Consider the following 257,712-nt stretch of genomic DNA (forward strand, 5'->3'; position numbering starts at 1 on the left):
TCCCAACTATCTCACAGGCATGGCATGGCATTAGCAGCTTGAATGAGGTGAGGAGGTGACATAGGAGGAAGCTCTTTAGGTACGGTGCTAAAACTAACGACCAACCGAAACCAAGACTGGGGCAAATGAAAGAACGACAACGAATAAGGTGTGAAGGCGCAAAGAGAAAGTATTAAGCTAGTACTAAAGTCTTATTCTGGTACGAGTAACATCAGGCAGTTCCATGCATCTACTATCAGATGAATGTATCCTTTTTTTCCATCGTTATTTATTTTCTTTCGCTACGTAATTTATTCCCCTGGTCTCACTCAGCTGCTTTTGCGCGCTTTGTTTCCGCTAGATCCTCGTGGACCCTTGCTCCGATCGACCACTCAGAGAGGCTGAACAAGTGCCTAGTCATAGCTTGTCTGGTTCCGACCATGTACTAGACATAATTCTTATTCAATCAAGCCAGTATTTTAATTGAGTTTCACCTAAAGCTACTACGTCTAACTACTCAGTGTCGTAGATTCTGATAGGTAATCCGCCTACTAATTCGAGCACTAGATTTTTTCTCCTATCAAAATTAACCTTGCATATCCATTTTATTACTCACACCCAACACGTACATCATCTGATCTGATCTGACCAGTTCACTTCAGTTCAGTTCAACTCGATTATGCTGCTACGCAAAATCCCAGGACTTCCTTCCTTCAGTTCTCCACTAGCTATCTGGATTCTCCGTCATAAAAGGTACCTATCCATACCCTACCCAGAGTCTGGTACCGAACCATGCAGGAAGCGAGCAAAACGTAAAACTCAACAGGGATATCCTTGCTCGAGACACCCTCATTAGCTCTAGTGCTTCATCACGTGCGAGGAAACTACAAGTATTGCTTGTGCAAACGAGGAAGGAGACTGTCAAGAGATTGTGCAATGGCAATCACAGGCGAACTGTCCAAGGTTCGGTCCAGTCATTAACCAACAGCTTCCTTACTTCCATTCATGATCCATCGCTCTCACAGACCTCACACTCAGTTTTTGTGGTCCCCTGAGTAGATCCGAGATTGATGAGTACAAAAGAGGACATCCGTTCTCAGCAACACGCATACGCGACCCTGTCAAAGTTACACAGGCATTTTACCCGCAGTCTTAGCACCAACACATATACAACTACCTGGTGACATGAGGGTTAGATAATTGATTAGGACCGACGGGTACAGTGCAGTACAGCCACCATTGAGTTTACGCCAAATTACACATAGTGTTGGCCCAAAACAGATATATGGGTACGGTAATATGAAATACGCGATCCAGGCTTGTTTATTCCCTGCGATTTAGACCACGGTGTATTGCACCACACTTGAGGAATGGACAATATACGAGCAGAGGCCCTCACAATATCTAAACCAACAAGTCCTGGTTGGTTGGCTACAAGCCTACAACATGGTCCCCCACCCTTTTTCTTCGGTTCCCTATCCCTCGCATCCAATCTTCGGCAAGTCTTTTATGCGCAAAGATGACATTGACGGTGACACCATTAATTAGGTAGCTTCTTGCGAGATCTGCAGTATCATTACATATCACGCCCCCCTGCACCATGGCGTCGGGTGCGATGCTGACACGATAGTAGTCATGGATGTCAAAAACAGTATTTGACGGGGACCCTCAGCCTACGACAACTTGACGGTTTGTCTATGCATGACAGCTCCTTGCCAATACCACTCCATTCACGACGGTTGCCTGTCCCGCGTGCGGCACATGGTGCCCAGTAATACGTGTCGTCCTCCTATGCTTGGCAGTAATATACTACCCGGGCCCAGTCTATGTGTTGGGTTTCATGTATCTGCACTATAATATCATTTTGTTCGCTTTATTATCGCATTATCACCGATAGAATTCGGAGACGCCCGAGGCATATAATGGGGCTGATAGTATGTACAGTTGATTCAGTGGCAGAATCTGTCCACTGATCTTTTGCCAAGCTATTCAAAAGTTCAAGCCAAAGTTTCTTACCAGCACGAGACTCCATCTTACTAATCCCAATACAGTTCCATAACGCAGTTCCTATTAGCAATTCAGGCCGAGACTCCTTATTCGTTTGCCGCACACTATAATAACAGTTACACCATATGTACATCACAACTATACCCGAATTCCATGTATCAGACATAATATATAATAACTACCTATGCAAGTATATATGCAAACAACGACATGTCGCCATTATCCATTCTACATCCTGGCCACCAACAAGGTCCACCTGTTAACATACATCTCTCCCTTCTCCTACGCCTTCCATTTGCCCGTCATTTTTCGTGATCGCCAGTTGCGTCCATCTAGACAAGTGGCCCAGCTACAATACATTAAAAACGCCTCGCAATGTAAACAATCAAGAAAAACAGTCCGATATTCCCTATCTCCGCTTCAGGGTCGCATATATCACGTTGGGGTGTGGTATTAAATCAGAAGAAAACAAATCTCGTGAAAGGCGTCGAAGTCAACCTTGAGCCAGGGTTTAGTACTTGGCCGAGTACCGTGCTGCGCCTGGCGAGTAAGGCAGATCGTATGAGCTGGGTTGACCGTAGGGGTCTTCTGAGAAGACAGTGGCCCTTCGCTCCTCTTCTGGCAGCAGCTCCTTGACCTCCCAGTTGTTCATCCTAGTGCCAACAGAGAATTCGAGATCCTCCTTAGTGATTGAATCCCAGTACTGCCACAGGTTAGTGATGCCCGGAAACCAATAATTAATGAAATAGAACAGCATACCTTGTAAACCATCATGACGCCCAACAAGTTGCAGACGGTTGCGAGGAACAGGCCATCAAGATAATGGCTAATAGCGTTACAGATCTTTGAGCTGAAAGCGTAAAGGAACACCTGGCCGGCGACAAAGAAGAAGATACCAAATGCGATGTCTCCAAGGGGCCAGCGGTCCTGCAGCGTTCTTGTCACAAGCAATATTTGCATGCCCACGTAGATGAAGAGCTGGATCGCATTCAAAAGGTAAAGAACAACAAACAATCCAACAGTGTTGGTGGGGCCAAGTCCAGCCCAGCTCTTGAAAGTAGCGAGCGATACAAGGAAGCTAATGGTGAAAGCAGCCAGGGTACTGATTCGCAGCATCCATACTGAAAGAGGCGTTCCATCCTCGTATAATTGAAATCCGACAAAGCCGTTGATGAGAAGACAAGTGATGACCGCGCTGCTGAGACCGTTCTGCACACTGACTAGGTAAGGGTATGGATCACTCCCAGGCGGTGCTACACCGGCATCAATAACGAGAGACATAGCAGAGAGCAGCATGTAGAGGTAGAAAAAGCTCAGAATCTCTTTGCGGCCAACAGCGGTGAATTTGCTGCGGACGTGGAGAATCATGATGACAGTCATAACGAGTGCAACGATGTGCATCACGGCCGTAGCACCCTCAAAGATGATGGTGTTGGCAAGTTCGATATTGCGAGCATAACATTCTGGCTCGATACCGGTACGACCGGACGCCTCCAAGATAGGTCCGACAGCAGCGCATAGTGGTAGAGGTGCGGTCTCGCAGATCGTAGTGAAGTCGCCGAAGCCAGACATGATGGCGGTTTGAGATCACAGGTCAATTGTCGTCGAATGACTCTGAGCGGGATCGTATCGTGACGAAACGAGCGTACAGTGGGCGACAGGTCGAAAATGTCGTCAGCAAGCGATTGATCGATTGTCGTCGAGAAGACGTATCGGTGTCGCTAACGTCGTCGAATCGTCGAATCGTCCAACCCTCGTCGCGAGTTACAATCGTCGTCACCACTTGAAAGGGCGAGGCCTGGGGAATCGCCAATTACAAGGGGTTTAAATTTGATCGGAATGCAATCTCGTCCCTTGTTACGCTTCCAAGGGAGTAGACTGTGTCGGTCGGTCGGTCGGTCGGTGTCAAATGTCTCGTTCTTGACCGATAGCTCAGCAGCGCCCCTTTCTTCAGCCCAGCGGCTAAAATCCAAACGAACGAGAGGATAGGAAGAAGGGCCCAGACCAGAATGAGAAACACAACAACTAGCGATTGTCGTTCAGCGAAGGCGATGATTAATTCGAGGTACAAAAAGCGAATGTCTTGCAAGCCTCTGCTAGACTCTAAGCTTTGGGGCTTGGGCTCAACGAAAGAGATGAGTGAAGGTCAGAAGAGACAAAGTGGAGTGCAGCGGAGCGGAGGGATCTGGTTGCTGTGCCGATGTTGTGAGCAGGTGCAAGGCAAAGTGGCAGAGGTGGAGAGACAATGCTTGGTAAAGTAGCTGATAGAGTATGTAATTGGCTACTCTTAAATGGTTGCCGTGGGAAGTGCAAACAACCCTGTTTAATGGAGGTCGACCCCTGCAACAGTAAAGTCTTGTTACATGACGACGACCAAGTCCAACAATTTGAGACGAGAGAATGAGATGAGTTCAGTTTACAAGATGTGGCCCATTTGTAATAACTTGTATAAGTAGTTAGTATGGAGTAGCATTTGACTTTTGAGATCTCAATGGTTTGTGGGAATTGCTTTACCTTTTCAGACAGCTAACAAGGCATCTACAAATCTAACTCACAAGCTTCATACTAAACAAAACGACTTGGAAAAGAGAATGTGTATGTCGAGAGAGAGCGAATTTTCACAACCAAAGATTATAAAAAAACTTCCGTAAAAGTTGTTAAAGGAAACGAAAAGACAGACAGAGTAAGCTTTCATCAGTACATTAACAATAACCTTGTTCACCACCGATCGACATACCCTATAACTGAACTGTAAACTCAACATCAAGGGCACCAAAAGTTAATGTGACATGATGTACCTACTGTAGTTGTAACGAAGTTCTTTATAAAGATTACAATGCCACGTTGTTGGTCTACATACTGACCATTACTTTTACTAAATAGAAACTGCATTGACTGACAGTTATCACGAATAAACTTTTTCACAACCTACAAAGACCTCAGCAAATAATAACCCAAATATAGACGCCCCAGGAGGTAACAGGAAGATGTCTCAACGGAGGCAGGGCATAGAAAATGAACTGATAGTGAGTTTCAAGTGACATAAATAGTTTGAGTCATTTTGTCCCATGATAAACATAGTTTGTGTTTTCTGACGCCGATAATACTCTAGCTTTACCCAATGGAGCAGAAAAGTTGACCTCCCCAGTCTTAGATAGAGAACAAAGGTAAGCAGCCTAAGCAGCCTAGTCTAAGTAGCATAAGCTGACCTACATTCCCTTATACGTCTCGCAGCCAATTTTCTGATACCCTGAGGGCAGAACCTCGCTGTATTTTTGCTCTATTCTAGTAGTCATAACTGACATTTCGCTGCATCTGTCTATATACAGTCGGTGTCGATGCAGTCATTCATCGCTAGCCTATCGTGTGTGGCTCCATAGCGTCCATCGTAGAAAGGAAGCCTAAGTAACTCCGAGCCATGCGCACCATAGTCCTGTCCGGGAGACTGTTGAACCCTGGCCTATTTCTTTCCGTTCCAAATTCCGTTCCAAACGCCTGTACCATGCGTGCCTTGAAAGGCATATCCGACGCTAAAAATGAAACAAAAAAAATCCAACACAATAAGAACAATTCCGAGAAAACATGCGGATAAAAACCTTGGATGTGTTCCTAGAGATAATGCTCACGTCGAACGCGAGGGTAAGAACCATGGTTGACCGAAGGATAACCCCGCCATTCCTAAGACGGGTAATGTCCCTGAAGGGCCTGATGTTGAGGGTGAACGCGGTTGTAAACGACAAAGTCAGGCACGATACCAGTTCGAAGATCGTTCCGTCGCCCGATGGGCTGATAGTGCATCTGGGTTGGAGGAACAGGTACAGAAAGATGGTATTGCTCCAACGATGCTGAAGGCGGAGGGTGCAAGAGCGTGTTCACGTGGCGTACAGGCTTGTACGGGCTGGGTCTCTGCTGTAGATAGACGCTCGGCGAGTTGGAGATCGGAGTATGCGTCATAGGAGTATGAATAACCGATGACTGGCCGTACGCCTCTGCCAAGGGCGATGAGTTGAATGGCCCCAAACGGCCAGGGCTGAGCTGTTTGCTGGGGGTGCCGTAATTTGCAGGCGCCTGAGCAGGGAAACTGGTTTGCGCCATCGTGACACCCGTCGTCGCGGGAAGTGATTGCTTCGGCACCATGGCCGCTGGGACTGAAGAGTAGACTGTCGACATGGCGCGCATACCAGTTTGCAGCGGAGGAAGCGAGACGTGACTAGACTGAGTTACCTGCTGCACAGGTGGAGGATACCCATTGACCCCAATGTTGTCGAAGGGCGTTAACGTAGGTTGGGTCTGAGGTTGTCCAGTCATGACAGTGGGGTGAGGAGCAGGCAGCCTGCCCGGCTCAACAATGCCGTTTGATCGCGGGACTTGAGCCATAACGGGAGCCGGACCTCGTTGAGGAGGAGCACGTCGTTTGGCGGGGTGTTCCATGATATCTCCCTCGGGACTTCGCTTCCGTGACACAGGAGGGAACTGGAGATTGGGTTTGGTAGAGAGCGGAGAGATGGTGTTAGTTTGGTACGCGGACCAGTTTTGCGAGTGACTCGACGTAGGTGAGTAGTTCGCTGTGATAGCCGGAGTAGGGGGTAGGCTGACGGCGGGTTGCATAGCACCTGTTGGTGAAGCGACAGGCGAGTGGCGCGTGTTGTTTGCTGGCGTGGGAATGTGAAGCGGCGACGCTGGCAATCGCACAGCTCGCTCGTAGTACTCGTGGAAGCAGGTCAGCTTGTCTAACCAGTCATCCCACTGCTCCTTCGTCGCCACCAAGTTGTATCGCATGTTAGACAGAAACTCCACTTCCATGACATGAATCTCCTGCACATTGAAGCATGACACCTCGGCCCAAGTCTTGTTCGTGTAGGTGTTATCATCCAAGACTGTAGCATGGTCAGTTGGTTGTCTAGTGTGTGAATGCATTTCACTTACATTTGTTCCCGAGCATCAGTGCTACTGTTAGCAATCTATACTCGCTGCCAGCACGACCCTTGATTTGAGGCGTCGACATCTTCAGTCGGTAGATAAATAGCAGAGCCAGCAAGATGACATTTTGGGTCACTTGTGTCGTGGAGAGAACGCTGTACACCCACTTCCGAAATTGTTCTAGGGGTTTGGCGAGAGGTGGTAAACGCTGAACGAGGGCGTTGGAACCCACTGCACGAACTGACCCTGCCTGCTTAAGCTCGTCAATCGACTCAAACCAGAACAAGCAAGTCATCTAGAGAACATTAGTTGCCTGACAATTTCCATCTTCAGAGTATGTACGCACTTGAGCAGCGAAATCGGCAAGATTTCCGCCTGCAGGGCTTATGCACTTGGGAATTACAAGGCTGTGGTAGACTAGCGACTCGGTGTCATTTTTGGTCACAGTAGATGTTGAGGGCGTTGAAGGTCGGACAGGCTGTCCGGCGACCTGAACATGTGACGCTGTCGCGATCGATCCATTTCGGTGTTGAGGAATTTGAGTGGGATGTAGTTCATGTGTCGCTTGTTCCTGTTGGTAATAATGATTGTATGTTGTCTGTGGTTGATGCTGTTGCTCGGGTTGTTTCACAGGGTATCGGTAGTACTGGGATTTTTCGTTCATGGTAGCTGGAGCTCGAGCAGTGTAGTTGTGAATGGCATGACCTTCCCACGAAGCCGGTGGTGGTTGAAAGACAGCGCTCATATCGTTCGTTGGTAGGGATAGTCCCAAATTCGTCTCCCAGAATGAGTATTTTGTTAAATCGAAAAGAAAAGGGAAAAACAAAAGACAATTCCCGACTGCGCAGCGCAGCGCAACTGTGAAGCTTCACTGTAAAAGCTTCAGAGCGCAGGCAACAGAGGCAAGCCAGTGGGGTAGCAACTCCTAAGTCTTAGGGTAGAAAAATAAGTGATAGAAGAACTGTGGTATAAGGAGCATAAAGTGACCTTGATTTTGTCTCTTATGCTTCCAACGGTCAATTTTTCTGATACACTGAGGGCAAGCTGGAGCTAGAAAAGAAAGCTTGCGTGAATGGGATTTTGGGAGGTTCGCTTGTTTTTGTAGGCGCAACAGTTGTTCAATGGGCCTCGAACTCCAGTGCCATTATCGATGTGTATTGTATTCGCAGTAGACCGGCTGCAAGCGAAGGTATTCGTAGAGTCGTAAATTCGTCGAGGCTGGAGGAGGTGGAGGTGGTGGTGGTGGTTGAGGATGTATGTATCTTTTAAGAGTGGAGGCGGCTTGACCAGGAGAGAAAGGTAGGTGGAGTAATAAGGAAAGAAAGAGTTAAAAGAAGCAACAACAAATGGGTTCAGTCACTCAGTCCATGGCTGGTGGTTGTGTGTGCATGTACAAAGTCCTTTACTTTCATTCACTTGGACTTGGTAGTGTCGTTGTTCGTCAAGTGTGGTTCTCTCCTAGACGCAGCATAGCATAGCGTTGCGTAGCGTAGGGAGTAAGGGTAAGGGGAGGAGTAGGGGTGTCCGTCGGGCCTAGTCCCACAAATAGCCCTGCTCATAAGTTCTCCAATGTACTAAGGTAGGTACTTGATCTCATGGCTTGAGCGTCTCCTGCCTACAAGTACTTACCTACTGTGCCCTGACAGACAGCCTGGATCGGACTTTCAAGGGCTGGGCTGCCTTTAATGGACACATCCATGGTAGAGAGTCTCTTTCACTCACGCACTCGCTCTCAGTCTCAGACAAGACATTGCACACGCACACCCGGCCGTCCCTGTGGTACTGGCCGAACATGTATCGCGATACCTGCTTTCTCCCAGACAATTCCATACAAAGCTTGGTACTACCGGCATGACAATTCTCAGCCCATCATGTCGCCAGCCTTTGCTAGACCTGCTCTTACTGACTAGACCAGGGCCATCGTGGCGCTCTCCAGCTGACACCTCACCCAGCGACAACCCCGGTTTCCGTGAGGTGAGGTGAGGTGCTTTGCCTTTCTCTGCCCTGTGTTAGCTGCTATTATTATGATTACCGTACACCCCCAACCAGGCCAGGATTTAATTGCAATGGCTACCCCCTCTCACTTGCCGCTAAAACTCTCAAGTTTCCTCCACTCATCCCCAAGCAAGCTTCAATGGGGACCAGGCCCGCTAGACAGCGGAGTCTTGGGTGCTGGAACCTACCATTCACCCACTACAACTTAAGCCCCCTCAGGTAACTTTATGGAGCATCAAATGCGTTCAAAGTCGCCCCTGGAACGCCCTAGGGGTCGCCCGGTCGCTGCCGTGCTCGACGCCGGGCTGTGAGCGGGCTTGACGGGGCTCATGGGACCGAGGGCGGCGGAACTTGTGAAGGGATCCCTAGACTACGAACGGGTAGATATTGAATTGCTGGTGAGACGGAGATATGAAGGTGGATGGAAAACGAAATGATGGCAGTTGGATCTGTTCAAGCGCAACATCAACGCAGGCGGCTGATGAGCGATCTGTCCCTGAGACTACATCCGAGTTCGACTTGCACACCCTTATGCACAATTGGATTCCTTCCAAGCCATCCACGAAGCTGGGGCTTGTATGAAAGATCCCTGGAGGTGTCGTTCGGTACAGTGTAAGAGGAGGTTTTCACAAACACAATCATTGTGGAGTACCGATCATTAATGAAACTTGATTGGGCATGTCGGTTCAGGATTGGCACAGAACTTCCCATTCATCGGCTGTGGACGGATACAGTAAGTTGCAGCTGCGATTATTTGTCTGATTAAAGCATAAAGCCTTGAAGCTGTCAAACTCGAACTGAATTCAACACAGCCTATCTTTATCCGCCGTGTCGCATGCTCGCTTGTTGTCCAACAAGTCGTGGTGGTGGTGTGCTGGAACCTTCAATTATTTACCATTCCCGAATAAGCGGCGTAACTCTACCTTGGATGTAAGTATGCCTCTCATGAGGCATCCATCAACCATGAGTCCGAATCCATGAGGAGCCATGAGCCATAATGCGGCACTTACTCCACTGTCGTTCCTTGCTAGGAACGTGCAAGCCTAAGTGTAAGTATCGGCCGCGTGTAAGAAATCACCAGGTCGTTTCTTCTGCCCTGTCTACTGTCGATGCTGTCTTTGCTTTGCATCCTTGCGTTATGCTGTGCAGCCTATGCTATGCCTGCTCTTGATTCTGGCTGGCTCCGAACGGCCTGGGCCTTGTTCCTGATAGATTGAGGTGGCAACTATTGTTTCGCTACCAGACATAACCACCTCTGACTGTGTTTAGGACAATAATGTCGAGAGATGCACCAGAACCTCTGGTATGAAAACTTACCGGGAAAAACAAGGCCCCAGCTTTGAACAGCAACGAATGGAAGAATGAATAAATATGTGACTGAATCAAGCAAAGCTGTCATGTCCCCCCACACGTACCAACAAGCCGCCCACTCCCCTCAAGAGGATATCAGAAAACTTGAGATCTAAATTAGAGGCTCATAAAATAAAGAAGCAAGTATGGGGGGTTTGAAAGAGTGAGCTGACTGAGTTATATCGTTTCTCGTACTATCAGTAGTCAATATTTCTGCCACCCCAGCTACCCTCCAACCGGAAGCAAGACCCATTCGTTTGGGAGGCGCTGTAAATCCGTGCCGCTCGTCGAACTACTAGGTACTAAGGCATGTATGTATTCACGGCTAAACCGACTGAGATCAACTTTGTCACCCACCATGCAAGGACCATATTTTCAATATCCTTCCCTTTTTGTATCGTTTTTGAGCCCTCATGACAATCTTTTGAGACAAGGCAATGGGCATGATGCTGTAGTGTAGTGTAGTACTGGACCTACCTACACGCACGTAGCTAATAGAGCTCACTGAGAGCCAGCGTCTCTTCGGCTCACTTATTAGCTCTTCCGGATCCTTGGCTCTATAGCGCCGAGTCGTAATTCCTTTTTCACCGTGCCTGCCCACCAGATCTGGATTCTTTCCAAGTGGAACAAGGACGCTCAATTCTACTTATCAACAATTGAAGAAAATAGCACGTACGTAGTCTGGAAGCCACCGTCTGGCCCCATCCGATAACCTGGCACTGAACGGTGGGAATCCCTGCCGCTACGGGCATCTCCCCTCGCCCTGAGGTGCAACGCCATGGTACCAGTACGGAGCCCCGGCCGTCATCACACTTCCAACAAAGAGGCTAGAAGCGATGATCCAAAAACTTAACCGGGGCGACCCAGGGCCTGGCCGGTTGACGACAGCAAATCTGTATCTCGCAACCACGACTTGTGTCAGCCAGCCCAAGACAATACCGGTACGTCCGCGCCAAGTACAGTAGTCGAGCCTCAAGTCGTAGCACCAGTAATTAAACACATGCTCCAAGACGGGTTGGTTGGTTGCCATATGACAAAGCCCTTGTCGGCTTGGTGGAAGTAGATGTAATGATGTATGTTTGTTGATTTCGCCGAAACCATAAGTACCCGGACTCTCTGTCCGTGAGGGAGGGAAAAGTCTTTTAACACTCGTGATGGGTAAGAGGCTTGCTACCGTTGAAAAGCAAGCCAGTCAGTCAGTCGAGCACGAAACCTGTCACTGCATTCCGTTGGCTGTAACCTTGCTTAGCCAACAACATCAGGCGTGCCGTGCCCGACAAGCACCAAAGAGACATGGACAAACCTTGGTTACAGGCTAGAAGAACAAATACGGCTTGTCTATTGTAATTTCGTATGGAGACCAAGAAAGAAAGATATTCTACCACGGTAGCCAACCAGCCCGGTTAATCTCTACGTACGGGTACTTGTATCTGGGTTTAGCAAACTGGAACCTGAGAGTTTTGCCATGATGATCGACGTAGCATGTAAGCGATGCACTGTCGTCTCGAGGCATTTATTAGCAATGCTATGATGGCGTTCAATAATTACATCGTATCCTTCAACTCAGGCACCGATCTAACGAATGAGTTAAGATGCAAGCAAGCAGCAATTGCAGCGCTTTCTCGTACAGAAGGAACTTTCCATGCACTCACCGCCAATGAGAGCCAGTATACGATAAGGGAATAGCTTGTTTGTCTCGTCTTGTCTCCTTTCTTTTTCTTTTCCTTCTACTACATACATACCTAACTAGTATAGGCCCAAACAACATCTCCGGCCACTCGGGCAACTTGCACAATGCAGAAAGTCTGAACCAGGCTGGCTGGCTGGCTGGCCTGTGATCAGCAGTCATTGGCGAGATCGAATACGTACGCATTTAGGCTTGGTACAGAAAGTTGGTTGTCTCCCGTGCCTGTCTCTTGTGGTCGTCTCGTATGTACAGCCCAAAACCATGCCGCCGCAGCCTGCTTCTCTCGTATGTGCGTGAGCGTAAAACTCGCAAAAAGGATGGGGAAGTGGGCGCATTGATGACCACTTGAGTGCGGGTATTCAATCTCGAAAACGTGAACGAATCAGTACGGCAAAGTCAGCCAGCCAACCACAACAAGTTACTCTCGGCAAGGAACCCAACATAACTTAACCTAACCTAACCTGACTTAACCTTGGAGGTGACTGACCCTTGCTTTCCAATTTTCTCGCTTTGGCTTTGGCGCTCAGCAGGAACTCAAACGCAGGGGTGATTGGTTATTTGTTTAAAGGAGTGAATTGATCCATGTGGATGCAATGTAATGGATACATACATCATGAGACAGAGAAAAGTACAGGCAGGGTTAAAGACACTTGCTACCTCTGTCACATTTATAGCTGAAAGCGCAGTGCCACAGGGAAGGAAAGAGAAAAGAGAGAATGTCGCAAGTTCCTTCCTTCATGTACGGCAACAATAACCCCAGTCCGGTTGTCTTTATTGCACCCTGCCTAGGTACCTAGGTAGGCAGGTAAGCTCCGGGGCGCAACACAAAATCCTGGGAGGCAACGAAAATAGAATCGTGTACGGATACTATTACTGACGATTAATGTCCAAGTAATTATGGTTTCCACAAGTTATATTGTAGTGTATATAAAAAGTAAATCCGGTATTGAGGTCCCCCCCTCCCCCCATTCGATCAGTTTCGTGATTCATCAATCACATATATCCAAAGTTTGGGTCTTTTCCTTGAACTACGGGGCTAATAAAGGGAAGAAAGGTGAGCATGGGACCGCTGAGCCAAGCAACTACCTAGAGAAGGTAGCAAGGGGACCAGTGGTCAGAATTGGTCGATCCTACCCCTCGAGTTCTGTAACAACATTTGATGCATCACTCACTGTCCGCATGTACGGATGGATGGTAGTCGGTGTAAGAATACCTAACGTTAATAATTGCTAAATTATGGCCTGCGTCAGCCCTTCAGAGATCGGCATACAATACATTTATGTATGATGGAAAGCGGACGGTGCTGCTACCTTCCCTGGAAAAGCCTGCAATCCCCTGGCTGTGCAGGTATAGAAACTGGAAGGAACGGAACTCACTCATCTCATCTCATCTCATCTGGATTGAGATTGTTACCATTGGTCAAAACATTTGTAATTGCAGTTCTCAACACGGACATGGCAGGAAACATCAAATCCAAGACACTGGCACTTTCCCGCTTATGTCGTTGGTTTGCTTCTAACCACCCCTAGGCCCAGCAACAGTTGCAGTCTACTCCGTAGTCCGTACTAAACCTGGACATTCCATCTTGTATTGAACCCCCAGTCTGTTTGCCCATCACTCTTTTTTTTCTCTTCTTCTTTTTCACTTTCGAATCAATACCCCGAACCAATGACCCACTATGGCAGGGAAGTATCTCATGTCCACTTGTGAATTTCATTACAAATGCTCTCAAGATGATAGTCTCAACATCGTCATTTCTAACCTCATACTTGCATCAACTCTCGCGGTGTGAAGCATTTTGTTGGTTGTCACATGTACAAGGAATCTTTCAGCCAACTTCACCACATCAAAGGAATAAGACCGAATCATGAGAGAGCCTCCTGGTTCAATGCTGCATGTGGAAGCCAATCACATGCGACGGCCATATCAACTTTGGAAAGCTTGCAAAGCGCTGGTGGCAAACCCAGTACACAGACGCATACATGCAGTGGGGTTTCGGGCAGTGTCTGACTTGGGTTTGGTCTGTTTTGCTTTGTCACGGTGCATTTGCTTTGCTTGCTTCGCCTGTGCCTGTGCCTGTACTCCAGAAGATGGAAGATAGACAAGGGCGCTCGCTCCCTAGTGTCTATGCCGGGCTTGGCTGAAATGCTGCTCCATCCTCCCGCTGCTTCCGCCATGGTTGTCGCTGACCGGAGGCCTTGACGACATGTTTGGTTCCCCGGCCTTGTTGAGCAGCTTTTCGTGTTGGAGGGGTGGGGTTGACGACATGCCATTCTAACTAAACCCCAACTGCAACCAAAGTTGAGCCAGCATCCTCCGGATACACATTCTGATATACGCCAAAGCCTCATGTGCTCCGCCATCAGCAATGCAGTCGACAAGGCGAATGATGTGGATGCTGAAGACTTCACCACACGGCCCTTCTGTTGAGTCGCACAGCGTAACCTCATCACAACAATCGATCATGCTCTGAGACAGGAAACCCAAAGGGCTGTTGCTAACTGATTACAACACTTGTCTGTGTGTCGCCCAAGCGTCGACTGATCTCACTGTTGGCTGCTGGAGATTTCCAAAGCCTCCACGTACATACGTCCTACTAGCCTTTGATTGAGCTTGATCAACATCTGCTTGACTTGGTTTATCCATTCTCGCACAGCCGCATATTTACTGTCAAAGTCAAACACCGGATTGAGGCGCCGTCATCAGACAATATTAACGATCTGGGAACTATTCAAGGACTGCTACCGCCCCTCAAAACTAGACGTCAGTAGTCCAGGTGCCATCCTGGCTCTTCCACCACCGAAAACCTTGCTACCCGAATTTGAAATGAACCACCACGCTTTGTGACACCTCAAGCTTTATTGCAGGAAGAAATCTCCCAAACCATATCACTTCATTAGGCACGTAATCCGTCGGCCCATGGCTACAATATTCGCCCCGAATATGCATCCACACGTCTGCGGCATTCAATCACACCGTTGTTAAGATACGGCAATTCAACTTGCCGGGCACTCATGAAATGATGACACCCGCAGGTCGCACCCGCAGTATGTACTTACTTGGTGGCTCGTCAGTACACAAACGAGACCCAGTTTTGAGCGTTCTACATTGCCTCCCAATGCCCCAGTATCCTGGTCTCGTTGTATGCTTTGAAGGTCACTTATCCAATATACAATACAGGTCGTTTCATGGTGCACCAACCGGCTGGTAGCGTCGAGCTCATATCGCGCTTTAATTGGTTCGTTGTCTCCTCCTTAGGTTTACCAGTACAGCTTCACGGCCCCAAGGTGTGATGTTGTGCTTAATTCGGCCGCCATCAAAACCAACGGCTGGGCCTCAGATGAGAGTCGCCAATAGACGCTTTTGACCTGGCTGGTCTAGTTCCCTTCTCTTTCTGCATCCCGACCCATCGGTGATGGCCAAATATCGATGAATGATGATGATGCGCCGGCTGGTCGATCGAAACCTACCGAGTCAGATTGCGGCCGTTTGAGATGGAGACGCACATTCTCTCCTAACAGTCGAGGCTTTGATCAATACTGAACACCGGTCTGGAGGTTTGCCTGTATCAAAGTAGGTAGCATAACACGGAGGAGGGAGGACCATCATAGCTCCTAAAGAAGTATAAAAACTACATTGACCAGCCATGGCGCTTTGCCTATCAACAAGTGGCTCAAACGCAACAAGGTTTTGTCCCAGCTTATTCAGCCAAGTAACGAGGCCAGATCAAAGCCATCATCATGTCCCGATGCGAGGTTTATGTTGGGCGAGGAGAGACAGGTCTGATCCACTTGGTGGTTTCTTGATTGCAGTCCACTTGCTGAATCAGGGCCGGTAGCCATATCATTCCAAGTCCACGCCCCTCGACATGCGTGATACTGATTCAAGGAATTTGTGATGCAGGGATGTCCAGACCTAGATGAAATCCCACGCTTACATACAGCCCCATCAAAGTCCTGTACGGGCTGTAAGTTGTTCAGTCCTGCGTGACCGAGATAAGATGTCCAGGGTGATTCATCCCCTGTCTGCTCCAGTGGCTTCTGATGTGTCCTTTGACTCATTTGGAAGATTGGGATGAATTGACAACTCTACTGTACGTAACCATCCTGTATATTGCTGGATGCCAAAAGCACAACGACATTCTCTCAATATCATATGGGTTCAGAGTTCCGGACCCAAGGCATACCAACCTTTAGACGAAGCCTCAGTCTCAGATTGTCGTTTAAATGTTTACACTACATAACGGATTCGAAGAAGATAGCCTGGAATTTTTATCGGAAGACTCAACAGAAGAATTTCGACTGTACAATCTTGGCGGCGTCTATCACCTTTTCCATATCACATGGTCATTTCCCTGAAAAAAGTGAACAGGTTCTATCACAGCTGGAACAACATGGAAACATGCAGTGGTTCAGCCTGGTGGTAGAATATCATGCATGATACCACAGGGTAGGCAACTTAGTTGTCAGTAGACCAATCGGATGGCCTTGAGGCATGATGCTTCTACCCTCAACACGATTTTGTCCTTTGAGTTTCAAGTCCATGCTCTTCCCAAGGAGGGAATAAATAAGTGGCAATCAGCGAAACCACAACAGCCCATGTCAATCCCACATGTAGTCATCATCAAGGTTGAACAAGGGCGATGAAAGCCATGCTAATCCCTCCAGCCCCTCTTCATAACCTAATTGACAAAGATTGGCGAACTCCTAGAGTTAAACGCAGTTGGTGCCTGCAGGCGGACTTGAAACAAAAGGCAAACTCAACCAAGGAGAGGGAGAGAAAATGAAAATGGCAAGACCATATCCGTAAAGGAGTCTGCAACCAAGGGGGCCCATGCAAGCACTTAACGCGCGGCACGACCAACCGGCGTCAGACGGGGAGACTGACGCCATGATCCGAGGCCCAATGCCTAACCACATGTGCTGTGCTGTATATAGTATGTACATATGTACATACCTCCCTTTTCTATCGCTGATCTGATCTGATCACCTTCCGGTTTACGCCCCCATTTGAACCATGTTTGGACGGCGTCAGCATTCATCTCGTTCTACATATTCTTTGCTTTTGATTTGTTCTGTTTGTGGGGCTCGTACTGCACTCACACTCAGTAGGTAGCCATGTCTCATACCAAGCTGAGCTGAGATCAGGCTCAGGATCAGGCTAAGCCAAGTCTGTTACGGAAGCAGGATTGCCCTTGTTGTCTCGTGTGCGCGTTTCTAAAACAACAGGTGCATGCAACGCACGACTCGCCATATCGGAACGTGCTCATTTCAAGGTGACCATCCCAATCTCATCACCACTTGAACCCTATCATTGGAATTGCCACATGTTGTACAGGGCTCCTAACCGGTCTGGTGCCGGATGAGTGCATGACCATGTCTAAGAACTCACAACACCAAGCCGGACATCATCAACTTGACCTTTTTTCCTTTTGGCAGCTATGCCAACCAACCGTTACCTTGTGCATCTGTCTCGGCCTTTCCTGGCTCTGACCGGTTTGTTGACTTAGCCAAGTGGCTTGCAGAGAGATGGCTGTGTTGAAGCTTTGGCAGCTTTTGACTTAAGCAGACGCCAACTTGCAGACGTCGGCGTTAAGACGGAGCGACATTTGGATACTCATGGCCGTGGTACTTTTGATCAATGCTTTTCAGTCCAGATCAGACGTCATCCTCGTTTGGCCGATGGACCCGGAGGACTCCTGTCATGCCCTCGACCCACTCGTATAACTTCGATAACAATCAGTGTCTCAAAACTTGGTTGCAGAAGCATGCTGATAGAAAGAAATATCGCCAATCACCCCAGCCTCGAGGTGGCAGAGACTAGGAGCTGCCTATTGTTGACAGCCCGCAGAGTACAAAACACCAATACACCCTTCAGGAGACAGTTAAGGCCAATGGCGAACTGGAACTCCATCGTTTGGTACTCTACCTGCAAGGGTATGCGAAAGAAAATATGAACGATTTCGACATGATAGTACCAAGACTACACGAACAATTTTAATTCGTATTAAGCTGAGCCGCTTAAGCCTAACTACGGCGAGATATCTTCTAGAGCAGCAAGGGCAGAAAAACTACAAGGGCTTATTCTACTAACATTTCTGACTGTCAAAATGGAGATATATATGACTGAGCGATGCTGATCACTAGGTAGTAACAAAATCAGGGCAAAGGGAGCTCCTTGGATGGTTGATATGGAGAAGGCACTTGATATATACCAAGAAAGATGTTCGCAACTCGAGTGGGAATACGACACGGTGTAGACGATGGACAATAGCAACAGCCAGAGTTAATCATCCTCTTCCTAGCTTTCCATACTCGACACATCTGAGGAGGCATATATTCCCCAGACAATCTTGCCTGATTATTCAAAGTCTGATACCCAGTCATCGAACATATGTATCTCGAAGGATGGGCATCATCATAGCTCTCTAATGAGTTGCCGATACAACTACCATACCCACCGCTGTGTACCATTACCTATGCAGCAAAAACGCATAAACCTGGATGCACATGAGTTCTGAACGAGTGCAACTGAAGAGTAAATGTACAGACACCCATCAGTGCTACAGGGTTCAACGCCATTGCTGCAGCTAAGTGAACATTAAGTGAATCAGGACGCAGGGTAATCTGAACCGGCAAGCTAGACAATTTATTTCTTGCGATATATCAGAGATGGAAGCTAGGCGATTCATGGTCTGGTGATATGTAGGAACCCGTAGCGCGTGTTACATGTCCGCCTTACAACAGCCTCAAATCGACAACTAATCTACTTGATATGCACTCTCCAAGACAATTGCTTCAAGTAAGAGTGAAATGTTGTATTTATTACTTACTGCCGACTCATCAATCTGTATATTACCGCCCTGCCAGCTACTGTGCCCATCATCTCCGTCCCTGTACTTGTGTCCCTACCCCCCAATCGCATCATCTTGGGGCCAGCAAATCATAAGATTGGACGAATGTCACATATGAGCATATATCCATACAGTTTAACGTTCCTGTCGGGTCTTCGGCATGGCACTCCAATTGAGTGGGAACTTGGTGTGTGACGTCTGCGAACTTTGATACATGGCAAGGGTTTTGTGTCTAGGTTCTTACAAGGGTTTTCTTTTCTTTGCATTGGTTTTGAAGCTATACAGAGATGGGGAACAGGCCTCTTGTTCCGATTTAGCCGTATGATGAGTCTTTCTCTCCCTGTTGGATTGGGAGGAGATGGGATCCGAAAGGACCGGCGCAGAACCTACATACGTATTCTGTTTTGATGGGACTTGATTCGGCTCCCCGTATTATCCCCGCATGAGTTAGTTGTTCCCAAGTTAGCAACTCTCAGAGATCGACTTGAGTTGTCCAAGCCACTGACCTACCACCTACCAATACGTCCAGAAACCGCTCACCTTTCCCAGTATATTTACTCCTACCAGTCATCCCTTCTAACACCATTCTTAGTGAGTTTGAATTTGACTCTCAACACCAAATCTTCATCATCGTGATATCTCCGCCGTGTTCCCGCTTACTTCTACGTCATAGCCTAACCACGTCTCTTTCAACAAGGACATCCCTGTCAGATCACTACACTGAGAGCATTCTCTTAAACCAGACCTTTGTGGAAGAAGAAAAACCAATACTTAGTTTCTTGTTTAACTGCTATTGGACACCCCCTTGCTTCTGGTTAGTCACTCGGGATGCTCGTTACGAAGAGGAACCACTCTAGTTAAGTAAAAGCTGACTGACCCTCATTTTTCCTTTGCAGTGCTGGTCCTTGTTCAAACAAGTATTTTTTTCTTCCTGCCCTCAGATTGCCCAAGGCCTGAAGACGAAACCTAATCGGGCATTAATAGAAAACGGAAGAATTGGGCCACGAGTCCACGACTTATATCCCATATAACTGAACCTGCACGAACCGTGAGACAAGAAAGTCACAACTGCATTTCTATTCGATACACTAGTGTCCAATCCTAGTAAAGTGAGTCTTGGCTTCCAAGATGCAGCGCTCTGGCTCGTTCGAGCGACGCAGCTCTGTTAATCAGAGACCATCGCTAAGCCCTTCACCAATCCCCACGCCATCATCCAGAACCCGAACACCCTCACCTTATCGTGGACGACCTCAATCATTCCGAGGTAGTAACAAACCCTCTTCTTCACGACCAATTTCACGCTCGAGATCTCGAGGAAGGTCTTCTTCACGATCAAGTTCGCGCTCGCTTTCTCGTCGCAAGAAGCGCAGCGACGACCATGACTACAATGGCCTTTTCAAAACCACGGCTGGTCTATTGGCGGGGATTGGCGTTGCGACCGTCATAGCCCACAAGGTCTGGCCAAAGGGCGTTCTTCATGGTGATCATGAAGATTGGGAGCACCCTCCCCCCAAACATAGCCGGAAACAACATCGACATCGCTCTCCTGGAAACGCTGAGCGTGTGCACGAGCGCACCACTAAACGACACGGCGACGTTGTTTATCACGAAGAGATCAGCCGTAGATGGCCTCAGAACTATGAGAGGATGCCGCAGGAGCATGTGAGGGTGCGGCATCATGCTGAACGGCTGCCATATGCTCCTGATGATTATTATGTTCATGAGCAGCCTTTCTATCCTGCTGAGCGCAGAAGACCTGTTGCTCAACCTGCTCCTTATCCTCCCGAGTGGTGATATACACCAGTGGTGATGAGACGATACTAGGTATTGGTACTGATATGATTTATGTAGATGTCGAATGGGAGATGGACTGATTTATCTTGTTTTTATGATGGCGAATTGCATTGACACTGGGGCGGATTGGCAACTTGTTATATTTTACCTGTTGATTCACAGACACCCGCGCGACTAGAAGCATATACGCAGACAAACACACAAGCGGTTCTTTAATATATATGTTTTGTTATGAGTATTTACTCGTTGGTTCTATGCTATCCACTGTGCCCGAACTCCGGTTCAAACCCACAATTACCGTCCTATGTGCATGTTCATCATGTGAATCTTTAAGGCAAATACGCATTCCGTATATACTGCATAATCCTTTATACCTCGCTTGCTACTGGCGACAATGGGGTAGTGCTGGGTGAATCCCCTGTCATCTCCTTTAGTGTTACGCTCTCTACAGCGTCCCTCCAGCCCTCACCAGCGGTACGTCTTACAAAGACTGTGTTAAGGGTATCTGCAAAGTACCTCTCGCGGCGAACCGTTCTCCTTTCGCCCCCTTCCATAGCTGAGTAGGCACTGCGTGTAGTGCGCATTCTCTTCCGCGTGCCGCCTTCGCTTAGGAGGTTACTCAACTTGAGTCGCTCTTGCATCAGAGTGCTGTCAAACTCCACGATCCCGCGGACCCATGGCGCCACGTCCAAAACGATGAGGTTTGTGGTCCGGTCAAACACAGACGGGTCAAGATAACTGGCGTATACTGTCTTTTCGCTTACAGCAATGGGATCGAATGCATAAGCAAGGCCCATGCGGTTTAGAGGTGGGGTCTGAGGCTCAAACGAGTGTTCAAGAGATTGTATGACACGCTTCTCCGTTAACGGTTTGAGAAGAGGACCAGTTGCCGTGTCGGTTTTGAGTGAAGTGTTGAGAAGTGTTTGCCTTGCCAGTGATTTGAGAGCTAGGGACAGGTCGACACTTAGCGAGGAATGCAAGATTTTGGGGTCCGCCTCGAGAAGTCGGCGGCCAAGGATGAAATCGTCTCGCATCTTGGCTGGCATTTCAGGCAGCCCTGAATCTATGATTTCCTGGAGATCGATGCCTAATGTGCCGCTTGATAACAAATCTGCATCGCCCATGGAAGAGTAGAACTTATCCGTGACCTCCAGGACCTCGAGCCTCTTATTTTGCTCCAAGGCGTTATGCGACATACCATCTGCCCATGACTGCAGATTTAACGTGTTGCCCCAGTCACCCATGTCTAGCATCCAAGAGTCCCACGACTGCTTCAAGACTTCTTCCTCAGACTTCATTGGATCAGGGCAGGTGGCTATCAGATCACGGCCGAACCAGCCCAAACCCTTGCAATATGTTCCTTCGCTCAACACTCGTACCACATCTCTGTTCTCATCCAGGTCAGACCCTTTGGGCCATCGCAGGTAGAACCAATCGGATCCTCCCTTGCGATCCCCAACCCCAATCTGACACCAGTAGTTGAGCTCCGTTAGTGCAGCCCTGAGATCGTTTCTGCGAGACTTGTACAATGCTTCCACAGCTGTGCGTTGTAGTATGTGGCCTTCATTAGCTGCTGTGAGAAGGCAAAGGTCGACGGCAAGATCAATAGGCGGAGGCGAGAAACGGAAGATGCCATGAAGATTGAGGGTCTGGAGCGGCACCATCTTTTCGTCGTTGCAAGTCATGATGAACGGCCGTTTTGATTGTGCCATCATTCCTGTTAGTGTTGCCCAAAATTGCTTGTCTTCTTCGTATAGAATATCCACCTCTTCCAATAGAATCAGTGACTGTTTCTGACTCTTAGTTGAGCTGGGTTTCGTCGTCTCGGTCGGCTTTTCGTCCATGGGCTTCTTGAGTGGTGGCCGTGAAGTTGACTTCTTCTGGAAAAAGCTTGTCATCATGCCCTGTTTTCCAGCCTTCAAGTCGCGAGCCACCTCATCCTCTTCTGTGGCCCCAGAAGCGCTCTGCGTTTGATGTTGCTGAACGAGATGATTGCGCGTCATATCGCCAACCTTCTCGAGAATATCTTTGCCGCTTCGTCTACTTCCCGGGTGAATTTCAAAGATTTCAAATCCTAGTTCTTTGGCTATGGCGAAGACAGTCGCTGTCTTTCCACTTCCATGAGGACCACTGATGACCACGGCATTCATTAGTCGTTCTTGGTCCTTGGTACCCTTTGTTACGTCGCCATTTCGAACAACTGTTTTTTTCAGCAATCCAGGGCCAGCAGGTGCCCAATCAGCCTCATTTTCAGAAATCTCTTCCATTTCGTTTGCTTCCTCTTCGCTACTGACAATGAAGTCACTTAGCTCATCCTGCTTTCTCTTCTTTTTTGGTGCTGCTTTTGGCTTCGCCTTCTTCTTCGTTGTGGGGTTACCCTGCCCAGTCGAAATCACTGAGTCAACTTTGAGTGCCTGCAGCCAATCTCTGAGTAGAAGAGCTTCCTTTCCGCTTTGCAAGATCTCTGGTGCTGCGGTGGGAGCGTATTTGTGTGTCCAGGCTAGTGGTTCGCATGTCGATTTGTCATAAGCTGAGAGACTTGTCTCAAGTGACTGATATAGGTGATTGATTGCGGGATGTATAGTGTTTGAATGATCGGTGGTATTGTCAACAAGCTGGCCATCGTCTTGACTGGCAGTTGATTTTAGTGTTCGTAATTCTGAGCGAATGCGTTTCTGGAGCTTCCGGCCACTTTCAAAGTGGGGGGAAGGTTTACGCAACTCCTCAGGGGCTGGTTCAAAATGGTCGTCGTTCTTGGGAAGAGAATCCTGAATAGCAGCAAAATCCATAGTGGCGCAGAACCGTTCCAGCACAGATTCTTCAGGAGTTATGGTTATAGCAGAACCCTTGGATTTTTTGTTTGTGCGCGCCTCAGATACAGGTGTTGTTAGATCAAATTGAACATCAAATCCACGGACGTGGGCCATCCCCTTAGCAGGCCATAGAGGCTGCATAGCACCGGGGACTTTCGTTGCACCTGTCCTGACTCCAAACCGTGGCGCCTGTTTGTTCACTGCGAACGGATTCCTGGCCTTTTTTGGAGACATCGGAGTGGACATGAAGACAGTGTGGCGCGACAGAGAAGGAGAGCGTTTGTCGACAGCACTCTCTTCAACCTTCACGACCTGCTTTGTTTTTGCGGTGAAAAGCGGATGCGTAGCTTTGGAACTTGAAGCATTCTGTGTGGTAGAACTCTCCTTCGTTTTCCTTCCTCGTTTCTTAGGCGGGGTTGGAGGAATTATGATCTTTCCATCCATGATCTCAGAGATCTTATCGCCCAGCTCCTTTCGACTGGCATCATTGTGTCCGTATTTCATGCACACAATGCGCGAGGGAGCATATTTTGGTCTAGTTCTTGGCGGGGACCTTAGTGTACCAGTCCTAAGGTTCAGTTTGAGCATCTTTCCTGTGGTCACATTGGTATCGGTATTAGAGAGGCTCGGAGGATGAGCGACAGTCGAGGTTGAATTATCTTGGGGTTCGGCGGGGACGCCAATAATCGAGGGTGTTGTAGTATCGGTAATAGTAGTCCCAACAGGTTTGATTCCAAGGCTCTGCTCGATTGTCGCGTTGCCTGAAGTTGCGAGTCCTTCGCCCTGGCGCGCTCGCCGTTGTTTCTTGGGCCCAGATATATCCTGTGGCAGAGATGTCTCGGTCTTTCGTCGTTTCTTGCCGTTCTGTACTTCCGTTCCAGTTTCAACGTCATTGTGAGGAGGTTCGTTGCTTGCAGTCTTCGCAGATGAAATGGAGGGAACGACTATTTCGGAGGCAGGGCCTTTTGTAAAGAAGGGATGAACTTTCTTAACCTCTGGTTCCCTAGTGGCTTCTTGGGCCATCCTTTCGACTAAGATGGATCCCATAGATGCGCAACAGATTGCTGGAGTATGCGTGTAAGGATAAAAGGTAACGGTCATAGGAAGTTTAAGGGCTTATGTATGTACCTTATGTTTAAAGTCAAACCACCATTTCACAAATGTAATTCTAAAAACACGAAAAAGAATAGGACGAAGAGGTGGCAGGGATTTAAAGGGATAAAAATGAATGAATTCGAATATGCTCTGTCTTGGTAAAGAGGAACCGAAAGCGTTGCCCGTGGATATTTGGATGTTAAAGAGGTTGGCCAAGGGTCGCTGGGCAGTTCGCGTTTAGAGTGGTCACCACTGAACGCGTCGATTGACGCGCTAAAGTACCTACTACCTCTGTAGACTACGTGCCTCCCGTTGCCCTGGCTCAAGGTCCATCCAGTAGGTACGTCAGGGATCATTTTCTGGTGGGTGGATCCCTGTCGAAGGTCGCCCCACCATCGGAATTTGTTTCGGTCCGCTCCAACTTTTTTTTTTGTGAAGCTTCGTCTTATCGATCTTTGTAGGAAAATTGCAGGTCGAAGTATTCGACTTACTGAATTGTACTTCTTGGAGCCCACGGTATAACTCAGCATCGCAATACCGCAGTCGCCATGGCTTCCGAATACAGAATACACAAGCCTTTTGTGCTGGCGACTCTTCCTCGACCCTTGGATCATACCGAGGGTCGCATTGTTGCGCGAGAGGTCTATGGCTTGCGCGATAGCCAGAAGAAGAAAAAGAGGACTGAACTGGTTGTTGGCGTGGACGGAGAAACTGCCAGCATTTACGATGTAAGTTCATGTACTGATAGTCGGTATACAATATCACTAACATTGTATAGGTTCCAGCATCCAGCCTGATCACTTCGTATCCTATCCCACCTCAAGAATCATTTACCTGCGCTCCTTACTCTGTTAGAATCCGACGATCGGGCACCAACGATGTTTCACGGTACACATATATTTCTACCCGCGACTCTACTGGTCAGAAGATCACACTTTTCAAGGATGTCGTTAGCCAAGATGGCAAGACTACCTCTACCACGATTGCCTCTCCCATTCTTAAGACCTCGCCTATTCAATACCTCGCTTGCGCTTCAAGTGTATCCGAATCTGCAAATGTCGGCGACGTGATTGCCGTAAGCCAAACTGGGGAGTTTGTTTCGCTCTCCTCCGAGACTCTCGCGATCCAGTGGACTTCATCTTCGAAATCAGCCGTGCAGGACGCCGTCGCAACCCAGATCGAAAGCTTCGAAGTGGATTACATCACATCAGGCACACTTGCTGAGTTCCGCGAAGGAATTTTCAAGGACAAGCCTGAAGTTTTCAGCGCGCTGCCCAAGACACCCAGTTCCGAGCCTGAGTTGGTGGCACTTGTGTTGAGAACTCTGAGCCAAGGTCAGGAGAGCCGACACTCAGTCGTTCTTGCCGTATCCTCGGGCGCTCCCTCAACTACTCTGGATATCCAGAAGCTGTCCCCCCTCGAAATTGCCCCCATCGGTACCCCCTCGCCTCGTGGCACCGACAAGTCTACGTACGAAGTTGATGTGCAAGCAGCTTTGTTGATGCAGTTACAAGAGGGTTCCCTAAGCATTTACGATTTGACCACACCTGTCCCAAAGTTGAAGTCGGTGGTCCAGACAGAGAATGCAGTCTCGTTTGCTCGCCTGTCCCGACCTTTCGTTCTATCCTGTTCGCTTGAGTCTATCAGCCTTTACAACCATCAGTACCGCTCGATTCATGCTAATGCACCCCTTGATTTGTCCGAGGTACTCTCCGAGGGAGAAAAACCTCAGTCATGTCAATTCATTAGTTATTTGAGAAGCCAGGAATTGATGGTCGCTCTCGTAGACAACGTACTTGTGTCAATCCAGATCGAACCCCCCAAGAGCCACGGGAAACGACGGAAGCAGGGTCTTCTGATCGACTCTATCGGTCGCGGAACTGCCACCGAGATCCCTGCGAAGAAGGTCAAATCTGACAAGCTTGCAGCAGAGTTCTCCAAGTACGTTCCTGGCTCAATGACTGAAAAGTACATGGCCAAACTCCGCAAAGAACTCGAGACGGCCGATAGACATCTCTCAAAGGGTGACCTTGGAGAATGGGAACAATTGCTACGAAGCCGCTTCCATGTCGGCCTTCGATCTATCGCAGACGGCAAGGAAGACAAGGACTCTCAAGAACTTCCCGAGTGGGAGTGGCTTACGGGAGGATCGTCATACGCTGTCGTTGATAGGCGTTGGGTATTGTATGCCATCGGACGTACCTTTTCCCTCTCTATGACTGAAACCCCCGAGTCACGACCAAAGCTGCAACTCATTCTACCTGACACAAATGTTACATCCTACCTCGTTGTTGCTGGACACCTGACCCTTTCGAACTTGAAGGCTGCTTTCCGAGACGAGCTTGACGTAGAAGCTCTAGACAACAAAGCTCTCGTTGAGGATCTTTTGACAAGCTTGGCCGATGCTGACCCATCAACGACGTTGATGCTGAACTACCTTCAGGCTACACCACTCGGCGAGCTGGAGCTGCTGCTTGCCATCCGAGCTTTGATGGTTAGCCTTGATCTCATCATTGATTCCAAGAAGCCAGCTAGCAGCAAGCTTTTGACGAACGAGGCACACGATGGTGCTGAAAATTACGACATGGACCTCGACGATCTCGAACGGGACATTGCCATCACTGAGTACTACCTCGGAGACGACAGCAGTAGCCGCTCGCGAGGACTCACATTGGCTTTCGCTAAACTATGGCGGCTACCGGCACTGACAACGATTAAAGCAATGCGAGCTACGCTCAAGACGCATGATATTTTGTCCCTCATCCACACACTCAGAGTGGAACTCGTTCGAGGCGCGTGGACATCGCTGTATCTCGACTCAAGCAGCTTTGATCTGGACGGCAACGACCCGCCTCCGGATGGTGTCATCGCTTTGATCTCAGACCTCCTCGGTCGGTGCATTGACGCTGTTGGCGCCGGAGGATGGCTGCTGAACGACACCATCTCAGGCGACAATTCCGAGGCTGGCGATCTACTGACGTCGTTGCATAATGAGGTGGGTGTTGCCCTCGAAGGTATCGAAGAGGTTGTGACTATCAATGGTTACCTTAGCGAGGCAGTCCGGTATGGACAAGCTGCCCAGAAGGGCGGCACAGGCCGACCCAAATGGAACACGGGCAAACCATTCTCCATGCAGCTAGAGGGCCCAGAGTCTCGATTGCTCCCACTGGGACTCAAGACGAAGCAGCTTCCAACCAAGAGCAAGGTGGTGTCGGGCGGAGAAGTGGTGCAGCGCAGCACCCGAGAGACAGGACACCTGATCAGTCAGAAGGTGGAGGCATACTCACTAGAAAAATTGGCAATTTGAAACTCGGGGAAAACAGAGTTTTCCCATAAGGCAACCGGAAGACTTGCGCTACCCGGAGCCTGTATGTAAGCACGTTGCTGGCCTGCAACACCACATGGCATGCGGCTGAAAGTTGTGGTATTTGATTTAGCACCAGCGAGACTAGTCATTTGGCTTGGCAATTGAGGTGATTGGAAGAATGGAGGCGAACTAACGCCCGGCAGTGGTGGTGAAGCTTCCAAAGGACGTAGGGCAGGATCAAAAGCGAGAGAGATCGGCTACACACGGTGCATGCCAGAGAAGAGGGGGGCGCGGGCGTGTTAATCAAGATCACATGTCGATGAACATTTGGTTTATCAAAGATGTCGTTTGTTTACAGCGATAATGTCGACTCATCATCAAATGTTATGTTATGTTATGTTACAAAGAAAAATAAAGGCGTTTCAAAAGAATGGATGGCCTAAGACGTCACAGATAACTGTGCGACTGAGCTTGCAGAGGACTGCTTCTGCGTGACATATAATGCGATTGTAATTCGTTGGAAGCAGAGATAAAAGGCAACCGCAGATTTGATACACGACAGACGGATCCGTCTCAAGGTCTCGGAACATTGCGACAAGCCACGCTGCCAGATACTCTATCATGGTACACCGAGTAACAGTGCAGTAGAGGAAGCAATCTGCCCGCTATTCTGGCCTGTGCTGCGGTTATATGCAGCCCGTATAGTAAATGTCTACCCAGGTAGCCAAGTCTACACATACGTGGTAGTTGTTGCATAATCTTCTATTGGTCTCATCGCATAGTGACGTATTGATATCTTATGAAGGTGACTCACTATCAAATCCCGAAAGCATAGGCTGCACAGTGCAGAGCCTCAATGACAGTGAACAAAGTATGACTTAGTGTCGGGGCGGAGGAGCATTGACCTGCTGCCTCGTGCGCTACTTGAGACTGTTCTCTGATATGTTTTTTCTTTCTTTACGAGCACAGCCTATCTGATGGTCAAAGCTGTCGCGGAAGACTTGCCGGTATGCAAGTGCTGATAGCTAATGCACGAAGCCGAGCTTCCAGACAAAACAACGAGGCTTGAGAGACGGGGGCTGCAGTAACCCGAGGTTAGGTTCAAGGGCAGTGGAGAGGAGAATATGCAAGCAAGGATGCTGTACATAAACAAAAACAAAATACAGGGGACAGAAGAAGACATGGAAAGTGACCGTGACAGTATAAAGCCCTGCATTGCAGATCAGTTTCGGTTTGCTCGGCTGGTATAGTGTAAAAGGCACGGGAGTGGATACAATACAAGAAAGAATGTACATGTACTGTACTTATTGAAAAGAGAAAAACGGCGTTTTGGTGAGCTATAGACTAGAGGCAAATGAGGAGCCCATTGCGAAAGTTAACCTCAGTAGTCATGTTCTAGAAGACGATTGAGAAGATGACAAATAGAGCACCAGCGAAGCGACTCAAGCCGAGCCAAGTCAGGACTTCTTTTAACTTGGACACTAGTAACACGAGGCCGAGCACGAGCGCGAGGGGAGAGAAGAGGAGACAAGCTATGTATCGAGTAAACCAAGTATTTGTTTGCCTTCTCACCCCAAGAGGCTGGTTCTCGATCTGTGAGTGAGCAACGGCAACGCAATCAACCAAGCTGTGCCTCAATATGGCAGCTGGTGATGAAATGATAGACAGGAGTAGATAAAAGCTGAAACTTCGAAATTCCTCCTCCTCCGGATAAAGGACCCCTGGAATAGACTAAAAATCGTCATCCTGATTTTGTTCTTTTTTTCCCTTCTGACAAGGGACGCCTTTTCTTGATGCCGCTAAATTAAAGAATGCCCCACGCAGCGCCCCGTTGCCGAGCGGGTGGCGCAGCGAGAAGCTAAGAGTGGAATACGCCAGAAAGAAACGGTTTTCTTTCGTATTGCCGTACTCTGTACGCAAAGACCAATCAACCCAGGCCCGGAAGAAAGAGTTGAAGCCCGGAGAGACGCAAATTAAAAGAGGACGATCATGAGCAATTGCAGCAACTATCAAATTCCAGTTGCGAACCATGCAACAGAGATCCCTGACAGGGATAAGCGATGATGTAAGGCTGCTAGTTAACAGCGGTTACCTACGTCACTAGACCCAGGACCCAAGACAAGACAAGGAATCTAACGTTTCCCCACAGGGTACTGAGTTCGTCCCCGGAAATAGGACGTACAGCAACAAAAGAACCCTGAGCCTTTTCTTTTGGCAATGCTTTTCTTTTCGAGACCGACAACGCATGGGATCTGAGGCACGAGAAAAGTGAAATCATCATCAACCGAGTAAAAGTGTCGAGTGACATGTACAAGCAATAGTTGTCCACCCACTGTCATGTACTCTCCAATATAAGCATGCCCGAGTTCGGTATGGTATGGTGACCCCCTCCGGGCATCGATGGAAAGAAACATTTTAACCACATACCCTTAGGCCTAAGGTACAGTACCGGCAGTACCTACCCAACCGCGTTCTACCTAAATTAAATCTACACACCCATTTCCTTCCATCCATGACTGATGGTGTTCGTTCTTTCCTCTGCCTCGTCCGCGTGCCTGTTCCTTCCCATACATCTTCGTACCTCCCCAACCTTTCTTTGACTGGACTGCACTTGATAACCAGATCCCTCCCTTCTACCCGCCCAACCCTTCCACTTTTCTTGCCCTTCTCTTCTTGTCATAAATCAATTTTGAATTTGTTTACGACCTCTCCACTTGGCACCCAACTTATAACCCCGACGTTCGTTCTATAGAAACGAACGCCAGCAAAGTCACTAGTCTATACCGACCGACCTTGCTTATAATCGAACACTTATAAGGAACGACCACTCGCATCTTACCAGTGTCCTACAAACTATACTACAACCAACTTATACATCTAGCTTAACAACAATATCGAGGCTCTTCTGGGCCTAAGAACACCAGCTATGAGCGGCGGCTCAACCGTCCAACACATCGACGCTGTCGATACCCTTGCTCGAAATCTCTATCTCCGCGCCAAACAATCAGGACTTCCATTTACCGGTGTCGCTGATGCCGTTCGCAACCTTCATCGAGTCCTTCGACATCTGCGTATCGAAGCTGCTGACCAAGACTCCCTTTTGAACAACGCCGATGCCTCATCTACGTCACTTTACGCCCGCAAACTCTCGATTCACATTGAAAATTGTGACTTTGCCCTCGCTGAACTTGAAACGCTCCTGGACAGATACGGAGACGGCCGCGCTATCATGGCCGAGGACGAACGCCTACGCGATAACAAACTGTTTGAAATGAAACAGAAACTTGACGATGAAAAATATAGCGTTGACTTGTTTCTGGACGCTGTTCAACTGCATGCCGAGAATAGACCCACTAGAGTTGTCGAAGGCCAAGAGGGTCTAGAGAGAATCAAGGATGTCGTTGACGAAATCGCCACCAAACTATTCCGGAATCGCAACGAAGGTAGTTTTACCGAAGACGAGGATGGTTTGTGGCGCGAGTTTAAGATCGAGCTCGAGGACCGAGGGTTTTCACATCAAGTGCTACGTAAACACAAGGTACGAGGAGTCGTCTACAATGATTGTTTGTAGATCGTTACGATTAACACAGTATCAGGATGTTTTACGAGCATACATTCGTGAGCTCGAGTCCGTTCAGAATCAGAACGGCGGAAACTACCCTTCAGTCCGAGGTCTCCTAGAGCAAGAAGCACAATCCCAGCCTTCTTCGCCGAGAGAAGACAATGGTAACCCTTACGAGAAATACCCGCCTGTTATCCTCACTGGCGGTCGACGCAGATCAAACAGTGACCCCCCTCGAGACATTATGTCGCAATCGCCAAAAGATGGCGACAGCGAGTCTGACTATTCTATGGCACTCGTATCAACCCAGGACTTGCTCAGCATGGACAAACTCAATTCTCGAATGGCAAACTTGAATGCCCAGCCAAATAACCAGTACAGTCTGGCTCCTGAGCCCAAATATCTTCCACCCAACAGCCTGCCGGGTGCTCCAGAGATGTCTAGTTCGCCAACTACTCATCACTATGGGGCCTCTCCACGCTCTATGCCCCCTATGCCCCATCATTTGAATAGCGGCCCACCATCTTATGGTAGCAGCCCACGGAGCAGCGCTCCTCGGCTGGCTCCAGACCGATGGGGCAACGAGATCCCACCTGATGCTCAGTGGACTAGAATCAGACGAGAGCGTGTCAGCCCTGAGGTACTCGAGCGGGCTGGTGTGCGGTATGAGGCACGTCCTGACTATGTTGCAGTCTTGGGTATTTTGACTCGAGAGCAGATTGAGGAGTATGCCCGTCAAAGTGCAGCATGTCGTGCTGCACGGTTAGCACGTGGTCCACCGCCTCGTAGGTATGATCGCTACTCTGAGCGTAGAGACTCGAAGAGCAGCCGAGAGGATGACGATGATGACAGCGGGGTCTTTGAAGAAAGCGATGTCACAGACTATGAAGACGACAAGCCTTCAGAGAAAGGCACAAAAAGCTACCCAGTCATCGTCAATCCCCCCACAAAGAGCAAAACATCCCCTTCCAGCACTACTCTCCCGAAGCCAATCTTGAAGAACAAGAATGAAAACCGCGTTCATTTCGATCCAGAGCCTTACGAGGTAGATAGCCGAAGTCCCCGCTCTTATAGAGATGACCGACACCGCGATCGCAATCACGACCACCGCGATGATCACCGTGATCGCCGACGACCGAGCCCGTCTAGGTCGTCCCGACGCTCGCGAAGGTATTCTGATGGTGGAGATCGACACTCACGTAGCGACAAGCACGGCGACTACTACTACGATGGTGGCAAGCGCTATCATCGTGAAAGAGATCGCGACCGTGAGCGTGAGCGTGATCGCGACAGAGAAAGAGATAGAGATCGTGAGCGAGACCGTGAGCGTGATAGAAGAAGTACAAGGAGAGAAGATCGCCCTCAAGGGAGAAAGAAATGGGGTGAAGCTCTTGGTGCAGTCGGCATTGGAGGTGCAGCAGTGAGTCTTTTGAGCGTCCTCGCTGAAGCTGCGTCGTGATTTAGGCGGACTGGTTTCGGTACATCACTTATACAGTTTCTTTGCTGTTCCTTTTTTCGAATTAATCGTTTGAATACCTACCTTTTCACTGGAAACATGTAACAAAACAAACCTCAAAATGGAATGGATCACAGCACAAGAAGGGTAACGGGAAAAAGGCGAGGAAGAGCTGAGTCAGTTTTGTATACATTGTATTGTACCCTTTGATGTACGTTAGTTAAACCGCGGCCGGGACAAGGGTCATGGAGAAGGATGGTGAAATTTAGATACCCGCTATGAATGGCAGCTTGAAAGGTGTTAGGTATGCAATGGTTACAAAAGAAGAAGAATCTCTATTTGGAATTATTTGTGATGAACTATCTGCTTCTTAAGATACACGCTGAACTCTGCACTCTGTATGTGTGAAACAAAACACTAGATTATGGTCTAGTCTAGATCCATAAGCCACAACTTCTACCTCACTAACTCACTCGCCAAGGTTTTCCACCACTCTCTCGCATTCACATCTGTCGACTCAGGCGGTGCACCCTTGACGCGAGGCCTGGGGGTGGGTACACGTTTCCACTGTCGCACATTGATGGTCGCGTCCCTGGGCCAGTTCTCAAGGCGATCCTCGAATGTTTCCGCGTCGTCAATCTTGCCATTTATTACCAGCATCTGAGTTTCCAAGCCGCCCTTGAGCTGAGGCAGCGTCTGGCGTTTCTTCTTGACCCACTCGAATCGACATGGCTGTACACTGCGCTCGAGACACACATATCCTTGAGCGGTGCGATAGCGTATCTGTTCGTTGATGAACTCACTGAACTCCAAGATGATGTTGGGTATGACGGTCTGTGAGTATCTCTTTTTACGTCGCTTGGCATTGTCCGTAACGTCGCTGAGGAAACGGTGAACACACTCTTGAATCGCGTACCAGGCATGTTCCTTCTGCGTTTCGATTGTAAGGCGTCGATGGCTTACATGAGCAACTTCTTGGAGAACCTCATCGAATACAACTTGCTGATGCTCTTTCTCAAGATGGCGATAATGCTTTATGGCATGGTCGCGAATCATCTCCCTCGCTGCGCCAAACCTGCCTTGAAATATAAGCACTTTGATACGAGCGATATAACTCTCAAAAGTAGGTATGACATTGTAAGGCTTAGAGGTCATGGTCTCCCAGACTTCAGTAACAAGCTGGGCATCTACCAACGCAGAACGGGGAAAGCTTTCCAGCATCCTTCGTTGAGCTTGATTTGACTTGGTCGAGCAAACATAGGCCCAGTTGAAGAGATTGTTCCACGTCTCATGCGGTATTGGGATGTGGTAGACATCTGATGTATGTATGATCAGATCGAGACAAAGACGAATACGAGACATGCACCCGAACGCTTCGACCATGGCGTTGAGGAAGCGCTCGGTAGGAGCTCTCGGGTTACCAGGCCGGTATCTCTTTCGGCCGATTATGGAGAAAACGCCTGTCTCTTTGTCCTCAAGAAGGCCGATTCCCAGTCCCTTCTTTAGGACAATACTCCGTATATGTGTGAGTGAACCACTGCGGCCGAGGCCAATAAGAATATTACACAACAACTCCTCGTTTAACAAGACACCCATAGCTCTGGAGCGGCGGAAATGCGCAAAATAGCTTTGGAAACCCATCTTCTGTCTCTGCCACAAGAAGTTATCTGCCCACAGCCGGTGCTTTTGGCGGTTGAAGGGAAGTTCTTTGAGGGCATTCATACTGTGTCGCAGAGACTCGACGCGCCTGACGTTTCTTAGACTTGTCCTGAAAGTGACTCTGTATGAATCGCGAGCTTTTAGAAGAACTCGCTGGCGATCGAACTGGTAATATGCGGGGTTCATCTGGTAGCGAGCCTTGAGAAACTCGATCCAAGTTGTCGTTGTGCGCTTGGGAACTAAACCATGTTCTCTAATGGCACCAAAAAAGAAGAAGGCAGCTGCGATATCGCTAGCAGCACCGGCACAGCGAAGAAACACTTCGTAGTCAGCCAGAACAAGCTCACGTCCTGCATCGCGACGAGCTTTTAGCAGGAGCTTCATGGCCTCGAGGACAAAGACATGATGACGACGCACACCGAATTCGTCTACCAGATGACAAGCATTGGTGAACTGAATCTGACCGAGAGAAATGTTGAGACCATGAGCAATATCAATTTGTGGATTTCGAATGGGATCTAGCGCTCGGATAACCGCAGAAAGGACGTTCACGGGGATTGTGCGCATCTGTTGATGAGCGGCCGAGTCGTTGTTGGCCAACAACATGACCCATGCGTGAAATGCTGGGAAGACATTTTCGGGTTCTTTACATCGTATAGCTCGTAGAAGCCCGTCCAGATGCCTATCCGACGGTGTATAGGAATCAGCGACCGGATTCAGAGTTGTAGTTGGTTCTACAGATGATACTGATGCTAACCATCGCTGTCGACCCACAGCAGCGGGCCGTACAGCTCCTAGCGGTGGGCCGTAGATCGGTAGCGCGATAGCGAGTGGAGTTGTCGATGGACGAACGAGACAGGGCCCTGTTCTTCGGAGGGATTGTCGCCAGAGCATGGCGCTGAATCAGTAATTGGAAGCAGCAAACGCTATAACATGGAAGAAAAAAGAAAAGGAATGTCTAAGGATGACGGGAAATGAAAAGGCCTCGGAAGTAACCCAACACCTCCTCACTCACGCGAGGGGCGTTTTGCTGCCGTGTAACCCCAATTTGGGAAGGCTCAGCCAGAGCCGCTCTGGATAAGTACACCAAAGTACGGGGTAAAGTACGGGATAGATGCATCCTCCTCTCTGACATGGCTTGTTGCATAATAATAATAGTTTCCCCGAAGATTTCCCAAGCTTGCCAACCCGCATTTTCCCACTGAAACCTGGTGCTCAGATTCGGCATCCAGCTCAGCTCACCATCACACTCACTCACTCACCGAGCCCGACCTCACTTAAACGACTACTTTCATACACAAAGATGGCCGACGCCGGAGAAGAACCTCATCATGTGTCGGAGCCTCTCGACCTTGTCCGACTTCTTCTCAACGAGGTTGTCTTTGTCAAGCTTCGAGGAGACCGAGAACTCAAGGGAAAGCTACATGTTAGTTGAAACTTTGATCTATGGAGATCAATTGATGCTAACTTCGAGACAGGCTTACGACAGCCATTGCAATCTGGTGCTAGGAGAGGTCGAGGAGACTATCTACACTGTGGATGAGGATGATGATGACGATGAGCTCAAGGTATGTGGAACGTCTCCATCAGAATTCATCGTGTCTGACCAAAACTTAGACCATCAGCCGGAAATCCGAGATGCTATTTGTGAGAGGTAAGTTTTAGCTACGATGATCTATGACCTAAGTTCTGACTGAGTTAGGTGACAGTGTTGTCTTGATCTCACCTGGAGTTCCCTTTTAGAACAGATAAGGGAACATGTCGCGCCATAGGGTTATATAAGCCATTAATAACAAAAAAAGATTATTGATGCCAATAAACAGTGCTCCTTGCCTGAATAAAGATGGTCTGGCGAATCAAAACTGGGTATCGTGTTCAAGAAACACTGACGGATGAAAGAATGTATCCCCTGGTAACTCTGAGCCTGGTTCTGTTTGGATAGCCCCGATAGATGAATGTGGCTTGAAACGCCCAGATGCAATCACCCCGCTGAAATGCGGCACACGGCTTTATACCTAGAAGTAACATGTGTCAAGTCTTGACAGAAATTAAGTCTTGTGATTTCTCGTTGCAATCGGCAGTGGGATAAAAAAAATGTTTCATCAGGAAACCAGGCATAGAACTCGTGTCTTGAAGATAGGATGAGATGGTCTTGCTATATGTTAGTATTCGTACCTGCTCAAGAGATCCGTGCGCGAAGGTACCTACCTCCTCTATAGGTAGGTAAATAGTACCTCCCTAAGTAGGTAGGTAGCTGGAGCTTTTATCGATAAGGAAGTCGCCGCAGCGTAAGTGCCTGCCTGTCCTTGTCCTGTCCCGGAGTCGTGAGTAACCACCCCGCGAACCATACTACAACTTTGTCTATGACTCTTCCTTTAAAAAAAAAAAAACCCATTGTAATCCAAAGAAAGGCTGCGCCACTTCTCGCCGTATGACTAACTGACTGTTAAATCTAACGTGTTAGGCATCGTTAATATATCTTCTGGCCCGTCAAGCTCATACTTGCGACTTTGACAAATACTCGTACAGTCGCATGACCTCATAGCCGTTAACATGTCAACAACGAAGCCGTTGGCGCATGAGAAGCGCAAGGGTGAATCTGTCAGTACACCTTCAGCAAAAGAATATAATGGGAACCAGAAGCTCATAATAGGAAAATAGGCTCTTAGCGACTTCGCCGAATACGTAGAGCAGCAGCAGAACCTACGGTACCCTACAGCAAAGACAACAACTGTCGCAACTACCGAAACCACCGACGCAAATGCCGAACATCACGAAGAGCTCGACGAACTGTTCGATAATCTCGATCTTGCTGATTCAGCACCTCGAGTTCCTCTCAAGCAACTTCTTCTTGAGTCGGGCGAGGACGAGGATGATGAGAATCTAAAGCAATTGGAGAACCTCGTGTCCGACCGGTTGGAAGAAGGATTTGGTGAATGTGTCTTCGAGATCGGATACGAGAATCATGGCGACTCAATGAATTTGACACTCGATCAATGGAGCCATGCGAACAAGACACTACAAAGAGCAGCGAAGAGAGTGCGCGCTGATTGCGATCTCTTGTTGACCAAGAATGTCGGTGACGATGTTGAAGCCGCGAGCACCAGCGCCGGTCCGGTCAAGGACAAGAGTTGTAGCGGCAAAGTTCTCATACGGCAAACCCCTTCCACAATAGAGGATGTTATTGAAACAAGAATAGCAGTAGTAGGGAATGGTAAGTTACCCCCCTCGAGGTACCGCCTTACAACACCTGGTGGATAGCAGAAACATTGGCCCCCTAAGTTCTAGGGTACAGAAATAAGAAGTATGGTCCAAGTAGCATAAACTGACCTACTACTTTCGTCTCTTGTGCTTCTGGCGGCCAACTTTTCTGATGCCCCAAGAAACATCCTTGACGCCATAGTTGTGCGACATCGATAATCAGCATGCCAGAGACTCTTACTGACGCTCTTATAGTCGATGCTGGCAAGAGTTCTATGTTAGGCGTGCTCGTCAAGGGGGATCTTGATGATGGGCGAGGAAAGGCGCGAGTTAATCTCTTTCGGCACAAGCATGAGATTGAGACTGGTCGAACTAGTTCTGTTGGTATGGAGATCATGGGTTTTGACACAACAGGCCATGTTATTACCTCAGATACTCCAGGGCGTATGTTTCACTGGAACTTACAAGGCACAGCTTTACTGATTCTTCATAGGCAAACTTTCTTGGGAAGAAATCGGCAAGCGCAGCGCAAAGGTCATCACTTTTACTGACTTGGCTGGTCACGAGAAGTACCTAAGAACAACCGTGTTCGGTTTGCTCTCCAGCAGCCCTAATTATTGTCTACTTATGGTTGCCGCCAATAATGGTCTTATCGGTATGAGCAAGGAACACCTCGGTATTGCCCTGGCTCTCAACGTCCCCGTAATGGTTGTTGTTACCAAGATTGATATCTGTCCACCAAACATCTTGGAGCAGACGTTGACACAGATCACAAAGATCATGAAGAGTCCCGGTGCCCGCAAGATCCCAACCTTCATCAAGACGCGCGAGGAGTGTATCAACACAGCCACACAGTTTGTCAGTCAGAGAATATGTCCAGTGTTCCTTGTTTCCAATGTTACAGGAGAGAATCTTGATCTGGTCAGGACATTCTTGAATATTCTCCCTCACCACGGACGTTACAACTCAGATGCCCCGTTCGAATTCCATGTCAATGACACTTTCTCTGTGCCTTTCACGGGAACCGTCGTGTCTGGCATCATCAAATCCGGCGTGATCCACGAAGGCGACAACGTCCTTATTGGACCTGACTCATTGGGGCAGTTCATCCCTACAGGTGTTAAGTCGATTGAACGCAAGAGGATAAGAGTACCCGCCGCATCAGCGGGCCAGTCTGCCTCTTTTGCTCTCAAGAAGGTTAAGCGTAAGGATGTGAGGAAGGGTATGGTGGTACTTCCCAGAGTTGAAGGTCAGGTGACGCCCAAGGTGCATCGTGAATTCATCGCAGAGGGTAAGTAACAAGACAAGAATATCTAATGCAAACCCGACAGATGATTGGCACTAACATTCTTCCAGTCCTTATTCTCTCTCATGCCACTACCATCAAGACCAAATATCAGGCCATGCTCCATGTTGGACCTGTTTCTCAGACTTGCGCCATAATCGACATTGACCGAGAACTCATTCGCACAGGAGATCGTGCAACAGTTGCATTCCGCTTTGTTCAACGTCCTGAGTATCTTGCTCCAGGCGATAGACTACTCTTCCGCGAAGGCCGCACCAAAGGCCTCGGTATAGTCAAGTCTGTTGGTTACGACCCTGAGCACCCGTTGATGCCCAGCAAGGATGGCGACAAGGACAAGAAGCAGCCTGTTAGCTCTGAGGTTAGGGTCGGAGCCTAATGCTCAGGGGGCTATGCTGTGCTCCAGGCTTTATGCTTGCAGTTACGATATCAGGGATAGGATGGAGTTTTATGTTTGACTTATGACTATTGACTATCGACTAGTCTAGCATTGTTTGTTTCGTGGTGTATTTAGAGGTCTCTCGTTGGGTTTAGTAGCGCTGTATACCATAGTTTGTACAAACACGCGGCTAAAGACTTTTTAATACAGTGACGGTCTTAGTAATTACTGCATCTAAAGAAAGTGTTGGTGATTAAAGTCCGATACAAAAAGCGAAATGATCTTGTGATATCAGTAAAGCTTCATCTAAAGTTGTAGAAACATCATTCATGACTTTTGCTATGTTGCACGGCGAATTCAAGATGATCGACTTGCCCTGTATCCTCCAGGCCCTCCAGCTGGCAAGAATCCCCTTCTAGTATACCCAACCCCCAAGTATTAAAGCACTCCTTTCCTCTGCAGCCATACCCCCATTTCTTCGACAGATCTCAAAAACTCTCTTCGGAAACTCAACCAACTCACAAACCCCCTCGAAGTGTGTACAATACCTTTCAAGGTAGATACAAATCGCCTGCCCCTCGACTAACGACCGTCTCTGCATCCACCACGAACTATGCGCCGCTGCCTTGGTATACCACCACGCTAGTAGAGCCATGGCCCTGGGATCCTTCTCCTCTAGTAACTTCCGATAGCGCGGGTCAAGTTGCGTGAGGAAGCTGAGGAACTGCACCACTGTGTTATCGGTTATCTCTCGAGGGAGGAGTTGCACGAGGAGAGATGCGGCGGTGTGATAGGGGTTAGTCGAGGCGGATGACGAAGCGTCGAGGTTGAACACACTGTAGAATACACCAGGGAGGACATCGGGAGGAATTTTCCTGGTTCCATCAGGCATGGAATTTCTCTCTGCGAGTAGTTCGTAGAAGATACTGTCTTGTCTGGTCGGATCAGCTAGGTTCCATACGACTTTCTTCCCATCGCTCATCTTTAGCCAGTCCAGGTCCAACGGATCAGACTCCTTGAGAGGCCAGACATTATCGACACTCTGGACATTGAGAAGAGCGAACGAAGCAGCGCCGAGGAGTGCCCCTGCCGTCCAGAGAGCGTCGCGCTCAGAACCGGGAAGCGTTGAAGGGTCATGGACCGAGCTGACGGTTGCGAGACGGTGATGGAAGAGCGCTGTAGCTTGGTACCAGTGGAAAGCGAGAGGTGTGCGGTGAGATCCCGTTGAGTTTGGGTTAAGATGTTCGTCGTGGAGGTATGCAAGGGCGATGAAGACATGCATAAGAAAAGGATGCTGTCGTAAATCAGTCACGCACTTCATTGACTCGGTAGCATCTCACCTCCAATCCCAACATGAATGCGCCCTCGCTATAAACTTTTCTTGTTCTCTTGGTGCCAACAGAGAAAACCGTTCGTTTTCGAAACCTCTCGAGTGCCCTGAGAGCAAAATCGTTAAGAACAATCTCGCCCCTGCCTCCCTTCACAGGCTGCACGACGGGAACTTTGAAGCCAGGATTAATGGGCCCAAGAGACCTGTCTATGACGGAGAAGACAGGTCCTGCGTTGAAGTGGGCGAGTTGAAAGGATGACGGGCGTGTTTGCGTGAACGAGCAGATGAAACCAGAGGTTTTACATCGTTTGCAAGATGGTTTGGATTCATCGCACTGGGATGAGTTGAATTAGCGAGTGTTGATTTGGGTGGTTATGGGACGTGTGTAACTACCTACTCACCTTTACGCTCCTCAGTTTGCAGTTCTTGCATCCAAGACGAGACTTCTTATGAGCCTTGCGCTGTCTAATTGGAACCTCATTATCTCCATTATCCCCTTCTCTTACAGCCATGGTTGATCCTGTGTCAAGAGTGTTGCGCCAAGCTATACTTCACCGGAATGTCCGGAAAGGGCATCCAGTATCTTGAAAAGGGAAAGCGACTAACTCCAAGGCTTTGGGATGATGTGACGCGAATCGCTGAATCTGTAGAATACAGCCAACTCGGGCTGCCAAGATGATGACAATAGATTCTTACCGCTCGGTTTAGCACATATTCGACTAGTGCTTACGGCCCCAGGTCATCATGCCATCACTAACACATAAGAAGACCCTGAACATTATATTATGCCTGGACCCTGATATGATCATAGTCATGTGTATTTCACTGTCGAATACAAATGGTCCAAACTGATATACCCATATACCCATAGCGGGTGGCATGCATTGTAGTGTTAAGAAAACGATGTGGTATCGATACGTGAGTATGCGTTCTTCCAGCGCATGATTTATGTCCCCCCAAAATCAAGGTATATCCTCCCTTCCTCCTTCCATATGGAACCCAAGTAAATGACCTGCTTTGCCATCCTTTCCCTCTTTGTAAACGCCTGGCCATCATTGAGAAATCGAATAGCAAATTAAAACGCCGTCAAGACCTAGTCCATTGCAGCCATGCCAGATGCAGCCCATATGCTTGATTGTTGCAACCTTTTGACAAATGAAAATAAAGAAATAGACGTAAACATCGTAATCAGCGTAGACGTCGGTATGCGCTGATGAGCTCGTGCGAGCATGTCTTAATGTGGGGTATAGTATATCCGGTCATAACCAAACACAGACAGGTAGTGCTCTTCACACTGCACGCCCAGCTCGGTTACGGAGTGCATTCATGTCCAGTTGAATGCTGGGTCTGGAGATTTCCAAGCTTCGACTCGGCATTCTCCGGCCACCAGGAGTTCGAGGGTTAGCGACGTTAACACGTCCAGTTCTATCCAGAATCCTTGGGGGTGAATCATCCGGGTCCGATTCTGAGTCATCTTGGCCCTCATATCCAGCGTCGGCCAGTCGTGCAAAGTAGTCGGCCATACCGTCTACACTGGGAGTTCCGACCACGACATCATACTGCGGTGGAGGTGTCATCACAGGCCCGGGTGCGTTATGAACGAGTTCAGCAGCAGGAGGTGGAGCGATATCGTCTTCGAACGCAGGGGGGTTGAAGCTAGGAACTCGGAGGAGATGGATTGGTCGAGGTTCCTGTTGCCCGCTGACAGCGTTGGCCAAATGGGCAGCCTGAGGTGGCGCAGGGAGGTTGTCAGTGCTGTTGGGGTTAACACCCGGCAGTGTACCCTCTGAAGAGCTGGGAGAAGCATCGGTAGGAACGGTGAAAGCATCAGGGCACCCGCAAGAGGACTGGAATGTGGCTCCATTGCAGTTTGCACCTGAATAAGCAGGAAGGTTAGTGTTGGCGTGGGTGGCACGGCAGTTAAGCACTGTGAAAGGTGAATCGATGCTGATCTCGAAATGCCGGCGCTTTGTACCACTGGGATCATCAAGATCAATTCGGCTAATTCGCATAACGACCTGGAAAATGTTAGTTGCTGTTTCACGCCAATCAATCGAGAGGTCGTACCTTGATCCAGTGGAACACATTGACGTTCTTCCAGCTGCAGTCGGGGTTGAGTCGCAGCTCCTTGTTCTTGGCCATCATCTCGCAGGTCGGGATCTGCACATTGGCTTCAATTTCCGTTGAGCCCCAGATGGTCTCAAGCCCCAAGTCCAGGTCACCAAGAAGGTTGGCGGATGGTTCGGGCAGTGGCTCAGCGGTAGTTTGCCGTCTGGCAGCTTCCTGTGTCCGTCTTCTGGCAGCTGCCTCACGGGCCTGTCGTCGCTGTTCAGGGTCGAGCTCTCCGCCGCGGAGTGTTCGGATATCGGATGAAGAGTAGGAAGAATCAAGGGGCTTGCCAGCAGACTTTTCGAGCAGCAAGATTTTGCGGCCCGGATCCTTGCGGGTCACACGCTTATCGTTTGTCCAGTACTCGATGGATTCTGTTACATAAACCTTGAGCTTGTGCACCTGAACCTTGGCCAGTGGTGTAAGCTTGAAGGCGATGGGAATCTTGCTACCAATGGGGAAGCTCTTGCCAGAGATGACAATGTCATAATGTAATTGGTCTTCCCACTGACGGCTGATTGAGATTGGCTCTGTCATTTCCAGGGACAGTTGGTCAGGCACGCGAACGATAGACACCTCCTTGGTACCGTGCAGGTTAGGCTTGAATGCACCAGCTCGGTCAACAGTCGCTTGCAATTCCCACTTGACAGATCCATACTGTAGCTTGGTTGTTTCCAGCTGGTGGTGATCGATGGGTAATTCAAAGGTGTAATCATATGTACCAGGGTAAAAGACTTTGTAACCCTTGGCTTGTGTAGCCGAGGCGATCGGGCTGTCGCCCTTCTGGAAACTTCGGGACTGGACACTCTGGAGAGATAAACGCTTCATATCTTTAGCAGAAAGGTTGTTTTGTTGCGGGGTCAAAGAGGACGATGCATTGGGTCGAACAAGATTTGTAGAGCTGCCATTGGGAGAGCCACTCTTGAGACGATAAGTGCATTGGTTGCCATAGTCAGATTCCCAGCCATCGTTCATGGCATTGAAGAAAGTCAGTACTTGAGTGCGCAGACTCTCCTCCTCGAACACTTCTTGCTTGAGAGGAGGAATGCCTTCGGGCCACTCTGTACGGGCGCGACCAAGTAGTTTAAGCTGAACAGCCTTGATCTTTACATTTTTTGTAACGCGCAACTGAAGCTTGCCACGCAACAACGCAGTACCACTCTGGCCTTCACGGTGGCCATGACCATCATGGTCAAAACCTGAGAGGAAAATGTTCGGTTCAGCTAGTAGAATTGAGCAAGACACGCCACTGCCGGAAGCGACGGGCTTGGGGACCTCTGAGACTGAAGTAACGGCAGATTTTGATGAACGGGCAGACATGAAGCTGTTGCGATTTGAATTGGAGAGAGGGAGGGAAGGATGCGAAGTTCGTGCAGTCGCCATATTCGCGGCTGATTGAGAGGAATTGCTATTGCAGTTGGAGTTGCAATCGGCAGGATTGGAACTGATCAAAGGCGTTGAAGCGGGTGTAGCGACAAAGCCTAATGTAGTATCGGGCGCAGTAGTACTGGAACCGGAGACAGGGCGTGAAATTATGTCGTCATAAGCTGGCGGGGATGCGGATGGACCTGCCCCAGTAAATCTAAATCTCGAGCCAACCGCGGAAGGCGCTTCGCAGGCCAAGTCCGATTCTGGCGAGCAAGACTGGCCAATTGCCTGGGTCGTATTGGTGTTGGCAGTCGCGCCTTGCCCAGTTGAGCGGTCAGTATTAGATAGCGCTTCGGCAGCTGTAGGACCCGAAATAGATTCAGGTTCAGTGTTGGACAAAGTAAAAGAGCTCAGAAACTTGTCCCTGCGGCGAGTTGCTATGCGAGATTTGGTCTGCCTTTTGTTGTTGTCAGTTGTCGAGGGATGAGGCTGCAGTGAAGGCGCAGGTCGAGAGTCGTCAACGAGCGTAGGGCTGTGAGGTCTGCTTCTGTTTTGGTTTTCTGGTCGCAGCTCTTTAGGGACGTAACCAGACGGGTAGCTAACGATGTGGATCGCTTGCGGACGAGATCTTCGAGGACCGATCAATGGAGCAGGAAATCGTCCAGAAACGGACTTTTTTTTTGTGAGACGAGGTCGGTAGTAGATGTTGTCGTGAGTAGGAACCCAAGCGGGACGACGGTCTTGTTCTGTTGCCATGACGGTTAATGGCTGTGAAAGATGACGAGGCCAATAAAGCCAAGAGAAAGGAAGCGCAAGTGTGGTCCAGCCGTGAAAGCGAGTATTAATTTAGAATGCAACGTTGAAAACCCAGTGAGTGGGTGTGCAAGATGATGTAAGTCTAAAAAGGTGCGTGCTGGAATGCTCTCAAAACAAAACAGCAGCAGTGAAGAAGGAAGGGAAGGTGAAGCGAGGAGGGTGATGGGGTTGGTTATAGATGAGAGAGAGCTCTTTTCGAGGTTGACTTGACCCGCGTGAGCGTGACTGGAGTGACTGACCGACCCCAGGGCAAAGAAAAGGCGTTATATTGGATACCCAAGGGATTAGAACAGATGTGAAGGGAGGGGCTAGTAAAAAAAAAGCATAGACGAGCAAATACAAACGAGACGGTGTGTTGCAGTGCCGCGGCGGTGATGTCCTAGGGGTCTGTGTCTGTGTCTGTGTTTGGTATGGGTCTTAAGTCTAGGCACAGGACAGAACAACAGCAGTGCTCATCAATTCCCTAATGGATTATGCGCTGGCATCCATGACATTCATCCTTTTGGAGATGAGATGGAGAAGCCTTCTAAAACAAACAAGCAAGTACAAGGACAAAGCCGGGTCTTTGAGCTAGTAAGGGTCATGCCTTGTTCGTTTTGGCGGCCGGTTTGGTTAGGCGTAGTAAAAACACAGTGGGGGATAGGTAACTTGGTGGAGAAACAGGGCAGAGTGGGTTATGGACCCGGGGTCAAAAGGACAGGGGTGTTTTGTTTTCCTTTCTTTCTTATTGTGAATTATAAATGGATAGAAAGTGATATGCATATTGAATAGCGGTGATGGAGCAGGAATGGTGGAGCGATGGACAGGCAACGAAGGGGTCTTGATCAAGAAAACAATGTCATCTTCAACTCCAAAAACAAGGAAAGTAAACATTCTCCAACTGGATGCGAATATTCAAGCCAAAGCGAGAGACAAGAAATGAGAAATACGTACCTTTGATACTAAAACATGGAAATCCGAAACATCAAATTCAAGGGATTCGCTTGTGGCTAGTGCCAACTGTAACCTCTGACGCGACGAAAAAGAAATCAGTGAGTGAGAACTGAGATTGAGGCCCCAGCAACCCTTGTCGATTTAATCGGTCGCTCTCCCGTTGTATTTCGTCTGATTGATCGATGGGTTTCAAACACTTTCTTTGCTCAAACGATAGAATGTTATAGGCGGTTGGGGCGGATGAGAATGATAAATAATATTATTTATGTTAGGTATCAACCGTTGACCTGTCCAGGGCAGTTCGTTCAGGTTCAGTCCAATTAAGCACGGTTCACTTGTCCGAGGCTGGTGGGCTGAATTTTGAGACCGGCCAGAGCGAGACTGAACACGGTCGGTGACAGACGATAATAATTACCCAGACAAGGCTGGGTTTGGGCTGGTAAAGGTTTAGTTTAACCCAGTCTGCGACAGGACGACGGGAGAGGAAATGAAGGCGAGGTTGAGGAGGGAATGAAGACAGACGAGACCGAGAAAAAGCAGGAATCCAAGGAATAAATCAAGTTAATACATACAACAAATCAGGTATGTAACGTCAGAGTCAAGAGGAAGAGTTAGAGTCAGACAAAGAAAACGCCAACCATGTACCAAGAATGAGAAAAGCTAAGGTGACCTGAACGGGTCAGTATTCTTCCCAGACAGGGTTTGTTGTAGCGCTCTAACAGTTTTCTGGCGGTGATTATGATGCTGTCATAGAGAGGAATAGGAATGAAGAACAGGGATCATCTTTTTCTCTATCTGGAGTGGGATGTCTTGGAGTAAATGTATCTGCCCACTGGCTCACTCTCCGAGGAAACGACAGAGAAAACGCCAGAATACGCCCCGAGGTTTTCTATCCGTCACTCCCGATCATCATCTTCATTCATCACTCAAGAGACTGAAGGTAAACCCCGGAGGCTACGGAGGAGCACTCGCTTCTTTCGGTGACGCGGCTCGACCAACCAGATGCAGTAAAGTCTGCTATTCAGCTTCAGTGTTAGGGGTCCTCGCCTCGACTATTACACGCAATCCAGCCAAGGCTACTCTGTATATTACAGAGTATTACCATCCGATCAAGATGCTATTTTGCATCAGAACCCAAAGCCAGGTACCTACCTACACCCGAGCAAATAAAAGAGTCAAAATCTCCAAGGGTTTATCCATCTCTAGGGGATGTAACATGCTAGGCGAAATGACAAAAGACAAGCGCATTTATTTTACTCGGCAATCTCTTTTACTACTTCGATTTGTTCTATAATTATGCATTCACTTTTGTACCGAATCTGCGGATAACGGCAACAAAAATCCACTTACAGAAACTTGATATGATAAATAATGACCGATCTCCAGAACGAGATGATGATATCCCGAGGAGATGCTTATCGGTATGGCAAATACTTTATCCTATCCAAAGAATAAAAAATTGCAAAGAGTGAGAGAGAGAGAAAAAAGGCTCATTTTGCATTGCTTTTTTCAGGGTATATTCCCTATGGCCAGGGTCATGATCATCCTTTTTTCGTGATGATCACTGGATCTGGACAAATAGGTGGAATTATGTGGAGTGGTGATGGATACACAGGGTTTGGCCTTTTTCTTCTTCTTCTTTTTTCTTCTTGGGTTGGTCAAGATGCCCAAGCAGCCAGGTTGACCCATGATTGTCTTACCATCACACACTCAACAATTCACTCATAGTCAGGCCATGTCTTGGATGAGTTTTTATGCCAATGTAAACTCCCTTATATCCATTATATTCCCGAATACTTTATCATGTATCCACATCTCCATAAAATCAAATATATTCATATCTAAGCCATTAATGGCCTGCATCAACCCGTCAATCCACCCTCGCCTGCGCTCGTTTCAGCGCTCAAATAGATTCAGCTTCAGCATTAACTAGCCAGCTTCAATTTGTTGGTTGTTATTGTTTCATATCAAATTTTAAAAGTTACCGGCTTCTAACTAGTATCCCCTGCCAGTAATAAAAAAGAAACCCCTGCTTGGCTCCGTGAGGCTCGTGCTTTGTCATGGTGAGGCAGATACAACCCTGGTAACCTGAGACTAAATCGAGAATCTCTTGCGATTCAAGGCTTGTTGCAAGCTATTGGTTGTAACGGTTCCTACCACCCAGTAGACATGCTCTGCCAGCTCATCACTTATCACCAATTTTAAAAATCTTTGGATACGACGTTAAAAAGTAAACATCAACGTCAGCAACAATTATGTGTCTCTCAACTATCCAAGTCTGTAAGTATACCCCCTACAGAAACCAACACAAAGGGCCTTGATTAGTATCCTTGAACTTGCTCTGTGCTTTTCTGCTGGTGAGTAGAAAATAGAAGGTTGGCAGAAGGAAAATGAGCTTCTAGCGTCGGTCCGCGCTCATCTCGTTGTCAAGTATTCATCGGACGAGGCCGCCAATTTCCTTTGAATCCATCCAGCCTTAATTATTGCAACAGGGGTCCCTTGTTACTTTGTCGACAGGGGTCTAACATGATTAGTACTCGTGTGAGGTCATTCTCTTAGAACCGTTTTCTTGTTATTATCCTCATTTTAAGGTTTGGACTCTCCCAGTTACATCCTGACTCAGTCGTATCTGATCAAGGAATCACTAAGAAATCACAAGAGAGAAAGTATAGATCTTCACTTATAATCAAGGTTTTCCCGATTTACAGGAAGAATCTGCAACAGTTCATGATTTCCAGATTCCGGGTTGCAATGAGCTATCAGGCCAACTGCCGGGATACAGACCAAACCCAATTGAGGTTATCCATGTTGACTGAACAAGAGCAGTTCCCATGAAGATCTCATGTCTTACATCCTACCACCATCACATGTCACACCTCAGAATCTAGACCTTGGTTGTCAATCTGACATCTTTTGGTTACAATAGACACTCGCTGTACCGAACAACCGACTTAACCGTCTCAACCGACCAACACAAAGCCGCGATATTCCCGACTCCGAGTTATCCCCAAATCTTCAACTAAGTCGATGCCTGAGTGATCAAGTACTGTGTGATCATTGGTTCGCTAGCTGCTTATACTCTTGATGAAGTCATGTCACGCTGATCAGCCACCATGACTGGTTCGTTTTCACTCCGGCGTACAGAGTACTATCAGCGAGTATGTACTGTAGTAGATCATCGATAACTAGTTGTACCAGTCAAATCAGACCCCATGATTTACAAGCTTCTTAAAGAGTTTTCGAGATGGCGGTATCAAACACAGTAAGTGATATACAAAACCACCAATGCTCTGGGCTACGACATGAATCAGTTCTCTACATGACCATTGCGCATGACTACTCTGCAATACCGCAAAACGCGGGGCACTCTAATACCAATTGCGGTCAGCATCAATTAAAGGTAGTGTCCAACGCCAAGAAGGGTTCTTGGTTGCATTCCGTCGCCTCGGAATTGCCAAGACAAACCACTTAGCATGTCAGGCTTCTCTGTCTGCAAAGTATTGAAAACTCGAGATTAGCGGGAGTTGTAGCGTTAAAGACTTGCCCAAGCTTTCGTTAGGCTGGTTAGAGTGACATGCCAGGCCCCGTGAATTCAACAGATTGTAATGTTGAATTGCCGAGGAAACCAATTCGGCGAAAAGTCATGAGTCCAGTGTTGTGCAGTGGTGTGTTGGCTAAAGTCCACGTATTAAAATGGTGGCTCAGCACTATCGCCAAGATGATTTACAAAATAACTCCCTAACACAATGGGCTGTGTTGCCTGGAATTCCAAGAGTCAAGACTCTGATTGAAGTTTCTCCAGCATCGCCACATATCCGTTCATCGTTTTTAATAGAATTCACCATCTGCCGTGCACAAGAAGGTTGTCGTCGCACGACGTCTACCCTATACCTTCATACAGAGTTCTTGTCTACTCTGTTCACTATGTATTTGTTTTGTAGCAGCCAACACTCTGAAAGGAGCCGCACGCTGTTCACTATGTATAATTACCAAAACATGTCGATTTAACAACTATGTAATTGTTTTTCTGAGTTCAGTAGTATATATACTTACACAATGATTTCAAGACCCAGATGCCCTGAACAATTCTCCTGCCATAAGTCCAGCCAAGCAACCACCCCTGATAAGTATGTTTGTTGCGCGGTGAGACAATGGTGACTCAAATACAATACTGTAATAAAAATACGAACAAACAACCAGACAATTAATTTGATAATCTGGAAACTCTTACGGCTGGTGGATTAAGTTCAAGAGCATCGTGCACTTGAGGGACGTCAACCTAGCATCCTCCTAACTAAACACTTGAGACCTAGAAGACTTGGAGAAGTAGCTTTTCAAGAAGAATCGGCTCTTTAGAACGTATGTAGTACGTCTTGGACTCGTATGGTTTTGAAAGTGGAAGCCCTTTGTCGTTGAGTACAGTAGTGAAGTCTCAGACATGCTTCAATTACCTGCAAGGATTAAACATGTTTTATTGACGATAGTTTAGTTCAAAATTGTGACATGGTACAAAATGATATGGAAGTAGAGCCTCGCGTCAAAATAGACAGTACTATTTGCATTATTAACATGAAAATGACTAGACTAGAGACAAAAAGACATGAACTACTGGAGCCGGCGCGACCCACTATCGTGATGCCCTCAGCGGTATCTATCGGGATCCGTCAAGCGCTTGAAAGATCTCAAGTTACTCTCAACAGCCTCGGCAGCATCAACTGCTTGCGACCCCTCTACGTTATACGGCTCCTGAAGAAAGTCCATGAGAACTATGACAGTCAATATCATGCGCGACCTTGGAACTACGGCATACGGACGGCTGTCTGCTGTCAGCTCTAGAGAGCCTCACCCAATCGTTGAAGTTCCAAGAAATAATACCATGGACCTTGTTGGACATTCCTTCATGTTACGCCTTGTTTGTTTCTGCCTCGTGGATGAGTTGGCGGAAGCTTGCGCGGGTCTCTTCTACTTTTTGGGCGACACTGTTACTGTATTCTCGTACGCTTTATGATGGCATATTTAGCAGTCATTGGTGTTGTGAAGAGTAGGTTTTGGGCTGCGGTGTGAGTGTGGTTTTGCATGTTTGGTATCATGGGAGACAATGATAGGTGATATATCCAAGAGGCACGCTTGATTCATAGTTGATAGAGCACAGCATGGACACTCGCAATTTTAGAGCCTAGCACACATCGTGAAACTTGACTGTGGATTGTACTGATTATTACTGCCTCTATGTAATCCATATCCCAAGAGACGGTGATTCATAACTGATCAATATGAACACAAGAAGAATGCACTCCAACAAAGAGTGCAGGTTTAAGGTAGTGAGTGAATGCTATGCTGAAGCTGTCCAATGGCGCTTCCGCTATTTAGCTAGTCAAGCTGTATACCATTGCTTTACACTGACTTTGTGTAGAACGTACGGCCAGTACTCGGAAATTCACTTGTGATTTGGTAGGGAGCCCCAGGAAATGCTTGAGTTGGAACTCGAAAATAGCTCAGAGTTGCCCTTCCCAAGATATGACCGAGACTATTGCATATGAACATTTACTACTATAGTTAGGTTTTTTTAAAGAAATCTTAAAGCAATTACATGTCATGGATTTCGGTCCAATGTGCTATATTTCTTTTGACCAAACCCAGCCTATTTACATTGACATCTCGCCTCGCCTGTCCAGCTCAAGCCATAGCTCCTTTGGAAGATGCCCCAAGAAACGTATTAACTCATTGACCACACTTTCAACTCTACCAAATATTACTTTTGCCTCGCCTTGGTAGCTTTCTCCTTTATATAGCTTCTGGACTGTACCCAAAGTCAGCATTCGCAATCCATCCTCTGGCCCTAAGAACAACTTGACTCACGACCCTCCAAATCCTCTACCAAGTGCCCAAGCTGCGACTGTATCGTAGATCTGGTATAGTCATGTTTTCGAAACTTGTAATCGAGTGACAAGGTAGAAGATATACTACGGTTTGCCCCGTATGTTACGCCCCACTGGTTAAGGTCCTGGCGAATATCCCGGATGTCTTGTTCTGGTGGAAAGTCTTTCAAATTATACGCCGGGTGCTTTGTTTCGCGTCCAAGTACGTCCAAGTAGACAATGCATTTTGAGAAAGATGTAAAGATATCAGGGGAGTCTGTGTCACGGGTCATGGTTATTGAGATTTGTAAAGTTGATGGTTTCAAGGTCAGGTAGCAGATAGCCTGCCCGATCTTGAGACCCGGTGCTTTTATATGGACATGGGAAATGAAGTGATGCTGTCACAATACTCGAGGCTATTCTAATTCACTTGGAGACAGGGCGAGAAAACTTTCCTCATGGTGTTACCATTTTTTGTGTGACCATGTCACTAAAATTGCTAGCAGCTTGAGGCCCTCTCGGTATAGTCCATCACTCACAATAGTTGACTACCGCCAGCACACATATTACTGAGGGATGAAAAGAGCAGTCGTGAAGTAAGTAAGAGGAGATATGGGTTTACCTTGAATATACGATGAATATAATCATAACTTGTTGATCTCACGTTCAACTGACAAATTTCAACGATCTAGCGTCCAGAAACCACTCAGAGGGTATTTAGTATATAACCAATATAATCGCTCTATTAATCACTGACACCAGTTCAATAAACATGCTCTTATCTTATGTAAAACTTGTCCTATCCCTGACAAGAGAAACAGTCCCATAACCAATGAGTCAACTATGTCCCCGCAGCGCCACTGAATTTGCCAAGCTCTCATAATAATTGCCCGATTGGTTTCTGCGATACTTGGGCAGTATCGCTTCGCTTACACCGACTCGCTTCTCTCCGTCTTCCCACCATCCATCGGTCTCTGCTTCCGGTCCGGTAAAGGAGGAATTAGTGACTCGTAGGGCGTGGGTTTGAGACGCTGGAATTTGCGACTCTAGAGTCTAGAACCAGACCTTTTTTGATACGTCGCTCTCAGTTGATTGGTTCAAGATATCTAGATTAGTTAGTATAGTAGACTGGGGGAAAATAGACGAAAAAAAGGGTTGATGGAAAAGGTGGGCGCGGGAATACTCCCGATCGATGCATATATATTTGACCTAACACCATGATATTTCTATTTTGTGAACTCTGCATTTTTATTGGAATCCAAAATTACAAGCATGATTAACTCAATATCTCAAGACGAAGATGCCCGGCGGAACAGCATCCAGGAGAATGCTAACTGGGTTGCTCTCGGGCTTGATCCCATAACTGCTACCATGTCCAGCATCAACCCAGATGCCGAAGCACAAACACAAACAGAACAAGAGACGACAGGTCAAGACGTCGAAAAATCATTCGGCGCATGGATTTGTGTTCTGGGAGCGTTTCTCACTTTGATACCCACGTTTGGTAATGATTCCGTCCACCACAAAATGACAAACACTTACAACTCTCAGGATTCATGAACTCGCTCGGAACAGTGCAGACATATCTTAGTATGAACCAGCTTCACGACTACAGTGAAGGCGAGGTCGGGTGGATTAGCGGCATGTTTCTCTTCCTCTCCCTGATTCTCAACGTCCAAGTCGGCCCCATGGTTGACGTTCATGGCCCCATGATAATCGGCCCAGTGGGAGCAGTCTTGTATGTCGCCATGTTCCTCCTCATGGCCGAATGTCGTAACTACTGGCATTTTATGCTTTGCTTAGGCGTCTTTGGCAGTTTCGGTGCTGCAACGACAATGGTCGTTGCCATTGCCATCGTGGGTAAACTCTTTGTCCGCAATCGCGGTTTGGCTATGGGCATTACACTTGCAGGATCATCCATTGGAGCTGTCATATTTCCTATCATTCTACGCTCTACATATCCCAATCTTGGCTGGCAGTGGTCCATGCGGATCATGGCTTTTATATCAGCTGTTTTGCTAGTTCCCAGCATGATCTGTTTCATCCCCTTTAACAACATCTACAAGAAGTCGACAGGAGGAGGACAGGCGAGTCCCAAGAGCTCGACGCTCAACTTCACAGCCTTTAAGTCTCCTGCGTTTTGTTTTGTTACAGGCGGCATCTTCATGTTTGAGTTTGTCATTTTCAGTATATCGGGTCTTTTACCGTCTATTGCAACGCGCATCGGCTTCACTCCCGAGAATGGCTACACTTTGCTTGCCATTGTGGGCGCAGCCTCTACGTTTGGTAGAATCATCCCGGGGATTATTGGTGACAAGTATGGGCATTTCAATATTCTTCTGGTGACGGTTGTATTTACCGTTATCTTTATGGGCGCCCTGCTGGTTCCCTTTGGCACAAGGTCAGCCACTGCTCTGTATGCCTGGTCTGCTCTCTGGGGTTTTGGGTCTGGCTCATTTCTCTCCATCACGCCTGGTAAGTGTTGATTTATTATCCCTTGTTCTCTGCAGTATGGCTTACAAAGAATAGTGTGCATGGGAAAGACCTGCGAGGCCAAGGACTATGGACGATACTACGGTAAGCATTGGTCTCTAGTATACCTAGCCAGCGACTGCCTCGGCTAACCACATCACAGGCATGATGAACTTTGTCACCGCTTTCGCATTACTCATTGCACTTCCCAGCAGTGGCGCCATGCTTGAAAACATGGGCCCTCAAGCTCTGGCTGGTTTGTTCACTGCCTTGACGGCTGTGGGAGGAGCTTGCAATTTTGCTGCCCGAGCTCTCCTCATTGGGGAATGGCTTTCTCCCAAGACCGTAATATAGTCCTGAGGAAAGTTATGTTCAGAGATAATACTTGTGGATAAATGAGATACAAAAATGTTTAGGTATGAGGTTGGTGGATCGAGATATTTCATGTGGCGCATGACAATGATACACAGGCACGACGGACATACAAGTAGAACATCTTTAACTATTAATAAGAACATCTTCATTCCTCAACCTTCAAAAGGATCAAACCCTGCCCCCCTGACTAGCTTTCCTCAAAGCAAACCCCATCTCAACTATCCTCACCATAATCGCATTCGTTAAAGGAATCTCCCTCTCCCCCATGCACTGCTGTCTAGCCTCTTCCTCTGTCGCCCACACGTAATCCTGATGCTCCTTCGGGTCCAGCTTCACATCCGCCAAAGCAACATCCACCTCAAAGCTAAACTTGCAAAAGAATCTCTTGCCCGTGCGATTCGTAAACACCGCCCCGGGCTTCCCGTTTGGGTTGTCAGGTATAACGTGACGGATGTGCGTGGCTTCTAGACCAGTTTCCTCCCAGAGCTCGCGCGCACAACCATATAGGACACTCTCGTCCTCGTCGTCGCATGCTCCTCCAGGAATTTCCCACTTGTTGGGCATGCTGTCATCGGGTGCGCGCTGCAGGAGGAGAATACGGTTGGAGGCGTCAAAGACGAGGGCGCCTGTCGCTAAGGAATCCCACGTTTTGTCGTGCGTCTTGAGCCATTCGCGGTGGTTGACGTTCCATTCTGAGACAGTCTCATCAAAAGCAAATTTGAAATCTGGAGGAGTCATTTCTATTGAGTTTTGTTCTGTCATTTTGGTGCCGACTCTTGTATGTGAAGTCTAAGAACATGCTGTGAATAACCCCAGCTGTGATTAACGCTAATAGGCCGCTTTTAACCCACAGCTGAACACTGTTTATGGTGTTTCAACTTCTGCCTAGATTAATCCGTAGGCAACAAGAAGAGCCTTAGAATCAGAGAAGATGGCCTTGGGGTATCAGAAAAATCGACCGCCGGAAGCATAAGAGACGAAAATAGTAGGTCACTTTATGCTCCTTCGATTATAGTTCTAAGACTATTTATTCTTATACCCTAAGACTTAAGAGGTCATGTTTTCTGCTACCTACTAGGATCACATTGTTTTTGTAATTGTTTGCGATTATTGGCATTTACGTCCTGTTTCTTCACATCACATCTGATGTCTTGCCGCATTTCACGGCACTCATTTTTAAAGATACGCTTCTGCTTATACACACTTCGTATTTATTCTAACATCTTCAGAATCCTAGCCCGGACCATGTATTGAGTACATAACAGATGACCAGCAACTTGTACATATGCGAAATATGGCGGTCAAACTTGTTGAGAGTCGACATGTCCCTATTTACTCGCATCCTCTTTTGACAAAGCAGCCGCTAAACGCCCCGACGCTAAACATACACACATCGGGCTACTGTAATCATGCCCCGAAGAAAAGAAAAACCAGTAATTCGCAAAAAAGGCGTTGACTTTTGTGTAAGAAGTTCATAAGAATTTCCATGTTGCGTCATGCTAGTGCCGTTATTTGATACGAAAAAAAGAACATCCTCGAATCCTGTATGTATCTCGGCATAACGCTTGCTCTTCGTAAATACTTCTCGAACATGAAGCCAGAAGTGTCGTAAGATCATCACCCCAAACGTATCGATGATTACAGTCGTGAGTCATGCTGAGGAATAATCGATCTCTCAGCACGAGTTCGCATGAAGTTTGCGTGTGCCTCCAGGCATCGAGCCTTGAGACGTGTCACTGGCCAGACCGCTGCCTTGTCCAGCATCATGGCAGTGATTCGAAGTAACTTCGCAGCATAGCCACTGTAACCATCCATGTCCATATTGGCTTCCTGTCCACTCAGCATGTTCATCTTGATCTCTGCAGAGGACAAGACCTCCTGGACCTTGCCAAGTAGCTTGACATCTTCCTCCTCCAAAAGCATGATGGCATGCACATCTGTAAGATCGACTGTGTCCTTGCCGAGAATGCCTAGGTAGCAACCAACCCGATCCTGCAGTGTGGCGATCCATTCCGCGAGAACCTGAGCGCAGTCAAAGGTGCAGAGGGCGGATTGAAGCGGAAGCTCCCTACTTGTGAAGTCAGCAAAGGTGACCCCGAGCTTATCAGACATGGCGAGCGAATCCGCGGCATAGAAGGCAGCCTTTCGTAGATGCTTCTCACGCCGGGAAGTGGCATGGCCTGACATGGAGGATCCCGGCTGGAGAGAAGGATGCTTGGCGTTTGAAAAGTCTATTAATGACATCTGAGTCGCAGGCGATTCCACGAATCCGGAGCTGTTGGAGTTGTCTGAGGGCTCGGTGCTACCAGATTCAGAGTTTGGGATGGGTGATTGTTCCGCATGCTGAACAATCTCGTTGCCACGAGAGAGCTCTTCGGCCATTCCGTCCCAGTCTCGCTGCCAAAACTTCTCTTTTGAGCGCCCGAGGTTCACGAAGAGTCGGATATATGCCAAATCAAGCAGAGGAATCGCATCGGCTGACAAAGGACCCTGACCATAAGGGTTCGGGCGCTCAACACTGTGATGAGGATTGCTTGCCCAAGCTGCCTGCCATGCCTTAAGAGCAGGTTCAATGTGCCTGTGCATTTTTTCCGTCTCCTCGTTTGTCCAGGATTTGTTGTGGTGTCGCTGCCGTGTCTCCCAAATGTAGTTGTGGAGCGCATTGATAAGGATCAGTGAACCAAATGTGCTGGTGCGAAGTGGCGATGCCATGAGATCTCTGCCGTCCACTGAGGGATCGAATTGTCCGTTCGTAGAAAATTGATGTGGCTTATCGTTAGCATGAAGAAGATCGCCCAGGGCATCGTGAAATGTCATTCTGTTGTGATCCGCAGCCTCTGTTCCGCCTCTGGCATGGAACACAGCGCTCGACTCGGCCGAGAAAAACTCCTCGTCACAAGGGAGGTCCAGGAAGATTTCCGAGTTGGTTAACGCGGGCGTGTGGTTGTAGGCGGAGACTAAGAGGCTGGAAAGTATAAAGACTGCGTATAGAGTTCGCTTCCTCTCTTCTCCCGACTTCCATCGTAGCCACTCTGTTTGATCAGTCTCCATATTTGGGTTCCAGTTCCCATCTTCAGTCATTTGAACGTCGTGGCCTTCAGAGGCGTTGAGACGACCAGGCCGAAGGAGATCAGCTGCCTGAGCGAGGCTGACCAGAGCGGCGCAGTGGGTGGAAGCGATATCACTTGCAGTCTTGTCGCCACAGTTGTGGCCGTAGACCACGTTGAGGAGCATCGCCTGGACAAGCCACACTGGAGTATGAACCCCCCCATCGTTGCTGTGGTCAGTTGGAGTACTTCGACGAATATCTGCTTTTCGTACGTCGGCTTTTCGCCGTTCCTCAAGATAGAAGAAAATCATTTTCTTAGCCATTTCAAACAGCTCTCGGGATACAGCGACCTCCATCTCGTAGAGCGCGCCGATGGCGGCCATGGACAAAATAAGGCAACCACTACCACCTACACCTGGGCGACTATTGGAAAGAGGCATATCGAAAGACAATGTTGGAAGATGCAAGAAAGGCAAATGAGGGTGGAAATAAGCTAGATAGGCACCGACATATCGCTGGAGGTCCTGAGTACTGGGCAAGTTGGCTGCTTGAGGAGGGGCAGTCTGTGAAAGAGGAGATTGTGGTGAGCCTTGAGAAGTAAAGGAATATTTACGACCCCCAAAGGGCAGGCACTGGGACAGAATGTTCACTATGGCATGCCGGGTGGCATCTGTAATGGTGGTCACGGGCGAAGCGCCGTGGTTGCCGCCATTTAGGGAGGATGGCGTCTCCGGGCCGGCGTTGAAGCCAAGAGTCTGGTTAATGTTCTGGGTGTTGAGTCCCGTCACGACAGAGGGACTCAACGAACTCAGCGAGGGTGGAGGCGTAGAGAAGTAAGGGTCATTGATCTTTTGAGTAGCTGGCTGAGGTGATAACGGTGCTCCGTTGAGGAGATCCGGAAAGACTGAACCATTTAGATCCATCGCAAAAGGGTTCGTTGGCATCTGCGGAGGTGCCATCACAGGCTGTTGCCACATGGCACTTGTCCCAGCCGGCGCGGGATGATTCGACCCATCCAACATAACATCGCTAATCCCACTCTGACTCGTCGTGCTGATTGCGGACGGACTAGATCCATCAATCACATTTTCGTTCGCGAATGACATTTGGTGTTCAAACCCAGTCAACCAGTCAATGCTATCGTCGAAGTTTTGATTCGTGTGCATCCCATCAATCCCATTTCCGAAAGGCGACGCCTGTTCCACGTTCATCGCCTGTGGTGAATCGCTGTAATGGAGGGCGTTGGGGTTGACTGTCGTTCCCCCAAAAAGCATGTTCTCAAACTCGAACTCGGTACTGAATGCAGACAATGGGGGCGCTGTTCTGAGAGGGTTAACAAAGTCCAGGCTATTGAAGGCTCCTGTATCAAGCTTGGGGATGCCGGGTTGCATAGACCGCTGGCCCATAGCATTGGACATGCCACCAAAGAAATGATCCATGTTGTGGATTGGCAAACCGGCGAGACTTGGGTGTCTGCTGTGAGTGTGACCGTGAGGGATACCACGAGCCACAGAAGGGTTGGCAGAGGTCATCTGCAAAGCCGAAATGTCAATATGGCTGATGGTATTGGCTCGCGGACGCATTGTGTTTGATACGGCATTTGAAGCTGGAGCAACAGCAGCGGCGGTAGCCGCTGCTACATTACCAGCGACGCTGTTCTTTCTAGCACGGCTCTGGCCAGGAGCGACGCCAGTTGTGGACTCACGACGATTACGAGGGCGGGAAGCTGGCGTCGAGCTCTGGTGCAGCTTTTGCTGGTGACGCAGCAACAAGTCACGGCGAGCAAAGCATCTTGAACACTCGGGGCACTCAAAAGGCTTCTCCTTTGTGTGGGAGCGTTCGTGTCGCTTGAGATGTTCCAATCGGGCGAACGAACGAGTGCAAGTACCGCAGACGTGAGGTCGGGGTTTGTCCGTCTTTGGGGGAGGGAAATTGGGCGTCTTTGTATTGACAGTGATGGTTGAGGCTATAAATGTCAGCATGTAAAATCGGGAGTTTTGGTCGGCAGCGGCGCGCGAGTCGAGTCGAACTCTAAGAAGTACGAGGGGCAGCGCCGGCGAAGGCGGGATAGCTCACCAGAGTCGTCGGTGGTGGAGGGTGCAGTGCCGGCAGCGGCGGCGTTTGTCGGGGCTGTAGCGGACATGGCAAGGTTGGGACGCGAGACTCTAACGCCGGAGTCGTTAATAACCATCGCAGACCGGATCGATCAAATTCGCATTCGCGAGGGTCGAAAAAGTGAGGTTTTCGCTGTCGTGCTCGCAACGGCTCGTCGTGGGGCACAAAATTGGGCGACTGAGAAGCAATGATAGAATGGCGGGGAGTCTTTTGGCGAGCAGCGGGCGCGGTTCGTCACTTTTGGTGGGGGAGGGGAGGTAGATAGAGTGTATAGGTATAAACGAAATAAGGCAATCAGAGTAAAAGGAAAATGTATTCTGTAGGCGACAATATCATATTCCTCGGTGTGTAGGAAGAAATGTTGTATTGGCGAGGAAGAGTATGAAGCAATTCAGATTCAGAGATCGTCGTTGAGAAAGAAGAATGGCAAGTGAAGCAACTGCTTGGAGAAAGTGAGAGAGAAAGAGAGTTTGAGGCAGTGGTGGCAGGTGCAGCAGAAGGAGGAAGGTAGGTTAGGTTGGTGCCGAATAGAACGGACGGGGGACCCAGGCAAGCAAGGATAGGATGGCAAGGGAAGCCGCTGGATGGCACGGTGCGTGGCACTGTACATCCGATTTTCAATGGCAACCTGCCCGACTTGGGGACTTTGGGGGTGTGGTTCCAGCTGTAGTTTTGTTTCTCTGAGGCGCATCAAGTTCCCATATGTAGTTTACTCAGAGCAGTAAAAGAAAGCCAAGGATCGAACTGGCAAAGGATAAGGAAAGACAGGTAGTGGAGGGTATTTCCTTGCTCCTTTTCATAGATAGCTACGATTATCGGATTAATAAGGACTTGAGAATTGACATGGAAGTTGTAATTGAGCTGCAATTGATGAGGTTGGGCAGAAGCAGGCTGTAAAATGTGGTTGTTTGTTTGTTTGCGTTATTCGCTGCAGCATCTCTACAAAAGTCAGTATCTCGGTCCACATTCGTCATTTTCAACTTGATCAATCAATCATCTCAGTTCAATTCGGGTCTGTTGCCCCCGAAGGCTGTCGTCAGTTGCCTCACCTGCGTCATATCGTCAAGTCATCAAAAAGCATGTTATGTTTTCTTGGGGCCTGGTCTGTCCTGTCCTGGTTTGAGGCTCACGGCTCACAGATCACTCCCTCCTTCCCTCTCTCCCAATCATGGATGTGTGGATACTCTTGGAGCGGTCGGGAGTACGACGTTACTTTTGGATCCCTAACCCTTCGTGCGTCTTTAAGTTGGGTTTGTAGTGGTGGGATGGATCACGCCTAGACCGGAGAAGCATGGCAATGGATACCCTTGATTAACAAAAAGGCCGACCTATCCCAGCAACTTCTGCCGCAAAAGCCAAAATGCTTCTGGGAGCGAGCCTGGACAGCAAATACGGCACAGCAACTCGGTTTGTGATTACATCACGCGGCAAATGCATACAGGACTTTCCGAGGCATGGCTGAATTAAAAAGTTAGCTTCCTGTGTGATTATCATGATTTACAGGGGGCTTTTCGGTGTCAGATATTACAGGGTCTTTTGAGGGAGGCTATCACGGTTAACTGTGCTTGGCTAGGTCAACGCATTGGCCCTTGCCAACTAAGCTCATCATTGTGGTACGAACATGTCCATCTAGAACTTCAAATCTCTCTTCTTGTGTATCGCTATTAAAGAACCCATTGGACATGAAGCCCCCAGTAGATACTCCGCGCAACCGCCGTTTGCCACGGCATTCAACGCTTCAACATTTACAGGGCAAGGCAGTACAGTATAGTACCGTACAAGTACGATCCCTCGGCCGATGGCTGGACTGAACTGGGCTGCGGGCTGAAACTGAACTGGCCGTACGCACACACTGTGCAAGCTCCCAGCTGTAGGAACTGCGAATTAGGCGCCTCGAAATAGCTACTGGGGTGGGATGAATGACGATGCATTTGCGGCGTCTCGAGATGCAGAACAACGCCTGCATGTAACCTTTGAAGACAATTCATTCATGGAATACGCAGAACAAAGCAGAGCAGTGCGGTAGAGCAGAATGTAGGCGGAAACCCAAGGGAGAAAAGACCCTTGAACGGTCTCTCGGGCTGTTTCTGAAGTCTAAGATACGAGTGGTCGAGGCTTAGATCGCTTGGACATTAGCTGCTAGCTTAGGTAGACGTAAACGTAGCTAAGCTTGGCATCCAACATGGATGTTTAGTAGTTTAGCCTCTTGAGCACGCACGGCCTAGGTAACTTTGATTTAGACCACAAAATACAGTCAAAAACCTACCTACCTAGGTATTTATCAAGGACCATTTCCGGTATTGGACTCTTCGTATCATTCTCATCGTTCCTACACAAGCGCTTTGTTCTACTCCCAACATAACGATAGACTATGTCTGGAAACAACAGCGTAGGATCGGCTCAGACAGTTATGGAGTAGTTTAGTCGCTCGCCGGTCTGCAGATATCCCAATCGGGAACCCGTTCTACCAGGCCATTGTCCATCGCCAGACGCCGCCCACAGGGTCTGCGACTCTGCGTCAAGAGATAGGGACCGTGACGCACAATTATACAACTGAATCACTCAAATATGGAGCTTCCGCTTCCCGTACAGTACAGTACATACATGTCGTTAACAACTTAACGATGGGATGACGTGCAGCTGTTCCATGTCAATATCAAGCGCCCGCTACAGTTTGTCTTGCTCTCTTCTCTCTTGAGCAAGCATGCATCGCTCTGGATCTGTCTGTCTGCGGCAATTATTAACCCGAGACTGCGTGATGTTTGAGGATGATGGCATGGCGTGTATGTGACGCTTGTCAGAACAATACGTAGTCTGGTTTTTTGACAAACAGTCGCAGACGATGGAATGATCGCTCAGCGGCTCTGCTCATTTGACCCTTGTCTTGGCTTTTTTTCGCACCCGACTTAACTTTTGGAGCAAGGACTCACTAGAGTTTCTTTGGCCAAGTTGAGAGACTACTACCTATCGCTATCTACTATGTACGTAACGTACCTGTATGATTCAATCTTGCAGTACAGTTTCTTGTTTTATGTATGTATACGATTCGGCCTCGGTAATAATCTCGGAACATGAATTGTTGAACTGCACTGTACCCGCACGATAGTCAGGTTGGAAGGTATTTGGCCATAATCAGTCGATCAATTGCCTCTGAATGAGAAACTGCTAGCTGGTTGCCTCCAGTCGTTGAACTGGGCGGGTCCATCTCATTTGATTTGTCCTCGCTTTTTAGCGTCGATACCTCTAGGGTCCTGCGTTGATTTGGGCTCTGCTGGGCTTGCTTGGGCTTGGACCTGCCACTGTGCGGATGTAAATACCGCTCACGGCTCGGCCAACACAGGTATATAGTGTACCTAGTATAATAGTGGCATGGCATGTAAGACTGTTGGTTTAGATCGGCTTGCTATTAGATGGAGTGTTGATATGTATGTTGTCCAGAGACAGAGGGATCGAGTAACGAGGATTAAAAGTTTCGCAGCTACATAATCTCATAAGCAGACATCCTATCATAAGGGCAAGGGGATTTCGCATCTATCAGAGCCAATGGAAAGTCCAACGTGCGTTTCACCTAGCTTGAGAGCGTGTTCGTGGCCAAGCCCTAGCCAGGTTCTATCAGATAGCCAACCACTGCAATCCCTTCGATGTAAGTGCTTGTACGGAACCTTCTTTGTGGAAATCAGGCGGTGACAGATAGACCTTGTTTGGTTCAGCCTCATGAGGGTTCTTCATTCCGTCCAGAACAATTTATTTGCCACCTTCTAGTTGGATTCTGGATTTGGACCAGATTAGACCAGAAGCCAGGAAACCTGCAGCGCGCACTCGTCTTTGTGCAACTAATGTTTTGGTCGTACATTCGTACATACACCGTAAAAAGATGAATTGATTACCACCGAGAGGAAGTTGCCGTGATCCACGAACCCACTGTCTAGTCTGTTTCATAAGAAAGCCCATCACAGAAATGCAATTCTCCCATCGCAGCATCATTCGTTTCTTGTATTGGACGGATGGCAGATTAGTAATGTTACAGGTCTGGATAATGGCCCCAGTCTAAGTTGACTTGGATTCAGATCCGAATCAAAATCAGAATCAGAATCGTCAATGGAAACGAAGGGAAGGGACCGTGCGCAAGCCCTTGATCCCTACTGTCTCTGGTCTGTTTAGTTGGATGTCTCGTTAGGGCATGGGACCGCACGTTGTTGTGTCACACATGGACAAGGCATCCCTCAGTCCTAGTCTGAGTCTGAGTCTGAGTCTGAGTCTGAGTCTCGTCAGTATGTTTCAATATTTTCAACCAGTTTCAACAAATCATCCAACAGTTTGTCACACAATGTTGATATTGGTACTCGACTCGACTCGCTTTGCTCCTGCTGCATCCTCCCCTTCAAAATATATCGAGGGACAACTTGCCCATTTTCTACCTAGGTAGTTTAGTAATAAGTTTATTTGTCTCATCAGATAGAGTGAGCGCCAGAACGAACCAATACTCAATGCTTGCCAAAGCTACGCCCCCGATCCACCTGTACGCAAGCCAAAGGGACCAGAAAAGCAGCGAATCGAGTTGCAGCGTCATCTCAGGGGTCGAGTTGTACTGTAGCCAGGGTCATTGCCAACGCCCATACCCATACCTGGGGAGAGTGATGAATGAGGCTTGGTACTCACTTTCTCGACCGGACTCTAATCTAATGGCTAACAATAAGTTAGTGCTCGCTTGGTCCATCAATCTTTACTGATAAGTGGCCTTGTATCCGCTGCCGTCGACGGAACTCTCGATCGGCTGCAAACTATCCGAGTTTTGTACTAACTATACTTTACTATTAATTGCTCACCGCCAGATTGACTGACTGACTGGCTGACTTGACTGACACTGACAGCCTGATGGAATTGATGAACATCAAACGCCCGTCGCCGCGGCTGTCTATGGCCGCGAATTGCTCGCCCTGACTGGACATGGTTTTGGCACATAATAATGCTGGCATGGACAGGGCATGGCATGGCATTCTTTCTCATGCAAGCACGAATGGGGTTTCAATTGCAGAGGGCCCTTGATCCCTGTCCAACACACCACAAGCCATGCCATCCCATGCCACCATACCCGCTACTACTACTGCAGTCACAGGACCTTCTTGCCACGCCGAACACAAGAGAATGGTGGCCCTGCCCGTCCCTTGTTCGTTCAATGTTGAACGGCATGGCACATACTCTCAAGTCATCTTTACTCCAATTGATCAGCTAGTTCACCGAGAATCCAGGAACACAACCACCATACGCGATGGGCTTCGGGGACATATATGTCCGTAAGTAGGACTGATTCTTTATGGAGGGTACAGTGTATCACTGTAAACCTAGAGAAGCACAATGATCGAGGTGCGGTATCATGCAGTTTATCAGAAATTGTTTCTCAGCCTCGAATTGACCTGAAATCAACAATCAACCAATGTCGATCCGCCGACATATCTTTCGAGGATACAGAATTCCAGTTCAACCTAACATTGATGAAATCATGTACATGTCACTCGCTACAGTAAACGGCTTTGCACCATAAGCACTTGAGCTGTCAACGGTCGGCAGCTTTCGCTAGAGGCTCTTGGTCGGTTCGTGGTGAGATAGAGACGTCATTCACGCACTACAAAGCTTCCCCAAATCGCTATCTCTCTGCGCTTCAACGCATTGACGCCTCTGCTAGCAGAGCGATCCTTGTCCCTGTCTTCCCGCTGCACAGCCCCCGAGGTGTGCCAAGAATCATCCATGGTGGAGAAGCCTGACAAGGACGTACTCTCTACTGCACGCGGTGCACTGTACTGAAGATTGGACGTGGAAAGACACTCGCTACAGGCTGAGTCTCCGTCCAGCGTCCCACAGGGACTAAGGTATTATGACAAGCACCCTCTATTATGAACTAGCACGGCTTCTTTTCATGTCTCAGTTGTTTCTTCTCTCCTATCGATGAGCTGCTAGCCCAGCTTAGCAACCTCGGAGTGGAATCAACTAATCGGAACAAATATCAATGCATTACAGATGCGATCCACTATCTAACAGAAGAGAACAAAGGCCAAGGCCATCGTTCAACAAATGAGGATTGCTAATCCAACATGTAACCCTCCGCGGCAGGGGAATCAACATCTAAGGAATATGTTGGAGAGCACTGGCCAAGTATCAACAAAGCAGGAACCTTTGGTGGATGATACAGTACCCCATTCTAATGCTGATGGGTGTGTTTGGTCCCTGGGAGAGCTCTCCAAGAAATCTCCAATTCAGTCCACTACAATCCGTCTACGATCGGAGACTTTTACTTTGTTGAAATCTAGTTCAACACAGTATCAGCCCTAGGGATTTAGGAAAGAGATCCAAGCATAGATCCTGTGCCGCGTCCTTCTTTGATACTTGCTTCTGGTAAGCATCTGTCGCCACTATACAGCACGACCAGCACGTCAAGCATTCATCTTGAGATCCCTCAAACCCCAGAATGTTAGGTCCAAAAAGAGGCATATCTCCATTGATCCAAGAACAAAAAAAGGTCAGGTGCAGCGTCGGCCCACAGCTCGAGGCTCCTGCAACCCCTTTGGGATTGATGCTTGTCTATTTGGAGATTTACGATTGGCTACACTCATGAAATGAGAGAGAGCAATGTTAGTTTGTCCTCAAGCTAGAATTGAATCACCATGACATTATCCGCTAACCCTCGGCTGGCTATATCGATGGTTGAGAGAGCCGTTGCTCAATAAACGCTTAGTACCGGCAAATAATTCACCCTTTTTAAAAGACAGTCAGCCTTTTAGATATTATTTCCTTCACATTTGCGAAACAACAGGAAAGGCCTGCCACACCACGCGCTTATGCGTGTGAGACCAGCTGTTGGGATTGACCAACGAGGAGTTTGACCATTTCTTCCACGTTTTTCCCTCCCTTCTCTACGCCCATTCCTCTGATCCTCGTCTATCTCAATCCCTGCACGCCACTTGTCGACTTCTTCATCACTTGGATAATTGGCTGATCTCGCCTTCGCACTGTACTTCCAGAGCAAAGATGCCTGCAGTACATGCCTCAGTAGCTACCCCAAATTCCGTTTAGCGGAGTCTGGCTCCCACAAGAACGAATCTAACCAAGACCTGACCTAGAGAAATGAAATCTGGGGAGGGGGGGACCGCTGGCTACTGTAACCCCCGGTCTGGGGAGAGTCGGACTGGTGCGTTAGCAGGGCCGGGCCCCTTGTTATTGACGGCGCACACACCATCCACCAGCAGCTCATCCCTGACTTCCCCAGATTTTGCTGTTTGCGGCGTCGTACTGGACTTGACAGGACCTGGAGATGAAGGCCCGAGACGAGACAGCAATATGGCTGATTCAACAAAGGCTAGCTAACCAAGACAGCCTTAGCCAGCAGCACCTCGATCAGCGCTCCCTCCTACGCCCGCCTCGACACGTCCTCGGATGCTGCGGCGGTCTTTTCTTCTCTTCTCATATTCATTGCCTGTTCCCTCAACTTTAGTGCACGTTACGAGTAAGCTTGGCGGCCACAAATTGTAAGCTCCAGAGGATTGATTACGCAGGCCAACCTTCTCATTGGTGGCTAGAACTGGGACTGGGAGAAGACTGCTTGGATGCCCCAGTTCAGATCACAAACTAATCAATACATGGAGTCCACCAGCTGGCTCGCAAACAGAGCAAACTTGGAACTAGAATGCTACGCAGTTGACGGACAAAGTAGTTATTCTCTTATTACCGTAATTGAGGCTCTCGGGGAAGCCCCACGAATGAAGCTAGCCTTTGGCTAATCGAAAAGCAGAATTGCTTGCGTTAGGGGAGGATGGTTTCATTGACGATGAAAGGATTCTCTAGTGGGTAGTTTCGCCATGGCGTCCGTACTTGTCCGAAAATCTAGGCCTGGATAATATCGAGATGTTCTTGTCGGCATCTTCAAGGCCAGACTTGCTGTTTGCTCGGATCTCTGATGGAGGTGGTCAAGAAAGAAGCCAAGACCACGAAGCCTGCACTAGAAACTTCAACTAACTAGAGCCACGGGTTCGGTAAGCTAACAGACATTCTACTAATCAATTTGTTACACCATTTCAACAAACAGACCAGGAAAAGAAGCTGCACAGCACTGCAGCAAACACAAACTGCACCAAGGTATGTGGAGCAGAGTTCGGTATGATTCATTACCTCTGCGATATTGAAACATCACCAAGTCATGAAGCAGGAGTACGTACAGGATAATAAGATGTGATATTTTGTTCCTGCTACAGAACCTCGGGACCCTGCAGGGGCTGCCACACCCACGAGAGATTTTGAGTTTGCTCATGAACGGCGGGCCTTGTGGCGTTTTCCTGTCCAGGAAGTTGAACGGTGATCAAGAGGTCCCTGTGGTGAGTTATTTTTACAGCACTGTGCCGTATTGTGATTAAATACATAGTACAGGACTTGTCATCCTGGCTAGTTCTAAGGACCTCTTTGCTTTTGCGCCATGAGGACGGGTCGAGATTTGTAGAATAATTTAACGACAGGTCATTATCAACACATGGCGACCACCTTGCCTGTGCTAGGAACTATAAATTATAAGCTGAGGTTAGCTGGTTGGTGTCTCGTCTGACCAGCGGAAGATATTCCGTAGTGGTTAGAAACGGCCGTTGAGAAGCAATCGTGTTCGAACAAAGAGTCCAATCAGCAGGCCAATGATTACCCCGGCATCGAGTGAAATAGAAATATGGCTAATCTTCGGACCGGGGGAGCCAATCTTACAGAAACGAAGCTTATCACATTCGGCAATGCTTCAACAAGGAACGTACGTAATGTCATGTCGACGGGATGCCTCTTCTTGCTCTTTTGGAGGTGTGATGCTCGCCCTGCAGGAGGACAAGAATACAACTACAAGGGAGCTTCGGCTTTCTTGTTCAGTCGAAGGAGTATCCACTGCGAAGTCGTACAGCCTGCAAACAGTATCGACTGATGGGCTGAGCAGTTCCAAAGTGGCGAGAGTGCGAGAAGGTGGCGTTCACGGAAAAGGTTACTATAAGGACGACGAGAGGAAAAACTTGGTTTCTACCATGCAAACCAGACCAAGAAAGTCCGATCGATGGATACCAAACTCGGGTAAAGTCCTTTAGGCGTCCTGTCGTTGTTCTCTCCAAGCCTAAGAGATCTACCACTTACGTTGAGATGATCAGCAGGGTCTCCAAGACTCTGGGCGAATCACCAACCGTTGTCGTCGCGATCATCTCTCTGGTTTTTTTTCTCTCTTTCTGTTTTGCTTCTACAGTTTTCTTTGGAGGTGTGGATGGCCCTGAACTTTTGGTGTGGTATGAAGCATGACATGTTGGTTTACTTGGAAACAGATGCAATGCAGTCGAGTTTGGGAAACATTGAATGGTATAATGGCACTGTAACTGCCGCGGCTCGGAGCTTTGTCGCCTCTCGCCTGTTAGTTTTCTTGATTCAATGCCCAAAAGCTAAAGATCTGCGATGCGATGCGACTTAACGAACAAGCGAGAATGTGTGCTGTGGGTTGCAGCATACAATGTTGGCTGCTTACTCACGGGAAGAATACCGGCACTTGTTAGTTACTGTAAGACATTCTGACTGATAGAATGCTTACAACATGCTTATGCTTAGATCGGAGCATCTTTGTTCTTTCAGCCACTCGTCAATCGAGAGGCTGTTGGTCGCACAGATGCTACCTGCTGTCGAATAATCGCTCAATTAATCACCGGTCCTCGGCCATACAACGTTTGAGAAAGGACGTTTCTGACGCTGCCCACTTTCAGGGTGGGATCTTGGTTAGTCTAGAACTCGGCTGTGATAATAAGAGGGAAAAGGGACCACTAGAATCCGCACGAGTGCGTTATTAGTCGACGACTTACGCGCACAGGTGGGACTGGGATTGGATGAGAGATAGGTCGAGAGAACAGCAAACATAATTAGAAACAAGCAGGCAAGCAAAAGAAACATGCACGTACGGTACAAGAGAAACGGTACTAACCAGCTGGTGAGTCACACTCGTTCTGCCTACTATCGGACCTGTTTCGAGCTTGATATGATACTGTCTACCTAGTATCGCAGTAATCATGTATCAGAAAGTATGACTGGTGCGAGACAAAAAAAAACGAAATTATCGTGACAGATTTCGTCTGTATAGACCCGGCTTTGCGCTGTTTATTTTAGAACATTTACCCTATTGTTATAGTGGGTGATCAAGAAATGCCCACCCCGCCAGTTCGCCGCCGTCTCAGTTGTCAACTGAACTGGCTAACATTTGTTGTGCATAAGTTTGGAGTACTAAAAGTACTGACTGACTACCCTCCACTAAATGTTTCACTTTATTTATTGTCTGTCTATCTTCCATCCCAACTCGAAATCTTGAATCGTGGAGATGTTAACGATAGATAACAAAAATGCCCAGCCTTGTCCTTCGTCACCAGCCAGTCCAGCTTAGTTGAGCTATGTGCTGTACAGCTATTGGCCGAAAGAAGCATACGTCATAGAGGCCCATTCCAAGGCCAAGATGAAGAAAAACCAGGCTGAGAAGACAAAGAGTCGTTAGTTATATTCTGTAGTTTTTGTGATTTATCGTGAAAAAGCCTTCCCACAAGAAAAACCAACAGCTGCACTTCTGATTTTGCTTCAATTGGCGCTCTACCTTGTGTTTATATAGCCACCTCCCAAGGCAGCTACCCACGTTGTGAAACCACTTACACAAACACCTGGTACTCTCAAACACACATTTATCACCATGAGGCATACTTTATTTCCTCTTGTATCTCTACTCATTGCCTCCAGCCTTGCTGCAGATGTCGTTACAATCACGGCGCCAGTATCAATCCCATCCAACGAGCCAGAATGGAAGGACAAAGACACATTCACATCAGCTGTCCTTAACAGCACAAATTTCTACCGGGAAGAGCACAACGCCACAGTTCTAAAGTGGAACAAGACACTCGAGGGGTTTGCATCAGACTACCTCGATGATCTCGACGACTGCGAGTTTGAGCACTCAGGCGGTCCATATGGCGAAAACCTTGCTATAGGTTATCCCAACGTTACAGCTAGCATCGAAGCATGGGGTGATGAGCGGGACAAGTATAACTTTGACGATGCCGAGTTTGACGAGGAGACGGGCCACTTCACCCAGCTTGTCTGGAAGGATACCACCACTGTGGGCTGTGGAAGGAAGCTGTGCGGCAAGAAGGGGTGGTATCTTGTCTGTGAGTACTGGCCCAGGGGCAATGTGGAGGGACAGTTTGAAGATGAGGTTATCAAGGAGGAAGGTGGTGCATTCACGACGAAACCTGGTGTCGGATTGGCCTTGATCGTTTTCCTTGGGTACATTGTTGTCTTTTTATAAATAGAGATGTTTATGTCTGGTATTGGGTAGGCGCATGGGTTTACGATGGATGATGGGATTTATGCTAAACATGAGCTATGTTGGCTACGTCTTGACAGTTTCTTGGTATATACTATAGATTTCTCATGTGTTACGGCCTTTCTATATACCACTTCTGTTACTTTATTAAGCATAGAGAGGCGGAACTTGGAAGTGTTTCCCAATAAAGTGAACGGTAGGGAAGGTAAGATATCGCCGACCTAGGTATAGATTCGTAACGATTACCTTGTCGAATTTCGTTCGTTTCCTCTGTTAGAAGGTAGCAAGTGTGTCGAATGCATACTAAGCTACCCACTCGGACTTGCCTTTTCCATCAAACCATATAGCAAAGAAACAGAAGGAAGCACGACAAGCCTGAGCACCCACGGTTAAGTAGGTATAATCCCTCGGTCCTTAACATGAGCGCCCAAACTCATAACTAAAATCATCCCGAGCAACATAACACACCCAGTATCATCATAATCATCATCTTAAATCTTTGAAGACCAAAACGAACAAGATGGAGTGTCCTGCACAGCTTTTGCACGCTCGAATGATCAGATTTTCTGGGCTGTTTCTTGAACTCTACATCAAGTCCATGTTCCAAACCTCCTACCCAGATGTCGCTCGATTCTTATCTCAGCGAGCGGTGTATTTTTTCTTTCTGTCGCTTAGCGAAAGAACACATCTACAAGCTGGATGCGATGTCCCGACCAAAGCATAGTATGCGTTGACCTGTCCTATACCTACTTTCGTCCCATTCTACGGACTCCGTACCAAGCACCTAACTGTCCTCGACATCGAAGTCTACAATGATCACCCATACCATCTGCAAGCTCTCGTGCCCTTTTGGACACTATTTTCTCACTTGACAGCCTTGAAAATTGCCATCTTGAGATTTCATGCAGTCTGCGACGCGATGCCCCCAGTGTCATACGCCAAGACATTGTTCTGCGAAGACGCATATGAGATCCCGATTGGTCTATTCAAAGATCTTGCTGCAAATCACACGCGACTTAAGGAGGGCGATCTGACTGGCTTTCCATACGAAATTGATGACGAACCTTGGAAGTTCCTCAAATCCAAGATAGATATCGTTCCCACCGACAGCGACGGCGAGTATCTGACCCCAACATCGGTTCGCAGGTTGGCGTTGGTCTTCATCGATTCAAGGACCAAGATACGCCCTAAAATTCTCTCTGAGGCTATGCTCCAGGATTTGAACGGCAATGCATCGCGTGAGGAAATATATCAATATCACAAGAAATTGTGGTTACGAGCTAGCACCATCGAGAATGAAGAACCAACCTTCGAAAAGATCAAGCGCTTTTTTCAAAATTGCGGTTCTATATCTCCAAGCGTCAATGATTCAGATGGCAATACTTCAGGATATTCTCAGGGCGCGAGAAGATCATGTTGGAATCAAGTCCGGAGAAAACTCTTGCTTTGCTATTTTGGCTCGGACGCAGAATTCGGGCGGAATGAACATTAATGTATTGCGAGAGGTTATGAGAATTGTAAAACCCAAGCGTTTTGTTCTCACAAACTGTGTTTTTCTTTGTATAATTGTAGCGATGTAGGGCTAAGAAATCGCGACTTATTGGTCCGATCAGCTTACCTGTTTTGTATCATCCTGAGAATGTATTATGTTTGTGACATTGGGGATGCAAAAATACAAAGAAGCACTGCATCTTGACCCATTTTGTGACATGGCTTGCAAATATGTTTTCACTAAAAAGTCAGAGAATATAGATAGTATTGCAACAGCAATGATTTACCTTTGAGATAGATCCTCCCTCATCTCGAGAGTGTGGTCTTGGTCTATTGTTTTAGGTACTAACCTACTAACCTACCTACCCGTAAGTGAAATTTATTCGGATAAATATTGCCCCACATCCGTCAATATTTTGGGTTGGTGTTCAGAGCTTCCACATCGGAATCTTGCGACAGCCAGAATCGCGGTGATCAAACAGTCGAAACCTCGCTATCTCATAACTTCGATCCCGACGCTAAGCATAGCGAAAGCTCCCCCCTTTTTGATATCCACGGTTCTTTGCGCTTATTCACATCAAAATGACTGGTCGCGGCGGTGGCGGTGGTCGTCGTGTTCTCGTTCCTCCCATGTAAGCCTTTGATGCTTCCCTCGCGACGCGATTGTTTGTTCGCTGAATCTTGGAGACGGTGTACTGACGTAATCTTAGTAACTTCATCTTCAAGCTTCTCCAATCAGTAAGTTTTTACCGATCCTTTTCTACGCCGTCGATCGCCGAAACGCTTGACCGCCGATGGATCTCGAAAACGCAATACTGTCCCGGATTCTGCGCCTTTCGGTGTCAAAGATGAATGCGAACGAGGGCTTGAATGGTATGAGGTGGTGGTTCAATGCGGCTCGATCTCTGGGACTGTTTTGTTCTGAATCGACTGGGCCAGGACTGAACGACTGCAATGGATACCGATCTTCATCCCTATAGTGCTACACTGGTGATGCATCTCCCAATTCTGCTGAGAGATTGTATCATATTATGCTATTGAGGTCCATAAGACGGGAGCGGATGGTGATGGTCGATAATGAGAATTCTTGCTAACTGTTGCAGCACGCTACGGTCAGTGTCTGGCTGTACGAGCAGCTCTCCATTCGTATTGAGGGCAAGATCAGAGTCAGTACACGCAGAATCATTCGCAGACAACAAACTCTAACGTATCATAGGGCTTCGATGAGTTCATGAATCTGGTCATCGACGATGCCGTAGAGGTTAAGCAGATTACCAAGACCAACGATAAGGAGTCCAGGAGACCTCTCGGTGCGTTGGAACCTAAAACCCCATGTCTTTGCTATATACTGACATGACAAAAGGTCAAATCCTGCTGAAGGGAGACAATGTATCGCTGATCCAGAGCGCCGCAAGCTGAAGAGACGGCAACGAAACCGATCGCGTGGATTTGTGAAATAGACGGACAATGGAGTGGAGTGGAAGCATGAAGGGATACCCAAAACCGCCCGGGCCAATCAATGGCTTACGAGGCACTTCCAATGTTGTCACGGCGCTCAGTATCTCTCAGGTTGTAAGAAGTCCGTCAAGCCGCAGATGGGTGTAGAAAAGCGTCGAGGGCGAAGACTAAAATTGACCTGATCATGTATCTTTGTGTCTGCTTTTGGGAGACATTTACGAACCAATAAACACATGCACGCTTCTGTTTATTATCTTGCTTGTGCTTTAACTGGAGTTTGTGTTTACGTGATAGTGTCACTTGAAAGTACTTGTGATGTTTAACTTCTGCTGTCCCATGTTGTATTGGAGCGTCGTATGGTGGGATGACTGATGGGATGATGTTTTTGTGATCTAAGCCGAAGTATCTACATGTAAGCTGTATCGGAGTTATATGCTTAAAGACTGGTCTGATATGTACTTGACGAAAGGCTATAGTCGCCCCAGGACATCAGAATATGACTGGTAATATAACAATAGATAAAAATGATCGCCAGTCTGTTCTACCTACAGGATTTTTCGGTATATTCGTTTTTGCTTTTAGTACCTAGGTTGGCTTGGATAACCAATATTCTTATACCTATAAGGAACCATGAAGTATTGAAGATGCAATTGCACGTTTAACACAAACTGAGTTGATGACGTGGTTATTAACAGAAGTAGAAGTATGTCAAGATTGTTTGATGTCTTTACGATCGAAGCACCTTCGCATCTCAACCACGATCACGATTCGCAACCCTAAACGGCAACATCAACGTCGGTCACTGTCAATGTACACGGTATGCCTCAGCAACACTACAGAAGAAACTACACACCGGTGCAAACCACACCGAATGAATAGAGAGAATCTTGAAGCGTCCCATTGGACCAGACATAGCCCGAACAGGATCGATGGTATGATGGATCTATAGCCTTCGGAAAGGAGGGCAGTCTAGAAGAGAAGCATCACATACAGATACCCCGTAACCAGACGGCGTGGTTTGTCTAGAACACAACTAAATAAGCGCCATGCCCCCCCAATTGAGCTGCGTGACATTGTAGCTGGAGAGCCTGGACCCTGGACGCGGAATTTGATCTAACGGTCTTCCACCATCTACGAGGACCATTCTGTTTTCTTATCGGTGAGGGATTGATTATGATGATGACTTCAATTTCTACTTACATCGCGAATGACGTGTTAATATCGCGATGATACATCATCTCTGGCATTGCAAACATGGCTGATATGCCCTATGGGAATTCCTTAGCAATAAATATGCACCCCGGATTTTCATTCCCCACAACTCGGTGGAGTGTGGAGCCACTGTAGAAGAGTCCAACATGGCTTGTCGGCTAGCTGTGATTCATGAATATTGGATTGCGCGGCGCATTGCTATCAAAAAGCCGACTCAGAGCTAGAGTAAGCCTTTCGAGCCATTTCCGTTATTATTTATCTAGCGATTGTATTGTGCGTTGGTTGTATTGACAATCAGCCTCAGATATCGAAGTCGGTTGAGGTTATTAGCTCCATGCTTCTTGTGGAGAAGAGGTTCACAAGAGGTTATCAGCTTGTGAATTAAAGGCTTTTAACATAAAATGATATCAAATTTGGTAATAATTATGATTGGTAGCCTGTTTATGGATGATTGGCGATATTCATATTGCTGAGGCGACCCTAGTCTTGTGATTGACTTGACTCGGCTTGAGTTGGATAAGTATGCGGGTGAAAACGTTAAACCGTTAATACAGTACCATTGAAGGGTTCAGCCTAGAAAAACTTAGCTACCTAGGATTACTATAAAGCTTGGATCTCGACGGGGAGGTTTAAGGAAGAGGTACTCCTCCTCTGCCCTGCTTTATTGCATATCGATCAAGGCTTTTATGTTACCGCGTATTCAGTTGAGGTTGTTCATAGAGCCGTCGAGATATGCGCAGGATAAAACCTCTCAGTCCACTTTGGCCAATTACCAGCAGATAGAAATATAGTTACCTTTCATCAATCCGTAATGTGTCGGGGATTCTAACACATCACATATAGGTGAGGCTCACACTAGATATGCAAGACAAGGTCAGTGGAGCAAGGGCGCTAAAACAACCACTTCTGCGGAAATTCACGGCTGAGACTCAACAACAAACGGCACAAAATTGAGCAGATTGCGGGTTTCAGCCAGGTCAGAAAACCATAGATCGACAACGAAGCTGGGTTGCGAGATAGGCGAGCCATCGTGGATACCGAATACCGGACTGTTGGGTCGGGTCGAAGCTTGAGAATAACATCTCGGCCTCTGGCATCATATAGTGTCGAGAAGTTAGTGACCGGAAACGTAGGTTGCAATAGCCGATTTCGCAAACGCTATCCCTGTTAAATTAGGGCTTATCGAATGTTCAGGTCATGACAGGGTTGTCGAGGTGTTTTGCGATTGGTTATGAATGTGCACGCGACGTGCAGCAAATCCCCTTGTGGAGGGGATGTGCTAAGGAACCTTGAGTTGTTTCTTTTTCTCGTTTCTTCTGTTGAAGAACCTTGTAAAGTAAGATGAAGAAAAATGTCCCTCAAATTAAGGTATATCCGGGTAAGCACAATGTCATCTGCCTGGAGGGAGCTACCGAACTGGTATTGTCGGCATAGGCGCTGCTGAGATAATGAGATTTTGAAGCCAGCCTTTCCTTAATTAATCTTCAACTACATTTCTCTTCTTGGATTGACTCGGTGGTGCTATCAGTTGTCCTTGGCATAACTCATAGTTAGCAGGTCTAGGCTGCCCCCCTTTCATCGAGTCTAGCTAAGTCCACTGGGCCGAGGAGCCTTGGCCACCAGGACAAAGACCATCAACTAGAGCCTAATGAGGAATAAACCGCCTTACGGGTTGGAAGATCCTCCAGCGGAGTCGGCAAGACAGTGCAGCAGTTATGGAATCAGGGTGTTGAGAGAGGCAAACGACGGATCCTATTCCGACGATTCCGGGTCATAGTCATGACATGTAGGGAACAGGAGGTTGGGCCAAAAAGTCGAGCCGCTGTAGATATATCTGCAGCTGTAGAGTTGTTGGGGTATAGCATGCAGTAAAAGACAAGACAGGCTGCATATTCATCCTTACTTGATGTGCCCAAAGGATCTTCGCCAGGGAACCTTGAACTTCCAAGACTTGATGCTTGGCAGCCTGGGTCCTGGGAAATATTCTTCAGATGCAGGTGCCGTGCCATTTTCGCAAGGTGATCCTACAGACTTAACCAAGGTATTAATTAGGTCAGGTTCCTTCCATGAGATGAATATTCACTTCCAATAGGCTCCTTCTAGTACCTGAACAGTTTAGCCCGGTGCGGGGAGAGTCAAACTCCGTTCGGAAAAGCGGAGCCTGCCCGCTACAGCCCTCTGAGAGCATGGGAGAACGTGAGCAGCGGGCTTCAGGGTTGGCCGATGGCGCCTGTTGGCCCTGGAGGATGTGCGATGTGCTACTGGGTCAGCACTTTAGTGGCTCCCCAGGGTGCATCTGGCCCGTTGTAAAGGACCCTAAAATTCCATTCTTTGCCTGCTCATTCCTACCCCATTGGCTGGCCGGGGGCTTCACCAGCGCGGGGCTGAGTTTGAAGGTGCGGCAAATCCAGTCTCATTCATTCATCCATTTTTGGGCCCCTTCCCCAAGCTTCGTTTTCGTTCGTTTCTTTTAGTCTCATCTCAATCTTGATCCTACCTATAACCTCTTCGTCAACATATATTTATAAATAAAAACTTCATTCGTATTACATTTGTTCCGCCTCTTCCTTATCTGGGCGTCATTGTTGCCGGTCTACTCTCGACGCGACGCTACACAGCGTGACATACACTCATACCCTGGCTTCTGCGGTCGTTCATTGCATTTTGATTCGCCTTTACAATGAGACGCCAGAATCGTTCGTGCGACCAGTGTCGCAAAGCCAAACGGGCATGCGATGCGCCGTCATTATGGGACATTCAGCGTAACTCGCAGAGGCTTCGCAACGGCACCGAGAGCGTTAGCGGAGCTTCTCTTGCTGAAGAACATCTTGGTAGGTTTTACCTTTGTCGGGCTCCTGTTTCCCCTTCTCCCCCCCCCTCATCGTCTTTTTATAACGTTGACGATGCTAACCGGGGGACCCGTGGAACCTCACAGATGAGATTGATTCCAGAGCTTTACGATGTTCATACTGCCTTCGCACTCGCAAACAATGTACATTTCATTGGGTTCGCGCTCAACTACAGACTGGCCCGGCCGCCGCCAACACCATTGCCAACCCTGATGCTGCCTCTCAGAATGCTGCCAACCCTCGCCGGGTACCCGATCAATCGCGCACAAAGGCCAAGCGTCAACGACCGCGCCCTCAACAGCAACCTGGACCTGCGCCGGTTCAGGCGCCTCTTCCGACCCAGTCGCTTGATGTTAACGCAACTGCCTTGCTCGATATGCTACAGGCGCCTCCGACGACGCATGACTTGAGTTGCTGGGGACCAATGGACACAACCGGCTTCGGCAACTTCCCTGCTTTCCCTCATACTACCTTCGATGCCATGCCCGTCAATGGCGTCTTCGACCCGACCGCATTTGATGCTAGCCTTCACAACAGTGTTTTCCAGAGCTTCGAGCCTAATTCGACATCGGGGCACCCACATCACATGGATTTGGCGCCCTCCACAGAGCTCACCAGCCAAGCTTTACACTCGCGACATCAAACGACAGAGGATGAGAATGCTGACAACGGATGGCCTCTATTTCAGACTCAGTCTGTTGGCAGTGACGTTCCCTTTCAGCCTTCTCCTTCAGCCTCCAATTCATACGAAAGCGACATCTCATCCAGATCTTTAAGTGTACGACGTTATCCGGAAAGTTTGGCAAGGAGTTATAGCACTTCTATCTCACCCTTCTCAGTAACACACAATATGATGACAAAGACGAACAACAACATGATTTCAGACAACTTGATGAGAATATACCATGACGTTCTGGAGCATGCCCTCTCTTGCTGGCTGTCGGAAGAAACATGCCCTTATAAACCTAATACCATCACTCGACCATCAAATAACGGTGTTAGTTGGCTAGCATCTCACTTTGAGGGACTGAGTGTCGGCCAACCGAAACAGCAAGACAACAGGATATATCGACGAGTCATCCAGCTTGACAAGCAGGCACAAGCGACGAAGTTGATTCGATTAAGTAAATCAGATGACAGAGCTGCTTCAAAGGCGTTGCATTTGGCCATTATGGCTTTTGCGACGCAGTGGGCTCAAGGTAGTCAGCGTGAGCGAGACAGGTTCCCGCATAGCCTGACACAAATGGATAGTATGCGATCAGAATTCGACGACATCAACGAAGATTTTGACCGGACGCTTCAAAAGACGTTTTGGGCTCAAGCCAAAAGAGCACTGCAGGACTGTTCCGATATGGAGTGCTTTCGTGTGGTCTGCGCGGATCTGATAATGGGATTGGCGCAGAAACCAAGGGACGATGAAGATAACAACGATGGGCCTTACAGCACGAGTAACTTTGATGGCGAAAGCCCTATTGCTTCAGGAGAGGGATCAATTGCTTCCCAGCTTAGTGAAATCATTGCTGCTGAAGGCCCGCCTGTCTTCATGGAACGTGCTGCAAGAAAGATGCATGCTCTGAAATTCCAGTATGAGGCACGGGAGACAGGGGTTCTCGATGTGTCTGGAAGCTCTCTGGGATTGGAGAAGGCGACTGCCGCAGATGCTCTGAGCGAGGAAGACAAGGGTACCATTGGCCTGGTTTACTGGATGACAGTCATGTTCGACACTGTTTCGTCCTCCATGAACGGCCGGCCTGTAGTTGTCTCGGATGAGGAGTGCCACCATGACCCGACGTACCCTGATCATCCAGAGCATGAATCTTACAACATCGAGTATCGACCACAGGACGCCCGGTGGTGGGCGGAACTCTTCGGTCGCGAAAACAAAGACGGTGTCCTCCGCTGGCCTTGTTCGTATGATGCCGCCTCCAAGGGTGTTGTCACTGCCGCACCTATCAAGGTTATCCTGTTTCGACATGTCTCGTATCTTCAAAACACGATCAGGAGTCGATACCGTGGCGAACCAGTCGAGAAGGTCATCTCAAACGCAATGGCTGTTTATAAGCATTGGAACGTAAGCTACGGCGCATTCTTCAGAGATCTGGTCGAACAATATGACTCTGTTCCAACACTCATCCAGAGCTGGTTTGTATGTGTGGTGGCCCATTTCCACTGTGCTGCTCTTTTAATGGCAGATCTGATTGAGCTTGTCGACGAGAATAAACTAGGGTTAGATTATTCGACCCAAGTTCGTCAAGCAGCCAACGTAGTGGCCAGCCTCCGACGAGACAGTGCAGCTATTCTCTCGGACCTCGCTCGTGTCTCCACACGCCCTCGAGCCGGTGATGTACCCGGAACTGGTATCTCAGACCTTCACTTCGCAGTTGTTGAGGGGTCCATCTTGACGGAACCATGGACTATGATCCTCATCAGGGCGTTTACCAAAGCCGCCATTCTACTTCTTACTGAGGCGGAAGAGAAGGTTCGACACGAACACATGCCTCTAGAGACGCCTAGTGTCATTCATGTGGTGCGCAGGTGCGAGGATTGTACGAAAGCACTTTGGTGCTTAGGTAAGAAGTCAGACATGGCTCGCAACATCGCCAGCATTTTATCCTCAGCATTGGGCCCTTACATGATACCGATGAACATGTCGAATATGCCTGTTCCGTCTGTCGAACCAGTCATGGTCTAAATTCTGGCGCAGGGTTTTTTACTTGTATTTGTTTTGCATGTAAGCGAATAGCAGATTTGGGTATTGGATATCACGGAACAACAATACGGTAATTAGCGAAATGAAACAAACGAACGAATTCCATAAACCTACGTGTATCTCTGGTAGATCTTTAAGGCGAAACAGCCATTGTCGTCAATGGCGTGCCGCTTTGAGATTCAGCTTGATCGGTTGTTAATGTTAATTGAAGGGCATGATGTCTCCAAATCAGATGATATATTTCGGTAGATTCATAGAGTGCTGTGACATGTTGCTATATGTCCTCGGGCAAAAAGCGCTCTGCACGGTTTCCAATCTCAGCGCTTCTCAAGGCCTTGATAGATCAAGGACTGCTGACGTGCTGCAGAAAGCTGCTTACTCGATGATCACTCCATGGGGTGAATACCCTACCTGGGTATTATGACGGGGAACCATCTATCAGACACCGAGACGAATCCATCTCAAGACCTGCTTTATACACAGCCACTCGTCGAGTCCTGTAGGACCTTGGATCTTCACCATGGAGGTTGGGGGCCATGCAATAGCCCATAGGTCACAGAATCATATATCCCTTTTAAATCACTGTACCGAAGTTCTGTTACGTATCGTATCATACATGTACGAGAGAGGTCGCGTGACTAATTGAGAGGTCAAGTGATAAATCCCATACGTTCTTAAGCCAAAGAACAAAACAGCCAAGGATCTTGCTGATATGACCTATTTATGGCAACCTTATTTTCGAGTAAGCAAAGACGTTTGAAAGTAAGCTAAGGCGACCAATCGGGAAATATGTACAAGCTGACACTGGTGGCTGTCAAACAAGGCTCAGCTATGGCTTAGAAACGCCAACAAACTCCGTTGGACATACACCGACGATCCTCTAACCTTGGTGCATCCCGTATAGAATTTCCCATGCAGTCTAAAGGCTTGGGACGGGTTTAATGCACAGTCAGATTTGACGTCGCATTTGATCTTATACATAGGTGCCTTGCCTTCTCGAGAGGAACTTCTGCTAACTTTAAAGCTAGACTATCAAAGATTCATGCATGGCAAGGGCGAATAAGATAGGTTGCCGATGGGTTTTCTTGGGGGCCATGCATCTATACCCTAAGAACAGCCTGGAAGATTTAGTGCTTACAGCATCGCCTTGATACTTTGGGTGTATGGTAGAGACGAGATGCACGAGAGGAGGGAGCCGGTCTTTTGTTTATATAGATCGTACCTCACGATTGTTGCATAAATTGTCTTCAATATTGTACAGGCTATTTATGTTTCTTCCAATTCCAACTCCTTGGTACTTCCATTCATCTGAGAACGTCAAGAACCTGTCTGCCAGTCACCATGGCACCCAATCCAGCCAGCAATCTCTGCACATCGACAGCATGTCTTCAACTCGCCGCAGACATGAAGCAAAGCATGGCATTGAACTACACCAGAATTGATCCATGTGAAGACTTTGAACAGTGTAAGTCGCCGCAATCATCATATAAGCCCAGCCCTAACGACCCTAGATGCCTGTGGCAACTGGGCTGAATATCACGACATCCCTCAAGGTGCAGAATCTATCTACGGCATATCGGCTTCCCAAGAACAAACATACATACTCGCGAGAAGAATCCTTGAAGACCCGTATCCTACAGGTGAAGATGCTGGCTATATCACTGTCAACTTGACCAAGGACCAGACCAAGGCGGATAAAAGGAATCTTGCCAAGATCCAAGAAGCTTATCAGGTCTGTCAGAATTACACTGCTCTTGAGGAAGAAGGCCTCGATAACCTGTCAGGAATCGTCAAAACGATCGTAGATTTATACCCTGCTGATGCGTCCAACATGACCACGGATTCTTCTGCTTTTACAGAGACGTTAGCGACCTTCGAAAGCTTCGGGATTGGAACTTTTCAACAGATGTTCATCTCACAGAATGAGTACGACCCGGAAGAAGTTATTCTGGGAATCTCTCCACCTCTATTCCAAGGATTGCGATTGCCGGATACAAAAGAAGACGAGGCAGAGTTGGTGGAAATAACCTCTGCCCTGCTCAGTGCGACGTACCCTTCTCAACTCAGCAACGTAACTGCAACCGATCTTGCAGAATCTCTTTATTCACTTCAAACAAAGCTCGTACTGGCTTGGACATGGAGCCTGACAAACGAAGTTTCTGATATCGTTCCAGCAGGGAATTTGAAGAAGCTGGCTCCCACCTTTGACTATGAGGGTGTGATAAAGCACCTTGCCCCCAAGAGCTGGACAGGGACAGTCAGCACTCGTTACCCCTCATACTTCAAGAACATGTCTGAAATTATCTCTCGAGCCCCGACTGAGACAGTCCAGGCGTACTTTGTATGGAAGATGATATCTTCTTTGTCATCCTATATCGAGCATGACTTGACCAACAAATACAACGACTTCCAAAACAAACTTGAAGGAAAGGATCCAGAAAGCCTTAGACCTCGCTGGAATAAATGCGTTACACTGTTGGACCAGGGAGTCGACTGGATTGTCAACATTCCCATCGCTGAGGTAGCTGTAGGTCCTCATGGTCTCACCTGGATCCTCACTCGCTTTTTTGTGGACAAGAACTTCGGCCCGGAAAAAATCAAGATAGCCTCGGAAATGGTCGACTATATCAAGGAGGCCTTCTCGGATCGAATCAAGACGCGTGAATGGGCAACTGAAAATGTCAAGAAAGCTGCCCTTGAGAAGATCGAGGCTATGCAAAAGATAATTGGACTTCCTACAGACCCCAATCCTATGGATCCCATCGCTATCGAGAAATACTACTCCGACATCCAAATCAAGCCATCTCTTATCCTAAACGCCCTCGCATTTGCAAAGTCCAGGATCGCGAAGCAGTGGAAGAGCCTTGCGGAGCCATACAGTAGAGGCCAACTCATCATGAGCACTCTGAAGACCAATGCATACTACGCCCAGACGCGGAACGAGATCGGCCTGCTCGCAGGATACCTCCAAGCTCCCCTTTTTGACCCGGGGTACCCCGACTACATCAACTACGGAGGTGCAGGTAGTATCGTTGGTCATGAGATCACACACGGCTTCGATAGTCAGGGGTACATGTACGACAAGACGGGAAACAAAACGTCATGGTGGGACAGGAAGTCGGAAGAAGCCTTTGTGAGCCAAACGAAATGCTTCGTCAAGCAGTACAGCAACTTCACTATAAAGACAACCGATGGTACAGCTCTCCCCGTCAATGGAAGCCTGACTCTTCCCGAAAACATCGCCGATGCCGGCGGTGTAGTGTCAAGTTTTGCGGCCTGGAAGAAGCGAGACAAGGATAGAGGAGTGGGCAAAAACCTTCCAGGTTTAGAGAAGTTCTCGCACGAGCAATTATTCTTCCTAAAATGGGGTCAAACCTGGTGTTCGAGGATTCAGCCTAAGTACTCTTTACAACTGCTTACCACGGACGTACACGCTCCCAGCGCTGCCAGAGCCTTACTGCCTTTGAAGAACTCGGCTGAGTTTAACAAGGCTTTCAGTTGCCAAAAGAAGGGTCCCGTTTGCGAGCTTTGGTGAGAAAGCAAGGGCATGGTGTGCAACCATTGTTTGGAAAAACATGAACGATGCATTTCTAGGTTAGATATAAATCAAATTGTACTACAACACAGCATGTTGCTTACTATACTCCCAGGATCTAAAGGCATCGAATAGCGCTATCGGTGAAGATCATTGTAGCATACGCTATCCTTTGCTTGTTTCCATGTCAAGACGGTCAAAGTACCAGCATCCTTCATATCGTAGCAGCAGTCGTCACCATGAGTCTATATTTCACTTGTGGTAATCGCACGTTATTCTCCAGGCTGTTTATGCTTTGTAAAAGTTCTTGGGGTCTTTGTCGATAGTCTAAGAGCTTTTGTCTATGGCTAATACTACACAGCTTGTAATTTTTCTATATGATATAACTTTTCGGGGAGTCATTGTCTTTGCACTTAGTAAGTGGATATCGTGGGCTCATAATACTAATACATTAGTCTCCTTCGGGCAATATTCTTACACAGCCATTTGTGTATGAGCTGAATTCAATGTTACGCGATTGTTTTGTAGCGTGTGAGGATAAAAGTAGCTCACTTCAGGCCGCCTGTCTGTTTGGCGAGCCTCCCCGATAGTTGCCTCGGCCACGTCGGCCACGAGACCAAGAGGCACGCCCTCTTCGGCCTCCACGCCCACCCCGACGTGGTCCGGAAGTAATTGTGTCCTTGCCTTGTTCTGGCAACTCGGCGTGGTTGGATTTGACGCTGTTATCAATAGTGCTTTGTGCAGGCAATTCGTCATTCTCTTGCGAAACCTTAGGTTGTGCCGATGTGCTTGGTTCGATGGTTCGCAAGTTATGTTGTGTTGATCGATCCGAGCTTTTTGCAGACGATCCTTGGGGTAGGTTCTTGCAGTGATCAGTCGGCTTCTGTGAATTCATTAATTTCTCTTGCTTAACCTCAGTGGGTAGTGGAATCTGAGATCCAGTAGCGATCTTCATAGGAGGCAGTGTAACACGGCGACGCATCTATTAACATTAGACAAATGAGCTAGTACTGGTTGATATGTGAGCAGCGAGCTTACTGGAGACACTGGCCCCTCAATGGCAGAAGTCAAGACTGCACCATCCGTGTCAGGTTCGTCCGAACCGTGTGACCCCTGCGACGGCTCACTCTTGGATTGGTTGCGTCGGGAATAATATGGAAGCTTGTATTCGACGCGTTGGTCCTCTGTAGCATCTTGCTGCTTTTTGGTGGCGTTGGATTCATTTGCAACTGTGGCAGTGGCTTCAAAGATCAGTAAAACTCCAGATATCGAACTCGTAAACTCACACTGCATGTTTTCACCAGCATCAACAAGATTTGCACATTTATTCTTGAGAGCGCGACCGACCGCTGCAATAAAAGCTTTCTTCTTTTTGTTGGAACCTGTATCCCGTGGTGCCATATGATCGCTGTCTTGAGAAGCTCGACTCCCCTAGGGCCGGCTAGTAATGAGCGACTGCTTCTTGGCCTCTTCCTCCTGCTCGGCAACCTCATCAGACCACTGCCGGCTAGTTTGTGAACTTACGTTCATCGGCTCATTTCCTACAGTAGATATGGTCGATGCCTCGGAGGTCTCAGTCACCATTAGTTGCCTAGCCTTGGCCAGCGTTCTGGGGGTAAACGTAGCGGCGACAGGATTCAATCGGTTTCCCTGCAAACAAGTGGTTAGAATCACCAAAGACTAGTTCTCTTCGGCTGAAACTACCTCTTGCTTTTGCGTTGGGGTACCGGTGACTTGTTCCTCACTGCCTTGTGCCTTGGACGATTTCCCTTGTTCGCCAGCTGCTGTTGCCGGCTTCTTAACCTTCGACAGTTCAGCCTTGGTCTGCTCCGAGGATAGGTCATTAACAAATCCTGCTTGATCAGATGAGGTGTTCTTGTCTTCATCCTTGGATCGCACAAAAACTTGCTTGGACCAAAGATCCGCATATCTTCCTCCAGCAACAATAAGTTCGTCGTGATTGCCTTGCTCGAGAATTTCGCCATTCTCGACCACAATAATTCGGTCTGCGTTCATAATTGTAGAAAGACGGTGGCTGCACGTGTCAGCATAATATTCAGCAGAAGTGAAAGGTAACAGCTTACGCAACGATGAAAGTAGTCCGGCCCTCGCATAATCTTTTAAAAGAGACCTGAATTTGTTGCTCGGTGTCTGTGTCTACCGCGCTGGTAGCTTCGTCGAGAAGAACAATGTCCGGCTTCTTGAGCATTGCCCTGGCTATGGCAATGCGCTGAAGTTCGCCACCAGATAATTTCCTATTAAGTCAGTGTACTATTCTCTACTCAGGTCAATCTTGACTCACACGCCACGCTCTCCAACACGTGTCTTGTACCCTGCCGAGAGTTAGATATCATTGCGGATGGCTTTCAGATGTGATCTTACCATGGGTGAAACCTTTGATCTTATCATGGATACATGCGGCTTTACATGCATCGTATACTTCCTCATCGGTTGCTGTGATTCTCCCATATCGTACGTTGTTCATGATTGTATCGTCGAACAGAATTGGGCTTTGGGGAACGACCCCAATGCGATCCCGAAGACTGAGAAGTGTCAACAAGAATTAGTGTTTTGGTGTGATATAAGCATGACTTACCTGAACAGGTCAACGTCTCTGATGTCCTGACCATCGATACAGATACGGCCCTCGCCCACGTCGTAAAACCGGTCCAGCAGTTTGATGAGGGTTGATTTTCCCGCTCCTGTAGCCCCAACGAAAGCAACGGTTTGTCCGGCAGGGACATGAAAGCTGACATCTTTGATGATTTCCTTCTTTTTGTCATAACTGAAAGAAACTTGTTCAAAATCCACCTCGCCAGCGACAAATTTCAACGGCCTGGCTCCTTTTTGGTTCTCAACCGAAGGCTGGGTTCTCATGATGTCCAGTAGCCGTTCAGCATCAATGAAGTCGTCACTTACATTTTTACCCAGCTTTGCGAAAAATTGAAGCGGCGACGTCAACTGTGCCCAATACATCAAGAGCATCGCGAACTGCCCAGAAGTTGCATGGCCAGCTTTGATACGGTAAACAGCGAGGAATGCACTGGCAAGAAGACCAGATGTGAGGACCAGAGTTTGAAAGCCAATAGAGACATACCATCCCAACACGTATTGCTGTTCTCTAAGCCAACGATTGGTAACTGCATTGGCATGTCGGTTATCTTCATAACCAATCTGGTTGAATGCACTGACAGTCTGCCACCCAAGAAAACCGGACTGGCGCACATAGTGTTCCTCGTATAGTGCATTGACCCGATTCCGGCTGGCCGCCTTGGAGTTGGCCACGAGTCTACTAGCGATGAGAAGAAAGAAGACGCCGGTGGCCACTGTAATAAGGCCTTCATATGGGCCAAAGGTAATAGAGAGATAGACAATGGCGACACCCATGTCGATGAGCATAGGAACAGCATAAAGCAAAACATTCTCGACGACGTTGGACACCGCACTGCCTCCGTAGATAGCCATCATCATGTCCGACGAACTCTTCGAATCGTGGAAATCTGCTGAGAGGTGCATCATATGGGAGTAGGCTGCTCGTGTTAGTGCGTCATGGGAGTAGTACTTGACAGGAACCCATAGCCACTGCCGAATAAGCTCGATACCGGATTCAGAAGCAGCCAAACGGAGTGCGGCGAATATGATGACTGCGATCCAAGGGTTGTGACTACCAGAGCCATTCAAACTGTCCATGATGATGCCGGTCTGACGGGGAATCAGAAGGTGGAGAGCGTTGGATGCGAATAGGCACAGGCACACGGCTGCTGCACGAAGCTGTAGGCCGACGTTGCCAACAGGCCACACATATGGGAAGAGAATCTTTATAGAGGTTAGTAACATGTTCCTACAGCAGTTCCAAAGGAATAATTGATCGTTCTTGTGTTATGGAGGTATAGGATGTGAAATCGTGCAAGCATCAATTCCATACCTTGAAGCCTTTCGCATACTCAAACCAGTTGCCACCTTCCTCAAGCCTCTTTTTCATAGCCTCTTTGGCCTCTCTCTCGCGACGTTCCCAGCTATACTCCGGGGCCTCGTCTTCTTCTTCCTCGGCCTGAAGCGTTGAACCATACCCAGACTCCTGACTAGTTGGAGTACTGGGTGAGGTGGTTGTAGCTTTGGGTAACAATGGTTCCCGTTCTTCGTCTAATGCCGCCCGAGATGATGTACCAAGAGTGAACAGGCCTGCAAGAGACACGAAAGAAAAACATCGAACGATGATACTAACGATGTTTAGAATACTGAAGATGCTGAACGGGGAGAGCAATCCCATTGTTGCAGACAATGACGCGATGAGAGCATCAAAAGACAAACCAAGCGCCCATGAACCAATGAAAGGATAAAAGGGCCCATGTTCAGCGTCAAGGCAACGGGTGAGCTGAATCCCGAACGCCAGGATGCATGCCAAATGCCCAATGATGATGTGATCTTCAGTTGGCCATTCTCGAATAAGGGCAGCCTGTATACCAAGCAGCAAAAGTTGAGCGGCGTATGTTAGAATGCACAGAAGGTAAAGGGTGAGTATATATGTGCCATTTGGGCGTTTTCTCTTGTGTTCATCCTTTTGAGAGGAGTGGGCTGTACAAGCCGAGACAAGGGAGGCGGAGAAAAAGTAGGTAAAAACCAGAACTGGGTACAAGTAATACAGAATCACCAAGGCGTTTTCTGCCGGTGAGGTTGCCGCCATGGTTTGAGAATGTGAATTGATCATCTATGGCGATGTGAGAGCGAGAGCGAGAGGGTGATTTTCACAGCTGATGTTGCAAGGGGTGAGATGATGGGGGGGATTCGATCCGACTTGAACGATGGTGATAGGGGAATGCAAGAGGACCAAAAGTAATCGAAAGTCGAAAAAGAGCGGTGCTCCACCTTGAAAGGAAACAAGACGCCAAGGAAAGCAAGAAAAGGAATGTTTTCTCTCGATCTGGGTAGCGAAAACTGTACTCACTCACCGGTCGTAACCCGATGTGCGATGGTGATGGCGGGAGCGGACGTTGAAGGTGAGTTGAGCGAAGATGAAAAATCCAAGTCCAGTCCGACAAGGCCCAGGCCTGACGATCACAAAAATGCGGTGGAACGTGACTAACAGGGTCTCGCCTGCACTTTTGCGTTCGTTGCGCTGATTTGCTTCTGAGATGCCTCTTTCCTCGGTCAAAGCATTTCCTCCCGTCTGTTTTTGGGAAGGAAGCTCAGCTCACTCAGCTCAGCTAAGGTACCTGCTCAGCTGCTTGCGGTGTGTTGGACGGTATGCGGGAAGGTGCGGGCCAGTACATCTGTTGTTGATCTTTAATCACCCAACGCACTTCTAATTTAACTGGGATACCGAGTAGGTACTATCTGCCTACTATAGGTGACCGTTAACAATATAATAACCTGCCTTTTAGGTCGTTCGAACTTTAAACAAGTTTTAATCAATTGCTTCGGATAGCGTGCAGTGAGATTCTCATCCTCAATCCTTGCTCGTGATGGATCGGGCCAAGCCAACAGCGACTCGTTTGATAGGCTCCTGCCTCCCTTTCTTTCCATTTCGCGAATGGTTCACCCAATCCACCCACAGATGCTTTCCTCTTGGCGTCCAACGGGAGCACAAGGAAGTAGAGGGGAAGAAGGCAACGGAAAAAATAACGAGCTATTGGCAGAAGACACAGCATGAATTACATCCGGAACAGACTTCACTACTTCAATTTCTTGAGGGGGACACTTCTCTAACACGCGACAAGGGTGTCTGAGTCGTTACAAAGCCATCCAAACTGACCGTATCCACTCAAATCTGGTCATACTCGCCAGCTCACGCGCCTTGTAATGCCTGATTGGTGTATGGCTGGCTTCCGGTTTCTTGGGTCGCCTCGTAAAACCAAACCCCTTGAAATCATGACCGGAAGAGAAGTTACAGGGCAATTATGCCGTCACCACTGAGGAACCAACTGATGGGAGAAGCCTAGTTGAGGCTCAACCCGCCCCCAATGAGACACCCAGTCTCGTGTTCAACAGCTCCTCTTCACCTCTTACCGCTTCAAAATACCAAGCCCTGTCTTAAAGCCTTCGACTCACGCGTCCCCTGTTCCATTCAACGTGTCTTGAAGGACAACACATGAGTCATAAAACAAACCAAACAGAGGCAAGACCCTGTTTTGTGCGAGACGTGGCAGATCAGGACAAACATAGCCAACATCAACTCAGCAACATTACTGCCGGCAGCATCGACTCAAGCTTATAACTGGCAATTTTCGACACATGGACATATCTGCCCTACGTGTCTATCTCCTAAGGCTATATAATGCCTATAGGGCCCCTATAGGCCCGCCGCTACTACAAATTAGTATTATATAAAAAATAACTTCTATAGGATAACCCCTGCTTAAATCCCTGTTTTTCCTATATCCCTTATTTAGCCTATAACTATATTTAAATATTAATAAAATTATACCTTATTATAAGGCTATAGCTAAGGCTATTAAAGCTATTTTTTTTACTATTAAATTAAAGCTTATTTTCTTTATAATAACTAATACTTTAAAAAGAGCTATATACTTAATAATAAATATAAAGTAATAGTAATTTAATAGTAATAATATAATAGTACTATAAGGCTTAATATTAAATTAAACCTTATATTAAAACTTAAGCTTTAAATAAATAATAAAAAAATCTCTTTTTTTTATAATATAATAATAAAAATAAGAAAATTATTAATATTAATATTCTAAGTAATATAATATATAAATTATCTACTATTAAAACTACTATTAAAATTACTACTTATTATAAGGTATTTTTTTTTTATATTTACTTAAATAATTATTATATAATTTATTCTTCTATAATACTTATTAATTTATAAGGAAGCCTTTACTTTAACTTAAAGCTTTCTATTAAAACTAATACTATATAATAAATATTAATTTATCCTATTTAAATTTATTTTAATTACTATAGTTAATTAAAAAGCTAATTATTCTTTATATATTATTAAATTATTTAAATATTTTAATTAAATATATTATTACTTTAAGGTCTATAATCTAAAGCCTATATCTGCCTAATTATATTTCCTTTAGGAATACCTTTTCCCTTATTAATAATATAATATTTTAATCTAGCTTTTAATATAAAGCATTAAGATATTTTTCTTCCTTAAAGACCTATTTAATATAATCTAATTTAATAAAATATAAAAAGACTAAAATTAAATAATTAAATTATATTAATATAATATTAAGCTAATTATTATATATAGATTTTTCTTTATATATACTATTAACCTTAATATTATAAAATATATTCTATTTAAAGGTTAATTAATATAGATATTTAATATATTTATTATTACTATTTAATATAATTATTAACTTCTCCTTATTATTATACTAATTACTATTACTATAGGCTAAGGCCTTAGGGCTAATATCTATAGGGTTAAGGCCTATTTAATATAATATATTATTATTTCCTTATAGCAGCTAATACTCCGAAAGGAGCTACATGCTTAATAGTAGGTATAGGGTAATAATAAGTTAATAGTAATAGTATAGTAGCGCTATAGGGCTTAATATTAAACTAAAACCTTATATAATATATTATTATATAAACTATTATTAATTAGCTTCCCTTATTATATAAGCAGTAGAATAAAATAATTTATATATTATACTGCTTAAAATATTAATATTAATAATTTCCATATTTTTATTATTATATTATAAAAAAAGGAAGATTTTTTATTATTTATTTAAAGCTTATATTTTAATATAAGGTTTAATTTAATATTAAGCCTTATAGTGCTATTATATTATTACTATTAAATTATTATTACTTTATATTTATTATTAAATATATAGCTCTTTTTAAAGTATTAGCTACTATAAAGGAAAAATATATTTCCTTATAATAGCTAATACTTTAAAAAGAGCTATATACTTAATAATAAATATAAAATAATAATAAGTTAATAATAATAATATAGTAATATTATAAGGTTTAATATTAAATTAAAACCTTATATTAAAATAAAAGCTTTAAATAAATAATAAAATATCCTTTTTATTTTATAATATAATAATATAAATAAGGAAATTATTAATATTAATAATTAAAGCAATATAATATATAAGTCTTTTTATTTAATTATTTATATAATAAAGAAAGCTAATTAATAATAGTCTTAATAATATATTATATTAAGTACGTCTAGACCTTAAATATAATAGCCTTAATACCTTAATCTATAGGAATAATAACCTATATAATAATAAAGAATAGTTAATTATTATATTAGCTTATAATAAAGAATATAATAAAAAGTTATATTAATTAACTTCTTAATAAAAAGAGCTTTAAAATATAATTAATAATATATATAGAAACTCTATATCTATATATAATAATAAGCTTAATATTATATTAATATAATTTAGCTATAAGGTCTTAATCCTTTTATATCTTATTAAAATCTACTATTAAAACTACTATTAAAATTACTGCTTATTATAAGGTATTTGTTTTTTATATTTACTTAGATAGTTATTATATAATCTATTTTTCTATAATACTTACTAATTTATAAGGAAGCCTTTATTTTCATTTAAAGCTTTCTATTAAACCTAGTATAACTATATAATAAATACTAACCTATTCTACTTAAATTTATCTTAATTACTATAGTTAATTAAAAAGCTAATTATTCTTTATATATTATTAAATTATTTAAATATCTTAATTAAATATATTATTACTTTAAGGTTTATAATTTAAAGCTTATACTTACCTAATTATATTTCCTCTAGGAATACCTTTTCCTCTATTAATAGTATAATACCTTAATCTAGCTTTTAATATAAGGTATTAAGATATTTTTCTTCCTTAAGGACCTATTTAATATAATCTAATTTAATAAAGTATAAAAAGACTAAAATTAAATAATTAAATTGCATTAATATAATAATAAGCTAATTACTATATATAGATTTTTCCTTATATATACTATTAACCTTAGTATTATAAAGTATATTTTACTTAAAGGTTAATTAATATAAATATTTAATATATTTATTATTACTATTTAATATAATTATTAACTTCTCCTTATTATTATACTAATTACTATTACTATAGGCCAGGGCCCTAGGGCTAATATCTATAAGGTTAAAGCCTGCCTAGTATAATATATTATTATATAAACTATTATTAACTAGCTTTCCTTATTATATAAGCAATAGAATAGAATAATATATATATTATATTACTTAAAATATTAATATTAATAATTTCCTTATTTTTATTATTATATTATAAAAGAGGGAGGATTTTTTACTATTTATTTAAAGCTTATATTCTAATATAAGGTTTAGTTTAATATTAAGCCCTATAGTATTACTATATTACTACTATTAAACTACTATTACCCTATATCTACTATTAAGTATATAGCTCCTTTTAAAGTATTAGCTACTATAAAGGAAATACCTTATTAAAATAGATTATATTAAATAAGTAATTTAAAAAGAAAAATATCTTAATACCTTATATTAAAAACTAAATTAAGATATTAAGCTAATAATAAAGATAAAGGTATTTCTATTAATAATATATTTAAGTAAATATATACTTTAAGTTATAAATTTAATATTAATAGTAATTATAATAGAAAAATTTAAATTATTTTAAGGAATATAATTAATAATTAGTATTTTAATTAATTATAATAATTAAAATAAATTTAATTAAAATAATAAGATTAATAGAGAATTTTTATATAAAGAATTTTTATATAAAGAATTTTTATATAAAGAATTTTTATATAAAGAATTTTTATATAGCTATATTAAGTTTAATAAGAAGCTTTAGGTTAAAGTAAAGGCTTTCTTATAAATTAATAAGTATTATAAAAGAATAGATTATATAATAATTACTTAAATAAATATAAAAAACAAATACCTTATAATAAGCAGTAATCTTAATAGTAATTTTAATAGTAAAAGGAAAAATATATAAATTATTTTATTTTACTATTTATATAATAAAAAAACTTAAATTTAAAATATAATTTAAAATTTTAATATTTTAATATAAGTTTAATAAGTTTATTTTTTTTACTTTATACTTTATAAAGCTTAAGTCTTCTTAAGGTTTTTCTTATAAATTTAAAATTAAAGGATTTATATAGATTAAAAACCTAATATATTAAACCTAAATATCTCTTAATAATTAACTTTTCTAATAAGATAACTAATATAACTTAAACTTTATAATAAGAGGGTAATAAAAGAAGCTTTTATATATATAGTAGCTTTTTCCTCTTATAACCTATTAAGTACCTTTAAACTTATTTAAATATTAAGCTAGCAGTTAATTAATCCCTAGTCTATCTATAGCTATATTATATAGCTAATTAATTTAAGTTTAATAATAGAATTTTAAAGTAATATATTATATAATTATATTAATTTCTATAGAATTAAGTTTTACCTCTAAGTTAACTTATAGTTTAATTTTCTTTATTTTTAATATAATCCCTTTAAATTAACCTTTACTTAGCTCTATTAGCCTTATTAACCCTATATATAGCTTCCCTTATAAGGCCTTTAATATAAATACTTTTCCTCAGTTTAAAATATAGTTTAAAATTTTAATATTTTAATATAAGTTTAATAATAGAATTTTAAAGTAATATATTATATAATTATATTAATTTCTATAGAGCTTTTACCTCTAGGTTAACCTATATTTTAACTTTCTTTATCCTTAATATAATTCCTTATTAACCTTTAATTAGCCTTATTAACCTTATTAACCCTATATATAGCTTTTATTATTTATAAGGCCTTTAATATAAATATATTTATTACTTTAGCTATTTTAATAGTATTTTTTATAATCTTATTTTTAATTAACTTAATAAAATTATTAAAGACCTTATTAACTTAAGCTATTTATAACCTAAGGTATTAATATTAGTCTTTATACTTATAGTTAAACTTAATTTTCTTAAAGAAAGTAACTTTATTATTATAAATATTAAGACTTTTTATAAGCCTTTTCTTAAAATCCCTTAAATATTTAAGCTTTTACTTAAGCCTTATTATTATCTAGCTTAACTTATAAGTTTAAAAATATATTATAAAGAATAAAAAGAGCTTATAGCTAAAGGCAATTAATTTAATAAGGCTATAATTATTATTATTATATTAAGTTTCTTAAAGGTATTTAACCTTATATTTTAGCTATTTTAAGCCTTTATTATTATTATTAAGTAAAATAATATTAATAATATCCTTTTTACTAAGGAAATAGCTATTAAAATAGTTATAAATATTATTATAAAGGCTTTTTCTTTTAAGAATAAAAGGTATAATATTATATAAGTCCTATAGATTAATTAGCTATATAATATAGCTAGTAGTAAATAGACTAAGGATTAATTAACTATATTTAAAGGTATTTAATAAGTTATAAGAAAAAGAAGCTATTATATATATAAAAGCTTTTTTTATTAATAATTTTATTAAGAAAGTTAATTATTAAGAGATATTTAAGTTTAATATATTAGGTTTTTAATTTATATAAATCCTTTAGTTTTAAATTTATAAGAAAAACCTTAAAAAGACTTAGGCTTTATAAAGTATAAAATTTACTATTAAAACTACTATTAAGATTACTATTTATTATAAAGTATTTTTTTTTATATATTTACTTAAGTAATTATTATATAATCTATTCTTTTATAATATTTATTAATCTATAGGAAAGCCTTTACTTTAACTTAAAGCTTCTTATTAAATTTAATATAGCTATATAAAAATTCTTTATATAAAAATTCTCTATATAAAAATTCTTTATTAACCTTATTATCTTAATTAAATTTATTTTAATTGCTATAATTAATTAAAATACTAATTATTAATTATATTCCTTAGAATAATTTAAACTTTTCTATTATAATTACTATTAATATTAAATTTATAACCTAAAGTATATATTTATTTAAATATATTATTAATAAAAATACTTTCTTTTTTATTATTAGCTTAATATTTTAATTTAGTTTTTAATATAAAGTATTAAAATATTCTTTTTCCTAGATTATTTATTTAATATAATTTATTTTAATAAAATATAAAAGAATTAAAACCTTATAGCTAAATTATATTAATATAATATTAAGCTTATTATTATATATAAATATAGAGTTTTTACATATATTATTAATTCTTATATTTTAAAGCTTTTTCTATTAAGAAGTTAATTAATATAACTTTTTAATATATTCTTTATTATTAGCTAATATAATAATTAGCTATTTTTTATTATTATATAGATTATTATTTCTATAGGTTAAAGTATTAAAGCTATTATCTCTAGGGTTTAAATTTACTTAATATAATATATTATTAAGACTATTATTAATTAGCTTTTTATATTATATAAGCAATTAAATAAAAAGACTTATATATTATATTATTTTAATTATTAGTATTAATAATTTTCTTATTTTTATTATTATATTATAAAAAAAAGGATTTTTTACTATTTATTTAAAGCTTTTATTTTAATATAAGGTTTTAATTTAATATTAAGCCTTATAATATTACTATATTATTACTATTAATTTATTATTACTTTATATTTACTATTAAATATATAGCTTTTTTTAAAGTATTAGCTATTATAAGGAAATTAAAATTAATAGTATATATTTTCTTTATAGTAATTAATACTTTAAAAAGAGCTATATATTTAATAGTAAATATAAAGTAATAGTAATTTAATAGTAATAATATAATAGCATTATAAGGCTTAATATTAAATTAAATCTTATATTAAAATAAATCTTATATTAAAATATAAGCTTTAAATAAATAGTAAAAAATCTTCCTTTTTTTATAATATAATAATAAAAATAAGGAAATTATTAATATTAATATTCTAAGTAATATAATATATAAGTTATTCTATTTTACTGCTTATCGGGCTTGGTTCACAACGCGTTCGATACTCCAAGCCATACAGCCTGATTGTTAACAGCGGGCACAACCGTACCGTCAACTAGTTGCGCCAATATTGACTTGGTTTATAAGGATATCTTGGATTGATCATGGTGTTTGAAGTGGTCAGTCGCTCTGGTGGGTCTCCTATGCTCGCGTTATATTGGACATCCGTACGTTCCATCGACATGCAGACCCGATTAGCTGCAGGGGCAACATGAGATCTGGAATCACTCCACACTCTACGATCTTAGGTGACAGGTGCAGAGATCCACATTGCATCCAGATATTTCATACTGTCTTACCCTATTCACATGCTACCAGGAATCGCATTTAAATAATCCGAACTATTGTACCAAGGGTAACATCGACTGCTGGCGTGCCAGTGGCTAGTCGACATCAACACGGTGTCTATCAGCGTACAGAAATATTCTATCCGCCCGGTACAGGTAACGGGTTTCTAGACGTTCAACTCAGAGCCTCGTTAGTATGGGGACCGAGTCACGACCGACTATAGCATGGACGTTGATAGACGAATTGTCGTACGCTTCTTATTAAACGATTTGCTCTAGACTTTTACATTTCTGGATATGAAAGTATGACACTGGCTAAACCACACCATATATAGAACGCTCACAGCCCTCGTTTGACCTCAAAAGAAGTCCCTCGTCCGTGCTCCTTTATCCAGGAGACCCTTTTTTTTTCGTCTTCAAGTCTCAAACTATACTCTTCCAAGCTAGCTGGGGTCGCTATACCGTTCCATGAACGGAATCAAAAGGCCATAATATTGTTATCAGAACGCCCAGGAAGGGATCCCGTTGACTACATCAAATTGTTGGGGCTGGTGACCCATGCCGGCAAATACCTCGGGCCCATGATGCTGCAGCGGTGACATACTGGCGAACGACTGGCTGTGCATTTGGACTGATGCTTTGAGATAAGGATTCAACATCTCCTCTGTCCCATCTGGTGAAGATCCATGTCCGGAGTGGAAGGGTTGTGGCCAGCCTGGGGAAGCTCCCTCGAACTCGGGTGTAGGCACACCCAACGACTCTGTGGGACTCGTGCCACTATGACACGAGCCGCGACGATATGGGCTTATAGTGTCGTTGTCAGGTTGAAAGTTAGAGGGACAGGCGAGTAGACCATCGACTGTCTTCTTAGCTTCGTTGGAGATATACTTCTGGATAAGAATGCAGTTGCAATCTGTATGCTGCAACAACTGAGTTTTGAGATGATATATTTCAGCAGTCAGGGAGTCAAAACACGATGAGAGATATCTGTTCTGGTCTTCCATGGCCTGTTCCTGAGAAGCAAGAGCAGATGCTTCATCCCGCTTTCGGAGGCGACATTTGGTAGCAGCTATTCTGTTGCGCTCAAGAATGCGCCGACGCCGGGGGTCCCTGGGGAGGTCGTCTTCATCGAGCTCTATGTCGTGCCGAGATTTGACTGAATCTTTGGATGCTCCCTTGGGCTTACGGCCGCGTCTCTTCGGCTTGGGAGATCTTACTATGATAGCTTGACCGCTTGCTTCATCGGAAGTGTTTATGCTCAGCTGGTGCGTGTCTCGGGACCGGGGTTGGCAAGCGGACTTTTGTTCGGCCTCGCAGCTTGGCACTATAGCAGCTGAGGGTGGAAAGCCGTTGACCATACTTGGTGTGGAGTTATAATGGGGAGGTTGCATGAGAGCGAAAGGTATTTCTTGCGGAAAGGGAGAGCCACCTATGGCCTCCTCAAAGAAGGACGGACCCTGAGCCTGACCGGGATAGGGTTGAAATCCGATATTTCCTCGACTCGTTGGTGATGGTGTTCTGTTGAAATAAGAAGAGGATGCCATCGTATACCCGGATGATGGGGTTGTGGGCATGATATTCATTGGGTTGCCAAATGGAATGTCCAATGTGTGAGGATAAGAGTGGACGAAGGCAGCCATGGAAAGAAACGTTCGTCTGCTCAATCGAACAGAATACAGCTGTTACTTATGGCGGATTGCTTGGGTGTGTCTTGGACTTGGCACAGTTGTAATGGGATCTTTGCCAATTAGAGTGCAGTTGGTATAAGTAGCCGCTGATACAGCCAAGAGGAGGAGCAGGGTTGTTGTTGGACACGATTGCTATGAGGCAAGGCAGAATGTAAAGTTTCGACACAGTTGGCGATTCGGAAATGGGGGTTCCTGCTGAATATATGACGGGCTCGCTTTGACCTGCTGGCAGCTAGTTCAGACCAGAACGAAGCAGTACCTTATCCCACCCCAAATACGCACGACAGTCTTCAGCCCAGTGCAGCTCTACCACAATATGACATCGGAACAATTAGACCAGGGCCAGACTCGATAAGCGGAGAAGGCACAGTCTAGGCCAGAACATGAGGGGAAATAGACTTTCGACCAGGTGGGATCACTCAAGCAATTGCCCACCATAACCACTCCCTCAAATCCTTGGAACATGAGATACCTTGAGTCTTACTGGTCCAGGCTCCTTTCGCATATTGCTCTTAGCTCGGTCTCTCTCGAAGGTGCCCAACCTTGCAACAGTTTCATGCAGTGGCTTTTGCACGCCTTGATGCCTACGAACGCGGAAGGCGGCCAACGAGGGAGTGTTTGAGATGCTCAGGACTACATTCCATCTCCTTGGTTTATTACTATAGGCGCACTTAACACCATATTGGCGTTTGCACAATGTTGTACCTGGAAACATATGGTGGCGTCTGAATTATCCTGCATCTGGCAAAGGGGATGTTGATGTTGCTCACGAGGCAAGACTCGGCTAGATCCCAACTGCCCTGGCCACCATCAAAGACCACGTTGATCTGCATATCCTGGGCTTTTCGAGCCCAGGATACGTCCCCAACAGATATTTACATCGGCATTTCCAAAAGGGCGCGGCAGAACAGCTTCAATGGAGCCGATGTGACATTGGAAGCTTCGGCATCGATACAGGCCAAGAGTCCAGAGTTTTTGGACAGCATCAAAACGAGCTGCGCAAACTGATTAGAGCTAAGGCTACACTTTTTACTGCAACGCACGAAGTAGGTTGCATTGTGTATGCGATGCGCAGCAAGCCGACAGCGGCCGAGCTCAAGCGCATCTGAAGTTGGTAAGCACAACTCGGCCGAAGAGACAAGATGTCGAGAAATGTGCACAACCGTAAGAAAAGCTTGACCCTGAACGACAATTGCAAGGGCCCCAGGTCCGGCTCATCTCTTCCTGCATCCGAGATGGATGGACATTGGAGCTAAGCCAGAGACTAAGCTCGGGCCCCATTGACCAGGAACTTCAAAACTCGAACCCAGGACAAGGGCCAGAAGGGCTAGCAAAACATCAACGTCTTTCTTGGCTGGTAGTACTGTGCAGTGCTAAAGACTTGCTAACCAGGACTAGAGGATCAGCAAGCTTTCCCAACGGCAAAGGTACATTAAAGAGGAGTAGTGAACCTCTCAACTCCGTACGGCATAGCGCAGGCGTTTATGTGGCTCAGTTCCATACGCACAAAAGTTGGATTGGAGGAATGGGCAATAGGTACTTCTTGCGCTCGTCAAGGCCTCCCCTTGGGTTAATATAATACTACGGGCATGGAATATCGGTGGACTATCCGACGAAAACATAACATCCAAATGGCGATTGACGTTCGCTCGATCACAACCAAGTGATCGAGATGAATGTGCGTTTCTGGTCGGTTCAGTATTGTACCTCAGTGGCGCCACCGTCCAGCAACACGGTGCATGCTTACATAGGGTGTATCGAGGCTACTCTTTAGCGATGACGCTTCGGACGCAGTTGGTTGAGACCTTGCTCCGCCGGCGAGCCACAAGAGTGAACATTTGCTGAGTTCCTGGTTCTGGGCGGCCGTTTTTTTCCCCATCCACAACGTGCCTCTAACGCCCCAATTATTAGACTGGAATCTTCCCTCGAGTGACTGCCATGGCTGATTTATGGCAGGCAGGTTGACTCCTGACGCGGCTTTGTTCGTACTGCGAACGTATCGCTCGGGTCTAGTTTGATGACCCAAGGGTCGAGGCTTACAAGAGCGTAAAGAAGACGAAGAAACCTCCAACACAAGGTCAAGCCAGCCGGTTCGCTCTCTTGCGCTGGCCCTCAACTCTTGCATCTCAGGTAGCCACAAGCTTCGATGGTCAGCCTGCAGCCATCTCCGATGCAACTTTCGGGTTTTGCTTCGTTGAGCCAGGTCTGCTCGCTTGCGGGCTGCAGCTCTACTTCAGCCGCTAGGTAGATACAGTACCCTTGCTAGACATGTACTACAGTCACTTGGCTCTGAGGTTGACAGCAGTTAAGCTAGCCTAGCTAGCCAGCCTCTTGGGTCCAAGCCCACTTCGTGTTCCCGGACCCTCTAGCGTCAGATCCCGTGGTTATACTTGTTTGGGACTAGAATGATGAGATTGGAGATTATGGTTTTCTTTGTTTTGCAGACGGAGAGGAACTACTCTTCAAAGCATGCAGCTGGCGGGGAGCTCCGATGAAGCCCAAGTTCACGAAGCCGCCAATAGCAGCTGAACATGAGACTTCACTACGTACTAACAAAGTGCAAATACAGTATCGCTGTCGATCAAGGTTGACATCTCCGCACACGGCTTCGCCATACCGTTCCAGTGATCCCCTCCGCCTCCTCCGCCTCCTCCGTCTCCTCCGTCTCCTCCAGATGTCCACCAACATGATCATTGCCAATTCTCAAATGCAAGTTCGTTGAACGCCGCCTCAGGACGCAACAACATGATAAGCTCCGCAATACATCGGAGACAAGTCGACAGCTGCATTCCTAAATAATAGTTTCGATTTGAAAGCAAAGCTAACCTGGTAGTCCAGAATCACGATGTGTGGCTCTTCAATACTTGACCCTAGATTACGCCGACTAGATTAGGATCGGGCGCAACGCCAAGACCGTTCCTATCACTACTCGTCTAAGATCGACATGTATCGCTTTAATATTCTCCGTTAAGGCAAACACGCATTGTTAGGCAGGTCCAAATTTCCCGAGTAGATCGCGATATCATGTATGCACGACTGAGCAAGATGAGACATGAAGACCACAAGCTGTTAGCATTACTCACCAGGCCTTCGAGATAACCGTTGGAGGTCTAGCCAATGTCTGTGTCACTTTCTCCTGCTGTTTGTTCTGTAAACAAAAACGACCTGTCACTGTGCTGCCCGTTGTCGGTTTCATCGCAGCCCTACGTAACGCATCGATGAGTCTGCCTTTGCCCAAAAAGGAATATGTCTTTTTGCTCAGACCAAGACCAACAGTCTTCTTGCAAGATCCCATCTCATCTCAGAGGATGTTTTAGGCCACTTCAGAAAGCAAACATAACATATCCGAATCTGCAAATTTGAAGCGAGGCGTCAAGAGACTACATACGCTAACAAGACGAAAGGACTCAACCGCTAAACACCTTGAAGCGCACGGTTCGCGTCCCGGGGAGATTAGCTTTGGTATCTGCATTCCCCAACGGTGTTCCTGGAGGGTGGCTCCTCATTGTCTCTGCAAAGACGGGATTTGGTATAATAACGAACCCCTCTCTACGACATGATTTGATGGGCTAGCAGGGCTGCTACACCAAAGGCCTCTCACCAATATGGAATGGTATCAACGGTCTCTCTCTTGTCTCTTGTCTCTTTTCTCTTATCAGCTTGATGAAACCGTTTCCTTTTGAGAATATTCACTACAGGACGCACATACAGTACAGGTCGCGTCATGGTTCGAACTAAGGGGTTGAAGTAATCTGTGACATGACAGTTTGATCTGATTGCGAAACGTGTCTTGGTCTCGGCCTCGGCGCCGCTCGCTCTGACATGGGCCAGGTTATCATTGTGCAGGATCCCATTATACCAGCAGATTGGCCAACTGATGAGACATGTCAACTCTAGGGAACGGTTGAGCTGGAATCATCTCTTGCAACTGCAACGCTTGAAGGAAGGGAAGTATTTCTCTGGTGCACACAAAAGTGCCTTTAGATAATGCTGTACCTGCCTCTTGAATTGCTCATTGATCTTGGCTACCCGTTATCGGTCCCTTGTGGAGTTATCCATCCGAGTTGGCTTGGTTACGGAGTTAATCAGCCAATTAATGCCCATGTGATGCTTCATATATGCATGACTTAGCTTTGGTGATTGATTCGATGCCTTGCATATCGTCTGTGATCTCACAACAAGACACATACTACCTTTCCCCTAGTAGATACTCATCACGATCACAAAATGGTGACAATAGAGTTTTTTTTAGGAGTTATTCTTTTTTAGTCATGGCCTTTTAGTTTGACGTCTTCACATGGTAAATGTTGACTGACATACCTCTGTGGCAGGTCTTACCTAATTGGGTAATTCTGAAGAGAGATTCAGGTCTAGATCTGACCGATTTAATGGTTCCGCGGCAACAAACTTGTGGCCGTTGGCTGAGGTGCATGCCAAAGGACTGCCAGACGGGGTTTTCCCAAGGTCAGACGAGGAGGACAACATGAACTAACGTTAGTTAGGTAGATAGTCTGAGGTGTAGTGCCGTGTCAGGTCACAAATGGTCTGATCGGAGACATTTGATAGAAAAGCCGGTTTCATTTTAGTGGTTGCACTAACAGCTAACGAACAATACTTTATTGTTATTAAAATCCATCCATCCATATCAAGGAAATAAGCCCAACTGGCATGCCTCCATTCATATTACGGTGCGCTTCGAGGTGAGAAAAGAGGTTTCTCGCGATAATGATAGCCGGGCCGAGGGAGTTGCCACTGCCGCTGTCTTTACCTTTATAGCTCAATCCAGACTTGACGTGGCTGGCTGGCTGGCACACGTTGAACCAAGCAACATCGGTTTGTATTGCCAACCGATCTCTAATAAAACTATTCGGAACCCTCCCACCAATCATGAGCTGGGCCACAAGTCCAAAGCGACGGGAACAGTACCCGGCGAATCCTCAACCTCAAGCAGATGAAAGGTTGTATCAACTAGAGATCAGCAACAGATCGCCCGGACTAGGAGGAGAATGAAACGGCGGGGTTAACTGCCGTTGATTCCATCATGCTCTTTTTTTCCGAGGAGGCCGGGAGTAAGAGGGGAAGTTTAGCTTTGACGATCTACAGTAGGGTCGGGAGGTAACAAAATGCCTCCGAATTACGTACGATCCAGTACAGTAAGAACCCGAAATTCAGTTATCGTTCACACAAGGATAGTGCCGCCATCACCGACATGGGTGGCTTGGACGTTGTTGCAGGCATACAGCCACTTCTTCAACCGGCACGTTTTATTGATTCTAATTTTGGTGTTGCAAAAATGGCTTTGACCACAAAACAAGCCATTCCCCACGCTCGGACAATAGAAATGGGTTAGACTGCCCTGTGTTTTGATTTCCTCAAGGATCACTTTCATGGGCTTCAGCCAATATACAGTCACTCTACGCCCGCGGAAACGCTTTGTCCGGAATTTCGAGACTAAAGGTTGGACTTTGAGTTAACAGGGAACCCAGTAGTAATTCTAACTCTAGATTAGAATCAGGGTTTTCACGTTGGTGAGAGCGCATAGACTAAAATCTCCGCTTCAGTTGATATTCAACTTGTCAAGTAGAATTATGTATTGGCCAAACTCGACTCATTTGAGCCAATGTGGTCAAAACAGACGACTCTTTAAGCATGCCAGCCCTGAATATCACTACGATTTCGCTCCTATTTACCTTGAAAAGAAAACCTCGGGTTCTTGTCTCTTAGGATATTGATTTCACACTCGAATCCTAGCCACATGTAGCCCAATCGATGCCTAAGATACTAAAGACAAGGTTTAGAGAGATCGTGATGATCCTTTTGAGCGGCCGCATCTAACGTTTGATCATGATGTTTTGGGAGAGGTCATCGGCAGCGACAGTGGCAGAACATTATCAAAAAACATTCGCTCTGGGGCTCACTTGTCACTCCTTGTCAATAACTAAAAACCACTTGATTTCGGGCCAGTCGTTAAGAGTCTTGCAGTAACGTGATATTAAACCATTCTCGAAATGTTTGTGATATAAGAAATATCGAGATCAAGGCGGTATAAAGAGGCCCGGTAATATTCATAACACTAGGTCCATACAATCACCGTCCCGTCATCTCCGACATTTTCTCCTGTTATTCATTCTTGTTATTACATGCTTTCTCTTGAGCCGTACTAGCACTGTATGGCTTATCATTAGAGTAGGACGATATCGTCTTCATAGGCTGGGACTTTGTTTACGGTTTCTATAACAATACAGCATATAGTTTGAAATGAATGACGCCATCAATATCGATCAATTGGCATTATCAAGTTTCTCTTTGGCACGGTAATATCTTCATCAAGACTGAATATATTTACAACGTTCAGATTTTACTCTCGATGATGGAATGCTGTACAAGAGTGGCTTGTTTGGCCGTGGTGTTACACTTAATCTTAGTTTCTCCATCATCCATCTATTGAACGGGTAGAGCATTTGTAAGTAAAACGGCCTGGCTAGAAGCTTACGGTGTAATCCATTGTTAATTAAAAACATCTGATGGCTTTCGTCACTGTAAATTACTCACCAAATGGACTGTCGTTGTGAGGATAAAAAGCCCCCTGTATGGATGAGTTGTAGGGTTGAGTAGACATATCCTCACAGCACAATAGAGCAGCGCTTCAGAGTTAGTATGCCCCCTTAATAAATAAACAAGTGTATATAATGAAAATGTCTGCAACGCTACTGAGCAGATTATATGCAGGGCAGTTGGTAATGTTTAAACCACTGGCATTGATGGTGGTATAGGTTAGGTGGGCAGGCAATCAGGATGGTTTCTTCACAATTGATTAGGAAGTAGAGCTACATGTTATATGTCTACTGCAACTGCCCAAGAGTTTTCTTCTTTCGATTATTCAATTATGGCAAGAGTGAAAGGTGAGGTGGATAATAGGATTGTGTGCATGTTGCATAACGATTCAATAACCGGGGAATCTTACCAAGAACGGTACTTCACTAACATTCACCTCTCCGGGACTAGCTACAAAAACCCAAGAGCGAAACTTTTTCCGATGCTTCGTGACGCCAAAGTTCCCAAGCCGATCCACTCGGGCAGAATTACCACGAGAGCGAGGCTTTAGCAGCGAGATGTTCGTTTTGGTGCCGGTCCTTTGAGACTAAAACCTTATCGAGGAGGCGATGTTGAAGAACTGTGAGCTCTAATACAGCATCGGGGAACCGAAAAGATTATGGGACGAATCTAAAATCAAGAAAAAGGACATACGAGTAGTCAAACTTCCCCAGATCGCGACTCGTTGACGTGGACGCACGTTTGGGGAAAAAGACGGCAAGCGAGACAACATCTGATGTATCTAGCTAGATTCTGACAGATGAGGATACAGGATGCTCAAAATTTTAAGCATGAGAGCCTCTAAATTAAGACTTCTTCGAATCTTCTTCCAACAGGTAGACGCATTTTCACCGCTAAACCTTGCCTTGTCTTGCCTTGTCTTGTCTTGTCTAGCACAAGCTTGGATCTCTTCCAAGAGCAGCTGACATTCGTCAGGTGATGCTATCGTCGACAGGGTAGGCTCAGGGGACCTCAGACAAAGATCTAAGCGAATATTCTGTAACCTCAAGGCAGGAGAACAGGAAGTCTTACCGGTCAGCCCCCGCGTGACGTAGAAGGAAATTAACAACATGGAGTAAACGTGGGATTTTGAGGTAAATATCTGTGAAATCTCCACTGCTCAAGCTATGATGCTATTCCGGGGTAACGTCAATTGCCATAAATAGCTATCTCCGGCGAAGCTAACTGTAGACAGAGAAGAACAGGACCTTACATGGTTGCTAGTGGCGATACATCGGCGGGTCTAACTCGATACGTGCAACTCAACTGGGAAATCTTGCCCGCCGAGATCCATCATTCTCCAGATCTCGACCAAGTCTGAACCACATTGAGACCAAGTCTACGAGAGTTGCAAAGCAAAACACCCACTCGGGTGACACATATTGGTCATGACCCAAGTTTGTACCTTCAATAATGCGGGGAAGATAAGAAAGAATAGAGGAAAGCGAGCGGGAAAGAGCAATGGTGTGCGGGCAAAGTGAAAACTTCGATATTGGATGAGATCAGGTTCCATACCTGATAGAGACGAATTTGACATCAACGACATCCTACATAAGACCGGCCTTGTCACCACTTCCAGATCCAATTCCTCAAGCTCACCGTTCTCTCATTCTCCCTATTTCATACTTGACCAACAACTCCAACCATCTTCAAGATATCGAACCTCTTCTATACAATAGTCTCTACTACCCTTGCCACTTTCACTTTCACTTACACGTTTTACAAACTTCACAATGGCCCCCAGTGCTGTCATTGACGACTTCTCCAGCCATGATGGCCAAGCTCTCGAGGCTCTCTCTGATAAGATTGACAATGTCAACGTGATCAAGTACGACGAATCCTCCAAGTACGACGAATCCTCCAAGTTCGACAAGGAGAAGGACAAGAACACCTTCCGCCAATACGCCGATGCCACCGACCGCGTCAAGAACTTCTACCGCGAACAACACCACAAGCAGACTGTCGCTTACAACCTTGCTGCCCGTAACCGCTTCTACAATTCTTCTCGTCCTCGCCCTGAGATGACCATTTGGGAGGCCATGGAGAAGCTCAACACGCTCGTTGACGAGTCCGACCCCGACACCTCCCTCTCCCAGATCCAGCATCTTCTCCAGTCCGCTGAAGCTATTCGCCGCGATGGCAAGCCTCGATGGATGCAGCTCACTGGTCTCATCCACGACCTTGGCAAGCTGATGCTTTTTTTCCCCGAGCTCGAGACTCAGGGACAATGGGACGTTGTTGGCGACACTTTCCCCGTTGGCTGTGCTTTCTCTGACAAGATCATCTACCCTGATACATTTACTGAGGGGAACCCTGATGCTGTCAACCCTGACTTCAACACCAAGTTCGGTATCTACTCTCCCAACTGTGGTCTTGACAACATCATGCTCTCTTGGGGTCATGACGAGTATCTCTATCACGTCGTCAAGGACCAGTCTACCCTCCCCGATGAGGCTCTTGCTATGATCCGCTACCACTCGTTCTACCCATGGCACCGAGAGGGTGCGTACCAGCACCTCATGTGTGACAAGGACTGGGAGATGCTCAAGGCTGTCAACGCCTTCAACCCCTATGACTTGTACTCCAAGAGTGACGGCGTCCCCGATGCTGAGAAGCTCAAGCCTTACTACATGGATCTCATTGCCGAGTACTTCCCTAACCCTGTCATCAAGTGGTAAGGGACGAAAAAAAAAGGAAGGAAAAAGAAACGAAATGATAGATACAAACGCGTAGACAATGGTTTAGTTTTGCAAGTTTTTGTCAGCAAGGGTTAATGACTGGGAGTTAAAGGGATAAAATTGGATTGTACAAACGAATTAATAAATTTTTGATTACCTATGATGGGAAAAGTTGATTACTACTTTGTTTCCGTGATATGCTATGGGTTTTATTATAAGACGTGTGCCTAGCAAAGAGCGCAACTTAGACTCGTGAAAGGAGGGGTTAGTGGTTTATAAATGCCTGAATCGTGTGCGCGTATAGTTTTAAAATGAAATTTCTGAGCTTGAATTTGTGGCATCTTGTCAAATATATGCCATTGGTTCGCAAATACTCATCGTAATTGACACTTGAAGCTATTCCCGGTCAAATAAAAAGTCCTGCGACAGATGCACACGTGTGGATGGATGGATCTTCATGTATTGATAAGCACGATAAGAAGAAAAAAAGTTCTGAACGATTTTCGAAACTTTAGCAAGCTAGACCGAAGGATGCTAGCGCTTAAATCTTATGGCCAATCAGACGCATGAGTACCACCAAACTGCCCCTCAGGCCCGCTAGAAATTTGGAGGAAAGCACTGAAGCAGAAAGATTATCTTGGGTCATCGCCATCTTTCTTCGACATACATCAACAGCCCATCACGACACCACAACCAGCTTTCACAATGAGCGCCTCTACAAAGAGAAAGCGCGACCAAGCAGAGGGGCCTGTACCAGCCGAAAACTCTACAAGCACCGAGGTTGAAAAGTCTACAAAGCCTGAGCAAAAACAGGCTGAAGAGACTTCTTTTGTCGATCTCGGCCTTGATCCTAGATTGCTACAGGCCATCGCCCAGCAAAAGTTCGCCAAGCCTACTCTCGTGCAGCGCAAGGCGATTCCTCTGGCTCTCAACGGACAGGATGTTCTCGCCAAAGCAGACTGTGGTTCCGGAAAGACCGCCGCATATGTTCTTCCTCTGTTGTCGAGCATTCTGAAGCGCAAAGCTGTATGCTTTACCTGCTACTCAAGATGAAGGCCCTTGCTAACTCAATGTGTCTCTAGACTGATTCCACTGCTTTCACGACCGCTCTTATCCTCGTCCCGACCCGTGAGCTTGCAGATCAGGTTTCGAAGGCGATTGAACAGTTTGCTTCGTTCTGCGCAAAGGATATTAGCACCGCCAAGTTAACCGATAAGGTCTCTAGCAAAGTCCAGCGCGCCCTTCTCTCCGTCTCCCCCGACATCGTCATCTCGACCCCGTCGACTGCCTGGCAAAATGTCAACTCTTCCGCACTATCAATTGACAGGCTCACCCATCTTATTCTTGACGAGGCGGATCTCGTTCTTTCTTACGGTTATAGCGAGGATCTTGAGAACTTATCACGATTAGTTCCCAAGGGTGTGCAGGTTATGATGATGAGCGCTACTCTTTCCGATGAGGTCGACACACTCAAGGGAATCTTCCGACGTGACCCTACCTTGTTGGATCTGAAGGAGAAGGAGGTCGAAGGCGAGGGTATTACTCAGTTTGTCGCCAAGTAAGCCATATGAACTGCAGTATATAAAGGAATGGTTGCTAACAAATCTCTAGGTGTGGTGAAGACGAGAAGTTCTTGCTTGCTTATGTCATCTTCAAGCTGAAGTTGATCAAGGGCAAGTGCATCATTTTTGTTAGCGATATCGACCGATGCTACCGTCTTAAGCTCTTCTTTGAGCAGTTTGGCATTCGCAGCTGTATCTTGAACTCAGAGCTGCCCCTGAACTCGCGAGTTCATGTTGTCGAGGAGTTCAATCGACATGTTTACGATATCATTATCGCCGCCGATGAGAAGAACGAGATGCTCGGAGATGACGAGCCTGCCGAAACTGCCGAGGCCGAGGACGACTCCAAGAAGAGTAACGAAGGCGACGACGCAGAGACAGAAGCGAAGCGACCAAAGAAGAAAGCCAGGAAGTCCAAGAGTGGTGATAAGGAATATGGCGTATCAAGAGGTATGTCATGCCCAGCGCTTGAGGCAACAATCCTACCTATGATGAGAATGCTAACAATACATTCACAGGTGTTGATTTCAAGAAGGTTTCCGCAGTCATCAACTTCGATCTTCCCTCCACAGCATCAGCCTATACACATAGAATAGGACGCACAGCGCGAGCTGGCCAGACTGGCATGGCTCTGTCCTTTGTGGTTCCTAAGGACCTGTACCGAAAACACATGCCTACATCTACACCGGCCTGTGAAAACGACGAGAAGATTATGGCTAGGATCGTTAGGCAACAAGCCAAGCGCGATAAGGAGGTGAAGCCATACAACTTCAACATGAAGCAAGTGGATCCTTTCCGGTACCGTATGAACGATGCCCTGCGTGCCGTTACCAAGGTTGCTATCCGAGAAGCCCGAACACGAGAGCTGCGACAAGAACTATTGAAGAGTGAGAAGCTTAAGCGGTAAGAACACGCCACACTGCCATTGTGCAGGGATTGTACTAATAAGTCTCAGATACTTCGAGGAGAACCCAACTGAACTTTCTCACCTTCGTCATGATGGCGAACTCCGAACTGCCAGACAACAGGCTCATTTGAAACACATACCCGAGTACCTCATGCCAAAGGACGGCAAGCAGGCTCTGACAGGAGACGTTGGTTTCGTGGCCATGCGAAAAGACAAAAAGGGCAAGGGTAAAAAGGGTCGAGGATTCAAGGTCGGCTCAAGGAAGCGAGATCCCCTCAAGACATTTAAGGCGAGGCGCAAGACAAAATAGACGGATGAGTAGCGTAATATAGCGATTCTACAGTTTTTTGATACCTTGAGCTTGGTTTAAGACCATCTATTTGTTCCTGACATTGGTGTTCTTGTGTCTTAAACTGAGCCCTGGACCTTGACGGTTGGCCTTATCGCCGACAACACCGACCTCATGTCCATCAAGCACCGATGCACGCGTCACTGTGGTTTCGTTGTACAAACCCAACTATGAATATTGTAGTATCGTATAAGTGCACGATACAATTTCAGTTTAGCTGGCTTAGTCATTCATGCATGATGATGGGGGCTTCGGAGACAAGCTTAACTTCGGTCCGCCAGTGGGGATTTCTTGTAGCTATTGTTGTGGTGCTAAGCCTGTCGTGCAGGAAAGTTAGGCTGTATTGTCTCAGTGGATAGTCCATGGAAAAGGAACCGGGGTTCTAAACAAGTATATAAAGACTGTGTTCTCTCAGCTATCAAGAAAGATGTTTCCAGAGTATCAAGCCTCAGTTGCCTTTTACACAACACTAGACTCAACTCTGCTTGTACACTACTAACCTGAACAGTCAGACCTACTACACGCATCTATAATCCATCATGGCCCCTCCCGCTCAACTGCCCCTTCGTCAACTTACAAAGAATGGGACCAAGATCCCAGCCATTGGCTTCGGTCTCATGGGTCTGAGCATCGCATATGGAGCAGCTGAGTATGCCCAAAGATTTCACTCATCCCAATGTCCTTCAGGCTAACACATCTAGGCCCGATGAAGAACGTCTCAAGGTCCTTGATCGTGCCTGGGAGCTCGGCTGTACCAATTGGGACACAGCTAACATCTATGGCGATAGCGAGGACCTTGTTGGGAAGTGGTTCAAGCTCCACCCCGAGCGTCGTCAGGACATCTTTCTCGCGACCAAGTTTGGAATCAAGATGTCCGATAAGGGCATTGTTACTGACTCGACTCCTGAACATGTGAGGGAGAGTATTGAGAAGAGTCTGAAGAGACTTGGCGTGGATCATGTTGATTTGTACTATATGCATCGCGCCAGGGAGGATGTGCCTATTGAGAAGACCGTTGAGGCTATGAAGCAGCTCGTTGAGTAAGTGGTTGAAGCCTCTCTGCCTCGTAAACAAATCAACAAAGGGTTCTGACGATTAAACAGCGAAGGAAAAGTCAAGTATTTGGGTTTGTCAGAGGTGTCCTCCTCAACCGTTCGTCGTGCCCACGCTATCCATCCTATCGCAGCAGTACAAGTCGAGTATAATCCTTGGACACTCGATATTGAGGGCCCTTCAGGAACACACATCCTCAAAACATGCAGAGAGCTTGACATCGCTGTGTTCGCTTACTCCCCCCTTGGTCGGGGTATTCTTACCGGCCGATTCCGTTCTGTCGACGACTTCGAAGAGGGTGACAGTCGACGAGGATTGGCTCGTTTCCAAGGGGATAATTTCAAGAAGAATCTGGAGATCGTGGATAAGTTCGACGAGATGGCAAAGAGCAAGGGATACACTTCCTCGCAGATGACATTGGCGTGGCTTCTAGATCAAAGTCCAAATGTCTTTGTGATTCCGGGCACCAAGAAGATAAAATATTTGGAGGAGAATGTAGGAGCGGCAAAGGTAACATTGAGTAAGGAAGAGGATCAGGAATTGCGACGATTGGTTGAAGACGCGGAGGTTGCAGGTGGCCGAGATGCTTTCTTTGGTAATTACATGGACACGCCTCCTCTGGAGAAGTGAGCTACAGATAAAATGAATAAGAAGCAGCCCTTACGCCAAATCCATACGAAGAAGCTTGCCCTTCCATGGTGCTTCGTCCTTGTCATGGGTATTCCGAAAGCTTCCCATAATTCGGAAGCCTCGGTCGACGTAGTATCTGTCGTCAATCAGTAAAGTGTCTTGATCATAATGCCCGCTTACGAGAAGTATTTCGCGACATACTGTACCAATTGCCCATTACCCCCATCCCAGCAGTCGAGCCAAATTGTCTTCCAGCCTTTCTCAGCAGCATAATCCTTCACCTTTTGAAGAAGTGCAGCACCGGCGCCTCGGCGTTTGTCACCCACTCTGTGATCCGTCACGAGGTACTGTAGAAAGACAAAATTGCCCTTCTCCAACGCCGGTCCGACATGGTCCTTTAAGTCACCTGAAGCCTTCAAATAACTTACGAACTGTTCATCAAGAACTTCAACGAACCCGACCGACACGAAGGAATTTCCGTTTCCATCCGTACGTCGGGCCAGGCTGTCGTTTGCCGGCGGTCCTGAACTGCCATAATCGTCCTCAATCTCGGCAATGAAAACCCTTAAAGGCTCACCCGTTCTTGTCTTACGGTAACTGTCCGATTTCGCCACCGTATCATGCATACGTTGAATGTGTCCTTTCTTCTTCGAGAGGGGTTCTGTTCCCCATTGCTCAGAGTTCCCAGTAGCCGCCAGGTGAGGTAACGTTGAGTCGAATGCGTCTATTATAAACTGAGCATCGTTGAACAACGCATCAGCGTCCCGGATATAGAACTGCCTTGGCATGTTTCTGATTATGTATCTGTGTATATCAAGCTGAGAGACGGGAATCAGGGGAGCTTTTCGGAGTAGCACTTAATACCGAGGAATAGGCATAGCACTGTGAGACGTTAAGTTCGCGGCTTGAGGATATGTCAGCAGTATTCTTAAAAAAAAAAAAAAAAAAAAAAAAAACAGAAAGTACAAGTTGCGCTATAATGATAAGTAATAAGTCTGCCCCCACTTCTGATATACCCTGCCCGTCTCCTCGATATAATATTAATACCCTTATATGATAAAACAGTAATATTATATCTAAATAGGGTCTAATTTTAACGAGCTTTATAATATTCTTATTAAAAATTATAGGAAAAATATAGAATAGAGTATTAGTATAAAAGGCGCGATAATTAGTATGTAAATTGCAGGTATATTATAGTATATAGTTGCATTAAAGTTAAGGATAGATTATAAATGCATTAAGGCTATTAAAAAGAGATTTACCTAGATAGTAACTATATAAAATAAGTCTTAAAATAGTACTCCTAAGAAGCTTAATTATACCTAAAGATAATATATTATATATATTATTTACTGGGATCCTTTTATTAAGTAGGAGGATTTCTTATTATAATCCGGGGAATTAGTATGCCTTTTAATACTGAAAAATACTATATCTTTTTACTATTAGTATAAATAGAAAGCAATAGAGAGACCCTATATATTATTTAAATATACTTTTCTTAGATATTAATTTATAAGAAAGTAGTTACTAAGAGTTAAAGAATTAGTTACAGTATATCTATTTAAAGTTTATACTTAAGTTAGGCTAATTACTAGATTAGATAATTTATTTAGATAAATCTTCTATTAATAACTCCCCTTATAACCTTAACCTTAAGGCTTTCTAAATACTTTATAAGAAGTATAATCTAAACCTTATAAATCTATAGGTTTATATTAAATCAGTTATTTCTATAATATTTTAAGCAGGAATATAATTAATAGGATAAATGCTAATAATCTTAATAAAGTATAATTTATTATTAAAAAAGAATAGTTATAGTAATTAGAGTTATTAAATAGCCCTTTATAATAGCCTCTTTCCCTTATATAATAGCACTAGGATTTTTTAATAGGATAATGCTAGTATTTATATCTCTAAGGAAGTTAAAGAATTCCTATTAGATTATACTATTAAATAGATTAAATAGCCTTTAAATTCCCTTGATTTAAGCCTTATTAAGAACCTTTAGTATATCTTAAAAGTAGAATTAAAAAAGAGATTCCCTTATCTTAAGGATCTAAAGGATAACTATTATAACTGGGCCGAATTTGCATATTATATAAAGATTGCATAGGATAGAATACCCTAGACTATAATTTTAAAGCTAATAAATTCAATAGAGAAAAGATTATATATATATTATTGCGCCTACGGTTAATATATAAAATATTAATTCCCTGGTTTAGGAGAATTAAATAATATATTTATTATATTTATTAAACTTAATTTAATTAAGAATTATGTTATTGAAGTAATGTGATTAAAATGAAGGTCTTGGTGTTAAGGGAAGTGGGGGCAGACTTATTACTTATCATTATAGCAGGGGTTATTGTCCGTGAATATTCCATATCAGTTTCGAGAAGCATACAGGCGTACGGAGTCGATCATTATCCACCCTAGACTTTTGCGGATGCGGGAGTCTGGAGCCCTTTCCCCATAAACTTACCAGCATCGTATCATTGCCAACACTAATAGACCCTCGGTGCTACAGTTGATCTGGGGCTATTTTGGTTAGACCTGTGCTTCAAAGTTTGCTGCAGATAGTTGGGGTGCGTCAAGGCGCTATCAAGGCCACATAGGAAAGACAATTAACTCCAGCAAGAAAAGGAATCCCTATTATAATTGCTAGCTCGTGACACCTGGAAGCAAGCGCAGAACTCCTTCTGTCTCACTTGACTTGGTAAATGCACCAACACAAACCATCGTTTAATCGGGAGATATAGTTATGAGTCCCTATATTTTTACCTATTTGTACTCTGTTGGGACACGGCAAGGATGAAATGGCAAAGTTGGTCACCTTCCACAAGTTCTGGCTGCGTCGGTAACGCATTTACTGGCGCCTTCGGCCTAAGCAGCATGACTCAGTGGATGCTATCTACATGATAAGCTACGGTATCGCGATGCGACACCAGTGGAGTCAAAATATTGTGAGTTCTTTTAAGAATCGCAAATTATCATCGTAGTCCATGATCCAAGGAACTGGGATGATTGTCGTCACAACCTGAAACCAAAAAGCTCGTCAGTACACTGCCACAAAACTTCCCAGATGACATCTACTTCAAAGAAGAAGTGGCTACAGACAGGCACAATTGTAATTGTTGAAGTAACCATGACTATATAGGGAGTCTGGCGTAGAGGAATGGGCCATTCACTCATCTTCCCGAGCATTCTTGGCACTAATCATGCCCATTTCCGATACGGATGGGCCGACAACCAAAAAGATCAACTCAAAGACAAAGAAAGATACTTCAAACACAGCGTAGGAATGCGTGCTCTAGTGCTCAAGTTGGGTACCTATATTTTTCTAGCGCCCCCCTTCTTATGCGCATAGCACGGTAGGAGCCGTGATCAAATCCCTAGAAGAGGAAGAGAAAACATCTCAGTCCAAGCTCGCATCTCAAGAGCCCGGCAGCATGGCTTGAAAGCGTCTTAGTTGTGGGTTCTTGATTAATAGTAGGGTCGCGGTCCGCAAAGATACGGACAATTCTGGTCTGTAGGTCCACACCTGATGTTAGTGAACAATCGAGTCGCTGCAAGCGCAGTAAAATCTTTTTCAAGCTGGCGATCGGCGACAGCGTAACGCAAAAGAAAAGTAAGAAGAAAAAGAAGTCAATGCAGAAACATTTGGACTCCGGATGAACTTGAGAGGTGAAGTAGGGCAAACACTTGGTTGTTCGACGTGGCGCATCCAGGGTCGTTACCCCACGGAAACGAAACCAGTAGCAAAGATGACAATAGTTGATCCAATGGTTGCCAACAGCAGGGGCTACCATCCAAACCGAAAGAAAGAAATATTAAACTTGAGTCGCTTAGAACTTGTGTTGGGGTTTGGTTATGACTTGAATCTGTACTGTTTCAACGGACCAGCGTTATTTGGGAGGACCCGGGGAGTGGGCACCTTGATGGACGGACGGACCCTTTCGACTTGCGGATCAGTTTGAGGCACAGAAATAACATAAATATTCACCACTGCGCTGCAAACTGGTTGTGCCGTAATGAATTGTCTTTGTTCCGTAGTTTGAGTTCGAAATAGCGGCTGACGCGAGATCCCTCGCATTGCCCGTCATTGTCCAACATTGTGTTAGTAACCCGTCGACACCATCAACTATCTAGCTAGCTCAGTCGCTAGAGCCTGACATCACCGAGTCATCTGCTCAAGACGAATATCTCCAGATATCTTGTCCTTCTTCCCCCTTGTATCGCCGTACTTCATCACTCTTATCTCAATCGTTGTTTGCTCAACTTCAATCACCATGGCCGAAGAACCGATGCTCATGCGAATCCCCCCAGAGATCCGTATGCTGATATACGACTATCTTCTCGACAATGGCGGAACAAAGGACATTTCAATCCGTAACCAATCGAGGTCCGAGTATGATGCGTGCCGCTCGACAACGCAACGTTCAACATACAACATAATGGAGCGAAGTATCGTAAAGAGGTCGTACGAAACAACGTATTGCGCCGATCCCGAACCACACCGAGCAATGCACACAGTTATCATGCATATCAACCGCAAAATACGAGAGGAAGCGTCCCATTTCCTGTACACAAAACATGCCTTCCACTTTGGGGATGATCTTGAGGCAATGGTGCCTTTCTTCGCCGACAAGACGCCACGCACTAGAGACCTAGTTCGCGAGATCAGCCTTTACAAGTGCAGTCCGACAAATGCCATTGAGCCAGATTCTTATGACTGGTCTTCCGTCTGTCGCTCGTTACAGAGTTTGCAGAGCTTGGACAAGTTAACGCTCGTCATCGAAGGCGCTCGGCCACGAGAATCGTGGGACGGCCCGCAGAGCTTGACAGTATCTGACTTTCGGCTGTTGTATTCCACCCGTCACGAGAGTTTGCGGTGGGCTCGGGAACTGGCCTCAATCAGAACGGTCAAAGAGGTTGTGATTGTTGCAGATATTCACAATTTGCCGAGTCCCGAGTCGAATATGATGCTGGTCCTTGCCGCATTTTCATCCTCAATTGAAACATCATTAGTGGATTTCCTCCGCGATGATTTGGGTATTCCAGCCTGTGTTGGACAGCCACAGTATTGTGGTGTGGGAGTATTTGGCCGATCCAAGAAATGTCAACGGAACGGATGTCTGCCAAGTTAAGAAACCTGAATAAGGATTATGAGTCCTAAACGTATGAGAAGTATTAAGAGACAATGATGGATAGAATGCGAGGAGTTTGGGTGTTTCAGCCATGGCCTACAACTGAGATTAGTGAACTAAGAGATTGTCATGGCATTAAGCGGATCGATTAGTAGCCATGGAGGTGTGAGCAGCACGCCTTCGAATAGTAATTCATGAATGCCTAAGTGATAATTAGGTCCATTCTTACCATCTTTCTGTGAGATTCTCCTCTCTCCATGACTTAACTAGAGCCTAGGGAGCCAGCGCCCAGACCTCACGTGATCCGTCCGCTCCTTGGGGAAGGTCCATCCAGGGTGGCTGGGATGGACATTGCAGTCCCCTGCAGGCTACTAAGGTAGGTACCTATTAAAGCCTAAAAGATGGAAAGTGCAGGTACGGATACAGCACCCTCATCCACTGTCCCCGGGCAAGTAAGCTACCTACCTACCAATGGAACCTACATACAGTGCCTACGGTGTACTGATACAACAAGGGCCCACCCATTATCTCAGCCTCCCCCGTATCGTCATCGCACCCGTTCCCGTTCTGCGCCTTGAATGCGGCGCAACCTCACGACAACCCGGCACCTCCGTCCAACGTTCGATCTCGTTGCCATCGCCTCCACGACTGCTTCTATAGTTGTCGCATTCTTTTGAATTGCTAGGAGTTTGGCTTGTTCCGACCTGCTCCAAGCTACCCCGCTGTCATATTCGCCAACGTCAAGATGGCCACACCAGCCCCCCCCGAGGACCAAGCTCGTCTGCTTGAAGATGCCTTGGTTGCGGTGCGTCAGCAGACTTCGCTCATGCGCAAATGTCTCGACACACCGGGCAAACTAATGGATGCGCTTAAGTGCTGGTATGTTGATTGCTGCGCTGCGCAGCGCAATATGGTGGTTCAATCCCCTGAACGGTATCACTAACTCTCGACAGCTCGACCCTTGTTTCTGAGCTCCGTACCAGCAGCCTTGGTCCCAAGCAATACTACGAGCTGTACATGTCTGTTTTCGATGCCCTGCGATACTTGTCCGTTCACCTTCGCGAAAACCATCCTGTCAATCACCTAGCCGACCTCTACGAGCTTGTCCAGTATGCAGGCAACATCGTTCCGCGGTTATATCTCATGATTACCGTGGGAACCGCTTACATGGCCATTGAGGATGCGCCCGTCAAGGAGCTTATGAAAGACATGATGGACATGAGTCGAGGTGTTCAGCATCCTATCCGTGGACTTTTTCTCCGTTATTACCTTTCCGGCCAAGCGAGAGACTTCTTGCCGACAACTGAAAGCGATGGTCCCGAGGGCAACATCAGCGATTCCATCAACTTTGTGCTTACGAACTTTGTGGAAATGAACAAACTATGGGTTCGGCTGCAGCACCAAGGTCATTCAAGGGAGCGTGAACAGAGGATTCGAGAGCGAAAGGAGCTGCAGCTACTTGTTGGCAGCAACATCGTGCGCCTAAGCCAGCTCGTTGATCTTGAAACTTACAAGTCCAGCATTCTAGCGCCTCTACTAGAGCAGGTGGTTCAATGTAGGGACGTTCTTGCCCAAGAGTATCTCCTTGAGGTGATTACGCAAGTTTTCCCGGACGAATTCCACCTGCACACGTTGGACCAGTTCCTTGGAGCTGTCTCCCGGCTCAACCCTCACGTCAACGTAAAGGCTATTGTGATTGGCTTAATGGATCGATTATCCGAGTATGCTGAACGCGATGGACCGGAGGACAAATCCGAGGACAAGGCCCAGATGGAGGCTGATGCACTGGCAAAACTGCTGGAGAAAGTCAATCTCCTGAAGGAAACACCTGCAACCCCTCCTTCAGATTCCAAATCTCCTGATAATGGCAAGTTGAGCGACTCTGCTGAATCTTCCGAGTCTCCTGATGACACCAAGACTACCGAGAGCGATGATGAGACAGCAGCCAAGGCAGAGGAGCCTGCCAACGAAACTGCGGGCGAGAACAGCACCGATGACTCCAGCACACCCGCTGAGTCCATGCCTTCAGTTGCCGATACGGAAACAACTGCTGTCAACGGCCAAGGCTCAATCACAGAAAAGGTACAGCTCTATGAGGTGTTCTTTGCTCAGGTCAAGAACCTGGTTGAGGCACAGCATCTACCTGTGCCTGACATCATTGCTCTTCTGGTGTCACTTTGCAACCTTGCTCTAAACATCTATCCCGATAGACTGGACTATGTCGACCAGATTCTAGCGTACGCGACTACCAAGGTTCGAGAAAACATGAACAATGCCGATCTGCACTCGCCTCCCGCTCAGCAGAGCTTACTTGCTCTGTTGCAAGCACCCCTTAATCATTATGCTTCCACATTTACTGCTTTGTCTCTTCCCACCTACGTTCCTCTTTTCCAGTCGCAATCATACCCTACTCGCCGCGCCGTTGCTGGTGATGTTGTTCGCACTCTGCTCAAAAACCAAACCAAGATCTCGACTGCAGAACAGCTTGAGAACGTTTTGGAGGTGCTGAAAGTTCTCATTAAGGAAGGATCACAGGCACCTCAAGGCTACCCTGGTGTTAGCCAAAGGCGCCCCGTGGAGACAGACGAGACAATGGAGGAGCAGGGATGGCTCGCAAGAATCGTTCATTTGCTGCAGTCTGAGGATAATGACACCCAGTTCAAGCTGCTTCAAATGACGAGAAAGGCATACTCGGAAGGAAACGAGCGTATTCGCACGACTACACCCCCTCTTCTGACGGCATGTATGAAGCTGGCGAGAAAATTCAAGCAGCGAGAGCATTTCGACGACAACTGGGAGACACAAAGTAACGCCCTGTTCAAGTTCATGCACTCTGCACTCAGTACGCTATACACGCGTGTCAACAGCTCTGGGGCTGCCGAGATGGCACTGCGTCTCTTTGCATCCGCTGGACAAACCGCCGACCTGGTTGGCTTTGAAGAAGTTGCATATGAGTTCTTTGCGCAGGCCTTTACTGTGTACGAGGAGGCGGTAACGGATTCAAAAGCTCAATTTCAGGCAGTCTGCGTAATCGCCACTGCTCTCCACCAAACCCGTAATTTTGGCAAGGAGAACTACGACACACTTATTACCAAATGTGCACAGCATGGAAGCAAGTTGCTGCGCAAGCCCGATCAATGTCGCGCTGTCTACCTGGCTAGTCACCTGTGGTGGGCAACTCCCATCGTGTCCAATGGCGAATCTGAAGAGACAGAGGTATGTTGAATCTCCACATCGAAATGCTTGACTAACAAGAACAGCTTTACCGGGATGGCAAGCGAGTGCTCGAATGCCTTCAGCGAGCCCTTCGGGTGGCTGATTCTTGTATGGAGACGGCCACATCGATTGAGCTTTTCGTTGAGATCCTGGATCGTTACGTGTATTACTTTGATCAGCAGAACGAATCAGTGAGTTTTATTGATGGAGCTCGGAAAGCAATTGCTAACTCGTATAGGTCACAACCAAGTATCTTAATGGACTTATCGAACTCATTCATTCTAATCTGGCAGGCAACCAGCAGGACTCTGCTTCAGTTGAGAATAGTCGTCGGCACTTCAATCAGACACTGGAAAATATTCGTAGTCGACAGTACGAGGGTATTGTGCTGACACCAAACTGAGGTCTAGTTGGCGGCGCAAGGGAGTAAGAGAAGGCGATTGAGCAGCATGTCGATAGATAATGTTTGGCCTGCACGTATCAATGAAGGAGCAGGTAGTTGTATATATCTCTAAACTTTGCCCAAAGATTGATAACAGGCGTGGTGAAGCCATCTGTTAGGTTTGGCCTTTATGTGACAATCTCAGGTTGAGTTCAGGGGTTACGACTACCAAAGCCAATCAGTCACTCAAGTCTTGGTTAGGAGTTATTATAACGAGTGTGAATAGATAGGCCATCACTGTTTATCAGGAATTCAATTAATCATAGAATCATAAGTTGGTCAGAATACAGTCCGCACACAATTTTGTCATCGACAAAAACGGTGAAAAAGATGCCAGTCTACCTACAGGTACCCTGAATTATTCTATCTCCCCCACGGTACGCAGTGTGCGGATTATTTTGTGGCCCGTCCGTTTGATTGCGACTATATTGCTTGTCAAGATCCAGAAACCTAAGGTTCATCACCTCCCTCTCCCAGTTAGGCTGTCCCCTTATCCCAGCTTTTGTGGGGTAATCCTGGTGGCGTGCATGGGCAAATTCAGGAGATTGAAAGTGAGCTCCTTTGGATGCCTCTCAAAAAGGATGTGTCCAGTGTTAGAACATGTTCCATGTCAGAACTTGATCAAAGAAATCAGAATGATATTGAAAGGTCAAGCCAGACAGGATAACGGCCAATACAGAAAGTTCCATGCTCTCAACAAAAAATTCCATAGCGGCCAAGGCTTGATGCCAAGTATCGCCGAATCAAACTCAGCCACTTGAGACTCGACCGACGCCCTCAGTCTCAGGCTCATGCTCACCTACCTATGTTCAGGTCTGTACTTGCCGGCGGGTTATAGTGGGCTCCGGTCCCTTACGTGGACACTCCGTACGCCATCATCCCCCCGTCGCGATCGTTCATAGGTAATAAGCGTCTTGACTCTAATCATCTCAACCTATACGCTTCCATTTTTCTTTCCTTCCAATCAACTCCATCAACCTGCCGAGTCTGAGCTTTTGTTTGGCAATGCGCTTCTGGCGTCCGACTCTGTCTCTTGTCTTTCCTTCTTAACGTTCCTTTCGTACTATCTAGTCTAGGTACCCATCCATCTTAATTGCTTCGTATTGTATCGATCGATCGGCCCAGGTCACCCACTCCTTTATCTCGACCTTTCAGCGAAAGCGAATGTCACTTTTTATTTCGACTTGATCATAAATTCCCAAAAGCAACTCCAATCGGATTGAATATACGACAACCGAGGGCGCGGTTAGCGCTCATACATCTTCAACATGCCTTCCGAAAAGACTCCTTTCTACGATCCCATACCTCCTACTTACGACCAGGCCCTAGCCAGCGGTAGTCGTTACGATCCTGATGACTGGGCTCCAGCCCCGAGGTCTCCGACCAACGAGCGAAATGCAACTGAATCTGAATCCCAAGGTCTCCTGCAGCACTCGAGTGCTGCCAGCTCTTCACGCAGGCCCGACGGGTATCGGCCACCAACAGTAGAAACCGATGATGAGGATAGTTTGTGGGCTAGCGACAGCGACAGCGATGACGAGGCCGCGCAGGTCCGGCGTGAGATGCAGGAGATGGAGATCGAAGAACCCGACCGATCCACAGGCTCACAGTGGGGGAAGCGAATAGGCTCGTATCTAACTCTACCACGATGGAAATGGTCCTGGCGTCCAAGGTTACCACGATTACGCATACGTCTACCTCAACGAGCTGATGCGCCAGCGGCCGAAAATGCCGAGACTGCTACGGGTGAGAATGAGGAGACGCCAAGCCAAACAACGAGGAGGTGGAGTATACCCAAGTTCGACAAGACAGTCGTCATTCTGTTCTGCGTGCGCATTCTGGCGCTCACGATTATACTGGGTTTCTTCTATTTGCTCTTCGCTAGTGATATGTTTGGTGGTCTATCAGATCGTTTGGGAGGCGGTTTCCGCTTCAATCCCGAGGACCTCAGGGCTCACCTGCTACGAACCGTTGATCCTATGAGGATGCGCGCCTCCGTACAACACTTTTCAAACTACGCTCACATTGCCGGTACCGAAGGCGACTATGCGACTGCTCTGGATGTTCAAGCCATGTTTAGTCGAGCACTGCTGGACGAGGTGATGATGGACGAGTATCAAGTTTATATCAACTATCCCCGCAAGGATGGTCGTGCGGTGCAAATAATGGATGACAAGGATTTGAAAAAAGTCGTATGGACAGCCAAATTGGAGGAGGAAGAAGTTGGCGGCGAAACTGCAGGTCGGCAAACATACGCCTTTCACGGATACTCCAAGTCTGGCGATGTCAAAGGACCCCTCATTTATGCCAACTACGGTTCGCGAAAGGACTTCGAGCATCTTGCAAACAAGGGGGTCAATGTCACAGGCGCTATTGCGCTCGTCAGGAATGGCGGATCCCTGGATAACCAAGGTCTCAAGGTCAAGGCCGCGGAACTTGCAGGTTTTTCTGGATGCCTTATCTACTCCGACCCTGCAGATGACGGCTTCAAGAAGGGTGCTGTGGCGCCAGAAGGACTATACATGCCCGCAGACGGCGTTCAAAGAGATTCTGTAGCACTCACAAACTGGGGCATCGGAGATCCTTTGTCGCCTGGTTATGGTAGTAAGGGTGACCAAAGAATCACTCTTGACAAGGCAAACGGACTTGTTGGTATTCCCAGTCTTCCGCTGGCATGGAGAGATGCCAAGGTCCTACTACAACACCTCAAGGGTTATGGGGAGAAAGTACCAAACAAGTGGGAAGGTGGCGTTCCAGATGTCGACTGGTGGACCGGTGATGATAAGTCTCCGATCGTACGATTGAAGAACGAGCAGGATGAGGAGTCAATGCATACTATCTGGAACGTCTATGGCCGAATCAATGGCATGGAGCAAACATCCAAGTCTATCATCATCGGTAATCAGCGTGACTCTTGGGCTTTTGGTGCGACAGACCCGCATTCAGGCACTGCCGTCATGATCGAGATGGCCAGAATCTTCGGGGACCTTGTGCAGCGAGGCTGGAGACCCTTGAGGACTATCGAGTTCATGTCCTGGGACGCTTCCGCATACAACCTAATCGGTTCAACAGAGTATGTTGAGCATAACTCTGACGCGTTGCGCGACAACGCCTTTGCCTATATCAATCTTGATGCAGCCGTTGTGGGCAACGAATTGCATGCCTCTGGCTCGCCCGTGTTTAGAAAATCTCTTCTGCACGCTATGGGCCGAGTCATCGATCCCAGTACCAATTCTACCTTAAAGGAACTCTGGGACCAGAGTCATGCCGAGCTCAAACAGCCCGAAGGAAGGGGTAACCATATTCCGTTCCAAGATATCGCTGGGACTAGCTCCCTCGACCTGGCGTTCAAGGGAAGCCAAGTTCCTCATCATTCAAGCTACGACAAGATTGATTTGGTGGATAACTTTATTGACCCCGACTTCAAGTATCATGGCGCCATGGGACAGGTAATTGCTCTTCTCATTCTTGACATGGCAGATCGGCCCATTATGCCCTTTGACATGGGGTGGTATGCGCAAAGATTGGTTCAATGGGTGAAAGACCTCGAAAAATGGGCTATCAAGCACTTGGAGGGTCAACCCAAAGGTGAGACAGACGCTTTTAAAGAGCTCAAGGAAGCTGTACAGCTCATTCAGCATAACGTCGCCACATTCGAAAAGTGGGAGATGGACTGGGACCGCGATGTCTTGGGTAATGGAGGATGGGAAGCCACCGACATTGGCGCGTCTCGATTAGCATACAATAACAAGATGGCATACTTTGAGACGGCGATGCTGGATCTTGAAATCGGTGGTGGAGTAAGTCTCATCACCCCATTTGACAGCAGAAATCAAGCTGACCATTCATAGATCCCCAACCGCACACAATTCAAGAGCGTCGTCTTTGGGCCAGAAGCGTGGTCCAACGACGGAGCTATCTTTCCTTCAATCCGAGACAGCATAGAAGAGGAGGATTGGAAGACCGCTAAGCCCATCGTTGCCAAGACAGCAGCACTCTTGCGCAAAGCAGCATCAATTCTAGAGATGCAGCAATAAAGTACCTGTATGATTTCAACTGGGCAAAAGCTCTTCATTTATTTCCTTTTTTCCCCTTCCTATTTCTCGATTGCGCAATCTGAGTCTTAGCGAGCCCGCCCTTGTTCTTCTTTTCTCTACAGGATATACATAGTTGTCTGGCTTCTGGTTTGTGAGCTGCGTGGCAACACTTAACGCAAAAAGTGTACAGGAGGCATTGCACGGAGTTTGGTTGCGTGGATCCTGCTTGCTATATTGTTTTCTTGGGTAGGACTTGTTGAAGCACCTGGTCGGGATAGAGTGAAGGTTTATCTGGCGACTATACGGGATTCTTCTTTGTTATAGTTATCATAATGAAGGAATGCGAGTCACATATGTGCCCTGATATGTCCCATCATAGAAAACTCATAAAGCGGATACTCTTATCGTAGTAAGCCTGTGTCTTAGAACCTTGTCTCTTCGTGATTATATCCTTTCATCACTCAAGCCTTCTGCGCCTCGTAGTCTTGCACAGAAACTAGCTTTCCAACAACAGTGTACTTCTCCAAAAATCTCTCCTCCCAGCCCTGCAGCGCATCCATCTGCTCCGCATCCAATCCCTCGAGCTTATCGAGCGGAGCATCCAGATCCTTGGTCAGCATATCTTCATCGAAGCTGCCGCACGCAAGACCTCGGCTCGCATCCCTGCCAGCAAAGTTGCTGTACGGGCCACCAGGACCATAGAAGTTACGGCCAGGTGAGACATCGAAAATACGCCCGCGAACAGCGAGATAGACAGGGCGGCCCTCCTCACCATTGAAGGGGAGGAGTGTGTGAGGAGTGTATGTTCGGAACACGGTTGATGGGGTGTCGCGGGGGAGCGAGGGTGGTGGCGAGGAGCGCATGAGGGCGTGTGTTGTGTAGAGGACGGCGCAGATTAGGACGAAATTGAGAGGAGTGAAGAATGATGCGCTGAGAGAATTAGTGAGTATATCTAGAGACGGATTGATGAACAGCGTACGTTTCTTGGCTGGCTTGGTGAGCCAAGTGACTGTCGACGTGATCCATGGTTTTGACAGATAGTATGTCTAGAGAGAGGTTGCAAAGAAGTTCGGTATCTGGTACAGAAGCTACAATGACGAGTTACTTCTGTGATGGTAATTTAAAGGTGTTGGTTGGTTGGGGATTGTCGAAAGCGAGGCCCTGTAAGAAAGTGTTCGATTGATGGATTCCGAGCTTCCGGTGGTTCTTTGAGCTTCCTCCCCCACTTTATGTTCCGAGCCGTCTCAGCTTCGTGTTGTCTCGGGAGTTAGGGAGTAGCCGCTCAGGTTTCCGTTTAAACCTTGTATAATTTGTTACTGCTTGCCAGCTACTATGTATAGTATGTACTATACTATCCTTACCTATGCTTCAACGGAGGTAAACTTGACGCTTTACTTGCTTTTGTCCTTGTTGATATAACAAGAGAATACATGGTTAGAGCTATGTTGATTGCCTAGTAGGTACCTAATACTGAAGAACGGCAGTTGGCAGCTCTAATAACATTACGTTCCAAACATGGGTAAATGACAGGCACCCTCGGAGCTTAAGGCCTAGGTCGTTTAGAGACAACGACGTTTTTTCGGGTTTCACAAACCTTTATTCAGAAAGACTGGGCATACAAGGTTGATCATGAGAGATGTACTTACTAGATCTCTGTCTGAAGCTTGGGGGTTATTGCCGTGTCTTGTATTAATATTTCCAACCCCTCGATCTTTGGATAGTGACAATCCCTTACCTCTGCGCTCTGTACTCGGGACAGAAAGAACATCGACCTTGTGTAAGTGAACTCTAACTAGTGGGAACCCTTAACGCATCTCCTGGGGCAGCTAATGGCATGCCACGTTACTGACAGCACAGCATGAGGCAGCCTATCCGTAACGTTTAACCCGCCATTCTTCATGACCGACTTTGCCTCACCTATGGTCGACGAAAACGAAAAGAAATAAACAAGCAGCAAAAATGTAAAAGGAAATGGAGGCTGAGGGATTTGAACCCCCGGCCTTTCGCAAGCATTTGAAACAATGCAAAGCGAACGTGATACCCCTACACCAAGCCCCCGTTTTCTTGACTTTTGAGGTGCAAAAGATAGTTGATAATTCCCGCGCTGAACATATACGCAGTTATCCCAAAGAGGATGCAACCACGCCAGATAATCCGTCAATAGATTTACTCGGTTTAAAGCCTCACTGGTATCTTTATGTTGCATCATATCGAGTGATCCGATCCCTATCTGGCACAGCTGAATATCAAGTTCCAGATGAAGATAAATAGACGTCCACGGTTTAACACAAAAGACGTCTTTGTTTACAGAACAACCTCAAAGTTCGCAGTTACTACAGAGCACTCGATCGAAGTCTATGCTGATGGGTCCTGATTTGGAGCAATCAACTCAGGTTTTTCATATTGTAATGTGCAATGGGAGGCACATTTTGGCCGTTATTTACCATCATTGTGCAAGTCAAGGCGGCAGCACCTATGTACCTACCTACGGCTGGTTGATGGGTAACAAGTTAGTAGGTTTCTTTGAAGATTAATTTGGTAGTTGATCGAGGTTGGAAGAGGAAGAAGTTGCTGCTATCCGTACGACTCGACAGTAGCTTCTTTTATGACCAACATCATAGAGTTCAAGCAGCTACCGTGTAAGTCACCAGGCAACGCACACTTATATGAAGGCAAAGAAATGGATTACCCAAAGCAAGGAGGTGCGACCTCACAAACACCCCATACCTATTTTCTACTTCCTTCTCAAACTTTCTTCCTTCATCTGCAACAACCTAATATCTTGGTTACCCCGTGACTCAACGGCGAAGAGTCATCCTCAACCCTGGTATAATTGACCACCTGTAAATATATAAATACAACATGTTTCAGAGTATCGACATTTTTTTGTTCCCGCAATTAATCACAATACAATACCAGGGCAAGACATCATACAAGAACAAGACGTGATAGAAGCTCGAGACGCCACACAAGGTCAAGGTACATTTCAAGTTCACAAAAGATGGCATCCTCTTCCGACCTGGGTCCGGTCTACTTCTGGAAAGAGTCTGATCCAGAGGTTGGATATCTTTCACAGTGGTATTACTGTCCTTTTCGCGATGACAAAGATGAGAGGATAATGTACAAGACCGCTGAACAGTAAGTGTTCCGAGTACGACTGTAGATGGGAACTAACCGTGTTAAGCTACATGATGTTCCAAAAGGCCAAGCTTTTTAAAGACGAAGACACAGCCATCGAGGTGCTCAGAGCAGCAACACCTCGCAAAGTAAAATCCCTTGGACGCAAGGTCAAAAACTTCGACGAAGCAACATGGCTCGAGCATCGCCGCGGCATTGTACGACACGGCAACATTCTCAAATTCACTCGTGCTATTTCAGAAAAGGAGTGCAGAAAGGGCTCACCCAGTGGTAAGCATCTCGAGGGATCATTACTCGATACGTTGCTATGTACAGGTGACAGAGAACTTGTCGAGGCGAGTCCGTTTGATCCTATTTGGGGTATTGGGTTCAAAGCCGCCGACGCAGAGGCTGCGAGGAGTTCATGGGGCGAGAATCTGCTAGGGAAGGAGTTGATGGCGGCCAGAAGTATTCTGAGAGAAAAAAGAGATCAAGGACAGCTGTAGAACGTTCTCTTTCTCAGGACTGGGCAGTTCACTTTACTCGGTGCAGACACAAGAGTACTTTGAGGCGATGCGCCTACACGCTTTAATGGATTGAAATGGCCTCTCATATAAAGGCGACTTTTGAACCTGTCTATAGTCCATGCTCCTCCCGCCGCTGATAATGCCGAGCCCAATAGCCCTATTCTCCTCAGTAATCATACATACAAAAGCCTCCTTCAGAGGCAAGCAGAGCGGCGTGGTAGTCATTTTGTTTTGCTGATAATCAGCCCCAGATCCATTCTCCCAGAAATGCATGTTTTGTGTTGATGTGTTGTATGGTATTGATGTTGGTTTCGTTTCGAGAGCCCGCCCTGGTATTTTCACATGATAGAACATATTGTACAGTTATTAAAACACATTCGGCGATGCTCCTTTGTTCGCCCTTCCTCTCATCTTGCAAGTATCCAACAAATGCAGATCCCAACCCCTGACGCCGCATTGAAATGATCGTGCTTTTTAGTACCAGTCTCGCCCACTCTTCTGCATTTCAATCAGACGCCAGCCCCGTGTCTCAGGGTTGTTGACGTCTTCAGGTACTCGTGTGATACCAATTGCGTAAGTGACGAGCTGGACTTTGTCCTCCATACCAGCGGCAAGCTCGTTTGTCTTGGCATTGCGGTAGACGTGGACTTCTTGCGTGCGGCAGGTGACGATAAAGACAGGAACCTCGCCAGGGTCAAGCATGCGCGCCCGCAGAATGTCGACATTTCGGATATCCAGAATCTTTCCATCAGATTTCATACCAGCCTGGAGGTACTGCTTGGTCAAAGCTTCGTACACGGAGTACTGAGCAGCGGAAAGCCACAGCTTCAGTGTCTCGGTCTCGCCCTTGACATAGGCATCAAGCACTTCGGGAAGGATGTACTCGCGAAGTTCCTGAAGGAAAGGCTCCGTCTGGAAGCTGGGGTCCATAGATCGGAACTTCTTGATAACCATGGCAGTCTCATTCTCGGCAAAGAAACCTCCAATGCGGTCGGTGATGCTTCGAGCGGTCGACACCAGAGGGTTCTCAGACTCGTCATACTTGCCTCTTAAGCTGAAAAGTCCCTGGACGTACTTGTTCTGGTCGCGGAAATCTCTCCAGGCCTCCTTCCAAGCAGCATCTTTATGAACGGTTACGCTAGTACCAGCGCTGCTTTTTTGTTAGGGCAGTTCCAACAATCAATACAAAAGATACTCACTTTATGTCCTCTTCCATGGCTTCAGGAGCCTTGTAACCCCGCTGTTTGTCGAGAGCCTCTCGGCGTTTCCGTCGCTCCTCTTTTTCAACCCAACCACCATACCGGGAAGAGCTGCCGTCATCAATAACATCCTTGACGTTCTTGTAAGCCTCTGTGTTTCGAATAGGCTGAGTGGCCTTGTCCACAGCATCTCCAGTGACGTTGGCGGCCTTTCGAACACCCTTGACAACTGAAGTATCCCAAGTCCAAGAGGCACCCTTGCCAATGGCACCCGCAGTTGCCTTGGCGCCCTTTCCGAGGGTCGAGGACACAGCACCTGTAGACTTCTCATAGGCTTCACGAGCACGTCGCACACCCTCGCTCTCCGCAAATTGGTTTGCGGAGGCCGCAATTTGTTTCGTTGACTCGTTCCACTCCTGGGACTTTTGGAACTCGGTGTTCATAGTCTCCATGAAGACCTGCCAAGGTGTCTTGTCACCATGTGGAGGTGGGGGAGGGGCATCTTCCTTCTTCTTGTCCTTGCCCTCACCCTCACCCTCTCCGTCTTCCTTTTCCTTTCCTTCCTTTTCACCATTCTCACTCTCATCCGTCTTCTTAGACTGCTCCGCCTCAGGCTCCTCAGACTTGGCGTCGGACTTGGCGCCTGTTGGCTTTTGTTCTTTTGCGTCGGCAGGGGGGGAAGGCGAGGCCTTCTGCTCAGATTGAGGCTTCTCTTGGTGTAAACGGCTGGAGAGGTGGAAGAGACGGGACTGTGCTGTATAAGTGGGGGTGCAGCGAAGCTCGGCGGGCACGAAGGAAGACCTCAAGGGAGATCGAATGGACCCAGGAAGCATTTGGCATTGTTGCGTGACACCGTTACGTGAGGCATTCTGAGAGAGCTGGGATGCTAATCTGCAATATGCGGGTGATCTACCAGCGGATGAGACATGAGCAGAAGCCCGTGACAAGGCAAGCTCCGAGGAGGCCGTCTTTCTTGCGAGGGAGTTCATTATTGCAACAACACAAGTAGATGCAGATAAGAAACCCTCCAAAGAAGAACGGAGCGTGGATATAGAATATGGACGGTGGAAGGTGGTGGAATTCCCCGAGGAAATTTTGGTTTGCGATCTCGGTCCGGGGCGGAAAGTCAAGGAACATGAGCACCGAGACGGCAAAGCCTCGGTAGAAATTTCAATCGGGTCCCGGTGCGTGGGGGAGCTACCGACCGCGAGTAAAAATTAACCGTAGATCGTTTGATTCAACCCAGTCTAATTCCAAGTCCACGACAGGCAATGCGCACAAGATGAGTCGCTCATTATCGAGTCGCCTCGCGGCGAAGTCGCTTTTCCAAACTACCCGAGCTACAGTCCACACCGTCCGATCAATCTCACAAACGACTCCCCTCCGCGATGATAAGCCCAAGAGCCGACCCAGTACAGCCTCAATCCTAGAGAGCATCTACGGTCCACAAGATACGGCCCAGGCCCAGTCTACACCCAGCAACAGCGCCATGGCCAACCTCTCTCAAAGCCTTGTATTCAAGACTCTTGACAAGACCAACATCGATACGAGTGCCTTGGGCAAAAGATCCCATCGCAAGGCCCAGGCCAAAGAGGACGATCTCGAACCCTACCACTTTCACATCTACTCTCACAAGCACAACACTCACATTACCTGCACCAAGCCCAATCGCGAGCCTATCATTTCCCTATCGGCTGGCAATATTGGATTCCGCAAGTCTCGCCGTGGTACCTTCGATTCCGCCTACTCCCTTACCAAGTACGTCCTGGAGCGATTGATCCACACCGGATGGCCCGTAAAGATGAACCGGTTGGAAGTTGTGCTGCGAGGTTTCGGTCAGGGACGAGAGGCTGCTCTCAAGGTCTTGATGAGCCCCGAGGGCAAGGTCCTACGAGACAAGATTGTGCGTGTTGCCGATTCGACAAGGATCAAGTTCGGAGGTACCAGGAGTGAGAAGCCCAGACGTCTGTAAGCCAGATGGCATGGGGTGTGCGTTGGAATTTGGACACTTTTTGGGAACATGCTCATGCCAGGATATCACTTCGCCGCGCAGGTCATGAAAGTGAATGTACTATACTTTGTACGACATGTACTATACAAATGAACAAAACCAGCTTGCTTAGGTCTGCAAGTCCCAAAAGAACGATCTGCTCCCGAACTACCAAACCATTGGTATCGTGCTAACCCATAAACAAAGTGCCTCGAAACTCCAAACTCCGATTGAAAAGCATGCAGCCTGATTTATACTCGATCATCGCAGTGCCCTCTCAGCTGGAGGTAGGCGGCGTCCGGCAGTGTCGCGGAGCGCTTGTTTGCCCTTTCCACTACCACCGCGTCTCCTCTCATCCTCGGAGTTCCAATCGTCGTCCCCACTGTCATCGTTACTATCCGTTAACAAATGGGGATTTGTTGATTTTAGCATGCCCGTGGTCTCATTCGAATTGTCATAATCATCTAGCAGTGCGCCTTCGCTCGTGTCATATTCGGGTGGCTCGATCCAGTCTCGAGGGACGACACAAGGCAATGCGACACCGATACTAGCAGCACGATTCAACCATCCTGGACCGGATTGTCCTGTAAGCCGCTTGCACAGATATGAGGTGAAATGGTTGCAGTTCTTTGTAAGAAGGTTGTACGACGTGCCGAGAAACTCGTCAGAAGCAGTCCGGAGAGTTGCTTCAATCTCTTGCTCGGTTGCAAGGGTGAATCCGTGGAGGATCTCGCATCGGAATGTGCCTCCAGGCGGTTCGGTCTTCGGTTTTGTCCAGTACACACCAGTGAGGCCCCGCTTGTCATGTCCACCATATGCGTATTCCTTCCCGTTGATGACGACGCCTGAATGGAGAAGTGAAGCGCCTACTGTCCACAATACTGACGACAATCGGCCGGGCTATCAATGCCGCACGTATCAGCATCTTGTCGTTGAAGTCAACAAGAAGGAGTAGGTGACGTATACCTACCGGCAATAGATCATAAACGTGAATGGTGATTTCGGTCTTGGATAAAGATAATGTCGAACGGTGAGATCTGCTCACCGAAGAGCTCTTCTTGGGACGAGGCATTCTGACTGAGACTATAATTTTCGGGGACGTCGAAGGTGGCTCGAAGCTTGAGGTTCGTAGCTAATGAGTTGAGCGGGGCTGGTAGGCGAACGACCGGGCTATGCTGATATATAGGTAGGCGCTATTTCAGGTAGGTCTCAGGTATTGCAGGCAAGCGCCTTGTCACAGCAAACGTTTTTGATGAACAAAGAAGTGATGGTGTTGTCTAACTTGGAAGGTTGATGAATAGAACAAAAGCTAAGGGAAACGCAATGACAATGACAGAGAAGGAGGCGGAGAGTTCGGGCCGCGTTCAGACTATTCCTGTGAGATCAGAAGCCAGCCAAAAATCCTCTGGGGTCAGATATTTCCAAAGACGGACGCCTAAAACGACAGCGTTCGTTCTGTGACATTCCGACACATCCATACTAAAACATACTGTGCCTGTCCACTGGATCCAGGGTCTTGCTGCACGCGCACGGGTCGCAGTCAGTGGATTGTACCTGCCTGCCAAGCTGTTTTCGTCAGCCAATGACGTTATGGTCATAATTTCTTCGGACTAACACATTTACCGAAGAACCGAATTCTTGGCACGGCCCAACCTCTCTAAACCCAGCAAGGTGGGGTCACGAACAAATTCTCATCTTATTTTCCCAAGCTCCGTCGCAAAATAAAAAGTGAAATCTTTTCTCTCTTCCTCAAACCCTCTTCTCTTCCCTTTACTTCGTCGTCGCTCTCGCTCTCGAAGCCGTCCGAGGTTGGCTAGCTGCCAACCTAAATACTTCAACACGAAGTCATTCAGATCATCTCTCTTCTTCGCTTCTTCCTCTCCTCTTGCACCCCGCGCAGCCAGCTCTGCAGCTCTTGGAAACGTTCCATTCACGCGTTCCGGTCTAGTTTTCTTTGTTCAACATCGTAACTACGCCAAGTCAAGAAAGATGCCTCCCAAGAAGCAAGTCGTTGAGGAGAAGATCCCCCTGGGCAGGCCTGGAAACAACTTGAAGAGTGGTATTGTACGTCACTACCTCCCTGACTACCCTTGGGGTTAAGCCATGACATACAAGCCATGTACTAACCGAACCTCTAGGTCGGTCTAGCAAACGTCGGCAAATCTACCCTCTTCCAGGCCATTACCAAGTCTAACCTCGGTAACCCAGCTGTATGAAGCCCCCTCGCCATCCGCCGTCTTTAGTATCGGGGTGCTGACAGCATCAAGAACTTCCCCTATGCCACTATCGACCCTGAGGAAGCTCGTGTCGTCGTTCCCGATGACCGGTTCGACTGGCTCGTCGAGAAGTACAAGCCCAAGTCGGTTGTTCCAGCCAACTTGACCGTCTATGATATCGCCGGTCTGACTCGCGGTTCATCCACTGGTGCTGGTCTTGGAAACTCTTTCCTGTCCCACATTCGCGCCGTTGATGCCATCTTCCAGGTTGTTCGTTGCTTCGACGATGCCGAGATCATCCACATTGAGGGTGACGTGAACCCCACCCGTGATCTTGACATCATCAGCGAAGAGCTCCGACTCAAGGATATCGAGTTTACTGAAAAGGCTCTCGAGAACCAGAAGAAGAAGACCCGTATGGGTGGTCAGAGTCTGGAGCAGAAGAAGGCTGTGCAAGATCAAGCCACGCTTGAGAAGGTTTTAGCCTGGCTCAACGATGGCAAGGATGTCCGGAAGGGCACCTGGGGCCCCAAGGAGGTAAGAACCCTTTTTTTTTCGCTTTGCTTTTACCACATCCTGCTTTCCTGATGACAAAAGGCCAGAAGGCCTGATCTAACCCAGCTCGTCGAATGCCTCACCTATAACGCTTAGAGGCATAGTGAGATAAACTTTACTCTGATTGCAAACCCTTTCATTCATTCATGTTTGAGACGTTTTGACTGAGCCTTTGCTGACTCGCTCATTTAGATTGAGGTCATTAACCCTCTCTTCCTTCTGACTGCCAAGCCCGTTGTCTACCTTGTCAACTTGTCTGAAAAGGACTTCATCCGCAAGAAGAACAAGCATCTTCCCAAGATTGTCGAGTGGATCAACGAGAATGCCAAGGGCGACCCTCTCATTCCTGTCTCCGTTTCTTACGAGTCTCGTCTCACTTTGTGCGAGACCGAGGCTGAGGCTAAGGAGGAGCAGAAGAATGCCGGTGCCGACTCTGTTCTGCCCAAGGTCATTCTTCAGATGCGAAAGACCCTGCAGCTTGGCAGCTTCTTCACAGTTGGACCTGATGAGGTCCGACAGTGGACCATCCGCAATGGCACCAAGGCGCCTCAGGCCGCCGGTGTCATTCACAACGATTTCGAGAAGACCTTCATCCAGGCTCTCGTCTTCAACTACAATACCCTTAAGGAACTCGGTGATGAGTCCGAGGTCAAGGCCAAGGGCAAGATCATGACCAAGGGTAAGGAGTATGTCATGGAGGACGGCGATATTGTCCACTTTAAGGCTGGTGCTGCCAAGGGCTAAGCCTACAACATCACCTGCGGTATTTAATTCTATAGAAAAAAAGTTAAATGCAATGATGTGATGAAGATTATTCAGTTTTATCTCGTGCTCGTGTAAAATTCCAGATGTTCTATGTCATATTGCACCTTGTTCTGCCTCAATGCCTTTCACGATGGAAAGGAACCATTACTACAGTGAAGCTATCATCTCAGTCACTAGCCTCATTCAAACATTCGCAACTGTTGCGCTTCGATGGATGAATGCTGGGGCACTTGCGTTCATTCAACTTCATCTGGTTGCAGCGCTTGGCCTTGGAACCTACAAGGCTCAGAGATTACAACATAACAAACCTACCCTATGGACAGAACCCAGTATTTCAATATTGCCTAATCAAGTCGATCAATATTTTGTATGGTAGATAGATAATGCATAATGGTTATTCGTCTTCTATAATACATCGTCTATCATATTGAATATCTAGATAGACGACGGACAGTGCGCAATAAAACGAATAAAGATATGTGTATAATAACACATTTCAATTTCAATTGACCCCTCCACATAATCGTTACTCCCACCCACCATGGTGGGGTTGGAGGGGCACTTAAACCCTGCACAAAAGAAAACCAAAAAAAGACAAAAGAATAATTCGAATTATTGATTTGCCGTCAGCAAGACTCGAACTTGCGTTTTCAGTGCTTCGAAGAGCCACAAACTGATGTACTGACCCCTATACGATGACGGCTTGTGAGGTTGTTGAAAACTGTTCTTGTAGGTTAGTATATATGCATGATCAAGCCACGAATGGGAAAGCTCAACGTCAGACACAGCTGAGAGATGATTTATGTAGCTTCATTTTGGTTTTGCATACCTCCAATACATCCCAGAAGTCAATGGAATGTATGATCTTTTGCTGCTGTGTCGAAGTGGAGGGTTGCTCGCAATGAGGGTATCATGTACAACTTGATGCAATTTCTCATAATTGTTCCTATAATCAGGGTAGCCTGTGGTCACTGATGTGCACTGATATTTAATTATTTTGGAGTGTTTTTGTTTATTAAATACTAGACGAATTACGAACCCAAAAAGGCTGTCTTCTCATTATCATCATGTCTTTTCTTTCCAATCATCCATTCATCTCGCGTGATCATAATCATTATCATGCTGCTACAAGGCACCAGGCCCTTAGACACCACCATAACGAACTCCCCTCTTTCCAAGCTCCTTACGACCGATTGCATCCTCGGGCCATACCCATCCACGGCTTCGCTTGGCCTCACGCTTCTCAGCCAGCTGGGGCTGAGGCATCCACGAGTCTCGAGAATGGGCCTTGCGACGGGTTCCTTCGGCCGGTGCGCCAATTTCAGCTCGCCAGTGGGCGTGTCCGACAGGAGTATCGTCAGAAGCAAGCTGGCACAGACCCCAGAGAGCGAGGCATGCTGTGAGAGGAGTTTCCTGGGGCAGAGTTGAGGCGTCACCTTCAGGAGCAGAAGCGGCAAGTTGAACAGAGGTAACTTCAAGATCTCCGAAGAAGGGGGTGTTTGCAGTGCCGTTTCGAACAAGGACGAGCTCAATCTCTGTAAGGATGAAGCCGTAGCGGCACCCATGCTCGCGCATAGCATGATGGATGGCTGAGAGGCCGCGGAGGTACTCAACACGCTTGATATTGCCCTCAACTCGCATACCAGTGTTGAAGCGATCGAAGCTGCGAACCAGACCGACGACACGGGCAGTGGGCTTGCCACCAAACATAGCAGCCGCAGTGGCAGATTCCCCAGAGGCGTTGGCAACGAAGAGAAGATCGTTCATGCCATTAGTCTTAGGAGGCACCGAAAGGTGCAGGGGATGAGTAGAAGACATGGCTAGGGCTGAGCTCAGCTTGGGTAGGTAGTATGAAGCATAGATGGAGTGGAGTTGAGCCTCGGTCTCAGGGTAACGAGAAGTAAAGGTAGGTTGAGGAAGCAGCGGCGCGGGAACAGGGTTGGTAAGAAGGGCCGAGGCACCAGGGAGGGAGAGAATGACAGAAGCGTTGAAAGATGACCAAGAGCGAATGTTGCGAACATCCCACCAGAAGTGCTTGGTGGCGGCATCTCGCATGGGGAATGAGATGTGGCGGACAAGCGAAGCAGCGGGGTTTGTTGTGGTGAGAAAACTCAAAATGTTGGTGTTGGGTGTGGGATCCGGAGTAGCAGTGAGGCTCAAAGGGGACTGGGCTCTAGGGCTATAGCTATAAGAAGCAAAGCTATAGTCGGATTGCTGCTGGGGGACTGCAGAGGCGAATGAGGGCATCTGACGGTAGGTTGGGTAACCATAGCGGTCGATTGCGGTGGCATCAAGACTGGTAGCACGACGTGAGTGGGAGGAGCCAGAGATGTGAGTGACAAAATTGGCAGGAGATGCAAGTAGAGATGCAGACAGAGAGTCGTCAGGATGACTAGAGAAAGATGTGTTGACTGAGGCGATAGAGCCAGGAGTGTCAAAGTTGATGCTGAGAGACTCTGGGTTTGTGTAGCTACGCGAGTGCCGGGAAGGGTTGGGAGCAGGAGGGGTCATCATGCGGTAGTGACCACAGGGGGTGTGAGTAGGAGTGGCATCGATATCCTGGTCCTGAGAGCGGATCTTGGGGAGCAAAAGAGGACCATGCTGACGAACAGCAGGAGAAGCTCGAGGAGGCGTTGTCAGACGAGAGCAGAGAGAGCCATGGTCCGAGTCGACAGATACATTGGAGTAGACTGAGGCCTTTGATGATGAGCGAGAGTGGCCAGAGACATGTCCAGCAGCAGAGGCCGAGGCTGAAGCATACGCCATGTCTAGGAAAGCTTGGTCAAAGGGCAGTGATGACATGGCAGGAGGGGGACTTGGGCGCTCAATGGAGGCCGAGGGGAATGTGAAGTCAAAAGGCATGTCGACTGATAGACTTGAGATGATGTTAGAGACATTGTATAGTATGATAGTATTGGTATATGGTTGACTCACGAAGACATGATGTTGGCTGTATTAGTTTGTATGTCTATTGGTATATCGACAGGGGTCAGGGAGACCAGCTCCGTGGGATCGATGATGAAACAGGAAATATTAGTTTCGTTAGAGCAAGGTCTCAAGCCGGCAAGACTTTGCGTCAGGAATATAGCTGTGAAGCCTTTTTGTTCTGATGATTACGGGTTGGGAGTGAGTGATGCCAGATCACAAACAACAATAACAAATGCAAATAGGGAGGAGAGGAGACGGGGATGATTGGTAAAAGACAGTCTGATGATGATAATGAAGAAGAAAAGACAGACAAGAGACCCAGGGAGAGGCCGTCTTCTTATGTTGTCAATGAACCAAGGCAAGTAATGGTTGGTGATGGGCGGCTGAGTTGGAACTCGAGCTGCAGCCGGAGCATGGTTAGCTTGGGCTCCCCGGCATAGGACCCATCCGATCCCACGATTGCCACGCACGAAACAAGAAACATTTTCATTGGGAACACGCAAGAGAAGATTCTGAAACACGTAAAGAGAGAGTATGGGAATTATCGCAGACGCGCTTGAACTTGCGAGGTGTAAGTTGTAGAGGACATGATTGGTCAGGTCGTATTGACACTGTAAGCGCTCTAATGCTTGACAGCAGATGTATAAGTGCGAAAAAGACCTTAGACTGTGCAACACATCACTACCCCAGTGATCCTCGCCAAGGATAGTGCTTTTCGGCTTGATGCTGTCGATGCACAAGCCTGGCCGCTGAATGGCCCAGCGCTTGTGACTCATTTTTAGATCCTGGACTCGGCATATTTTAGCATGGAAACACCAGAACGCGAAAGACTGGAATTCTTGAAAGAGGACGCGGTTCTTTATAGAAAGACCGTGTCGTACAATCGCCTTTATTTACTATCGCGTTCTATACCAGTTTGTTATCTCCAGGGACAACCATGGCTCAGGTCAAGGTCAGCAGCCCCCTCCTTCATCTGTCGTCCATTCCCACACAGCTAAATATGCTGACATGACATGACATGAGCCTCATTCACTCAGACTCAGTCTCAGTCTCAGAATAGAAGCGGATTTCTCTTACCGGGTTTCAGTGGCCTCGGCCAAGCGAAAACCGTAATTGAACTGTTAACCGCCCGGCGTCTAACATTAAAACACACATACAACAGCGGGCGCTTAAAACAGTAGAGGTATATATGATGAATATTTTGGTATTAAAATGCCCACCGTCGCACCATGACTCCGCGGCTACGGAAATTTGTTCTCCATCCACCAAATCACCTGTTCTTCTCTTTTGTCTGTTCATCATGGCAATTCAACTCATTCTGACTTACACAGCCTCAACTCCAAAAAGTATCAACCCCAGATACTCTCGCGATCCTGGATCTCTCCTCTCATTCGCTATCAGACACGCGCCAGGATCCCACGCGCCCTGGGCCAATCAGCATCGAGTTCAGTCGAGAATCGCGAAAATCCGATGGCTTCGAGAGAATAAGTGGCTCTGGAATATGGAGAAAGACTATGCATGCATAGACTACTAAGCTATGGCAACGTGGATGTGGATCCTTTGTGCATCTCTTCTGCCTCTTCCCGCTTCGTGTTTCATGTTTCATTTTACAAGTCTCCATCTCCAATCCTTGTCTTCTCTCTTCTGGGCTTGACTCTCGCTCAACGCGTCCACCCATGTCACACGCTCTCGCTCTCATCCCTGGAGCCTCTGTCCTCGGTCCACTCTGATCACTGGAGTTGCGTGCAACATTGCGTCTTGTGTCTCTCCGTAGTGTACTTCTCACCTCAAAGTGGGCCACTTGTGCTCAAGTACCTTCTGTCTCGCAACAGCATCGCAGACTCATGTCAGCCTTGACTCTCCTGAGTCTTGCGATTACCTTCTGCTGCTTCATTACCGTCACTCAAATAAGCCATGCCATCCGTCGCGTTGTGATTGATCTTAGTCTCTATAGCCATCAACTTAACCTCCAATTAATCTCAACTCCTTGCTGACATTCTCCGGAGGACTGCTTGCTTATATAATATAACATGTAGATAATCAAACAGGTGCGATATAGGAACCGTCTTTGCAATTCTTCTCGCCAACTGGGTATTCGTCTAGGTATCCACTCGCCCATCCTGCTTAAAGAGTCTGTTCTAAAGTAAATGCACATCAGTTTTAGCTTAGCGCGAACCAACCAGTCTGTGCCCTACTAACGCTTCACGCGTCTCTTCCAGCTATCTGAATATCACGCGTCTCTATGGTGTTATATGCTCGATTCTTATCCCACGAAATCTGTATCCACAATTGGTACTACTCGCCATTATGAAGCATCACCACGGCCTCCAGTATCGTCCATCATGACAGCTTCGGGCTCCGCCACCTGTCGAGGGACTAGTGACCTTGTCCCGTTACTCATTCCAGCCAACTCTGGACCCTGACCATCGAATCTTACCTTCCTGAGTGCCCTCAACATGCCATCTAACTTCATTCTTTCTTGCACCACCATCCCACGGACAAACTCCCGGATAGCCTGGCGACCCATCTTTTCATGTAGGTCTTGCCACCCTGCCAGTTCCCCAGCCACTGTCTGTTGTGTGTATCGAAGTTCCCTTGCAAGGTTTGCGGCTTCCTCCCTTGACTTCCGCGCCCGCTCTTCCTTCTCATCATAGAGCCGCTGTCTAGTGTCATCCAGGAGGCCAAGCGGCCACCTGGATTTGTTGAGAGAATTAAAGTTTCTATCCGCCTCACGCTTGGCCGCCCTCATTTCGGAAATGATAGATGGTGGTCGAGACAAGGACGCCAGTAGTGCCTGGACGGTAGATTGTAAAGCCAGAAATGATGAGTGAAGGTTCGCCTGCGGGTTTGACTGGGTAGGGACAATAGCCCGCACATATGTCTCAAACGCCTCAATATGACTGGGAGGAAGGAATTGAAGAGTCGAGACGGCTCGGTGAAGCAGTACTGACGAATCGTACATGTCTGACAGCTGGTTAGTTCACAAAACTTCATTGGATCGCATCGTTCATTCAGTATACGTACCTGCTGCAACAAGTCCGAGATTATTGGCGCGTCTCGTTGCACTCTTAGTCGAGTAGTTCACGCTTCTAATCATCTCTCGCGCATGGTTAACGAACTGTTCCACCTCTCTCACGTCCTCCACAGGCTCGTACTCGTCTCGTACTTTCTCTGCTCGTGTCTCTGTCTTGAGAAGCGTCCGTTGCTCCATCATATCCAGTTGCAGTTCTGGCACCAAGAAAAACTCCCACAACATTTCATGGGTGGCAAATGTCGAATGCATCAGCATTATTTTTAAAAACCAGTCCGCTCGAGCTTGCATGTCTCGAAGGATAGCCCGCGATGGCTTTGATGGTATTTGAAACGGAGATCGCACATCGGTGAGAGACGGTATCCACGAGGCTGGATTTTCGAGCGCGAGAAGGCTCGGTAGATGTTCGAAATCCGAGAGCGAACGACGGCTTGTCGTTACCGTATAACTGTCATGGTCTGTTGGTGCGGCGGATTTCAACACCAATCGCACAGTCGCGTCTTCCACAAAAAAAGCTCTGACTACACCAGTGATGCGTGCATCCGGCCCGGGTGGCATACTGAACAGGGCAAGATCATCAATTTTGTTTCGTACATCATCATCCTTAGCCAGTTCGACCGCGGTGAGGCCTCTGATCTCCTTGGCTCCCACATCTACTCTTGGGTCGGCAAACAGAGAACGAACCATGTCGTATCTGCCATATTTGCTGGCCACCATCAACGCCGTGAACCTCTTATCATTCGTTGCATTGACATCAACATCACAGTATTGGAGTATCCTCATGGCAAGACTCGCGTTGCTGACAATGTGCAATAACGTGTTCCCTTTGTTGTCCACATGTTCGTCAACATGTAAAGGCAGACCGTCATGCTGAGCCAATGCCGCCGCATTGAGCCCTGCTTCAACCATGTCTAGATAGTTTTTGTGATCGTAAGAGCGACAAAGAGCAAACAGCGGTGTTTGCCCATTCTTATCTCGCCGACGCCAAGGTATTAAGTGTCCGATCCGACTGATTAGTGCAGGAGCGTTGAAGAGATAGTGAGCGCAGCTCCGTCCCCAGATGTCTTGCTGTGCTAGGTATGAGATTAATTGCTCTGGAGTTGTCGAGGCTATGACAAAGTCAAGAGTCATATCGATGATTTGCGCATTCCCTATTTGAATAGCGGCACTCAACAGGGTAGTGTCTTCGTTGTTCATATCATCGAGAACAAAGGCTGGAGAAAAATAGTCTGCCAGAGAGAGTAGGTACTTTAATGTTTCTCCTCGTTCGGCTTGGATGGCCATCATTAGAACCGATTCTCCGAACGAGTTGTTCGTTTGCGACAATCGAGCCACTGAGATGTCCCCCTCCAACGCGCTGCCGATGGTCCCAATACTTCCAGTACGAGAGTGGAATGAGATCTCGGAATCACCCGATATACTCCGGGTGTCCATTGCGACCTTCTTCACTCTTCGGATGGGTATCGTGAAGTCGTGCAAATGTGTTTCGTGTTCATCCTCCGCCTGGAAAGGAAATACGTGACCTAGGCCCGAACCATGAGAATAATGTTCGTATGGAGATTGGTCGTCAAACGAAAGACGTAATGACGATCTTCTCGATCTTGAAGGACCTGCCGACCTCGATCGGGTGTCATTTTGAAGACTCAATGCCATCGATGGACGGCGACTTGACGAAGGAGATTCTGATGACTCATCGTCCTCAGCGGCGCCCGAGCTAGGTTCCATAATCTTTTTGAGGTCGTCCAAAGTGCCTGTTTTTGCTGCATCCCAAAGAGCCTTGTTTCTCCTGCTGGCCCGTCGCAAACCGGCCGAGTCTAGGACAAGATACGCTAGGACTGCTTCGAATGTACTCAGAGCATAGCCTAGCTCGCCACTGTCTACATCATCAATGAATATGAAATTCCTGACATAGATCAACCGAGCCTGCAGCTGCTTGACCTGTGATCGGATGACGACATAAAGCAAGAACGAAACCAAGGTGTCTGCGTTAACGGTCATGATGGGCTTTTCTGACGATGCATCTGAAGCGGTTGTTTGCCCTTTTGATGAGTCTGTGAGCTGCGATACAATCTTCATCGTTGATAGTAAAAGATCGAGCATGACTTGTGGGCAACTGGCAACGGAGATCTTCTTAAACTCTTCAACAGCCGGACCCAGTTGAATAATGAGGTCATGCTTCGCTTTCGAGCCGCCATCGATGGCAATACCAAGCTGAGAAATATCGATGAACTGCATCTTTCTGATCTTTGCCTCCAGCTCCAAATCATAAGGCCTTTTGAGAGCATTGAGTCTCGGCCACAGCTGATTATGAACATTTTCTGTAACATAGCGCTCGATCAACTTCTCTACAAGAGGTCCTGTTAGATCGGTGGTTGCGCCTAGAAGAGACAGCTGCTGCTTGTCTACTCCCTGGAAGAGATCAATAGCAGCTGTAACAGCGGTTTCAAGGGACGCCCTCATGATATCTTCATCGTCCTCGGCGTAAAAGTTCTCGGTCACTGGCAGCCTACTCTCATCACGCATGTTGGCCGATGCACTATTTGACCGAGCTCGTCTTGCAGACCCATTCGGCGGGGGGTCAGGAATGTGCTCGGCTGAGGGCGGAGGAGGTAGCGGGCTTCGGAAGATATTGTTGAACTCGATGAAGAGTTTCTCGAGGCCAGGCTGCATTTGGCGCGCGATCATGGGAAAGTTATTCAAAAGGTCGTGAAAACTCCTAATATCCTTCTTCCGAGGCGCAGCAGTTTCAGTCGACTCGGCGTTTGGTATCTGTTTCTGGTCGGGAATCCTGCGCTTCCGTACGCCAGGAACGAGGACCGCAGGAACGATCTTGATTTCTTCCCAAATACCCACAAGAGGTCTTGAGATGTAGTAGAGGAGCCATTGTCGCGGCTCAAAGACGTCTGGGTAGAAAACAATGTCGTTAAGGAGCTGTGCTTGCGCAAGAGTTTTAAAGCCTGGATTTGGTAAGTACTATAGCATGCAGGGAATTTTAGTTACGCACCTTTGTTGCTGTATATGAACGCATCCTTGATTACCACACTCTTCCCGTTCAGAGTCGTAAATTGTTTTGCCTTGCCCCTCACCTCTCGCAGATTCTGGCTCCCATCCTTGCTTCCCGCCGCGCCATTCGGTGCTGGCACGCGAAGGACATGGCTGGCGAGGAAGTCCTCTGAGGCGATGACCTCAGCAGGAGCAGTCCCGCTCTCGGTCTCGCGGAATGTGAGGAGAACATCCGTCGATGGAACCAGCAGGATATGGTGATGAACTGGTGTACACTGGCTGGGGAGGGAGCTCTTGAAGAAGGCGGCCAGGAAGGGGTTTAGAGGTTGCATTCATTCGACTTGCGACCGGCCGTGTCGGAGCTCACTCGACCTCCCAAGGTCGCAACTTAAGGGACGATGTGTGAGTTGAATCGAGTTTGGGGGCCGAGGATATCGTGATCGGACCGAACGGATCGCCTACACATGCGAAATAAATGCTGTAGGTACTAATCGTGACAGAATAAAAGGAAGTATATGCTTAAGGCGCAGTAGTCGGACCAATTTTCATGGTATAGGTTGAGGCATTCGATAACGATAGCGATAGCGACAGTCAACCGATTGGCACAAATAAGCTCTTGATGAGGAGAGCGTATGCGTATGACGTGTGTGAGGTTGGAGAGGAAAGACGGGTGATGGATGGGTTATCCTGGACGGTCGGGTCGGTAATCATTCACTGGGATGGTGTAGCGAGGGGCTTGGCTAATAAGTCGATGTCGATCGTGATGATGATTGTTGAGAAGGCAGCTTCAAGAAGTCTAGACTACTAAACCTTGACCACTTTGATAAGATCGTCGAGAGGCCTCAAAGTACCGGTACTTGGAGCAAGACAGTTTATAGTGCTGTCATCATGCATAAACTTCGAACAATTTGTACAGGAACTGTATGTCTTGCTTGTTTGTGCACCAGCCTGCTCCCGATAGCTCCCCGCACGGACCCCTGCAATGCCCCTGAAGGTCGGGGAATCAATAAGTCCGGGTCATAAGCAGTAGTCGGTAGGGTATTATCACATGTTACTGCGAATAGCTTCATTGTTTTGATGGAATATCAATAAAAGACGTGGAGGTCAACGGTGAGTGATCGTGCACTGTTTTAAATCATGAGAGGATGGTGTGTGATACCATATTAGCGCGACTAACGATGTTTCGAAACACACATATATCAACTCTCACTTATTCGCTAATGAATCCCACAGACTCGAGACAAGAAGCAAAGAAAGCAATAAGGGAATTGTATTGAATCTGCTTTTCTCTGATAATTCTGTTCAGGTGACCCATGGTCATACGGATTGGTATAAAACAGTTTCCATAGAGCCTTATCCGTAGATAGGTACTTCATATAGTCCATGTTTACCTAGCCCCCAAGTTATAGCTTATTCTGCAAAAAAACATGCAAGAACCATTTTATTCTTGACAATGATCGCTTAAACACAGAGTTCTACTCATGTGTCAGTAGTTAAATACCGAAGGCATGTTTGAAAATAATGAGTTATCTCAAACTTTGCTCACGAGTTGCTATAAAATCCAACATGGTTGTCTAATTACAGACCAAATCCTGTCTTGAATTTTTCTTACGGACACTCGGTAGGCCCCATCTCGGGATTCCAAAACTGAAAATGCCAAAATTTTCACTTCGCAGCAAGATTCGCTCCGTTCTTAGACGCAAACCATTCCCTTTGGGCCCTGGTCACCCCAGACTCATCCACTCTACGTCACCCACGATCTTGTCAGTGCTGCGATGAACGCCATCGTCGACAAAAGAATAGCTTGGCCCACAGACCCGAAGTATCATATTGAAGTGGCCATGGTCAGCATACCCTTTCAATGCTGCCCATCACACATCGCCAACGCTATACCGCCTGATTGCAAAGGCAGGCATCCATATGTTGTTGCGATCGCAAAGGCAAGGTTCCAAAGAACGCCCGAAAATCCCGGCGGTGAACTCGCCGAGATCGCGATGATAGAATGGCAAGAGATGCCTGTCACCCTCAGTCCAGCGCCGTAGAGATTTCGTCACCGTTGTTCCCTTGAACACTATTATACATAGAAATCAGGGAACGGAGTGAATAAGAAATGAAACTGACTGAACACAGAATCAAAGTGGAACATATATATGCGTGTGCCTATACTCGAATCGTATACAAGTGATGTGTAAGATGGTCCTGTCATCAAAAGCGAAATATAGCATTGAGCCTGGGATTAAAACCAAGCCCATACCTTCTTCCACCAAGTCAGCTGACCTGGCAGATCTCTTGACGTCGGACCGCTATTGTGATCCAGGTCCGTCCTCCTTCCACTGTCAAGATCAATGCTCCAGCTTCGCTTCAGTGGATCGCTTCCATGCCACAAGATCTTGCAGAATACATAGATGATACCAAACAAGGGCACCAGGATATAAGCATCTACAAAGTTACCAGCATCGAACGGTGACAGCGTAGTCCAGCCCTGGACTAACGCTAGAAAAATGCAAGCCGCCAGTCCAAACCAAGCAAGATAGGGAAATCCCAACGCCTTGTAGGGAAGCTCGTCGAGACTTCGGCCTTGAGCAACCCAGGCCCGACGGAAGCGAATATGGATGAAGCAGATGCTGCCCCAAACAAGAAATGCACTGACGCCAGATAGGTTGACGATATAGCTGTAAGCTTTGGATGCGCCAGTGGAGACGTTCATCATGGAGATGGCACCAACAGCATTAGTAATGAGGATAGCCCACACAGGGACACCTCGTTTGTTAGTCCAGGCAAATACCTTGGGAGCTTTGCCAGACTGAGCCATGTAGAAAACAGTGCGAGAGCCAAAGTAGATGGATGAGTTGATGGCAGATAAACAAGTGAGAAGAATAAAGGCATTGATAAGGTGAACGCCTGCAGTAGGTTAGCACCAATAAACATGAGGAAAAGAAAATTGCAGTGTACTGACCTCCTTCCCAGCCAGCATTCTCAATAGCAATAGTCATGGGACTCTGCAGAGCCTTGGAACCTCCATTAATGAGTCCACTTGCGTTAGCAGGACAAGTGATACCAAAAAAGAGAGCGGATCCCATGTAGACGAAGATGATCCGCCAAAAAACCTGGCGGATAGCTTGAGGAACAGCTACACCAGGGTTTCTAGTCTCAGTTGCAGCTACGGCAATAGACTCAACACCAGAGTAAAACGTGGCGCAAAACACAAAGACGGCGGCAACGCCTCGGAAGCCATTTCCGTTGAAAGCTCCTGGGTCACTCCAGTATCTGAAACCTAAAGGCTCATCTTGGCCGACCAGGCCACCGGCTGCATAGACAATAGCGAAGATGAAGTATGCCGTTAACCCTAGCAGTTTCATGAGCGCAAGCCAAAACTCTGCCTCGCCAAAGGCTTCGACACCAAGCAATTGGAATGCCATGAAGACGGTCCAGAAGATAAGGAAGTAGCCCCAGAGGGGAACGACAGGTCCCCAATATGTAAGAATACTGCAGATAACATTGTACTCATTGGCGAGAACGGCGGCCCAGATGACGAAATAATTCCAGCCTACAGCGACAGAGAAGGACTTGTCTACCATGCGCTCAGCGAGAGAAATGAAAGAGCCTCCACCAGGATACAACGTCGTCACTTCGCCAAGAGACTGCATGATACAGAAAGCGATGATACCTGTGAAAGCCAGCGAGAATTCAAGGGTTAGCCTCAAGACGATATCTTGACGCGATCACTATATGGCAAGATGACCAACTTACCAACAACACCAAAGCCGATCAACAGCGCAGCTGGTCCTCCAACGTTCAAAGCGCCGCCTGCGCCAACAAGTAGTCCAGGCCCAATAATACCAGCCAAAGCCATCATCGACAAATGTCGGTTCTTGAGGCCGCGCTTGACACCAGAATCCGGGTCGATCGAGTCAGACTCAGATGTATCGTTGAGACGTGTAGAGTCGTAGGTGTCGTAGGCAGACGGGCCATCGCCAGCGACGACATCCTCATCTTTGTTGTTGCGAAAGGCCATGTCGTTGCAACAGGCTATCTCAACCTCTTTAAAGAGGGTGAACTAAAAGAAGACTGAAGTTAAGTGGCAGTACCAAGAGATGAACCGTTGAAATGCAGAGTTTAAAAAAGTACCGGACCAGCGACCAAGATATAGACAGGCAATGAAATTTCTGCGGCAAGAAATGCAAATAAAAGTCGATATAGAGTTGTGAGGCGGCTGTAGTAGTACTGACTTACTTACCATTTTGCCATCATTAAAAGCCCACTGGGCTAATGCAGGCGAGGGTAAGGCTCTGCATTCAGAGTAGGGATCGACCCGCTTGTTGATGGGTTCTCGAGAAGCTATCCTCATTAGGTTCTCGGGTCCTGTCTGGTGGTAGCAAGTTAAGTAATAAGTGTAGCTGGGTATTCGGATATAACGCTCAAAGTGTTATAGTAACTTGATCCGTCTACTGCTATATCCCCGTTCTGGCTGTACAAGACAGCCTTGTTCAGTCCATTCTCTACTGGGTTTTGATATACTGCTATCTATCTATCTAATGCCTTGTAAGTTGAACCCTCGTGCAAAATACCAAGTAAAGATAGCGGTGTCAGATGTATCGTGTATTTCAAGTGGTATTTGTGGCGTCGAAATCTCGGGGCCGTCCTAGAACGCCATAGATATCGCCGATCACGACATGAAAAAGACTATAAAGAGTTTGCAAAAGTGTCATAAAAGTGGTGCAGTGGAGTTTGCTAGCGTCTCACTCTGAGATATCCACGACCGGTGAGATGAACGGTTCTGCCCTTCAGCTTAAACTTATAGTTAAAGCCCAGATTCTATTAGTCAATATATTCCAATAGCTTGACATACGAAATCGACAAACATTGATGGTATCATATTGGCGCAATATGGCGATACATTATCAAAGACAATGCCAGCATTTAAATGTCTAGCATCCAATCATGAACCATGTCCCTTCCATGTCTCATTCATGACCGTTCATATGGCAAGCTTTTTCAAGACAATAGCCCGAGTGCTCAGCTGGCCAGCCGGCAGCTGAAGTCAATGGACTATAACACGTAGCGGCAGTTGCCCGTTCATGCAGGTGAGGTCTGGGCTAGATCATCGGTACTGTTTCTGCTCCACATCATAGCATATATATTGGTGGGGCCAATTCAATATCGTTATTTGAGCTGGAGTTATAGTTGCAAAAGCAGCAGATCTCTTGGTAACTCTTTAGGCAATAACGAGTACCGCGGCAGCAGAATGTTCAGCAACAAGAGGTGTGTCTCTTTTTCATCTTCCTAGGCAATAATACTGAAGTACGTCCCTCTATCACCCCCCGCGTGCAGTCTTACACAGAAACGTTATGAAGCACCTCCTCAAATATCTCCAGGTTGCCCTCCCCTTTTTTATCGAACACGGCGAACCACACCTCCTCCCACCAGCCACCTTGAAACTCGGCCTCCTTCAACACCTCTAGCCAGCAGTGAGCTACCTCCTTTGGCGGGTTATAAAACGCACCACATCCCAAAGCACCGAGCACAAGCAATCTATGATTTCGATGTGCCGCAATTCTGAGACAAAGCCTCATTTTGAGCTTGGTGAGCTCCCGATCGGATTGTTCCGCAAAAACAGTCTCGGTAACAGAATCTCCCCGTACATACTTAACAACTTCGGCGGTAGGGGGTGTGCGCAATGCAGCAATGCTGATAACACTGACAACTGGGAGCTTTGCGGCTGGTACGCTGGGCGTCAGGAGGTTGTTTCCTGAATCTTGGTCTGAGCGAATAATGACGACGTCAGGGGTGTAGATACCCATGCGCTGTTTCCAAGGATAGTACCGTCGATGGAGTGAAAGATACAGCGAGCTTCGATAACATAAGGCCTCCTCTTGAGCTCGTGCTCCCTTCAGCCATCCTCCACCAGGGCTGACATGGCTAGCCATATTCAGCACGGCAACACGACCTGAGGCAGGTCCCTTGGCGGTGTTGAGAGCAATAGCAGCATTAAAACTGTCATCGTTCACAACTCTGATAGTCGTTTGTTTTGAGTGTGTTTTCCGTGGGCGATCGACTGCACTGAGAGGAGGTAAGGTTGTATAAAAATGCCGCTCGGCCTTTCTGGCATCGATATGCGGCAACTGGTCCAAGATGCTGGGGAGCACTGTTCGTGTCTCTTGTGCTACGGCTGCCAGCGCTGCGCCCTGTCTAAACGGGTCCCTCTGACCGCTGCGGTATCTAGGTCTTGGGGAGCTACGTTTCGATGATGCTCCTTTCGAGAGCCATGCTTCCAGCGTTCCTTGGCGATGCCGTTGGTTCGAGTTGCTCGACATACAGAGCGACGACTGTTGAAAAATGATGGGCGGTGAATTGTAGTTGCTTTTGACCTTTGAGAATAACCTGTTTTCTTTTGTTTTGCAACCACTTTCAATAAACACCTAGATAGTTAAGGGTTGTAGACGGGTGTAGAGTGTTGAGAAGGTTCAGGTTATGTTGGTTGGTTCATATTTGTAGAAGGATGTGAGCAAGTCAAAATGCCAAATTAGGCAACAGTGATTCACAGCTCACGATTTATCTAGTAAGTACCTACCTCCCTACTAAGGTTGATCAAACCACAAAGTTACCTCCCCTGCAACCGGAAACGCTTTTCATAAGACTCTCCCCCAATAAGAAGAAGTCCCGGGGGAGGTTTTTTCTTTTCATTGAGGCTCTAGAAATGTCGAGCAACTTGTGCGACTTATCCTACCTACCTACGTAGGGAGGGTGCTAATTGAATCACCGCCGGGATACTGTTTGTCAGGCTTGGGCACAATTACAAGAACGAAATCATGTGTCATCTGATACACAAGTCCTATGTGCTTTGTCATGTTTATCCTGCACATCATTAAATCTACTATACAATGTTTTTGTTCCAGTTCCAGCACGGGTATAAAAAATGGCTGGTCATATAGTACATAGTAATCATACATACTCAAAATACAAACAGGAAGCAATCAAGCAGGTGTCTTGATCGCTCCCTCTGGGATCTCGTCTGAAGCCTCGAACTTCCTCGGGATAAGTCCCTCGGCCATGTCGATAGCACCCCGCATGTCGTTCTTATTGAACAAGAACAGGCCTTGAATCGCGGCAGTGCTTGTGTGTCGATTGGATGGTTTTCCATTCGGTCCAACACCAAATAGACCCAACTCTTCCAATCGGTTAAGGAACCGTTCTCGGCCGGAATGGTCCTTGTCAATGTCGCCGTAAAATCGATCCCACATCTTTTCAGCCTGGTAACGCGTTGCTTCTCCAATGCGAAGCATCAAGTCCACCCGGCCAGGTCGAATGAGAGCAGGGTCAAGGCGGTCGGCATGGTTGGTTGTCAGAAACGCAATGCGCTCTTCACCTGCGGCAACACCGTCGAGAGCATTAAGAAGGCCGGAGAATGTCACAGTCGCGCCATTGTAACCATCAGCATCCCGCTGTCGTCGGTTGACGAATGCTGCGTCGGCATCCTCGAGTAATAGCAAACTCCTCTTGGGCAGTTTCGTGAGGAGATATGCCAATTTGTCATCTGTCATGCCCATCTCGCTAAGGTTTATCATGGCCACACTGAAGTCCAGCTCCCCCGCGAGTGCCTGGATGAACGAAGTCTTTCCGCTGCCCGGTGGACCAAATAGCAGATACCCTCTTCGATACGGGATACCTCTATCCACGTACCATTGGTGCCGATTTAAAAAGTCTTGCACATCGTTAACGATGTTTTCCTTGACACCATTGTCCAATATCACTGAATCCAATGGACGCTTCTTGCGGGGATCACCGAGCGGCAGCCAATCCATTCCTCGGGCCGAGTATACTATTGTCTTTCCCTCGTTCGCCTTTGCCGCCAATGCGCGCGCCTCCTTGAACACTTCCTCAAAGACGTGTCGGTGCGCCCAAAGGGTCGTCAACTGTACAATCTCGTGCGGCTCGCCCGTATTCATATTCGCTGTGTTGTGCTTCTCTCGATTTACGGCAATGTAAACATTGCCGGTCTTGACTATGTGTCGTCCGTAACCGGGCTGGACGAAGAATTGCGCATGCTGAGGTCCGTTAGACCCCGCAGTCCGAGATGCATTTGTCGTAGTGATTGAAACATTATGTATCCGTGTAAGTCGAGAAGCAATGAAGCCCGGTGTTTCGCGAGGTTGCGACAGCCAAGCTAAAATCCATGGGTAGGCTGGATCCTGCTTGCTGATTTCCAGATTGACCAGCAGGCGACGGCGAGCTGCTCCGAGTGCGGATACCGCGCCTTTGCGTGCGAAGGCTGCAACTGCTCCCAAAGATGCAAGACCTATTCCGCCTGCAAAAAGTGGGTTGTCGAACAGTGCATTGATATTGAGCCCCGATACTGCCGCTGGAGGTGCCGCCGACTTTTCGGCGTTTGGGAAGCTTTTGAGGGCTTCCTTTAGTGTTTCTTCGTCCATGCTCGGCAGGGAATGGTGCCGAATGGATAGGCAGGTGGTCAAACAGAAGATGCCGTATGTTTTCACATTGGCTCCAGCCGGTACAGCTAACGCGATATCATCAGGTCGAATGATTGAACAATGTGATGTTCGGGTGTCTAGATGGCGATATGCTGGAGCTAGGGTTTCTGAATGGCCCTCTTTTTTTTTTTTTAACTATTTATTAAACGTCATGCACGTGAAACATGTCTATTCATATAGAGATCTCCTCAAGCTGCACTGCCTAAAGAGATTAAGCTATGGTCAAGTTGAATGTAGTTTTAAATACAAGTAAAATATTGGTACATAAAAACATCGATATTATGTATCCTGACTGCGATAAATCCGCTCGAGGTTTGAGCATGCTATCAACAACTCGTCTGGCTCCGTTAAATCAACCGACAATCTGTATTAAAACAAACTGGTTAGGCATGAATACATCTAGACATAGAAAAATAAAAAGTACAACCCAAATATATTCATTCATTCGCAGAACCGGCCTTGAAACTATCTATATGGTTTGTTAACGAATGGTCACTTGATGACATCTCTAGGGTGATATGACTTCCCAAACAGACTGCAATCAGCTACTAGTCTCACTGAATATTCAGGTTGAAGTATTAGTACGACGCTCTAACCAACTGTTGGTACAAGAAAAGCCTCGCATTAGGCTCATCAACTGTGAGAACTGTCGAGAGGCTCTAGAACCTCTTGACCAGACGGGGTCAAGGGACGAGCCGAAAGCAGTGGTGGAGATTGAGCTTCAGATTACGATATGCTTCCTTTGTAACCCAATCCAGTCCCGTCGAGGTTCGAGAAATCGACCCAAATGCCTGAAACCGCTAAGTTGGGCAGGCTGACAGTGTATCTAGAAATGCGATTGAGTAATTTCCAAAGTTGTTGCAAATTGAAAGACGTATGTAGTGCTCAACGCATTTGACTGACCACGACTCGTAACCCTGGTCGTCGGCCGAGAAAATCCTCATGTGTGCGGCATCTTCAACCAGTATGCCGGTATCAGCCGAGTTAACATTCGAAATAAAAATAGCATTGCCCAAGTTGCTGATCCGAGTTTATCTCGTCATTGTCATGATGCTGTTGTTCGGTATTAGATGACCGAGACGATGCACAACGGCAACTAAAGACCACCCCCACAAGAATTATGTCAGAGCTCCACCAATCTAATTGCGATCATGATTTCTCATCTCAAGTAAGGAAAATTGAGTTCAAACTGAATGATCCCAATGGAGAAACACGCTCAACGCAAGGCAAGGCAAGGCTTATGTTTTGCGAGAATTATCGAGAAATTGCTTCCGGATACAACCGCGTCATGCAGTGACCACTCTAATTGGCTTTACAACTGCGATATTGGGATTGAGAGGTCCGGGCAAGCAGCATCAGCGTAAGCCAGCCCATAGGTGTCCACAGCCATGGCGGGTTTCCAGCCAACCGTGATGCTCACGATGATTAAGTATGCGGGGAAAACGGGGTCACACGAGAATCATAGTCAATGTTTTGCTAACAACGACAAGCAACAATCCGATGAATGGTCCTCCAATGGCCAGTCCGTCCCGCATGTTTCCGTCCACTACCTCGAAGTGTCGGATGTGGTAGGAAAAGCTCTCGGCACAGAGGAGGAAATCATATAAATCGGCCGCCCCTCCCTCCTTGGTGATATCTTCATTTTCAGATCTTGACAATTCCTCCACTTATCGTCATTGCCGACATCATAGCTGGGTCTCCTATTTAACTGCCAAAAAGTGTGTAAGTCGCATCACTCCCCACTGTTACATACCGAGTCCAATCCCATCCATTGCATTTGCTCTGCAACGACGCCGCTGTGTTGGCGACCCCACTTTACCACCGAGGATTTGCTCAACAACGTCAGTAAGCTCTCACTAGCCACCTCGAGTGAGCTTGCTGGGGGAGCGATTTTCTGGACAAAGTCTTGGTCCGACGAGGATACTCGAGCCAGGCTGGTCTATAGCGGAGACAGGGTGGACAACATGATAGAGAGCAGAGTTATGAGAGGAAGAGAGAGTAGCGCAGAGACCGAGAGAAGGTCAGAGAAGACATACGGCCGCGGAGCCACCGGAGAGCCACCGGGCAACGGAGCTCCTGGGAACTTGAATCGGGCTGAGGTGTGCGGTGAACGTCCGTTTCTGCATGGGATGATCCCTATCATCTCACTGGATGGTGCGGCGCATCGTTCAACAGTCTCAGCCCATTCAACAGTCCTGGAGGTCCGTGGAATTCTGTATACGGGCCGTGATTCTCAGCCGATTCGTAACGGACGTCGGTTCTCGCCAATCGAGACGCAGAATGCTGCAAGATGAATTAGACGGGCATTTATTGTGAGATGAAAAACTCCGCTGTCTTATCATGTTGTCGGTTTATGCCTCATCGAAATGGCGCTGCTGGATGGTGTAAACAGCTCATGGCCTCAAAACTGATGAGCTCATGTCGACCCGCATAGAGAAACTCTCGGCAAGAGCGCCAGAAGAGCCCCTCCTATCCTGCCCTGTCTGCCCCTCCAAAATTCTCTGCCCCTTCCTAGGTTCTCATCACTACTACGCAACAGCTTGCATGCATTATCGATAAGACCCAAACCAAATTGGATTCAAAACCCCGCTACGCCCCTCTTCGTCATTGCCTGCTTCATTCATAACTAACAACTTTCTTGCTCATTAGACTTTTCCTCTTCTTCATCTTTCTCATCTCAACCTACAATTCATCAATCCTAAGCATCAAAAACAGCAATCATGGGTGCCCAAGAAGTCCTCAGCCGCAAGACCGGTGTCATCGTCGGTGACGATGTCCTCCGTCTCTTCGAGTACGCTCGCGAGCACAAGTTCGCTATTCCTGCCATTGTAAGTCAAGAAACCCGGGACAACACGCGAAACCTATTGCTAAGACTAGATATTATAGAACGTTACCTCATCCTCTACCGTCGTCGCTGCCCTTGAGGCTGCTCGCGATGCTAAGGCTCCCGTCATCCTTCAGTTCTCTCAGGGTGGTGCCGCCTACTTCGCTGGCAAGGTATGCCGCCCAACAAAATCTTTTCACTATTAATATCAAACTAACAATCTGAAAGGGTGTCAGCAACGGTGACCAAGCTGCTTCCATTGCCGGCTCTGTCGCCGCTGCCCACTACGTCCGCTCTCTTGCTCCCACATACGGCATCCCCGTTGTCCTTCACACCGACCACTGCGCCAAGAAGCTCCTCCCTTGGCTCGATGGTATGCTCGATGCTGACGAGGCTTATTTCAAGGAGAAGGGCGAGCCCCTCTTCTCCTCTCACATGATTGATCTTTCTGAGGAGCCCGTTGAATGGAACATTGAGACTACCGCCAAGTACCTCAAGCGCGCTGCCCCCATGAAGCAGTGGCTCGAGATGGAGATTGGTATCACTGGTGGCGAGGAGGACGGCGTCAACAACGAGGATGTTGACAACAACTCTCTCTACACTCAGCCCGAGGACATTCTCAACATCTACAACACACTCTCTCCCATCTCCCCCTACTTCTCCATCGCCGCTGGCTTTGGCAACGTCCACGGTGTTTACAAGCCTGGCAACGTCAAGCTCCACCCCGAGCTTCTCGGCAAGCACCAGGCTCATGTCAAGGAGGCTCTCAAGTCCGACAACGACAAGCCTGTCTTCTTTGTCTTCCACGGTGGCTCCGGCTCCTCCAAGAAGGAATACCTCGACGCCATCGGCTACGGTGTTGTCAAGGTTAACGTCGACACTGACATGCAGTTCGCCTACTGCTCTGGTATCCGAGACTACATGGTCAACAAGCGCGAGTACGTCAACACCACCGTCGGCAACCCAGATGGCGAGGACAAGCCCAACAAGAAGTACTTCGACGTAAGTTATCAACGTAGCCATGCCTGTATGCCTGTTTACTAACACTTCGTCTAGCCCCGTGTCTGGGTCCGTGAGGGTGAGAAGACCATGTCTAAGCGTGTTGCTGAGGCTCTCGAGGACTTCAACACCGCCAACCAGCTATAAATGTCCCCGAAGACACTCAATGGCTTTAATGATATCCCAATAGCGCGACAAAATTCATGAAATATCGTTTGGAAAAATGAGGGACCGAATAAATAGGCCCTCCCCTTGGTTCAGATACGACGTTGCAGTTCATAGTTGCAAGGGACGTTATGAGGTGATGAAAGTAGTAAACTAATGAAAAAAAAATTGATGAAGTATGAACAAACCCTCTCGCCTATGTGGCGTTCAAGCCACGATCCAGCATTAAATATGTCCAATGTTAAATGAATAAATATGCTATTGCAACAACCATGTGTAGGTACAAATGCCAAGTACAAGTAGCCTTTCGTGAAAACGTTTTAGCTGCTAATAAAGGACCGAAGTACATGAAAAACATGTCATTAATCGTCGAGCATACATAAACTGTTGAGTATTATACAAACCAACACCTTCCAGCCTGTCGGTTCTTTACGAATCGTCCCTATCTTGTATCGGAGAACATGTGCCAGCGCCGTTTATTCTAACTTGTAACAACCTCTTTTGATCCCGCTTTGTTCCTCTCGCTACTCCTATTCCGCTACGATGTATTATAACCGGGTTCAAGCCACTTGGCATTGCTTAAAGACCTTCTTAGTTGTGACTACCATCCAAGGAGCTCCTTCTCCATCTGAGCAATATCGTCCTGGGTGAGCTGTTTAGCAGCACGAGCATCGGCCTTGATCTTATCGAATCGCCAGAGGCCACCAGTCTTATCGGCCTCGCCATCGGTAGGCACGCCAACGACCTTGCCGAGTTGCTGAAGGACGGGATCTTGTCCCTCGACGGCCGTGAAGTATTGTCGATCCCAAGTACGGCACTCGGAGCGCTCCTTGGTGCGCATGTTGCGCTGGGCATGCTCAATCTTGCCCTTTTCAGCGCCAGTTGTGTCCATGTCACCCTTCTGGATGGCCTCGGCCACACGAGACCAGGCACGACGAGACTCGAGAGGATGCTGCTGATCGACAGGAGCGACGCGGAGCTCAGTTTGAGCGGTGTTAACGGCGTCGTATGTGCTCACAAGTGTAGACTTGGAGTTGGATTTGGCGGGGCCCGAGTAGACCTCGAAAGACTTGTTCCACTGGCCGGTGACGTTGTAGAGAACCTCCTTTTCCTTGCCTGTAGGATAGACACTGGCAACAATGGTGTTCTTTTTGCCAGAAAGCCATCCTTTGCCGCTGTAGTCGATCTTACAAGTGAAACCACTGGAGCTAGTGATGTGACTCGAGCCATCAAGCTCGACAAAGGGAGCACCGAAGATCAGACCCTCAATGTGCAGGCCAGGAAGGGTGATCAGGTAGGATTCGATCTCACCCGAGGCAAGAGGGACTCGTAGGACGGCATGGCCAATTTGTTTGACGATGATGGTGCTCTTGAAGGTGGCTTTCTGGGCGTTATAACCCTCGAGCTCAACACCAGTTTTGTTGTTGCGAATGCAGTATGCGGTGGCAGGAGGATGGTGGCTGACCTGCTCTGAGACAAGGGTGGTCTCGCCAGCTTCATCGGACCAGGTGCCGAGGAAAAGTTCGCCTAGAAAAGGGTTCAGAGGCTTCTTTTCGTTTCCAAACTGCTCACTTCGGCTAGCGTATTGGTGTTTGAGAGTCGAGAGGAACCACTTGAGGACGAGCATGGCACGCTTCGCGGGATCAGACTCGGCAGCAGGGGCGGTCAGGACAGGAGGGTGCGTGGCCCAGTAGGCAGAGAACTCGGTAAGAGACTGAGAAGAGAGGATAAAGGGTGGCGCAGTGAGCGAAGAGAGGTCGCCATTGAATGAGGCAATGGACTATAGAGCACGTCGCAAGACGAGGGTCAGCTGCCGCGATCATCTACGAGTCGCCCAAATCTGGGGTAGGTAGAACACGAGGTTAAATATTTACCTTGAGGAAGGCGGTCCAGCTGCTGCTGTTCGCTTGGGCGGAAGCGTTGGCTGCGGACGACATGATTACGATTTTGCGCCGGATATAGAAAAGTTAGGAGGTGAAGTTGTAGTGTTTGCGACAGTAGGTAGATTTTGAGAAGCGGTCTCGTGTACTGTATCAGGTAGTAGATACGGTAGTTACAGTAACGAGGGGCCAACTGCGGATTGCGGGGTTGTAGAGTACTAAGGCAGGGGGGAGACAGCTGGTGAGGACAGCCCGTGGTGATAAAACTCCAGTGCTTCACTGTAATGGTATTGATTAGGGGTTTGGTCGTTTGTTGCCCCGGGACTGGATAGATTTCGAGGAATAAAGGAAACGTATGTAGATGTTTGAAAGGTAACCCCTCAAGAACCGTTTTGTTTATAGTTTGCTCAGTTTAGGAGTGCTTAGTATCAATTTACAGGTGACTAGGTAGCCTGTTAGATGAAAAAGGGGGGGTAGATTGTATATCGATGATACACTTCGTAGACGTAACCACGGACAATATGAAGAAAAAGCGCAGAGAAGTGATGAGATGACGAGATATGAAGAATAAACCACCTGAGTCGAGTAAAATAAATTCGATTTATTAGGCGTTACTCTTTTTAGCTCCTTAATCACGAGACTGCATATCTAGAAAGTACCTAGTCTCCTACTTTATTCAACAGAACACGTTGAAAGCAAAGCGACCGTAAAGGAAATTGAATACGCCCATCATGGACATTTCTGAGTACACACTCGGACTACCACACCCATCGCTCGAGCCATTACGTCAACACTGGAACACCGTCATGACGTCTCGTATTCGTAAATCATAGAGGTTGAATGGTGGGACATCTTGCCTTTACTGTTAGGATTGATTAATAAATTATTTTTAAAATCACGTCACCCGAAAATATCCGTCTGCGCTTCTGAAGGTCTTCCTATGCGCCGTTCTGCAAATATTCTTGCAACTCAGTCTTAGCTACCTACCTTAGTACCTTGATGCTCATATCCGTGACTTCGTGACGGGTTGCTTACCTTAGTACCTATTATTATTACCTTGGACACACAACCATCCCCAGCATCATCGATATTGGCGATCTTCAGTGCTAGGGTGGAAAGCTTACATGTTCTACTACTCTATTTTAGTAGTCTATAGTACCACATCAAGGTCCCGGGTTTAAAGAGAGTAAGAAATAATTCACATATAAACTACTATTTTAAAAATACAATCGTAAAAAAAAAACGTTTATGGTATCTTAGTAAGTGCAAGTATATACAGAGCATATATATGGGATATTACAGTTTATCATCCAATCATTACTCCGCCTACCCATGAAAACAACCTTGTCGCCAAATATTGTTCCGACTAGGTAGTCAGTTGTATTTCCATCCCTCAATTAACTCCGCGATGTTGTCCAAACCTCTTTGCATAGCCATACCAGCCGGCGTTCCTTGCCGATAGCCTCCTGCGCCATCTCTATCTTCCCACACATCCCATACAGCATTTGCATGGTATTGTCGAGCTCCCTTCTCGAGTAACATTCGAACACCACCTATGTGCCCACGAAGAGCCGCATAATGAAGAGCGGTCGCGCCTCGGTCGTTTTGGTGATTTACATTAATTCCCTGTTGTAGTAAGATCTTGAGTGTTGCCAGGTTTGCTGATGCTTCAAAAAGAAGTGTATCGCCATGTGTAGTCAAAGCTTGTGTATTCGCACCTAGTCGAAGTAGAAGCCGAACTGTGGAAACATGACCATGAGATGCCGCAACTGATAAAGGAGTCCGACCAGGGAAGATGGTGCTCTCGAGAGACGCCCCATATGATACAAGTCGTAGCAAAATCTCGTCTCGAGCGTGTTGGGCGGCCACATGGATCGGAGTCGTCTGCGGCTCGGGGACCAGATATTCCCTGCTACCTCTAGAAAGGAACATAGACGTCATTTGCATCCCAGCTCCTAGCTCTAGGAGGGCAGTAACAAGGTCAACGTCGCCCATCTTGACTGCATGGGAAAGCACACTCATGCCATCCGGCCCCACTCGTTCGATATCGGCACCCAGGTTGATCAAGCGAAGAACACTCTGACTATTGCCGAGTTTGGCAGCTATCAAGAGAGGAGTTTCGCCGTTTCTATCTAAAACGTCGATAGGCGCCTCTGATTCAGCTAGGAGTTGAAGGATATGAGGGTTGTCTTTGTGCGCCGCCATGTGCATGGGTGTGTATCCAGACTGTCCATGGGTCTCTGTTGGATCTGCACCATGGGCAATGAGATATCTTACCGTCTCATCATGCCCGGTAGCTGCCGCTGCGAGAAGAGGGGTGTTCCCGTTTCGACTTGGTAAATTCGGATTTGCACCCATATCTAGGAGTGCAGCTGTGATAGGAGTGCAGCGAGTACTGATGGCCATTGTCAGAGGTGTATGCTCACGAAGCTTGCGGTCAACGTTCGCCCCACGGGATATTAGCACTTGGGTAAACTCTTGGTTGCGCATTGCTATCGTCAGGTGCAGTGCTGTTTTCCCATCGGGCAATCGGACCTCGAGGTCTGCTCCAGCCTGCACCAATTTCGTCGCTGCAGACCAGTGGGCATGTTGTATTGCGACATGCAGCGGTGTGTGCCCCTCGTAATCGACAAGGTTGATATCTGCGCCGGCATTTATGAGAGTTGGCAGCGTCTCGTCCTCGAGAACATCTGAGGCGGCGGAAAAGTGAAGTGCCGATCGTCCGTTATTATCAATTGAATTAATGCGAGCCTTCATGTGAACAACAAGCCTCGCAAACTGTTCTGAAAACCTACATTTGATACTTCTCATCAATGCTGTATCACCGTCAGTTGTAGGCTCGTCAACGTCTGCGCCAGCAACGATCAGAAATGCAGCGATCAACATGTGGTTCTTGTTGAAAGCGCGGTGCAGGGGAGACAGCATTGATCCCGCCAGCGTTATGTTGGGGTCTGCACGTTCGAGGAGGATATTGAATACGGCAGATTCATCCGTCTGTTCGATGGCGTGGTGCAGCTCATGTGCGACATCTTTGGTTTGTACATAGTTGACCCCAGGAGGTGGCACAAGTGTATCTAAAAGTATTTGTATCTCTGTAGAATCGCTGACTCGAGGCAAAACGATCGACCGTTGATTTGGTGCTGTGAACTTTCGACCGAGGCTTCGGAGGGCTTCGTCTACTTCAATGTCGGGTTCAATAACGCGACGCCTATTCAGATCGCTTTCCCCAAAGCTATAGCTAGCCCTGGCAAATGTTAGAGACATATCGGTGGCTACGGAAGTCTGCTCACCGAGTTGCAGTGTTGAGGAGAGTATGAAGGGATGCTTGGTGAGTGCGCAATCGTCCGAGATACTCCTTCAGAGTCGCTTCGTTCCAGACAATTATGAGTTGTGGTTCGTTAAGATGGATGCCACTGTCTCTGTCTGGTCCTCTTATCCGTTTCAGTGCTGCTCTGAGCTCATACACGTCCTTGGAAACAGAATAAACAAATCCGTTATTCGACGCTTGCACGCCTTCTGTGCCACCTTCAATTGTCCGGCTGAGTTCGTGTAACCTGTCAAGCGCATCGGTGATCGCACGACACTCCTTGGCGAGCGCAGCCAAAACGACTGGGCTAGTGTTGAGACAGTTTGAGAAACCCCTGCACTCCTTGGAGAGTTGCTCGCAAATATCGATGAGGTCTTGGAGGTTTGCCTTCTTGATCCGACTTTTGAGATCCATCCTTGGGGAGGGAAAAAAACGTAGGCAATCAATTTTGCTGGAAAAGCCAAAGTTGTGATAAAGGCTGTACAAGACTGGACTCGCGTAGGAAGGCTTGGGGGGTAAATGTACAATTCGGCGGCTGCACGTATGTCACCAAGAACATGCAGCATGACTGGATCCAGCCCGTGCTTTCGCTTTCCCCGTGTCCAAATTCGTCAACAGAAAACGGATGAAGGCTCGACGCAACGCAACGCAACGCAACGCAACAGGCTGAGGATGGCCCGCGCTCTACATGCTGCGCACCGTCGTCACATATCAAGACCAGGTAATCCACAGATCACAGAACACTCAGATAGAGGGCTTCTGGCCCAAAATCAGACTGTACTGTACATGCTGTTAGCCAACAAACTTGGTGGTTCTTAGCGTCAGGTTCTTAGCGTTGGTTTGTGGTAGATGGGATCCCGGGCGTTGAACTTAGCGTAGCCGGCCAAGGATCAATTATTGTGTCCAGCTGCTTGGGACACGGAATGGGCGTCGAATGAGTGGCCTGGAGGCTGCGCCGACAGACGGGTCCCAACGGTGGCGTCTGCATCTGCTTTCGCGAGTCGTTTTTTGTTGCGTCTTTTATCTAAAATGGAAGTTTCGGAGTCTCAAGTGAATTCTAGCCTAATAGGGTATTGCGCCTGTTAAACTCAATTACTGACTCTGGGATAAAGAATGCATCTCTGATTGTAGGTGTTGAGATCCTGTCATCTGGTCTTGACCATACTTAAACCGCTCGACCAGGTATACCCTAGTAGAGCAATATACCGAGCTCTCAGACGTGAGGCGTTGGTGGAAATAGAGTATCAATGCTTGAAATACCTACCCTAGCAGCAGGGCGGTATATCCCTATCATACGTAGTACGTGCCACCCACTGGGGCGGCTGCGAGAGTAGCGTAGCTCCACGAATCGATCGTGGCCACTTGATTCATTGGACAAAAAAACATTGGAAGATTTCTCATGTGCTACGGCGATTCAGGATGCAGACCCTGAAACCGAAAAGCAAAGAAAACCGTGCCTCATTTTGAACTTGCCCCCAGGCGTTTTGCTGGACTGGCTTTGCTTTGTTTTTGGCATGGGTTTTGGGAGTACGTCTCGTGCTGATTCATCATGTTGATGGACTTCATACATATCGTACGTATACATTTCACTTCGTCTTGTTTAGACAGGCAAGTCAGGTTTCTGACTTGCAGTGACTGATCGGGACTACCAGGATCAAGCTGGGGGATCTGTGCAGGGATCAGGGGTCAGCGGAGTCGAGGTTTATCCGTAGCGTTCGAGTTCACACAACCGCATTAGTACTAAGTTTTAGCTTAGCCTTTTCGTTGCGTCACAGAAATTAATAAGACAGAACCAACAATCACTGGTTGACACGGGCATTTATTTTACTATCGACGGTCAAACGGTCAGCAAGACAAGACAAGGCCCTGTTTCAGCTTCCTTACGAGCCACATTGATATCAACACGCTAGCAGTTCCAGTTTACCAAATTTATTTTTACATATTGGATCCAATACAGCCGCCCACTCTGGCTGGAGTACTCTGGAAGGGCTCGCCGGGCACTCAGAAAGAGAAGTCCTTGCGACCAAGTAATATCATGACTCAACCATCAGCACAACCTCGTCTTACGCCACAATTTTGCTTTTCATATGGGACGTTACGAGGTAAGACAAATTAAATCGTGCAATTGCATAATCTATAGTTGACTGACCCATGGTTGAGACTTTCTACGAATGTCAAGATCATCGATAGATGATTCAATCACCCAGAATCTCAATGCACTGTTGACGCCGTCACGATCCGGATTCGACCCATCTTCTACCTTCCAACGTACTTCCCGTCCGGCTTCGAAGCAGATCGACTCTCGGTCATGTTCGGAATTTAAGGAGAAGGTGTTGTTCCCTTCCTGGGAAGCTCGGACTCAAGTCCTGAATTATTGTGCTTTGGTAGCGGCAAGTCCGGACCCCGATGATCCGGACCGTACAATCAGGGAACTTGAAAGAGAGCAAGACCGAGACAGAATTGTGGACGAACGATTGGATCCATATTCTGGTAGATTCTTCCCCCGCGAAGCCCGCACTGAGAGGTTGGCCTCGCTTGTCAGACAAGAGCAAGGTATCGAGAGTATCGTGCGGCATAGAACATGGGAGGTGGTGCAGCAAAGATGTGGCGGCGACCCTTTCGAAAGCTGGGAAGACAACATCAGCAGATGGAAGAAGGCACAAAATTCGAAACCATCTGTATAACAACGACATGGCATGACTTTGTTCCCTACCTAGGGAATGAGAGGCGAACTGTATGATTAGGTACTATACGTGTACAACACCATCACCCCTTGTGCTAATAATAATTAAATGACAAATAACCCACTAAGCGTGAGTTAGGTATTGCTTCTGTTGGTGATTTAGCATAACTCTTTGTATGCTGTTACCCTACTTAGGTACTATAGAAGGTGTATATTACCTACGCTTAGGGATTTCTGCTACTCATATATTGTCTGGCAGTTTAAGATCCGCTTAGTCGGAAAACATTTCAGTTTTTACCTAAATCGCCCCGAAATATAACTATCTATAACCAGTTGACTTATATAAACTTATTATTATTAGCAGCATATGCCACTTTTCTTCTCTTTTTTCTTTTTCCAACTCTCATGAGTGATGAGGCGTTTGCTGTCATGGATTCGGTATTGGTATTGCCCCGCCAAAATCGTCTCATGTAGCCCACCACAGCTCCGAGAAATTACCGGCCAACCGTAGCAATTCCTGTCCACATCATTTCATAAGGTCGCATGTTACGGCATCACTAGCTGTGAACTGCACCGATCTGAACTCTCCGGCCAGGGAAGCCGCATTTTCGTCCTTCATCAATTGCTTTCCATCTTCTCTCTATTCGAGAAGTATCGTCACCATACCCCGCCAAAGCTTCCTGGTCACCCTCGCTCGCACACCCCTCATCCAGCCCTAAGCAGCTCGAATCGTCGATAGGTAGTAGAGTTGAATAACTACTACATACAAAGCTTTTACGTTCACAGCTACGTACCGAATTGACCGGCGATTGGGATCTCATTGCGACTACACGATGCCGCAACCTCTTGCCTCCAAGGAGGCCTCGCTTTTCCGTTCCGTCATCCGATACTATGAAGACAAGCAATACAAGCGTGGAATCAAGTCCGCCGAGCTTATTCTCAAGAAGCATCCCAAACATGGGGACACCACTGCTATGAAGGCTTTGATTTTGAATGCGCAAGGCAAGACAGAAGAGGCTTTCGCATTGGGGAAAGAAGCTTTGACTATGGACATGAAGTCGCACATCTGCTGGCACGTCTACGGTCTGCTGCACCGGGCAAACAAGAACTTCGAAGAGGCTATCAAGGCATACAAATTTGCTCTCCGACTGGAACCCGACTCAGCACAGATCCAGCGTGACCTGGCCATCCTACAAATTCAATGTCGCGATTACCAGGGCTACATTCAGAGTCGAACTGCCATGCTCCAGGCCCGACCCCAAGCACGCCAAAGCTGGACCGCTTTGGCTATTGCTCACCATCTTTCCGGTAGCCCCGCCGAAGCCGAAAAGGTCATGAACACCTACGAGGAAACACTGAAGACGAAGCCCTCTAAATTCGATAACGAGCATTCGGAAGCAATCATGTATAAAAATTCTTTGATTGCCGAGCAAGGGGATTACGAACGAGCTCTTGAGCATTTGAATACTGCCGCTAAGCAAAACCTCGACCGGTTGGCTGTCATGGAGGCTCGTGCTGAGTATCTTCACAAGCTAGGCAGGAAGGAAGAGGCTGCAAAAGCTTACCGCGCTTTACTCGACCGTAACTCAGAGCATCCCATCTACTATGAGAAACTTCTCGAGGTTCTGGAAGTTCCAGAGGACGATGCCAAGGCTCGCAAGGCTGTTTATGATGATTATGCTAAGAACTTACCTAGGTGTGATGCTGCACGCCGACTCCCGTTGGATTTTCTTTCCGGTAAGTAATGAATATCCCAATCAGAGGCACATACTGACTTCAAACAGGTGTCGACTTCAAACAAGCTGCCGAGGCCTATCTGACCTTGATGCTTAACAAAGGAGTTCCATCCACGTTTGCAAACCTCAAGCACCTGTATTCCGACTCTTTCAAGAAGGAAACCCTTCGCGAACTGGCTGAAAACTACCTGAACTCCCAGGACGCGGATTCCGAGAGCAAAGACAAGGGAGAGGCGGCGGCGCTTTACTATCTTGCACAGCACTACAATTACTATCTTAGTCGCGACTTGGCGAAAGCCATGGAGTATGTCGACAAGACAATCGAGAAAGACCCCAAGAGCGTCGATTACGCCATGACCAAAGCCCGAATTATTAAGCACGGTGGTGATCTGCAGGAAGCCTCCAAGGCGATGGACCGAGCCAGGAAGCTTGACCTCAAGGATAGATACATCAACACAAAGGCTGCTAAATACCAACTTCGCAACGACGAGAACGAAAAGGCTCTCAAGACGGTTGGACTTTTCACTCGTGCAGAGACTGTGGGTGGCCCTTTAGCAGATCTCTTGGATATGCAGAGTGTTTGGTTCTTGACAGAAGACGGTGAAGCATACGCGCGCCAGGGCAACATCGCACTGGCTCTCAAGAGATTCAAGCAAATTTTTACCATCTTTGAGGTGTGGCAAGAGGATCAGTTTGACTTCCACAGCTTCTCTCTGCGCAAGGGACAGATTCGCGCCTACATCGACATGATGCGATGGGAAGATCACATTCGCGACCACCCTTTCTTTTCCCGTGCTGCTCTGGATGCGGTTGAGATCTATCTCAAGCTTGCTGATAAGCCGTCAGCAAATGGCGTCAACGGGACTGATGCTGAAGACGCTGAGGATTCTTTGGCCAAAAAGAAGGCTGCTAAGAAGGCAAGGAAGGAGCAGCAGCGCCTTGAGAAGGAGGCGGCCGAGCAACAGGCCAAGCAAGATCCTAATAAGGCCAGCAAGGAGGGCGAGGTAAAGAAACAAGACGATGATCCTTTCGGATTGAAGTTGGCCGAAACTACCGATCCTCTCGGCGATACCATGAAGTATATCAACCCTCTGCTTCAGTTTAGCCCCAAGAACATCAACGCTCAGTTTGCTGGCTTCGAGGTCTACATGCGCCGCAGTAAGTTTAATATCATCAGAACAACGATCCCGTATCCACTGACACGCTGGGCCCGCAGAGAAATACGTTCTTGCCCTCCGTTGCCTCACAGCTGCATCGGCACTTGATCCCAAATCACCCCGAGTGCATGAACATACTGTGGCATTTGCTCAGCTGCTGAAGACAGCAACTGATATCGAACCCAAGGTTTTTGACGTGTTGAAAGCTGAGTTCAACATCGTGGACCCATCTACGGACTTGGTCAAGTTTAACGACGAGTTCTTGACGGTCAACAAGGACAGCCCTAGGCACGTTCTTTCCGCTGTCAAGGTACAGAAGCTACTGGGCCAAGACAAGACCAAGAGCGAGGAAGGTGTTTGTAGCATCCTGGATATCCCTAGTGCCACTTATGAGGATGCCATCGAGGGCCTTGAGGTGCTCAAGAGCTGGAGGAGCTCCCAGGAGTCTTACAAGAAGGCTGCTCAACAGAAATTCCCCAACGTAACAAGACTAGCATAAGTTGCCAATATTTCATGATACTCAAAAGTTAAGGGGGTTCGACATGCATACGACATGCCTGTTAGTGGAAGATATTGGCTTTGTCAGGACGTATAGAGACGCATGGGACCGATGGTTGTCTTCCTAGGTGCCTTTGATTTAGGTAAGCTCAAAGGGCACATGTGGGGATGGCGATGATGATAGGCAGACTGGCGCACGGAACGGCTCAGAGGATGATGGGACAAGGAGTTTTGGGAACATGCGGAAAAGTCAACGTCAACGTAAAATCCTGTAGAATAAACATGCGCCATTAGTCTTGGTCAAATGTACTGTCTAGAACAAGCTTTAAATTCATTACATGTGAGAGGGGGGTTGAAGGGGGCGAAGGGTGTCAGATGTGGACGTGGTAAGTCTCAGATTCCCTTGATTGAGTTGTTGCTCATACTGAATTATCGCGGCAGTGCCTTTACAACTGTATATAGGTGTTGACAGCTGGCCCCAGCTGTACATAGGTAAGCTTCAGGGGCTCGGACGGGTTACAAGGTACCGAGGTGCTTAAGCAATTAATCTCCACGCCCCGCGGATCGCGAATCCTACACCATCACACCCCAGCTCAGAAGTCAGACGGCTTCCGCGTAAGCCGGTCGATCAAGTTGTAAACAGTCATTCTTTAATCAATTTTAATCTCACTCATTCCTTTATACAGGTTACTACCCTAAGTCGTTTCTTTACTCTAGTTGTCTTCTTCGAATGTAAGGCTGCGCACCCGTCTTCAATATAACGACCAGAGATACCAAACGATTCAAGGCGATCGACAACACCACTCTAACGAGCCTATTGAGCTCCTTCGCTCCGATGATCACAGAAACCGACCGAAAAATGGAAGATGGCGTTGGAATGCGGCTCTTATTGGAGGGCAAAAAGAGACTGACTATTGGAGCCGATGGATTGGAGTTTAATGGTACGTGGACAGCATTAGCCCAATATTTTGACTGATCATCATGAACAGGCCCGATTGCCAAGAAAACTGGCCGCTCTTCTTGTGCTCCTCTTACAAGTAGTAAGAATAATGATAACGAGATTGGCTGGTATAGAACGAGTCGCTAACCGCTTATTGTTTACTTTCCAGCTGGATCTTCCAAGGACATTATCCCCTTCTATAATGTGCTATGGGCCGAATTCGCCGACAACCACATCACGATCGACTATGCTATCCACGCTTCGAAAAAGCTAATCAAACCTGGGAAATGGGAATTTGAACTTGCTGCTGAGGAGGAGGATGGCGATGGTGAGGGGAACGGCGCAACGCCGACCGAGACTTTTGTCAAGACCCTGTTGTCACGCTCATACGGTGATGCGCCGTCTCGTAAACGCGCTTATGTCTTGGTCAACCCGAACTCTGGTCCTGGGAAGGCGATCAAGCAGTGGGAAAGCGAGGTAAAGCCGCTCTTCGATGCAGCCAAAATGCAACTTGACGTCGTCATCCTCAAGCGTGGCGGCGAGGCCGTCGAGCTGGCGCAAAACGCCGACCTGTCTAGGTACGATACCATTATGGCGTGTTCCGGAGATGGCACGCCGCACGAGATTTTCAACGGCCTTGCTAAGCGGCCTGATGCTGCTCAGGCGCTGTCTACGATGGCCATCAGTCACATCCCTTGCGGCTCAGGCAATGCATTTTCGTGCAACCTCTACGGTTCCCATCGGCCCTCTTTTGCCGCTCTGGCTATCGTCAAAGGCATCGTGACCCCGTTGGATCTGGTATCAGTTACATCCGGTAACAACCGCATCATTTCGTTTCTTTCCCAGACGCTGGGTCTCATTGCTGAATGCGATCTCGGCACAGAAAACATGCGATGGATGGGGAGTGCGCGATTTGAAGTGGGTGTTGTGCAACGCATGTACAAGAAAAAATGCTATCCGTTCGATCTGGCGGTCAAGGTTGAGATTGAGGAAAAAGAGGGTGTTAAGGCACACTATAAGCACCATGCGAGTACTGCAAGCCTCGCCCAGTTGGTGAAGAGCACTCAGGCAGAATCTGCAACTGACGGTGCTGGCCTGCCAGAACTGAAGTATGGCACAATCAAAGACGAGCTTCCTGAAGGCTGGGAGTTGATCCCGTACGATAAAGTTGGCACTTTCTATGCTGGTAATGTAAGTAACCCAACCAGGACTTACACAGGATGGTACTGACAGTTCTAGATGGCATATATGTCACCCGATGCTCCCTTTTTCGCTGCTTCTCTGATCTCCGATGGCTTGATGGATCTCGTCACTATTGATGGTGATCTGCCCTTTCTCACTGCGATCAAGGTTCTTCTTGACGTCGAAGCTGAGCGACTATTCGACAACCCGCACGCCACATACAAGAAGATCTCGGCATATCGCATCATTCCTCGTGATCAAGATGATGGATACATCAGCATTGATGGCGAGAAGTGTCCATTTGGGCCGTTCCAGGCTGAGATCCACCAGGGTCTTGGAAGAGTCATCTCAAAGTCTGGCAAGTATGAAGCCTCAGGGCCAAACGGGTGGGATAGGGTAACATTGGCTGATCGTATCCACGGCTAAGGCCAGCATTTTTGACCTTTGGATTTGGGAGACGAACCTTTTGGTGATGACAATTAAAGCAGCGGTTAAGAAGAAGAGCTTCTCAACGACTGATGATACCCACGAGAAGATCCTTTTTTTTTTTTTTTAAGATGTAAATCCATTAATGGGAGCAGGTTTAATAATTCGGTAATCAATGCGGTAATCAATGAAATTCTGTTAAGCTATATGCTATATATCTGATGACAATACCTACTACTAGCACACTGCCCAGGCTGCTTCTTGCTTTGAGTGTGTCGACTAAACCAGTGAGCCTCTTACAAGATGTATTATAGGCACTCTCTTATTTGAACAGCATCCCTCATCAAATCAAGGTAAATGGCACCTTCCATGGTAGATGCCTACCTACCTAGGTAGGTACCACTAGGGTTATCATGATAATGGGCGTAGAAACCAACAGTGGATTAGTAGGTCGGGGTCAGGCTGGAAACAGCTACCCCACCATCGGACCTCTCACAGCAACCTCATTCATTCATTATTAAAGGCTTAACAACACGTAGCTAGGCTACGTGAACTAACACATCGTAGCACGCCATTCCTTGTGATATCGCATCAAGGGACTTCTGTTTTCACATCTCACAATTCTTGGTACTAAACACACTCTAGAAATTCCCACTATGCCCCGTCGAGGCCGAGGTGATAGGATGCCCTCAGGGCCTTGGGGAAGATTGAAGCCCGTCGAGCAAGACCCGTTGCTGGATATGGGACTTCCCTCTAAAGGAGACGATAGGTATCTACTAATAATACGATCATGCTGGCTTATCAATGGCAGGCTGACTAGGATACCCAGGTTGCTTAACCACAAAACCCAGGAATGGTACTACAACCAAATCATTTCACGCTTCCTTGCATTTTGCACCGAAGCGGGTGATAAGGACTCAATCATACGCAGTTTTGAAGCTCTTGACATAAGAGCAGTCGATTCAACCCCTGCCACGCGATATACTAAACCTCCACCTGGATATGTACCAGCATCAGCAGCAACATCCACGGCTGTAGTGTCATCAAAACCCTCTTCGACGTCAGCTGCAGATGCTATGGGCGTTTGCAAGGTTGCTGATTTGTCATCAGACGATCTTGTCGCTTCGCTCACATCTTCGCTGGCAGGCCCATTGAAGGCTCTCCGGTCAATCATTCCTTCAAGTGGCCCAACCACTGCTATGCTGGCTGCCATTGAGGATCCCGACAACACAAAATCCTTACAAGATGTCCTAATGGCACTGAGAAAGCTTCGAGAAGGATTGGTGGCGACCAAGCGAGCTGATCTCTTTTCCATCCAAGCCTACATCTTCTCCATTCGCCTGTCTATTCTTGCCAAGCATCCTGAGTCATATCACCCAGCGATTCTGCACCTTCTTCGATACATGGCTGTGTGGACTCCGATGGTCCAAAGCGAAATTGAAGAAATTGCTGGCTACTTCATGCTAGATGCCGCGTGTCGGCGTAGGGACTTGACGGAGGCGTACTTTATCAGGCAAGACTTCAACATCAGAAACAAGAAGCTGGATCACATCCTTAAAGCACTGGCGCATGACAACTACGTCTCGTGGCAAGCTGCAAAGCAACAAGTCGACCGCCATTGCCTCAAGTTGACGGAGTGGGCAGATGATGACATGAGACTTCACACTCTGAAATGCTTTGGGAAATCGTATCTTCACGTCGACTTACCTTACTTGGAATTTTCCGCCGGTCGCAAGTGGAATGAGTTGAAAGAGAAGGACAATGTCGGGTGGGAACTGGAAGACGAGAAGGTCACTATTAAAAGACTAAGAGCAAGATGAGGTTCGTTTGCTAGTGCCGTGGTACCAGAACGAGTTATCAGACAAGAAGTGTTAACTTAGGAGGTTTTGCTTATTACTCCTTCAAATGTATTGAGGCTGTTGTACAGCCGTTATGTTTTGTGGTTCTTTCGCTTGAGGGACACAGTGCTTTAGTGACTCGCCCCCAACGGGGCTCGTTCACAACACTGATGACGGCGGCTGCCTTGCGCTTGAGCGTACATCAAACAATGCACTCTAAGAATTAAGCCTTCAACTTTTAGGCCTGAAATCGAAGCGTGCGAGCCCTCTTCAGGTACAGTCGCTACCAACCCGAAAAGGCGTTTCAGGCGATGCCTGGTGTCAGGATACAACTCAACTCAACTCATCCCAGGAGTCTTTTTTACCAACATTCCCTCTTCACAACCTGGCACAGGCTCAGCTGCAAGTTGAACTTGCTATATCCCGCCCGACACATACCATTTGAACTTCCTCTCCTAAGGCTTTCGACCGTGCGATGCCGCAACCAACTCGCAAAAGGGCGCGTACCAGGGCTGCTCCCAAGGAGGATGCAGCTGAGGAACAACAATCCACCGTCTTCACGGACCGCCGCACATCTTGGCTCGTTAAGTGCGTACATTTACTTGCCTCAGTTCCGGACTCTTGAATTTACCTTTATCGAATGTTCTATAGTGAATGATTTGCTGACATGGTTGTTTATGTAGGGGTGACGAGCAGATGGTAGAGCTCAGAGTGAAAACGGAGACTTTTCATGTCGCCAGAAGTGTACTCACCAAGAACTCAGAGTACTTCGAAGGATGCCTAGCTGGACGCTTCGTCGAGGCTAAGAAAGGGGTCGTGGAATTCCAAGATGACGAGATTGAGCCGAGGTATCTCGGCCTTTACATCGGGCTTGCATACAGCCACTCTTCCATCGTCCCTCACACGCCTCCTCGTCCGGCCCAGAATCCTGAGACTATGGCCGCGAAGACTCCTATGCGTGACTATATTGAGGTCTACAAGCTTTGCGACCGCTTTATCAGCCCAGACATGGGTGAGTTCATTATGCGATGTACGGATGTCGCAATCGGCAACGGCCATCGCGCCCTCTACCGGACTGAGGGCGACGAAGGGATACAGAAACTCATTATGCGAGACTTCGCCGACGGATACGAGGTACTGAACATGCAGCAGAACGCGCAGGTCGAGATGGGTGAGCGAATGATCACCTACTTTTGCGAAGGTGTCAGCTATCGTGCATGGATCGACACCATGGAAGAGCTGATGGATCGCCCCAAGTTTGTAGCTGCCGTTTCCCGTGGCTTTGCAACCAAACTTCGAGAGCTGCAGATCCGGCTGAAAAGTATTAAGCGCCGGGAGATGGTCGGGCCTGGACCTGTCTAGATCTATTGATCACAAGGCTGAAAATGGAAGTCGATGGACACTTTTTGGAAGGATAATCAAGACCATATGGAGGAAATGATGATTGTTCAATATATACCCCAAGAATGACGCTGAGAAGCGTTTGAGAAGCCCACAACACAGTAGCTAAACCTGAGCGTAAAGAGAAGCTAGCAAAATTTTATGGTACAAAAAATAAACAGCCTAAGAAACCTGGTCGAAGTAGCATAAGACTTACTAATTTCGTCCCTTGGGCTTTTAACGGCCAATCTTTCCGGTGTCGTGACACCCAGACATATAACTGTGGACACTTGCGTTCAACCTTTGTCATGAAAAGACACGCCTATGCGTTTGTAATACTGTCTCCAGCAGCAAGGTTGTTGAGATATAGATCTCAGATCTCAGATCTCACGGTTAGGTAAGTAGAGGAATAGACTCTGAGCTACGACAAAATAGTTGCCGAAACGGCAAGCAAGATGATTGGTGTGCCTTGATCTTCACGAATGTCACCACTGTTGATTGCATGTTGATTGCATGCTGATGCAGCAATATTTACTTGTTTCTTTGACCGTATATCTCGGTTATTTCTATAAGAACCTGTGTATACAAGATCACTCACCCTGAAGGATTAATCGGTAATCTATCTCCCACCAACGTTCTGATTTTGTTACCCAATCGCATCAAGGAATCTCCCGGCTCAGATTCAACAACCTTGGCTAGACAGCAAAAACTTTGATAAATTTTTGGTGTCGCTATCGTATGAAATCGCGGAATATGACCACCGGAGCAAGCCAGGACGTAATGGATATCAATCACCGCGGCATGGTAACGTCAGATTCAAGTCCTTAGGACTGGCCGGATAGGGACATAGGGAGAGCCGGCTAAGTTGAGTCCTCGGAGGTGGGCCCCGACCTTCTGCTCGGACATACTAGGTTAGCCGGCGGGAAACCTCGGCCTGTGATCCAGCGAGGCTCATGACGCTGGAGGGTAAATTTTCAAGGCAAGGCAAGGCAAGGTAAGGGTCCAAGTCGAGATCATCGTCTAGCTGAGCATGTGGAAAATGATAGATATAGAAAGCAGGGAACACAGATATGTTAAGAGTATAGAGCTGATGACATGTGAACTCATTAGTGACAGTGAGTGGGTGAGGGAGTGAATGAATGAATAAATGTGATCAGTGTAATTGTAGATATTTATAAACCCAGTGTAATAATCTATTGAATTCACTACACCGGCACCATTCATCAAGAAGACCAGACCAGGTGTTATTCGACACAGGGGATCGATCGACTTCGTAAACACTTCATTACCGATGTTGTTTTGTTGATGATGAGACGCCCAGGCAGAGTAAATGTTGGGGTTAAATCAACAAGTCGGATAATCGGTTTCTTTCAAGCAACATGGCAAACAAATGGTATTCCTTTTAACGCCGTTCCATGCAATTTCGAGGGTTCAGATCGTAGTAGTATCCGTGCCAATAAACTCCGATATATTCCATTCCCATGGGAGTGAGTGATCGCCGTCGCTTCAGATGTATAAAAACGAAAGAAGTGTAGGACAAGGGTTACTCGGCTCGGCTCGGCTTGGTTTGTGTTTCTTTCTTTTTTTCTTTTCGTTTTGACGTGGATCTTATTTATCGTTTTTCGTAGAATTGCACAGCCTTTTCGAGCTCGTCGAGGCTTGATCGATCGCCATACATGTTCATCAAGGCTTCATTTCGCTCTCGGTAGGCGGCATTCTCGCGCTCTGTGGCTTCCATCTGAGCGATGCGTCGTTTCGCCACCATGTCAAGAGAGAGCTTTGCCCCGTAGCCAACAGCTACAATAGCCGCGACGGGCTTAGCCCTTTGGAGTGGTCAGCGTGTGGAGTGAAGTCGTGTGGCATACATAGTATACTTACAATCTTCCAAAAGACATTCTCTTCTGGGGACGAAGGTGAGGAACAATATTGGGGTGAATACGGGCGGCAGTGGAAAATGCTTGTCGAGGAACACGCATCATTGTGAGGAAGGAAGAGGAGACGAGGGGAGACGTGAGGAGAGGGAAGGAAGGAAAGGAAAGGTACGAAAGGTTCTCCAAGGACTTGACTTGGCAAGGGGGTGCCGTAGTCTAACAGCACAAGAGGTAGGTAGGTAGGTACTATAAGTAAATGTAACTCGGTAATGGTAATCCGTACTTGAACCAGATAAGTAGGTAGTCTATATCGATAGGAGGAAACTCAATTATGAAAAAAACCGTTGGGGGAAAGGAGGGGAGGAGTATTGATATAAGTCTCTCCTGATTTAATTTTTATATGGCCAGGTATATACATGAAAAGAACACACCAACTGCATCATCTCAGACTAGGTAAAGAGAGCCCTGGCCTGGCTGATGCCCATGATCGAACGACAACATGCCTCTAAGGGCATGGGGATGGCCGTCTTGATTGTGAAGTGGGGCGGGGGTGTGAGTGCGCCCCAGATTGTGCGGAGCGGCACTGAAGCCGATCACCTGGATCAGGTGCCTAGCGTCTAGTGACCGGTAGGAGTTGCCTCTACAACGACAATCTACAGTAGACAGGCAGACAGGCCCCCCGTAGAGGGTGAAGTGGGGAAAGCTGTGAACGGTGCGGGAATGGAGCGTGGTACGATATGCGGGATGAGCTTCAAATGGCGGGGTTGGGAAGAATCGGATTGGACATTTGGATTTTCACTTGCAGTCCAAGGTCAATCAAGTTAGTCCAAAACGAACATTGATATGTTCTAGTCTAGGCAGGCCTCAAAAGGGTAAATAACAAACAAAAAGGTTCGTGGTTAGAGATAATTCACAGCAATTTAATCAAACAATTTCTCCAGTTTGAAGCTAGGTGTCAAATATGTTGGTTCAATTTATGTCTTTATTCCGAAGGCAATCCGCAGGAACCCGCAAACATTCGACCAAAAGAAGCTCCCACCAAGCAGAATTATCATGTGCGGCCAGTAGTGGGGGCATCCGCTCTAATCTCACCACCATGACCTCACCGTGGCCTGTCCATCCAGCTTCTAAAGGAGCTTTCGTTTTCTTCCTAGGATACTACAGCTAGGAAAGCTCCGACTCTTGTGGCACCACTACTCAATCACCTATCCGACTATAACTGCTGTAGCTGAGAAATTATCAAGTAAATATAGAGATATCTTGTCTCGCAAACACTTTGTTGCATTGTCTTTTGCAGCCCTTTCGGCGGCTTTTCGTCCCCCCCCCCCCCGCATTCTACTATACCTTTGGTCAATAATATATGTTGTAACAGTCGTGTCTCGGACGAGCTCGACCTATCCTTTTGAGTAAAAAGTGCAATATTGTGGTGTTTGCACTTTCCTCACACGCCCTGCACAGTCAGCTTTAACTGTTTTCACGAAGGGGAAGAAGATCAGCCCGCCAATCATTAGACTTGTATCCCCTCAATGATCTGCTTCCCTTTCTGTTTGTCGTCGACACGTCCCGTTGTTTTGACCGCTATAATACAAGGCCAATGAAAACAAGCTCATCACAAAGGAAAGATTCCCTGCCTGCCCTTGTGCTATATTCTCATTTATCTATAATGTGTTACAGGCAATAAAACGTACTTTGTTCAACAGCCGTCTCGAACCTCAATCGGCTCTGCAGTAGTTATGGAGAATTCCAGGGTATAAGCTCCACGACCTTATCTTTTTAGTACTAAATACCGAGCTCGATATCTCATGGCATAGATAGGTCTTCTTGGCTGCAACAGCATACTATGTAGTTTAATCTACGTAGACAAGACCAAGAGTTTGTTCTGTCCTGTAGGTATATCAGGAATCTTTCAGACATCACTCTGTACCAGTAAGAAACACTGCCAATTAACCTCATCCATATTGATGTCGTATCTCGGTCTTGATCAGGCTTGTTTCAAGTAAAATGTCCGTTCTCGGTCTATTTTTTATGCCACTGGTAGAAAAACTGGTCTCACAATGTCCAGGACCACTTTTAGAGCATCACCGTTTGAAGCCAGGGTCTTGGGGGCGCGGATCCGGACCGGCAGATGATGTACATATATCGAGTCCACTAGACATTCCGAACATCGATGAGGAAAGATGGCCCGGTTACTGCGCAGTGACTTCCAGCGCTGTATCCCAAAACGAGCAGCATCACGATTCGAAGTCTATTAACAAAGCTGAGGATCATTTGTATCTTGCCGATACTGAGGAGATATCCTTGATTAAACAATCTAGGTGCACAGAGTTAAGGAAGCGATCAACTATAGAATGCAAGTCTGCTAGGATTGGAAAACTATCAGTTATAGTTATCCTAACAGCTACACATCAGCACATACGACCAAAGGTAGTGGAAAATACGGGATCCCGTCCGCTCTCCCATAGTCAAGCCACTAACCGGCGGATTAGTAGTTGGGTCGGTGACGACCAGCGAATCCCCGCTGTTGTATGTTTTTTATGTCCATTGGGACAACCATCCATCCATCTACAGTGGGACATGTGACTGTGTTCATCTTTACAACAAGACATCTCCGAAACGACTTACTATTGGGGTCGCACATTGTTTTGCTCTGAGAACTACGCTCACCACCTACTTATTAAAAGGTCAGGTCCTAGACTGACGTCTTTTCTCAATCTGGAACGATTCGCCAATCACTAGCAAGAAATGTTACACTGTCACGGAGGATTGCCAATGTTCAGTACCTAAGAAAAAGAAAAGAATACGCTCAAACTGCCGTCAATGATTGACTCCTCAATGAGAACCCTTCCGTCACTTAACCAAATACTCTCCCTTGCCCAGGTACCACTGTACGGGGTTATAAGTATCGTTGTTTTGTCCAATGCCACCCAGATATCCCACGTCGTCGAGAACCTCCTGCTCCGTATTCTCAATATGATCCCGCAACTGAAAGACATCACCATCGATAACTTCGTCAGGGTCCCCAAGAGGATACTTGTGTAGCCAAAGATCCCATACTCGATCCCACACATGGTTCGTGCGTATGAAATCAGTATCGAAACAGTTCTGTTGCCACATCAATTTGTAGTGAAACAGCATGGCTGTCATGAAATGTCCCACCCCTTCCCGAGAACCAATCTTCCAACTCTCTGAGCGCGGTGTCTTTTGCTGACGCCAAATTTCAGAACATACAAGAAAACGCAAAATCAACTGCTGAAGATCCCATTTGTCTTTAACCTCGGGTTCGGGACGGATATAGCTGTGAGCCAGCTGAGCCCTTGCCGCTGTTTTGATGCCGAACATGATGTCCAGAAAGACCGGTTGAGCTTTCACGAGAGCCTTATGGAAGTCCTCATCAGAGAGTCGGTACATGCGTCGATTGTATTCTGCAATAAAGTGCCAAAACGCAGTTCGCACGGGTGGTGAATCTATAAAGGATAAGAGACCTCGAACTTTGTGTTCCTTTGTGTTGGTGTCCTGGATGTTGAAGAATTTCGCGATCACTGCATCGGCGAAGTCTTGAGAGTAAACCGCCACGGGAAGCCCCTCGAGGCTTTTCGGCAAGTCGGTCAAATGTAGGAGTGGATTTGAAAATATTCCAAGCTCCTCGTTGCAGTTCTTGTCATTGCACCAGACCTCTGACGGGTTCGCTCTCCCCTGAGAAACTTGGCGGAGGATCAGGGCTCTGCGGATAAGTTGAGAGCGTCGCAACGTGCGATACCCTGGTGCCTTAAAGCGACCGCCATAAAGGGAAGTCTTAGAATGACCTGAGTTCAAAGTACTATCGGTGTTTCCCATGATGTGGAATTCGAGGGTTGAAGTCGATGGTCATAGTGAGGAACCCCCAGTCCCCTTGGAAGGTGGAATATTACTTATAAAGGTGTGATTCCCCAAAAACTGCCCTGGACACGCTGCTTATACCTGAGCACAAGAAGTAAAGAAGAAAGGTCTAGATTGCCATCGTTCTATACACGCTTTGTGCTACTAGGTATGCTCAAAGAACACTGGAGGAAACAATTAAATATTTCTTTCATTCCGAGCTTTGTCGACTCCAAAGAAACAGATGTCACCTTGGCAATTAATACCGCAATCAACATGACATACATACAATTCCTACACATAGCTCAAAGGGTGACATGGTACCTTGTTTGAGCCACACAGATACCTCTGCCACAAAGGACCAATTCTTTCCACCCCCTTTTACGAATCTATTACCATAGAAACTTTCTACAATTCTTGCTCCCACACAGACATGGTGTCATGTGGCTTTTTTCTCCTGGCTCCTCTCCCTCATGCGAAACTCCATCAACATAGTCAAATGTAAGCTCCTCCCCTTTCGGTATATCCTTGATCGCGAACAAGGCAAGATCATGTATATGTTTATCAGCATGATCGCCCACGCGTGCAAAGATTCGCATGTTGGGCTCGCAAGAGTGGTTGACAAAGCGCGTTGGGCCAGACATGAATTCGCCGTCAACTTCGAGAGAAGGCCCTTTGAGCCGGGTGTCGAGCGAGTCTGGATCGGTGAATTTATCCAGCGCGAAAAGGTAAACATCCTTACGCTGCGAGATGGCAGACTGACTGCGACGGCGGTCTGCTTCCGTTGATGTGATGATCTCACCCAGATACCGATCAACAAACTGTCCCTTCTTGATAGGTACAGGTGATCTTACTCCTGCGAAAGATAAAATCAGTAAACTGAACGGCACACATGTTCTTGGAGAGAGTATACGCTTACCCCATCCTCGATCTTCAGTGCGAAAGATTTCCAAAGGTATAGTCCTGCCACGCTCGACAACGCGGTTGGGGCAGTTTATACTACAGGCACAGCTCTGATGACACTCATATATAGGCATTTTTGAGTTGTAGAACTTGGATCGCAAGAGGCCAGCTTTTGCGCCATGGGCGTGGTAGGCATACGCTTTCCTGCGCGGCCGGTCAACATCCATGCCGTCGATGTTATCCCCAAAGGGATCATCTTCATCTTGACTGGAGTCTTCTTCATCTAGATCAGCTAGGCAATGACAGCCCGTGAACTGGCATTCGGCGTCGTTATCACAGGAGCAGCCGCTGTGGAAGCTATCCTCAGCTTGTTTAACTCCATCACCAAGTACCACGTTTTTTATGAAGCGAAAATCATCGGGAAGAACTTCAGGGTCCTGGTCGTTAACTACCGTAACTGGTAGAGTCGAGTGGGTAGGAAAAGAGCGTATTTGACACCAGTGACAGTTGTCGCATTCTTCTTGGTAACCCTTATTTCAAAATCAGTTAGTGCGCATGAAACAAAAACCTGTGAGAGCGTACCTCTTTGCCGTGATAATAAAAATGACGTTCCGTTGCCTTTTGCATTCTGGACATATTTCTTTAGTGGTAAACTACTAAGGAGAGCGATTATGAAGAGAATGATTTGTTGCTTGGATGGCTTGGGGAAAATAGGTAAAGGGTCAGATTGGTTCCAGCCAACGATTCCAGGTGATAGCTACCCACTATACGGCACGATTTAAATCAGATACACTCAAGTTGGATCGGTTACAGAAGGCTGTCGATACTGGAAGCATGGACAATCATCAGGATACCAGAAAAATTGACCGCCGGAATCATAAGAGACAAAAATAGTAGGTCACTTTAAGCTACTTAGGTACCGGCTCTTAGACTACTTATTTTTATACCCTAAGACTTGAGAGGCCATTTATTCTGCTACCCAGCAGATGGTCAAACTCAAGGTGAGGCACTGAAAATAGCGGACTTGGTGGGTGCTAGCTGGGCATATATCGGTTTCTGATTGGTTGATACCCTGTGAGTGAAGATCGGCACCTATGAAGGTATCTTTTACTGATTGAGTCGCTGGGGAGGTAGGGAGAACCGTGAATCAATCATTGCCCGTGCTTGCCAATGTTCAGTATAAATTAATTGCCTCTGGAGACCTAATCTTCAAGAACATAATTGCTTGTTAATCCGCGGTAGGTAAGTACGTACTATGCATAATGCTTCCACAAACCCCACCAACAATGACCAACATTTGACAATACGACCCCAGCATGATGCAACTTTGATGGGGGGGCTTCGCAAAGTCTAATTAATGCAATAAGACGGTATATTATAAAACATAGGGCTCTAAGAGTAACCTTATTCTTATATAATATAAAAGCACTACTTAATAGCCTACTTATTCTTCCTTTAATATAAAGATAAGATAAGTCTTTAATCTATTAACTATAAAAAGACTAAGCTATTAATTAACTTACCTAAACCCTAATCCCTATACTAACCCCTATCTTAGCTATAAGAATAATATAGTTAAAAGGCTAAGCCTATAAAGGCTTTATAGCTCTTATTACTATTAGCTATATATTAAGCTAAAAGATATTATATTAGCTTTATAAGCCAGTAATAATAATTAAGATATCTTTAATAAGGTAAAGGCTATAATAGATATATTTAATATATTAAGTAATATTTAAAGGATTAAGGTAGCCTTCTTTAGCTATAGTCTCTTACTCTTATATAGCCAGAAAGATAAGAGATTTAGCCAGAAATATATTAACTAGCTAATAATAGGAAAAAGGCTACTATAAGAGCTAGATACTAGCTTTAAGAATAAAAAGCCTTAAAATTAAGATCAGAAGGCATTTCTAGATATATTAAATAACCCGGTATATAATAGATAGTTCCTAGAACTATAAGAGCAGGCCTTATTAGTTAATAAGCTAAGATAATAGCCTTATTATAAGCTAAGACTATAGGTTAAAAAGGATTAAGCTATAGGAAAGGGTCGGTTAGGTAATTTTATAGGTTCTGGGTTAAAGGAAGGTTTTATAGGTTATATAAGGTTTTAGTTACTCTAGATTAAGCAAAATCAAGTAATCGCATTGCCAGCACGATGCAACAGGAACAACCATTAACTGTCCCTTTAGTTACTATACTCGCTTTTACCTTCCATGACTGGACTAATGGAATTAGTGTGGAATTGCGTCGACAGCTCTACATGTACTCACTCAGCGTCTGCATCATTCTACATGAAAGGCCGCGTTTCCCCCGTTCTTTGACTGTCACTCCTACAGTGATACATCACGAACTCTTAATCTTTGTCACTTTAGACCGCCTCATAGATTAACCGTCTCTTTTGAGAAATCAAAGAGCCTTTTCGTTGTATCTCTCTCTCTCTCTCTGTATATGTGTGTGTGTGTGTGAGAGAGAGAGAGAGAGAGAAAGTCGTTAATCAGTGCCTGGGACGCTTGCTGAGCTTTCCACTAATGAAGCCGATGAAGATTGATTTAATTACTATCTCGATAGTCTAGGACCCTTCATGTACCTACTTATTTTAAGCTCTAAGAACTTAACTAACCGAGTCCCGCTTTTGTACTGCCTCCCCTGGTTGTGACCTGTTGGAAAAGCGTCAATACTAGGTAGTACTTAGGTTCGGCGACTCTAGGCTAGACAGGATCAGACCGAAGCTCGGCTCCCGTCTTGCTTGATTCATTATCTCCTCTTGTTCTGCCTTTGCTTCTATTGCTCTGCGCCTCTTGCCTGCGTGCGCCGCGCCATTCTTCTTCTCCTCCTCCTCTAAATCTCCTCTTTTCGACATCTTACTTATTGTTCCTATTCCCCTTACTCGCGATCAATCGTGACTCTATCTGGCCAACCCTACCAATGATGGCTAGTCGCTAAAGTTGGGATCATCATTCCTTTACTCAACCGTTCAATCCACAAGCTCAACGCCGATCGCCGCTGCCCTCATAGACTACCTCACTGTAGCCAGAATGGTACAGCCCTTCTTCAAATCACCCGCCAGAATTCCACTATCTCTAACTTGCAATGCTAGGGTTGCTGTCTTTCTCGTTCTTCGGGGCCCAACTCGCCTTACCCGGATGGCGCACCCAATGCTTCATCGCGTGCTATCAATCCTCCCCCGCTGTCCCTCCCTGAAGCCGCTCAACCACAAATCCCTGCCGAAAGAAATCGTCAGCGTCGTCGCAACGACCGTCCCTTGGACCAGCACATCGACAAGCCCTTGCGGCGACACGAATGGACCTCTCGCGATCGGACCTGGATCAAAAGCGAATTGGCAAAGGAACGAGCCGCATTCTTCGATACACGAGTCACCGGGCGACCCGAGATATGGCAGACTATTCATGCAGCGTTGCAGGTTCTATGGGACCCCACAAGTCAAGACGCTCAGGACGATGGATCAAATGGGCTTGCGACAGCTCAAATGATTCTCTCGGCCGCTGAGATTTCGTTGCCTACCGGCGACCTCGCCAACGGCGTGTATGATGCTCTTGGAAACTATTATCAACTACCTGAATGGGCTGTTTCCGACCCGCAGAACATTGGGGAGGACCGGGAAATCGGTGCTAAAGGCGACATTCCCACCGTGGGCGACGACACAGCAGCGGACGAAGAATTAAGCGACGACGAGCTTGATGGCAAAAAGCAAGAAAAGGGCAAGGAGGCAGACGAGGTGCACAAACTGGTCAAGTTACGAGCTAGGCTCAGCGAAAATGGGCAGGACATTAACGTCAACATATCGGAGTCGGAAACCGTACGAAGAGTAGCCAAAAAGATTGCCCTTGAGGCTAATGTGAGTACTCTCCTACCCTAACCATTTCCTCGTTCGGCGGGGTGTAAATGAGTAGAATGTTAACGTGCTTCTCAGCTTGCTTCTACAAAGAAGATCAGGATAGCATACATGGGCAAGATCCTTAAGGACAACCTGTCTCTATCCGCTCAAAACTGGAAGACAGGGCATGTCGTGAATGCTCTTATCTTTGACGTCGTTTAGTTATTGTGCCTAACCGTCTCTCACGCGACCATGTTAATTCCTAAGCTCGACATCCGTCCGTCGTGAACACTCTTCGCAGCCAATATATTAATCGCCCACCTTATCATACGCCCCCTCATGGCTACCCTGCTCTCACTCATTCATCAATGCCGACTATATTTGGACAATACCCCCATCTTGCTTATCCTATCTACTACATGTATTTCTATTGGAGTTGGAGGATAATGGTCCAGCGGTTTGTTTTTAGCAATTTGTATTACTCTGTTGTCTAATCTGTCGATATCTGGCATCATACACATTGTCCCACTCACTCAACGCACATATGGTGTCGATAGACCGAACGCACACCCAACGTGCATGACAAACATTCATAATAATTTTACTTTTCATTGCCATTCAAAACGAGAAGACAACCGGCCATTTTTATGGTTGACCTATGTCTTGAAAAGTCTCTCTCTCTCTCTCTCTCTCTCTTTTTTTTTTTGTTTTTTTTTGTTTTTGAAACCATGTGCCTTTATAATCAACATCTACTTAAACCTGCTTACAATGAACTCTACCAGGGACCCATCGCTAGCCTTTTGGTGGGAAAACACCCATTAACGTGCTCCGCCCCTGACTCCGCTCCTACCATCGTCATGAATCTTGAAATGCTTCGGCAGCCTGCTTTCGTGCGATCGGATTCAGGTACCTTTACGGATCATCAGTTGGTCTAAGACGTTGAGCCAATCTTATTGAGACCCTTCAACGAGCCCAGGCTCAGGGCTAGGCCTTGTGATCGACTCCTTATTCTTACAAACCCAGTAATAGGTCCGTCCTCACCCTCCTTCTCAATGCTCAGGTTGGCGAGAGCATCCTCGCCTAGTATACTGGTTAGCAGAGTGCGGCGCGTACTTGAATAAATTCAACTTACCAAAAACGCTTCTTGCGTATAAGTTGGCACTCAGGAATTGGCAGTCGCCCTTAAGGCTAGCCTCTGGTGTCAGGCAGTTCATATTTGTGCAAGCCATTAACTGATCGAGGAAGTCGCGGAGTGTCTTGGCCTTGGAATTGATGTTGACCTTGTTCTCCCATTCAAACTCAGTCCACATGGTGCGGAACTGGGTCTCAGTGCAAGTGGCAGGCTGTATGTAATCCATAATGTCGACATGCAGGTCATTGAGAATGACGACATTGGTGTCGGTGGAGTGAGCACCGTCATAGACAACGTTACCAAATATGACACCGGTATCTGTTGATGAGACCTTGATCGTGCATTGGACGTTATGGAAGTCATGAGGACCCAGGTTTTGTGTGGTAGGTCTCTCGACCACCTTCAAGTCACCAAGGGTGGCAAACTCAACTGAAAGGTTCTGCAGGGTTTCGGTGGTCTGATTGACCAGAAGGACGTCAAGAACGATATCGAATTGGTGGACCTTGACATATGCTTCGGCATAGACGGGGTCAGAGAAACCGGTCAACTGGACCACACGGCTAAGCTTGGAAGAGAGGTCCTCAGCAGTGCCCTCACCACCTGTTGCCCTCTCCAAATCCACCTCAATCTCATCGAGACCGTCAGTAGTGTTTTTCTTGGCGAGTTGTCGAATGGGGACAACATCATCAACTTGCACAGCTGTCTTTGCCTTCTCAAAAGCTTCCTTGGCGGCGCGCTTCTTCTCTTCGACCTGGACCATTGCCCGGAAAGCCTTTCGGGTGTCATCCAACCAGACAGTCTCAAGTTCCTTTTTCTCTTCAAACTCGGCCAAAGAGCGCACGCAGGACATGATTCGATCTACAGAATCCTCGTCAATGGGGGCCTTGACAAATTGAGACTGGCCAACGCGGATAATGGAAATCATGATGAGCATAGCCTCAGCCCGGAGAGCGTTGGTGCGAGCGTTGTCGGAAGAAATCTCATGGTGTCGCATAACAAGCTTGACCAGAGTGGACGACAGGACAGTCGCCAAATAGTAGTCCCCATCGAGGATGAGTTGACGCAGAGGGGGCTTTTGTGCAGTTTTGACAGCCTCCAACCTAGCGGCAGCTGAGGATTGACTGGTAAGAGCAGTCTCAGTAGCATAAGTGCCATCGGCAAGAACCTTGCGTGAGCCAGATGGTGCAGCTGGCTTTGATGTGCCATTGATATGATCCTCAGTCTTCTCATCGCCGTCGTGAGAATCAAGGAGCCGTTGCTCAGAGGCGAGAATTGGCATTTCGCCCAGGCTCGCGCGTATCCTCTTCCAAGCCTCTCGGATATCCTTCTCTTCAAGGGAGTATTCACCAATGATCCACATGATGCCCCGATAGACCTTGCCAGCTCGGACCTCGCCCAACGTAGAGACAAGACGCTCGATAATAGTAGTTCGCAGGTTAGGGAATTTCTCGACCACCTCTTTCACAAAATTGATGACATCGACAGCCGAAATGTTATTAAAGTCAGCGATGAAATCCATGAGAAGTTCGACGACGCTTGCAGCAACCTCGGAGAACTTGATGGCGCACTGATGAATCGAGTGGATGAGGAGTGATCGATATTCGGTGTTCTTCTCGTATTCTTGATCGACGGTCTTGGAGAGCTCCTTCTTGAGCAGGAGAACAACCTCTTCGACATTCTTGCTAGACACCATCTCAAGGGCAAGGCCGAGAGCCTTTCTTCGAACGTCGATATCGGTACTGGACAGAACTCGGAGGATCTCCATGGTAAGGTCATCGAGGACACCTTCGTTCTTCTTCCGCAATTGGTCAACCCGATCAAGTACGATAAGCTTAACGTTGTTGTCTGCCTCCTTGATGCTCAACTCGATGAACTTGGCGGCGGCGGCCTTCACAGCAACCGGGTTGTTCGTAAGGGCGGTTAGGGACGAGGCGGCTTCGTATACGACAGTCGAGGCGCCGGCTTCCAACAGGTCAAAAATCAATCTCAAGTACCGAGCCTGTTGTAATAGTTAGTGGCTGTACTCCTATAGGCAAATACCCGACCAACCTTGTTCTGTGAGTTCTGGACAGCATCCTTTCGAATGAACTCGAGTTCGACGAGTTGAAGAAGCTCTTCTGCGTTGGGAATTCCTTCGAAAACAGAACTTAGATACAGCAGGGCAGCATCATGGTCGATACTAGCAAGGGCGGCAAAGCCATTCCGTCGACAGACACCGTCACTCTCTCCCTCGAGGAAGGTGGAAATAAGTTCTGAAGCGTCGGGGATCAGAGAAGGCGAGTGTGTGTAAATAGAGGAGATGGCGAAGACAGCATTCTTTCGGACGTAAGCATGTCGGTGTTCAAGGCAAGATCTCGCTGAAGAGAGGAGGGGCTCAATAAGCTCAGCTTCCCTCAGCTTGCAAAGGAAGCGAAGAGTGTTTCCTCGGATGTATTCATTGGGATGTTGGAGATCGTTTCGGATACCGTTACTACGAAGTTGCTGTCAGTGATATTCGGTGGCAGCCACTGTTGAGGCTATCAGTATAGGCAAAGGAGGGCGTATTCGTACCAGACCAGAATCATTTCTTGCTTAAGCTTGCCGCTGCTGTCAAGCTTGGGGCAGATCTCATAGTAAAAGTAGAGGAGCTTCTTGAGAGGCTTGTACTTTGAAGGCATGACAAAACGGATGATGTGCATTAGCAAACTGGGCATAGGATCGCCATTGAGCATGATGGTCAAGATGCGCTTCATGGTCTCAACCTTGCTCTCGTCGGTGCCTTTCTCCAACTGCATGCGTAGGTCGGAAACGGTGGGGACATCGGCCGCATTGTCTTGGTGAACTAAACTGTACGCATTTTCAAGAAAGCCAGACATCTTGAAGGGTGTCGCCAGAACCTGGCCGAGAAAGTTGCTGAATGTGTTTGTTGTAGATGGGACGTGGCTCTTAGGGGGACGGTGGGAGGTGGATTGGAGGTACCAGTATGGGTGTTTTCGACTTCGGCGGTGGGGAGGCTCAGGGGTTGCTCTCAAGTTTCAATTGTCGGGACAAATAGCAAGATACGCTTGGGCCATTCGTTGAGTTGTTCCAGCGCGCAATCGCCGTCAGTATTTTACTATAATCCCCTGTGGTAGTTTGACCAACTTTGGACAGCGTCGACTTCAAGAAGATCTGTCCTGCCAGCGATGTAGAACAGGTGGCACTAAGCCGACTAGATGAGAGGGATGCGGTCACGTGATTTCATCAGGGATGTACTTGAATCCATCAGAAGCTTCGAGCCTCGAGCCAATTGGTCATGCTTTCTTTATGTCCTCGGTCTGGGTAGGTACTTTAGAAAAGGCTCATGGAAATTGATCGTTCTAGATAATTAAGGAATAGTTTTGATCCAATATTCAAGGCTGGGACAGATGATCAGACTTCAATACAGAGCGTTAACGATTTGGTATTGACAGAGGCACCTACCTACCTATACCAGTAGGGTGGTGTAGGAGGTATACCTTAGTTAGAGGTAGGTACCTACCTAGGTGGTAAAGCTGTCTGCCCCGCCAATCCAATGGGTCCGTGCACATATACATATCTACTCTACACCTTAGGTCCCACCTGGATTCTTTCTCAGCCTTGCGATCCTGATTGTTGGATTTATTTCTCGACCACAAAAGTCAACGCTTCCGACACTATCCCTCACATACGCAGCCATGTCGTCGTCAAACGAACCATTCTATCTGCGGTACTAGTACGTACTTACGCTGGCTCAAACATTTCTGCGAGCGGTGCTAATGAAGTCTCTACAAACAGCTCTGGCCACATGGGCCGTTTTGGTCACGAATTCTTAGGTACGAATAACCTCGAGATTGAACTTTTGAAGATATTGGTTTTGATGGAATGGTGATCAGAGTTCGACTTCCGGGTTGTTGGAGATGGCCGTAGCGCGGTAGCCAGATACGCCAACAACTCCAATTACCGAAACGATAGCTTGATTCGAAAAGAGAGTCAGTATCGCCCTCAAACCCGTACAGCACCTTTTTTCTAACAAGTATTTAGTGTGTGTAAGCTCCGTTATTGTCGATGAAATCAAGCGCATTATCAAAACAAGCGAAATCACGAAGTATGTCAGTCCTGTTGCGCCGGAACCTTCATTGAACGACCCTGACTATAAACAGAGAAGATGATTCAAAATGGCCGCAGAAAAACAAAGACGGACGCCAGGAGCTGGAAATCCGCATTGGTAACGATCACATTGCGTTTGAGGTCAGTTTCGAGACAGTGGTCTTCTAGAGGGCACTATTAACAACAGAGTAGACCGCCAAGATTGGATCTCTAGTCGATGTCACAGAGTCCGCTGATCCTGAAGGGTTGCGAGTATTTTACTACCTCGTCCAGGATTTGAAGGCCCTGGTTTTCAGTCTCATCGCGTTGCACTTCAAGATCAAGCCTATCTAAACGACAAGGTAACAAGAAATGAGTCGTGGCATTGCCTGCTCGAAACGGTCAAGCACACAGCAGCAAGACTGATAATGGCGATAATGACGCACCTGGTGTTTATGAACGATACCCAGCTGTCGAAGACTGGCGCGGAACGCTATCCCCAACACTGAGCGTGTACTATACATATTACGAAATAAGGAAGCGTACTCGCAAAGGGAACGATACGTAACAATGAACATCTCAGAAGGAAACTCCATCGTCTTTTATGTTCCACGCAATAACGAAGGAGAACCCTAAGTCGGATACCGCAGGTGAAGAATCTCCGACAAGAACCTGAGAGACCGGATAGTATGGGAAGATAATTTGACAGCGTTGCGCAACCCTCAATTATGGTTGACGACGTAGTGTAGGATTATGCCATATTTCGTGTCTAGCTATAATTATACAATTCCGTGCAGCTCCAGCAATGTTTGATCCCTGTGATAGGCCCACGTTAGGTCGAGCGAGAGTCTTGGAACTAAACAGAAAGGTTTACACACAATAGCTGAGGCAGCAGGTTGGAAACGACCGATAAACAGCCAACTCTGATGCGTGCTGTTAAGTTACAAGGCATCCGGTCAAGAACATCATGCTAGGGGAAGTCGCCATAACAAAAACATTTTCTGGTGTTGCAACAAATTGGATGTCAATTATGCCAGTAACATAGCAAATGGTATTGTAGTATAGTAAGTACATACCTGTATGTTTGGGCTTCCATGTTACGACCTCCACGAAGCTCATCACCCCATACGCAATGCACCTGCTGCAATAGGTACAGTGGGGAATGTTGGGGCTGCCTGATGCCGGTCCTGTATCCCTGGGGCACACAGCGCGGAAGCAGCCCGACGAATCTTGATGCGACAAAAAAGAAAAAGCATCTGATCCCAATGACGAATTGAAGGTCTAGGGAAAGAACATGGTGAATTACTACCAGGATAAATGAAACAGCCTATGCTCTCAGTATAGTTAGTACGATCCCATCGCCGGCAGATCGTTTTGTTAAACTTTCGCTTTCTTTTGTTGTGGTAGTCTTGTTAAGGTTCAGCCTGGCCCGCTAAGATGGAACTGATCCCTAGTCCAGCCTCAAAGATAAAAAGTAGGGTTATGGAGAAAGGAGCTCAATGTATAGTCTAGGTGCGCTTCATGTTGATACAAATTGTCGAATACGAAGTTACTTTCATATATGAGATTCCAGTATGGCTGTGATTGGCATCGGACTGTGATGAATACCAATTGAACATAGTGCTACATTTGGTTTCTTAGGTAGGTCTCTGATTTAATTGGTGTCGTCTGTTCAACTTCACCCATTGGAGGCAGTCGGAACGTATTAACTGTAGGTCTCCCGGGTGCTTCCACCGTTTACAGTGGCAATCTAGGTTCTTTCAAGCCACCCTCCAATGTTCTCGAGTCAATGTTACACGGCACCTACCATCCAGCCATCAGTCCAACACACAACACCTACTAAGGCACGATATAGATACAGACCAGGTTGTAGGTAGAGTGCCATGATCTAATGTGGACTAAGAATTGGAAGACTTTCCGTCTTGCCGAGTGGAGGTTGATGCCCCCCACATATCCGCTACAACCCCAGAACAAGAGAACGGGATGCTAGCCTATGCCAGCCAAGGCGGCCAGCATCACCGACCGACACGATCCCCATTTCTTTGCCATCGTCCCATTCGCGATCTGGCATACCTACCTACCTACATTACTGGCTTGCTTCCTCATATTTTTCGCTTATGACCTAAGACTTTCTTGTATTACTACTGTATCTACTGCTTGCTACCCTATCTCTTTGTCGTATGGTCCTTGAGAAAGAGCTTTATCAGCAATACCAAACTCTCTAGCCCCGAGATCGCTACACGTTTGATGATTAACATTAACTTGCTTCTCCCCTTTGGCATCGAATAGCGCTCCACGCCAGGACAAGACTTTCAACTTGCATCATCCACCAGGCCGACTTGATACCCTCAATTTTGTTTGATTCGCGTTCCAGACTGTTACCAACACTGCGTCGATACACTCCCTGCTTAATTGTACTGTACTCCATCACACGCCGCATACAATGCCAACGCCATCATCGAACCAGCCTGTCGAGGCACCTTCGCCGCGTTCCTATAGTTTCTCAACATGTCCTGACGAAGCCCAAAGCCAACCACACCCTGCCTGGCAAGCACGCAACGAAGATCAAGCCCGTGTTGATGATGTCAGTATCCAGTCCGGCACCGTCGACGCGCCAACTGCACCTGGATGCCCGAATGACGATACCATCATGTACGATGGTCGCCCATCAAACGACCTATCTTCAAGATCTACCACCATGTCCCCACGCCCCCAAACCGCCACAACTACCGTAACAACCCCTTTGCATGAAGAATCTGGACCCGAAACGAAGGGAAGGGACACCGAAACAGGCAGCCAGCTGAGTCGAGATATTTCCGACACTACACAGCGGGCTAGTGAGCCTCAACCAGCTCCTTGCGAATCATCCAGGCAAAGGGAATCACCAAATCAGGTGTCAGAATGCATTGATTGTGATGCGCAAGAAGATGAGCTCTGGTCCCCATCCATGGGCCCTGACTACTCATGTATACGAGTGAGTCAACCTCGAAGGTTCTGTTGGCATGATGTAATTTCCTGACAAAACGAAGACTATTCCATCGGCTCCATCATCCTACCTTCGTCCAGGTAGTAAGTTCCACGGTACACAACAGTCAGAACGCCAGGTTTACGACGTGCAAGTCGAGATCAAACATGTCGATATGCGGGAGTCTTTTCTTTGCGGCTATCTCCGGATTCAAGGTTGGTGCTAGGCACATATCACTTTGTGCAAATAAAAAGCTGACTCTACCGTCCAAGGCCTGACTGAGGATCATCCCACTCTTACAACATATTTCGAGGGAGAAATCATCGGTTCCAAATACAGCTTCTATACCCAGCACGAGAACTGGGGCGCAAATAGCAAGGTTGACTTAAGCCACTGGGCCAAATTTACAGCCTTTCGTCCATTTCAGAAGCAAGCCCGTAAGGGACCCGTTATCATTCGCGATGCCGCCCAACGAGAAACTATCTTCATGCGGTGGAAAGAGCATTTTTTGGTGCCAGACCACCGCGTCCGTACAATATCTGGCGCCAGTTTCGAGGGTTTCTATTATATCTGTTTCAACCAGGTCAAAGGCGAAGTAAGCGGCATATATTTTCACTCTAAAAGCGAAAAGTCAGTCTGTCACACCCCTCACTTGTTAACTCCCCCACTCACTGGTCATAGGTTCCAACAGCTGGAATTGAAGCATGTTCCCGATCGAGGATGTTTTGCCGCAACCGAGTTCCGCTAAGCACGTTGTATTTTTGGGAATGCTTGTGGCACAAATTGGAGCGTGACATTGCCACATGTATATGGACAACTTAACAATACCGTTCCTGTAACCGTATAGGGGTTTCTGGCACTATTACAACACATAGATGTGGATATAGGGAGGACTAAGAATGTGGTATTACGGCAACTTGACGAACATGCACGAAGTCCATCGCGAGCCACAACAGTGTTTGGAATCTGTTTTTGGAACAGCATCTCACATACGAATCTGGAGGAAATCTTTGATTGGAGTAGAGCGAAGTCTTTTGAATGAGGTTTTATTCGTCTGCCTCAAACTTTTTGAAATATCCACGTCGAAATGGGTTGAGCTCGTCTGCTGATGTCCCCTCCAACTTGAGCTTTTGTCGGTTTGCATAGGTCTCGAGGGTTGATTGTGACACCTTTGAGTCGGGAATTCGACGATAAGTGATGAGTCTCCTTGACCCTGGCAGATGTTAGTGGGGGTAAAATGAGAAAACAATGTTCCGAGAATAACTCACACTTGTTGAAGGATTGAGTACAGACCACAACCACCTCCATGTAAGGATGCGAGGGCACTGAGATTTCCTGGTTTTCATCGTTGGCAGTTGGCATCCAGAACGACAGGCGTCCATCGTCAACGAGAGTATTGGCTGCGAAGTCGAGAATATCATCGAGCATTACCATAAAACTATAGGGCTTTTTGGGTGGCACGTAGGTTGGTTTCCTGCCATGGTCAGCGTAAGAATTCGGCACAATCGGCCAGTGTATAACGAACATTCCATGTTGCTTGCCTTGCTCCAGCAGCCATGGCGTCTTTTCGGGATCGCGAAGACCAAGTACCCTCAATCCTTCGCGTACACCGTAGGGCGGATCGCAAACGATTCCGTCCCATGTCCTACGATGCCGCCTAATGGGGGTGTTAGTCAAGTCAGCAGAGAACACATCGCCTAAGCAAGAGCCTATGCCATATTGGTCGAAATTCCCTCTGAGACTCTTCTTTCCACCCTCCCCACGGATGCTACGGCCATCAATATCACTTCCAAAGGCAAGAGCGCCGAAGTGAGCACATGCAATGGGAAAGGAGCCTGTTCCAACGAATGGGTCGTAGAATAGCTTACCAGGAGCAGCCAGGGCGATGTTGGCCGTGACTAGTGCGAGCTCCGAATCCATACTTGTTGTTGAGATGTACCCTCTCTTCTTCAAGTCAAACCGAACCAGAATGTCCCGGGAGGAGTTACCAACATGGCGGGCGAGATACATGGTCGTGGGATCTGGAATGTTTAGGGGTACGCTGTCGTAAGGCCACATCTCGAATATGGTGAACAAGTTGTCGGGGTTAGACATTTTTACAGGCCCAGTCCATCCAAGAAACCTGAAGGAGTTAATGAGTTCAATGCGCTTTTCCGCAGAGCGAGTCCCTTGGTAGGGATCAACATCAAACTTGAATGATTTTCCGAGATAACTGTCCCATATGTGGGATGTGTTTGTCCTGACAGATCCGTGAAGTTCTTCCAGGGTGCTTCCTTTGCCCCAGAGCTCATGTATAGACTGGATAAGGATGGATCTCTTGGCCAGGCGCTGAGCGGCTTCGACTGAAGCCAGTTGTACGACACAAAAGGGGGACTATTTCTAGTAAGTCTCTGACAAGCATGTATTGAGTGGGATAACAGACATCTTGACTATAGTCGATTATTTCCATTTCCAGTCCCTCAATCAGGGCCAGTGCCTCAATTTCGGGGACTCGAAAAGTCTCATGCGCCTGCGCGAATTTGATCAAGAACTCCATGTTGGATCTTGAGTCTCGAAATGTCGTCAAGTCTGAAAAGAAGCTGACTTGGCCGGCTTTGTGGTAAAGATGCAAAGGTGGAGGAGGGCAAACTACTGTTGAAACTTCCTCGTTGAGATACCACTTTTTGCAGCAGAACTACTACCACATAATATCCAGAATTGCGTCTCCACGAATAGAATTGTAAAGGTTCCGAAACCTGCCCCAAGCGTGAATTCTATGTCATAGCAAATTGCGAAGTGCAAAGTTGCTCTTTAGTACCTAGCATAGGTAGGTAGGTATGTTGTGAAAAAATTCACCGAAAAAACCCCGGCTAAAATCCAAACTGACTCCTTGGTATCGCCCAAACGTTGTCCGTTCCCGACTTACACTATTCAGCGACTCATTTCAACAACCCCTACTAAGGCGCCGCTTTTCTCTCTACCACTCTTTCTCTTCCTCTCATTTCCTGGATCTTTCGGCATGTTTCCTGCTGGTGCGCCATCGGTCTATCAATCACCAAAATGTTTCGTGACACACGGCACGATGGGCCATGTTGATGCCAAGCAAACTCCTCGTAAAGGCAAGCCGTGGGCCGCAATTACGTCGCTTGATTTTATTCATAAGGTTAGGATTGCTTGTGTGTGGCTGGAATTGAGTGCATACTTACAATGCCAGGTCGATCTGATTCTGCCTGCAGGGGTACATGATGCAGTCAGTGAACAGCTTGCTAAGACTGAGGGGCCTCCACGCCATTCAAGGGTGGTAATGTCTCTTGGAGATATCCTGCAAGGTGATTTCTTTACAGAGTACATCAAAAAGGGTGCGCCTAGTTGTCCATGCTGCTGGTGTTGACTAACGCTTATACCCGATGATAGGTGATATCGCCATGCTTTCAGAGGGACAATCGACTGTCGGCACTCTATTCACTTTATGTGAAGGTATATATGGTGGAACCTGTACTTGTTCAATTATTGACCTCATTTAGGTGTTCTTACAATGTATGTGGATAAAGAGACACATGAACGCGCAGGTCTTCCAGGAAAACCTTATGGGCCGAAGGGTGGAAGAGGATCCAAACCTCGTTGGAGTAAGTACAAAGGGCAACTATCCTGAACGTCTATTGATCTAACAACCAAGCTATAACATATAACCTCAGAGACCCATCGATGCTCAGGGGAAAGAAGGGTTTCGATAGATTGATCTATGCCTGTAAAAATGTCTTTAATCAACCTATGACATGGCTATTTTGTGACAAGACGACCCAAAGTAGGTGCAAGAGGCCCGAACATGGCTTTTTTATTTGTTTTCGACTTTTTGCTGACTCTTGGAAGTTCCCAACCCAGACCCGTTACAGCAGTTCTTTCCCACAACCTTCACCTCAACACCCATCACATCTCAAAATCTTGCGGTCGTCCAACCTAGTCTCGATGTCGACCCGGAGATTCTTGCAGAGAATAACCGTGAGGCTCTTGAGTATTTTGCAACGGAGAGGTATGAGTGGCTCTCGCTCATTCGCTTAACTAGTCCACGCGTAGGACCTCAGGATAATATTGATCCCTATCTGTCACGGTATTGCGTCCCCGGCGATACTGCTAAGGAATCCACTGTCTGCAGGATAACTTGGGAAGGTTTCTTGCCGACACGGTGGCTCCATAGTCTACTCATGGATGTGTTGGTCGCTTGTCCTTCCGGGGCATGGTTTTCTCTCGGCGCCACATGCTTCTCGAAGGGTGTACCAGGAATAAGTGATGAACTCACAATTCTCAGACCGCCCAATGCAGCTGGTAGGTACCTCATGTGGGAGATAAAAGCATAGGATCACTAGTCCTGCTTTGATCGTACATTGCGTTCGTCACCGACGCCGCCCTCGCCTAGGACAGCGTCTTCAATCAACCTTCGTAGCTCAGCTTGGCCTCGAGGTGAATTGAAATCGTCGCGCTGGGCCAGATCCTCAATTCTCCTTCGGAAATCTTGGTCGATTTCTTCGGGAATATCCGTCACTTCATCCATCGTACCAACTGTAACCTTCATACCCTCTGGAGGCGGGGGGATAACTTCAGGCATAACAGCCGCTGCAGTCGAAGCAGGATCGTCGGCTTGCTTAACTTCAATCTTCAGTAGGTATTGCGCAACCGCAGGAAAGTCACCTTCCGCTTCAATTTTTTCTCTAGCTGTCAACCCTTCCAATCCTCGGTGACCGATGTTCGCACCAAGTTCTTCGACAAGAACTTGAGCAGCATCCTCGGTTTCGACAACAAACAAAGCGGTCTCGTTGTCTTCGTCTTTTAGGTCCACATCCACGCTAAACTCGCGTATAAGGGTTCGCAGAAGATCAAGGTGGTTGTAACTGGCAGCGGCGTGAACTAGAGAATAGCCGTGTTCATCTTGCGATGACGCCAGTGCTGGCTTCTCTCTGAGGAGGGGCAGCAACGTGGGGTTGTTGTCGGCTGCAAGAAGGAACGGGTTGGGAGTTGTCATGGTGGATGAAAGGTGCAGTAGTCGACGACCGGCAGCAATGTTCGTACGATTCAATTCTCCGATTAGCTCACTGGCGTTCGAGTTCCTTAGGTTGTTAATGTCTTTAATCAAGATGCGAAGTTGTTGTCGCTAGAATATTTTTGGCGGGGTAATTTCGATGTGGAACCTACATCTCCCATTAGCAAAACCCTGAAGACGAATTGATCATACGCTCGACCTTGCTTTCGGTGGAGATCATGCAGCTACAGATACTCGAGGTTCCATTTTAATACCATAAGTAAAGCTAATTACACAATTATTGTTCGTCCGTTGCGGTAGTGAATCCTATGACATGAATTTTATCGAAGTCGGCGTGACGCGCGGTAACCACTTGTAAGCTCTCCAGGGTAAGGTGGCACTATGCCCTCCACGATGTTCCTGCCTGATCTTTAAAGATGACTCAGGATACTCTTGTTTGTTCCTACAATTTTCTGGACTGAATACCAACGCCCATCACGCCTCGTGTGACTATTTTCTGTGTCTGCGGTCTGACTCATTTTCAAGGCTCTAAATCATTTTTGAGGCGGTGCACCAAGGCAGTTTTCTCGCTGTTCCTGGCCCGCACCAACCACCACAGCCTCAGTGAGCATCCACAGAATCAACTTCGCACCTTCATATAAAAGCTTCAGCGTATACTCGTTGGCATCCTCAAGGGGTCGTTGACTAACCCATACACCTTATAGACAGATACTGCAGTGTATGTATTCGAAACCCATTATCTTCTTCCTTAGGGCAATAACACTCCGGGTTTGGTCACTCAACCTTTTATCTCTGAAGTCTTGAAAAATGTGAGTCTCTTCATGCCAATTTCACTTAAGACTACTTAGCCAATAATGATATAGCGGTAGATTCGACATAACCGTCTCGAAAGAGAAACTCCCAGACTTGCGAGAGGTACCACTTCATGTTTTGTTATCGCAATCTTCTTTACTCTCGACTCACATCATTCAACAGATCAGCCATAGACCAACATTTATCTCAAGCTTTCTCATCAAGGCCAGAACAAATGTCGGCGCCATATACGCCACAGGACGTGCAAGCCGTAGCGGCTGTCGTGCGTGCTCTAGATAATGCTCGAAAGGACAAGAAAAAGAACGGGTTCTCGGTCAAAAAGACCAGTTTCGACGTAAAGGGATCGGCTGATGGCATCCAAGTCGAGTCATGGCGCCTACAAGACTGGGACTACAAACGGCCTAATCTGCCAACCTACGCTCGTGGACTCTTCACAACAAGGACACGAAGAAACGAACCAGAAATAGCCGTCAGAGGCTATGACAAGTTCTTTAACGTCGATGAGGTCCCCGAGACCAAGTGGGATAATATATTCACACGAACACAAGGCCCTTACGAACTCACCCTTAAAGAGAACGGTTGTATCATCTTTATTGCTGGACTGGAAGACGATACCTTGGTTGTTTGCAGCAAGCATTCGACAGGAGACAGAGACGACATTCAGGTCAGTCACGCAAGTGCTGGAGAACAACGTCTGGAACAGCAGCTGGCTGCTGTTGGGAAGACAAAGGCAGATCTCGCCCGAGAGCTTCGCAAGAGAAACGCCACTGCGGTTGCAGAGCTCTGCGATGACCAATTTGAAGAGCACATTTTGGAATATGGCCCTGACAAAGCTGGCCTGTATCTTCATGGCATCAACCTCAACTTGCCGCAGTTTGCCACTTACCCAAGTCAGTATGTCCAAGAGTTTGCTGATGAATGGGCGTTCCGAAAGACTGGTCTTATTGTAATGGAAGATATCCGCCAGGTCAAGACCTTTCTCGAAGAAGTAGCTGAAACTGGAGCCCACGATGGACGGGATGTTGAGGGCTTTGTCATTCGTTGCAAGATGACACACGATCCAGCAACGCAGCCCTTTCAGGATTGGTTTTTCAAGTACAAGTTTGAGGAGCCATATCTGATGTACCGCCAGTGGAGGGAGTGCACCAAAGCTCTTATTGCTGGCAAGCAGCCGAAGTTTAAGAAACACACCAAGATCACGGAAGAGTATCTTCTTTACGCCCGGCGACGACTTGTCGCAGATCCAAAGCTCGCGAAGGAGTACAACGGCAATCACGGCATTATTGCTCTTCGCAACGACTTCTTGGATTTTAAGAACCTGAAAGGAGCAGATGCGGCCAACCTAGGAGATGTGGATTGCCCGGTCATGACGGAGGTTACTCGTGATGTGATCTTGTGCCCTATCGCCACTATCGGTTGTGGCAAGACGACAATTGCTATGGGTCTCTCGCGGCTTTTTGGCTGGGGCCATGTTCAGAATGACAACATTTCTGGCAAAGGCCGCCCTCCGCGGTTTACAAAGATGGTATTGGACGAGCTTAAAGAGCATCCTGCCGTAGTTGCAGACCGAAACAATGCGCAAAGACACGAGCGAAAGCAGATCATTACGGATGCTAAGCTCCAGCACTCTACTGTTAAACTTGTGTGCCTTAACTTCAAACATGACGAAGGAGCGATTGATGAGATTCGACGAGTTACTCAGCAACGAATCATTGAGCGTGGGGATAACCACCAGACGATTCATGCAGCAAGCGATAAAGACAAATTCATTGGTGTGATGGAGGGGTTCATCAATCGATTTGAACCCTGCAACCCATATGGGCAACCTGACGACGGCTTCGATGCGTTCATAGACCTTGACCCTACAGCTGGTAGCCGACAAAATCTCGAGGTTGTTGTAACGCAGTTGCACAAGCTGTTCCCTAACCTCGTGGGGGAGATTCCATCTTCAGGGGCGCTTGATGCCGCCATTGATTATGCTCTCGGATACAAGCCAGAATTTAGACATAATATACCTGATCGGGGTAAGAAGAACAGCCAGCAGCAACAACAACAAGCGAAGATGTCAAAACAAAGGAAGATGGAGTACATGTCCGTCAGCATTCCAACCCAAGATATTAACAGCGCTCTCGATAAAGTGTTCAAAAACACACCGTCGTCAACCTCTCGATTGTATACACAACTCAAGCAAACAAGGCGTGTACAGTCAAAATTCCATGTCACCTTGATTCACAAGGCTGCTAGCGTCAATCATCCCGAGCTTTGGGGAAAATACAGCGCTCTCCACAAGGAGGCAGAGGCTGCTGGTAGCCCTGAAGGACAGGTCGGCGAATGTGAAGTAATGCTTGAAAGGGTGAGATATCTGGTCTCGAGTTGATTGATTTGATGTCGCTAACTCGTTACAGGTCGTGTTCGACGATCGGATCATGGCCATTGTTGTTCGTCTGGCAGATCAAGATAATCAGTGGCAGTGTGTGAACCGTGTTGCACACATCACAGTCGGAACCCGAGATAATACGGTGAAGCCTAAAGAGAGCAATGATCTCCTAGCCAGGTGGTTGGAAGCGGGTAGCTCTCCCGAGACCAAGATTAGCGAGGTTGTGTTTGCGGGGAAGCCGACAGTGAAAGGAACAGTGATGCCGGTTTTGAGCAGATTTTGAGATGCAGAATTGTGGTATGGGTTCTTCAGGCATGGGCAATAATTTCAAGAGTATCGGTGCTTGCGCGCTCAATGTTAGACGCCTAGTCATGAAGACGCTTAAAGTATCGTAAAAGCAGAAGAAAATACAATCCATTTCCGCACAGCGACGACTCGATCTGCAGTTTGTTTCTTGCTAACGTTGGGACCACTAAAAGTCCTGATTGAGTACGAGCACATCTAATGATACGAGGGGTGGAATATGCCCAGCATCCAGAAAGGGGTATTGCGAGAAGACTCAAGTGTGTGAAACCAGACTACTGCGGGTATGACCGCGACGCGAAGTTATTGCTCACTCATCATCAAGAAACCGACTGGCTAAGACACCGAAAAAAGGTACCTCAAACCTTGAGAGATATTAACAATCAAGTCTGAGCAAGACGAAGGCGTACAACATACCTGTCAAGTATTTCGGCGTCTTTATAGGCCCTCAGCGTAAGAACTGCAATTAGAGCAACGTCGCAAAGGAAAAAAAGCCAGCTAAGAAATGTTGACCATGAAAAAAGGAGATGAAAGACCATGATTGCTGTGAACAGCAGTGCTGATTGCCATGCATGAAACCTGATTAATGTTAGATTTGCACGCAACAGACATGTTACCAGCCTCTGATGCAGCCATGGGGGTCAGCCCTACCTCACGTAGTCACTATTTCTCTCCAGAATAAGAAGTATAATCGCTCCTAGAGGTGGGAACGCGACATATGCTAGACAAGCCTCATAATCTAGACGCATGCCAAGACTTGTATCGAATTCGCTGACTTCTGCAGCAGGAAACGCACCAGGCATTGTACTCGACGCTCCAAAAGCTCGGTTGTCGGGACTTAGTGCCGCCCAGCCAGCTGACTCGCCATCGAAACCGCCCCATCCTCGTTGAGGTTGCGGATGCTGCAGCGGGGGAGGAGAAGCGACAGGAGAGAACGATCGTCGAGCATCGTATGAAGGTCGCGGTGAGGCATAGTCAGGTGAAGTTACCCGTGAGTGCTCCGGCGGAGAGGATTGATAAGGAGCGAAGTCCATGGTTCAGATGGCAGTCTTGAGAGCGCTACGATGGTTCAGAAAGCTTCAACAACTATCATTGTGAAATGATCGAGTCCAAATGAGTCACCGATCCGAAAGCCCGAAGAACAAACAGTGCTGTGACAGTGAATTGGCGCACAGCGTGTTGAAGCACTTGACGTCGTTCAATTCAACTGTTAGCGATGAGGCTTTGACTGTTGTGCTGGATCTAAGACAGAACGAGGTCTGTCAATGGAGCTGTTTAGAGGCGGGGTGTGGTAGAAGAAGGTCAAGGTTGCTTGAGCTTCATCAGTGTTGGAAATGTGCCTGCATTTCTGATAGCTCTAGCCACACGATTCAGCCACACTTTATCTTCCAACTGGATTTACTGTGCTATTGATACGATCAAGGATCTTGGTAGAACGACATTCTCCTGACATACCTGTGCAGCACTTCAAGCCCAGCAAAATACTTATCTGAAGACCTTATCCTTCTTTGTATTGTACGAATGGACCCTTTATCAAAATCCTTACCCGTTTTCGCTTGGGAAGGGAAAAGTCTCCCCTTTTATGGAAAGATCAACAAGACTTCGTGACCAATGATTGCTGCTTTCCCGATACAATCATGTCGAGCTTTTTGAATGATTCAATATGCTGTTCGTACATCTACACATACACAACCTTTGTTTGGTCCTTTGTTTGTACATCGTTGTCGTCAATATCCAACTCTAGTTTTGATCTCCATTCTTTTGGTCGCCCTTGGCCTCGTCTTCCAGTTGACCTTTTCGACCCTCCAGGGCTAACCACAAGCTTCGACTTCCACCCTCCAGCGTGCTGGTGATACCTAAGCCTGCACCTTGGAGCATAGCCACCAATTGGGCACGCAGTCCATCCAAACCACCCTCGATACCACCAACCCAGTTGATGCCGGACTGATCAAAGATTTTGCCTTCCACACGGCCACCAACAAGAAGCAGCTTCGCAAGGCCGCTTTGACACGTAGGATCGTGATACCCGGGGTTCTTCTTCCTCAAAGGAGCAGGGAATTTACCCGGAACGGGTGCCAGAACACTCAAGGCCGCAGAAACGTGAGCTGGAGATACCGCTGGAAGAACTAAAGCAGCCAGAGGACCAACCATCACTGGTTCAATCTGAGCGTAGTTGGAGTCTTCAGGCACTTCGGCGTTCTTGATAGCATCATGAGCGGCTGCGGACAAATCGTGGACAAGGGGACCTCGAGCTGTTCGCGTCGTCTTATCGGATGCAGCGGCAGCCTCAGGGTCGTAGAATTCAACGAGTTTAAGGGCCACGCGTAGCATATTGGTCCGCACCACCTGCAACTGAACCAACGGGGTAATGTCAAAAGACTCTTTCCCTGGAATTGAATTCGGCTGAGGCACTGAAGAGAGAGCCTTCTTTAACTCTCGTCGTACCGCCGCCCACTCAACGGCTGTCAAGTTACTGTGCTGAAAGAACAAGATCAGGGGTGTCGTTCGGAGTAGTGAGGTGTAGGTTCGGATCAACTGGCTCTTTCTTGTCTCGACAGGACGAGCGCTCGGGGGTTTGGTCGCAGGTACTTGATCGATTGGCTTTCGGATGTCGCTCACAGCAGCAGAGCAATTGGGCGACGTCGAGATGCTACGAAATGCCGTGCTCAACGTCGTTTGGGTACAGTGGGATTCCCTGCGCAATTGACGAAGGCAGGGCGATACAGCCCGTGATATTCGGGAAGCCATTATTTGTGACTGTAGCGTTTACTGGTTAGTAGAAGTTCCTGAAACCCAGGATTCAATGTGCGTAGCGTACCTGAATGTCCCGTTGCTGGCTCTGCCCATCGAAAATTCCACCCACGCTCGTATTAGACTGAATCCGATTGCAGGACTCACGATGACGGTCCGTGCACCGGATCAACACATACCCGACACCCGGCACTGCAGGGTACAAGGCCACTGAAGCCAATACCGATCTGTAACCTTACTGCTGGTGGACAGGTAACTAGGAGGCTGATTACGCGCGACCTGACTGCCTACCCACCTTACGGCTTCATCTTTTGATGTTGTTAAAGCACTGATAGCTTTCACCTCTTCCAATCTGCTACCCACCGTACGATATTAAAATTACAGCACAACATCAACACTCTCGACGACCTATTATATACGCAACCTGCCTATTAATTAATTAACGTCATCTTCCCATCATGTCGACTCTCGAGGAGCTCGATGATCTCGACCGCCGAGACAAGGAGGACAAGAAGAGAGAAGGCGACGACAAGAACCAGAAGAAGCATACTGATGGCGACGCCGACATGAAAGATGCTGAAGAAGAAGATGATGATATCCTTGACGAAGAGATCCTCGGGCTTAGCACACAAGACATTCAGACTCGCAAGCGTCTGCTTGAGAACGACTCCCGAATCATGAAGAGCGAGCTCTCCCGGTTATCGCATGAGAAGGCTGCCATGGGTGAAAAGATAAAGGAAAACCTGGACAAGATCGCCAATAACAGGTGTGTTTTCCCAAGACCATCAATTCTTGGCGTCGTTGCTAATCGTACTCTGTAGACAACTCCCATACCTCGTTGGTAACGTTGTTGAGTTGCTCGATCTCGATCCAACTGCCGAATCATCAGAGGAGGGTGCCAACATTGACTTGGACGCGACCCGAGTTGGAAAGTCTGCTGTTATCAAGACATCGACCCGCCAAACAATCTTCCTCCCTTTGATTGGTCTCGTGGACGCCGACACGCTGAAGCCTGGTGACCTCATTGGAGTGAACAAAGATTCCTATCTCATTCTTGACACACTCCCCGCTGAATACGACAGCCGAGTCAAGGCTATGGAAGTTGACGAGAAGCCAACAGAACAATACACTGATGTTGGTGGACTAGACAAGCAGATCGAAGAGTTAGTGGAGGCTATTGTATGGCCGATGAAGGAAGCCGAGAGGTTTAAAAAGATTGGCATCAAGGCCCCTAAAGGTAGAGTCCATTGTGTATGGCGTTCAGATATGGTCACACAGCTAACCCATCCAGGTGCACTCATGTATGGCCCACCTGGTACTGGTAAAACGCTACTAGCACGAGCCTGTGCAGCCCAAACAGATGCTACGTTTTTGAAGCTGGCAGGACCTCAACTAGTCCAAATGTTTATCGGCGACGGTGCCAAGCTTGTCCGGGATTGCTTTGCACTGGCCAAGGAGAAGGCCCCCGCTATCATCTTCATTGATGAGTTGGATGCCGTTGGTACCAAACGTTTTGACAGCGAAAAGAGCGGTGATCGAGAAGTGCAGCGAACTATGCTGGAACTACTGAACCAACTTGACGGTTTTGCCTCGGATGATCGGATCAAGGTGCTGGCTGCGACAAACCGTGTGGATGTTCTCGATCCTGCGCTGCTCCGTTCTGGTCGACTCGACCGCAAGATCGAATTTCCTCTACCTAACGAGGAGGCTCGTGCTCAGATTTTGAAGATTCATTCCCGCAAAATGAGAGTCGATCCTGGGGTCAACTGGGGTGAACTGGCACGAAGCACGGACGAGTTCGGAGGTGCAATGCTGAAGGCTGTGTGCGTAGAGGCTGGAATGATTGCTTTGCGATCTGGGAAGAACAAGATTGGCCACGAGCATTATGTCGATGCCATTGCAGAGGTGCAGGCCAAGAAGAAGGACGTAAGTATTGAAGCTCTCGGGTTATTTTGCAACGGCGGCCTGCTAACAAAGTCAAACAGACTGTCAACTTCTACGCTTAGTTGTGATTGTAGTAGATATCACGAATTGGGTTACAGGTTACACAAACCTGGGCGCTGGGGTTTAGATGCGACGGGGTCGTTCATAGATCAATGTAACATTATCTCCACCTATGCCCGCCTCTTTTATTTCTTGTATGCTTCATGTTCACTTTGGCAAGCCATGCAGCCATTCCACTTTGACATGCATCAATCACACCTACAATGAGTAAGGCTCTAATAAAGGATTTGATAAAAATTCAATTTTGTCAAAGAGGGTTTATTAGAATTATGAAGGGCCCCGACAGTTGACAGTGTACAGCCAGGACGCAGACGTAGTGAAGTAACACGGCGGAGCTTTTGTTCCATGCGTGAATCGAGATCGCCCTCCAGCTGTCATGTTTGAATCACTGTCGAAATTAAACATGTGCTTCAGTCGAACAGGCAGTTTAGCACAGCTTAATAGTGGGAGTGTTTGGCAGCGGAACGTGCCGATTGGCAGTTGACCTTAGTCATGTCGCATCAAAGCCGATTTGGGACAGGAGCTTGTGCGGGGCCATGTCTATAAGATACGTCATGGTGGCGCCTGGGGAGGGGGACTCATCCAAGGCTTGTTTGCGTAAATCTCATCGAAATGAACGATGGGATGATGATGATGATGCTGATAGTGACGACGTGCCCCCTTTGACAGCGAGTGATCAGGTATTGTGCTACAAACCGCTGTGGAACTGTTCTGTGTGCCTGGCTTTTTTCCCAAGCATTTCTGAGCCGTTTCGTAAGTATCCAGTACCTGTTGTGCCTCCAGCTACTGCAACCTGACTGCCTGCCTGCTTGCTTGCTTGCCTGTGCAAACGGCCAAATTCCAGCCACCCACGACGACCGCACAGTGACGTGATAGATTTCCCCTTCGGTGGCTTGCCCTCTGAGCTGCCTTTTCCCATCTTCACCGCGCCCAAGCTTCGCATCTGCTTTCTTTTCCCTTCACACTCAAACCAGCTACATCAGTCGAGGTGATTGATCTCTATTGTGATACCTCATCCTAATCTATCTCGTTTCTTCCATCACCTCTCGACTTGTCTTGCCAAGCAATACCTCGTCTGAAGCCGAAATGAGATTTGTGAACGCCATTCTGGCCGCTGTGGCCATCAACGGTGTCGCCGCCAGCACGTGGTTCCCTGGATCGAAGCCAGGTAAGCTTGGGATTATTTTGAAGAATTACAACCTAACTCTAGACAGTATACAATAAGTGGCACGAAACGGAGCTGGAACGTTGGCTTTCTGATCACGATGTTCCTTACCCAACCCCGGCCGATCGCAAGGATCTCGAGTCCTTGATTGAGAAGAACTGGGATGCTTACGTCGTATCACCCTACAATAGCTGGGACACCAACCAGCTGAGTGCTTACTTGCAGTCTAAGGGCCAAGAGACGAAGAACGAAGCTGCTGCTTCCAAAGACAGTTTACTGTCACAGGTGAAGGCCAACTGGTACGAGACTGAGAACAATGCCCACTCCGCCTGGTTCAGCGTCAAAGACTGGATTCTTGACACTTGGACCGAAAGTCAGCTCAAGGCGTTTGCCGACAAGCATGGAATTCCTGGTAAGTGTAGTTGATGATGCGTCATTGTGCTCTATGTTTTCTTAATACTTACTTTTTATGGTGTACAGCTCCCCAGCCTCGCCAGCGTGACACTCTTCTCCAGAAGGCTCGCTCCAACTATGAGGCTATTGCCAAGAAGGCTAACCAGGCTTCATCCTACCCTGGCAACTGGCTCTACGAGACATGGTCTGAATCTGACCTCAAAGAGTGGCTTGACACCCACGGCTTCCCTGCTCCCCAGCCCATGACCCGAGACAAGCTCATCGCCTCCGTTCGACGCAACTCTCGTCTTGCGTACCTCAAGGCTCAGGACCAGGCCGCCAGTGCGACTGCCAGTGCTCAAGGCGCCTATGCTACCCTTACCGACATGATTATTGATGCCTGGAGTGAATCGCAGCTCAAGGAGTTTTGTGACAAGAATGGTATCGCTGTTCCCCAAGGAACCAAGGCCAACGAACTCCGTGCCCTCGTCCGCAAGAACAGAGCTGATATCCTTGGCGACAACCTTTCTGCGAGTGCTGCCTCTGCCTACGGTGCTGCCACCTCCAACGCTCAGAACCAGTACGCAAAGGCTACCGACAGTGCATCACTCGCTGCTCGGGATGCTTTTAACCAGGCTTTGAGCACTTGGTCTGACACCCGCCTCAAGTCCTACCTGGACGCTCGAGGTGTTCCAGTTCCCCAGGGTTCAAAGAAGAACGAGCTCGAAGCCCTTGTCCGCAAGAACGCACATATCGCTGCCCATGGTGGAAATGCTTGGACATTTGATGACTTTAGCTACGATAACTTGAAGAAGTACCTTGACCGCAATGGAGACGCCGCTGCTAAGCAGGTTGCCGAGAAGAAGGATGCCACTCGTGATGAACTTTACGACGCTGCTCAGTCCGCCTACTCTTCCGCCTCATCGGCAGGCGGATCAACCTGGGCTTCTGCCACCAGTTATCTGACTTCCGCTACCAACTCTGCTAAGCAGTCTGCCTTCGATGAGTGGACTGAGACCGACCTCAAGGCTTACCTCGACAGTTATGGCGTCCCAGTCCCACAGGGTTCCAAGCTAGAGGATTTGAAAGCCGAGGCTCGAAAGCAAGCCACCTACTTTAAGTATGGTACCAGCTCACCATCCGGAACACTCTTCGCTAAGCTCGGAGACACTGCTCGTGACACCTACAACTGGGTTGCAAGCCAGCTCCAACTCGGCGGGCAAGTCGCGAAACAGAAGGCTGCCGAGGCGGAGGCAGAGGCCAAGGCCAAAATTCGAGAGGAACTGTAAGGTTTGTTTTTTGGGATAAAAGACTATCGCAGTGACGATGAATACGTGCTGTCTCAATGAAGAAAGAATTGCTTGGCAGTTGGCCATCCCAACGAAAGGGTGGGGAGAAATGGCGATGGGCGGTGATGGTTTCGCCGCAGAATAGTGCGGAGCCTGGCACTTCGGGTCGTTTGTTTGTGGCAATTAGTTATGTATTACGAATCCTACTCTATTAATCGCACATCATTTGTATTCCAGCGCCACGATTTATGAGAATTGGCCGTGGCGTAGTTGTAAGGGTATATCACAACCCGATTATCTCTAGTTTAACTATCAGTAATTGATCAGTAATAAGACAACTACTATGTACAATGAAAACTGATAATGTTGTGCAGAACTGCCAATTAAATGTGGGAACTGATATATTATTTTTTGTCCTAACGCCATCGCTGGAAGAAAGCCTACCGCGACCATAGTACAACATTGTTAAAGAATGGAGCCCCTCTACAAACATACAATTATGTCCACAGCCTGCATGTTCCATCAGCACCTGCACTGAGGCACCACGGGTGTTTGGGGTGCCAATCCACGTCCAAGACACCCAGTTTGCTGATCACTTTGTGACCTCGAAGCATCTTGACAGGCACAATCGTAGCGTTTTCCATGAGGTCGCTGACAACCTTGCCGTGGAAGATTTGAAGTGTGCCATCATCACTAGCATCGGCAAAGAGAGGAAGACTGCGGTGGAATTTAACAGCCCGGATAGCCTCGGGATGAAATCGCATCGTCTTGTAGGGACGAGCGGATAGATCAAGATCATGCCATAAGAGTCTGCGATCATAAGACCCAACAACAAGGTTATCTCCACCAGGGTGCACATCAAAAGAGGAGATCCATCGGGCACCGGGTTGAACAACCTTGACAAGCTCTTCACGCTGGAGATCGTAGCATCGGATCATACGCTGCGTGGCGACGAAAAAGAGTGGCCTCGACGGGTGGAATTGGGCTGTCTGTGCAAGGCCAGGAAGCTTTCTGAAGGGTAGTTGACTCAGGTGCTTGGAGATAGCATGGATGGCGACTGAGCTTCTTTGTCCGGTTGGAGAAACCGTACAGATATATTCACCTCGCTTGTGCCAATTGATAACCTTGATCGTCGACCTAACAGTAGCCATAAGGAGCACACCGGCAGACTCCAACTTAGCGCCAGGCCGTGACCACTTGGCTGGGGGTTCTTTCTTTATGCCGTTGATTGCACTAGACTGTGCACCGTTGGTGGCGTAACCGAAACCAACATCAAGGACTTCACGACTCGCCTTCTCCACGGCGTCACTGGCAACTGACGGGATCATGAAAAACAGATCCTCTCCTGCTGCTGCTGCCAGGATGAGGGTCTCCTTGTTGGGCCGCCATCGCACCATGTTAACGGGCTCCTCGCTACTGAGCTTGGCCATCCATTCCTGATGACCGTTCAAAGCCCAGACACGGACAGTACCATCATCGCCACCGGAGGCAACAAATTCACCGTCAGGGCTAAATGCCACAGAACGAACCCGCCCATCATGTCCACGGAAGATCGTCTGGTTGAGAGTGGGGAAAGGCTTGAGGTCCTCCGGCCGAGGGAGCTTCGGCAGAAGAGAGTTAGGATCGATGTTGAGCCTGTTCTTCCTAATTCGTGGTGCAAGGTAGAGATCCAAGCAGCGATCGAATCGCTCCTTGACAAACTCGCCGTAGCCTGGAACCTTGCGTAGCGAGTCGAACTTGGCTGGAAGGTACTCCTTTTCTCGCTCTTCGGGATCTTGTTTATTCCAAGCTTCCCTCTCCTCTTCAGTTGGCAAGTATTCGGGTGGGGGGTTGTAGCTGAGATCGTATCCAGGAGGGGCGAGTTTGGGGGCCGGGATATTCATGACATGAGGATCCTGAGGCTCCTCGTTTGCCCACACATCATAGTAGGACTCCTCCTTCTCTTCTTCCTCTCTTTGACGCTCCTCCTGGGGCTTGTAAGGCAGAATCCGCCCCTCCTTGATAGCTCGAACGAGCTTGGCCACTCGTTTTGCCTCGTGCTTGGAGGGAACAAATCGTCGTTTCGGCTCTGGCGCAGCACTGAGGGGCATTTTCTCCTCGATGCTTGTGAAATATGGGACCATGTCCTAAGGAAGTTAGCAATGACAACTCCAAGTGTTAAGAGTAGGGGAAAAGCCATACGGGATAAGGGTCATATTCTTCATTTGGGACCTCGTTCATCTGTAGTCGCTTGAGAAGCTCGAGTTGCTCCTGAGTAAGGTCAAGCGGCTTTCCAGTTTCGGGATCTGTCAGGCCAGTCCAGCCCTTGGGGATCTCGATGCTGTCAAGAAGGGCATCTAGCGCTTCCCCGGTAGCTGGGCGCATAATCTTCTTGCCATTGATATCGTAGCCAATATGGGGGTAAGAATCGTAAAACGAAAGAGGAATATCTCCAATCGTGTTCACGGGACCTTGAGCGTCAGAGTCATCACTGTCGTAGACAGGATCAACCTCTGCGTATTCGTAACGCTCGCCTCCATTGGCATCCTTTACAACGCGATAGTTCGGTTCCGAGTTATCAGCGTCGAGAGCAGGGGGCGCTCCGAAGCTGTCGCCGGCGTCCGAAGAAGCGTCTTCACTATATGCATCGTCGTCATCATCGTCTTCCTCGGCGTCTTGGTCGTGGCCATCTAGATCATTCTCGGAAGAGTCGCCTTCTAATCCACCTTCGGCGTCGCTTTCTTCAAAGTCTGAGCCGTCCTCGCTCTGGGATAGAATACCATCAAGTTCCACGCCAGCGAGCTCATCGTCGACAGGAGCAGGCTCCGCGAGAACCTTTCGCTTTCGAGAAGGCAATATTGGCGCCATTGGATATTATGTCAATAATGATCATCAAAAGTTTGACAAAGGCAGGTCTGGACTCACGCTTGTTAAACAGAGTTGACTTTTTTTTTTTTGCGACAGATAAGATAAGGGAAAATGCTTAGGAAGTGGGTACAGGGAGAGTGGGTCATTCTCACACAAAACGACTAGTTACTGGAAGATGTTACTGTTAGTGCCTACTACCTAACCTATACCTGGGGTTAGTGATTTGGATAGTAAGTTATGAGTACAGACAATTTTCATATTTTACCATGAACCACAGTAACGTAGCCGACATCTATGTCATAATTTCTATCGACTTATCTCGCTTCCATATAGTGATAAGGATCTGCACGAGATTGTTCCATCCAGCACTTGAAGAATGCCTGAAATGGAAACCCTCTGGTCCCAGAACGGTCAAAGAACCCTGGAATTGGAATTGCCAAGAACACTGCTTCAAGTATTCATATCTTGTCTTGTTGGTACCTTCACTCAATGCGGACATATGTCTGTCCACCAACAACCAAGTGGCTTACAGGTCATTAGACTATGTCTCTTATCACGGAGAACACAAGCTTAGTTTGAACTCGTCCGTATCTACCAAATATGCTACTGTTTCCCACTTGTCCAATTCAAAATGGCACGAAAGATCCACATAGTCCGATCGATCCCACTGTTTTGCCAAACCAGATTTCAAGGACAAATGGATTCATTTCGTCCTCATGGCTTGAATGGCTCTGCTGAGCAGTTAGTATACTAAAGTAAGTACTACTACTATTTCCATAGTGGGCCGATCATCTCGGGTATAGCGAGGAACAAACAACTGGCCCTACCGGCCGGTCTCGGGTTTGTGGCTTGAGTATGTTCGCTGGCAGGCTGGGTATGTAGCTTAGCGCCCTGTCAGAAATAAATCTGCCTCCGCCTTGTGAGGATGTCGACCTGACTTTGGTTTGGGTCATGTGGCTTTTCATCAATGGAACGTCTCACCTAACCCACCCCTATCAAGATCAAAAGCACCACAAAGGAGAAAACGAACTGATGCCAAAGTCTAGACCAATGTCTAGAATCCGATAGATTGGTCTGGTCCTTTGACAAGGATTACTTGGGATTGCAAGTTGGACTATGAGGCGAATTCCGTTTGATCTAGTCATGGAATTCGGAGATAGCAACGCTCGGCAAACTTTGCAGCCAGGTCTTCAAACCGACCGCTGTGTATGGCCTATGATGGAACGTCGGTCACTTTGGATGTCAGCAAGCACTTATAATCTTGGCAATGATTCTTGGCTTATCCTACGGCAAAGTTAAACTTGGTTCAGGAGGAAACCCCCGATTGTTTGTTAATAAAAGAAGCATGGCATCCCCATGAATGTCTTGCTGTTCATACATGCACTTGTATCAAGTCTGCTCGCCATGGCTTCTCCATTCACCTTCTTTTCATTAGTGATATTAGCATTGCTCCTTACACTAGCCAGTGCAGTAGCTCCCATTGTCGATGTCTCATACAGCAAGTACAGAGGAAAGGACAACGGGAATGGAGTCACGAGCTGGCTCGGTATGAGATATGCGGCACCGCCTATCGGTGATCTGAGGTTCATGCCTCCTCAAGATCCCATAAGATCGCGACAAGTCAAAAACGCAAGCAAGGTCAGTAGACTTAACATCACTAGAAACTCAGAATTGACCACCCCTCGCAGTTCAGGCTCAAGTGTGTCGGCTTGGCAGCAAGACCGAGTTTGATCGGCAAATCTCAATCGGAAGATTGTCTGTTCATCAACGTATTTGCACCCACAGGTGCTGCCAGAAAGGCCAGGCTTCCAGTCTATGTCTTTATTCAAGGAGGCGGATTCAACGGCAACTCAAAGCCAACTGTTGACGGTACTGGACTCATCCAAGCATCTGGCATGAAAATGATTGTCGTGACACTCAACTATCGAGTGTCTGTCTTTGGCTTCTTGTCCTACGGCGATAAGGTGCAGCCCAACATCGGCCTTCTTGACCAAAGAAAGGCGTTGCAGTGGGTGCAGAGATATATCTCAAGGTTTGGAGGAAACCCAAAACACGTCGTCCTGGGCGGTAACTCATCTGGCGCTGCCAGTGTAGCTTTCCACATGACCATGTATGGTGGTAGGGATGACAAGCTGTTTCATGCCGCTTCGGCTGAGTCTATCTCATCATCGCCCATTGTGACTATGTATGAAGCTGCCTACAGAGCAAACAGCATTATGACCAAACTGGGCTGTACTGATGGGGATGCAATGGCATGTATGCGGAACACGACAGTTTACGAGATATCGGCCGTCAACACAAACTATCTGGCTCCAGGAAGTACAAAGACTCCTATTAGTATGTGGATGCCTGTCGTTGATGGAGAGGTGGTGAGGAGTGGGCTGTGGGACGCTTTCAACCAAGGCAACTTTGTCAGAGTACCTACCATAATCGGTGCGACAACCAACGAGGGCAGCGGCTTCTCCCCAAGTGTATCGTCTCAATCAGAGGCCACCGATTTCTGGCAGGCCGAGTACCCGAAGATGAACTCGACTCACGTGGCTAGTATCAATGCTTTGTACTCCGACCTGACTGCCAGTTGCGACAACGCTCGTTGCTTTACAAAGCAGTTAAAGGACGCATACGGCGACATGCGATTTATGTGCTCAGGTCTTTCTTTCACGAGGGCAATGTCGTTCTGGATGCCTGGCAAAACATGGAGTTATTGGTATAATGTGGAGGATGCTCCAGGAAAGGGTGTGCCTCATTGCGCTGAAATGCATGCCATATGGGGAACGGGGAGGGCAAGTAGCGGGACATTATTAAGTTTCCTAAACGGGGGCATTAACATGAACACTACAGTGGTTGTTCAAGGATATTGGAGCAGTTTTATACGATCTTATAACCCCAATACGCATCAGTATGCTAATGCCTCAATATGGCAGGCGTATTCGGAGGCCCAAAAGCAACGGATGGTATTTACAGTAGGAGGGAGGACAATACTGGCAAATGTAACAAGGACATTACAGGATCGATGTAGTTATTTTAGTTTAATTGCAAGCTTAATAGGGCAGTAAATTACTATATAATTAATGCATAAAGGCATTAGGAAACTAATCTAGATATTAGATCTAGAGTTTACCTAGGTTATCTAGAGTTTACCTAGATTACTTTTACTAAATTAATAAGTCTATGCCTCAGAGGTATAAATACTAATAAGGCTTTAATATATATATTATATATTATTTCCTTAATCTAGGTTAACTTAGTATATTAAATATTAAAGGTAGGATAACTTGCTTTTTTATTATTGCTCTTACCTTTCTTTACTAGTAGTTTTATTATATAAAGAAGAAAAAAGTATCTGCTATTATCTTATTATTTTATATAGCTTTATTTTAATATAGAGTTTTATTAAAAGCTTATTTAAAAATATAGCCTTATAGCCTTATAATATTATTAAATTATTAAATATTTACTATTTAAGCTATTTTATTTCTTTATAAAATAATTAAAAGTTTTAAAGATATAAATATATTATTTTCTTTATAATAGCTAATACTTTAAAAAGAGCTATATACTTAATAATAAATATAAAATAATGGTAATTTAATAATAATAATATAATATTACTATAAGGCTTAATATTAAATTAAACCTTATATTAAAATATAAGCTTTAAATAGATAATAAAAATTTTTCTTTTTTTTATAATATAATAATAAAAATAAGGAAATTATTAATATTAATATTTTAAATAATATAATATATAAATTATTTTATTTTATTATTTATATAATAAGGAAAGCTAATTAATAATAGTTTATATAATAATATATTATATTAAATAAGCTTTAATTTTATAAATATTAGCCTTAAGGCTTTAGCCTATAGTAATAGTTATTAATATAATAATAAAAAGAAATTAATAATTATATTAAATAGTAATAGTAAATATATTAAAATTTTATTTTAATTAACCTTTAAGTAAAATATACTTTATAATATTAAAGTTAATAGTATATATAAGGAATAATCTATATATAGTAATTAGCTTAATATTATATTAATATAATTTAATTATTTAATATTAATATTTTTATATTTTATTAAATTAAATTATATTAAATAAGTCCTTAGTAAAAAATAAAATAAAATACTTTAACTATAAAAAAAAAGATTAGCTATATAATATAGCTATAAATAGACTAGGGATTAATTAATTACCTTAGTATTTAAATAAGTTTAAAGGTATTTAATAGATTATAAGAGGAAAAAGCTATTATATATATAAAAGCTTCTTTTATTGCCTTCTTATTATAGAGTTTAAGTTATATTAATTATCTTTTACTATTAAAACTACTATTAAGATTACTGCTTATTATAAGGTATTTTTTTTTTATATTTACTTAGATAATTATTATATAATCTATTCTTTTATAATACTTATTAATTTATAAAAAAGCCTTTACTTTAACTTAAAGCTTCCTATTAAACTTAATATAGCTATATAAAAATTCTTTATATAAAAAGTCTCTATTAACCTTATTATTTTAATTAAATTTATTTTAATTACTATAATTAATTAAAATCCTTAGTTTAAAATATAGTTTAAAATTTTAATATCTTAATATAAGTTTAGTAATAGAATTTTAAAGCAGTATATTATATAACTATATTAATTCCTATAGAGTTAGCTTTTACCTTTAAGTTAGCTTATATTTTAACTTTCTTTATCCCTAATATAATCCCCTATTAACCTTTAATTAGCCCTATTAACCCTATTAACCCTATATATAGCTTTACTTATAAGGCCTTTAATATAAATACCTTTATTACTTTAGCTACCTTAATAATATTCTTTATAATCTTATTTTTAATTAACTTAATAACATTATTAAAGACCTTATTAGCCTAGGCTATTTATAACCTAAGGTATTAATATTAGTCTTTATACTTATAATTAAACCTAATTTTCTTAAGGAAAATAGCCTTATTATTATAAATATTAAGACCTCTTATAAATCTCTTTTTAAAATCCTTTAAGTATTTAAGCTCCTATTTAAGCTTTATTATTATTTACCTTAGCTTATAAATCTAGAAATATATTATAAAAAGTAAAAGAAGCTTATAGCTAAAGGCAATTAACCTAATAAGGCTATAGTTATTATTATTATATTAAGTTTCTTAGAAATATCTAGCCTTATATTTTAGCTATTTTAGGCCTTAATTATTATTATTAAATAAGATAATATTAATAATATCCTTTTTACTAAAGAAATAGCTATTAAAATAGTTATAGATATTACTATAAAGGCTTTTTCTTTTAAGAGATATAATACTATATAAGTCCTATAGATTAGTTAACTATATAATAAAGCTAATAGCAGATAGACTAGGGATTAATCAATTGCCTTAATATTTAAATAAGTAATTATTTAGAGGTACTTAGTAGATTATAAGAGAAAGAAGCTATTATATATATAAAAGCTTCTTTTATTACCTTCTTATTATAGAGTTTAGGTTATATTATTTTATTAAGAAAGTTAATTATTAAGAGATATTTTAGTTTAATATATTAGGTTTTTAATCTATATAGATCTTTTAGTTTTAAATTTATAAGAAAAACCTTAAGAAGACTTAGGCTTTATAGAGAATAAAGTAAAAAAAAAAAGAAATTAATTAAAATACTAATTATTAATTATATTCCCTAGAATAATTTAAACTTTTCTATTATAATTATTATTAATATTAAATCTATAACCTAGAGTATATATCTGCCTAAGTATATTATTAATAAAAATATTCCCTTTTCTATATTTAATTTAATATTTTAATTTAATTTTTAATATAAAGTATTAAGATATTCTTTTTCTTAAATTACTTATTTAATATAATCTATTTTAATAAAGTATAAAAAAATTAAAACCTTATAATTAAATTATATTAATATAATATTAAGCTTATTATTATATATAAATATAGAGTTTTTATATATATTATTAATTCTTATATTTTAAAGCTTTTTTTATTAAAAAGTTAATTAATATAATTTCTTAATATATTCTTTATTATTAGCTAATATAATAATTAGCTATTCTTTATTATTATATAGGTTATTATTCCTATAGATTAAACTATTAAGGCTATTATCTCTAGGGTTTAGATTTACTTAATATAATATATTATTAAAATTAGTATTAATTAATTTTCTCTATTATATAAGTAATTAAATAAATAGATTTATATAATATATTACTTTAATTATTAATATTAATAATTTCCTTATTTTTATTATTATATTATAAAAAAGAGAGGATTTTTTATTATTTATTTAAAGCTTTTATTTTAATATAAGGTTTTAATTTAATATTAAGCCTTATAGCGCTAATATATTATTACTATTAACTTATTATTACCCTATACCTACTATTAAGTATATAGCTCCTTTTAAAGTATTAGCTACTATAAGGAAATTACTTATATTATAATAAGGTTTATTATATTATAAAGTAATAAATAGCTTTATAAAACTATATATTTTAAAAGCTATAATAAAAAAAGTCTTAAAAATAGCTTATAATAATTAGTATTACTTTAATATTAATTAAATAAAAAAAGAGTTATTTAATTTTATAATCTTTAATTTAATATATTTAATAAAGAAATATATATAAGGCTATAAAATATATTACCTAGGATAAATAAGCTAATAGCAGTAAATTAATAATTATATATTAATTTAACTGCTAATATTTCTAATATATATTATTACTATTAACTTTATTATAAATATATCTTTAATAAATAGTAAAGGTACTTCTTAAGGCTTAAAAGGATTTAATAACTTTAACTAGCTTTTTATTATATTTTACTTAGTAAATAAAAGAATATTACTTATCCTAGGTTATATAATATATTTAATAATTAATTAAATAATTATATTAGCTTAGTAATTACTATTAGCTAATTAAAATATATTAAAAGTAATTATCTTAAATTATAATTATAAGCTTATTTTCCCCTTTTAAAAGTAACTATAGGCTAAGTTTAAAATATACCTTATTATAATTATTATTTACTATTTATAAGCTAATAGGCTTTTAAAAAGGAAAAATTAAACTATTAAAATTATAATTTACTTTTATTATATTAAATATCTATATTTAAATTAAATATATTTTCTATTAAGCCTTTAATAATTATTTAATAGTATTTTAAATATAAATATAAAGATATTAATATATAAATATATCTGTAGGTTTAAACCTTAAAGTATATTTAATGCCTTAATATCTATTAATTTTACTTTTAATATTCTATTTATATAAAAAGCTATTTAAAAGGAAATATAATTTACTATAAATTTTACTGCTATATAAAATAAATAAGCCTATAATAAGGATTATAAGTTAAATATCTTAAAGGTTAATAATTATATTTATTTATATCTTTATAATAGCTATTACTTTCTTAATAGCTTATTAAAAAAGTAATTTTAATAAAGAAATAGCCTTTATAAGATTATTTATATAGTAAAAGATCTAGTTTATAAGCTAACGCTTTTTATTAATATAAAGATTTATCTTATTATCTCTATTTAATAGCTTATTTTAATATATATTAATAACTTCAAGAAAAATAAACTTAAATTAATAAAAAGAAAATTAAATAATAAAAATAGCTATATTATTAATTATACTATTAAATAGGAAATATATTATTTTAGAAAAAAGGCTATACTTATTAAAGGATTCTAGGTATAATATAAAAGATAAAGTATATAATATAATTAATAGGTAAAGGCTTTTAATATATCTATTTACCTTATTAAAGACTTTTAAAAGTAATATCTTATGTAATTTAAAGAATTAACTATTTAATAAAGTAGCTATAAAAAAATAATAAAGAAATAAAATATAAAGAATATAAAATAAATATAAATAGATATATAATAAATATTTATATATAAATTAAAATAGAATTATATTTAAGCTATTAAGATTAAAAAAAGCTTTCTTTTAAGGCTAGTATTTAATATTTAAAGGCATTAAAAGACTAATTTAAATATTAAATCTAGAGTTTATTTAATTTTATTTTATTTTCTACTTTATACTCTATAGAGCCTAAGTCTTTTTAAGGTTTTTCTTATTTTTATTTTTTTTACTTTATATTTTATAAAGCCTAAGTCTTTTTAAGGTTTTTCTTATAAATTTAAAACTAAAAGATTTATATAGATTAAGAATCTAATATATTAAACTTAAATATCTATTAATAATTAAGTTTCTAAATAAAATAACTAATATAATCTAAACTTTATAATAAAAAGGTAATAAAAGAAGCTTCTATATATATAGTAGCTTCTTCCTCTTATAATCTACTAAGTACCTCTAAATAAGGTTTTTCTTATAAATTTAAAACTAAAAGATTTATATAGATTAAGAATCTAATATATTAAACTTAAATATCTATTAATAATTAACTTTCTAAATAAAATAACTAATATATTCTAAACTCTATAATAAAAAGGTAATAAAAGAAGCTTCTATATATATAGTAGCTTCTTCCTCTTATAATCTACTAAGTACCTCTAAACAGGTTTTTCTTATAAATTTAAAACTAAAGGATTTATATAGATTAAGAACTTAATATATTAAACCTAAATATCTCTTAATAACTAACTTTCTTAATAAGATAGTATAACCTAAACTCTATAATATAAAGGCAATAAAAAAAGCTTCTATATATATAGTAGCTTTTTCCTCTTATAACTTATTAAGTACCTTTAAATATAATTACTAGAGTTTATTTAAATTCTTTCTATTAAATTAATAAGTCTATGCCTTAGAGGTATAAATAATAATAAGGCTTTAATATATATATTATATACTATATATAGTAGATTTCCTTTAAAAGGGTAAAATCTGCTATTACCCTTAAAGTAATAATATATTTAATTAAGATATTTAAATAATTTAATAATATATAAAGAATAATTAGCTTTTTAAATTAATTATAATAATTAAAATAAAATAGGTTAATATTTATTATATAGCTATATTAATTTTAATAGAAAGCTTTAAGTTAAAGTAAAGACTTCTTTATAAATTAGTAAGTATTATAAAAGAATAAATTATATAATAACTATTTAAATAAATATAAAAATAATAAAATATTTTATAATAAGTAATAATCTTAATAGTAATTTTAATAGTAAATATTATATATTATATATAATATATTTCCTTTAAAAAGGTAAAATATATTATTAAATAGTAATAATTACTATTATTTCCTTATAGTAGTTAATATATTAAAAGAAGCTATATATTAAATAGTAAATATAAGGTAATAATAAGCTAATAATAGTAATATAATAGTATTATAAGGCTTAATATTAGATTAAAACCTTATATTAAAATAAAAGCTTTAAATAAATAGTAAAGAATCCTCTCTTTTTTATAATATAATAATAAAAATAAGAAAGTTATTAATATTAATAATTAAAATAATATAATATATAAGTCTTTCTATATAGTTAAAGACACTTTATTACTCTCTAGTAGATTAAGATAATAGGTCTATATATAATCTAGATTAATTATATAAATCCTTTAGATTTAGCCCTGCTTTAATTTAATATTATAAATTACCTTAATAGAACCCTAGATTAACCTTTAATTCTATTCTATTTTCTAGTTATCTCTATATATAATACCTTTATAGTCTTATATTAATAACCTTAACCCTTTAATTAAAGATAATAATAATATAAATAACCTGCTTTATTAGGTAAATTAGCTATTATTAAATATACCTTATATCTATAGCTATAAAGAATTTTTCCTTTTTAGCCTCTAGTTTTTTATTTAATTTTAGCTTTTTATATAGCCTTATTAAAGTATTTAACTCTTTATAAAAATAATATCTCTTAGCCTCTTTTTCTTTAAGTAAAAAAATTTAATAATTAAAGGCAGCTAGCCTAATAGTATTATTATAATTAAAAAGGTTAAAATCCTAGCCTATTAAAAAGGCCTCTTTTATAAGACTAGAATCCCTTAATAATAATACTATAATAGCCTTAATAGCCTTAGGCTTAAGGTTATAATTATTATTATAATAAAAGTTTATTCTTTCTCTTAAGCTTTAATAGTATATATAATCTAGCTAAATAACTAGGGGGTAAATATACTATATTTATAATATAATTAATATTATAAATTAAAAGGAAAAGGGATTATAATTAATTAACTATATAATATATTAATATTAGTATAATTTTAATAAATTAATAATTATAAGAAAAAGAAATAGCTATTATATATATAGCTTAAAAGCTTTTTCTATATAAACCTTATTATAAAGTTTAATTATTACCTTAATAGTTATATATATTTTTAATAAGAAATTTAATTATTAAGAGAATCTTATTTTAAAATAATAAGTTTTTAATTTATATAGATATTTTATTAAATATTAGAGTTATTAAGAGGCTTAGATTTATATTTACTTATATTTACTAGTAAAGTATAGAAATTAATAAATATAAGTCTTTCTATTTAATTACTTATATAATAAAAAAAGCTATAGAGGCTTCTTCTTTTAAGAATAGGAGGTATAATGCTATATAAGTCCTGCAGATTAGTTAGCTATATAATACAGCTATAGATAGACTAGGGATTAATTAACTGCATTTAGAGGTGCTTAGTAGGTTATAGGAGGAAGAAGCTATTATATATATAGAAGCTTCTTTTATTACCTTCTTATTATAGAGTTTAAGTTATATTAATTATTTTATTAAGAAAGTTAATTATTAAGAGGTATTTAAGTTTAATATATTAAGTTCTTAATCTATATAGATTATTTATTTTTAAATTTATAAAAAAAACCTTAAAAAGACTTAGGCTTTATAGAATATAAAGTAAAAAAAAAAAAAAAATATATTAAAAAAAGCTAATTAATAATAATCTTAATAATATATTAATTAAATAAATTTAAATCCTAGAGATAATAGCCTTAGCGCTTTAATTTATAAGAATAATAACTTATATAATAATAAAGAGTAGCTAATTATTATATTAGCTAATAATAAAGAATATATTAAGAAATTATATTAATTAACTTTTTAATAAAAAAAGCTTTAAAATATAAAAATTAATAATATATATAGAAACTCTATATTTATATATAATAATAAGCTTAATATTATATTAATATAATTTAATTATAAGGTTTTAATTTTATTATATTTTATTAAAATAGATTATATTAAATAAATAATCTAGGAAGAAAAATATTTTAATACTTTATATTAAAAACTAAATTAAAATATTAAGCTAATAATAAAAAAAAAGGTATTTTTATTAATAATATACTTAGGTAAATATATACTCTAGGTTATAGATTTAATATTAATAATAATTAGAATAAAAAAGTTTAAATTATTTTAAGGAATATAATTAATAATTAATATTTTATTTAATTATAATAATTAAGCCTTAGTTTAAAATATAGTTTAAAACTTTAATATCTTAGTATAAGTTTAATAATAGAATTTTAAGGCAGTATATTATATAACTATATAAATTCCTATAGAGTTAGCTTTTACCTTTAGATTAGCCTATATTTTAACTTTCTTTATCCCTAATATAATCCCCTATTAACCTTTAATTAGCCTTATTAACCTTATTAACCCTATATATAGCTTTTATTACTTATAAGGCCTTTAATATAAATACCTTTATTACTTTAATTACCTTAATAATATCCTTTATAATCTTATCTTTAAATAATTTAATAGGATTATTAAAGACCTTATTAGCCTAGGCTATTTATAACTTAAAGTATTAGTATTAGTCCTTATACTTATAATTAGGCTTAATTTTCTTAAGGAAAATAGCCTTATTATTATAGATATTAAGACCTTTTATAAGCCTCTTTTTAAAATCCCTTAGGCATTTAAGCTTTTACTTAAGCCTTATTATTATCTAGCCTAGCTTATAGGTTTAAAATATATATTATAAAAAGCAAGAAAAGCTTATAGCTAAAGGTAATTAACTTAATAAAGCTATAGTTATTATTATTATATTAGGTTTCTTAGAGGTATTTAGCTTTATATCTTAATTACTTTAGGCTTTTACTATTATTATTAAATAAAATAATATTAATAATATCCTTTTTATTAAGGAAATAGCTATTAAAATAATTATAAATATTACTATAGAGGCTTTTTCTTCTAAGAGATATAATACTATATAAGTCCTGCAGATTAGTTAGCTATATAATATAGCTAGTAGCAGATAGACTAGGGATTAATTAACTATTAGCTTAATATTTAAATAAGTAATTATTTAGAGGTGCTTAGTAGGTTATAGGAGAAAGAAGCTATTATATATATAGAAGCTTTTTTTATTGCAGTCTTATTAGGAAAGTTAATTATTAAGAGATATTTAAGTTTAATATATTAAGTTCTTAATCTATATAGTTAAATTTATAAGAAAAACTATAAGAAGACTTAGGCTCTATAGAGTATAAAGTAAAAAGTAAATAAAATAATAATTAAGATAAATTTAATTATAATAATAAGGTTAATAGAGAATTTTTATATAGAGAATTTTTATATAGAGAATTTATATATAAAGACTTTTTATATAGCTATATTAAGTTTAATAAAAAGCGTTAAGTTAAAGTAAAGGCTTCTTTATAGATTAATAAGTATTATAGAAAAATAAATTATATAATAATTACTTAAGTAAATATAAAAGAAAAATTACTTTCTAATAAATAATAATCTTAATAGTAGTTTTAATAGTAAATAATTACTATTATATACTAATAAATTTAACCTCTTTAAAGGAAATTTACTATATATAGTATATTATATATATATTAAAGCCTTATTAATATTTATACTTTTAAGGTATAAACTTATTAATTTAATAGAAAGAATTTAAATAAACTTTAAATTTAATATTTAAATTAATTTCTTAATACCTTTATATATTAAATACTAGCCTTAAAAAGAGGCTTTTATTAATTTAAATAAATTAAATTAAATACTTTTTTTCTTTCTTTTATTTTATACTTTATAGAGCTTAAGTCTTTTTAAGGTTTTTCTTATAAATTTAAAACTAAAGGATCTATATAGATTAAAAACCTAGTATATTAAACTTAAATATCTCTTAATAATTAACTTTCTTAATAAGATAATTAAATAATTTAAACTTTATAATAAAAAGGTAATAAAAGAAGCTTCTATATATATAATAGCTTCTTTCTCCTATAACCTATTAAATACCTTTAAGCTTATTTAAATACTAAGTTACTTTAGCAGAGAGTTAATATAAGTAAGATAAAATAAAAATACAGAGAAAATACTTATGCAGTTAATTAATCCCTGGTTTATCTATAGCTATATTATATAGCTAATTAATCTACAGGACTTATATAGCATTATACCTTTTATTCCTAGAAAATAAAGCCTTTATAGTAATATCTATAATTATTTTAATAGCTATTTCTTTAGTAAAAAGGATATTATTAATATTATCTTATTTAATAATAATAATAAAGGCTTAAAGTAATTAAAATATAAAATTAAATTCCTCTAAGAGATTTAATATAATAATAATAATTATAGCCTTATTAAATTAATTACCTTTAATTATAAGCTTTTTTTATTCTTTATAATATATTTTTAAATCTATAAGCTAAACTAAATAATAATAAAGCTTAAATAAAAGCTTAAGTATTTAAAAGATTTTAAAAAAAGGCTTATAAAAAGTCTTAATATTTATAATAATAAGGCTACTTTTTTTAAGAAAATTAAATCTAATTATAAATATAAATATTAATATTAATATTTTAGGTTATAAATAGCCTAGGCTAATAAGGTCTTTAATAATCTTATTAAATTAATTAAAAATAAGATTATAAAGAATATTATTAAAATAATTAAAGTAATAAAGGTATTTATATTAAAGGCTTTATAAGTTATAAAAGCTATATATAAGGTTAATAAGGCTAATTAAAGGTTAATAGGGGATTATATTAAAGATAAAGAAAGTTAAAATATAGGCTAATTTAAAGGTAAAAGGTCTATAGAAATTAATATAATTATATAATATATTACCTTAAAATTCTATAGTTAAATTTATACTAAAATATTAAAAATTTAAATTATATTTTAAACTAAGGAAATATTTATATATAAATTAAAATAGAATTATATTTATTTTATATTTATTTTAAATTATTTATATTTTATATTATTATTGCCTTTTTATAGCTATTTTATTAAATAGCTAATTCTTTTAATTACTTAAGATATTATTTTTTAAAGTTTTTAATAAAGTTATTTAATATATTAAAAGCTTTTACTTATTAATTATATTATATACTTTATTCTTTTTATTATACTTAGAATTCTTTAATAAGTATAGCCTTTTTTTTTAAGTAATATATTTCTTCTTTAATAATATAATTAATAATATAACCTTAGTTTAAAATATAGTTTAAAATTTTAATATCTTAATATAAGTTTAATAATAGAATTTTAAAGTAATATTTTATATAATTATATTAATTCCTATAAAGCTTTTACCTGTAAATTAGCCTATATTTTAATTTTCTTTATCTTTAAAATAATCCCTTATTAACCTTTAATTAGCCTTATTAATCCTATTAACCTTATTAACCTTATATATAGTATTTATTATTTATAAGGCCTTTAATATAAATACTTTTATTATTTTAATTATTTTAATAGTATTCTTTATAATCTTATTTTAAATTAATTTAATAAAATTATTAAAGACTTTATTAGCTTAAGCTATTTATAACCTAAAGTATTAATATTAATTTTTATATTTATAATTAAATTTAACTTTCTTAAAGAAAATAGCCTTATTATTATAAATATTAAAACCTTTTATAAGCCTTTTTTTAAAATCTTTTAAATATTTAAGCTTTTATTTAAGCCTTATTATTATTTAGCTTAACTTATAGAATTAAAAGTATATTATAAAAAGTAAAAAAAGCTAATAGCTAAAAATAATTAATTTAATAAGGCTATAATTATTATTATTATATTAAATCTCTTAAAGATATTTAGCTTTATATTTTAATTACTTTAGGCTTTTATTATTATTATTAAATAAAATAGTATTAATAATATCCTTTTTATTAAAGAAATAGCTATTAAAATAATTATAATTATTATTATAATAGCTTCTTTTTTTATAAATAAGAAATATAATACTATATAAATCCTATAGATTAATTACCTATATAATATAGCTAATAGTAAATAGACTAAGGATTAATTAACTGCTTTAATATTTAAATAAGTTTAAAGGTATTTAATAAGTTATAAGAAAAAGAAGCTATTATATATATAAAAGCTTCTTTTATTACCTTTTTATTATAGAGTTTAAGTTATATTATTTTATTAGGAAAGTTAATTATTAAGAGATATTTAAGTTTAATATATTAGATTTTTAATTTATATAAATCCTTTAGTTTTAAACTTATAAGAAAAACCTTAAAAAGACTTAGGCTTTATAAAGTATAAAAAAGAAAAAAAAGAAGAATAAAAGTTTTAATTTAATACTTTATTCTAGCTTATATTTATAATTATACTAAAGCTAGACTTAACCTTATTAAATAGAATCTTAATAAAGAAAATTAATATAAAATTAAGTTCTTAATATAATAGGAAATATATAACCTTAAGTAAAATAATAAGCTATTTAAAGGATTTATAATATAATAAAAAGAATAAAGACTTAAATATAACTTATAGGTAAAGATAATTAATATTAATAAGGAAATCATTATAAAGTATTATATCTTATATTTAGCTAAGTTTAAAAATAATAGAAAATATTAAAGTAAATAATAAAAAAATATTCTTAAAAAACAATAATATAGAATTTTAAATTGAAAAGAATAAAACGAGATTATAATTATATATAATAAATATATAAATAATATTAAAGACTATATTATTTCCTAGGTTAATTATATATATATTATAGGCCTAGTCTAGGCCTATATTAAAGCTATACCTATTATATATATAACTATATAACCTTAGTTTAAAATATAGTTTAAAATTTAATATCTTAATATAAGTTTAATAATAGAATTCTAAGGCAATATATTATATAATTATATTAATTCCTATAAAGCTTTTACCTTTAGATTAGCCTATATTTTAATTTTCTTTATCCTTAATATAATCCCCTTAGATTAACCTTTAATTAGCCTTATTAACCTTATTAACCCTATATATAGCTTTTATTATTTATAAGGCCTTTAATATAAATACCTTTATTACTTTAGCTATTTTAATAGTATTCTTTATAATTTTATTTTTAATTAATTTAATAAGATTATTAAAAACCTTATTAGTCTAGGCTATTTATAACCTAAGGTATTAATATTAATCCCTATATTTATAGTTAAATTTAACTTTCTTAAGGAAAATAGCCTTATTATTATAAATATTAAGACTTTTTATAAGCCTTTTCTTAAAATCCTTTAAATACTTAAGCTTTTATTTAAGCCTTATTATTATTTAGCTAAGCTTATAAGTCTAAAAATATATTATAAAAAGTAAAAAGAGCTTATAGCTAAAGGCAATTAATTTAATAAGGCTATAATTATTATTATTATATTAGGTTTCTTAGAGATATTTAGCTTTATATTTTAGCTATTTTAGGCTTTTATTATTATTATTAAATAAAATAATATTAATAATATCCTTTTTATTAAGGAAATAGCTATTAGAATAGTTATAGATATTACTATAAAGGCTTCTTTTTCTAGGAGATATAATACTATATAGGTCCTATAGATTAATTAGCTATATAATATAGCTATAGATAGACTATGGATTAATTAACTGCATTTAGAGGTATTTAATAAGTTATAGGAGAAAGAAGCTATTATATATATAAAAGCTTTTTTTATTGCCTTTTTATTATAGAGTTTAGGTTATATTATCTTATTAAGAAAATTAATTATTAAGAGATATTTAAATTTAATATATTAGGTTTTTAATCTATATAGATCCTTTAGTTTTAAATTTATAAGAAAAACCTTAAAAAGACTTAGGCTTTATAGAGTATAAAGTAAAGAATAAAAAAAATAAATAAATAAAAATAAAATAAAATTATATATATAGGCAATAAATACTTTAATTAAATTTATATATCTAGCCTATTTAATAATATACTTTAATTTTAAATAGCCTTTTTAATTATATTAATTTTAATAAAAGTCTATAATATTTTTAACTTTTTACTTTTTATTCCTTTAGCCTTTATTAATAATAATAGCTTTAAATTCTAATTAAATAATAGATTAATAGTAGCTAGTTTTAATAGGCTTATATAAAATATAAAGTATATTTTTATATTAATAGGCAATTCTAATTAATAAGTATATAAGAAAATTACTTTATTAATCTTTAATAGGCTAATATTCTTTTAATTTAGTTTTTTTTATAGCCTCAAGGTCTTAATATTTTAAATATTTAACTATATTAAGTCTTTTATTTAATATTATTAAGTAAATTATTTATATTATTTTACTTAGGCTTTATTTTATTTTTTACTTTATACTCTATAGAGCTTAAGTCTTCTTAAGGTTTTTCTTATAAATTTAAAACTAAAGGATCTATATAGATTAAAAACCTAATATATTAAACTTAAATATCTCTTAATAATTAACTTTCCTAATAAGACTATAATTAATATAACCTAAACTTTATAATAAGAAGGCAATAAAAAAAGCTTCTATATATATAATAGCTTCTTCCTTAATATATACTAGCGTTAATAAAGATACTAGAGGCTATTATATATAGGCATATATACTAGCTTATAGGTCTTAAGCCCTTTAATTTAAGACTTGCTTTTATATTAATTAAAAGAATATCTTCTTTTTTACTATTATAGTTATAGTTATTATTTATAATTTATAATATATAGTAATAGCTATAGCTATAAAAGATATTAAAAGCTATTAATCTTTATTTTATACTTAATTATCTGCATTAATATATCTTATTTCTAGTAATCTCGAAGAAAAAATTAAAAAACTAATTTTAAGGAATTAAATATTAACTTTATAAATCTAAGCCTTAGCTTAATTAAGTAATTAATTATTATATATTCCTATATACTAATATAGATTTACGTTAATACAATCTTTTTATATTATTATAATATACCTTTAATTACTAAGAACTTTACCTTATAATTAACCTTTTATATATAATTAATAAAAGAAAAGGCCTTTTAATTTAGCTTTACTTTTTAAAGATAAATAGTAATATAGCCTTAATTTTAATTTTAAAGAATTAAGGTATTTAATATTATCTTATAATTTAAGTATAAGCTTATATATTAATTAAGAAAAATAGCTAAATATTATTAGGGTTAAAGAGAAATTATCTATAGAGTAATTATAACTAATAATAGTATTTTTACTCTTTAGATATATAAACTAAGGGGCTATAGCCTTTAACCTCTTAGCTATATTAAAAAACTATAAATACTTATTTTAATAGGAATATTAAATATAATTATTATTTATAAAGCTTTAATTAGGCTTAACTTTTAAAATAGTAAAATTATATAATAAAGATTCTTTTTATTTAACTTCTGCTTAAAGAAAAAAGAATATTATTTAACTTAAAGAATATAGCTTTCCCTTATAATTTAACTGCTTAAGCCTTTATCTTTTAATTAAAACATCTAGCTATAAAACCTAATAAGACTCTTATTATTTTAATAAGGATATATTTAATATACCTGCTATAACTTAATAAGCTATAGCTATTAATCTACTCTTAGGATTTTACCTTTAATTATTAAACTTATTAAACTTCTTAATTAATAATAATATTATTACTAGAGGAAAATACTTTAAAACTCTTTAAGGAAATATATACTAGAGTCTATATTTTAATACTTTTACTTTATTATTATTATATCTAATAGTATAATTCTTAGATAATTCCTTAATAAATAAAACTTAATTAATATTACCTAGGTTAATATACTCTAAAGGAGAAGATATTATATCTCCTATATATAATTACAAATAAATTAATTAATAATAATTTTCCTTATATAATTTAAATAAAAATCTTAAGGTTATTAAGTTTATTTTATAAGAAAAATAAGAGATAATAGGCTAAAAAATCTAGTTTTATTATTTAATAAATAAATATTATAATAATATAATTATAGAAATTATAACTATATAAGATTATAATATCATAGTATATAGTTAATAGATAATTTTATAAAATATTAATATAAGCTTATTAATTCTTTTACTAATATTACTTAAATAAGCTTAACTATTTTATTTAAAGTATTTATTATAATAATATAGAGAAATTATAAAATCTTTTAAATTATACTTTATAATATAAAGTAATTAAGCTATATTAAAGACTATATATTATATTAATCTTAAACTTAATCCTAGAATTATTTAATAGCCTATTTAACCTAAATAACTTAATTCTTCTAGTTTAAATAAGTTAAATTCCTATAGATTATAAATAATATAAGAGATAAGCTATAGATTAAGCTTTACCTAGAATATCTAACTATTTTAAAAATAAAGCTATATTTTTAAAATATATTAAAATAGTTAGCCCCTTATATATTAAGGTATTTATAAAATAATTATAGTAAGTAATATAACTATAAGTAATATCTTTAAAAAGATTAAAAAGGAAACCCTATTAATCTTTAACCTAGATTACTTTAATAATAAATATAACTAAGGTTTTAGTATTATATTAAGAGGTAAATATATTTATATAAATATTTTTATATTTAAAAAATACCTATTAATATTTAAATACTATAGAGAAGACTATTTTATTAACTATTACTTTTTAATCTTTACTAGTAAAGCTTATACTTAGCTAATATCTAAAATAAATAGTATTAAAAGAGAATAATTCCTAAATGCATTTATTATTAAATTTATTTAAATAATTATATATTAATTTAAATAACTTAATAATAAGTTATAAAATACTTTATATTTTAACCTATATACTCTATAACTTGCCTATAAGAAAATTATATTAATATAATAAACCTAGTATAAAGTGAACCTAATAAAATAACTAGGATATATTAATAAGACTTTTATTTTCTCTATAATCTTTTCTATAATTAATCCTAAAGTTATATACTTTTTTCTTTACCTAGATAGGAATACTAAGTTAATAGATTTTATTTATAATTATAAGAATTAAAGAGAAGCTATTAAAAAGACTATTAATTAAAATACTTTGAAGTCTAGCTTTAATTATAATTAATAGTAAAAAAATAATTCCTATAGAAATAAATAATATAATAATAAATAAAGTAAAGATAATTATTAGAGAGATTTTTATTACTTTAATAAATATTATAATAGCTAATAATAAGATAATAGAACTAAAGATTAGAATTATAATAATTAATATAAGTATAAAAGCTTTTAACCCTAGTTAAAGATATAGTTAAAGATACTTTATTACTCTCTAGTAGATTAAGATAATAGGTCTATATATAATCTAGATTAATTATATAAATTTAGCCTCTAGATTTAGCCCTGCTTTAATTTAATATTATAAATTACCTTAATAAAACCTATTAACCTTTAGTTTTACCTTATTTTTTAATTACCTCTATATATAATACCTTTATAGTCTTATATTAATAACCTTAACCCTTTAATTAAAGATATTAATAATATAAATAACTTACCTTATTAGGCAGATTAATTACTATTAAATATACCCTATATTTATAGCTATAAGAAAATCTTTTTTCTTAGCCTTTAGTTTTTTACTTAATTTTAGCTTTTTATATAGCCTTATTAAGGCATTTAACTTTTTATAGAAATAATATCTTTTAGCCTTTTTTTCCTTAAGTAGAGAAATTTAATAATTAAAGGCAGCTAGCCTAATAGTATTATTATAATTAAAAAGGTTAAAATCCTAGCCTATTAAAAAGGCCTCTTTTATAAGACTAAAATCCTTTAATAATAATACTATAATAGCCTTAATAGCCTTAGGCTTAAGGTTATAATTATTATTATAATAAAAATCTATTTTTTCTATTAAGCTTTAATAGTATATATAATCTAGCTAAATAACTAGAGGGTAAATATATTATATTTATAATATAATTAATACTATAGATTAAAAAGAAAAAAGACTATAATTAATTAATTATATAAAATTTAATAGATTAATAATTATAAGAGGAAAAAATAGCTATTATATATATAGCTTAAAAGCTTTTTCTATATAATTCTTATTATAGAGTTTAGTTATTACTTTAATATATATATTCTTAGTAAGAAATTTTATTATTAAGAGAATCTTATTTTAAAATAATAAGTTTTTAATTTATATAAATATTGTATTAAATATTAGAGTTATTAAAAAGCTTAGATTTATATTTACTTATATTTACTAGTAAAGTATAGAAATTAATAAATAAAAGCTTTTAAGAAAACTAAAATATAAATAACTATATATAAGATAATTAAAATAATTAATTATAGGAAAAAGACTATATTTAAGAGAAAAAGAAAGTATATTTTAAGAAGATATATTTAATATTAACTAATATTATACCCAGTCTAGATAATAATACCCTTAAAGATAATAGTTACTTTATAAATAATAGCCCTTTTACTAGCTTTAAAGCCTCCCAGGAAGCCTATTTAAATTTTATAATTATAAAAAGCCTACTATTAAATAATACTTATAATAATACTTTCCTTATACTTAATATTATAAAAATATATAAATATAAGACTTATAAATAAACCTTTATAATATAAAGCTTACTATAGGAATACTTATAATTTAAGGGATATATCTTAAAGAAATAGCTATTAAATAAGAATATATTTATAAAGATTAAATAATATATTTATTATTATTAAGATTTCCTATCTTATAATAAGCTTTATTAATATATATATTAAAATATAATTCTATTGCTATAAAATAATAATAAAATAGTATAAACTTAATAAATAACTAGGTATATATTACTTTAATCTTTATTAAAATTATTAATAGTATAATTATATAAGGATTAAGATAATTATATAATATAATAAGAGGTCTAGTTATATAACTTAGTTTAATTAATTATAGTATTAAGTAAATTTATTTTACTTTAGTATTTTAACTTTATATTAAACTCTTAACTATATATATAAATTTCTTTCTCTATAGACTATAATTTAAATAAAGTTTCCTATAATTTAGGCCACTATAGCTAGATATATAAAAAAGCTATTACTTAGAATACTTATACTTATCTTTAATAGTCTAAATAAATACCTTTAATTCTATTAACTATAGCTTATATTAACTTATTATATTATAGAATATAGTCTTTTTTATTATAAGGGTATTCTTTTTCTTAATTTTATAATATAGTATATAAAGCTATTGCCTTTTTTATTAAATTTATTATAATTCCTTTTAAAGAATAAAAATATTAAGGAATTATAGAATTTTATAGCTAAATATAGTTAATATTATATTATCTTTAATTAAAAGTCTTTAGCCTATAGAGATATATTTTAGCTTTATTATTATAAGATTATATAAATCTTAAAATAAGGCTAAGCTAATATATAATATTCTAATAATTTTACTATATATATAATAAAATTGCCTTATATATTGCCTAATTATAAGGCTATAATTATAAGGTTAAATAGTATAATAATATAATATTAATATTATAATTATAATCTAGATTAGCTTAATATATTAAATATTAAAGATAAAATAATTTACTTTTTTATTATTATTTTTACTTTTATTTATTAATAGTTTTATTATATAAAGAAAAAGAAAGTATTTATTATTATTTTATTATTTTATATAGTTTTATTTTAATATAGAGCTTTATTAAAAGCTTATTTAAAAGTATAGCTTTATAGCTTTATAATATTATTAAATTATTAGATATTTATTATTTAAGCTATTTTATTTTTCTATAAAATAATTAAAAGTCTTAAAGATATAAATAATTATTAATAATATTAATAAGGATATTTATATTTCCTAGAAATAGAAATTAAATAACCTAGAAAAATATAAGTTTTAATAGTTATATTTAATAATTAACTAGAAAGTAATATTTATATCCTTTATTATAGCTAATATAACTAGGTATTTAAATAGCTTTAATAAGGAATCTATTTAAGGATTATAAATAGATATTTATTTATATCTTTAAGACTTTTAATTATTTTATAAAGAAATAAAATAGCTTAAATAATAAATATTTAATAATTTAATAATATTATAAAGCTATAAGGCTATACTTTTAAATAAGCTTTTAATAAAATTTTATATTAAAATAAAACTATATAAAATAATAAAATAATAATAAATACTTTCTTTTTCTTTATATAATAAAATTATTAATAAAAAAAAGTAAAAATAATAATAAAAAAATAAATTATTTTATTTTTAATATTTAATATATTAAGCTAATTTAAATTATAATTATAATATTAATACTATATTATTATACTATTTAACCTTATAACTATAGCCTTATAATTAGGTAATATATAAGGCAATTTTATTATATATATAGTAAAATTATTAAAATATTATATATTAGCCTAGCCTTATTTTAAGATTTATATAACCTTATAATAATAAAGCTAAGATATATCTTTATAGGCTAAAGACTTTTAATTAAAGATAATATAATATTAATTATATTTAGCTATAAAATTCTATAATTCCTTAATATTTTTATCCTTTAAAGAGACTTATAGTAAATTTAATAAAAAAAGTAATAGCTTTATATATTATATTATAAAATTAAGAAAAAGGATATTATTATAATAAAAGAGATTATATTCTATAATATAATAGGTTAATATAAGCTATAGTTCCCTAGTTAAAGATATAGTTAAAGATACTTTATTACTCTCTAGAGGGTAGGGTAAATTAAGATAATAGGTCTGCATATAATCCAGATTAATTATATAAATCCTCTAGATTTAGCCCTGCTTCAATTTAATATTATAAGTTACCCTAATAGAACCCTAGATTAACCTTCAGTTCTATCCTATTTTCCAGTTATCTCTATATATAGTACCTATTAGTAAGCCTATCCCTCTATCTTATTATCTATTACTCTCAAGAGCCTACTATAGACTTAATTATCTTTAATAGTTATATACTTATAGTCTTAGGCTATAACTAATATAGTCTATATATTATAGTCTTATATTAATAACCTTAACCTTTTAATTAAAAATATTAATAATATAAGTAATCTGCCTTACTAGGTAAATTAGCTACTATTAGATATACTCTATATCTATAGCAATAAGGAAATCTTCCTCTTTAGCCCCTAGTTCCTTATTTAAGTCTAGCTTCTTATATAGCCTTATTAAAATGCCTAGCTCTTTATAGAAATAATATCTCTTAGCCTTTTTTTCCTCTAATAAAAGTAAAAAGATTTAATAATTAAAGGCAGCTAGCTTAATAGTATTATTATAATTAAAAAGGTTAAAGTCCTAGCCTATTAAAAAGGCCTCTTTTATAAAACTAGAATCTCTTAATAATAATACTATAATAGCCTTAATAGGTTTAGGCTTAAGGTTATAATTATTATTATAATAAAAGTCTATTTTATCTATTAAGCTTTAATAATATATATAATTTAACTAAATAACTAGAGGGTAAATATATTATATTTATAATATAATTAATACTATAGATTAAAAAGAAAAAAGACTATAATTAATTAATTATATAAAATTTAATAGATTAATAATTATAAGAGGAAAAAATAGCTATTATATATATAGCTTAAAAGCTTTTTCTATATAACCTTTATTATAAAGTTTAGTTATTACCTTAATATATATATTCTTAGTAAGAAATTTAATTATTAAAAGAATCTTATTTTAAAATAATAAGTTTTTAATTTATATAGATATTTTATTAAATATTAAAATTATTAAGAGGCTTAGACTTATATTTACTTATATTTACTAGTAAAATATAAAAATTAATAAATTAATAAATAACCTAAGGTATTAATACTAGTCCTTATACTTATAATTAAACTTAACTTTCTTAAGGAAAATAGCCTTATTATTATAAATATTAAAACCTTTTATAAGCCTCTTTTTAAAATCCCTTAAGTACTTAAGCTTTTACTTAAGCCTTATTATTATCTAGCCTAGCTTATAGATTTAAAAATATATTATAAAAAGTAAAAGGAGCTTATAGCTAAAGATAATTAATTTAATAAAGCTATAGTTATTATTATTATATTAGGTTTTTTAGAGGTATTTAGCTTTATATTTTAATTACTTTAAGCCTTTATTATTATTATTAAGTAAAATAGTATTAATAATATTCTTTTTATTAAGGAAATAGGTATTAGAATAATTATAAATATTACTATAAAGGCTTTTTCTTCTAGGAATAAAAGGTATAATACTATATAAGTACTATAGATTAATTAGCTATATAATATAGCTAGTAGTAAATAGACTAGGGATTAATTAATTACTAGCTTAGTATTTAAATAAGTAATTATTTAAAGGTATTTAATAGGTTATAGGAAAAAGAAGCTACTATATATATAAAAGCTTCTTTTATTGCCTTTTTATTATAGAGTTTAAGTTATATTATTTTATTAGGAAAGTTAATTATTAAGAGATATTTAAGTTTAATATATTAGGTTTTTAATCTATATAAATTCTTTAGTTTTAAATTTATAAGAAAAACCTTAAAAAGACTTAAGCTCTATAGAGTATTAAGTAAAAAAATAAAATAGATTAATTAAGTTAAAAATAGCCTACTTAATATAGGCTATATATTACCTTAAGCCTTAAATTAAATTAATAGAAGGTGTTTTAATAATTTTTATTAATTATTTTACTATTAAGCTTATTATTAAGAAAATAATATTAAAAACCTTTAGTTTTAATTAAATTAATTAATACTTAATTAATATATTAATTTACCTTTAAAAATATAATTTATATATATTTTATATCCTAGGAAAAAAGAACTTTATTCTTAATATATTAAGTTATCTAGAGGCTATAGAGATTAATATTAATATTAACTAGCTTTATCTTAATTATATAGCCTTATATAATATCCTAATAGGAATTAAAGCCTTTATAGCCTTAGAGATTAAGTCTAAGTTTCTAGTAAAATATATTAAAAATATAAAGTATTTCCTTATAGCAGCTAATACTCTAAAAGGAGTTATATACTTAATAGTAAATATAGGGTAATAATAAATTAATAGTAGTAATATAGTAATACTATAAGGCTTAATATTAGATTAAAACCTTATATTAAAATAAAAGCTTTAAATAGATTATAAAAAATCCTCTCTCTTTTATAATATAATAATAAAAAGAAGGAAGTTATTAATATTAATAATTAAAGTAATATAATATATAAGTCTTTCTATTTAATTACTTATATAATAGAAAAAGCTAATTAATAATAGTCTTAATAATATATTATATTAGGTAAATCTAGACCCTAGAGATAATAGCCTTAATACCTTAACCTATAGGAATAATAACCTATATAATAATAGAAAATAGCTATTTATTATATTAATTAGTAATAAAGAATATACTAAGAAATTATATTAATTAACTTCTTAGTAAAAAAAGCTTTAAAATATAAGAATTAATAATATATATAGAAACTCTATATTTATATATAATAATAAGCTTAATATTATATTAATATAATTTAACTATAAGGTCTTAATTCTTTTATATTTTATTAAAATAGATTATATTAAATAGGTAATCTAGGAAAAAGAATATCTTAATACCTTATATTAGAAACTAAATTAAGATATTAAGCTAATAATAAAAAAGGGGGTATTTCTATTAGTAATATATTTAAGCAGATATATACTTTAAGTTATAGATTTAGTATTAATAGTAATTATAATAGAAAAGTTTAAATTATTTTAGAGAATATAATTAATAATTAGCATTTTAATTAACTATAATAATTAAGATAAATTTAATTAAGATAATAAGGTTAATAGAGAATTTTTATATAGAGAATTTTTATATAGCTATACTAGATTTAATAAGAAGCTTTAAGTTAAAGTAAAGGCTTTTTTATAGATTAATAAGTATTATAAAAGAATAGATTATATAATAATTACTTAAGTAAATATAAAAAAAAAAATACCTTATAATAAGCAGTAATCTTAATAGTAGTTTTAATAGTAGAAAAATATAAAGTATAAGGTAATTATAAGATTATAAGGGTTAAGTCAAGGTGATTTAAATAATAATTAAGTTTAATTATATTATTAAACTTTAACTTGCTAAATCTAAGAACTAGGTTTAATAGAATCTAGTTTTAAGTAGAAATCTACTAATAATTTACTAGTTACCTCTTATTTATTAGTTATTAAAACCCTATTTACTAATACTCTTATAATTGCCTCCCTCTCTATAATTCTAGTCTCTAGAATTACTTATAATAACTTTAATTTCTATTCTATAGTTAATTAAAGAAGTTACTTAAATTCTATTATATATATTTCCTAAATTTATATTACTTCAGTAATATATTACTATAGAATATCCAAAATTAATTATAATACTAATAGCTAGCTGCTAGACTATAAATTATTTTAAATATATATTTACTTAGGCTATTAGATAAGTATTTTTTTATTATTTACTTTAATTTCTCTTTTTCTTTTTTCCTTCTTTCTTTATTAATTATAATATCTTTCTTTATTATAGTTTTATATTGTTTTCCTACTTATATTATACTAATCTTTCTATACTCTTTTACTACTTAAATTAACTTATTTTTTACTGCTCTTTTTATATCTATTTACCTATCTTCTTTACTTTATTTACTTTAATCCTTTTATACTTATTTACCTAGTTTACTGCTATATCTATAAAGTAAGCTATTATTAATACTTTAGTAAAATTCCCTTTTAATCCTACTAAAGGATTTATTTACTAAAAGGCTAGTAAGAAGCCTTACTATTATTATATTTTTTCTCTTTATTATAATATTTACTATATCTATATTAACTTACCTAATAAGCCGAGCTAATATCTTAGCTATATTAATTAATATTAAAAGTATTATATAGTAAATTCTTTTATTTCTTTATTATATTACTGCTAATATTTTCTTTTTTCCTAGGCTAATAAGATTTATTACCCTATAGAAATAACTATTAACTTTATATTAATTATACCTATATATAGTCTCTCTTATCCTAAGGCTAATATTCTTATTAATCTTTTTATTAGCTTTAAGGAATATATTAATAGTTTAAGTAAAGGCAAGAAGTCTATAAGCTAATACTATACTTTTCCTTAGGGTTTTAAATAACCCCTTATTAATACTATTATTATAGCTATTTTTAATAAGATTTTTATATTAAATATTTATATTTATACTCTTAGTTAAAGTCTTATTTATTATAATACTAATTAAATTATTCCTAGTAGTAATAGGTTAACTGCAGTTATTAATAATAATAATAATTCTAATTTTAAGACTTTTAAGCTTTTTATATTTTCTTTATTTTATAATTCTAATTAATTATATTTTTATTACTATATAGTCTCTGCTAATTCTATAGTCTAGGTTTAATTAGTTTTTCTATCTTTATATTTTTAATTAGAATACTTATTAAATAGATTTATATTCCTTTAATATTATTTAATTATCTTATTTTTTATATTATTTCTTTATAATTTTTAAATATTTTAATATAATCTTCTTTATATTTTCTAAGTAATATTCTAGTTTTTATATATTATATTTTATTAGCTATCTAGCCTATTTAATAAAGTAAAATCTATTTTTTCCTTTATCTTTATATATAATTACTTCTTTTATTTTTTACTTATTTAGCTTATCCTTAAGCTTTATAATTAGTAAATAGTTATTACTTATACTATTTATATTTTATAGTTCTAGTAGTAATATATAGAATATATTATAAATTCTCTTATATTTCTTAAGGAGTTTTACTTTATATATTTATTTCCTAATATATTTTATAATTATTACTTTAATAAAATAAGATATAAGTTTATAATTTTTAAAATACTAATTTTATATTAATATATTAATAGTTTATATTACTTTATATTCTTATAATATATATTTTATATTATAATACTTAGCTTAGGCTTTTATTACTTTTTATTAGTAATATTTAGCTATTTCCTATATATAGCTAAGTATTATAATCCTTTTATATATACTTTATAATTTTATTTTTATTATAAAAAGGATATATTCTATATAATATAGATTATATCTATATAATATTTTTATAAATAAGACTCTAATAATAAAATATTTATTATTTTGTTTTTATTTTTTTACTTTATACTTTATAAAGCCTAAGTCTTCTTAAGGTTTTTCTTATAAATTTAAAACTAAAAGATCTATATAAATTAAGAATTTAATATATTAAACTTAAATATCTATTAATAATTAACTTTCTTAATAAGATAATATAACCTAAACTCTATAATAAAAAGGCAATAAAAAAAGCTTTTATATATATAATAGCTTCTTCCTCCTATAGCCTATTAAATACCTTTAAATCTAGCAATTAATTAATCCCTAGTTTATTTACTATTAGCTATATTATATAGCTAACTAATCTATAGGACTTATATAGTATTATACTTCCTAGAAGAAAAAGCCTTTATAGTAATATTTATAACTATTCTAATAGCTATTTCTTTAATAAAAAGGATATTATTAATACTATTTTACTTAATAATAATAATAAAGGCTTAAAGTAATTAAAATATAAGGCTAGATATTTCTAAGAAACCTAATATAATAATAATAATTATAGCCTTATTAAATTAATTGCCTTTAGCTATAAGCTCTTTTTACTCTTTATAATATATTTCTAAACCTATAAGCTAAGCTAAATAATAATAAGGCTTAAATAGGAGCTTAAATACCTAAAAGATCTTAAAAAGAGGCTTATAAAAGGTAGAGCGCTAAGCAGCTTAATTAAATAAAGCTATATTTATATATAATAATAGTCCTCAGTTTAAAATATAGTTTAAAATTTTAATATCTCAATATAAGTTTAGCAACAGGGGTTTTTAAAGGCAATATATTATATAACTATATTAATTCCTATAGAGTTAGCTTTTACCTTTAGGTTAGCCTATATTTTAACTTTCTTTATTATTAAACTTTAATTAGCCCTATTAACCTTATTAACCCTATATATAGCTTTTATTACTTATAAGGCCTTTAATATAAATACCTTTATTACTTTAATTACTTTAGTAATATCTTTTATAATCTTATTTTTAATTAATTTAATATGATTATTAAAGACCTTATTAGCCTAGGCTATCTATAACCTAAGGCATTAATATTAGTCCTTATATCTATAATTAGACTTAACTTTCTTAAGGAAAATAGCCTTATTATTATAAATATTAAGGTATTATTAATATATATATATAAGTATTTCTCTAGTATTTAATATATTTTTTCTATTTAGCTATTTTTTAATTTATATAGATCCTTTAATTTTAAATTTATAAGAAAAACCTTAAAAAGACTTAGGCTTTATAGAGTATAAAGTAAAAAAAAAAAAATCTTATAAAAAGGACTTAAGATTTATTTTAATAACTTTATTATAATAAAAGGTATTTATAGTAATATTAATAATAATCCCTTTTATACCTATAGGGAGTCTTAAAAATATAATATCTAGTTCTCTAGCCCTTATTTAAGCTTTAAAGAATATTTATTAAATCTTTTATAAAAACCTATAATAATTAAAAACTAAAATTATTAATTAATATACCCTCTTAGGTTTTTAAACCTTGCCTTAAAACCTTTCTAAAGCAATAAGTTAATAGTTTATAATAGGTTATAACCTAAGCTATTAAACTATAGCTTAACTAATAATATTTGTTTATATTCCTATATTTAAAAGTACTTTTAATAATTCTTTAATACCTCTTTAGAGGATAAATATATATATAATAATATAATCCCTAATAGATATAATTCTAATTTTCTAAGTCTATAGTAATAAATCTAGTATAATATTATTAACTTTTAGTATTATATTTACTAGTTTTCTAAATAAATAAACTCTTTAATTAAATACTTAGTATTACTTTATATAGAAATAATAACTTCTTAGATCTTTATAGTTAATTAAATCTTTATTAAAATTATTAATAGTATAATTATATAAGGATTAAGATAATTATATAATATAGTAAGAGATTTAGTTATATAACTTAGTTTAATTAACTATAGTATTAGGTTTTACTTTAGTATTTTAACTTTATATTAAACTCTTAACTATATATATAAATTTCTTTCTTTAACTTTAACTTAAATAGAGTTTCCTATTTAAGCTATTATAGCTAGATATATAAGAAAGCTATTACTTAGAATACTTATACTTATCTTTAATAATTTAAATAAATATCCCTAGTTTTATTAACTATAGCTTATATTAACCTATTATATTATAGAATATAATCTCTCTTATTATAAGGGTATTTTCTTTCTTAATTTTATAATATAGTATATAAAACTATTGCCTTTCCTATTAAATTTATTATAAATCCCTCTAAAGAATAGGAATACTAGGGAATTATAAGACCTTATAGCTAAATATAGCTAGCATTATATTATTTTTAATTAAAGGTCTTTAATTTATAAAAATATATTTTAGCTTTATTATTATAAGGTTATATAAATCTTAAAATAAGGCTAGGCTATTATATAATATTTTAATAATTTTATTATATATATAGTAAAATTGCCTTATATATTACCTAGCTATAAGGCTATAATTATAAGGTTAAATAATATAGTATTATAGTATTAATATTATAATTATAATCTAGGTTAATTTAATATATTAAATATTAAAAGTAAAATAACTTACTTTTTTATTATTATTTTTACCTTTTTTTACTAATAGTTTTATTATATAAGGAAAAAGAAAGTATTTATTATTATTTTATTATTTTATATAGCTTTATTTTAATATAAAGTTTTATTAAAAGCTTATTTAAAAGTATAGCCTTATAGCCTTATAATATTATTAAATTATTAGATATTTACTATTTAGGCTATTTTATTTCTTTATAAAATAATTAAAAGTCTTAAAGATATAAATAATTAATTAAATTAATCCTATAAGGTATAAATTGCCTTATTAAGGTATACTTTTCCTTAAGTATAATATAAAATAATATTCTATTTATCTATAATTATAATATTTATTACTAGCAGTTAATATAATATTATTCTATAGAGTATTTAATAATTATTTATTTAATTTCTTATTTTAATAAGGGTAAAAGGAATATATTTTCCTTAGTCTCAAAGGGTTTTAAGTATTATATCCTCCCTTATAAGTATATTTCTATAAGCTAAAGCTATACTTATAGGCCTAGTCTTCTAGTTATAGATCTTATTTCCTTTTCTATAGACTTTACTTATTACTAAAGTATAGGCTAATATACTCTGCCTTATATATAATATCTTTTATATTCTTAAAGTCTATAGTTATCTTATTAAGCTCTTTCTTAATATATATAAGTAATTTATACTAATATTGATAGCCTAAAGTAATATTATTATTAATATTAATAGTATTTAAAGAGTTATAAAATGCCTTTTATATAGTATAATAGTAAAATAATAACTCTTTATAGTTTAATTAAATCTTTATAATTTAGTTCTAAGTATATTTTTCTTATAATATAGAATTAATATACTTTTATTTAATAAAATTAATAAAGTTTTTTATTTAAGTATACCTTTTTCTAGGCTAATAATATAATATTACTATTTAATTTACCTTTTAAATTTAAGTTTAAAAAAAGACTATTTAATTCTTTATTAGACTATATTAATTAATTAGAGACTATTTATAGCTTTTATAGCCTTAATTTAATTATTTACTTAAATTAATATTATATCCTTATTTAAAGTTTTATAATTATAATTTAAGGCTTTTTTATACTTTTTATAAGGGGCTATTATAAGATAATCTGCTAATTAAGTAAATAATAGTTAATTTATTTTTACTTATTATATAAATTATTTAATAAATAATTATATTTATATATAGTTTTAGTCTAATAAGGATTTTATTATTATAATAAAGGATTTAAAGGTTCTATTTTCCTTATGTTTTACTAATAGTAAGTTTAATTAATAACTTCCTTCTTTAAAATCTAGAGAAAGGTAATACCCTATATAGGCCTATAAATTATCCTTTTAATTATCTAGACTATTATAGTAACTATTTAATAAGTAGTCTATAGTAGGCAATTTTCCCCTAGGTTTAATATATAAGGTATTCCCTTATACTTCTTTAATTAGCTGCTAAATAGTATTATTACTATTCTACTTACCTAATAAGGTAAACTAAGGGCTATCTAAGGGGATAATTAAGTTATATAATATATCCCCTTTAGTAATATATTTCTGCTTAATAGAGTTATTTTTAATTAAAATTTCTTATTTATTTATTATTTTAATTATATTAATTTCCTAGGTATAGAAATTAAAGAATTATAAGATTTTAAGGGTTAAGTTAAGGTAATTTAAATAATAGTTAAGTCTAATTATATTATTAAACTTTAACTTATTAAATCTAAGAATTAGGTTTAATAGAATCTAGTTTTAAGTAAAAATCGACTAATAATTTATTAATAACTTCTTATTTATTAGTTACTAAAACCCTATTTACTAATATTCTTATAGTAATTATTAAAATATTTCTATTAAATATTAAGCTAATTACTATTAATAAATTAAATAGTAAAGATATTATAAATACTTTAAAGCCTAGTATTTTATTTATTATTATTATTAATTTTTTTTTTTACTTTATACTTTATAAAGCCTAACTCTTCTTAAGGTTTTTCTTATAAATTTAAAACTAAAGGGTTTATATAGATTAAAAACCTAATATATTAAATCTAAGTATCCCTTAATAATTAACTTTCTTAATTAGATAATATAACTTAAACTCTATAATAAAAAGGTAATAAAAAAAGCTTTTATATATATAATAACTTTTATCTCTTATAACCTATTAAATATTTTTAAATATTTATTTATTTAAATACTAAGGCAATTAATTAATCCCTAGTTTATTTACTATTAGCTATATTATATAGCTAATTAATCTATAGGACTTATATAATATTATACCTTTTCCTTAGTTTAAAATATAGTTTAAAATTTTAATATCTTAATATAAGTTTAATAATAGAATTTTAAAGTAATATATTATATAATTATATTAATTTCTATAAAGCTTTTATCTTTAGATTAGCCTATATTTTAATTTTCTTTATCCTTAATATAATCCCTTATTAACCTTTAATTAGCCTTATTAACCCTATTAACCCTATATATAGCTTTTATTACTTATAAGGCCTTTAATATAAATACCTTTATTACTTTAGCTATTTTAATAATATTTTTTATAATTTTATTTTTAATTAATTTAATAAGATTATTAAAAACCTTATTAGCCTAGGCTATTTATAACTTAAAGTATTAATATTAATCCTTATACTTATAATTAAATTTAATTTTCTTAAGGAAAATAGCTTTATTATTATAAATATTAAGACTTTTTATAAGCCTTTTTTTAAAATCCTTTAAATATTTAAGCTTTTATTTAAACTTTATTATTATTTAGCTTAGCTTATAGGTTTAAAAATATATTATAAAAAGTAAAAAAAGCTTATAGCTAAAAATAATTAATTTAATAAGGCTATAATTATTATTATTATATTAAATTTCTTAGAGATATCTAGCCTTATATTTTAATTACTTTAGGCCTTTATTATTATTATTAAGTAAAATAGTATTAATAATATTCTTTTTATTAAAAATATAATTATTAGAATAGTTATAAATATTATTATAAAGGCTTTTTCTTTTAAGAATAAAAGGTATAATATTTTATAAATCCTATAGATTAATTAGATATATAATATAGCTAATAGTAAATAGACTAGGGATTAATTAATTACCTTAGTATTTAAATAATAGGTTTAAAGGTACTTAATAAATTATAAGAGAAAGAAGCTATTATATATATAAAAGCTTTTTTTATTACCTTTTTATTATAGAGTTTAAGTTATATTAATTATCTTATTAAAAAAGTTAATTATTAAGAGATATTTAAGTTTAATATATTAGGTTTTTAATCTATATAAATCCTTTAGTTTTAAATTTATAAGAAAAACTTTAAAAAGACTTAGGCATTATAGAGTATAAAATAAAAAATAAAATATTATACCTTTTAAAAGAAAAAGCCTTTATAGTAATATTTATAATTATTTTAATAGCTATTTCTTTAATAAAAAAGATATTATTAATATTATCTTATTTAATAATAATAATAAAAGCTTAATATAATTAAAATATAAGGCTAAATATTTTTAAAAAACTTAATATAATAATAATAATTATAATCTTATTAAATTAATTACCTTTAATTATAAGCTTTTTTTACTTTTTATAATATATTTCTAGACTTATAAGCTAAGCTAAATAATAATAAGGCTTAAATAAGAGCTTAAATACTTAAAAGATCTTAAAAAAAGGTTTATAAAAGATCTTAATATTTATAATAATAAGGCTATTTTCCTTAAGAAAGTTAAATTTAATTATAAGTATAAAGACTAATATTAATATCTTAGGTTATAAATAGCCTAGGCTAATAAAGTCTTTAATAATCTTATTAAATTAATTAAAAATAAGATTATAAAGAATATTATTAAAGTAATTAAAGTAATAAAAGTATTTATATTAAAGGCTATATAAATAATAAAAACTATATATAAAGTTAATAAGGTTAATAAGGCTAATTAAAGGTTAATAAGGGATTATATTAAGGATAAAGAAAATTAAAATATAAGCTAACTTAAAGGTTAAAGCTTTATAGGAATTAATATAATTATATAATATATTAATTTAAAATTCTATTATTAAATTTATATTAAGATATTAAAATTTTAAACTATATTTTAAACTAAGGATTTTATTTATTATATAGCAAGGCTTATTATATAATTATAAAAATCCTTAGTTTAAAATATAATTTAAAATTTTAATATCTTAGTATAAGTTTAATAATAGAATTTTAAGGCAATATATTATATAACTATATTAATTCCTATAGAGCTTTTGCCTCCAGGTTAGCCTGCATTTTAACTTTCTTTATCCCTAATATAATCCCCTTAGATTAACCTTTAATTAGCCCTATCAACCCTATTAACCCTGCATATAGCTTCCCTTATAAGGCCTTTAATATAAATACCTTTATTACTTTAGCTACTTTAGCAGTATTCTTTATAATCTTATCTTTAATTAACTTAATAGGATTATTAAAGACTTTATTAGCCTAGGCTATTTATAACCTAAGGTATTAATACTAGTCTTTATACCTATAATTAGACTTAATTTTCTTAAAGAAAGTAGCCTTATTAATATAGATATTAAGACCTCTTATAAGCCTTTTCTTAAAATCCCTTAGGTATTTAAGCTCCTGCTTAAGCCTTATTATTATTTAACCTAGCTTATAAGTCTAAAAATATATTATAAAAAGTAAAAAGAGCTTATAGCTAAAGGCAATTAATTTAATAAGGCTATAATTATTATTATTATACTAGGTTTTTTAGAGGCATTTAGCCTTATATTTTAGCTACTTTAGGCTTTTATTATTATTACTAAGTAAAATAATATTAATAATATTCTTTTTATTAAAAGAATAGCTATTAGAATAGTTATAAATATTACTATAGAGGTTTTTTTTCTAGGAGGTATAATGCTATATAAGTCCTGCAGATTAGTTAACTATATAATATAGCTATAGATAGACTAGGGATTAACTAACTGCCTTAGTATTTAGATAAGTTTAGAGGTGCTCAGTGGGTTATAGGAGGAAGAAGCTATTATGCATATAGAAGCTTCTTTTATTGCCTTCTTATTATAGAGTTTAGGTTATATTATAGTCTTATTAGAAAAGTTAATTATTAAGAGATATTTAGGTTTAATATATTAGGTTCTTTATCTATATAGATCTTTTAGTTTTAAATTTATAAGAAAAACCTTAAAAAGACTTAGGCTCTATAAAGTATAAAGTAAAAAAAAATAAAAATAACTATAATAATAAAGGAATTTACTGCCTTTATATTTTATATAATATAGTTTTAAATATTTTAAGTATAGCTTATAATAATAAATATTACTTTAAAATTAAATAAATAATATAAGAGCTATTAAGAATATTTATATATAACTTATCTAGATATATTAAGAAGTATATCTATAGATATAAAACCTATTATCTTAAATAAATAAACTAATAAAAGAGAATTAAAAACTATATACCTATTTAACTACTTATACTCCTAATATATATTATTATTTATATCTTTAAGACTTTTAATTATTTTATAAAGAAATAAAATAGCTTAAATAATAAATTTCTAATAATTTAATAATATTATAAGGCTATAAGGCTATACTTTTAAATAAGCTTTTAATAAAACTTTATATTAGAATAAAGCTATATAAAATAATAAGATAATAATAAATACTTTCTTTTTCTTTATATAATAAAACTATTAGTAAAGAAAGGCAAGAATAATAATAAAAAAGTAAATTATCCTGCCTTTAATTATCTATTTAATATACTAAGCTAACCTAGATTATAATTATAATATTAATACTATATTACTATACTATTTAACCTTATAACTATAGCCTTATAGCTAGGCAATATATAAGGTAATTATATTATATATATAGTAAGATTATTAGAATATTATATATTAGCCTAGCCTTATATTAAGATCTATATAACCTTATAATAATAAAGCTAAAATATATCTTTATAGGCTAAAGACTTTTAATTAAAAATAATATGATATTAGCTATATTTAACTATAAGGTCTTATAATTCCTTAGTATTTTTATCCTTTAAAGGGATTTATAGTAAATTTAATAAGAAAAGTAATAGCTTTATATTTTATATTATAAAATTAGGAAAATAAATACCTTTATAATAAGAGAGATTATATTCTATAATATAATAGGTTAATATAAGCTATAATTAATAAAACTAGGGATATTTATTTAGATTATTAAAAATAAATATAAGTATTCTAAGTAATAGCTTTCCTATATATCTAGCTATAATAGCCTAAATAGGAAACTCTATTTAAATTAAAGTTAAAGGAAGAAATTTATATATATAGTTAAGAGTTTAATATAAAGTTAAAATACTAAAGCAAAACCTAATACTATAGTTAATTAAACTAAATTATATAACTAGACCTCTTATTATATTATATAATTATCTTAATCCTTATATAATTATATTATTAAATTGCCCTTTATAATATTAGTTAAATTACTATAAGCTATAGAAGGTTTTAAGTTATTTAATTAGCTTATAATAATAACCTATACTATTAATAAAAGAAGCTTATTAATATCTAGCTATACTATATATATAGCTAAAGACTAAGTTATTATATTATTAAGAATATTTTTATTAATTAACTAAGGACTATAAAAAGTAATTATTTTAAATTAAAATAGAAAGTTTATAAGTCCTTTTTAATAAGCACTTTAGAAATATTTTAATTATAAGTTAATTATAATTACTACTTATTACTTTAAAATAAATAGTCTTTTTAAAAAAAAAAATTAAATAGTTAAGATTATATTATACTTTTACTATATTAAAAACTTAAAAGTTAACTAGAGTTATTTACTTTTAAATTTATTTATTAATTTCTATACTTTACTAGTAAATATAAATAAATATAAGTCTGAGCCTCTTAATAACTTAATAACTCTAATATTTAATAAAATATTTATATAAATTAAAAACTTATTATTTTAAAATAAGGTTCTTTTAATAATTAAATTTCCTACTAAGAATATATACTATAATTATTAAAGCAATAATTAAACTCTATAATGAGGATTATATAAAAAAAGCTTCTAAGCTATATATATAATAGCTATTTCTTCCTCTAATAACTATTAATTTACTAAAATTATACTAATACTAATATATTATATAATTAATTAATTATTTATATCTTTAAGACTTTTAATTATTTTATAAAGAAATAAGATAGCCTAAATAGTAAATATCTAATAATTTAATAATATTATAAGGCTATAAGGCTATACTTTTAAATAAGCTTTTAATAAAACTCTATATTAAAATAAAGCTATATAAAATAATAAGATAATAGTAAATACTTTCTTTTTTTATATATAATAAAACTATTAGTAAAGAAAGGTAAAAATAATAGTAAAAAAGTAAGTTATTTTACCCCTAATATTTAATATATTAAGCTAACCTAGATTATAATTATAATATTAATACTATATTACTATACTATCTAACCCTATAACTAAAGCCTTATAGCTAGGCAATATATAAGGCGATTTTACTATATATATAGTAAGATTATTAAGGCATTGCATATTAGCTTAGCCCGATTCTAAGATCTATATAACCTTGCAATAATAGAGCTAAGAAATTAATTAATTATAATCTGTTTTCCTTTTAATCTATAGTATTAATTATATTATAGATATAATATATTTATTCACTAATTATTTAGTTAAATTATATATATTATTAAAGCTTAATAAAAAAATAGACTTTTATTATAATAATAATTATAACCTTAAGCCTAAGGCTATTAAGGCTATTATAGTATTATTATTAAAGGATTTTAATTTTATAAAAAAGGCCTTTTAAATAGGCTAGGATTTTAACCTTTTTAATTATAATAATATTATTAAGCTAGCTGCCTTTACTTATTAAATTCTTTTACTTAAAAAAAAATTGGATAGAATTAAAAGTTAATTAAAGGTTTTATTAAAGTAAATTATAATATTAAATTAAAGTAGGCCTAAATTTAAAGGCTAAATTTATATAATTAATCTAGATTATATATAGACCTATTATCTTAATTTACTAGAGAGTAATAAAGTATCTTTAACTATATCTTTAACTAGGGACTTTTAAATTTATAGTTTAACCTTAATAATATATTTAACTCTAGGATTAAAATATCTATATAGGAATATATCTATAAATTTAAATTTAATAATACCCTTTAGCTTTTAAATAATAAAAATAATACCTTTAATCTCTTATTTCTCTAAGAAACTATTTATAAGGATACTTAGCTAGTATTTAACTTTATTATAATAAAGGGAAAAAAGAATTATAATAAGAAATATTACTTTATTACTTTAAAAGAGGATAATTATATTTATCTTTTTTATTTTTATTTTTTACTTTATACTCTATAAAGCTTAAGTCTTTTTAAGGTTTTTCTTATAAATTTAAAACTAAAGGATTTATATAGATTAAAAACCTAATATATTAAACCTAAATATCTCTTAATAATTAACTTTCCTAATAAAATAATAAATAAAGCTTTTATATATATAATAGCTTCTTTTTCCTATAACCTATTAAATATCTCTAAATATAATTAATTAATCCCTAGTCTATTTACTATTAGCTATATTATATAGCTAATTAATCTATAGGATTTATATGATATTATATTTCTTAAAAGAAAAAGCCTTTATAATAATATTTATAACTATTTTAATAGCTATTTTCTTAGTACAAAGGATATTATTAATATTATTTTATTTAATAATAATAATAAAGGCTTAAAATAATTAAAATATAAAACTAGATATTTCTAAGAAACTTAATATAATAATAATAATTATAGCTTTATTAAGTTAATTATTTTTTATTATAAGCTCTTTTTATTCTTTATAATATATTTTTAAACCTATAAGCTAGGCTAAATAATAATAAGGCTTAAATAAAAGCTTAAATATTTAAAAAATCTTAAAAAGAAATTTATAAAAAGTCTTAATATTTATAATAATAAAGCTATTTTCTTTAAAAAAATTAAATCTAATTATAAATATAAATATTAATATTAATACCTTAAGTTATAAGTAGCTTAAGCTATTAAAGTTTTTAATAATCTTATTAAATTAATTAAAAATAAAATTATAAAGAATATTATTAAAATAGCTAAAGTAATAAAGATATTTATATTAAAGGCCTTATAAGTAATAAAAGCTATATATAAGGTTAATAAGGTTAATAAGGCTAATTAAAGGTTAATTTAAAGGGATTAATTATATTAAAAATAAAGAAAGTTAAAATATAGGCTATTCTAAAGGTAAAAGCTAACTTTATAGAAATTAATATAATTATATAATATATTGCCTTAAAATTCTATTATTAAACTTATATTAAGATATTAAAATTTTAAACTATATTTTAAACTAAGAATAATCTTAATATAATAATTATTCCTAGATAATCTTATATTTTAAAAATATAATCTTTAAGTATTATAATATATTAGATTTTAAGGCTTATAGTATTAATTACAGATTATTATTAATTTAATATTCTTTATTTAATAGATAATTAATTTCTTTTAATAGCTTTATAAAAAGTAATAATTCCTTAGGTATTAATATAAGCTAGCTTTATTATAATAAATAATAGATAAAGGCTTTTTAAACTTATAATAATAAAAATTACTAATTCTTTTTCTTTAATATTACCTAGCTTTAATATATTAAGTACTTATTCCTCTCTTTAAAGAAATCTTTTAATCTCTTAGTTAAAGTATTAAGTTTAATTCCTTATTTCCTAGGTTAATATATAATTTAAAAGTTAAATTAAAATAAGAACTTAGACTATTAAGCTTATTATTAATTAAATAGCTTTATTATTATAAAGTATTTTAGGTTTTTATAATTTATAATTATTTTTATTAATAAGAATATTCTCTTTAATTTAAATCTTTATTTTATAAAATAATAAATAATAATTATAAATTCCTTATTATAAATCTTATAATTATATTTAATAACTATATATTTCTTAGAGAAAAAGGCTAATAAATATAGTCTTTCTTTATTATTATATTATAATAATATATTAGCAGATATATAATTAGAGATATTAGTTTTAAGGATTTTATTCTTTATTTAATTAAAGGGACCTAAGATTAATATTAATATAAAGGCTGTTTTTAAATCTTAAAAAGCCTTTTTATAAGTTTTATTTTAAATAAATAGTATATATTTCCTTATTTAGCAATTTAATAAGGCTATTAGCTTAAAGAATTTATAAATAAACCTCTTATAAAAGTTTATAAATCTTATAAAAGCTTATATATTAATTAAGTAAATTAAAGTTTATTAGTTTTTAATAATTTTAATTTTAATAAGGTCTATTTAAATACTATTTTATTTAATAATAAGGCCTAAGAACTTAGTCTTTATAATTATAAATTTATATTTTACTAGGTTTATAAATAGCCTAATAATCCTTAGCTTTTTAAATATTATCTTTAATTATTTAATATACTTTTCTTATATCTAGCTATAGATTAAAATATTATTTAAATATATAATATAAAATATATTTAAGTATTTCTTTAATATATTATTAATATATTACTAGAAGGTTATAGAGGCTTTTATTAAGCTAAAGATTGTAATTAATAACTTATATAGTTTAAATTAAATATAAAATACTATTAAGTTCTATAGATCAATTAGCTATATAATATAGCTAGTAATAGATAAACTAGGGATTAATTAACTGCCTTAGTATTTAAATAAGTTTAGAGGTATTTAATAGGTTATAGGAAGAAGAAGCTATTATATATATAAAAGCTTCTTTTATTACTTTCTTATTATAAAATTTAAGTTATATTAGTTATTTTATTAAGAAAGTTAATTATTAAGAGATATTTAAGTTTAATATATTAAGTTTTTAATTTATATAAATCCTTTAGTTTTAAATTTATAAAAAAATATTAAAAAGACTTAAGCTCTATAGAATATAAAGTAAAAAATAAAATAAATTAAAATACTATTAAATATTTTTAGCTTTTCTTAATATATAAATTATTAAAGGCTAATATAATATTAATATAAAAGAAGTATTTTATATTAAATAGGTTATTTAAGGATTTCTTAATTAAAGGCAATAAATAATAATCTTTAATTATAATATTATTTAAGGCTTAATAGTCTATATAGAAATATAAATTATTATTAAGTTTTTTAATAAATAATACTAGGGAGGCTATAGGTAATAAGCTTAAATAAATAAATTCTTTATATAGATTTTTACTTAGCTATTTTTATAAGGCTATTAGTTTATTCTAGGATATTTTATATATAGATATAAATAGTAGTTTATTTCTTAAAGTTAACTTAATATAATAATTACTAGATTAATATAATAATAGCTTTTTTACCTTTTTAAGTAAAAATATATCTTAAAACTCTTAAAATTCTTTTAATAATATAAATACTTTTAGCTTTAGCTTAAGTAAATAGTTTAGTTACTTTAAGGTAATAGTAAAGAGGTAATATTAATCCTTTTAGCTATATATTTAGGCAATTTATAGGGAAATTAAAAAGATATTTATTCCTTTTAAGGCTATTAATATATTTCTTTTTATTTAATATATAAATTTCTTTAAAATAATCTATAAAGCCTTAATCTTTATAGGCTTAATTAAAATATTATAGAATCTCTAGTAATATAGGCTATTAAATATAAGTATATAGGCTATATAGCTTATCTGCAGATTATATTATTTTAGTTAAAATATCCTTAAGATAATAAAGTAATTAAGTAATTAAATTATATAAAAGACTATACTTTTATATTTATAATTAATAATATAAAGCCTTATATAAATATAATAAATAACTTTTTTACTTTTAATAAATTAGCTATTAAATACTTTAATTTTAAAAATTCTCTTTAAGGATTTAAGCTTTAAATTCTAGGATTTAGCCTAGCTCTTATTAATAAATCTTTTCTTTTTTATTTTACTATTAGCTATAATATAAAATAAGATTAATTCTTTTTTAGCTATATAAAGATTAATAAATAATATTATTAGGTTTAAATATTAATTATTTTTATTTTTAATTAAGATTTTATAAATAAAGGTAATAAATAGTTTAATCTTTAATTTAATAATTATAGAGATAAAAGCTTAATATTAACTTAAGATAGGCTTACTTTATTTTCCTTATATTTTTAAGAATATTTAAATTATTAAAAGTTAATATAGCTAAAAGTAAATAAATATATAAATAAGTATTAGTTAATATAACTAAGATTATATATAATAATAACTTATCTTTAATTTAAAATATAATTTAAAATTTTAATATCTTAATATAAGTTTAATAATAAAATTTTAAGATAATATATTATATAATTATATTAATTCCTATAAAGTTAACTTTTACCTTTAGATTAGCCTATATTTTAATTTTTTTTATTTTTAATATAATTCCCCTAGATTAACCTTTAATTAGCCTTATTAACCTTATTAACCCTATATATAGCTTCCCTTATAAGGCCTTTAATATAAATACCTTTATTATTTTAATTATCTTAATAATATTCTTTATAATCTTATTTTTAATTAATTTAATAAAATTATTAAAGATTTTATTAGCTTAGGCTATTTATAACTTAAAGTATTAATATTAATCTTTATACTTATAGTTAAATTTAACTTTCTTAAAGAAAGTAATTTTATTATTATAAATATTAAAACCTTTTATAAGCCTTTTTTTAAAATCTTTTAAATATTTAAGCTTTTATTTAAGCCTTATTATTATTTAGCCTAGCTTATAGATTTAAAAATATATTATAAAAAGTAAAAAAAGCTTATAGCTAAAGGTAATTAATTTAATAAGGTTATAATTATTATTATTATATTAGGTTTTTTAAAAATATTTAGCTTTATATTTTAATTACTTTAAGCCTTTATTATTATTATTAAGTAAAATAGTATTAATAATATCCTTTTTATTAAAAAAATAGCTATTAAAATAGCTATTAAAATAATTATAGATATTACTATAAAGGCTTTTTCTTTTAAGAGGTATAATATTATATAAATCCTATAGATTAATTAGCTATATAATATAGCTAATAGTAAATATATTAAAGATTAATTAATTACTAGGTTTAAAGATATTTAATAGATTATAAGAGAAAGAAGCTATTATATATATAAAAGCTTTTTTTATTACCTTTTTATTATAGAATTTAAATTATATTATCTTATTAAGAAAGTTAATTATTAAG

General features: G+C 42.0%; 65 protein-coding genes across 65 annotated transcripts; 34 read left to right on the top strand and 31 right to left on the bottom strand.

Annotated features, from left to right (window-relative positions):
- Positions 1–2,497: 2,497 nt before the first annotated feature.
- FSST1_005619 (chitin synthase chaperone-like protein Chs7) lies at positions 2,498–3,558 on the bottom strand (the record flags this gene model as incomplete). Its single annotated transcript, XM_083231914.1, has 2 exons — positions 2,498–2,689; positions 2,746–3,558. The coding sequence occupies 2 exons, from the start codon at positions 3,556–3,558 to the stop codon at positions 2,498–2,500; spliced, it is 1,005 nt and encodes a 334-aa protein (XP_083089049.1).
- Positions 3,559–5,664: 2,106 nt separating this feature from the next.
- FSST1_005620 (cyclin family protein) lies at positions 5,665–7,651 on the bottom strand (the record flags this gene model as incomplete). Its single annotated transcript, XM_083231915.1, has 3 exons — positions 5,665–6,863; positions 6,913–7,201; positions 7,253–7,651. 3 exons carry the CDS (start codon positions 7,649–7,651, stop codon positions 5,665–5,667), a joined length of 1,887 nt encoding a protein of 628 aa, XP_083089050.1.
- A 12,268-nt stretch (positions 7,652–19,919) lies between these two features.
- On the top strand, positions 19,920–20,585 carry FSST1_005621 (uncharacterized protein; the record flags this gene model as incomplete). The annotated part of the gene is made up of 1 exon (XM_083231917.1): positions 19,920–20,585. The coding sequence occupies one exon, from the start codon at positions 19,920–19,922 to the stop codon at positions 20,583–20,585; it is 666 nt and encodes a 221-aa protein (XP_083089051.1).
- Positions 20,586–20,953: 368 nt separating this feature from the next.
- FSST1_005622 (uncharacterized protein) lies at positions 20,954–24,421 on the bottom strand (the record flags this gene model as incomplete). Its single annotated transcript, XM_083231918.1, has 1 exon — positions 20,954–24,421. The coding sequence occupies one exon, from the start codon at positions 24,419–24,421 to the stop codon at positions 20,954–20,956; it is 3,468 nt and encodes a 1,155-aa protein (XP_083089052.1).
- Positions 24,422–25,041: 620 nt separating this feature from the next.
- Positions 25,042–27,800, top strand: FSST1_005623 (uncharacterized protein; the record flags this gene model as incomplete). The annotated part of the gene is made up of 2 exons (XM_083231919.1): positions 25,042–25,221; positions 25,272–27,800. The coding sequence occupies 2 exons, from the start codon at positions 25,042–25,044 to the stop codon at positions 27,798–27,800; spliced, it is 2,709 nt and encodes a 902-aa protein (XP_083089053.1).
- Positions 27,801–30,157: 2,357 nt separating this feature from the next.
- Positions 30,158–32,821, top strand: FSST1_005624 (uncharacterized protein; the record flags this gene model as incomplete). Its single annotated transcript, XM_083231920.1, has 3 exons — positions 30,158–30,175; positions 30,682–31,338; positions 31,397–32,821. 3 exons carry the CDS (start codon positions 30,158–30,160, stop codon positions 32,819–32,821), a joined length of 2,100 nt encoding a protein of 699 aa, XP_083089054.1.
- Positions 32,822–33,274: 453 nt separating this feature from the next.
- On the bottom strand, positions 33,275–35,371 carry FSST1_005625 (uncharacterized protein; the record flags this gene model as incomplete). The annotated part of the gene is made up of 1 exon (XM_083231921.1): positions 33,275–35,371. The coding sequence occupies one exon, from the start codon at positions 35,369–35,371 to the stop codon at positions 33,275–33,277; it is 2,097 nt and encodes a 698-aa protein (XP_083089055.1).
- A 409-nt stretch (positions 35,372–35,780) lies between these two features.
- FSST1_005626 (uncharacterized protein) lies at positions 35,781–36,220 on the top strand (the record flags this gene model as incomplete). Its single annotated transcript, XM_083231922.1, has 4 exons — positions 35,781–35,903; positions 35,956–36,045; positions 36,095–36,131; positions 36,180–36,220. The coding sequence occupies 4 exons, from the start codon at positions 35,781–35,783 to the stop codon at positions 36,218–36,220; spliced, it is 291 nt and encodes a 96-aa protein (XP_083089056.1).
- An 810-nt stretch (positions 36,221–37,030) lies between these two features.
- FSST1_005627 (P-loop containing nucleoside triphosphate hydrolase protein) lies at positions 37,031–39,360 on the top strand (the record flags this gene model as incomplete). The annotated part of the gene is made up of 5 exons (XM_083231923.1): positions 37,031–37,078; positions 37,139–37,691; positions 37,934–38,122; positions 38,172–38,969; positions 39,035–39,360. The coding sequence occupies 5 exons, from the start codon at positions 37,031–37,033 to the stop codon at positions 39,358–39,360; spliced, it is 1,914 nt and encodes a 637-aa protein (XP_083089057.1).
- Positions 39,361–39,775: 415 nt separating this feature from the next.
- Positions 39,776–41,202, bottom strand: FSST1_005628 (Zn(II)2Cys6 transcription factor domain-containing protein; the record flags this gene model as incomplete). The annotated part of the gene is made up of 3 exons (XM_083231924.1): positions 39,776–40,654; positions 40,701–41,024; positions 41,092–41,202. 3 exons carry the CDS (start codon positions 41,200–41,202, stop codon positions 39,776–39,778), a joined length of 1,314 nt encoding a protein of 437 aa, XP_083089058.1.
- A 777-nt stretch (positions 41,203–41,979) lies between these two features.
- FSST1_005629 (or S-antigen, C-terminal domain-containing protein) lies at positions 41,980–44,923 on the bottom strand (the record flags this gene model as incomplete). Its single annotated transcript, XM_083231925.1, has 2 exons — positions 41,980–42,708; positions 42,758–44,923. The coding sequence occupies 2 exons, from the start codon at positions 44,921–44,923 to the stop codon at positions 41,980–41,982; spliced, it is 2,895 nt and encodes a 964-aa protein (XP_083089059.1).
- Positions 44,924–51,561: 6,638 nt separating this feature from the next.
- FSST1_005630 (uncharacterized protein) lies at positions 51,562–52,067 on the bottom strand (the record flags this gene model as incomplete). The annotated part of the gene is made up of 2 exons (XM_083231926.1): positions 51,562–51,716; positions 51,776–52,067. The coding sequence occupies 2 exons, from the start codon at positions 52,065–52,067 to the stop codon at positions 51,562–51,564; spliced, it is 447 nt and encodes a 148-aa protein (XP_083089060.1).
- A 979-nt stretch (positions 52,068–53,046) lies between these two features.
- FSST1_005631 (major facilitator superfamily domain-containing protein) lies at positions 53,047–54,600 on the top strand (the record flags this gene model as incomplete). Its single annotated transcript, XM_083231928.1, has 4 exons — positions 53,047–53,278; positions 53,326–54,249; positions 54,304–54,351; positions 54,410–54,600. The coding sequence occupies 4 exons, from the start codon at positions 53,047–53,049 to the stop codon at positions 54,598–54,600; spliced, it is 1,395 nt and encodes a 464-aa protein (XP_083089061.1).
- Positions 54,601–54,789: 189 nt separating this feature from the next.
- On the bottom strand, positions 54,790–55,383 carry FSST1_005632 (NUDIX hydrolase domain-like protein; the record flags this gene model as incomplete). Its single annotated transcript, XM_083231929.1, has 1 exon — positions 54,790–55,383. The coding sequence occupies one exon, from the start codon at positions 55,381–55,383 to the stop codon at positions 54,790–54,792; it is 594 nt and encodes a 197-aa protein (XP_083089062.1).
- Positions 55,384–56,259: 876 nt separating this feature from the next.
- On the bottom strand, positions 56,260–59,861 carry FSST1_005633 (uncharacterized protein; the record flags this gene model as incomplete). Its single annotated transcript, XM_083223784.1, has 2 exons — positions 56,260–59,636; positions 59,747–59,861. The coding sequence occupies 2 exons, from the start codon at positions 59,859–59,861 to the stop codon at positions 56,260–56,262; spliced, it is 3,492 nt and encodes a 1,163-aa protein (XP_083089063.1).
- A 10,647-nt stretch (positions 59,862–70,508) lies between these two features.
- FSST1_005634 (CAP domain-containing protein) lies at positions 70,509–71,120 on the top strand (the record flags this gene model as incomplete). Its single annotated transcript, XM_083231930.1, has 1 exon — positions 70,509–71,120. The coding sequence occupies one exon, from the start codon at positions 70,509–70,511 to the stop codon at positions 71,118–71,120; it is 612 nt and encodes a 203-aa protein (XP_083089064.1).
- Positions 71,121–71,658: 538 nt separating this feature from the next.
- Positions 71,659–72,630, top strand: FSST1_005635 (uncharacterized protein; the record flags this gene model as incomplete). Its single annotated transcript, XM_083231931.1, has 2 exons — positions 71,659–71,787; positions 71,863–72,630. The coding sequence occupies 2 exons, from the start codon at positions 71,659–71,661 to the stop codon at positions 72,628–72,630; spliced, it is 897 nt and encodes a 298-aa protein (XP_083089065.1).
- Positions 72,631–73,211: 581 nt separating this feature from the next.
- Positions 73,212–74,048, top strand: FSST1_005636 (mRNA splicing protein SME1; the record flags this gene model as incomplete). Its single annotated transcript, XM_083231932.1, has 5 exons — positions 73,212–73,261; positions 73,340–73,367; positions 73,733–73,795; positions 73,846–73,939; positions 73,993–74,048. 5 exons carry the CDS (start codon positions 73,212–73,214, stop codon positions 74,046–74,048), a joined length of 291 nt encoding a protein of 96 aa, XP_083089066.1.
- A 3,931-nt stretch (positions 74,049–77,979) lies between these two features.
- Positions 77,980–80,840, top strand: FSST1_005637 (uncharacterized protein; the record flags this gene model as incomplete). Its single annotated transcript, XM_083231933.1, has 2 exons — positions 77,980–78,130; positions 78,235–80,840. 2 exons carry the CDS (start codon positions 77,980–77,982, stop codon positions 80,838–80,840), a joined length of 2,757 nt encoding a protein of 918 aa, XP_083089067.1.
- A 1,359-nt stretch (positions 80,841–82,199) lies between these two features.
- Positions 82,200–84,393, top strand: FSST1_005638 (M13 family metallopeptidase; the record flags this gene model as incomplete). The annotated part of the gene is made up of 2 exons (XM_083231934.1): positions 82,200–82,323; positions 82,370–84,393. The coding sequence occupies 2 exons, from the start codon at positions 82,200–82,202 to the stop codon at positions 84,391–84,393; spliced, it is 2,148 nt and encodes a 715-aa protein (XP_083089068.1).
- Positions 84,394–84,946: 553 nt separating this feature from the next.
- FSST1_005639 (ABC transporter ATP-binding protein) lies at positions 84,947–89,077 on the bottom strand (the record flags this gene model as incomplete). The annotated part of the gene is made up of 10 exons (XM_083231935.1): positions 84,947–85,375; positions 85,432–85,634; positions 85,680–85,824; positions 85,918–86,043; positions 86,098–86,428; positions 86,478–86,648; positions 86,696–86,726; positions 86,776–86,936; positions 86,990–88,209; positions 88,319–89,077. 10 exons carry the CDS (start codon positions 89,075–89,077, stop codon positions 84,947–84,949), a joined length of 3,576 nt encoding a protein of 1,191 aa, XP_083089069.1.
- Positions 89,078–98,163: 9,086 nt separating this feature from the next.
- Positions 98,164–99,303, bottom strand: FSST1_005640 (uncharacterized protein; the record flags this gene model as incomplete). The annotated part of the gene is made up of 1 exon (XM_083231936.1): positions 98,164–99,303. One exon carries the CDS (start codon positions 99,301–99,303, stop codon positions 98,164–98,166), a length of 1,140 nt encoding a protein of 379 aa, XP_083089070.1.
- An 8,375-nt stretch (positions 99,304–107,678) lies between these two features.
- Positions 107,679–108,623, top strand: FSST1_005641 (inositol oxygenase; the record flags this gene model as incomplete). The annotated part of the gene is made up of 1 exon (XM_083231938.1): positions 107,679–108,623. One exon carries the CDS (start codon positions 107,679–107,681, stop codon positions 108,621–108,623), a length of 945 nt encoding a protein of 314 aa, XP_083089071.1.
- A 705-nt stretch (positions 108,624–109,328) lies between these two features.
- FSST1_005642 (ATP-dependent DNA/RNA helicase) lies at positions 109,329–111,402 on the top strand (the record flags this gene model as incomplete). The annotated part of the gene is made up of 5 exons (XM_083231939.1): positions 109,329–109,649; positions 109,706–110,181; positions 110,235–110,635; positions 110,704–111,088; positions 111,141–111,402. The coding sequence occupies 5 exons, from the start codon at positions 109,329–109,331 to the stop codon at positions 111,400–111,402; spliced, it is 1,845 nt and encodes a 614-aa protein (XP_083089072.1).
- Positions 111,403–111,980: 578 nt separating this feature from the next.
- Positions 111,981–113,124, top strand: FSST1_005643 (NADP-dependent oxidoreductase domain-containing protein; the record flags this gene model as incomplete). The annotated part of the gene is made up of 3 exons (XM_083231940.1): positions 111,981–112,090; positions 112,143–112,481; positions 112,545–113,124. The coding sequence occupies 3 exons, from the start codon at positions 111,981–111,983 to the stop codon at positions 113,122–113,124; spliced, it is 1,029 nt and encodes a 342-aa protein (XP_083089073.1).
- Positions 113,125–113,154: 30 nt separating this feature from the next.
- Positions 113,155–113,912, bottom strand: FSST1_005644 (uncharacterized protein; the record flags this gene model as incomplete). The annotated part of the gene is made up of 2 exons (XM_083231941.1): positions 113,155–113,260; positions 113,326–113,912. The coding sequence occupies 2 exons, from the start codon at positions 113,910–113,912 to the stop codon at positions 113,155–113,157; spliced, it is 693 nt and encodes a 230-aa protein (XP_083089074.1).
- Positions 113,913–117,425: 3,513 nt separating this feature from the next.
- Positions 117,426–118,283, top strand: FSST1_005645 (uncharacterized protein; the record flags this gene model as incomplete). The annotated part of the gene is made up of 1 exon (XM_083231942.1): positions 117,426–118,283. The coding sequence occupies one exon, from the start codon at positions 117,426–117,428 to the stop codon at positions 118,281–118,283; it is 858 nt and encodes a 285-aa protein (XP_083089075.1).
- Positions 118,284–119,028: 745 nt separating this feature from the next.
- FSST1_005646 (retromer subunit VPS35) lies at positions 119,029–121,902 on the top strand (the record flags this gene model as incomplete). The annotated part of the gene is made up of 4 exons (XM_083231943.1): positions 119,029–119,162; positions 119,237–121,499; positions 121,544–121,690; positions 121,738–121,902. The coding sequence occupies 4 exons, from the start codon at positions 119,029–119,031 to the stop codon at positions 121,900–121,902; spliced, it is 2,709 nt and encodes a 902-aa protein (XP_083089076.1).
- Positions 121,903–123,209: 1,307 nt separating this feature from the next.
- Positions 123,210–125,978, top strand: FSST1_005647 (M28 family metallopeptidase; the record flags this gene model as incomplete). The annotated part of the gene is made up of 2 exons (XM_083231944.1): positions 123,210–125,741; positions 125,793–125,978. 2 exons carry the CDS (start codon positions 123,210–123,212, stop codon positions 125,976–125,978), a joined length of 2,718 nt encoding a protein of 905 aa, XP_083089077.1.
- A 461-nt stretch (positions 125,979–126,439) lies between these two features.
- FSST1_005648 (cytochrome b5-like heme/steroid binding domain-containing protein) lies at positions 126,440–127,004 on the bottom strand (the record flags this gene model as incomplete). Its single annotated transcript, XM_083231945.1, has 2 exons — positions 126,440–126,908; positions 126,958–127,004. The coding sequence occupies 2 exons, from the start codon at positions 127,002–127,004 to the stop codon at positions 126,440–126,442; spliced, it is 516 nt and encodes a 171-aa protein (XP_083089078.1).
- A 1,975-nt stretch (positions 127,005–128,979) lies between these two features.
- On the top strand, positions 128,980–129,601 carry FSST1_005649 (NADAR family protein; the record flags this gene model as incomplete). The annotated part of the gene is made up of 2 exons (XM_083231946.1): positions 128,980–129,116; positions 129,163–129,601. 2 exons carry the CDS (start codon positions 128,980–128,982, stop codon positions 129,599–129,601), a joined length of 576 nt encoding a protein of 191 aa, XP_083089079.1.
- Positions 129,602–130,096: 495 nt separating this feature from the next.
- On the bottom strand, positions 130,097–131,810 carry FSST1_005650 (protein translocase subunit TIM44; the record flags this gene model as incomplete). The annotated part of the gene is made up of 2 exons (XM_083231947.1): positions 130,097–130,772; positions 130,822–131,810. The coding sequence occupies 2 exons, from the start codon at positions 131,808–131,810 to the stop codon at positions 130,097–130,099; spliced, it is 1,665 nt and encodes a 554-aa protein (XP_083089080.1).
- A 293-nt stretch (positions 131,811–132,103) lies between these two features.
- FSST1_005651 (mitochondrial 37S ribosomal protein uS11m) lies at positions 132,104–132,793 on the top strand (the record flags this gene model as incomplete). Its single annotated transcript, XM_083231949.1, has 1 exon — positions 132,104–132,793. The coding sequence occupies one exon, from the start codon at positions 132,104–132,106 to the stop codon at positions 132,791–132,793; it is 690 nt and encodes a 229-aa protein (XP_083089081.1).
- A 279-nt stretch (positions 132,794–133,072) lies between these two features.
- On the bottom strand, positions 133,073–133,883 carry FSST1_005652 (PPPDE putative peptidase domain-containing protein; the record flags this gene model as incomplete). The annotated part of the gene is made up of 2 exons (XM_083231950.1): positions 133,073–133,711; positions 133,782–133,883. 2 exons carry the CDS (start codon positions 133,881–133,883, stop codon positions 133,073–133,075), a joined length of 741 nt encoding a protein of 246 aa, XP_083089082.1.
- Positions 133,884–134,800: 917 nt separating this feature from the next.
- FSST1_005653 (Obg-like ATPase) lies at positions 134,801–136,326 on the top strand (the record flags this gene model as incomplete). Its single annotated transcript, XM_083231951.1, has 4 exons — positions 134,801–134,875; positions 134,950–135,021; positions 135,079–135,564; positions 135,775–136,326. 4 exons carry the CDS (start codon positions 134,801–134,803, stop codon positions 136,324–136,326), a joined length of 1,185 nt encoding a protein of 394 aa, XP_083089083.1.
- Positions 136,327–137,490: 1,164 nt separating this feature from the next.
- FSST1_005654 (uncharacterized protein) lies at positions 137,491–139,209 on the bottom strand (the record flags this gene model as incomplete). The annotated part of the gene is made up of 1 exon (XM_083231952.1): positions 137,491–139,209. The coding sequence occupies one exon, from the start codon at positions 139,207–139,209 to the stop codon at positions 137,491–137,493; it is 1,719 nt and encodes a 572-aa protein (XP_083089084.1).
- A 2,371-nt stretch (positions 139,210–141,580) lies between these two features.
- FSST1_005655 (uncharacterized protein) lies at positions 141,581–145,641 on the bottom strand (the record flags this gene model as incomplete). Its single annotated transcript, XM_083231953.1, has 3 exons — positions 141,581–142,239; positions 142,300–145,263; positions 145,311–145,641. The coding sequence occupies 3 exons, from the start codon at positions 145,639–145,641 to the stop codon at positions 141,581–141,583; spliced, it is 3,954 nt and encodes a 1,317-aa protein (XP_083089085.1).
- A 1,904-nt stretch (positions 145,642–147,545) lies between these two features.
- FSST1_005656 (amino acid permease/ SLC12A domain-containing protein) lies at positions 147,546–149,324 on the bottom strand (the record flags this gene model as incomplete). The annotated part of the gene is made up of 3 exons (XM_083231954.1): positions 147,546–148,210; positions 148,266–148,976; positions 149,060–149,324. The coding sequence occupies 3 exons, from the start codon at positions 149,322–149,324 to the stop codon at positions 147,546–147,548; spliced, it is 1,641 nt and encodes a 546-aa protein (XP_083089086.1).
- A 1,318-nt stretch (positions 149,325–150,642) lies between these two features.
- On the bottom strand, positions 150,643–151,623 carry FSST1_005657 (uncharacterized protein; the record flags this gene model as incomplete). The annotated part of the gene is made up of 1 exon (XM_083231955.1): positions 150,643–151,623. The coding sequence occupies one exon, from the start codon at positions 151,621–151,623 to the stop codon at positions 150,643–150,645; it is 981 nt and encodes a 326-aa protein (XP_083089087.1).
- A 660-nt stretch (positions 151,624–152,283) lies between these two features.
- On the bottom strand, positions 152,284–153,738 carry FSST1_005658 (mitochondrial chaperone BCS1; the record flags this gene model as incomplete). Its single annotated transcript, XM_083231956.1, has 1 exon — positions 152,284–153,738. One exon carries the CDS (start codon positions 153,736–153,738, stop codon positions 152,284–152,286), a length of 1,455 nt encoding a protein of 484 aa, XP_083089088.1.
- A 2,780-nt stretch (positions 153,739–156,518) lies between these two features.
- Positions 156,519–157,768, top strand: FSST1_005659 (fructose-bisphosphate aldolase FBA1; the record flags this gene model as incomplete). The annotated part of the gene is made up of 4 exons (XM_083231957.1): positions 156,519–156,626; positions 156,685–156,795; positions 156,851–157,624; positions 157,679–157,768. 4 exons carry the CDS (start codon positions 156,519–156,521, stop codon positions 157,766–157,768), a joined length of 1,083 nt encoding a protein of 360 aa, XP_083089089.1.
- Positions 157,769–158,387: 619 nt separating this feature from the next.
- Positions 158,388–159,723, bottom strand: FSST1_005660 (OSBP family protein; the record flags this gene model as incomplete). The annotated part of the gene is made up of 2 exons (XM_083231958.1): positions 158,388–159,566; positions 159,661–159,723. 2 exons carry the CDS (start codon positions 159,721–159,723, stop codon positions 158,388–158,390), a joined length of 1,242 nt encoding a protein of 413 aa, XP_083089090.1.
- Positions 159,724–161,040: 1,317 nt separating this feature from the next.
- On the bottom strand, positions 161,041–163,387 carry FSST1_005661 (ankyrin repeat-containing domain protein; the record flags this gene model as incomplete). Its single annotated transcript, XM_083231960.1, has 2 exons — positions 161,041–162,910; positions 162,957–163,387. 2 exons carry the CDS (start codon positions 163,385–163,387, stop codon positions 161,041–161,043), a joined length of 2,301 nt encoding a protein of 766 aa, XP_083089091.1.
- A 1,621-nt stretch (positions 163,388–165,008) lies between these two features.
- Positions 165,009–165,657, top strand: FSST1_005662 (caffeine-induced death protein 2; the record flags this gene model as incomplete). Its single annotated transcript, XM_083231961.1, has 2 exons — positions 165,009–165,075; positions 165,134–165,657. The coding sequence occupies 2 exons, from the start codon at positions 165,009–165,011 to the stop codon at positions 165,655–165,657; spliced, it is 591 nt and encodes a 196-aa protein (XP_083089092.1).
- An 832-nt stretch (positions 165,658–166,489) lies between these two features.
- Positions 166,490–169,048, top strand: FSST1_005663 (peptide alpha-N-acetyltransferase complex A subunit NAT1; the record flags this gene model as incomplete). Its single annotated transcript, XM_083231962.1, has 3 exons — positions 166,490–167,393; positions 167,441–168,550; positions 168,609–169,048. 3 exons carry the CDS (start codon positions 166,490–166,492, stop codon positions 169,046–169,048), a joined length of 2,454 nt encoding a protein of 817 aa, XP_083089093.1.
- An 858-nt stretch (positions 169,049–169,906) lies between these two features.
- FSST1_005664 (ATP-NAD kinase-like domain-containing protein) lies at positions 169,907–171,595 on the top strand (the record flags this gene model as incomplete). The annotated part of the gene is made up of 4 exons (XM_083231963.1): positions 169,907–169,988; positions 170,037–170,087; positions 170,157–171,178; positions 171,227–171,595. 4 exons carry the CDS (start codon positions 169,907–169,909, stop codon positions 171,593–171,595), a joined length of 1,524 nt encoding a protein of 507 aa, XP_083089094.1.
- A 656-nt stretch (positions 171,596–172,251) lies between these two features.
- Positions 172,252–173,415, top strand: FSST1_005665 (uncharacterized protein; the record flags this gene model as incomplete). Its single annotated transcript, XM_083231964.1, has 2 exons — positions 172,252–172,364; positions 172,425–173,415. The coding sequence occupies 2 exons, from the start codon at positions 172,252–172,254 to the stop codon at positions 173,413–173,415; spliced, it is 1,104 nt and encodes a 367-aa protein (XP_083089095.1).
- A 493-nt stretch (positions 173,416–173,908) lies between these two features.
- FSST1_005666 (uncharacterized protein) lies at positions 173,909–174,795 on the top strand (the record flags this gene model as incomplete). Its single annotated transcript, XM_083231965.1, has 2 exons — positions 173,909–174,021; positions 174,117–174,795. The coding sequence occupies 2 exons, from the start codon at positions 173,909–173,911 to the stop codon at positions 174,793–174,795; spliced, it is 792 nt and encodes a 263-aa protein (XP_083089096.1).
- Positions 174,796–176,425: 1,630 nt separating this feature from the next.
- On the bottom strand, positions 176,426–176,792 carry FSST1_005667 (uncharacterized protein; the record flags this gene model as incomplete). Its single annotated transcript, XM_083231966.1, has 2 exons — positions 176,426–176,636; positions 176,692–176,792. The coding sequence occupies 2 exons, from the start codon at positions 176,790–176,792 to the stop codon at positions 176,426–176,428; spliced, it is 312 nt and encodes a 103-aa protein (XP_083089097.1).
- Positions 176,793–179,531: 2,739 nt separating this feature from the next.
- Positions 179,532–180,518, bottom strand: FSST1_005668 (uncharacterized protein; the record flags this gene model as incomplete). Its single annotated transcript, XM_083231967.1, has 1 exon — positions 179,532–180,518. One exon carries the CDS (start codon positions 180,516–180,518, stop codon positions 179,532–179,534), a length of 987 nt encoding a protein of 328 aa, XP_083089098.1.
- A 413-nt stretch (positions 180,519–180,931) lies between these two features.
- Positions 180,932–182,078, bottom strand: FSST1_005669 (SET domain-containing protein; the record flags this gene model as incomplete). The annotated part of the gene is made up of 3 exons (XM_083231968.1): positions 180,932–181,395; positions 181,459–181,972; positions 182,025–182,078. 3 exons carry the CDS (start codon positions 182,076–182,078, stop codon positions 180,932–180,934), a joined length of 1,032 nt encoding a protein of 343 aa, XP_083089099.1.
- Positions 182,079–184,480: 2,402 nt separating this feature from the next.
- FSST1_005670 (ubiquitin domain-containing protein) lies at positions 184,481–185,502 on the top strand (the record flags this gene model as incomplete). The annotated part of the gene is made up of 3 exons (XM_083231969.1): positions 184,481–184,483; positions 184,543–185,301; positions 185,377–185,502. The coding sequence occupies 3 exons, from the start codon at positions 184,481–184,483 to the stop codon at positions 185,500–185,502; spliced, it is 888 nt and encodes a 295-aa protein (XP_083089100.1).
- Positions 185,503–186,211: 709 nt separating this feature from the next.
- Positions 186,212–189,267, bottom strand: FSST1_005671 (coatomer subunit beta; the record flags this gene model as incomplete). Its single annotated transcript, XM_083231971.1, has 4 exons — positions 186,212–186,360; positions 186,413–188,411; positions 188,462–188,882; positions 188,963–189,267. 4 exons carry the CDS (start codon positions 189,265–189,267, stop codon positions 186,212–186,214), a joined length of 2,874 nt encoding a protein of 957 aa, XP_083089101.1.
- An 819-nt stretch (positions 189,268–190,086) lies between these two features.
- FSST1_005672 (Mago nashi protein) lies at positions 190,087–190,831 on the top strand (the record flags this gene model as incomplete). The annotated part of the gene is made up of 6 exons (XM_083231972.1): positions 190,087–190,124; positions 190,187–190,224; positions 190,285–190,380; positions 190,433–190,496; positions 190,552–190,639; positions 190,691–190,831. The coding sequence occupies 6 exons, from the start codon at positions 190,087–190,089 to the stop codon at positions 190,829–190,831; spliced, it is 465 nt and encodes a 154-aa protein (XP_083089102.1).
- Positions 190,832–192,920: 2,089 nt separating this feature from the next.
- Positions 192,921–194,190, top strand: FSST1_005673 (glucose-induced degradation complex subunit VID24; the record flags this gene model as incomplete). Its single annotated transcript, XM_083231973.1, has 4 exons — positions 192,921–193,451; positions 193,507–193,657; positions 193,715–194,072; positions 194,124–194,190. 4 exons carry the CDS (start codon positions 192,921–192,923, stop codon positions 194,188–194,190), a joined length of 1,107 nt encoding a protein of 368 aa, XP_083089103.1.
- Positions 194,191–194,488: 298 nt separating this feature from the next.
- FSST1_005674 (tRNA (guanine-N2-)-methyltransferase) lies at positions 194,489–195,978 on the bottom strand (the record flags this gene model as incomplete). Its single annotated transcript, XM_083231974.1, has 4 exons — positions 194,489–194,655; positions 194,711–194,916; positions 194,968–195,815; positions 195,865–195,978. The coding sequence occupies 4 exons, from the start codon at positions 195,976–195,978 to the stop codon at positions 194,489–194,491; spliced, it is 1,335 nt and encodes a 444-aa protein (XP_083089104.1).
- A 462-nt stretch (positions 195,979–196,440) lies between these two features.
- FSST1_005675 (ribonuclease P 40kDa subunit) lies at positions 196,441–197,776 on the top strand (the record flags this gene model as incomplete). Its single annotated transcript, XM_083231975.1, has 6 exons — positions 196,441–196,584; positions 196,636–196,780; positions 196,836–196,898; positions 196,946–197,047; positions 197,098–197,226; positions 197,292–197,776. 6 exons carry the CDS (start codon positions 196,441–196,443, stop codon positions 197,774–197,776), a joined length of 1,068 nt encoding a protein of 355 aa, XP_083089105.1.
- Positions 197,777–197,781: 5 nt separating this feature from the next.
- FSST1_005676 (uncharacterized protein) lies at positions 197,782–198,438 on the bottom strand (the record flags this gene model as incomplete). The annotated part of the gene is made up of 1 exon (XM_083231976.1): positions 197,782–198,438. The coding sequence occupies one exon, from the start codon at positions 198,436–198,438 to the stop codon at positions 197,782–197,784; it is 657 nt and encodes a 218-aa protein (XP_083089106.1).
- Positions 198,439–199,483: 1,045 nt separating this feature from the next.
- Positions 199,484–201,929, top strand: FSST1_005677 (tRNA ligase; the record flags this gene model as incomplete). The annotated part of the gene is made up of 2 exons (XM_083231977.1): positions 199,484–201,622; positions 201,675–201,929. The coding sequence occupies 2 exons, from the start codon at positions 199,484–199,486 to the stop codon at positions 201,927–201,929; spliced, it is 2,394 nt and encodes a 797-aa protein (XP_083089107.1).
- Positions 201,930–202,596: 667 nt separating this feature from the next.
- On the bottom strand, positions 202,597–202,983 carry FSST1_005678 (uncharacterized protein; the record flags this gene model as incomplete). Its single annotated transcript, XM_083231978.1, has 1 exon — positions 202,597–202,983. One exon carries the CDS (start codon positions 202,981–202,983, stop codon positions 202,597–202,599), a length of 387 nt encoding a protein of 128 aa, XP_083089108.1.
- A 706-nt stretch (positions 202,984–203,689) lies between these two features.
- FSST1_005679 (mitochondrial 54S ribosomal protein uL10m) lies at positions 203,690–204,697 on the bottom strand (the record flags this gene model as incomplete). Its single annotated transcript, XM_083231979.1, has 1 exon — positions 203,690–204,697. One exon carries the CDS (start codon positions 204,695–204,697, stop codon positions 203,690–203,692), a length of 1,008 nt encoding a protein of 335 aa, XP_083089109.1.
- Positions 204,698–205,158: 461 nt separating this feature from the next.
- Positions 205,159–206,706, top strand: FSST1_005680 (uncharacterized protein; the record flags this gene model as incomplete). Its single annotated transcript, XM_083231980.1, has 4 exons — positions 205,159–205,466; positions 205,522–205,937; positions 205,992–206,626; positions 206,686–206,706. The coding sequence occupies 4 exons, from the start codon at positions 205,159–205,161 to the stop codon at positions 206,704–206,706; spliced, it is 1,380 nt and encodes a 459-aa protein (XP_083089110.1).
- A 1,084-nt stretch (positions 206,707–207,790) lies between these two features.
- FSST1_005681 (Ish1 domain-containing protein) lies at positions 207,791–209,551 on the top strand (the record flags this gene model as incomplete). The annotated part of the gene is made up of 3 exons (XM_083231982.1): positions 207,791–207,872; positions 207,919–208,281; positions 208,350–209,551. 3 exons carry the CDS (start codon positions 207,791–207,793, stop codon positions 209,549–209,551), a joined length of 1,647 nt encoding a protein of 548 aa, XP_083089111.1.
- A 497-nt stretch (positions 209,552–210,048) lies between these two features.
- On the bottom strand, positions 210,049–212,398 carry FSST1_005682 (ribosome biogenesis protein ERB1; the record flags this gene model as incomplete). Its single annotated transcript, XM_083231983.1, has 2 exons — positions 210,049–211,677; positions 211,733–212,398. 2 exons carry the CDS (start codon positions 212,396–212,398, stop codon positions 210,049–210,051), a joined length of 2,295 nt encoding a protein of 764 aa, XP_083089112.1.
- A 1,404-nt stretch (positions 212,399–213,802) lies between these two features.
- On the top strand, positions 213,803–215,454 carry FSST1_005683 (uncharacterized protein; the record flags this gene model as incomplete). The annotated part of the gene is made up of 2 exons (XM_083231984.1): positions 213,803–214,036; positions 214,087–215,454. 2 exons carry the CDS (start codon positions 213,803–213,805, stop codon positions 215,452–215,454), a joined length of 1,602 nt encoding a protein of 533 aa, XP_083089113.1.
- Positions 215,455–257,712: the final 42,258 nt, after the last annotated feature.

Source organism: Fusarium sambucinum, chromosome I, assembly GCF_050947815.1.
Source record: "Fusarium sambucinum isolate potato_lamoka chromosome I, whole genome shotgun sequence".
Classification (NCBI taxonomy): domain Eukaryota; kingdom Fungi; phylum Ascomycota; class Sordariomycetes; order Hypocreales; family Nectriaceae; genus Fusarium; species Fusarium sambucinum.